We start from the raw sequence: 243,793 nt of genomic DNA, 5'->3' as shown, positions 1-243,793 counted from the left end.
AGGGTCTCAAGATAAAGGGTAACAAAAGTAAACACAAATTACTTCAGAGATGCTTTAAACATCTTTGTATGCCTAGCAACAGTGACATCCAGTGGTTCTCAATATAACAGTCACAAACATATTCAGTATTTCAGGATATTGCAATACAATACCTACTATTAGGACATGAATTAAATCAGTTCTCATGCATTGTCTAAGTGAAAAATCACAAGACTAAGTTGGTCTGATAAAGGAATCGTCCTGCTAAAAGTATTACAAGAAAATTTAACAGCACTGAAACAAGTAAATCTATTTTGAGCACTTCCGTGTAAGCTTATGTATTCAAAGTTAGTGTTTTTGTACCAGACCATTTTTCTATTTATAGACAGTAACTGCATTTTAGCAAGATAAAAGCTTCTTCTCTTGTTCCCATAGAGAGCTATGCAAAAAGATTAGGAGACAAATTCCCATTCTATCACGGCTCTGCCACTGACTTACTTTGAAGTGTTGGGTAAATTAAGATCTCTGCTTTAAATTTCTTCATCTGAAATTATCTTCTCCGGAGGAGTTTTGAGAATTAGGTAAGTTGTTTGTAAGGTACTTAGTACAATTATCAATGGTTATAAAATTACTAGATACCTACTTCCCAGATGATCTAAGGCTTGGAATTAGCCCCTCACCTTTGAGGTATCTGGCTGGTAACATGCTCCCTTCCCCTAACAAAGGGAGAGATTCATTTAGTTCTGCAGTGAACTCTCTGACTGGGAATATTGTTGAAGGGAATAGCTGCATCCTCTCCTCTATATGGAAGACCTCGAGACTTCTGCACATATTGGGCAGGCCTGTCTGTGGAGTGGCAAACAACTGCATCCATGAGATCTGAATCAAACACTAAAGTATTTTATCATAACGTTCTGGCACCAGACTTTCTATACAATAGAAATGTTGTGTTTGCTTACTGTTCCTCCCGAACTTTATGTTCTCTCTCTTTCCTTAATTTACTCCACTGCTCCTATTCCATGTCTGCTCGTTCAGTTTTAGTTTAGTTTCTCCGTCTAAAATAGCCACGCCCTCCTCCATTTCCCCAATCTGACCGGGCCTCACTGTCACTCATACTGGGAATAGGAATGGGCCCGGATTTCCCCTCCATCCTGCTGCTCCTTCCTCTCACTTTATTTCCCTTTATCATCTCTTGCAGGTTTTTCCCCCCCACTTACTGCGAACTCTTCCCTTTTCTGAATTCACTTCACACCTACCCACTCCCCAAGCATGTTCCTGCTTGGAGTCTATCACATTTCAAAAATTGGCTGATCTGAAAATATTGGGGGGCGGGGGCAGGAGGATCGACTGGCTAGTTATTCTCACTGCAAGAGCCCTAATGAAAGGTCATACTAAAGCTTGCTCATGATTTTAAACACCAGAAAGGACAATTATGATCCCTGTTCTGACCTAGCACAAAGCATAGAACTAACCAGAAATCCCCACATTAAGCCCATACCTTCTGGTTAAGGTAGAACCCAGTTTCTAGCCTGAATTTGTTTAACTTCAGCTTCCAGCTATTGGATCTGGTTATGCTTTTGTCTGCTAAAGTAAAGAGCCTTTTACTATGAGAAATTCTCCATCTAGGTACTTAGACTGATCAAATTGCCTCTTAGACCCTTCAGAAGCTTGATGCAAAGATTGCGGTTGCAGCACAAAAATGTTATAAGGTGCCAAAGGGAGCTTTCACAGGAGAGATCAGCCCAGCAATGACAAAGGACAGCGGAGCCACCTGGGTGATCCTGCGCCACTCAGAGCGAACACATGTTTTTGGGGAGTCTGATGAGCTGATTGGGCAGAAGGTGGCCCATGCCCTGGCTGATGGTCTTGGTGTCATCACCTGCATTGGAGAGAAACTGGATGAGAGAGAAGCTGGCATCACAGAGAAGGTGGTTTTTGAACAGACCAAAGTGATTGCTGATAACATGAAGGACTGGAGCAAGGTGGTTCTTGCCTATGAGCCAGTTTGGGCTATTGGAACTGGTAAAACTGCAACTCCCCAGCAGGCTCCAGAGGGTCATGAGAAGCTATGGGGATGGCTACAAAGTCATGTGTCTGAAGCTGTCGCTCGGTCCACTCGGATCATCTATGGAGGTTCAGTCACTGGTGGCACCTGCAAGGAACTGGCCTCCCAGCATGACAGACTGCTTCCTCGTTGGCAGCGCCTCCCTCAAGCCTGAATTCCTGGACACCAACGCAAAACACTGAACCGATCCATAGAGCCCAAAAGGGAAAACCATCATGGAGGTGAAGGAAGGAGAAATAAAGAAACTATAAGGAAGCTCACCCCTTGCCCCCTCACCCATGACTCCTCTCCCCCCATTCACTGTAACTGTTCCTCTTGCTAACTGCTGTCGCCCTGATGGATTCTGATCGGCAGAGCGCCTTTTTCCAGAAACACTGTTTTATTAGTCTCCACCTCTTGCCTGCCCTCCCACTCTCTTAAGTGGGCAAAACTCAGGGTAGGCTTGTGGGTGGGTCTGGCTGGCTGTGCCCATGTGCCTGGTAGACCAATCAGAGTCCACAGCATGTCTCTCCCTCCCTCCCACCCATCTTCCTCTGCAGTGCTGCAATAAACGAGGTCACTTGGGCTGGGGAGAAGAGAGGAGGAAAGGCTGCCTCTTGCACCAGGCAGCCTCTGGTTTGACCAGCTGGGAGAGAGTGCCTGGCAGCGGACATCCCTGTGAGACATTGTAGCTTTTCCATGTCCCTTAACCAACAGTGAATAGAAATAAACGTGGCACCGGGGGGGGGGGGGGGACACCACCTTCCCCCTGTTAAGGTAAAGGCTAGGTTGAATATAAGGCAGGTTTCTGAATCTTTTCAGCCAACATTCCTGCTAAAGAGCAGTAAGAAATGCAGACGACTGCTGCAGTAGAGCTCTTTTACAGACAGTAGTTTACCTCATGTGCTTATTTCAACATGGAAACAAACCAGGATTTCTAAAAAGCTTTAATCACTCCACATAAGGGAGAAGGAATCTTGTTATAGTAAATTGTGACTAAAGCTTTATAAATCTTCGACTGCAGCCACGTGGAAAAATGATGGCAGAAGACTAATCATTAGTGGGTACCTTTTAGATCCAATCCAGACTAAACCAGTCCCTCTAACCCAGGGAAGCTATGCAGCAGTTCATAGGCGCATACTCCCTCCTGCAGCATGTCCACCATTTAATGCTGCTGACAGGCATTTTATGGCAACTAATCTCAAGAGGATAGTCGGAGGGGTGCACTTACTGTAGTTGCTTAGGGTGCCCCTCTCATTGTCTTGGGAGACTGGCAATGAAACCAAGGGAAACTTTTAAGCAAAGGTCAAGCTGCAAGGACTGAATCTCCTTGAATAGCAGAACCAGTATTCTGAAGCACAGAAAGGCAGAAGCAAGAACCATTAGTCTAAAAGGAACCACCCCAGTTAAAATGGCAGTCAAGGAAAAGGAGTAGCCTGACAAAATTCCTCAGTCACAGATTTATTTTTGGCCTATCCTTTAAATTGACACCTTAATCTGGGCTACAGCCAGTCCACCAAGGCTCCATGCAGGGTCTTAGTACAGCTCTGTTCTTAGGGGGCAAGAGTGAGATTGAAAAGGCAGAGGAAAGAACATCCATTCCATTCCTTTGCACAGCTCTTCCACCCCTCATCACAGTGTGTTATTTTTAGTCTGGAGCAGAAAGGTTAGCTTGCTGCAGAGCTAGGATCCAGAGCACAGCCAGCTGCCAACACACTGTGGGGGATATAGTCCTTAAGAAAGATCTAAAAAATACAAACCACCACAGCAACTCCCTCCTGTGTGGGCAAGTTCACAGAAATCCATAACAGTTGGTTCTACTTAAATTTTCATATCATGCCCCATACTATAATATGAGCACCTTGCAGAATCAAGTTAAAGAAGGTGGCCAAGATTTCTCAGACAGGGTTTCTTCACCATGCGCCCCCTACCCCTGAGAAAAAAACACCACACCTGTAGATTATTAGCAGGACAAAAACTGGTGTCTGTAGTTCTTAAGCAAGGCAAGGTAAAAAGTGCATTTCACATTCGGACCACAGCATACTGAGGTTTGGGGTATGTATGAGTTCCTGTGGGAGAGCAACGCTCCACACAGTTTCAGGCACGCCTCAGAAAAAGCACCACTCCCTATGCAGACAAGCTTTGCCCTTGTGGTAAAAATTCCACAATGCTTCCCATTGCTCCAGCATTCCAGTGTTCTAGAAAAGCAATGACTTCACAGAGGTTGAGCTCCCAAAGGGAGAGGCAGTATCCTAAGGACAGGCCATTCAGTGCTTTGAAAAGAAGAAACCAGACCTTGAGTTTAACAAGGATGGAGGGAGAGAATAAAATTATTCAGATGCCCAGCAAAACTCCCAAATCGTGGACTGGCTTGATGATCTGTGAGTACGTCTCCTGGAATAGAGGGGACCGAGCTAGAAAAAGCAAACTTTTTGAAGTGTTTCTCTCTGTCCACTTCTGCCTTGCTGGAGTTTAATTTCAGGACGCTCTACCTCATTTATGTGCTGATCTCAACCAAATGCTAGAAAAAGTGGGCAACAGTGGTTATCAGCTGTGAATGACATACCTGTATATTAATGACATTTGAATTCGTGAAGTCAACCACAAGGAAGGGTTCAAGCCATTTTAGAAAGCCTTTCCTTGAGCCCACCATCCCCTAGGTTGGGAAGTGTAGCATTATTCCATTATCAACTACATTGAATTCTAGGGAGAAGCCCAGGAGGTGGCCACTTATCACTGGATAATTTGGTCACTGGCAGTCGACTTTTTGATATACTTTATGCATCACTTCATAAGACAATTACTTTCTATTTGAAAATCATTTACATTTCAACTCTTGGTATCACACTGGGGATTATGAAATAGATAGTGCAAGATGATGAACCAGTCACTGGTGTATTTAAGGCAGAGTCCCTTCTGCCCTATGATAAGTATACACAACATGAGCAGGGATTCCACACCTCTTTGGCCCCAGGTAACCAACTTGCTTTTCTTGCTGAACAGCAGCACAAAAGCTGCTCCATTTCTCTGCCACCGCATTACTTGCATGAACAGATAAAGGCTCGTCGGGCACTGTGCTTGCGAACAAGAGGACAGAAACTGCCATTATGAATTAAACTGTTAGATGAAGTACAGAAGTCCTGGCTCCTTCAGTGGAATATGTGAACCCTTCTCAATACTAAATTATGCAGTAACATGCATATAGGAAGATTTCACTTCCCCATCCTCCTCCCTGTAGGTAGTGGATGGCTTACATTCTGAAGCTTGAATGTTTGTCTAGGTACTATGGTACACAGTGTGCCGCCATAGAAGATTCTGGGAGCCCCAGCAGTGTTCACCTTATTACAGCTGAGTTGAAACGTAACTACTATGCTGTAACAGACTGAACACGTTACCAGGCTCCATTCAACTGTGGCAAAAAAAGAAGGCTCTGTGTGTGTGGAAGAAATAGTATAGAGTTCTTATGCTCTCTCTCTTTGACAGGCATGCTAAAAACAGCCCGATCTGAAAGAGCATCTTCTCTTTACTTTAGAGGTTAATTTATCAAATAGTGAAGACCTCACATCTCAAAAAAGTGATTAAAAACAGAAGCATGCAGCTTTAACTTTTTAAAAATTGTGCACAAGTCTGGCTACTTAGTCACACTAAGTTGAAAGTTTCCAGAGAACTTAATTTGAATCTTATAAACAGGACTGCCGTCGGGTAGGGGGGCAAAATTGCCCAGGGGCCCAGGTGATTTAAAAGGGCCCAGGGGACCCTGGCTGCCACCACGGCCATGGTAGCAGCAGTGGCCAGGGAGCCCCAGTCTCTTTTAAATTGCGCGGGCCGCAGGGCACCTAGGTGCACAAGACCACTCTGGGCCCCATGCTTTGGGGGGCCCCCGTGGTCCTGTGACTAATTTTTCACTTCTGCCCTGGGCCCTGCCCCCCCATGGACAGCCCTGGCCCTGAGGCCTGGAATTTCTGTCAGCAGGCCTGCTTATGAACATAATGCAATACCTTACATTTAATGCCTTCCCCTAATCCCAAGTGCTTTACCATTTGAGAAATAAAAACCCACAGTCTTTGCTAAAGGCCATCATTTCTTAGACTTGGAGAATGTAATACATCTGCCAAACATTCCACAGAGTTTTTATTTCAAATTTTCTAAATGTTACTCAAATAATGACCAAGTGCCCACTGATAATGTTTTACAGACATCGTGTAAAATATGTTAAGTCATTTCTCAGAAAAATAACCATGGTGTGTATGCAGAGTCAGTGAGCCAACTTAAGCTTCCTACTGCAACTTAATTTCCTCTACTATAAACGGTTCCTAGCATCACTCCTAGTATTAACCTGGCTGTTACACAAAACCTAGTTGTCTTCAAGATTCTATTACCAGAGCAGAGTTATAGAATTTTTTTTTTATTGGCAGAGCAATCAACAATTAGCATATGCCAAAACATAGCCAAGTACAAGAAGTTTATTTTGAGTGATCTATTTTGTTAACTATCATTCTGTAGTCCTCTGGTGTCAGCCTCTGGTCACAGCGTCAGTTGAATCAGGAAGCCATTTCTACTTAGATCCTTGAAGTCCATTCGCATTATAGGCCAAATTTCAGGCTGAAAGTATGTAAAAGTTTGCCTGTATTGTCCTATCCCCCTTCCAGCTATTGTTAACCCTTCCTCCCAAGGAGAGATTCAGTTTTTAAAAGACAAACAAAGGTGCAATGTGCTTACCTCTTGATAATGGTTAGATCATCTTTAATTCTAGCACCTCAAGTTATACAAAAGGTATGCTTAATAACCAAACTTCATAGAACTGTTGGACACATTCAGTAAGGTGACAACTGTGCAATACCACTCAGTATTTCAGAATCAGGGAACATACTCTTGAATTGTTTAAACACAATCCACAGAACTCAAAATTCAAAAACCATCCATAGTTAAACTAAACAGTCATTTAAAAGTCTTACAGTTTAATGTAGTTCACATAATGGTCAGTCTTTTATAAGGGATACTAAACATTACTTGAAAGCATGCCAAACTTTACTTTTTATAGGAAAGTCGGGCAGGCACATGATTGGCCATTGCTGGGTACAAACAGAACAGTAAGGAGAAGTTCTACCACAGTTCAGCATATCCCGCATTATTTTGACAGTTAAACGTGAACCGTGAGAATTAAATATTCATTTTACATATACACAAGTTATGCTGTGAAAGCATAGTTGCTTACAAACATATAAAAATACTTGTTAACTAGTTTGATAAGAAAATAATGTATAAAAGTATATAGCAAAAACATTTAATCATCTGACATTGGAAAGATCAAATCCATCTTTTTATATTACATGAAACAAAAACAGCTACAATTTTAGTTTTCTTGAATCCCTTACCCAGAAATACATCAAAGGAAGACATGAATCTTTTCCCCCCAACAATGATGTGAAATTTTTCTAATAAACTGAAATGGCTAGTCCAGAACGAGCCCAGGTATTTGGCCACATTATAATAGTAGTAGTAGTAATCCTGTAGCTATTCTGGATCCATGAAATAAATACAGTAAGTAGACTTTTTGGCCACTGGAAAAAAAAGCTGAAGCATAAACAAGAGCTGAAACATTTTTGCTGACAAAGAAATTCAGTGTTGATTTCTTAAGGCTAGCTGAACTCTAATTTAACTGAAGGGCAAAAAGCCAATACACTTTTTTTATTAAATACACTTTACACTTTGATTAGAGGTCTCCTTAATAGTAGCTAATGAAATGTCAGAAGTGAAAAATAAATTAATTAACATAAAACAACTTTTATGCTTCACTTGAACACCTTGTCCTCTAAGGTTTTGTTTCATCACCACAAGGTGCACGCTCTTAAAGGGAGAAAAAATAGAAACTGATCTTAAAGAAGCAGCCTTAGTGTTTTGCTTTGAAGTCTGCCCTGAGATGACTGAGTCGTCTTCTAGGACTGTATTCAGCCAGCTTCTAGGACTAAGGCTATTTTGGTGGCCATTTATAGGACATGGCACAAAAGGCTAGACATACCCAAAGTGATGCAAAATGGTGGAAAGAAAAATTAATCTGGCAGTTGATAGCTTGATTCATGGGATTCTTAGAAAATGACACAATGACAGCCTTTCTTGTCTTTCTCTTTCCGCGTTGGTTCTGGTGAAGGAGGGCACTCTTGTTCTTGAAATTTTCTAAAAAAAATGCAAGTTCAGTTCATATATTTCTAACTCAAATCCGCTATATTTTAGCACGTTTATTTATGATACTCTTCCTCTGGCAAAATTAGTCTTAACCACCATTACCTATGTTGACTAGACAAGTTCCAGGATTTTCAGATTATTTGTACTGCCGCAGCACCTAGAGACTGTGCGCTAGGTACTGTACAAACATAAAATAAGAATCCCTGTCCAGAGATATTACAAATACTGCTGGTAAATACTATTAGACATAATTACTATATCAGTTCATGTCAGACCCAGCAAGGTTTTCAGGTAAGGTTATACTGCTACCCTTTTGGGCATGCTCAGAGGTAAAAATGGGTGTTGTGCCCGTAACCAACTACTGGACAATGGGCCTATATTTGTACCTCAATGTTAACAGCTTAAATAACCAATTCTTGTGGATAAAGCTTTAAGATGTTGTCACTCTGCAAACCATATCTTACAGAGATTCCCCCAAATCCTGTTCTTTCCAGGGGCATAAGCAATAATGTTATTATTCATAATGGCTGATCAACATAATCATAATTCATGCCTGGTTCTAGAAGCTACATCAACAAGTATTAAAAATCAAACTTCTTAGTTATCTCTTCTTACAATGCTTCTAATAACCTGGGCTTTCCTTTAACCAAAAGGGAAATTCCGTGCAACAGAGTAAGTTGCTCTGATGCAATTTAAATGGTTCAAAATGGGTTACTTACAGCCAGCTTGACTGATATAGCCAACAAGTTTAGTTCTGAAGTTATTCAACATCCAAATGATGACATAACTCACCCTCTTTGGAGCAGTGAAATGGTACTTGAAAACAAAGATGTCTATTTAAAATTGAAATCAAATTTGAATTATAATTTAAGGAATAGAGAGGAAAATCCTGATGGTAGAGGATGAATGAAGGCTCTATAATTTTACTCTTTTCTGCCAAAAAGGAAAGGATAATCTGTGATAGCTCTTGAAAAATATATTACTTGTCTCTGGCCTATGACCACCCTATAAACCAGATTTTTAAAAATGGTGTTTATGCTACCTGGATAACTACAGCAAGATACTACTCTGATGGGGCTTTGCCTCAAAACCAAAACTGTACCACCCTCATGACTAATAAGACAAGAAGAGTATGTCCGCAGGGAAAGAAGTTAACACCCTTTGGCTATGCAATGGGATTTTAGGTAGAACAGGTAGGCACTTTCTGAAGTGCCAAAGCAGTATTTCTATCGTGAATATTTATTTTTCCAGTTTCACCCAGAGGGTAAGTGCAAGTGCAATGGGAGCTTCAATTTGCAATTGAGACCCATGTCAGTGATAGCTACTAAAAAAATCTACTAGGGAAGAATTGGTTCAGTTATTGACAGATTCTGGAGGGCAGGATGCCATCAAAGGAAGCAATTTCCTTCAATTGAGATTTTAAACCCTTTTCCAGAACTCCTCTCTATGCTGACAGAAGACGCTAGGAACCTGAGCCATCTTTTTCCATGCACTTATAGGAGGACATTACATAACACTCTCACCATAGTTACCCATGCTTTTGTGACGTCCTATTGGAATCATTGCATTGCACTCTACATGGAGCTTTCTTTGATACTCTAAAGCTTCAGAAAGCTCAGGTGGGGACTTTTTGCTTGCTTACCAGCTTTGGCCATAGGAAACATAGGTATATGCTCCAGGGTTTCACTGCCTTCCTAGTCACTTCTGGTTATTCCAGGTACTGTTTTTTATTTAGGCCCATAGGCACAACCGCAGGGAAAGAAAAAGAATGCTCCTGCCCCACAAACACACGCAGCTTTGCCTGCCCTAATGGAGTTTAAAATGCACAGGTTCCCCTCCCTTCCCTAAAACATGACACCCTGCAGCTGCTTCTTCCTCAATTCTTTCTTTAGACCAAACCACTCTCAGTCTCCTCTTCCGAAGTCCTATTGGTGTTAGCTATCTCCTATGGTACTGGAGTCAGCAGTGATTCCTCCTCCTGCCCTGTAACATATTCCTCACTGCTATGCTGAAGAGCACCAGCAATCACTGGGAGTTAAGGTTGGAGGCTAGAGTAGGGAGAGTGAAGGGGATGACAGGAGAGCAAGAAAGCCTGATGAGACCGGGAGGAAAGGTAGAAAGTGAATATCTGACTCAAAGCAAAAGCTCTCATGTGGTCAACAGGGGAAGGAAAGGAGGCTGCATGTGTGTGGTAATGAAGAAACATTTATGAAGAGCATGTGCATACACGCTCTGAAGTTTGCTTAAGGCCAGTCTTTTCCAACTACCCTGCCTCTTCCCCAATTTGCCTTTCTCCATACACAGAAAATTCTCCCTCCTGGTACATCTAACTCGCCCCCCCCACCGTGGTGGCACTAACAGAAGCCAGCAAGATCATTTTTGCCATCAGTCTCTACATCTGAAAAATCTACAAAGTGGAAGGAAAAGTGTTCAGTAAAACCCCTCATATTGGTCTAACAGGCTCTGTTCAAGGCATATGTAATTTAACTATCCACTCAGTCTTTTGACTGGGAGAAAAAGGGAGATATTTTACCAAGGAAGTTCAACAACTTCCAAGAGGCATTTAGTTTTACCATTGATTAAGCTATTTTTTATACATGAGATTAGAACTTGTTGGATAAGTACATACCCAGTTTCTAGGTATGCACTTTCTTTTTGGACTTCTTGCTGTGTTAAAGAGGTGCTAACACTATAGGATTCACCTGCCAGACAGGAGCAGCAAACAAGGGAGTTTTACAAGGCAGTTCTCTAGGTGAAGGAGGAATAACTACATAATCCTTGGTCTGTTGGTTTGTTTTGTTGTATGCTTGCTTTTTACACAAAGCCAATATTTAGTTGCTGAATACCGGCTACACTATTTAAACATGAGCAGATTTCATTGACTGTATGTTCAATACCTAGCACCAGAAATCTTGAAGGATTAAGGGAAAAAGTTCTCCTCTCAAACCCACGTGGCTGATACCCATTCAAATATTCTGCTTTCCTAACATGCAGATTTCCCACATGGTCAGCAGAGAGTCAGTTAACATTTGCAATGCAGTTGTGCAAGCAGAATTTGCCCCGATTATCCCTTATTGTATTTTCTCTCCAAGACAGCAGTTTGTTATCTGTTAAAGCTCAGAGTGCTTTAAGTTTCCTCAGAACACTGTTGACCTACCTTATGACTCTGACAAGTTCATGAAAGGCTTGGTCTACATTCAATCGTATTTTTGCTGAGGCTTCCATATACGTTACTTTAAGCTGTCGTGCTAATTGCTGGCCTTCCTCTTGTGTTACCTGAAATCAAAAGCAATCATTAAGAATAAGCTCCAAGCATTCCACTGGACATAGCCTGATTTGTGTACATTACACAGTGAGCACTGTGTCTATGAAAAAATACGTAGCTGTTTCCCTAAATATTGCATATGAATCACCTTAACTACTAGATATATTCAACTACTGAATCCCTCAGGGATAAAATCAAAGTGTGTTGAGTATAACTTCTCTAGCATGGTATTTAAAAAATAAAGCTACCCACCAAAAATACAAAATTTTAAGAATGTAAAATGCAAGTTAACATTTTTTTTAAATGTAGAGAAGAGCATTCAGAAGAGTCAGAAAGCTCTGTCCATATGCCGTCTTTAAACCATTTCCCATTATATTAAATACTTTTCAAATTCTGTGTAACTGCTCATATAACCAGGTTTTCCTCCTTAAATAGGAAACCCTGAGTACAATGATCCCTGCTCAAACAGACGAACAATTACAATCTTCTGGATAACCCAGTAATATCCACCATGCTGTCAATTCTGGTAAAACCCATTCTTTTCCCCAGCCCAGCCAAACTTGAACAGTACATTAGCATCACTTAGGTTTTGCGGTAGTAAAACAAAATAATGAAGTTTGCTACGAACCAAAACTACAAAGACTCAAAAGTCAAATAGCTGCTGCTAGATAAGAACCAAGTGTGCAAGATATTAAAGCACGGCTGCTTAGAAATATAGCTTGAACTCCAGGAGACAAGGAGAGGTGGGTACACAGTGCTACAGAAATACCTATAAGACCATTGAGTAGCTTTGCCCTGATACGATGGTACAAGTTTCAGTGAAAAAATATTCTAACAGCAATACACAACGCAGCCTGAAGTGCTGATCTGTGACAAGCAGACCCTGAATAGTAAGCTGGCTGACATGCCTTCTGCACTGGAATCATTTCATGTTAAACAAGCTGCCATCCATCACTGATCCAATTAATACACCATATTGATAATTTTTAAAGGAATACATAACAGAGAAGATGACAAAGCCAGTGGGTGCCAAGACGCAGCCTTCCTTCATACCAGTATCAATACTAAAACTCAGATGACCTTTCATTTCAGTACTGGATGGCTGCCTTCATTCCCTCATGGAACTCCTTGAATAGGAAGAGCACTTTTTGTGGACAGTCAGTTTTCAACAGGATCTTACAGATGCCATTCCTGCTAACTGTCAAAGGCTCTGGACAACACGGATCACTTCTATCTCAGCTCAATTCTTACCAGCTCACTCAATCTTGATAGGGAACTTGATGCTAGAATCAGCAAAGCTTCTGTTACCTTTGTGTTCAGGGTTACCAAATATGTGAGGTAAGTTTGCCAAAGGTGTCTGTTCATTCAGGCTTGTGTCCTTAGTACCCTCCTATACAGTTGTGAAAGCTGGGTTACATACTCCAAGCAGGAGTGGAGATTGAACAGTTCCCACCTCTGCTGTCTTAGAAAAATCCTTGGAGTTACTTGGGACCAACGGATCACCAATAATGAGATCATTGAGAGAACCAGCCTACAGTCCATGCAGACTGCGCTGGATATTTGCAGGCTTCGCTGCTTGGGACACGAGGAACGCATGCCTCAAGGTAATGTGCTGCAGGCTGTGGTCTATGGCCAACCTAAGAACTGCCCACAACACAAAGGAAGGCCAAAGATCTAATACAGCAACAAGGTGAATGAAGCAAGGCCTCAAGATATTCAGCATTTCCACTGACAACTGGGAAAATCCTGCCCAAAATCATTCAGTTTGGAGAAGCTGGATTAAAGAGAGCCATCAGAGAGCTCAGCAGGCAAGTCAGGAAGTAGAGTATGTTTCAAATTCTATCTGGTGAGGGGACTTGTGGCCACTGTGGGAAGGTTTGCCACTTGCATCAGGCTCTTTTCCCATACCATTGCTAAGCCCCTTTGATGGACTGACTTCGTCGCATCTCCTTTCATCTGCCAAGATGCTGGATGGCCACATAGGGAGAAAAGAGCAGATTTTTAGTGGTAAAGAAAGAAGCAACAGATCTTGGCAAAACACTGGCTACAAAGGAAGACAGTCAAAGATTACACCTTGGTCTGACTGGAAGAATAACCGATGTCAATGACAAGAGAGGTGCAGGAGGACAGAGGTTGAGAGAAAAGATAAAGTGTAGTTTAGGAAAGATTTTATTGGATGTCCAGCTGCAATCTCAAAAAGGCAGAGATAAGACACGAAACAGAGGAGGGGAAGGGCAGGGATAAAGAGGTAGACTTGTGGGTGGTCAGCAGATAGTATGACACAAATTAAGAATAAAAATACTTTACATAAGTTACATCAGTTAATGTGAAGAGAGGTACCCAGGGAGTTCAGAGGCTGGAATAGGAGAGGGGAGATGCTTTTTATAGATTTTAAGGCCTTTCTGACCTGCTGTTAATAGGCAGAGTTCCCACCAGTAATTCCTGCATTGAACCTATACTTCTGATTGTAGCTCTAAAAGATAGATACACTGAGCTACAGTGTATCTTTTAGAAAGACCTAATCTGGATTTATAGATTTCAAGTGATGGAGAAACTACCACATCCCCTGGTTAATTACCATCAGTGTTAAAAATGTGCACCTTATTTCTAGAGTGAAAATGTCTAGGTTCAGCTTCCAGCCATTGGATCTTGTTATGCCTTTGTCTGCTAAAGTAAACGATCCTTATTAGCAGATCCTTTTCCTTATGTAGGCATTTATAGACAAAATCAAGTCAACCCTTATCCTTCCTTTGGATACGTTAAATAGATTGCAATTCTCAAGTCTCTCTCTGCCCTGGTCTACACTAGGACTTTAGGTCGAATTTAGCAGCATTAAATCGATGTAAACCTGCACCCGTCCACACAATGAAGCCCTTTATTTCGACTTAAAGGGCTCTTAAAATCGATTTCCTTACTCCAGCCCTGACAAGTGGATTAGCGCTTAAATCGGCCTTGCCGGGTTGAATGTGGGGTACTGTGGACACAATTCGACGGTATTGGCCTCCGGGAGCTATCCCAGAGTGCTCCATTGTGACCGCTCTGGACAGCGCTCTCAACTCAGATGCACTGCCCAGGTAGACAGGAAAAGAATTGCGAACATTTGAATCTCATTTCCTGTTTGGCCAGCGTGGCAAGCTGCAGGTGACCATGCAGAGCTCATCAGCAGAGGTGACCATGATGGAGTCTCAGAATCGCAAAAGAGCTCCAGCACGGACCAAACGGGAGGTACGGGATCTGATCGCTGTATGGGAAAAGGAATCTGTGCCATCAGAACGCCGTTCCAGTTTTCGAAATGCCAAAGCCTTTGTCAAAATCTCGCAGGGCATGAAGGACAGAGGCCATAACAGGGACCCGAAGCAGTGCCGCGTGAAACTTACGAGCTGAGGCAAGCCTACCAGAAAACCAGAGAGGCGAACGGCCGCTCCGGGTCAGAGCCCCAAACATGCCGCTTCTATGATGAGCTGCATGCCATTTTAGGGGGTTCAGCCACCACTACCCCAGCCGTGTTGTTTGACTCTTCAATGGAGATGGAGGCAACACGGAAGCAGGTTTTGGGGACGAAGAAGATGATGATGAGGTTGTAGATAGCTCACAGCAAGCAAGCGGAGAAAACCGTTTTCCCGACAGCCAGGAACTGTTTCTCACCCTGGACTTGTAGCCAGTACCCCCCGAACCCACCCAAGGCTGCCTCCTGGACCCAGCAGGCGGAGAAGGGACCTCCGGTGAGTGTACCTTTTAAAATACTACACATGGTTTAAAAGCAAGCATGTGAAAGGATTCATTTGCCCTGGCATTCGCGGCTCTCCTGGATGTACTCCCAAAGCCTTTGCAAAAGGTTTCTGGGGAGGGCAGCCTCACTGCGTCCTCCATGGTAGGACGCTTTACCACTCTAAGCCAGAAACACGTACTCGGGAATCATTGTACAACAAAGCATTGCAGTGTATGTTTGCTGGCGTTCAAACATCCGTTCTTCATCTCTCTGTGTTATCCTCAGGAGAGTGAGATATCATTCATGGTCACCTGGTTGAAATAGGGTGCTTTTCTTCAGGGGACACTCAGAGGAGCCCGTTCCTGCTGGGCTGTTTGCCTGTGGCTGAACAGAAATGTTCCCCGCTGTTAGCCACAGGGAGGGGGAAGGGTTGAGGGAGCAGCCACGTGGCGACCTTGTAACGAAAGCACTTGTGCTATGTATGTAATGTTAACAGCAAGGTTTACCCTGAAACAGTGTAGCCATTGTTTTATAAAATGTGTCTTTTTAAATACCGCTGTCCCTTTTTTTTCCTCCACCAGCTGCATGTGTTTCAACGATCACAGGATCTTCTCCTTCCCAGAGGCTAGTGAAGATTAGAAAGAAAAAAAACGCACTTGTGATGAAATATTCTGAGCTCATGCTGTCCTCCCACACTGACAGAGCACAAATGAATACGTGGAGGCAAATAATGTCAGAGTGCAGGAAAGCACAAAATGACCGGGAAGAGAGGTGGCAGGCTGAAGAGAGCAAGTGGCGGGCTGAAGACAGGGCTGAAGCTCAAATGTGGCGGCAGCATGATGAGAGGAGGCAGGATTCAATGCTGAGGCTGCTGGAGGATCAAACCAGTATGCTCCAGTGTATGGCTGAGCTGCAGCAAAGGCAGCTGGAGCACAGACTGCCACTACAGCCCCTGTGTAACCAACCGCCCTCCTCCCCAAGTTCCATAGCCTCCACACCCAGACACCCAAGAACGCGGTGGGGGGGCCTCCGGCCAACCAGCCACTCCGCCACAGAGGATTGCCCCCCCCCCCCCCCCCCAAAAAAAGAAGGCTGGCATTCAATAAATTTTAAAGTTGTAAACTTTTAAAGTGCTGTGTGGCATTTTCCTTCCCTCCTCCACCACCCCTCCTGGGCTACCTTGGTAGTCATCCCCCTATTTGTGTGATGAATGAATAAAGAATGCATGAATGTGAAGCAACAATGACTTTATTGCCTCTGCAAGCGGTGATCGAAGGGATGAGGAGAGGGTGGTTAGCTTACAGGGAAGTAGAGTGAACCAGGGGACGGGGGGTTTCATCAAGGAGAAACAAAGAACTTTCACACCGTAGCCTGGCCAGTCATGAAACTGGTTTTCAAAGCTTCTCTGATGCGTACCGCGCCCTCCTGTGCTCTTCTAACCGCCCTGGGGTCTGGCTGCACATAACCAGCAGCCAGGCAATTTGCCTCAACCTCCCACCCCGCCATAAACGTCTCCCCCTTACTCTCACAGATATTGTGGAGCACACAGCAAGCAGTAATAAACAGTGGGAATATTGGTTTCGCTGAGGTATAAGCGAGTCAGTAAACTGCGCCAGGGCGCCTTTAAATGTCCAAATGCACATTCTACCACCATTCTGCACTTGCTCAGCCTGTAGTTGAACAGCTCCTGACTACTGGCCAGGCTGCCTGTGTACGGCTTCATAAGCCATGGCATTAAGGGGTAGGCTGGGTCCCCAAGGATAACTATAGGCATTTCAACATCCCCAACGGTTATTTTCTGGTCTGGGAATAAAGTCCCTTCTTGAAGCTTTTGAAACAGACCAGAGTTCCTGAAGATGCGAGCGTCATGTACCTTTCCCGGCCATCCCACGTTGATGTTGGTGAAACGTCCCTTGTGATCCACTAGAGCTTGCAGCACTATTGAAAAGTACCCCTTGCGGTTTAGGTACTCGCTGGCTTGGTGCTCCGGTGCCAAGATAGGGATATGGGTTCCGTCTATGGCCCCACCACAATTAGGGAATCCCATTGCAGCAAAGCCATCCATTATGACCTGCACATTTCCCAAGGTCACTACCCTTGAAATCAGCAGATCTTTGATTGCGTGGGCTACTTGCATCACAGCAGCCCCCACAGTAGATTTGGCCACTCCAAATTGATTCCCAACTGACTGGTAGCTGTCTGGCATTGCAAGCTTCCACAGGGCTATCGCCACTCACTTCTCAACTGTGAGGGCTGCTCTCATCTTGGTATTCATGCGCTTCAGGGCAGGGGAAAGCAAGTCACAAAGTTCCATGAAAGTGCCCTTACGCATGCGAAAGTTTCGCAGCCACTGGGAATCGTCCCAGACCTGCAACACTATGTGGTCCCACCAGTCTGCGCTTGTTTCCCGAGCCCAGAATCGGCATTCCACAGCATGAACCTGCCCCATTAGCACCATGATGCATGCACTGGCAGGGCCCATGCTTTCAGAGAAATCTGTGTCCATGTCCTGATCACTCACGTGACTGCACTGACGTCGCCTACTCGCCCGGTATCGCTCTGCCAGGTTCTGGTGCTGCATATACTGCTGGATAATGCGTGTGGTGTGTAGTGTGCTCCTAATTGCCAAAGTGAGCTGAGCGACCTCCATGCTTGCCTTGGTATGGCATCCGCACAGAAAAAAGGCGCGGAATGATTGTCTGCCGTTGCTCTGACGGAGGGAGGGGCGACTGACGACATGGCTTACAGGGTTGGCTTACAGGGAATTAAAATCCACAAAGGGGGTGGTTTTACATCAAGGAGTATTTCAGGCACGGACTTCACGGAGGGTTCCAATAAGAAATGGTGCACCTAAGTAATTGTTCTTATTGGAACAAGCAGGTTGGTCTGGCCTCTGATTGATACATGGCTAGATTTACCTCGCTGCACCTTCTCTGTGAGTAACTGCAGTGTGACCTAGAGGAATGAGTCCCCTAGACAGGGGAGAAGGCAAATGAGTACAAAACAAATCTGGTCTATTTCTTGTTTTGATCCACTCCATCTATCTTTTACATCTTTGGCTGGCAGCAGACGGCACAGAAGGACTTCAAGCAATCCACATCTCATGGCTGCTCGGCAGAAGACGGTGCAGTAGGACTGCTAGCCATCCTCATCTGTTGCCTGCCTGGCAGAAGATGGTACAGTAGGACTGCTAGCAATCCATATCGCCTGCCTGCTCACCATAAGACGGTTCAATAGGACTGACTGCAGGACTAAAGAGAATGACCTGATCAAGTCACTCCAAATTTAGTCCCTGCGCACATGTCTGCCCAGGTGCTCCTGGCCGACGTGGCCAGGAGCACCTCGGACATGACTATGACAGCTACCAGTCGTACTGTACCGTCTGCTGCCACAAAGCAATGGGTTGATGCTGCTGTGTAGCAATGCAGTACCGCGTCTGCCAGCACCCAGGAGACATACGGTGACGGTTACCTGAGCAGGCTCCATGCTTGCCATGGTATGGCAAGGTAACTGCCGTGGTATGGCAAGGTCTGCACAGGTAACTCAGGAAAAAAGGCGCGAAACGATTGTCTGCCCTTGCTTTCACGGAGGGAGGGAGGGAGGGAACGGGGGCCTGACAATATGTACCCAGAACCACCTGCGACAATGTTTTAGCCCCATCAGGCATTGGGATCTCAACCCAGAATTCCAATGGGCAGCGGAGACTGCGGGAACTGTGGGATAGCAACCCACAGTGCAACGGTCCGGAAGTCTACTCTAGCCTCGGTACTGTGGAAGCACTCCGCCGAGTTAATGCACTTAGAGCATTTTCTGTGGGGACACACACACTCGAATATAAAAAACTGAATTCTATAAATTCGACCTAATTTCGTACTGTAGACATACCCTCTGTAAGACAGTTTTTCTGTATCAACTATTCTTGTAGCTCATTTCCAATTTTTCCACATCCTTTTTTGAAGTATTGACAATAGGACTGAACGCTATCTCAGCAAGTCTTGCTATTACCTCTGTTTATGGCACAACCTCCCTACTTTAGTCAACCGGCCCATTTCTACAACCAAGGCTCATGTTAGTTCTCCTTGTCACTTCATCACATTGGGAGCTCATGTTTAGTGGGTTATACACCATGACCTCCAAGTCCTTTCCAGAGTCACTCCATCCTGTAAATGTGACCTACATTCTTTGTTACTAAATATAAATACAGCCAAGGCATGGTTTAAAAAAAAAAAAGTTTAAAGCAGCGCAGTTTACCAAGCAATCTTGACCACTCTGAGCAGTCTTACCATTCTACAGTTTCGGTCCTCTTCACATTTTTTCTTTTTTAATTAGCAGTTACTTTATATTTTTTTCCAAACAATTCATAAAAATTCATAATAGCAAAAACCACTTACAATGTGTGCCTCAGGGGACTCTGAAGAATTTACTGGTTTCCTGCTTAATTGGTCTAACTCAAGGTGCTTACAATACTGGTCCAAGTGATCTGTAGCAGCTACACAGTAAAGATTAATTGGTATGCTCTTGTGAGCAGTTTCCAGATCTGTACATCTAAAAGATAGGGCATGCTAGAGTAGAAAGACAGGGTGCCACAGCTCACACCAACTGCGTCTACATTTTCCCCCTTTGGTCCAGCAAGGGCCCCCACACTCTCAGGCTTCCAGCTCCCAAGCTGTTGCCTTTTGGGTGGAGACCTGCACCTCACTCCCTTCAGACCAGGGCAATGTCCAGGCTGCACAGTTCCCTGCCTTCACTGTGCATTTCCCAGCAAAGAGTCTGCCGCCCTAAACAGATCTGCTGGCTTTCTTTTCAGAGACTGGTAACAGAGTGATTGCTGCAGATATAAGAATAAAGTAGGTGTGCTAAGAAAGAACTGTGTGGTAACTTAAGGTAAAAAGCATTACAGTGAAGACATTAAAAACAAAAACCTACAAGCACACTAAGCCGACTATGCATCACCCCACCCTCGGAGGGGTTTTTGTTGTTTGTTGCAGTTACAAGATCAAAGCTTCAGCTCAGAACCAGTGCAGTCTTATGAGGCTTCAGTAGGTCCAGTCCTTCCATAGACCGGGCTCCTGGCCATTTGCTGGATCAGGAAGAAGGCCCTGAGTCAGTATAAAACAAAGGCTTTCATCTGAGGTTACGTCTACACTGTGCACCTTACAATGGGGCAGGCAGCCGCACCATTGTAAGGTAAGCAGTGTAGCCATTCTTTGTTGCCGGGAGAGAACTCTCCCAGCGACTAAAATAAAACCACCCCCAGCGAGCAGTAGTAACTTAATCAATGGGAGAGTGGCTCCTGCCAATGAAGTGTTATCCACGCTGGGGCTTTTTGTTGTTGAAACTTTTATCCGAGGGAGTGTTTCACACCCGAGTGACAAAAGTTGTAACGAAAGTGCCGGTGTAGACAAAGCCTAAGGGCATGGCTACACTTGCAGATGTAGAGCGCTTTGAGTTAAATCAGTCTTCGTAGAGCGCTGTAGAGAAAGCGCTGCAGTCTGTCCACATTGACAGCTTCAAGCGCACTGGTGTGGCCACATTTGCAGCGGCATTGGGAGCGGTGCATTATGGGCAGCTATCCCAGCATGCAAGTGGCTGCAACATGCTTTTCAAATGGGGGGGGGTGGAGTGGAGTGTGTTGTGTACATGGGGGGAGAGCGGGTTTTCGGGGGGCTGAGAGCATGTCAGTATGCTGTCTTGTAAGGTCAGCAGCAGATTCTCTCTCTCTCCCCCCTCCCCACCCCAGCAGCTGTCAGTTCCTACAGCCAATTCCAAACAAGGACAAGAGTGGCCACTTGACTTAAGGGGATTATGGGACATTTCCAGAGTCTGATCAGAGCACAGTAAAGCAACACCTCGTTCACGATGGCGCCGCGGCGCTCCAGCAGGGGCACAGCAAACGTTATTCCACTCGCCGAGGTGGAGTACCAGCAGTGCTGTACCCGTGGAGTCAGAGCGCTCTCCGTGCCTTGCCATTGTGGATGGGTAGCGAGCTAGTGTGCCCGGGGCTCCTTTATTGTGCTGTAACTTGCAAGTGTAGCCAAGCCCTAAGTCTTTATTATAGTGGTCCCAAGAGAATCCAGTCTGAACTAGTATATGTCTCCCTAGAAAGCTGACATAAGAGGAAGTTCAATTAGCATCCCCCTCTCTACTAGAGAGGGTACATACAATGCCACAACACATACACAATTGCCTTTTTAATGCAATGTACCCTAGAGGTATTAACTCTAAATCAATAAGGCTTACCTCAATTCAATAAAGTTTATCTTCATTCCATAAAGTTTGTTCAGGGCACTACAGAATATTGTCCATCTGTCGCACAGAGAATCTTTCAGTTCTCTGTCACTGCAGCTCCGACAGACTTAAGCATCAACTTTCAAGACTTCGCTATTTACTCAGATTTTTACCTGAAGGGAATGTTATGAAGATGTTTGTTCTGATTTGGGGAGTTTGCATCCTTGTGATTGGGGTACACAATACATACATCTGCTCCTGAGCATCTGGACTGCAGAAGTAACAGGAAAAAGGAATAAAGTGATAATGCTTCAGTTACCATGCAACGGTGCTTTAAAAAATAAATAGGACTAAACTGTTCAAACATTTCAAATGAGATTCTGTGCTGTGGCACAGAACTCTCAGCACAGAAGAAAGAAGAGGCTAAAGTGGCTTTAAGCCACCTGTGCACTGTGCAGATCCTGGGCTGTTCCTGTGTCCTAATGTAACTTACATAGCCCTAGGGGCCTGCCTAAATTATGGCAGTTTTAGTTTTCTATCCTATGGGCTGCAGCACTGACTAAAATCTTCACAGCGCTGCATGCTGCAGCCCTACCTCAGCATTCATATAGCCCCAACCAACGTGCCCCCCTAACCTATGGCTTTTGAAGGGGTCATCCTTGGGAGGCAGCCTTAGGGAATCTTCTAAAATGCCTGTACCAGTGGAATCCTCCCACAGGCTTGAATCTGGGCTTTTAAGTACCTTTTATAAGCACTCCTCTGCCCTCTATTCCCCTTGGCTATAAAAAGGATGAAACAGGGTGAGGCTCTCATCCTGAGTTTTTGCAGATATACCGACAATACTCTCTTTTCCTCCATTGTAACTCAAATCGCTAACGATCCTGGGAAATAAGATGTTAAAACTTAAATCTGCAATAAAACGAGTGAATTGATGGGGTGAAAGTACCTGAAATAATTATGAAAGACAGGGCAGAAAAGCATGTAGAAAATTAAGAAATGTAAAGTCTTAAGAAAAAAAGAAAAGTATACCAAGAAGATGGTGACTAAGTTTGCTCTAGGGGATATAATAAGATGACATTAGAAATATCCTGCATATTAAATTTAATCAAAAGGCTAAAATTTGCACAAAACATCAAACATCTTGTACTTCAGTGAGACCGTACAAGGATAAGACACAATCAGTAGTATGAACGCTTCACCAAAAAAAGTATAGATCTAAAATTATGCTTCCACAATAACCTGCTTTTACTTTTTTAAACCTATAAAAATTGCATGTTTAAGTCTGATAAAGCAATACTAGAGTATTTATTATACTTAATATATTTTGCAGCAGCAGATGAATGTACAGTAATTGCTTAATCCCCAAATAATCCTTGTAGTGCTTTGCTTCTAGACTAATTTTAAAAAGAGCACTGTCAAGTCGCTTCAATATTAAAATTTCACAAGAAATAAAGTGAAACTTCTTTGGGTTTATACCTTCCCCTGCAGAGTTTATAAATGCTGAAAAAATGTGCTAATGTAGGACCACCAGAAATATGAAACTGACCAATTTATTTTCTTTGTCCAAATTGAGTAAAATACAAAGTCCTCACCGTGCCGAACTCAGTGATAACCTCCCTGCGGTGGTGGTCCATCCCAAACAACATGCTCCAAGGGGTCCCGTTCAGGGACAGGGCCCCGTCGTTGGAGCTGGTGTCCGACACATCAGCAGGATGTCAGTAGTGAAAGGTGAATTAGATTTTTTTTAAATAGTTAATTATTTCTGTACTTGCAACAGACAAAACTGATTTTTTTCCAAAACATTTCAGCAGACTCTAGGTAACTTAAGACCTTTGTTTACAGGAAAATCTACTCTCAACCACAAACATTTACAAGTTTGCCAGAAGTGTTAAATTTCTTCTAACAGAAACTGCAGCTGTATACAAGAAGGATGAGAAATCTGTTTCTCGCCTCCTTTTACTAAAGTTTTAGAGAGTGCACAAAAATGAGTAACATCTAGGACGCTACTGTTTTCTTTTTTCTAAAGAAATTCCTTGTTCGATATTAGATGCCATTGTTACATACTGCTGAACAGTTTGAGAGTTAATTTCTTTCAGATAAAATCCAATATAACCTCCAGAAAGGAAAATACTAATACAGGCCGCCAAGTGTACCCTGACTGATGAGGGCACCAGTCCCTGGGCCTTAGGTGGAGGAAGTAATCAAGGACAAGCTGGATCATGGCAGCCTCCAAGGAAACACCCTGGCCTGCCGCCCACCTCGAAAACCGAGACTATTTCACCACACAGGAGTGTCGAGTGGAGGGCCGTCTACTTTCAAGGAGGACGTGCTGAACCTGTTCCAAGCATGTCCTTTCCTCGCCACCTAGCCACTGAGTAGCCACACCGTGAGGTGAAGCGTTGCTAGGCTGGGATGGAGGTGGCGGCCCTGGTCCTGAGAGAGCAGGTCCGGGTGGAATGGCAACTGCCATGGCGGAGCTGCCATGAGCCCCAAGAGGTTCCCATACCAGTGCTGCCTTGGCCATGCCAGGGCAAAGAGGAGAACCCTGGCCTTGTCCATCTTTATTTTCTCCAGGGCCCTGCTATCAGAGGGAACCGGGGAAAGGCGTAGAGGAGCTGGCCTGACCAGAACAGGGTAAGGCATCGGAGATAGCACCCCTCCTGAGACACCCCCCCCCCGGAGCTGAACTGGAGCATCGTCGGTTCTGCTGGGTTGCAAATAGGTCCACCTGGGGAGTACCCCACCTTTGGAAGAGCTGGTGAGCCACTTCTGGGTGTGCTGAGAGGATAAATCCCTGCTCAGGTGATCCACCCTCACATTCCAGGCGCCCGGCAGGTGGAAGGCTTTCAGGTAGATGTCATGGGCTGTACAGAAGTCCCACAGACTGAGGGCTTTGTGGCAGAGGATCGGGCCCCGCCTTGCCTGTTGATTTAGAACATCGAGGCCACGTTGTCCATGAGGACCCTGACTACCTCATCCTCCAGGTCTGAGCGGAAGGCCATACATGCCAGTTGCACCGCCCTGAGTTCCTTGACCTTTATATGAATGGGTAGGTCTTGTAGAGACCACAAGCCTTGGGTCTGAGAGTTCCCCACATGGGCCCCCCCAACCCAGGTCCGACGTGTCGGACACCAGCTCCAACGACGGAGCCCTGTCCCTGAACAGGACCCCTTGGAGCATGTTTGGGACAGACCACCACTGCAGGGAGGTGATCACCGAGTTTGGCACGGTGAGGACTTCGTCCATTCTGTCCATGGCCTGGGAGAACTGCAAGGACAGCCAGAGCTGGAGGGGCCTCATTCTGAGTCTGGCGTGACGGACCACGTATGTGCACGTACACATGTGACCCAGCAGTTGCAGTCAAATCCTGGTTGTTGTCACTGGGAAACTTGTGATCAAGTCGATGAGCCCTTTCAGGGTCTTGAACCTGTCTGGTGGCCTGCGTTGCGTCCAATAGCGCCCTGATAAGCTCTATGCATTGGACTGGGACTAATGTGGACTTGGCGTTGTTTATCAGCAGGCCAAGGGCAGTACATGTGGACAGGAGGAGCACCACATGATCCCTCACCTGCGAACGGGAGGTGCCTTTGACTAGCCAGTCATCCAGATATGGGAATATTTGGATCCCCTGGCGTCTGAGGTAGGCTGCTACCACTGCCATACACTTTGTAAAGACCCTGGGGGCAGCGGACAGACCAAACAGTAGGACCTTGAATTGATAGTGACTCTGTCCTACCACGAAATGGAGGAAGCATCTGTGCCCCTCGAATGTGGGGATGTGGAAGTATGCGTCCTGTAGATCGAGGGCAGCGTACCAGTCCCCGGGATCCAGGGAGGGGATGATGGAGGCCAGGGAAACCATGTGGAACTTGAGTTTCACCATGTGGTGGTTCAGGCCTCACAGGTCCATTATGGGCCTGAGCCCCCCTTTGGCCTTCAGGATAAGGAAATACCTGGAGTAATACCCCCTGCCCAGGAACTCCTTGGGCACCGTCTCTATAACTCCTAGGTCCAGGAGCCACCCCACCTCCTGCTCGAGCAGGGCCTCATGAGAGGGGTCCCCCGGAAGGGATGGGGGCGGAGGGCGGTTGGATGGGGAGGAGGTAAACTGAAGGGTGTAACCTCGGGAGATGGTGTTGTGGACCCATCGGTCCAAGGTGAGCCGTGACTATTCTGGGAGGAAAGCACACAACTGATTGGAGAAAAGGAGCTTTACTGGGGGTAGGTCCCTGCTGAGAACTGGCAGGGTACCTCTGAGCATCCCTTCAAAAATGCCTTTTGCCTGCCTGCTTGCCCTTAGAAGACCAAGACTAGGGGCAGGCCGGGATTGCAGTTGCGGGCGCTTTCTATAGTCCCACTGCTTTTTGTAGGCGGCCTCGTACTTCAGGAGAGCAGCCTGGGCAGGAGCCTGCTGCAGCTTGGACTTGGGTTTTGCTGGAGGAGACACATAGAGGCCCAAAGTCTGGAGGGTCGTGCGGGAGTCTTTCATGCCAGGCAGCCTTGTGTCTGTTTCCTCAGCAAACAGCCTTCCCGTCGAAAGGGAGATCCTGCATTGATGACTGCGCTTCACTGGAGAACCCAGACAGTGGAAGCCATGATGCCCGTCTCATGGACGCCGCCGAGGCCATGGACCGTGCAGCCATATCGCTGCATCCGAAACAGCCTGCAGGGATGCCCTTGCCGCCACCATCCCTTCCTCCACAAGCACCTTAAACTCCTTCTTATTGCGCTCCCGGAGGGAGTCCTCAAACTTGGGGAGGGATTGCCAGAGGTTAAACTCGTAGCGACCCAAGAGGGTTTGATGGTTTACTGAAAGCTTGACGACGAATAAACTTTCCTCCCGAAAGTATCCAGCCTCCGAGCGTCTTTGTTCTTGGGGGTCGAAGCTGGTTGCCCCTGCTGCTCCCTGTGGTTGACCGACTTGACCACCACCGAGTTGGGCGCCGGGTGGGTATACAGAGACTCGTGTCCCTTCATGGGTACAAAGTACTTGCGCTCTGCCTTTTTATAGAGATGGGAGCCCACAAGGCTGGTTTGCGCCACAGGGCATTTGAAATTCTTGCCACCCCTTCATGGAGCAGCAAGGCCACCCTGCCCTGTGCTGAAGGGGACAGCATAGTAAACAGGGAGTCTGAGGGCCCTTCCATCTCCTCAGCTTGGAGGTGGAGGCTCACCGCCAGCCTTTTTAGGAGGTCTTGGGGAGCCCGGTAGTCTTCCTCCGGGACGGGGGGGCCCCCCCGCAAATCAGCTCCTCCGGATGAGGCGAAGCTGGTGCGGTGCTTTGCGTGTCGTCTGGCACCGGAGGATCCACCACCTGGTCGGACTCCGGGCACGGTACAGAGGACACAGGTCCCACCGACCTTTTTTCTGGCCGTCTAAAGATGGACACCAACGGTGCTTCCGAGGCTCCAGCCACCGAGTGAGCCCCCGCCGGGGGCTGTGCCGGAGGCCACGGTGCCCACTGGTACCATTGGGCCAACCATGATGCTTGGTGCCACTGCGCTTGTTATGGCACCGGCGGAGCCGGCTATTCAGGCTGGTTAGCTTGGCCTGTAGACGGGCAGCTGTGAGGGGAGGCTGGGCTGGAATATGATCCGCTGTTGCCTCTGGACCGGGAGCATCGGCAGTGCTGGGACCTACGTCAGCCACAGGACCACGATCTTGATGCGGAGGAGCGGCACTGACAGTAGTAGCTGATCCGTGAATGGCCAACGGGCGCACCCCGTGTCAGTGAGACGCCGGCGATCGATGCCTGGGGCTATGATACCTTGGCAGAGACCTGGAACAGGAGTCTGAGCGGGAAAAGCGTCGACGATCGTGCCGCAACCAACTGCGATACCTCCTGTGAGATGAGGACCATTGGCGACGTCTGCCATGGTCCTAGAATCATAGAATATTAGGGTTGGAAGGGACCTCAGGACGTCATTAGTCCAACCCCCTGCTCAAAGCAGGGCCGATCCACAATTAAATCATCCCAGCCAGCGCTTTGTCAAGCCTGACCTTAAAAACCTTCTAAGGAGATTCCACCACCTCCCTAGGTAACGCATTCCAGTGTTTCACCACCCTCCTAGTGAAAAAGTTTTTCCTAATATCCAACCTAAACCTCCCCCACTGCAACTTGAGACCATTACTCCTTGTCCTGTCATCCGCTACCACTGAGAATAGTCTAGATCCATCCTCTTTGGAACCCCCTTTCAGGTAGTTGAAAGCAGCTATCAAATCCCCCCTCATTCTTCTCTTCCGCAGACTAAACAATCCCAGTTCCCTCAGCCTCTCCTCATAAGTCATGTGCTCTAGACCCCTAATCATTTTTGTTGCCCTCCGCTGGACTCTCTCCAATTTTTCCACATCCTTCTTGCAGTGTGGGGCCCAAAACTGGACACAGTACTCCAGATGAGGCCTCACCAATGTCGAATAGAGGGGAACGATCACGTCCCTCGATCTGCTGGCAATGCCCCTACTTATACATCCCAAAATGCCATTGGCCTTCTTGGCAACAACAGCACACTGTTGACTCATATACCGCTTCTCGTCCACTGTAACCCCTACGTCCTTTTCTGCAGAACTGCTGCCTAGCCATTCGGTCCCTAGTCTGTAGCAGTGCATGGGATTCTTCCGTCCTAAGTGCAGGACTCCGTACTTGTCCTTGTTGAACCTCATCAGATTTCTTTTGGCCCAATCCTCCAATTTGTCTAGGGCCCTCTGTATCCTATCCCTACCCTCCAGCGTATCTACCACTCCTCCCAGTTTAGTGTCATCTGCAAACTTGCTGAGGGTGCAATCCACACCATCCTCCAGATCATTAATGAAGATATTGAACAAAACCGGCCCAACCCTTGGGGCACTCCGCTTGATACTGGCTGCCAACTAGATATGGAGCCAAAGACGAGCAGTGCCAGGAGTCCCAGTCGGACGGCACCCATCCAGACAGTCCGGCCAGTGTCGAGGGTGATCCACCTGGACTGAGCCCTGAATGGTCGCTGGGCAGTAAGCAGGTTGGAAATGTTCCCTCGACTGGGACCGGTACCGGGCCAGTGGTGACTGGCCTCTCGAGGATGGAGCGGACATCAGCGGAGCTCCAGGCACCAGCATGGAGATGACACCCCTGTCTGCCTGGAGGGCTTCGGGCATAGATGGCATCCAGACATCCGGAGAGGCCTGCTCCGAAGGGGCCGGGCTACTCCACTCAACGTAAGTCAGAGGCCTAGGGCCCGATGGGGATCAAGGACTACCTGACATGGGCATAGCCCCTGTCCCAGACTTCCCTCGGTGCCACTGCGAAGAGGGAGTCTTTCCGGTCCTCTTGGCATGCCCCGTGGACGGGGAGTGGTGCCTACTGCATGATGTTACCGGAGGGGCTCCACATACCGACACCACAGTGCCGGGTACCAATTTGGAGCGGCATGCCAGAGGCGGGGCCAGCACTGACTCCATCAGGATGGCCGGGAGCCTAATGTCCCTTTCTTTTTTAGTTCAGGGCTTGAAAGACTTGCAGATCTTGCACCTTTTGCTGATATGGGTTTCTCCCAAGCAGTGCAGACAATCCGCATGCGGGTTGCTCCTTGGCACAGAGTGCCTACAAGAGCTGCTCCACGTAAAGCCTGGGGCGCGGGGCATGCCCCGGCCTGGGCTCAATGACTAAACTAACTGAATTAGCTAATTAACTACAGGTACTACTGAACAAACGAAGAGTTCTGGAGACGAGCTGCAGCAAAGCTGGAGCTGAGCAGTTCCGATGCAACTTCACTGGCAGCAAGAAGGAACTGAGGGTGGGGGGAGCGCAGTCCTCCTTATACCGTGCCACGGGGGGGTGCTCCCCCCTACGGGTACTGCTGGGGGAAAACTTCCAGCACTGGTGCACATGGCGAGCATGCACACCTATTGTGAAATATACATGAGCAATCACTCAAAGAAGAATATTTGATCATCTTTAAGTTGTGCATTAAGTGCCAGTATTTTCATAGGGGCAGCAGGAGCCATTCGGATTGTCTAGTCTGCCACATGTAGATTTTTTTCTCTCATCCCCAACACAACTTACTTTGGGGATGGCTCTTTTTGGTAGTTTAGTTCAAATAGTTTAGTAAGTTCTACATACACTGTAGTAAGTATTTAACAAAAGCAAGGCCAGAGTAGTTCATCTTATTTGGAGCAGCAGATGAGGAGGTCTGGGGCACTGAACTTCTGTGGGAATTCATTCACGGTCTTAGACCAGCAACAAGAAAGCTCAATCTCCAGCGCAAAAGAGTTTTACCCTTGCTGTGGCCAGCTCCAGCATGCCTAAGGAGCAGAGCCGTCATCTGCAGACCTTGCCCTGGAGCTTTAGCCAATCTTTCAGATGTCACGATCCCTGGGGACTGTATGTACACCATTAGCTCTGGATTAGCCCATTATAGGAAAAATCTTACAATAATAAATTATTCTATCTGGCATATGTTCTCTTTCAGAGCTCAATACCCAAACAGAAGATGACAAATGCTTGTTATGCTGTGCTGAGATAAGCACTCAAACCTAGTTTGGTCCTACAGTATTCAAACATTACTGTATGGCCTGATGGGGGTATCTGCTTCTCAGCTTTGTACACAACCCAAATTTTAGTCCTCCATTGACTCTGTGTGCTCTTGGACAAGTCATGTGATCTGCTTAAGTTTCTTCATCTTAAAAATACAAAACAAAACCTTGTAAGGAAGGGAAGATTATTCCGGAAGTATCAGGACTAGAGTTCATACAGAATTCCCAATATATCTAATGCTACATAAGCTTTTAAAAAATTTATATGAAAAGAATGGAGTTCTGCTATTGACTGGAGGTCCATTTTGCAAAGTCAGCTAAAAACAAATCTAAAAGGATTGTATTGCAAGCTACTTAATCCACAGAAGTCAAAACTCGCACATAAGTGCATGTTCTTCCATAATTGCAATCACTTTGTCCCCTAATAAACTACAGCTACCTTTTGGTGGAATAAGAAAAGGAGTACTTGTGACCTTAGAGACTAACAAATTTGAACATAAGCTTTCATGAGCTACAGCTCCCCTCATCGGATGCATGCTGTTTAACAAACGAGAGTAGTACACAAAAAAGTTTACAAGAGAAAGTAACCAATACCATTGTTAAACTGGAGTGGGAATTTAGGCAGGCAGAATTGTGTTACCTAAATTGAATCACAAGGACCTCGGTTTTAAGTCTCACTCCAAAGATAACACTTCTGGCAACACAGTGCTGTGCTAGTGCATTAGTTAAGTACTGACTCAGAGGAAAACTATCACCTACTAAACCACAAACCACTTCCCTGCAGCACCTCAGATCTTCCTTGAAAGCCTTCCAGCCAGGGGCCAATGAAGGCCTGACCCCATTTAGTTTGTGATTAGCTGATAAGGCTGCCCTTATCATGTTACTGGAAAAAGCTGCTGAAACATCAAGTGCCTTGTTCAACTCTCCTCCTTTTTAAAGGGAATCAATGTTATTTAAGTTACACTGCAACAATGCTTTATGAAAAACTACTATACAGCATGCCTTTATAAAAAGCAAGCGGCTGAGGATACAGTGTTCACCAAGTCTTGTGCACCAAACTGAAGGTCCTTTTTACCACGCTGTGACTGGCTGTAGTAGCAGTCTGAGGACTTGGTGTTTAGTGTAGGCTGCAAAACATCCTCTTAAATCCAAATGCCTAGAAATAATGACAAGAGGGCCAGGAATATAATTAAGCATATATAAGGCTGCCTTGGAACCCCCAAAACTATAGAAGGATCCAGTAATACTGCTGAAATCTCATTACTTACCTCACAGGGGCATTTTGTGGTTTAATGTTTGTATATCCCTTTAACTCATAGTATTTTTTTCCTTCAACATGCAGCTGATGTGGACATAATATTTGTAAATCACACCACACTATAGACCTGCAGCAAGTGCCCACAATGTTTAACTCCATTGCACTGCCCATAAAGTCAATATGTTACAGGACTTGGTAACGTACCCTCATACCCTCTCCATCAATTAAAACACACACACTGTGGTCTTGATTTCACCAACGGATTATGGAACAGCAGCTAAGAAGTTTAATTTTGTGTTATCTTACAGAATTGTCATTAATTAGATTCTCAAAACTCTGTCTCTGCACAGCATTTCAATAGTACCCACCGTATGAAGATGCAGGAAAAATAAGCACAATCAAAGCTAATGAGTTTTTTATTTTAAGACCTTGAAGTATTGATAGTAGCAAAGCAAAGCTGAGTAGAACAGGAAAGCCTGATTGTGTAAGCCAAAAGCCAAAGATACTGAGGCTAAAATGAATAAAGATATTATCAAATACACAATGCTGGAAGTGGCAAGGGTCCACACTACTATCTACAATCAATTAACATAATCAAACTATTTTATGTGAACCAGAAAGTTGTTATGATGGCAAAGACTACTTTGGAAATGTAAACAGAACAGCTGAGGCGCTGATGTCTGCCTGAGTGCAGAGAACATGAAATAGTATGTCTGTGATGCATGAAGTGCCCTTTCACCTGAATAGATACTACCTCAGATACCAATGGTGTTACTCTTAAATATCAACATTGTTACCCATTTTATGTGAACCACAAAGTGTTCGGCTGTAACTAGAGCGCCAAATATAAAATAGCATAAAGTGCTTATAGACATGAGAGATTAGGAATTCTCTGCCACGAAAACAAAGTTAGAAGCAACATTTTGAAGGTTTATGGAAGTGCTTTCAAACCTCTAAAGCCCTCAAAGTGATAGAAAAGTTTATAGTTTCCTAGATTTTTGCAGCCAGAAGGGACTATGATCTAGCTTTAATTTTTTGCTGTAAGTTGCACCTCATTTCTAGCCTGAATTTGTCTTGCTTCAGTTCAAACTGTGGAAAACTTCTGCTACATTTTTCTGCTAGATTGAAGAGCGGTCTATCAGAAATCCCTTCCCCACAAAGGTGCTTATAGACACTGATCAAGTCACCTCCTAAACTTCTCTTTGATAAACGAAGTAGATTGAGCTTCTTTAATCTCTCATTTTAAGGCATGTTTTCCAAACCCAAAGACATTCTTGAGCCCTTTCCAGTTTTTCTACATCTTTTTTGAAATCATCAACACCAGAACTGGACATAGTATTCTAGTAATGGTCTCGCCAACATATACACAAAAATACCACCTCCTCCCCTGACTCCTACTTGCTATTTCTCTGCTTATATATCCAAGGATTGCATTCACTCTCTCACCTAAAGAATTGCATAGGGAGTTCATGTTCAACTGATTATCTACCATTACCTTAAGTCCTTTTCAGTGTCACTACATTCCAAGATATTGTCCCCCATATTGTATTATGTTCATTCTAAGGTCCTAAATGTATGACCTTGCATTTGGCTGTATTAAAACACATGCTGTCCCAATGCATAAACCTCTTAGCAAGTGATCCAGTTTGGTCTGCATCCAGTTAACCTGTCCCTGTTATTTACCCTTCCATTAATTTTTAGAGTCATCTGCAAATTTTACCAGCAATGATTTTATATATTCTTCCACAGCAATAGTAAGATATTGAATAGCATTGGGCCAAGAATAGATACCTCCATGACCCCACTAGAAAACATCTGATAACTGCTCCCAATTACTTTTTCACAATTTAGCAATTAGACAGTTTTCAATCCATTTAATATGGGCTACACTAATTCTGTTGCGTACCTCCAGACTTTAAAACATACCATTGGTTGCATAATCTGCTTCATATGTATATAATTCAGTTATACACAAAATGACTGTTGCTTTTACAATAAGGAATGCACTCTGAGTAAAACATTTAGAGTAACCACCACACCTTTTAGTGATAGAATTTTCTGCTTGGCACAAGCCAATTTGATGAATAATATATTACGGAAAATTTTAAGAGCAGGAGAATTAGACATACTTATGCCTAAGATCTCTCAATAAATTTAGCCTCAGCCTCACTTCCAAGAGTCAATAAGAGAAGCTGCTGTATCAAAAAAAAATTTATTTTGATCCAGTAACAGTTCTCCCTAAAGAGAAACATTAAAAATCTCAACTATAGCTGTTGTCGAATTTCCTCTCTCTCTTCCATTATGATTAATTACAAATATTTCGTGAAAAAGTCATTTGCTCCAACTATTAATTTGAAGTTAATCTTCTGGACAACAATGTCTACAAAAACCATAAACAAAGAATTAGGATTCTTGATAAACAATAATGCCAAGATTTTACCTGTCTTTGATGATCCAGATCTGCTTTGTTACCAACTAGAATCATAGGAAATTCATCACGGTCTTTCACTCTAAGTATCTGCCTTTGAAACTTGTAGATTTCTTCAAAACTGAAAAAGAAAAGTAAGGAAGATTTGCATGTACTTGTTCATGGGTTCTTCATCTATGGTGTCATAAAAATTGGAGTGGGATTACAACCACCCTCCATGTTTATGGCTAGATAAAGACAGGGTTGCAAGTGTCCTAAAATAAAATACCGTTTCATCCTGGGTCACCGTGGCTCTATGATTAGGGAACCACTGAGCTAGTTCATCCAATTACAAGGATTCGTAACACAAGTCAGGACTGTAATCTATAGGACCTATTCTGATCTTTTAGAGAGTTGTAATGGAGCATGCCCTGCTTAGCCTAAGAGTAGGGTTGATGCAACTTTACAGGTGTCTATTTTCTTCACTGAACAGCAACTCAATATTAATATCAGCTATGTGTATTCATAAATTGGAAAAGGCACTTCCACTTAAGACAGAAGAAGGTTGTGTTTAGGCAGCAAGAACCTTTTGCTAGTTTCCAGATAGCTAGGAAGGATACAGATTTTATTCTCGCACTCAAAGCATATAGGACAATTTTTTTAAAACAAATTTCAAATATGATTTAGGCTCTTAATTCTAGGCACCCAGGTTTGAAATTGCTAGCCAAAAATACACTGTATCCATTCCATACATGACTATTGAGGCCAAAATTTCAGATAGCATCCAAGAAAGCCAACTGGTCTTCCCAACAAAGCCTCTACAGCTATTTCTAACATTTTAAACCTTTGCATTTAATTATAAAAACCCACCAAATTGGGGATAATCCTATTGCCCAGAAATAGAAGAAAAGTGGAAGTGCTTGCTATCCAAGTAAATTAATTGTCGGGTTTGCTGTCTGCTAGAAAAGAGCAGCAAGCATAGTAACACCAGGCACAGCAACACTGAGCTGGCAGGGTGAAGTGTGCCCATAGGGGCTGAAGAGTGAAACAAAGAGAACAGAGCTGCTTCAGGGAAAAGGAAAGGAGAAAGGGTGGACCAAAACAAAAAGCTACCAGTGCAAGCAATGAAGGACACCAAGCATAGATGTCACATGCCCTTACCAAGAACTGCTCAATAAGCCTGGCATGACATGCTAAGCCAGCTTTAAAAATTCCAGTTAATATCTGGGGGAGGTATTCTGGTCTTGATGCAGCATTTGGTTCCCTTCCCCCCAACCCCCGCTCTTGTTTTCCTATTTATAGTTTAAAGTCACTTATTGCATAGGGTAAGTGCTTTAATGAAACGGAAATACAGTGTAGACCAGTGGTTCTTAACCAAGGGTACGTGTACCTCTGAGGGTACAGAGGTCTTCCAGGGGGCACACCAACTCGTCTACATGTTTGCCTAACTTTACTAGAGGCTACATGAAAAGCACTAAAAGTCAGTACAAAAACTTACATTTCATACAGTGACTTGTTTATACTGCTCTATGTCAATGTTTCTCAACCTAGGGGTCGTGATTTATTTTAAAATCATATGGTAAAAATGAGAAAGTAAGCAATTTTTCAGTAACAGCATCAGCTGTGACACTTCTGTATTTTTATGTCTGTTTTCGTAAGCAAGTAATTTTTAAGTTGGTTAAATTTGGGGTACACAAGACAAATCAGCCTCCTGAAAGGGATACAGTAGTCTGGAAAGGTTGAGAACCACTGATGTAGACAATTAACAGTTTAATTTTGTCTAGCCATATTAACCCCACTCCCTCTTTACTACAATTTGAGAGAATATTAATTAGCCACTTAAACCCAAGAAGCAATGGCGAAAGTTTGTGCTTGCAACAAGTACCACAGGTGGTTATTCTAATAGAAACTGACACAGCAAACAGAAATTTATCAGATGGAGTACTGGCACATGCTTTCATAGTTGATTTCAGGCTTACCTTCCTCTATCAGTGACTGAGAAGACCAGAAGAAAGCCCTCCCCAGTCCTCATATACTGTTCTCGCATAGCTCCAAATTCTTCTTGTCCTGCTGTATCCAGAACTGAACAGAAGTAGGAAAAACTAATTACTATACTTTATGCTCCTGGTTTGTGAAACTTTTCCTCCTGAAACAGTTGGAGCACAGCAGCTTCATTTTTAAAAGGGATGTTATTATATAAACTATGACCTTCCCCGGCATATGGAAAATGACTTCTGTAGTTTTTCTTCCAGTGAAGATATATTGCAAGAATCTTACTCCTGGAACTTAGCAAGATGCTGGTGAGATTCCTAACTCAAGGTTTTTTGACTCTTCAGGGCAGTGGCCCAGTCATAAGCATTAAGTCTGGCATGAACCAGACCTGAAGAAACAAAAAACACTCGTCTCCCTTTGACCAGTTCGCCAGGCAAAAATAGCTGTTGAGCATACCTAGATGGGAGTCTTAAATCAATGTTAACAAGAGGGATCTCACTCGAATATTTGGAGGGCAGCATTTATACTCTGCATGGGTGGCAAACATGGCAGCCAGTACATTGTATCCCAGAACCACTGCTCATAAGAGTTAAGGAAGTTCTGGTAGTCTTGTACTAAGAAAGTAAGGCCCAAGAATAAGGCTCCTAACGCAGAGGATATCTTTAGAGAATAGAAGCTGCAGGTGCTCAAAAACGGAGAAGCTATTTATTTAGTTGCAGACACATTAAAATTAAGCATTTAGGCTTAGTGTCAATTTAAAGAAAGCTTTAAGTTTGATTAGCTCTTTGATAGTCAATGAATATGCAATTAAGACTAGAGTACAAGTTTTTAATCAGGTAATCATGAAAGCATCATCAATCAAAATACTTAGCACAATACAATTTGATCCAGTACCACCCTCTTAAAATTGAAGTTCAAATAAATAACAGTTACAGACCATCATCAATATTTAAATTATGCTTTTTAAAAACAAAACAAACTTACTGTCCAACCGTGCTGCTCTCTCATCTATCACACACTGTTTGGTGTAGGAGTCCTCAATTGTCGGATCATAATCCGTGACAAAGTAGGACTGCAGAAAAACAGAATTTATGCATGTGCACAAGACACATACATACAATACACTGTTTAATGCAATAAGTTAAATATTTTGCAGTCTATCAAACTGTTCTCTGCACTCAACAAATGAAAAAAACTCAGAAGTCTGTCATCCAAATCAGACTCTCCACATCACAGAATCTGCACACACCAAAAATCTGAAACACATTTCTTGCCTAATTTCATTATGGGTATGTACATCTATATTGCAAAAAAAACCCGGCAGTGCAATCCTGTGTCAATTGACCCAAGCTCTATGGGGCTAAACCAAAGCAGTGTAAATGTTCCCACTCAGGCTTGAACCTAGGCTCGGAAACCTGCTTAGGGGGAAGGGTTTGAAATAAGTGCTGTGGGTGTTGCTGACAGAAGTAAGCCCAGACATCCCATGTGGTTATAGGGAATACGAAAAGGAGGAGATAAGAGAAGACATCTTAAGCACTAGAATTACAAGTATCAGTTGCTAACAAAGATCACAGAATCTGCAAAAACAAAGGATTGTACCATGGAAGGACAGCTACTGAAAGAAAGCCATTAAAATTGTTTTGACTTGGCATCTTACCAGCCAATTATAACATTTAAATTACAGTTAGAAACCAGAATTTCTTGTTTTGAGCGTTGTATACTCTAGTCCAATTGTCATCCGACATTCACATAAATCCCTAAAGAAGATAATTTTCCTTTGCAGTAGTAACAGTAAAGCCATTCTTTCCATTCTTCTGAAGCTCTAATTCAAGGCAGACACAGTGTTGCTATGCAATCACAGCCACTTCCTCAGTTTACAGTACTTCCCGCTTTTCTAATGTATAAAAGCAATCTTATCATGGACCCTAGAGAAAGTCAGATATATTTAATTTGCAACCACGGCTACAATTGTCTGATGCTTTATCGTAAAAGTAAGGAAATCAGAAACATACAAGAAAATGGTTTTAACTGCATTGTATCAGTGTATGCATTGTAATTTAATCACTTTTTGCTGTAGATATCAACTATCCATTGAAATGTATCCACCACAGTTCTGTCACCTCCACATTCTGAACAGGGGAAATAAAGTAATTCCAAGTGGAACTGCCTCCTAACAAGTACAATAAAACTATTGAAATCCCTTCCACATGCATATATCCCTTTTTTAATCCCTTAAATTTAAGGAAGTTATCAAATTCATTCTGCTCTGCTTTAAGGTGTCACGTAGTTTTGCCTCCCCATCATCTTCTCATTTCTTCCCAATCCTTTCACATTACTACTTTAGTTTCTCTCCCATTTTCACTTTGTTCCTTTTGTCATGCTGCTCTATACAATTCAAGCCATCTCCATTAAGCACCTTTGTTCTCTCCTCCTTATGGAGAAATAGTCAAAAGCACTTACATCACTTAGGAAACCATGTCTATCAAAAGTCAATGGAACTTAAGCACTTGGGGTTTGGAATAAAATTTTCCATTCATCCAACAATAAATCATCCCTTCTTTCTTCCTCCTTCAACAAATCTCATTACCCTTCCATTCCAAACTATTGGGCTGTGTCTAGATTTCACAACGTAAAATAATGCAAATCTCTTCAGGGCAGGGAAAACAATTTAGTAAACTTGGAATTACAAATTATGTTTAAGTTGTCGGTTGAGCAATGTACATACATTTCCAAAACATATCTCCCACAACCACTCACAAGTTTCTAGCTCCATCTCCTCTCATCCCTCTGTACTGAATATTAGCAATTTCCCCCTCTTCCCCACCCACGGGGACAAAGTATCAAGCCATGTCACTACTAGTGCCTCATGAGCATACAGAAAAATCAGATTGGCATATCCAAATATTCAATATCTTATGAGTTATGAGCAGTGTACAAAAAGGATATTCATTTAAGGAGGTTAACTAGAGAGGGGCGGGTGCACATGCATACAAAGAGATATGGAAACAGACTGCCAGATTCAAAATGCATGAAGAGTTTACTGTGCTAGTTTCCTTGTTGATCTGCCAAAAGACTTCAGATCAGATTGTTACCCTGTACTTGGCTATGTCCCTCAGAAGCTACAACTACATCAAGTTGTGTAATGGTATGTCCATTTTGGACTTCGCTCCAGCGGTAACAATCAGTGACCTAAGCAAGATTTACATACACCCATAAAAAAGACCGTTAACATATTAACCAGCTACCACTAACTCCGTTTTATAATACAGTACTTAGCAGAAGTATTTATCAGCGTTCCTATATGCTCCGCTTATAGTTGTGGTTGCCCAAGCTTTTTCATTTGAGTGGGTCATTTTCAGAGGTTTATAAACTTTGAAAAAGGCTGTCAGCGCATGCAAACAAAATTTTTGGAGAGCCATAACTGTCAAATTTTGGTACTTCTAAGGAGACAGCAAAAGGTACATCTGACACAAACGCAGCCCCTTGACAAATTTTGAGCCCCTGACCAGAATCCTGGAGTTATTAGAGCTTGTCAGCAAAATGGTGGTAAGAATTTTTAACACAGGCAAACTGATACTCATTTCCCCATAACCTCAGTTTTGACTGAAATTATAAAAAAAGAAGTCAAGTCTCAGGCAGATGCCCAGCAAGGAAAATTTCAGCCATAATTGTTAAAGTCTGATAACTACGAGCCAATTGAAAACTGGGTCTTATAACATGGCCATTAGGCAACCTTAACTGTAGGCACCACCTTCAGTTCCACCTATAATTACAGCATTGTAGCATGTCACCAACTGTATTCACCACTATACAATCTCTCTTGTATATTTGGAGTAGTTTCTACCCCCAAAGTCAACTGACTCAGTTGAGATAAATGTTGGATCATATGCTGAACAAGTACTAGTTTCCTTTAAAACCAGCAGTCTGGCAAAAGCATCTTGTGCAATATGTTTATATCAAGCCACTTGTTTAGTGTTATTTGATTGTGTGTGTCTGATTATATGCACTTCGAATTCCTTTGAAACTAATGGATTATACAGTTAAATACATTCTGCACCTGCTAAACTACTTCGTAAAGTCATGAATATTAGTTGTCATTAATACAACACACAAAAACAACCAGAGCTCTTGCAAAAAAAAAAAAAAAAAACCTATGCAATCTCCCAAATCTAAGCTGTCAAATTAAGCAAAAAGTATGTTATATCCTTCCTGAACAAACGAAATAAACACATTTCAAAGTAACAGATTCATGGGTCGTTTCAAAATAAAGTCACAACCTAATTATATCAGAAATCTGCAAGAATTGAAGGATTTGGTATTGTTACTTTGCATACATTAAAATGTTCCTGGTTTTGAGCACTGTCATGGATGTCAAGATATTTAGAGCATTCAACAGAAACACCACCTATATAATCAAGTCTGCCACATCTATAGTTTCCATACCACAAATTCATGCAAGGCCACAAAAATAAGATAGTACCAAAGCTGTCTCAGCTTTGTACTTTGCAAAAGCCAGGCAAGTTTAAAGTGGATATTCAATTTTAGGACTGGACTACATACTGGAAATAAATTTTAAGAGAAAAGAAAAAGGGAAAGATTTTTATTTTTTTTAAATACACATTTTTAGATGCAACTTTACTATGTAAATAAATCAAATTACTGGCTTATCATTTAGTCAAATACAATATAAAAATGAACACCTTCAACATATCATAGTGTAATTTAAAGCAAGTATTACAATTTATATCCATAAAGCAGGGCAAAAGAAATATTCTAAAGAGTTAAATAGAAAAAAACTATTCAAATCAGAGTCAAATCTGAAAAGAGCTTCCAACAGAGTTTCTAAAGACAGAAAACATAATACCAAATCCTCTAAATATTAATAAGTATTTTCTTCCCTCTTTCAGGAGGCAAGTCTCCCCCCTCTCCATACACAGCTCAAAAAAGATCAGAGTTTGTAGTTATTATACCATTAGATGCCTGTCAAATTCTGAAACAGAAGCTTGACATTTGAATAGAAGCTCACAAGAGTTTGCAATTCAAGTCAGCATCTTAAATACCATATTGTTCAGTACTGAGCTCAATGAAGTAAAAGCACATGCAAATACTAGGTTAGCTTACCTGTAAATTGGGATGTCTCCAAACTATATTTTGTCTAGATTATGGAAGTTTGCACATGTATAGCTATATCAATATACAGGAGTTTAATAGTGTACATTTCCCTAATCTAGGCAAGGCCTTACTTTCCCTTACTTAAGAGGCACTCTTTTTAGCAGTAAAATTTAAAATAGGAGCTGCTAATTCCCTGAAAAGATGCATCACAGCGCTATCAACATATAGCGAGCCTGGTTCACAAGTTTCTGAACTGAATTATTTTGAGAACTTGAAAGCAAACAGGATAGGTGGTTGGGCAAAATGGATCTCCTCAGATTAGTTAGTTAATTAAGTAACCAAAGTCATCTCTCTCTCCCATCACATCTGAGTTTACAGAATCCCTGTAGCAATTTAGAGTATGGCGTGATGTCAAGACTGACGTTTATAGTAAAAGAATGTGATCCATCATAAAGCAGAAGTACTAAGGCATATAATAATACAAGGCAGCAACATCTTTGAAGTAGAGAATATAAGAAGCCAGTGTTAAAGCAGTAACCAATGAATTTTTACAAAAGCAGATCCAGTTTAGGAGAAATTAATCCTGAAATAAATTCTCCTCACTCTTCTCTCAGATAAGGAAAGCCTAAAGAAACCACCACTGTTGAGCTAAAGAGTAACAAAAGCATTTGGAGATGAAAGCAATATAGTGCATAAACAGACAATCATTCTTAGCACCATGCTTACTGAATGTTTTGGAGGAAGGTAGTGTGGGCTTGAGGGAGGTAATCTCCAACTCAGAACTGTACCTGGAAGAGATCCAAGTCTCAGGCCTTGTCTACATCTAAAACTTAGGTCGGCTAGCTACATCATTCAGGGCTGTGAAAATTTCTGCACCTTATGCAATGTAGTTAGGTTGACCTATCCTTCACTGTAGGTACAGGTAGGTCGACTGAAGAATTCTTCTGTTAACCTAGTTACCACCTCTTTGAGGGACAGATTACTTACATTGATGGAAAAAACCCTTTGTTGACATAGGAAGCATTTACACTATAGCAATATAGCTGCAGCCCTGTAGCTGTGACACTATAGCCACTATAGTGCAAACATGCCCTTAGATTTTCTTTGCCATCATTAATAAAGATAGTAAGGTTTTTTGTAACTTCTCAGTGTTGAATAGTCAATGTTCTATGCTCCAGAAGATAGTTGAAAAGGGATAAAAGATTTCCTCACTTCATGCCTTAAGACTTCTCTTTAGTGCAGAAACTGCACAAGGCAATAGGAAAATGAATGCAAAGAGGTTACAACCCTCCACTGAGGGAAAGTCGCTTAGAGAGACTTTCAAATTAAAAGGAAAAAACCAGGTAACTTAAGCAACCCATTTATTTTATTTATTTTTTTTAACTCGCTATTCAGGTTAAAAGAAAAGGAGTACTTGTGGCACCTTAGAGACTAACCAATTTATTTGAGCATAAGCTTTCGTGAGCTACAGCTCACTTCATTGGATGCCTTCAGTGGAAAATACAGTGAGGGGATTTATATACACACAAAATGAAAAAATGGGTCTTATCATACACACTGTAAGGAGAGCTGCTACTCTGAAACCTGTCATTATTCAGGTTAAAAGTTTCTTTCATTGTAACCCCTCATCTCTTTATCTTACAGTTAAGTACAGTGATGTATTTATGATAAATATGTTCCAAGGCAACAAGCTATTGGATAACTTCAGTGTAAAAATCAAGCAGAATGAGAAAGGTGAGTTTAGAAGAAAGCCCTTATTAATATTATATTAGACAAAGCTAGAGGTAAGAACAAATTGTTTTTTGTGGAAACACTGTTTCAAGTCTCAGTAGGAGATTCTCTAAATCGATTTTTCTTTAAGATTCTTCGGTACAGATGCCTATAATGGACTATGCAGTAAACGCTCATATATTTTAGTGTTAGAAAAGTGAAAGGAACTGACACTGATGTATTACTTAGTGTTACAGACAAAGCAGTCGAATCTGTGACTGTTTTGCACAAAATCATGACAGCCTATACTGCAATTCAGTTGCTAAAAAAGCATACCCACCGCTACCTTCACAAAAGGCAATTTTAGATTTCAGTCAGAAAAAAAAGGAGGCCGCCATAAATGGTTAACTAGAATGAAGCTATTTGAAATTAAAATCAAGAACTCTAGGTAAGTTCAAAATATAACTGAAGGCCAAGAGTATGGTTTACAATAATTACAGAAAATTAGTAATTACCTAATAGCTCTTCTGTTCTTAACTATTCACAACTAAAATTAATCCAGGACTACCAGTGTGCTATTCAAGCTTTTATTGATGCAATTTTACAGCTCACGAACACCACCTACCCCTCCATTGTTCACTTGAAGCTTGTAAAGAAATATGAAGGAATACAAGCCACTGAAGAAACCACAAATTTCGCCTCCATAAATGCAGTTGACATTATTTGAAACCCTCTTCAACATGTGGGAATAGGAACAAAAATGTATGAGAGATTCTGAATTTATGAACCAGAGAAGCAGGGATACTACACAATAGGTTTTTTCTGCACCCTGAGGCCCCACAACCTATAAGGAATCTCACAAGTCGTAAGTTCTCTTAAATAAAAAGGTGGCATTCAGGGACTACCGAATTTTAGTTGAAACCGGAATTATTTCAGGGAAGTTTTACGGCCTGTGTTATGCACAAAACTAGATCACAGTGGTCCCTTCTGGTCTTAGAAACTAAGAACTGAGTATCTGGCAATTACAGATACAAAAAGTAAAAGGTAATAGTAGACAGCTCCAAGGCCCCCTGTAAGGGGACAATATTCCCTCAGCTCCTTACTCAAGATACATCTGTGAACCAAACTGGAGGAAACTCTAAAGAATTGTGAGCTCATTCATTTCAGGGATGCAACACAGAACAAAAAGTCACCAACCAGATCTAAGTTTGCTTGCTTCTGCTCTTTTTGCTTTCTCTAACAAAAAAAAAAAACAACTTTTTTTTATCCTCCTATTTAGAGAGACCTTGAGCGCCTTTTCAGCATCTAGGAACTGCCACAAACTCATTCTCACAAGATGTTTTGGGGAGAAGATTTGAACAGCATCCTCTGGTTTAATGGTATCAAGATGACCCCTAATGAACACTTTATGAAGTGCCTTTTATTTGTGAAAAAGGCTGATGGAGAAGAGCACAAGAGCCTGTGACCCAGGGTGCCCTTGTGCCTACTGGCAGAGGGCACGAAGGGTGTACCGGGTTTTATAGGGATCCGGTGGGTCCGATATATGCATAATACTTCACTGAAGGGAGACGTGAAGTATCTACCGAGAGTCAGTAGTCCACAAGTCATCATAATCACTGCAAAATGCATGTTCAGATAATATTAAGGAGTTGTATCTGTACTGAAAATTATGTTCTTTAGGCAGATAACGAGGTGATGACATGTCTTGGACAGGCTTGTTTCAGGCAGGAGATAACAGATGCTTGTCTGTGTCTCACACAATGTATGCCTATTTGTATACTGCGCCAGATACTGATTAAAGAGATTGTGAAATCTACAAAAAGGAATATACAGGAAAAACCACCAGCAGGGGACATTTTGTTGATGAATAAAGACAAAGAATTGTTCCGATATATCTGGGGGTGAAAACAGACACCCGGGATCATTTACTGAAGAGGCAAGCTGACAGCGTGACTGGTCATGAACAGAGGGGTCACAGTCAAGCCTGACTGTAAAACGACAGAAGGACTTTGGGTAAGCAGTGCTCTGTAAACAAGAAAGTATCTAGTGACATAAATCTTGGTTCTAGAATGTAACTTACGATTTTATTTTATTTTATCACTGACCATTTGTTTGCAATACTTCTACATGCTGTCACTTGAATCTCTGTTAAACTTTCTCTTGTTTTCACTATAAACATAGCTAAGTGCGGTGTGTCAAAAGTGGAGCAGTGATCTGAGCTGAAACTGGTCAGCTGTGGTATACTGCTTCTTTGGAAGCAGCGAATCTGTGAATACTGCAAATGTCCGGTGGAAAAGGGGCTAGATACCCCAGGGAGATTCTGGGTGGTTGGACTCTGCCCACTGCTAACGAGAGCAAACGCACAGGACCTGCCCAGGCCTAGAAAGAAGTGCTTATGTTGCTCATGACCAATGGAGTCAGGGAACTGGCCCGTGGCAGGTACAGACAAGTCCTCACACTAAGGGCAAGTGGTAGCAAGGCACCTCACAATGCTGGGTATCTCCGGGAAGCACCACAATGCCAACTCCCACTCCCCTTCCCTGAAAGGCAACAGCCACTAAAATCCTCCCCCTCTAAGCATACTATCAAGAAGGGGTAAACTTACCAAAATAAGCAATACCACTATAAGAACTTAACCAGTTTGGGATAACCAGTCATACTAGGGGCTGCAAAGATTTAACAGATGTTGGTTTCTGAACACACATCATTAATTGGTACAAAACAGCGTGGACAAGCCCACTGATCTTCCCTCCCACCACCACTGTACCCCATGTGAACAGGCATTGGCCAGAATGGCTCTTTCCAGCTGCACTACTCAGAAGTGCTGCACCTCAACTTGAGGGAGGTCAGTGGCTGAGAGAATGGTTAATCTCACCACTCTTCAGAAAGGGGTAAGTCAAGTGCTGGATGATAGAAAGAACCCTGATCTTGGAAACCTACAGATAGTATAGCAGATCATAAGTTCCCCTTTACAGTATTATTTTGAGTGGTCACCAGCCATTTTAAGTAATTAGCAAATGGTTGCAAACAAGTCCAATCAAGATTTTCAACTATTTATCACCCTACAAGGGCAGACTCAGGCACCCAAAGAGACAAGCTATCTAAAATACAGTCTGCTTGAACATTTTAGGACTCAATCATCTTTTGCAGACACCAATTAAGTCAAAAATGTAACAATTTTTTTTCCAGCATAATACATCAAGGGTGAAGTTCTGACCCTATTGAACTCAACACCAAACTCCAACTGACTTCAGTGGTGGCCAGGATTTCACCCTGGTTGTCAAGAGGCTTTTTAAAGAACAGCATGTATTTAGATTTTGTACGCTCTCTCTAAGCTACACAAAAGGTGGACCAAATGGCATAAGATTTTTCAATTGCTTTTTATACCTATCCATTTGTTTAAAATTAAATACAAGAAATCCAATCCCATTTTAGTGACAGGACTGCTCACAGCTATGGAATTTAAAAGCTAAGACTACCCAATTACAGTCAGCAAGACACCTTATCTACATAATGATCTCATGGCCTTGTAGTCATAAGTCACAATATACTAGCTCTTGTCCAGTAATTTTTATTGGGAGTATAGTAGTTAATCCCTGTGGAATTTTTAAACACCAGTTTGGACGCAATCCAATGTGAAAGTGTTGGATTAAGTAGGTTTCCTCTGCATACTCTAGAATATATTTTTATACTTTCTGCCATTTGCCAAAATTTAATGACTGCACCTTAGAAACTAAATGTTTGAAAGCTGTGAAACAGTACTTCTAAAAAAAAAATCTTATACAGCAATGTGACTAACAATCATGTCAGAAAACAGGCTGAATCCTAGCTAGTATTCCTATTGCTTTCTTTTGGGATGGGGAGCACACCTGTTTACCTTCAGCCTTTTGGCCTGAAATCTCAGATATTTGGGCTACTCTCTCAGCCTTCAAGGACTACCATGAAAATCTTGGGACTTCTTAAAGTGCTGTGGGTGCCAGGACTGCTGACAGTGCAACTATGGAAGTGGTTTTTTTTTTTGTTTTTTGTTTTTTTTTTTTTTATAAAACAGAGGGGGAAGCCAAGGTCCGGGAAGGTTCCCACAAAACAGTTCTTCTGAAACAAAGTTTTTCCAAACTGAGTAACACACACTAGTTATGCAAAGTTTTCATGAACCAGAAAGAACGATTTCACTACAGTAACTCCTCACTTAAAGTTGTCCCAGTTAACGTTGTTTGGTTATGTTGCTGATCAATTAGGGAACATGCTCGTTTAAAGTTGCGCAATGCTCCCTTGTGTCATTTAGCAGCTGCCTCCTTTGTCCACTGTTTGCTGGAGAGCAACCTGTTGGAGCTAGCTAGGCCTCTGTGGGCGGGCAGGGGGGTAACCAACCCCCAGCACTCACCAGTAGCACTGCTGGGGCCAGGTCGCTGCACTTCCTGCCACCAGTGAGTGCAGGACCGGCCCTGCTGCAGTCCTCAGGGGAGTGGGGCAGAGCAGGGACGGGGCTGGGGTGGAGCAGGGGCAGGGGCCATAGGGAAGAGGCAGGGCTGTCCCTCCCCATACGCCAAGTAGGCAGCTGGGCAGGGTACCAGGAAATGTGGTGCCCCAAATTTCCTGGTGCCCTGCACAGCTGCATACTTTGCGTATGGGGAGGGATAGCCCTGACTACTGCTTTGTAGAGTGTGAGGCTGTATTAACAACAATGGGTTAACCCTTGAGGGCTCAGCTGATTGCTAGTTCATCATTTAGCAGTAAGGCATTCCCTGGGAAATATCCCACCCTCTGACTTCACCACCTCAACCAGGCTTCACAATCATCATCGCTGTGTACCAGTATTAAATTGTTTGTTTAAAACTTATACTGTGTGTGTCTGTACGTATGATTATAAAGATAGATATGTATAAAGTCTTGTCTCTGGTGAAAAAAATTTCCCTGGAACCTAACCCCACTATTTACATTGATTCTTATGGGGAAACTGGATTTGCTTAGCGTCGTTTCGCTTAAAGTCACATTTTTCAGGAATGTAACTACAACGTTAAGCGAGTAGTTACTGTATATAAAAGACAATCAATGCTGCCTCATGATCCTGTGAACCTGGCTGTTCCCTATTCAGAGGGAGAAAAGAGGTTGCTTACCATGTTAGTTCCTCTATAGCGTTGCCTCTGAATATTCAGACTTATGGAACATAAGACCCCGGCATCAAGTAGTGGAATTTTTCTAGTGAGGAGTGTCCCATGGGGCCACTTTCCCTGCCCACAGTGGATTTGGAAGTTATAGAAAGGGGGATGGACCTGAGGGGGGCCACTCCTAATTTTGGAATTCTTTACCCAAGACTGCAACGGCGAAAGTAGGCAGGGAGCGTGACTATGTAGATTTAACTTGCTAAGAACAATAGCTATTGGTAAAGCTTCTGAGTGGCCTCTGCATATTCACACTTGTAAAAGATTAGCATACCACAGGAAAATGGTCTGTCTTCTAGTGAACAAGGACTGCAAAACCACCAAAACAACTATAGACTGCAGGTCAAGAGTATATTGGAAGCAACCATATCATCCTCCCACATCTCACTGCATACATATAAATAAATACATATAAAGCTTCAAGCAACGACTTTGCAGGTTCCATGAAAAAGATAAATAGCCACCAATGGATGTAGTCTTCAAGTTAGCTGAATACTTTTAATATCCAGGCAAATGAACATCTGGCAAATCTGAAGGGTGTACAAGAGACTGGGGAAAATACAAGCAGGTTACAGGGCTCTTTGAAATGGAAACAGGAAATGGAAACAGATTACTTGAAACTGAAAATGAGTATCTGAGGGCAGTGACTGACCCAATCACATTTCCCATATGAACTACAGTTTAGAGAGGACTGGACATCTGATCTGTAGCTCACCAACTCCATGGGCTGTAGTTATTGCTATGGGAAATATCCTCTTCTCAGGTGTATGGTACAGGTGATCACCACAAGCAGACTCCAAGAGGTCAAGAGCCTTGGGAAAAAGACTCCAACCCATATTTAAAAAAAATTTTTAAATGATATAATGCACTCTATGAAATACCTCTGGGCAGATAAATGAGTATGTCAACTCTCTGGCACCTGCAACATAATCAAATCCAGATTCCATGAAGAAATCCAGCAAAGCAGTTGCCTCAAGTAACGTTACTGGCACATGGAGCAATCTTTTCCAAAACTATGGTATTGCAAGGTGAATGGGGACTGTTGCTCCCAAGGCTGTGAGGGTGGAAACTGAATCACAACCCACGCAGCCTGGCAGAATTCATGGTCCTGAATATTTGGCTAAAAACCTCCAGCTTTGACAAAAATCCACGAGGCTTCCACAAAATGCTATCAGTGTTAAAAACTCAGCAACAAACAAGGTCAACCTCTAGTACATTGGTATCATACCAAATTCTATCAACCTGGAGAGACTTGGGATTCTGGGCACTGAATTGAGGGTTCCATGATGTCAGCACCTGCCAGTGAGACTTGGACCTCAACTATATATGTTGACTGTGCTGGGTGGGACCTCAGAGTCGACCCAGAGCAAGCCAGTCCTTGCTCCACGCCTGCTGCTCATAAAAATGTGGTGGGCATGGGGGAATAGCACAGGCAAATTTTCAAGGCTGGTTTCAGGTATCATGCTTGCCTCAGACATCCTCTCCCAAGCTGTTTCAGGTCTCCTTATGACAAGCAGAGAAGGCCTGGAAGTGGTCTGAGATGCTGGACGAATGTATCTGGCTAAGTAATTCAAATTTTAAACTTTGATGCATACCATAGTTTGTTCCACAGAATAAAATTCAACTGCATACCTTGTTGCAATATATCAGTATGCATATGACTAATGTGCCCTCTGGTGGCTAGGGTTGGAAGTTCATAGCTTCTGGCCACCTTTGTGCTCCAGCATCTGAACTGACCTCAAGTGGCTGTAAACATGGCAAACTCTTGATGACATGTAACCCAGACTTTATCCCGACACCTTAGTTTTTCAAGGTACAGGCAAGAGACTAACTGGGATAAAGAATCTGAGCAAGGCATAATATAGTTTGAATTTTCAGCAAAGGTAAATTGACTGGAGAGTACAGAAGTACATGGCCCTGGGAAATCCACCTAGCATATGGGAGTTCTGTAGCCAAGGCAACAATCTTCAAGATACAATGGGTTAAACAACATTTTTGCCCACTAGCCTTCCAGATAAATCAGCTGATTTAACTTCAATGCAATGTGACATTTTCTATTTGTTTTGAACGGGAAGAGGATGCAACTGCTGTAGTTGCTTACCTGAAGTAGCAAAGGTCTTTAAAAGGGCAGGCTGCCATAAAAACTGAGTAGCAAACAGCATTCCTGATTACATCAAAACACTTACAGAAGTCTGTTTTATACAATTAAACACATAAAAGGGCTCTGGAACTGCAAAGACAAAAGCAAATTCAGGAAATGCAGGAGTTCAGATTCTATGAGCACCACTGCACATCTTGTAATGGTACAAGTGTCTATAACAAGTAGTATACTTTTTATTGCAATTGCAAATTACACCGTTAAGAAAAAACAACGAACAGCTGAGTTGTGTTGCACCTATGTGCTGAGTTAAAAGCAAGAGTTAAGGTTGCATCACAGCAATGTAACTATGCCACCTTCACTTCTGAGGGGAAAAAATCTGATATGGCTAATTAAGCATCACCACAGCATGTAAGTTTCATGAACCAGCTAGTCTGCATTAAATTTATAGTTCATCTATAATTAAAAGTGTATGAGAGCCTCATGCTACACTTGTTCTCTGGACATATTACTTCAATTGCTAAAGCAGTCATTCCAGATCTTTCCCCAGGACTAAGTTCATTTTGTATATTTATATTAAAATAGATTGAGAGGTTGTAACCATTCCCCAGTGTAAGCCAAAACATGCTTTCTGTACTAAACCTATTTTTGTCTCCCTAATCCCCAAATCCACAGAAAGTCATTTCCACAAACATGCCAGAGGTTTGGGGCTAGGTAATGAATTCTCTCAAATCTGAGGATTTGTACTAGCTGTTTTGGAAAGAGATTTCAAAAATTACAGGTTTTGAAAGTTCTGAATCATTTGCTATATCTGGTCTCAAAAACAAAAAAATCTGCCTTAGAAAATGTCAAGTGATACTGAACTGAAAGATTTTACAAGTCTAGTCCACAGGACCAACTGAGAATTAAGAAGGCTTACTTGGGACATCAGTCACTGTTATCAGTCATTCATCAGACTAGTCCGCTGACTTCAGAAGAGTGCCAAATAAGCATTGGCGATGCAAACTCTTTTTTAAAAACACCCATTCTTGCCCTTTTCCCTTGCAAAGGTAGTTGACAGAATAATGATGCTAGGGAGATTTCTTATGATCATTTCTGGACACCATCATCAGGCGTTCTGTTGCCTGATACCAACTATGCAAACAATACAACCAGGGAAATTTGTCAGTACCCTTCTCTCTTGGAAGCTGCGTTGTCTGCAGCACTAAGGGGAGTGATAAAAATGGAGGGTGCGGAGAGAGAAGACAGGATGTTTCCTGAAGGATTGCTAGTGCTAAGACAGCTTCAGGAAATGACTCACCACCACTGGAAACGGAGCAGAGAGGAAAAGTATTCCCCACCTCCATGTCCGTTGGGTCTTGCAGTACGAGGCCTTATTATCTTAGCAGCAGTTTTATCTCAGTGTAAGTCTCTTCATAGGCAGCAGGGCACAGATTCTGCCACTGAAATAGCAGTAACTTAAAAAAAACCACCTACAAAACAAAAGGCATGTAGTGTACCATCTTTTTCCAGTCATCCGGGACTTCCCCCGTAGGAAGAAAGGTAAGCAGCAGGATACGGACCCTGGACTTCAGGAAAGCAGACTTCGACTCCCTCAGGGAACGGATGGCCAGGATCCCCTGGGGGACTAACATGAAGGGGAAGGGAGTCCAGGAGAGCTGGCTGTATTTCAAGGAATCCCTGTTGAGGTTACAGGGACAAACCATCCCGATGAGTCGAAAGAATAGTAAATATGGCAGGCGACCAGCTTGGCTTAATGGTGAAATCCTAGCGGATCTTAAACATAAAAAAGAAGCTTACAAGAAGTGGAAGGTTGGACATATGACCAGGGAAGAGTATAAAAATATTGCTCGGGCATGTAGGAAAGATATCAGGAGGGCCAAATCGCACCTGGAGCTGCAGCTAGCAAGAGATGTCAAGAGTAACAAGAAGGGTTTCTTCAGGTATGTTGGCAACAAGAAGAAAGCCAAGGAAAGTGTGGGCCCCTTACTGAATGAGGGAGGCAACCTAGTGACAGAGGATGTGGAAAAAGCTAATGTACTCAATGCTTTTTTTTGCCTCTGTTTTCACTAAAGGTCAGCTCCCAGACTGCTGCGCTGGGCATCACAGAATGGGGAAGAGATGGCCAGCCCTCTGTGGAGAAAGAGGTGGTTAGGGACTATTTAGAAAAGCTGGACGTGCACAAGTCCATGGGGCCGGACGAGTTGCATCCGAGAGTGCTGAAGGAATTGGCGGCTGTGATTGCAGAGCCCTTGGCCATTATCTTTGAAAACTCGTGGCGAACGGGGGAAGTCCCGGATGACTGGAAAAAGGCTAATGTAGTGCCAATCTTTAAAAAAGGGAAGGAGGAGGATCCTGGGAACTACAGGCCAGTCAGCCTCACCTCAGTCCCTGGAAAAATCATGGAGCAGGTCCTCAAAGAATGAATCCTGAAGCACTTACATGAGAGGAAAGTGATCAGGAACAGTCAGCATGGATTCACCAAGGGAAGGTCATGCCTGACTAATCTAATCGCCTTCTATGATGAGATTACTGATTCTGTGGATGAAGGGAAAGCAGTGGATGTATTGTTTCTTGACTTTAGCAAAGCTTTTGACACGGTCTCCCACAGTATTCTTGTCAGCAAGTTAAAGAAGTACGGGCTGGATGAATGCACTATAAGGTGGGTAGAAAGCTGGCTAGATTGTCGGGCTCAACAGGTAGTGATCAATGGCTCCATGTCTAGTTGGCAGCCGGTGTCAAGTGGAGTGCCCCAGGGGTCGGTCCTGGGGCCGGTTTTGTTCAATATCTTCATAAATGATCTGGAGGATGGTGTGGATTGCACTCTCAGCAAATTTGCGGATGATACTAAACTGGGAGGAGTGGTAGATACGCTGGAGGGGAGGGATAGGATACAGAAGGACCTAGACAAATTGGAGGATTGGGCCAAAAGAAATCTGATGAGGTTCAATAAGGATAAGTGCAGGGTCCTGCACTTAGGATGGAAGAATCCAATGCACCGCTACAGACTAGGGACCGAATGGCTAGGCAGCAGTTCTGTGGAAAAGGACCTAGGGGTGACAGTGGACGAGAAGCTGGATATGAGTCAACAGTGTGCCCTTGTTGCCAAGAAGGCCAATGGCATTTTGGGATGTATAAGTAGGGGCATAGCGAGCAGATCGAGGGACGTGATCGTTCCCCTCTATTCGACACTGGTGAGGCCTCATCTGGAGTACTGTGTCCAGTTTTGGGCCCCACACTACAAGAAGGATGTGGATAAATTGGAGAGAGTCCAGCGAAGGGCAACAAAAATGATTAGGGGTCTAGAGCACATGACTTATGAAGAGAGGCTGAGGGAGCTGGGATTGTTTAGTCTGCAGAAGAGAAGAATGAGGGGGGATTTGATAGCTGCTTTCAACTACCTGAAAGGGGGTTCCAAAGAGGATGGCTCTAGACTGTTCTCAATGGTAGCAGATGACAGAACGAGGAGTAATGGTCTCAAGTTGCAATGGGGGAGGTTTAGATTGGATATTAGGAGAAACTTTTTCACTAAGAGGGTGGTGAAACACTGGAATGCGTTACCTAGGGAGGTGGTAGAATCTCCTTCCTTAGAGGTTTTTAAGGTCAGGCTTGACAAAGCCCTGGCTGGGATGATTTAACTGGGAATTGGTCCTGCTTCGAGCAGGGGGTTGGACTAGATGACCTTCTGGGGTCCCTTCCAACCCTGATATTCTATGATTCTATGATCTTCAGTGTCCTGCATGGTGGAGACTAATGGCACTGGAATCTTTGCATGTTCCCACATGTTCAGGGGAAAGATGGTGGCAGAATCAGCACATAGCCACAGAACAGATATTTGATTGCATCTGGCCCATGGTAATAGCATCTCTCTCTGACCTGACTAAGCAAAATGTAAAAGATAGAAGTTTACAAAGCTCATTAAAAATGGTGTTGTATAATCGGTTGTGTCTGTGAGAACAATTACAAAAAGGTAAGACCAGGGCATTTAGCATGCTCCCACGTGCAGGGAGTGAATAATGAGGAGGCAAAGCCCCATGAGCCCAATGCAGCCAGATGGATTCCAATATGCCTTACACCAAATATCTCCTGCAGCCCTGTTATGCTACTAACATGATGCTTTCACACTGTCAACAAAACAAAAGAATTGTGGCTTTTTTACATCAAGATAGCTATCTCAATGTACAGCTCTAGTGGAAACATGGCAGTAAGTTTTTGCCTCAGTGTAGCTATTTGAGATCAACAGCGTATCCTCAACCCAGGATTCATCTTGACTAGCTATCTAGAGGTCAAAAACTACAGGCACCTTGTCTCCACTAGGATTTTACATTGAAAAAAACCCCACTTTGGCAGCAGTGAACGCATGTGCATGTTCCTTCCACTGACTTCCCCTGGTCTCCCCCCTCCCCCCCCCCCAATCAGATTCTAAAATGCTCTTGGCTTCCAATCTAGGTGCCCCAAGTCCTCTATCCCTTACACTTTCCCAGGTTCTATACCTAATTTCTACTCCCAACTTCCAGTTTGCCTTTGACTTTAAGAGAACAAAGAAAGTTATTATAGACCTTGGCAGTGTCAACAATAGGCCCATGTTTTTTCTTGACATACTAGAGACTGCAACAGGCCCTGGGAATGTCAGAAGGTTCACAAAAAGGTGAAGGTGGGAGGAGACTGGGAATAAAGATGTGACTGATGTGGAGCTGCTCTGTAATAATTTATGAACACTGTATCTGGGCCTGGTTATCAGAGTGTTTTCTGTAGGACTATTATTGGTTTAATACAGGAGGAGACTGTTTTCCTTCCTGACAAAGAATGGCTCTAGATAAACCATCTCTGCACAAGCACTTGAGAGTTAAGGACAATGCCAGGATCATTAGCTTTGACAGTTGTGCCTCCTCTCGATAGCTAACCTACAAAACTACTTCGAACCAGGAGAGGGAAAAGGTCAGTTAATACAGGGGATGAAAACAACTCTGGCAGATTTAAAAAGGAACACTGAAGAGAGGAAAAGGTCACAGTTTGGGAGACATGAAAATGAGAGAACACTCCACTGGGGTGTTCGATAAGACAGTAATCCTTTAGGTAAGACACGTGCAGATCGGTTTAACCCTTTTACCTCTAAAAGCTTTGTTCCCACTGCTAAAACAAACAATACTTTTGTTTTAAGAAGGCTGTCTGATCATTGTATACCACTGGTCACAGACTCCTGAAGCAAATCACTGCAGGTGCCTGATTTCCGTTGGACCTCATGAGTAAGAGCAGCTGAAATACAGGATAGGATAGCTTTGGGAGAACTGGAGAATTCCACCCCAGGGTAAGTGTAAAGACAAGATCTGAGGGGCAGCATACAGAGAGGCCAGAAGGGGATCAGAAATACAGCTAGCTCTGTAACAGTGACAAAAGGTATGAAACTGGTAGAGGATTGGTAGAGAACTGATTTTCAGAGTGCCACCTAAGGAGGACACCCTATGTCACAATCAGCATTTCAAGCTAAAGCCCCAGTTGTATACAATAGTAGAATTTAGGTAGTACAATATTCATCAAAACACAAACATTAGAAATACAAGAAATTCAGAATTAAAGGAACCCAGAAACTCATACAGCACAGAAATGCATAATAAAGGCCCATAAATCTTAACTGAACCCTTTGGCAATTCCCTGAGAGGGGGAGGGAGGGGAACACCCATCAAATTTCAGCTCAGTTGCCATAACAAAAAGAAGTGCCTTGTTCTTCAGCGTACAATGGTTGCAATGACATGAAACCCTTCCCTCCCTCACAAAATGCCTTCTTAGGCTTAGTGTATTTTATTTTTATTGCTATGGCAACAGATTTACAGATCAAGATAATGACTTCTTCACATTTGACATAGTAGGTTCAGCACAATTATTCAGAGATATTTCCTGAACGAAGATCAAGTGCATGTGAATGGTAAATTACCAGAGTGTTATTGTATCAGGATCATGTATTCTGTTTACAACATGAGATGGTCAAACACTTGAGATGCTATTTTCCTTTCACAACTCAAGTGGCAGCTATTTGAATCTTATTGGTTAGATGAAGCTGGCTATTAAAACTTCAACCAGCAAAATAATCACTTTTCATCTAAGAAAAAAGACAACTACATAGGATAGAAATGGCATTAAGAAACCCAAGAGAATTCATTGAGTAAGAAAAAGTTAAATGAGCATAGAGAGGGAAATGAGAACCAGACACACTGGACTTTAAAAGCAAGTCATCTGTTCTACTTTTTGTTTCACTGTGACACGAGACTCTGGATGCTCTCTTGCAGTAGGTACAGCACCAGCTAACAATTTTAAATTTTCATCTTAAACAAAGGTGCTAATTCCATGTTAAATTCAGGTGATGAATACCTAGTTATTGAACTAAATGACTAACAACAGTACAAAGCCTATCACCCTAGTCCTTCAGTTCCAGTCTGGTTTAAGTTGATAGCCATCAGATAGCGATAGCTTTTGGAAGCTACTTGGCAGTCACAGTCCACTTCTTAGTGTGCAAGTGTCCACTTACAAAACCACTTTTCAGCACTCATTGGCTGCCTCTGCAGAGGTGCCAAGGAGTAAATAGGGTTGAAGGAATATTTACTATTAAAGAAATTGCAGAAGTTGACTAAAACTTTGGAAGACAAATGGCACTCGTAATTATCTGCTCTGGAGACATATGGGACTTCAGTTTTCAAGGTGATTTCAGCATTTCTCACCAGTATAATTTTTAAAAGAAAGAATTGTGACATTGCACCCCAAATGATTTTATGAATATAATTGTGACATTGCACTCCATATGACTGAATATAATGTAACTGGAATATGCTTCATGCAAAAGGTCTCTTGTAAGGTATCATTACAAAGTTTATAATCTACTATTTGTATAAATGTATCATTCTTGTATCTGAAACTAGAAATGAGACAGGTTTCAGAGTAACAGCCGTGTTAGTCTGTATTCGCAAAAAGAAAAGGAGTACTTGTGGCACCTTAGAGACTAACCAATTTATTTGAGCACGAGCTTTCGTGAGCTACAGCTCACTTCATCGGATGCATTGAGCTGTAGCTCACGAAAGCTCGTGCTCAAATAAATTGGTTAGTCTCTAAGGTGCCACAAGTACTCCTTTTCTTTTTTAGAAATATGATATATAACTGAGGTCCTATTGTAATTATGCAAAGTGTGGGCCATTAATGGTGGTTTGGAATCTTGATGGCTCCCATCAGCTATGGCAATTGGTTGTAAATGGCTCTGTTTACTTGCAAGCCTTCCTGTGAGTCAGGCCAAGAAGAAAAAAGGCTTAGGAGGTCTCACAGGACATGTGACCATGTCACCTGGTACTGGAATCCATCTTAAACCTGGTGCTTTTCCATTTAGAAGGAGGGGCAGGGACCCAGAGAGACAAAAGATTCCCGCCTTGTGTCAAAACTATATAAATGGGGTGGAACAGAACGAAGGGGACTGCAGTCATGAGAAATCCCCTAGCTACCACCTGAACTGGAACAAGGACTGTATCAGGCCCAGACTAGAAAGGAGTCTAGTCTGTGAAAAATCTTATTGGAACATCTGAGGGTGAGATTTACCTGTAATCAGTTTCTTAATGTATTAGGCTTAGACTTGCGTGTGTGTGTTTTATTTTGCTTAGTAACTTACTTTGTTCTGTCTGTTATTACTTGGAACCACTTAAATCCTGCTTTTTATATTTAATAAAATCACATTTGCTTATTATTGAACCCAGAGTTAGTCACCAACACCTGAGGGAGCAAACAGCTGTGCATATCTCTATCTGTTATAGAGAGCGGACAATTTATGAGTTTACCCTGTATAAGCTTTATACAGAGTAAAATGGATTTATTTGGGGTTTGGATCCCACTGGGAGCTGGGTGTCTGGGTGCTAGAGACAGGAACACTTCTTAAGCTGTTTTCAGTTAAGTCTGCAGCTTTGGTGTATGTGGTTCAGACCCTGGGTCTGTGGTGGAGCAGACTGGTGTTTCTGGCTCAACAAGGCAGGGTTCTGGAGGCCCAAACTGGCAGAGAAAATGGGCCCAGAGGTAGTCTCAGCACATCAGGTGACAGTCCCAAGGGGGCCTCTGTGACCCAACCCGTCACAAGAATGTTACACAGACAATAAGCCAGGTTTGTTTTTTTTTTAGTTTTAGAGCAGCATGTCAGAGTCATCTAAACTGGAGAAAGTTATGAGAAGCACTACTAATGATCAAATTTGTGTCAGTTTCCCTGTATGGTTATAAAATTATGGTCCTTGCTATGCTTGAGCACTGGATTTTTTTTATTTTTTTTTTTAAGAGCAATATTGTTAATACATTTTGTTGGCACTAGCGGTGGAAATTCCCAACGCACCTGTTACTGTAACATCTCAAGTGGGACTACACATCAGACAAATATGGGGTTTTGCTTGTTTTTAATAAAAGCCAAAGTTATTGATTCTACATGCAAGGTATAAAAAAAAGCATCAATTTTAGTAGCATTAAGAGTTAATATGCATAGTAATTTAGCTACTAGACAAAGTTTCTCCCCATTTACCAAATCCACCAACCATACTAATGGTTTAGGTCCTGTTCTTATTGTACTATTTTAAAAGCAACTTTTAGTGTCCAGTTAAGTACAGGGGATGTTTATAGAAGCTTGTCTTTGTGTTCCCCACTTCTCTATTGTTTGTATGATCTCTGTCTGGTTCTTTGACGGTTTCTGTCTGTTACATAATTTTTGCTAGGTGTAAATTAATTAAGGTGGTGAGATATGATTGTTTAGAAAATTTTGTTACAATGTTAGGATTGGTTAGTAACATTTTAGTAAAATGATGGGTTATGGTATAACTGAGCAGGACTCAAGTTTCACTATATAAACTGCGGTCCAAAAGGAAGTTCCTGGGACACAGCCCCAAGATCAGAGCTGCCAGACCTCAACACTCTGCCAATCACACCGCGCAGAAGCTGGAGTCCCCCAGATGACCTGATCCTGACTGGCCAGCAGGGAAAGTTCATCTGCCTTATTGGGAGTGGTGAACATTGTATGCGTAGTGTGTGCATTCTGTTTTGGTAATTGTTAATAGAGGTTAAGTAGGATATTACCGTGTAAGGCTCTTTCACTAGCAAAACCCCCCGCAAACCTGTAGAGTGTACGATTACACCCTGAGCCCACAGAATGGTGAGGGTGGGTGCCTAAATTAACAGGGTTACTCCTGAGCCTTAGAAACAGGGTAAGGGTGGGTGCTTTAGAGTGTAAGATTATGCCTGAGCCCCAAGAGTAAGGGTGGGTGCCTAAATTAATAGGTTTCAGAGTAGCAGCCATGTTAGTCTGTATTCGCAAAAAGAAAAGGAGTACTTGTGGCACCTTAGAGACTAACCAATTTATTTGAGCATAAGCTTTCATGAGCTACAGCTCAGTTGTAGCTCACGAAAGCTTATGCTCAAATAAATTTGTTAGTCTCTAAATTAATAGGGTTATGCTGAGCCCTAGGAACAGAGTAATGGGGGTGCCTAGAGTATAAGGTTACATCTGAGCCTTAGGAATGGGGGTATGGTTAGCTGCCTAAATTAAGACGGTTACACCTTGAGTCCTAGGAACAAAGAAGGGTGGGAACCCCTAGAGTGTGTAAGTAATAGAGAATTTTGTGCGGTAACATCCCCGGACCTTTAATTTGGGTTTGGGCTGAAGTGTGCATCAAGTGATATATTCTAGGCAGCATCTTTAGGAAAGGAATTAAGCCTGTTTGTGAAATCTAGGAGTCTCTTCTAAAAAAACCACACAGAAAGCTACCAGTTACAATAATACCTTCTATATCTTTGCAGTCTGTCAAGCAAGTAACCCCTAAAATTGAAAGGTACCAGATCTCTAAACATATCTTTCTTATAGTGGGGGGGGAATAGGACACTCAGGATAAATATTTACATTTTAAAATAAATTTTTAAAGAAAAACATAACTGGTCCCATTACTCTAGCACTGTAGACATACAAAACATAACCAAGGAACATATTCGCAAAAGCCAATATAGATGTTTAAAAAAAAACCCACTACCTAGGCTTCTGAAACTGTAGTTCAAACGGCCTGCCCCACCATGGCTGGAAGCAGCTTGTCCCCTCATGCCCGCACAGTGTTGAAAGGCAGCTAACACTTCCAGACTGCTGACCACGGACATAACCCAGCCAGCTTCTGTCTCCCAGCTACAGTACGGGCAGGAAGGGGTTAAGCCCTAAGGATGCACTGTGCACCAGGGCCCAGGGAACCTGGCTACAGGGGCTTCAAAAAACCAGGCCAGAGAGATGCTCAGCAAGGGACAGGGGCAGCAGGTTTATAGAAATTTTGGTGGCCCCCAGAACACACACACACGCGCGCACGCGCAAACTCCACACACACACCTGCCTAAGGCTCTGGGAGGGAGTGGGGGGTCTGGGGTTCAGGCGATTGGGATGGGGATGCAGGTTCTGAGAGGGAGTTCGGGTGAAGAAGGGGTGAGAGGTCAGGCTCTGGGAGGGAGTTTGGGTGCAGGGGGTTTGAGGGTCAGGATCTGGGGTGCAGAATCTGGGCAGGGGATTGGAGTGCAGGAGGGGTACAGGGTGCAGGCTCTGGAAGGGAATGTGGGTGCAGAAGGGGTGAGAGGTCGGGCTCTGGGAGGGAGTTTGGGTGGGGGAGGGGGTCTGGAGTGCAGGCTCTGGGAGCGAGTTGGGGACAAAAAAGGTAGGTGCAGGGGAGGGGTGGGAGTGCAAGAGGGAGTTGGGGGGTGGGTGCAGGATCTGGAAGCGGATGGGGGATACGATGTTTACATATGGGGCACCCCCTCTGGCAGCAGCTCATAGGCGGGGCAGGCCGGGGGGGGGAGTCTCCTCACATTGCTGTCTCCAGGCACCGCCCCTGCAGCTTCCCATTGGCCACAGGGGTGTTTGGGGCAGGGGCAGCACACAGCAGCACAACCCCCTCACACAGGCTGCAAGGACCTGCTGGGGGCAGGAGCCCCTGGGCTGTTTTAAATCTCCCAGGGGCAGAAGGTGGGGCTGGGGGAAGCAGGGGGGTGGGAAAAACTTTGCTGGAGCTGAGCCCCTGGGACAAGAATATTCCTGGTGCCCAGGCACCACAGACCCATAGAACTCTCCGCCCATGGCAAGGGAGGGTGCCTAGGGGACGGAGCAGCCCTGTGCTCCCTGGTGGCAGGACCCAGGAGTTGGGGGGGGGTGGGGAGGGAGGAAGAAGAGGGAAGGTGAGTGCTAAGCCCCTACCCATGGGGCTGCTACAGAGCCTGAAGGTTCAGGGTGTGAACATGCTGGAAATCATTCCCCCCTCCCCTGCCACTCCAGACCTTAGCTGATGGGTGGAGAGGCTTCCTTGTGCCAGTGCTGCGCAGGGCTCGGCATCGCCTGGCCAGCACCCCAGAGCGCCAGCCCAGCCAGAGGCAGCGCTTACCCAGAGGGCCGGCCCAGCCAGAGGCAGCGGGGGAAGGAAGGAGCCTGCCAGCCAGGCTGTTGCTGAGCTGAACACTCCGACCAGGGGCTGGTTCTCCATACAGCGCTGGGAGCAGAACGTGCCCTGTTGGGGTGGGGGGGGGGGGGAAGAGGAGTGGGGGAGAGAGAGAAGGGGCAAAGCAGGGAGAGGACAGCAAGAGAAGGAGCACGTAAAGGGACCGATGAGCAGCTGAGGTGACACGTAACCGGCCGCCGCCTGGCGCCTGCCCATACTCACTAGCCACTGCAGCTCACAGCATGCAGCCAGTACCGGCCAGAAACAGGATGGGGCCCTGCTGGCTGAGAGCCAGCACAAAGCAAGGACTGGACAGGCAGGGGGAGCGGCTGGCTCCCTGAGCTGCAGCTTTGTTCTGCCACCAGCCTTGCACACCCACCCCCATCATCAGCCACTGGACCCGCCCATTCACTGCTGGTGGGCAGGCAGCTAGCGAGCAGGGATCTGGCCAGCAGTAGGACCCACCAGTACGGGGAGGTGGAGGAGAGGGAAGACACAGAATATGGGACAATTTGCCTGTTATAAAGAAAATGTCAGGACACCTGTAGGAGGGCTTAAAAACATGACTGTCCCTTTAAAAAATGGGACATCTGGTCTTAGGCTCTGGCAGCCAGAGGAGCACATTGCAAAGATAAGGGGCCTTCGCTAGAAATCCTCTACACTAGTCCCGGAGACTTCAGCTACCAAAAGCCACAACCAACCTTGTACTAGGGAGCTCTCCATTGCCATCCTCAGTGGCAACATTGGTAGGAGATTTTAGGAAAACCCTAGGGTTTAAAAAAACACTGATTCACACCAGAGGGCATGTACTTAAGCCCCAGTGTTTAAAGCAGCACAAAGTTGTTTGTGGGACCTCTGCCTGGAATGAATTTTAACCACATAGTATTTTTGTGACCTTTTAGATAAGCTAGTATTGCACAGAAGTGAAAACTTTTTCAAAATAAAAAATAATGCAAAGCAGGAGGTTAGAATCAGTATTTCAAACCATTATGAAGTACCTAAATACCCCTTTTAACCAATGCATTCTCCTTTTCACCTCCCTACATTTATCTAACTGGAAAACTATCAAATTGAACAGAGCCCTCTGTCCATGAACTACTCTTAAAATGTAGGTGGAATCTCATGCTAATGACTGACATGTCACTGGCCAGAACACCCTACCTCAGGCTGCTGGAAAGGGGAAGGAGAACAACTCTCCCTACTCGAAACTATGGCTCCATGAGCCAACTGCACATGCACCTTGTAGTAATCACTGCAAATGATCAATACCAGTACCATTCATAGCAGGGTTTTTTGGATGGGCAGCATGGCACTGCTCATAAAAAGCAGATGGCCTCTTCATGCTCTTCCTGCAATATCAGGAGTAGCAGGAGTTAGATTAGCCTCCTATTAGAGGTGACCTTTTCTAAAAAAAGAATTTTTAAAAATAGCGAAAGAGGGGCTATGATGTTGCAAATCTAACTGGAGAGTTTGGAGATATCTGCCATACCCAGAACTAAACTGGGATTGTACTACCAATGCCTCCCAAGCTCAGTGCATGAACACGATTTCCCAGCATAGAAGCATGCTTAAACTATGGACCTGCTCAGGCAGCTTGCAAACGGTTCTACAAATAGGAAGGAGAAACAAAGATGGCTAAGGTGTCTGGCTATTGTTACCTCTCATCTCCCTTGCAACTACCACCCGTAACCCTTAGCCACAGAAGTTTTGTTTAGGAATTCAGTTCAATAAAGCTGAAACCTTTTGGCCACTTTCTAAATGGTGTCCGCCCCTGAGTAATAAACTAATTGTGGTCTTGGGTTTCAACTGATCTATACACTTAAATAAGCTCCACTTTCCACCTTTGGAAAAAAAAGGCAGACTTAACAGCAAATATTTGTTTATACTAAAATCAACCCAGAATACTTCTTCCCCTTCATTTCTGCACCTGCAGGTAGCTTAGCACTGCTCTCAGTCACCATCACTCCAGACTACAAGGAAGGACTGATCGGTCCTGCTTTGAGCAGGGGGTTGGACTAGATCTCCTGAGGTCCCTTACAACCCTGATGTTCTATGGGAAACTGGGTGAAGAAGAAAAAAGGGGAAAAAAGGGGGATGGGGGAGAATGCATGCATATGGGAAGCACAAAAGAAAGGTTTTCGTTTTCTGTTTAGTTATTAAAGCAAGGGTTGAGAGTTTTGAGGGGGTTTTGTCTGCGGTTATTTGGGGGTGTCTGTCAGGGGTATCAATATTAATGCCATTAAGTCAGTTAATGTAGCAACAGTTTTAACAAAAGCTGCCCATTTTAAATCAGTGTTGCCTCTAAATTCTTTTCCATTAGTGGACCTAAGCAGTTAACTAGCAATGCTGTCTTGTCACCTTCAGCTGTTTGACTCCTTTCCCCTAACCAACAAACCTAATTCTGATCTCTTGCATTAGTTTACTGTAATTATCTGGATGTCCTGATACTGCTACCGTTGAGCCAGAAAAATAACTTGAAGGGTATGAATTTGAAACAGTTTGTATTCTATCAAAGGCCCTACCCCTTGCATCCGATTGACGAAAAAAAACCTATGCTATTATGTTACACAGTCAGATAGCACCTGTATTCTTGGTGTTTAATATCCTCTTCACACCATACTACACCAAAAATTACACTGTTGCTTTATGTGAAAATGCCTACTTTTCTACTACAGAAAGCCACATCTATAGTGAACCACATGAAGAAACTGCAAGTAAACATCCAGCTAAGGCTCTATATAGTCACACACCAGAAGCTCTTAACCAATGCTTTTACAGTATTGCCATTTATGGTAGAAGTAAACATGTCAGAAGTAAAATTGCTGCAGTTTTAGTTTTAGCAATATTTCTTTTAAACAAGAGCAGCTAATTTCAAGTAGTAACTGAAAAAACAAATTTGCCTTAAAATACCACATCCAAATTCCCTCATACTGCAACATTCATTCTGAGCTAGAATTACAATACTTTCTGATCACATAGTCTCAAGTTCTAAAATACACCTGAAAAAAAATGTTAGTGTTGGCAAAAAGCCATCTCCTTAATTCCCCTAGTTGGTTAAAGTGTTACAGTATAATTGGTTGTATAGAACCCACTGTTAGGAGGTCCTTGGGATACACAAATAAGACTATGTATATAGTTTTAGCCTCAACTTTTACATTTCTTCTTTCTTGTTACATGAGCCTGATGAGAATTTTTTTAAACTACTACTTTAATGATAAAGAGCCTTTTAAAAAGGCATTCCCAGGCAGCTGTCTGTGCCATTGACCTCTGCAGATATTTCAAAGAGGTTTCTCCATCTTTAACTTGTTTTTATGTCTAATTCATCCTCCTGCCAATGGAGGATTGTTCTCTCCAGTATATTTTTTAGAGCATCATTAAGTCTAATTTTAAATCTCAGTGATGATGCCCCCACCAGTTCCATTAAGAGGTATTCTATAATCCAGTACACCTCAGCAGCAAAATCTGTCTTAAGAATTAGGAAAGATTATCCACACTTCTTTCTTTACATCCAGTTATACTCACCTAACCTACCCCCTAATTTGTACACCTCTAACTTGGGGATCCTCTCTCACTAGGAGTTAAATCTTCAAAGCATGGTACAGATATCATGAGAGATACAGAGAATATCAGCTCAGACTTTTAGCATTAGTACTTTCTAAGCGTCTCCTCTCACCTACCCTGCCTTTTTTGTACTGCTGTTTCAACACACACACACACCCACCCACCCCTTGGATAAAGGCACACTAATCAGCTGAATATTACTTTGAGCTAGTCTACACTGGCAGCGCTTTAACGTGCCTTGTGTGGTTGCACCTCAACGAGGCGCATAGTTCCCAGTTCTGGGGCACTATTTGCAGCGCTGTAAAGCGCCAGTGTAACTTGCTGCGCTCAGGGGTGTGATTTTTCACACCCCTGAGTGAGAAAGTTGCAGCACTGTTAGTTGTCAGTGTGGACAAGCTCTTTGTTAAGTCCTGCTCATGACGACTAACCTTCCCGGGGCCCCTATGTATTTCTGCTCTCGGCAAATCCCTCTAATCCCAAATTGAGTAACTTGTGGACATATGATTTATATGCTGTTTACCTCAGTCTTCAATGGAGATCAACACTAACAAAACAGAGGAACTTTGGAGGCATGCCTAAGCACAGTATAGCGACTCACATCTGGACCTGGTGCTTTGAAGCACTGACAGATCCTCAAGATAAGCTTACCACTGATAGTCTTATCTTCTGTTAGTTAGGAGAAATTATCTGCACTAACTGCAGTAAAAGCATTTTCAGAGTTCAGTAAAAGATTCCAGGTGTGCATTGTCCACATGGCAAACCAACTGCTTTCAAAAATTTGCAGAGATAAAAAAATACAGCTAGAAGTTAAAAAAAACCCAACCCACCAAGCAATTAAAAATCCCGGAAACGTTTTGTGCTACTAGACTAGAAGTCAGCTGAATAGTTTCCTTCTCCTTCCAAACATTTGTTTAAAACCCATTCCAGGCTCTGTGCAAGCTATAAAACTCTGGAATCTAGCTAAAAACTCTGAATTCACACTTTTCAGTACAGTAGTGCTACAAGTATCTTCAGACAACTAATGCAGGGGGTTTCCAGTAAGGTGCTTTCCCCCTTGTTCATTTCTGTTCCTAATCTGTTCTCATTTCGTATCATAATTTACATAGAGTAAATTCTGAAATAAACCTGTTTTCTAAACTTGCAAGCAGTGATCAGCCTGCATAGCACTGGCTTACAACAGAAACTCTTACTGAATGCGCATTTGAGGCCACGCGATTAGGACCTCTTCTTGTAAAATTCCTTTTGGCAGAAAGTCAATTGAAGGGAGAAGCATAAATATCTGGGAAACACACTGGGCCAAGCATACTGTGATAAGCAATTCTGAAATACTTAAACTACCCACTTACTAAACCTCAATATACAAATTAGCTATGCCATAAAAATGTACCAAGCATTCATGATAGAGTGAAGATGGACAAGAGTAAGTTTATTGAAAAATATGCAGGGGTTTTTTTTTGTTTTAAGAAAAGGAGGACTTGTGGCACCTTAGAGACTAACCAATTTGAGCATAAGCTTTCGTGAGCTACAGCTCACTTCATCAGATGCTGTAGCTCACGAAAGCTTATGCTCAAATAAATTGGTTAGTCTCTAAGGTGCCACAAGTCCTCCTTTTCTTTTTGCAAATACAAACTAAACACAGCTGTTACTCTGAAACCTTTTTTGTTTTGTTTTAAAATCTAATGTGAAAAGTGCATGGCTAGCATGATCAAGAAAACTTTGTAGCCATCAGTAGATCTGGAGTTGCAAGACTTCTATTGTTCCTGTGATGGGACAGAATCTTATCACATGGCCAGCGTAGGACCTAAGGACAGCCTATGGACACAGTTGACTCTGCTCTGCTATACCTGTGGCCAATGGTAGGTGTAGAGAGGGGAGTTAAACGGAACAGATCTAGCCGAGCTGAAGGCCATCCAGAAAGGAGAGCAAAACTACTACTTCCTTGACAAGAGCCTAAGGCAACTTGCTACTTGCCATTTGTGGGTGGAATAATTAAGCCCACAAAGACAGACAAGAAAGGACTAGCCATATGGAAACAAGCCCAGAACAGAAAGGCAGGGTCCTGCCAACAAATCCTCAAGCTACCCTGATTTACATTCACTGTTTCTCTTTTTGTTTTGGCGTTTAAAACCCTGGAAGGGGTAGGACTCCAGAGCTTTTTAGCCAAAGGGCTAAGACAGCAAACTCCACCTGTCCATCAGGAACCAGCCATGATAAGTCATGCCCTGACTGGCCACAAGGGGTTACAGCAGGAGTCAACAACCTTTCAGAAGTGGTGTGCTGAGTCTTCATTTATTCACTGTAATTTAAGGTTTTGCATGCCAGTAATACATTTTAACATTTTTAGAAGGTCTTTCTATAAGTCTATAGTATATAACTAAACTATTGTTCTCTGTAAAGTAAATAAAGTTTTTTAAATGTTTAAGAAGCTTCATTTAAAATTAAATTAAAATGCAGAGCCCCCGGACTGGTGGCCAGAACCTGAGCAGCGGGAGTGCCACTGAAAATCAGCTCGCGTGCCACCTTTGGCGCGCTTGCCATAGGTTGCCTACCTCTGGGTTACAGGTTACTTCCTCAGTTTCTTGAAGTTTCACATTAGCTTTGTTAACCAGACAGTAATTAAAAATCTACCTCATTTATAAAATTAGATTTTGTGGACAACTACTGTAAGAGTAGGAATTTAGTTGGTTTTTTTGCTCATAATACATTTATGAAAAGTTATATTTCAAGATCTCTCAGAGTTACTTGTCTATCTTGTACTGATTAGTCTCTTCTAACCCAAACCAGATAGCAATCAGGACAAGGAGAGGGAAATTAGCATGTGTCCATCAGTAAGACAGTATCCAGATTGCTGTATTTCTCAGATTTCTTTCCATATGAAAACCCAGTTAGCCTTAAAAAACAATCTTCTTGAATTTTTAAGTTCTACATGGGATAGCAGTAATCTCATGTTTACCCTGGACTACCTATCACCCAAGTAGTACCAGACTGAAGCACAGTGATACAACAAGAACAGGTCAGTCTACTAAGTAATGCTCTCACCTAATGGTGACACTGGGTATCAAATGCAGGCAAGATTACAGGCATGACCAGATGCTATTGCATACGGTGATCAGTCTTGGAAAGAAACGGAAGCAGAATACTAGAGTATGCAATCCCCACCCAGCAAGGAGAAGGAACCCTCAGGGAACTGATGGCGCAGAAGCATTTATTGGCTCCAATGTGCAGCATGGGGTTTTGCTCATCCCAAGGAATGATTTCCATAACATGAAGTAATTAAAGAGGAGCAGAAGAGAAAAAGGAAGGGAAAACATGGAAAAGACACTGAAAAAGATTCAAGGGAGAAATGCAGTAACAAGGGAGGGAACAGATACATAGAAACAAGGTGTGTGGAGGAAGTAGGGTGAAGAGAATTTTAAAAAGAAGCGAAATAGAAAGGAATAGCTTAATGTAGATGGGGGAGGAGGTTTGCATTTCAGTTTCCATTAATGTTAAGTTATTAAGAACTGAAAGGAGCTACCCAAATTCCATTTCTAAAAAAGACAGGAAAATTCTAGACAAGAGTATGTTATGTATAGTGTCCCCCCAACATGTGTAACTAACCCATTATGAAGTAAACTAATACTTTGTTTAAATATAGTAAGTATTATTTAACTAGTTCCTCCAGCAGAGGATAAAACCATATACATTCTATTCAAAGGCATGAGCAAGAAGCAAAAACACATTCAGCATGTGAACTTGCCCCCTAAACGTGTGAAATTTATAAGTGTGCAAAGTACAAAACTTTTCTTCAGTTTGTTTACCTTCTGTAGAATGAGCTGTTTAAATATACATTTGAGGTTTTTTGCCTATTGCTATTTCCGTTCACATATGCCTGTGAAGTAGTGATCTGTGGTGAAGGCGTTCAGTGAACAGAAGACAGAGTGTGGAATATACGAGCAACCAGACTTGGGTGCTTAAAACCACAGTACAGCAAGTTAAATTCATATTTTGAGAGATTAGCAACACATTCAACTACAGCATGCCTAGAATGGCCATCTATTCAGTATTATGCTGATTACCAGCAAGCACACGTCAAGTACTTCCAGAGTGGGTCTGGAAGAGAGTGGTATAAATGTCTGCCCCGTGACACCCCCACACACCCCAGTGCTACCACTATAGAACTGCAGCATATGTGGTGTGTCATTGTGCAAAATTTCTCAAAAAAGATGACCAGAACTGACTGATGACCCAGCTGAGTGTTAAGGACAGAAGCTTATTTATGCTATGGGGGTAGATTTTCAATGTTTTAGGCCCTTAACTGCCACGTGTACTTTTGAAAATCTATCCCATAGACTCCAAATAAAATGTGTTTATTCGCTCAGAAATTATATGGTCAGATTTTCAGAAGTGCTTTGCATCAAGCAGCTCTAATTGAAAACAGGAGCTCTGAGATGGGGAGCACTTTTGAAAGTCTGGATTTTGTCATGTTAAATACAGTTACACAGGGATTGAAAAATTTTATTCTCTAGGACAAGGAACATTCTTCAGTAATTTGAGCAGAATATAAATTTACATGTAAAAGAAAAATGAATTTCTAGTCCTTATCGTTGAATAAAACATCCTCCAAAAATGAAACCCTGTAGTAGTTTCTTACCTCTTCAGACAGATGGCTCTAACTCAGTGGTGGGCAACCTGCAGCCCGCATGTGACCCATCAAGATAATCTGATTGCGGGCCGTGAAACATTTTGCTGATGTTGACCATCAGCATGCATGGTCCCCCGCAGCTCCCAGTGGCCACGGTTCACCATTCCTGGCCAATGGGAGCTATGGGAAGCGGTGGGCCGCAAGTGGTGGGTCGAGTAGCACAGACTCCCCACCAGCCTTTTAGTAGCATGGAGCATCTTCTGGGGTGGGAAAAATTGAGAACCAGTCCATTCAGGATTTGGTTTGGGAGTTTATCAAATGCCTGCTAGCTTGAGACTGACTCAGAGGAGGGCACATGAAAGCAAGACGGAGCGCCAGTATTTAGTACTAATCTCAGCATCCTCCCCGACCCAGCTGCTAGGGCAGAAGGTTGACATTCTTCTTACAATGTGTCACACTCCTGCCAACATCTGGGTTAGCAGATTTAGTCCACCAGCCCTGAGGTGTTCGGACTTCAGTGACAGAATAAACTAAAGACACTTGTGGCAGAGAGAAGTCAGAGTGAAAATCTAAGGGACATTGCTAGAGAACACAACTTAAAAATGACAAAGGTAATTTAGGGGTAAAAAGGATATGCCATGGTGATGTGTAGACAGGAAAAAGTGATGTGAAGACAAGAAAGGAAACAAGGTACAACAAAAGCAAAAGATGATGTAGTAAATATCACTGGCTGACAGGTATTCAGCAATTGTATTAAATAATTTTCACTATATTAGTAAAATAAAATTGACGTACACTGAGGTGTTCAGCTAACCCTTTAGCTGATCAAATACTATTTCAGCTATGTTTGTGTGGTTTAATGCTGGTGAAATCATGCAATTATGTGCTACAGATATTTTTTGCTGTTTGATGGGCATAGTATAAAGTTGCTTTAAAAATTAAAATGTTTTATTCCTTTAAATTGCACCTTAGGTATTTTAACCCTGACTGGTAGGCTTAATCCTCAAATTAATAAGTGTCAGGTAAAGTTGTTTTTTGTTTTTTCTAAAAACTCTGCAGTTACATATTGCATATACCTAGCAAATTGAATACCAAATTAGAAGTTAAATTTTGCTTGGACAGTAATGCTAACGTTTAATAACCCTGTTAGATCATAGGAAAGTTCTTAAGGATTATACTGCTTATGCTTTATATGGACACCACATTTCCTTCTCTGTAATACTCAGTGCTATTCTACACGTTAGACAGGCTATTCTATTAGTCAAAGTATTCAGGCTGTCATCAGTACATACTGCCTTAAAGATCCATACTGAGAGCAAAACAATCTAGACACGGAGTAAACTCAGCAGTTATTAAAAAAGCGTAACTTGTACCTTTGCTGTGTAAGCACAGGGAAACTATACCAACAGAATATTAAGTTAGTTTTATTAAAAGATACTTAATGAAATTGAATACAAGCATTTAAGTAGTAAGTTACCAGTAGTGGTTCATATGCCCAAGATACCTCAAACTAGATGCATAACTCATTAACGAAATAACCATACATGCAAAACTACTAAGATGACCGGAAAGATATGTATTATTATTTCCATGTCAACATCTAAAATATCTTGTGATAAAATACTAGTGTATAAAAGAACCACCACAAATGACTCGTAACATTCACAGTGATTACTAGAGATTGTAAACTAGGAAATTCATAACTACTACAGTCTGAGGGACAGAATCCAATTCTTCAAGATAGCATTCAACTGCTTTAATCATGAGACCATCCCTTCTCTTCCTGCAACCTTCTGCCTCATTCACTATGCATTTTAAAACCTGTACCAAAAAAAATGAGGCAGGACTCCTAGAAACACTACCCTCCTTCACCACACAACCCTCACAGGTTTGCAGTCTTGTTGCACAGCCAGTCTCAGCCTCCCCTTCCCCTAGCTCAGTCCCATTCTTCTTCCCCAACCAGCCTCAGTCCATTTCCCCATTATTCCCAATGTCCAGTCAGTCTCTTCCCCTCCCCACCACCACCTCGAAGTCCAATCTCACCAGGCTCCTTGTCCCACCCTAGCTTCCCTCCCCAGTCCAGCTTTTACTCTCATTATATTCAGTTCAGGTGGTTTCCTTCTCCACACTGCCTGAGCACCAGCAGCATGGTAACAGAGCACGGTAACAGAGCACAAGAGTCTCCCTGCTCAGTACCCAACCCAGCAACCAAAAGCCGCAACTGCAGGAAAAGTTAGTATTGAGCATGCTCAGCTGCTCTGGGGGATGGAACATGCTCAAATGAGGATTCAATCTTTGAATATTTTAGTTGCCAAACTAAGTCTCTAATGAGCATTTGCCAACAGATTTTTCCCCCCAAAACGCTCATATCTCTTCCAAATTTGAGCAAAATTTTACAGGAGCAACAAAAGGCACATCCCAGATCATAACTCCAAAGCACAGAGGAACTAGATTTTTTTTCAAGGGGAAAGATGCCAAGAGGTTCTGGGTATTTTTGTTTTTTTAAATTGCAAGATCAACCTTTTCCCCTAACCTTGCTCTGGAAAATGGCTGAACCGTTTTGGCTGAAGCTTCCCACAAAAAAAAGCAGCAGCAGCCTGAGGCAGACACCCAACATGACTAAGCTTTAACCATTTGGGCTGAAATTTTCAAAGTTAGATGCAACTGAAAACTGAACCTAAGGTGTGCTGTCAGACAACCTTAAAGCTGGGGTACCAGCCCCATCTATTACACACACACACACAGCTCAGAACACAAACAGTAAGTCCCTACATGTGTAGAAAAAGATTTAACCCTTTTACGTGGACAAGCCCAATACTTTCTTATAATAACTGTCTATTCTGCCATGACCAAAGATGTTTTTCCTATAGTTGTGTTCTCTCCTTTGCAGCAGATCAATTTATGTACTTAACTTGTGCCTCCACTGACACAAGCACAACTGCAATGAGAACAATGAATACATTTGTATCTTCCATCAGCTGAGTCTACTCATTACACAGGCTGGCAACAGGTGGTAGATATTCATTTGAGATACAAGTTCATACATGAGAAGGACATTCAAGTCAACAAAAGTAAACTCATTTTATGAGTCCTTTATACCTTATTTGTCCAGCCTGCAAAGGTGTTTATATTGGACTACAGTTTCTTAAACTCTTCTGGCTGCAGGAAATAAATTCATGTGATGAGTGACCCTCGAAGCTTCAATATCATCCCTTCTTTCCATTTGTAACACCTGCATAGCTAGTGCTAACCAGGCTAATATTCATCCATATATGGCGAGCGCCCATTTATTGTTTTCTCCAGTGCCACAGACTTAGTAACTCAGGTTTCAAAACTGCAGCTACATATTTTCTGACACTGGCTTAATGAGACAGTCCTACCACTCTGAACAGTCCCCATTTGCTTGGGATAGTCCCAAATTTTCTGTTGTGTGCCAGTGCTGGACCTGGACAATTCGATACACCTGACACGAACAATTTGGAAGGGGGAGAAAAGCAAAAACAAGATTTGTGGCAGTTTTCTGGCTCTAGAAATCACTGCCCCTCCTGCTGAGTGTGACAGCTTCTCACCTCTGCCAGAGCAGACAGATGAGACAAGAAAGCAGCCTCACTCAACCTACCACCACCTTTCAGTCCTTGGAGCAGCTGCAGCCCCTTCTCCTCCAAAAAGATGACAAGGAGACAAACAGAAACCCAGGTGGCAAAGGGGCTGGAGAGGTGCAAGAAGGCAAGCAATTACATTTCCCCTTCCAATTTATAGGCAGCTGCCTCCTCCCCCATACTCAAACACACCCAATGGCATGGGAGATAGGGTAGCATGTTATAGGGCTATTTTTCTGAAGTCTTTAAGTCTCCCAGCAGGTATGGGGAGCCAGGATCTCTGTTGGTAGAAGACTATAGTTTCTTTTGAACAACAGGAGGCTTGTCCATCTCAACATTATACATGGTAGAGAAATTTAGAATTAAGTGGGACAAAATGTTAGGAATTTTTCATCTAGTAGAAAAGCAAAATCTTAATAAAAGCCTCACAACCCTGTTAAGGCTAAGACAAAAAATCAAAAATCCATCATAATACATACAAACCCTCTATCAGCTAGAGATCAAACAGTGGGGCCCCGACTTAACTAGGCAGACCCCATACTAACCCTTACTTACCCCTCTCCTGGTTAGGAAAACATTAACCGTAAGACTAGTAGTTGGTGTACAAATGCTCTTCAGCTAAATCTTTTAAAAAAAAGAAAGCTTTTACGAAGTCCGGAAACACTACTGAGATTCATTGCTTTCATTATGGGTGTTTTTCAGATCAAGTTTAGATTAAATTAATACCTTGCCCTACTCTTGCAGGTTTAGATTGCTCAACATGTTCACCTCCCTACCATATTTACTTCCCCAGCTACTCCCAATAACTTGCACACAAGAAGGGTATTTATTATACAGTCATACAAAGACAAACGAACATTTGCTATCACATTTATTTATCAGGAAGGGAAACCGATAACTATTCAACGTCAAAATATCAGTCTTCAAACACTCCCCCACCACAAGTCAAGGCAGCAGGGGATATGGGGCAGCTGTTAGGAAATGTATGGAATGCAACCTGTTGGGAAGGTGGCAGATAAGGCAGCCCACTTCTGTGTTCTGTATTATGTCAGCTGTCAGGATAGAAAGTGAGAGCTCCCCAAAGTCACAGAAAAGCTGAAGCTACCACTACCCTGAGTCTATGGAACATTAGGATCCAGAGAATTGTGCATACCCTTAGCTGTCACATTTTGCTCAAAAATGGTTCCATGACCATGGAACTGGTTACACAAGGCCTACAGCACTGTGAAGTCTGTGTCACGGAAAAGAATACTTTTTTCTTTCCTGAAGCCAAAGAAGGTTGGAGTAGTGGGTTTAAAATTTATCAGACACCTAATTGCCAGAGTCAATACAAAAGATGGAAACCCTTCCCCTGTGCAAGGTCCAGGGTCCGTTCTCTTGGAGGAATTCCAGCTTCTCACATATGGATTCCCTCCACTTTCTGTATCAATACTAGGGTAGTTATGTTCAGTTTCTAGCTATATTTCTAAGACCAGTGTATGAGGAGAGAGATTGATGTGGTATTCAGAGGAGTGTGTGGAGGAGCAGTGGGGAAAGCCAAGAGACAAAAAAGATATAAGGAAGGAGCACTACAACAGTGTAAGAAAGGAAAGATGAACTGCAGAAAACAGTGAAGCCAGTAAGAGAACAATTATAACAAAGGCAAGTAACATGGCAAGGCACGTTTTGGGGGGGAAATGTATCAACCAACTTAATTAGATACAGCACACAGTAGATAAAACAGCTGTGTATTACTTATTTAAAATTACAAGTATTTTTGTAGTATGACTCCTAGACTTAGTCCAGAGGCTAGAAGAAGTTGAGTAAGTTTTACGGGCCCTGATTAAGATCATACAAGTTCTGTCTCAGACAGTCCTGTTATCCATACCCAAGAGGCAAAGCTTAGATTATCTTGTCACAACAAAAGATGGCAGGTAGAAGAGAATAGAAAGGGAGGCATTTATGTATTTAATGCTAATGAAAACTGAAGGGGAGTTTTGTAGTAAATTCCCGGAGCATCAAAATTAGACTGTTTAGAAAACTCATCAGCACTTGTACTAGAGGTGTCATGGGCCTCAAATAGGTCAGATAATGGTGAGGCTGCTTTTAAACCGCTCCATATTGATGTCATCTTCTGCTACAGTGGGCTCTCCAGATGAGATACTACTCTCCTTCAAACATGCAATATAGTTAAAAGAGTTATCAAGAATATTGGGAAGAGATGTGGTATTGCACTGATCTAGAGAGGTCAGCTGTGAAATACATCGAACAGTAAGACAAACTTGATAGCTTTTTAAGCATGTGAAATTTTGAAATCCTTTCTAGTTATGTTTAATTGCAGAAGAATGCAATGGTCAACTGCACTGATGCGGCCACAGAACAGCTTTATTTAAAGCTCACCATTGACACAGACACAGGCTGACACATCCATAACTTCACTGTGACCAAAGCCTTTGGCAGTTTAATAGTCTATGTCACACAACCTGAAATAATGATGTGGATGGTTAGTATATAAAAGATGAGAACTCTAAGAAACCAGGCCTTAGAATATGTGCCACTGTTAGCCTGTATTAAGTATTGTCAGTGCAATATTAAGTTTGAGATTTAAAAAAAAAAATTCACAAGAGGGGAAAAATAGATCTTGAGAAACAGAGAGGGTCCAAGGTGATGAACAATCATTTGAAGAACCCTATGGAACCACAGGCATCTGGACCCCTATGGGATAATAAATATTGTTACTTGGCCCCAGTTTATTTTGTAGGCTAATCTAGTAAGAGAAAAAGTAAGCCAAAAAACCTAAAATAGTGCATCCACTCTCCCTGCCTGGGTAACCAATAAAATAAGTTCCACCTCTTCAGGACCTGATCCAACACGCAAACAGAGGAGAGGTCTACCCTGAAAGGAGGGGGAGGAGGAAGAGAGATATCAGAACTCTCTTAACTTAAATTTTAAGACCATTTGATTTAATTCTCACTCCCTTGCCTCCACTAAACACGTTGTTTGTCGTTTTTGCCTTGGATATATGTTGCCTTGATTGACAGACCCCAATGTTCCAAGACTAGAAGAGTGTCTCTCACCTCATTCTTCAGGTGTCTGGCTTTGTTTTCTCCCTGGACAATCCACATATTGCTTTCCATGTGTGAAGCTGAGCAATCCACAGCTCAGACTGCTAAATTTCAGGGAACACTAAAAAGGTGTGATGTGCAGTCATTTTTTATTTTGTACTATGCATTTTAGCTTATTTCTTCAGATTTAAAAAAGCGATTAGGTATCTATTCTATAAATACAAAAATTAAATATGTAATAACTACCATTATAGTAGCTACTTTGCAAAAACCTAGTGTTTTCTGACTAACCCAACAGCTGCTATCATCACTGACAAATAACTGCATAAGCCTGGACATTGTGCTCAAGTGATAATCCTACTAAACAATAGTAGAGGAATGCGTGGTAACAACCAATACTGGAATAGATCTTTTGCTCACACATAGGCCTAATTAATTAGTGTCTAAGGAAACAAAACTGAGACCGTTCAACACTTCAGTTATTTGGACATTGTGTGTACCTGACAAATAGCATAGAATTGACCTTTCAAGGATCCTATTTACAGATTAAGGTTTCCACAGGGTGGCTGCTTCACTGGGACAAAATACCCAGTGTTAATCCATTGGCTAAACTGACCTATAACAACATGCTTTGAGGGAGGCACACATTAAATAGGGGTCACCACTAGTCATTTCTAATAATAGCTGGAAAGTGTGTGATCAATATGAGAAACCAGTAAGGATTTCCATCCATGGTGGAATCAAGGGAAGACTTGGCCATTCAGAAGGCTACTCTATGTAAGAAACTAGTCTAGACCAGGGTTTGTCAGCCTCTCTCTTTCTGAGGTCCCCCTCAACATGCCAGAAAAAAAACTCCAGGGCCCAGCGTGGTTTGGGGGTTGGGGGGGGAGAAGGGAGGAGACTTGTGGCTCTGGGACAGGGGTGGGATCCTTGGGTATAGGTGTAGTTTGGACTTCTATTTTTTTTTTGGGGGGGGGGGGAGGCAAGGACCAGCATGGCTCAGGCCAACTCTGCACAGCAGGGTCGGGGGGGCACCTCTACCCCCCTGACTCACCTCAGCAAGTCACCCACCTGTCTGGGGCTGTATGCTGGTGCCTGCTCCCCAGGGACTCTACAGTAAAGCAGTAAAAGGAGGCTGGGAGTTGAGGAGCAGCTGCAACCCCAGGCACCAGCAATAGACAGGGAATGCCACAGCTGCCCACTCCATGGCACTACCAGCCAAAGGAGCAGCTGCCCCATACTACCTGGCTCCCACTTCCCACCTAGGACCTGGCCAGAGAGCAGCACCTAAGGGGGGACTGAAGGAAAGGAGGAGGTGGGAGATGAAGCTGTCCTCAGGAATGCCCCACGCTCAGTAAAGCATTTCAGTTTGGGAGGGCAACACCCTTGCACGTCTTCAACACTGCCCACGGGCTCAAGGTTTCAGTCCCACGGGGGCAAGATGAGGTGGCCAATGCGTTTCAGTGCTGGGGCCCATGGACCCCCTGAAAGGGCTCGTGGACCCTAGGGGGCCACGGACCCCCAGCTGAGAACCACTGGTATAGACCTCTGTACTAAAAAGAGTTTAAGAGCAAATGCATTCCTATTGCCAGTGTTCCAGTAAACAACTGTGCTGCTAGTATTATCCTGCATTCACCAGTTCACTTTAAGTCATAGGTCACTTTATACCAAAAAAAGGTATAGATCAGTTCTTGCTGTCTCCTTATGGGGCCCAAACAAGGTGTGAACTACTGAATGAAAGCCCTTCTACATCTTAATTGACTAATCCCAACAAAGGTTCTATCATCTGCAGCACTTTAGGTGGTAGCACATACACAAGCCTACCATGAAAGGCATTTCATGTTCACAAGACAAATGAAGGGGCTCTCCTAAAAAAAAAGTGTAACAGGAATAACCACTTCCAACCATAGAGCTTGTTGCAATCCATTTATTTTCCTTATGTTGTGAAAACAGTTTTACCAGAAGATATTTAATAACCACTACTGCCTTGGTCTGCATATGTAGGATTTCCTATAGTTACCACGGGTCTACTTTTTCACCTTTTATTCTGACGGATGAAATTAAGCAAATATAGTCACCAGGTTTAATTTTGATTATCTACAAAATATGTAATGCTCAGTTCATACCAAAGAGAGAGACAAGTTTACTAGAAAAACCTGAAGTTAACCTTAGATCTCAGTATTTTGAGTTACTGTATTGCAATTGCAAGATAACAGAAGTTTTTCATAATACAACATGCAATAATGCAAGGATTTCCTTACACATCTAAAGGAAGCTCCTGAATGAAGTATCATTTTACCAGCTGTGATTATAGTGCTTTCAGTAACAAATGTGAACCCCCAGAGATCATGTGACCATATTAAAGAGAGTCATTAATACCTGAGCTTTGATTCTCAATAACTGAAACGGTCTCTCAGCTGTCTCCTGCATAAGGCTTTTCACAAAACTACAGTGTTCATACATTCAGCTTATAGTAGAGTCCTTCCCAGTTGCTATGTCAAAAGAGGAGGATGCCACTGGTCTGCCTCCGGCATCCAGTTAGCCTTTAGTACTTATTACATGACTGAGACTTTTATAAAGAGATTGTAAAGTCTTTTTATGTGACATTTCTAATACACAGCTTTTCCTATCCATCTATAAAGCTGAAAATCTTGTCCAGACTCATCTCATTTACTGCAACATTATTTTTGGATCTTAAATTCAAACTTGCCCTACTCATATCTATTCAGAAGGCTGCTACGAAGATCACTGTCCCAGTGCATGGCTTTGAGCATATCACCGCACACTTTCCAACCCTCAACTAGAAAAGGAGTACTTGTGGCACCTTAGAGACTAACCAATTTATTTGAGCATAAGCTTTCGTGAGCTACAGCTCACTTCTTCAGATGTTGTAGCTCACGAAAGCTTATGCTCAAATAAATTGGTTAGTCTCTAAGGTGCCACAAGTCCTCCTTTTCTTTTTGCGAATACAGACTAACACGGCTGTTACTCTGCAACCCTCAACTGTCTCCCTCTTTATCACAGGAAAAACTATTTGTCTTCACTTTCAAGGCCTTTCATAGCCTATCCCCACCCATCATCACTCATCCATTATTGAGATGTCAACTTTTGCCTCTGATTGGCCCATAATAGCAGCCTCCATCATTTACCTCTTAAGTTCTCAAACAAGCACCTCCCATGCTTTCTCCCAGGATGCCCTTCATGTTTGGAAGGAGCTCTCTATAAACACCTGCAAAGCTACAGCATTATCCTTCTTTAAAACCTCTCTGAAGGAGCTCTCCTTTGCTGTGATGCCTACAAAAAAATTTTTTTTCTTTCCACAACTATGGTAAGACAACGGTCTTGGCACACCAGTGGCCTACCATGCTCATCAACTTTGTCTCATTGTTTTCTTGTAGTCCAGTCTGTGCGAAACTGTTCTCATCTTATACTTATGATTCCTGCTCTAAAGAGCTTACAATCTATTTCTGTCTGTACAGTATATATAGAACAGTGGGGTCCTGGTCCAAAACTACAGTTCCTGGGCACTACAGTAATACAAAACTAGTATATGTGGTGACTTTTTGTGATATATTAATCCTTTTCATCAATGCTGAGGTCTACAGTTTGTTCTCCTTGCACATGGCTAGGGAAGGAAGATGAAGGGCATTAAAATCTATTTCTTCTTCACCTCACCTCTTTTACTCATCTCCACTCTGCTCCCATGCCTCACTGAGCTGCCGAGAGTGGTACAAGGGCATTTCCATTGTGGCTCTTCCACTGAAGCAAGAGGAGGCTATGACCCCAGGCTGAGCACGCCATAGGCTAAATACTCATCACAGCTACTTCGTGAGGGATAGATAGCACAACGTGCTGCTACACCACCACTTGGCTCCTCCTCTGAAGATTTCCAATATTTACTTTATACAAAATGTTTAAACATGTTTAGAGTCTGAATGTAGTTCTTCCAGGCAGTCTGTGTAGCCTGAAGCATTAAACATGAATTATATTAGTCACTTAAGTGAACTAGTAAAGGAAACACTGAAGTAGAATGTTTTTTAGAAGAAGCTTTCAGTAAGGTATTAAAAACAGTAACACACAGACCATACTTGCTGTCCAAGTTTGCAAAGACCCTTTCTGAAGTGCATAAAGACATTTTATTTCTGCATGTGATTACGTGACTAGTCTAAATACACAAGCATGACATGTCCTTCAAGTGTAGAGAGCAGAGAAAGTCAAGAGAACCAGTCCAGCTTAAGTAAATATCTCTATATTTGCTCTCTACTAAGAGTTCTTAAACGATAGAAAGGACAAAGAAATGCTCCCACATTTATGAGATTTGCCATCTCACAGCATTTTACAACTATTCCTGCACCAACACTAAACTGCAACCACAGAGGTGGCAGGAAGAATATGGGCAGATTACTGAGAGTACACAAGGGTGGTTGGGGCAAACAGATTTTGTTGAAGGACACCAGGGCACATTGCTACATTTAACAGAAATAGAAGTAGCCCACGTGCAGAACAGGTATGACTTCAGCTTTCAAGGTCAATTAGTTTCACATCCTCAGACTTCTGAACTGCTGACATACATAAACACAAGCAGCCTCTACAGCTCACTCTCAGTATTCTCAACAAAAAACTTTAGGAACCTTTCAGAAGCATTCCTAGACAAAGCAACCACATGTTCTTACTATATAAATCTTGAGGGCATATTATAATCTATCAAATTCACAGTCCATTTTGATCAATTTCAGGGTGATAAGATTTAAATTGTAAATTTCACGGTGTTGTAATTTTAGGGATCCTGATCCAAAAAGGAGTTGTGGGGGGGCTGCAAGCTTACTGTAAGGGGGGGGAGGGAGGTTGCAGTACTGCTACCTTTACTTCTGAGCTGCCAGCAGTGGCACTGCCTTCAGAGCTGGGCAGCTGGAGAGCTGCGGCTGCTGGCCAGGAGCCCAATTCTGAAGGCAGCGCCGCCACCAGCAGCAGTACAGAAATAAAGGTAGCAGTACTGCAAGCCCCCCCACCCCCCTTTACAGTAACCTTGCAACCCCCCCTCAATTCCTTTTTGGATAGGACCCCTAAAATTACAACACCATGACATTTACAATTTAAATCTTCTCACCCTGAAACTGATCTAAATGGACCGCGAATTTGATAGGGCCCTCAAGATTATACAGTAAGAACATGTTGTTGCTTTGTCTAGGAATGCTTCTGAAAGGTTCCTAAAGTTTTTTGTTGAGAATATTGAGAGTGAGCTGTAGAGGCTGCTTGTGTTTATGTATGTCAGCAGTTCAGAAGTCTGAGGACTCAGAAGTGAGGATGGCATGGTATGGTATTGCCACCCTTACTTCTGTGCTGCGGCTTGCAGGGTGCCACCATCAGAGCTGGGTGCCTGGTTAACTGTACTGCTCTCCAGCTGCCCAGATCTGAAGGCAGCGCAGACGGGTGGCAATACTGTGACCTGCCCCCTAAAATAACCTTGTGATCCGCTCCCCCTGAAACTCCCTTTTGGGTCATGCCCCTCAATTTGAGAAATGCTGGTCTCCCCTGTGAAATCTGTATAGTATAGGGTGAAAACACAAAAGACCAGATTTCATGGTCTGTGACATGTTTTTCATGGCCATGAATTTGGCAGGGCCCTAATAATCTTTGTCCTTTCTTCTTGTCTCCCCTTTGGAATTAGATGTGAAAGCCCTTTGGACTGTGCTATTATACAGAATAAAATTTTTCATTCTGTGTATCAAAGTAAGGAATATACCAGAGCTGGCATGCTGCACACACAGTCATAGCCTAAGAATCTATGGCATCTCATCCATCTGGATTTTGATGACTTATTTGAAGGATGTGTTCCTGGGTGGGTAGCGAAGCTTACTAAGAGGCCAGAAATTGTATAAAAGCCTCTACAAAACTACTGAATATACCATGCTGAAGTTGCACAAAGCATTAGCCATCGGGGACTGTCAAAACATTTAGTAAGTACTCTAAAGTCGACTAGAATTTTCAGATTGAAAACTAACAACTGCCTCCCCCCTTCTCAGCTTCAGCATAGGACCTCACCTCAGATTCAGTTTTTGTTTTTGTTATTTTTTTTGGTACAACAGTCAACTCTGAGATCCAATCAGCTCTTGGATAACTTACTTTAAAAAGTCTAAGTTTGGTTCCAATCAATGAGAATTAAAATTCAAGTACACTTATTCTCAGAAAAATGGCAGCATAAAAGTGACCCCTTAACACCTGTTCACCACATGTATGCAAGTCATATTCTTCCTTCACTGACAAATGTTTACTACTTTTAGTACTGCAGAGCCAATAAAGCTGTGGATGACTACATCCAATTCATTCTACTGACATAATGCATCAGCAAAATGGACAACTCAGTTCCAATTTCAGAATCTCTATTACTGGTGATTATGTAAGCAACGGAAAGAACACAGCTTGATTTGTAGCTCTGGTGGTTACAATAATCTCTCACTTGTAAATTGAGCCAAATTGGTAAAGACGACAATGAAATTACACAGGATGCAAAGTCATTTTTACATTCATTTGTCCTCACTGATTTTACTAAATTAAATTCATTCTGAAGTATCCTTACACATTCAGCCTCCTTTAGCATATTGTTGCATTAACATGTTTTAAAATTGAATAGTGTTGAACTAAAAACTCAGCTGACCTGTACTGAGTTACATCCAATCAATGCCATATCAAGGTTTAAGTGACATTTACAAATGAGTAAATTCTTGTAAACACTGCAGTATACCCAACATGCCAGATTATGTTACTTTTGTGACAGAAGAAATTCTGTGAGAGAAACAATTGTGTGGATGACTTTCAGGATTCTGTTACAATTGCTAGTATTGTAGATGTGTTGTCTAAACTTGTAATATTTAAGCTTAAATACCTCCATTGTTTTGTAGAGTAGCTTGAAGTGTTCCTAGTAAAGCCTTAGTGGCACCGACACAACATCAGTACATTGTTTATAATACAGATTGCTCAATTTAGGCATTAAAAACCACAAGATTGTAAAATAAAAAAAGTAGAAAGAATAGTTAAGTATTCACTAGGATCCATTTCTTTGAGCAAGGAAACATGGAATGTTACAGAGGGTTGAGTAAGAAGGGAATGTGGGGTATTTTGTGACAGGCCAGTGCATGACAGCTGAAGAAAAGCTATTGTGGCAACAGCTGTGTGTGCTGCACAGCACCCCCCTATCCCCACAAAATAAAGTCACTAATTTCCAGCTATTTTTAGTCCACTAAACCACAACCTGTTAAACTGCCCTCTTTATTTTAAATGTAATCTGCCTGCTGACTTTTGGATCTGAATGTGATCAGCCATTTACTGTATTTCTGAGAGGAAAAAAGTCAGAACAATCATACAACTTCACTTTACAGGTTTCAGAGTAGCAGCTGTGTTAGTCTGTATTCGCAAAAAGAAAAGGAGTACTTGTGGCACCTTAGAGACTAACCAATTTATTTGAGCATAAGCTTTCGTGAGCTACAGCTCACTTCAACGGATGCATCCGATGAAGTGAGCTGTAGCTCACGAAAGTTTATGCTCAAATAAATTGGTTAGTCTCTAAGGTGCCACAAGTACTCCAACTTCACTTTAGTGCACCACCATTACTTAAAAGCTAGGGAAGTGCTTCTCAACCACTGTCCGCAGGCCCCTGGAGGTCCATGTTTCAGAGGTTCCATGAGTCCCAGCACCCCGCGGGGCAGAAGCCCCGAGCCCAAGGACAGAGTTCGAGGGTGTCTCTGGGGAGCATTGCCCTCCCAAACTGCAGAGATTTACACAGAGCAGGGCAGTCCCTGGTGCAGTTCCATGCACCCCACACCCCCTCCTCTCCCCATTAAGGGCCCGCCCTCTGGTCAGATCAGAGACAGGAGGACAAAGCTGGCCAGTGAGGCAGCTGCTGCTCTGGCTGGTGCCATGGAGTGGGCAGCCACAGCACTCTCCTGTCATCTCCTCCTGCTGCTGCTGGTGCCACCCAGGGCTGCAGCTGCTCTTCAGCTCCCCATCCCCTTTGACTGCTCATGCAGCCGGTAAGAACTGCCTGGGCGAGTGGACCCCGCTCCAGGGCTGGAGCCAGCAGAGCCCTCAGGAAGCAGCAAACTGAGAGGGGGCTCTCCCAGCACACAGCCCCTTGCTACCCTTCTCCCTGCACCCTAAGCTACACCCCTCATGATACACAACCTCTACTATGCCTCTCCCCACCCCCCTTTGGTTTTTAAACTTTTTGAACTGAGCTGCCCCTACCCCCCTTTGAGTTATAATTTTTGGTTGCTCCCCTCCCCCACAACCCAGAGAGACTAGGTGGCCTACTGAGGTGAGTTGGGGGGTGGAGGTGGTGCTCCCTCCCTGGGCCCCGCCATGCAGAGCTGGCCCAAGCCCCACCAGGCCCTGTCCCCTGAAATTAGAAGTCAGTCTATGCCTATGTCTGAGGGCCCCCACCCCACCTGGCAGCTGAAGACCAGAGCCCCAAGCCCACCCTGCTTGGGCTGGAGTTTTATAGACTCAGAAAGGAAAAGGTTGAGAACCCCTGAGCTAGAGAATTAAAAAAAAAATACTTAAAGGCATTTGCCTGAGGAAATTTATAATTTTATGAAAAGTACGAGATTGGGGGTAATAGGGCTTTAATATAAACTAAGTTACTAGCATAAAACAAAAATTAAGCTCTTCATTTCATTTAATAGCATGGTTTACTACTATATTTCAGGATCTGCAAGTTTTCACATTAAAGTTATGATGTTTGGACAAACTCCAACTTGACTACATTTTTTCTATAATTTCATTTGGATATACTACTCTTCCTCACTTCCTGCCCTAAACTGTTATGTTGCTGAGTAGTGTTAAAAAAACAACTGAATCCTAGAAATAGATGAAGTGGCTATTACTTCCAGGATGAAACTGATTAGGGCTTCTACGCACTACAACAATAGTAATAAATAAAATCCTGGCACCATTTTGTCATCAACAGCAAAGCTCCCATGGAATTCCATGGAACCAGGATTTCACCCCAAGAATTTCTAGGGATGGCACACTGGTCATCTGACTGCTCAAAAGATTCCTATTAGACCTATAACACTGGCCTATTCAATCAGACTGTAAACAGATTCTGTGTAATTTTATGACAATCAACTATTTTAGAAGTTAAAATAAAGGGAAACTGTTCTAGCTTAAAGAAAAGGAGAACTTGTGGCACCTTACAGACTAACAAATTTGAGCATAAGCTTTCATGAGCTACAGCTCACTTCATCGGATGCATGCACACGGCTGCTACTCTGAAACCTGTTCTTGCTTAGACTATAATTTGATGCTTTCCTTAATTTTTTGCTACCATGAAAATATAATTAGTTTTTAAACTTGATATAGACATGAGATCCTTATGACTGCACTCCAACTAACTGAACAGCTGTCATTTCTTTTAGGGGAGAGTGACCTATCACAGATCTTTGGTAGAGATGAGATTGTAAGGTCTTTGGGGCAGGAAGAGTCTTTTTGGCAAGGACAGTCTTTTTGTTCTGTGCGTACAGTGCCTAGGATAACGCAGCCCCAAACCCTGATGGGGACATTTCGGCACTACCACAATACAAAAAACTAGTAAGAACAGGTGGGCCAAACGAAAATCAGTGTCTGGGATCTATTGTCAGAAGTCAAAGCAGCTTTGGAATGCTGAAGTGAACTAGGCCTTCTGACATTTGAGGCCAATTAATTACATTTATACTGCAGATCACTGCACTGTTAATTAGTAGGTGGGACCACATCTTGTCCAACAGAATATCATATTTTGAACACTAGCTTCACAATAGAAACTGATTGTGCTCTTTCTTGCTAGAGATAAAGCAATAGCTCAGCTTCCTTCCTCCACCACTGACCTCGCACCCCATAATTCTTACTCCAAGAGAAAAAAGACTGGGATTAGTTTACTTGGTAATGGTAATAGCACACTCAGGTCTTGAAGGAGGGACATTGATTTAGTACTCAAGTAAAAGGTGTACTTTGCATGCATTTTAGAATACAACAACTTCCAAAAGCCTTTTTACTGGACAATAAGTCTTCAGTCGGTTTACAGGCTATGGCACAGTTAAGTGATAACATTAATGCTTTGTCCATATTACAACTTTCAACCACAATTTTGTAACCGATAAAAAACCCACCTTGTTTACAGCACTTTGTCTCCACATGGTAGCCTGTCATTACAACAGTGTTTGTCCATTTGTACCTACCACCCTAAGTATATATTAGTGCATTCTGGGAAAGTCTGGGCAGCTGGCCCGCAGTGCCTCAACAGGGACAGTGTCCCGACAATACACACAGAGAATCATGTGAGGCAACACACTTTGGACATTCTACCACATATTGCTGGCAGGAAACTCCACCAACTTGACCAGTTACACAAACGTAGTTAGGCGGTCCTGTCTGGACTGCAAAAACAGCCTGCAAAACTGGTTACAGGTACAGTGCCAAATTAGCCCTCTGACAGGGGTGAAATACTGCCCATGTTACTAAGAGTTTAATCCCATGCAGTGCAAGCAAAAGCCATGTTTAGATCCAGCAACATAATGCTGGTTATAGCCCAGTTAACACGTGTAGTGGGGACAGAACCTTTTTATTTGGTATTCGGTAATGCAATGCTCAACTGAGTTTACTCAATCCTATGAAGTTCTGAAGTGAACTGTGCAACTTGTTTTTTAAAAAAAAACAAAAAACAGTATGACCGTAGTTTTTATACAGTTCTTAAAGGAGAGATTTATTCAGCAACCATTTAAAAAAAAACACTTGATTTGTTACAGAAAAGCAGCAAAAGAATGAATCCTTATGCTACAAGACAACTGCCTTTGTAACACTTGTAGACATAAGGCCTTCCTAGCCTCTAATCTCTAGTCATGTGACAGGAGGGACCTATTAAACAGCATCTTTTGCTGTCTCTAGAACCATACAGCAAGTACTGAAGAACCAACTTTAAAAATGCTTTAAATTCTAAGGGTATGTCTACACTTGGAGCAGTAGGTGTAATTTCCAGCTCAAGGAAATATACTCTTGCTGGCTCTCATCCAGCTGGCATACTAAAAGTAGAAGGTAGCTGCTGCAGTGCAAGCAGGGGGAAGGGCTAGGGGTTCTCAACAATTTTTTTGGTGGCCTCCAATTCTTATTGGTGGCTACTGACAATTTTGCCTAAAATTAATTTTAGGAAAAAACAAATATCTACATATACATCTTCAAGCATCCGACGAAGTGGGTATTCACCCACGGGAGCTTATGCTCCAATATGTCTGTTAGTCTATAAGGTGCCACAGGACTCTCTGCTTCATGTCCAAATCATTCTAATTTATTTATGATGGGATTTTTTTTTTTGCAGACTGAATAAAAATAATGTACAGTTGTCTCTATTCTTCACTGGACCTAAACAGAAGAGAAACACAAATAAGGTTTCTTTTGTTATTGCTTCTCTTTTTTTTTAAAAAAAACAAGTTGCTGGCTAGTAAGCTGTGAAAAGCAATGCTTGCTTATATGTTAATATCACTTTCCACAGCCTCCCAGCTAGCTACTAAGTCTGCTGTGAAAATCTGTATTAACATACAAATATCACTTTCCACAAGAGACTTACTCTGCCCCAGCAAGCTGGGGGACAAATTAAGCCCTAGATGGGGATGTGGTAGGGAGGCAGCAGGGCCTGGGGCAATGTGGGGAGGGAACCCAGGGCTGGAGCCCACCTCTGCATGGCTGCGGGACAGAGCCCAAAACCCAGAGTACAGAGATAGAGCCTGAAGCCACGCAGCTGGAGCTTGCCACTCACCACCCCAGGGTGGAAGCCTGACTCCACGACTCACTGGCTGCCTGCTCCTCCAATATGTGTCTCCCCAGAGGGTGAAAGGCCCAACCCCTGCTGGCTGCCCTGGGGAAAAAGGGCCGCTGCTTTGCATCCCACTGCCCCCTCCCCCATTCATCACCCAGGAGACGAGAGCCACAAGAAAAGCCCCTGGTGGCTGCATTTGAGAAACACTGGGCTAGCCGCCCCAAGGTCCTTGCCGGCCATCAGAGACCCCAGGCACATACTTGGGGTAGCGAACTCATCCCACGGAGGCTACCTTTTTAAGCATACTAGCTTAATGAAAGCTAGTGGAAGTATGTCTCCTGGAGCTTGGAATCACACCCCCAGCTCCAAGTGTAGATACACCTTAAGAGAAACTCTCCTATAAGGAACCTTATAAAGATGACAGTCCCCTCCCATCCTCTACAGGTCACAAGCAGCACCTGCAATAACCTGTAGTACTAAAGGCACTGCACAGGGATCAAGTCTAAGAAAGCATGAACAAAAACCAGGCCATTGGGTCACACACTGATATCCTGAGAGCCACACTTGCACTTAAGCCTTGTTTAGCACTAGTGCCGCTGTACCCATGGCTGACACACACTACCCGCTTCATGTAGTGTGTGCGTGTGCACGCGCGCGTGTGTGTGCAGGCAAAGCTGCACAGGCAATACCATCTAAGGCAACAGCACCAAATTTGAATCTGACTGGTAATCTGTAAACGTTAGCTTCACTCATCCAGGGATAAACTAATTATCTGCATCTACAAGCAAAGAAGGATTTAGCAAACGGTTTACAATTATTCTAATCTTACCACCTCTGAGTGGATTACTCTCCTGCAACACTTGCACACAAAAATTTGCAGCTCTCCAAACTAATCGCCAAAAATTAAATTTGGCAGCTAGCCAAAAACGGTATGTCCATAAAATAAAAGCAGCTACATCCTATAATAGATACTTATGGCTCACTTAATGACTGCATTTCAGTTTCTACTTCCCAGTTTCTCCATTCGGCTTAAAATGCTTCATCCAAATAGCCCTCAATGTACAATTCAACTGTCCAACAAGGATATCAATCGTTATTAAGACTATAAGTAGCTTTTAAAAGACCAATTATAACACCTTGCAGAACACTACCTTTTCTAGGCAATCATATACCCAATGCACCTTCCCAGCTTTGGAAAATAGCTGTACAGAAAACTCCATTTGGCTCACGCTGCAGATTCTACTACTCCATCAGAACATTATTTAATATGGCTAAATGAGCATGTGCAAAGGTGATACATGTGCACATTAGGATTCCAAGGTAGCACTTTCTATATTGCCGTCATACTCCTATCTAGAAGAGGAAAAACGTGTACTGAAAATCCATCTCATACTCCTTCCCCTCCCACAAGATGTTGTTCTGCTGTCATCCACACCAGCACAAAGAATAAAATTAAAAGGACCCAGATATGATGTGAACAGCTACAGAGCTGTTTTTTTAAATGCCTTCAAATCAGTACTACAAATGTCAAAAGCAATGAAACAAAGAAGAGGAATGAGAAAAATGAAATGAGATATGGGTCAAGAAAAAGGCAAAACAGAAAAGGGGACATTTCTAATAGGACTGAGATACATAACCCTATTACCTGTTCTGTTGCTTTTCCTGAAGCAAGAAAGTAACAGAATAGTGGCTCTAATGATCAGGAGTTTCAGCACATCTCTCTGAGGTGCAACAGCAAAGCAAAACCAACCAATTTAGATGTGCTTCAGGCCAAGTCTACACTAAAAAATTAGCTCAACCCAGTTACATCCCTCAGGGGTGTGAAAAATACACACGCCTGAGCAGAGTAGTTCCGACAACCTATGCCCTGGTGTAGACAGCACTAGGCTGACTGAAGAATTCTTAGTTACCGCCTCTCAGAGAGGTAGATATACTTCAGTGATGGGAGGAGTTCTCCCATGCCTATAGTGTGTGTGACAGTGAAGGGTTATAGCAGCCCAGCTGCAGCATTTCTAGCTAAGACAGCCTCAAACAGGGTTGACTTGAGTCACTCAACAGCTGTACAGCAGGTCAGTACTTCCCCAGCAAGTCCATCAGTTCTTGCAGAATGCTCTCTCTTTAAGCTATATTGTTACACACAAAAAAAAAAAGCCTTCCAAATTTGATCCTGATATGCTTAGGGCATCTATAGACAGAAGCAACAACTGAGAGGCATAAACCCACCCCATTCTGAATGTGGCAACTCTGCAGTTGAACAATTTATTATGTCATCATTAGATAAGTCACTAATTTTAATAAAAACATTAAGCTGGACAGAGGCAAGAATACCAACATTCTCCTTCATTTTGCTATGCATGCCCCCCAGCCACCACACACACACCCCTCTCTCCTTAAATCTACATTGCCCTCATAAATCCAGCCATCTTATTGCTCATTTCCAAGTATATAATTTCCTGTTAACAAGTTCTAACAGGTCTCTTCATTTTCCACAACCAGTTATCTTTAGTAACTACAGTCCAGCAGGTAACAGCTTCTGACATATAAGTGACACCCTTCGATATTTCTCCCCAGTTGTATAGAGAGCATTCGTTCACTGTTGTAGCCTTTTTAGTTGGGGAAAGCCATTAGATAGCCAGTGAAACAACAGACAATGCTACAAGCAGCAAATTCTAATGGGAAAGCATTAAAAATATTGCAATTGGTAGGAAGGGAGCCTACCCTCAGGTACTATGCAAACATCAATGGCAACACCTCTGCCCCCCCAAAAGAGGGACATCAGATATAACAAAATACGATGCATGTCCAACCAGTGGGCTTGGAAAAGAAATGCTAGTTTCAAACAGAGCTCTGTGAAAACATCCAAGTAGGTGGTGTGGCATGGGGCAACCCACTCACTCCAGAAGCTTCCCTGGTGTTTGCATACCACCTAGATCTGAAGTTGACAACGCATCTACAAAGTATCTTGGAAAAGCAACTTTCACACTGTTGCACAGATGAGGACAACTGAGGCAACAAGAGGCCAAGGCATTTGCTCAAGGTCACACTGAAAGTCATTGGTCTATAACCTGGTTCTTCTGCAAACCCCAATGCACTAGTTCTCGCAGCCTCAGCCAGTTCTACACATCAGCACCCCCACCCTTGAGCTCTGCCAACCCCTCCCACCTCAGAGCATGGGAACATGGCAGGCGCCCCATCCCGGTCAAAGCCACCACCCTGCACCAGTGCCCACGAAATAGGGTAGGTCCCGCCCTGAGGCAAAGCCACCCCTCCCACCAGAGTCCAGGGAGCATGGAACAGGACCGCTCCCAAAACCAAGTAACGCGTCCCCGCCAGTGCCGGGGGAACAGGGCAAGGCCAGACCCCCACCGCCCAGTGCCGGGGGAACAGGGCAAGGCCGGGCCCGCCCCCGGCACCGCAAGCAGGACAGTGTCCAGGCCCCGGCGCCCCGGGGGACAAGGCAGAGCGCGGCCTCTCCTCCACCCCCCGGCTCCCGGGGACGGCCGGGCGGGCGCTGGGGCTGCCCCAGCCCGGAGCCGGAACCGCAGGCTCCGCGCGGCGCGCCTCACCTGGATGAACTGGATGGTGAGCGCCGACTTGCCCACACCGCCGCCGCCCACCACCACCAGCCGATACTTCTCCTGCCCCGGCCCGTCCCTGCAGCCCGCGGCCATCGGGGAGCCGAGCCGCGCCGCGCCGCGCCGCCGGGTCCCTCCCTGCGCCGCTGCCTCCGGCCGGGCTGGCTGGGAGCCGCAGGCCCCGCTCCTGCTCCGCGGGGCGCGGTGGTGGCGGCGCCCGGAGCTCCGCGGAGCCGGGAGCAGATCCGTGCTGCGGGCCCCAACCCAGGAGCCTGCTCACCGCGGCGGCCACGGGCCAAGTGAGAGTAGGAGCGGCCCTCGCGCGGCTACACAAATGGCCGTCGGGGGGCGGGGCCGCCCTCCTCCTTATGCTAATTGTAACGAATATTCACGCGGGGGGGGGGCAAGACAGTGCCGAGGCGTGGGGGTGGCACGGGGCGGGCTTGGCGCCGCGCCAGCTCCAGGTGCAATGTCCGCCCAGGGGTGAGGGCTGCGATAGCAACCCCGTCCTCTCCCAGTCCCAGAGAGCAAGAGGCGTCCCCACTGCGAGCTGCCTGCCTAGGGCTGCAAAGACGCAGGCCGCCCAGCCCCGCGGCTGCAGGCAGGATACTTGTTGCACCCGGCGAGCTGCGTTCCCGGCCAACCCGGGGGGGGCGAAGTCAGGCACTCAGATGGCCTGTGTGTGGCACCCTAGTTCAGCCTCTGGGTGCTTCTAAATTATGCTAGTTTTCACTTACATGATCCCATTGACTTTTCCCCACAGCGGTCTTGCTAGGGGTACTGGAACAATTTATATAGTGGGGGTGCTGAGAGCCATTGAACCAAACTGTAACCCCTGTATATAATGCAAACCACTTCAAGCCAGGGGCTGCGGCAGCATCCCTAGTTCCAGCACCTATGGCTCCTGCCGCCTTCACTAGCCAGCATGGCGGGTACTCGCTGACTGTGCAGTGTTTAATTTTATTCACCTGGTTCAGTGTGTGGCCCCCACTGCCATGTTTACTGCATGGCATTCAGCAAGTGCTGAATACAGAGTTAATTCCCTTGTGGGCTTTTTGGTAGCACTGGGCACTGTGCTAGCTGAGTGCCTCGCAAACATGAATGAATTTATCTTCACACCAACCTCTTATACAGTGACGCTTCCTTATGTCTATATTACAGGTGGGGAATTGAGGAACAAAGAGATTAGAGCCAAAATTATCGTGTATCAATTTCAGGAATCCAATTTGAGGTACCTAAAATCCAATTTTCAGAGTACTTAGCATTTTTACCACACTATATGTTCAAAACAGGGGCATCAACAGGGTTGGAACCTTTCCATTAATGACACAAGCCACTATCGTTGGGACTAATGGAGTAATTGCTAGCAGTAGCAGGCTATTATCCACTGTGTAGACCAGCCACAAGAGGGAAAGGGACACTTTGTTACTGTTTCACCGCTATTTGTGAGGAGAGGAATATTGAGACTCAGGAATCCTGGGTTCTATTCCAGGGTTTGGTAATGGTGTCAGACACTTCTTTCACTATCCCTCCACAGGTCCTCTCTTCCCCTGTCATGTATCCTGCCAGCCTGACTCTACTCCCTTTGCCCTGTGTATCCACACAGTCTGTCTCTGCAGCATGTCCTCCCACTGCCACAGCTTGCCTCTGCCCACCCCAACACCCCTCTGCATTCCAGTCATTTATCTTTCTCATTCTTCCAATTAACTGCAGTAGGAACATAGGACAGAGTTTCCCTGCTCTCAGTTTCTGTTCTTGGCACCATACAGCCCAGGCTGTTTGGCTGCTAGGAGGAGAAATTGCAGAAAAAGTTCTATTTAACCCCTGGAGCCCTTCACTGGAGCATGCCCAGTACAAATGGAATTTTCAGAAAATTTAGCACATGCATGCTGGTTTTATTCAGAAGCTTAAAACTGGAGGCATGCCAAAAAGTACAAACACCAACACCACCAATCCAAGTTTGACAAAATTATCAGCATCTGAAACCAGGATCTTACAATGGAAACACTATGTATAGTGCATCCGATGAAATGAGCTGTAGCTCACGAAAGCTTAAGCTCAAATAAATTTGTTAGTCTCTAAGGTGCCACAAGTACTCCTTTTCTTTTTACTATGTATAGAGATTGCTACTAGCTCTCTCTACAATAGGGCAGGATCTCACCAAACCACCCTTCAGTGACTCTATTATCCCTTTTTCAAATTACTTCATCTGAACACTAGTATGAGTCCTTTCACTGAAAAAGAAAACTGTTTACATTTGCTTTTTCATACTGAAAAGATAAATATTATACCAAGTGACAGACCAAGCACTGGCTGAAATTTATGGGGCTATATAGATAAGTCCATTCTCCAGCAGCATAAAAGCCACTATAAAGAGCTTTTAAATATAGACACATCCCAAAATTAAGAGTAACAGAGATGTGTATTGTGACCAGTCACAATATGTATACTGTCTGGAAGATACCCCTAGGAGAACAGTCAGATCAGAGTTCTACATTTAGATGTTTCTTCATCCAGCTGGTGGAAGATTGCTAGTAATTTCATTATACATGCCATGTCACTCTTACAGTCATTGACCCAGGAGAACATGCTGAAACAATATACTTTAAATATCTGGAGCAGGGGTGGCCAACCTGAGCCTGAGAAGGAGTCAGAATTTACCAATATACATTGCCAAAGAGCCACAGTAATGCATCAGAAGCCCCGCCGATCAGCACCTCCCCCACCCTCCCCACACCTCCTGATCAGCTGTTTCAGGGCATGCAGGAGGCTCTGGAGAGAGAGGGAAGAGTGAGGGCATGGCAGGCTCAGAGGAAGGGGTGGGCAGGGCCTGTGGCCGGGGCAGGGGCAGGGGCAGGGCCATCCCTACCCATATGCAAAGTTCGCAGCTGCGTAGGGCACCAGGAAATTTGGGACACCCTGCGCAGCTGCATGCTGCTCCAGCCCCTGCCCCGCCTCTTCCCCATGACCCCTGCCCCCACTCCACCCCTTTCCCAAAGCCCCCACTCCTCTCCACCCCAGCCCCGCCCCCACTCCTAATAGGACTGCAGCAGGGCTGGGCCTGCACTCACTTTACTGTACTCATTTTGCTGCACTTCCTGCCGCCAGTGACAGCCCCCCAAGGCAGGCCCCCAGAATACCTAGGGACGGCCCTGGCCAGGGGTTGAGCTGTGAACATCCCCTGGCCCATTGGAAAGTTGGCCCCTGTAGCTCCAGCCCTGGAGTCGATGCCTATACAAGGAGCCGCATATCAGCTTCTGAAGAGCTGCATGTGGCTCCAGAGCCACAGGTTGGCCACTCCTGATCTTTTCTCAGTGATCCATGCTCCAGAACACACAGCAGTGACTAAATTCCTGTTCAGCTGAAGTAATATTCAGGTATTCCAAAGTTGTTAAACTATGCTGGAATTTTAGGAGCTCTGTGATAATCATAATACAACATTTATTTTCCTCTTGGAAAATGGGTGAAATCCTAGTTCCCTCAAAATCAGTGAGCATTTTGCCGTTGACCTCAGTGGGGCAAGGATTTAACCCAAAATGTCTAATCTGAAATAATTGTTGGGAAATGTTGAAATGGTTAGGATATGGCCGATCAAAGATACTGTTTATTTAAAAGAGAGTACCCCAAGTCTTGAGCATGTTTGTACTACAGACTTGGGGGCAGAGGTCTCGGGGGGGAAGATAGTGGTACTGGCATCCCCTCTATGAGGCTCATATGCCCCACGTAGCCCTCTCGTGTAGGCACAACATACACCAATAGGAGTTTTTCTGGTGGTGTAGGAACACCATTTGCCTGAGCAACATTAGCTATGCCGACAGCAGCACTCTTCCATCAGCCTAGCTGCATCTACACTGGGGTATTTGTCAGTATGTCTATGTTGCTATGATGTGTTTTAAGTGTGGACCTAGCCTTAAGCTTGGCACATCATAGAGGGGACTCAGCTGTCCCACTGAGCTCTGCTAGGCATCTTGGGCAAAGCTCCTTCTTGACTAGGGAAAGGTGGGGGGGGAAGATGGAAGTACTCCCCCCAGCCCACTCTCTGGAAATTCCAACATGAGTTGTCATGCACATTAAACTGTGTAGATCTTCATAATATGATCCAGCCTCTCTTATATTCTTTGTGGAGCAAGAAGTTAATGTTGACATTTAAAATGTAGTCATTGGCCTCGGAGTTAGCATCTATGGAGATGAATGGAACAGTTTTCACTTCTCAGGACTATTGTTTCAGATTCTGTAAATACAGTTAACCTTACAGATGTGGCCGAAGTGTATCTCAGCAATCATAATAGCTAGAGACTTATTTTTTGTTAAAAGAATGCAAGCTGAGATTCTGGGCAACAAGAAAGCAGCATGAAAGAGTCCCGTACACCATCCCACTGGATGTTGGCTGAATACAAGCCCTGTTGCAGATATTTATACCAAACTAGGAATCTGACTACATCTGCTGCAGTTAAAAGGTACCTATTAGTGTTGGTGCTTGGAAACAAAAGTTTTAAGCAATATAGTTGGGGGTGGGGAAATCACACTGTACACGGACTAGATGAATCCACGACACCAACCACCTGGCTTGTGTATCATTATCTGAGACCAAAGAAGTTCAAGACAGTGGTAGAGTGACCATAAAAAGCATCAACTGTTTCAGTAGAAATAACTAATATTGGAAGTAATGAGCAAGGTCACACTGGAGCCACACACAGCCATGCACAATCCATTCATATATTTTTTATTTCAGTAAGCGAATGTAGCTCTCATAAAAAGTACTAGTTTGTCAGATCTAAGGATTGAGGTCCTCTCTACCCCGACAACCGGTATAATATGGGTAGTGGCAGATCAACCTCCCTTGACTTTAGCTTAACCATATACTGCAGAGAGGGACTGAGCAGCTGTTAAGGTATTTACAACATGCCTATCTCCTTAGTATTGAAGCACCAGAAGCAATGAAAGGGTACTTCAAGCTCCATCCCCATTCACTGTGTTGTGGGTTAGGTACACCCTGTAAGGGGGTGTTGAGTTGTGGGAGAATCAGAGTAGAGCTTAAGCAGCCCAGACTTAGGTACCTGTCTCAGAGTGGGGCAGGGCTTAGCATATATCCCGTCGATCAACATCTATCATGAGCTAGCTCAGGCAGCTCCCCACCTAGTGTGCTGGCTTTGAGAATCACATTCTTAGGCGCCTGTCTCTCCCCATTCATTGTATAGGGAACCTAGGCACCAAACCCAGATTTGTGGATTGGCATGTTGTTCCTGTGATTTTCTAGAAACCTAAATTTTAGAGGCCGTGATGTTCAGCATATCAACACTTAAGTCCCTTCATAGATCATACATGAAGTACATGAGTAGTCCCATTGACTTTGGGCTTCTTACGGGCTTACAGCTAGGCACATGCTTCTTTATCTTGATGAATCAGGGCCTTGTGGAACACTCCCAAAAGTGAATGTTGTGACCTTATAAAGAGTTCTAAACGATGAGCTTCCTATCCAGGATTCTCCTGCTGATCATAAGATGATGGAATGCAGCCAAGCTAAACTCAGAGTTATAAAACAAGCCCTTTCAAATTTGTATAATAAAGAGAAGGATTTTTTATAACAATTTGAGTTTCCTTAGAAATCAGAAAGTAAATTCTAAATCAAAATGAAATGGACAGTTGGCTTTGCTCTGCATCAGAATTCTGAATTATTTGTTACAGTCATAATAAGAATCCACAAGCTTTAAAAAGGAAAGGCAGGCCATTACTCCTCAGATGCACTTAGCAGTTTGTATCCAAGTACTGTGATGAGCATAGCCTAGTTACATTTGCTTTTGTATAGAAGCAGCAAAGCTATTCTTATGCTCCCAGGTACCGCTATTTATAAACTTTGATACCGATCACTTTTCTGTATTTTGGTGACCATCTACCTGTTCAAGTAAAGTAGTCCATAATATATACATACACATTACTAAGGGGGAAAACACAATATTGCTCTAAATCACACAAAATACATCTTTTTCTTAAAAGTACAGGTGACCTGCAAGGGGGAAAAAAATGAGCTTGTACCCTTTTTTGCTTTCTTTATAATGTATAAATAAATGGAGCTTGACTATTATGTTTTGTTTTTAAATTTCTACTAGTTGTTTACATGAGAAATTCAGGTTGTATCTGTTCTGAAAGACTCAATGGCAACTAGAGAACTAGAGAAATGATGATATCACAAAAGAAAAGAGTGAAAGCTTAGCCAAGCAATTAAGCTGGGAAAGAATTTTTACACAAGACTGTCTAAAACTCTTTGGGTGTTTATTTTTTGTTAACACCAACATAACATCAATAACTAATGAACATTTGGAGAAAAAGACTTCTTGGTACAGAATTTTACACCTCACACATTCAGCTGGGGTGAGAGATCTTGCATGTGCTCCAAGACATCCAAGCAATCCTCCAGGAAGCTAGACTTGAATTCCTAATATTTGAAGGGTTAAAAAAAAATACTGTTCCATTGGAGTCCATTATCAGCAAGCACTCGTTAGAGCAGCCTGAGACTGGTCTGGATAGATTGTGCAGGACCCTGTTGGGGTGGGAAAGATGTCCCAAAGGATCAAGGCCATTATGCCCATGTTTATCTCTAGGTCACCTATGGTCCAAAAAGACCCTTACATTTTTTTTTTAATTTATAGTAAGTTAAACCAAAGGCCACCAAAAACCTCAGATAATTAAATTATATAGACGGAGTTAATCAGGATTGCGTAGTGAAGGACACTTGTCTTATTCCTGAGGGCATTCTGCACCAAATAATTAAAAATTCTGTTCCAAAAAATAAAAACCCTGCACACTATATTTTAAAATTCTACAAAATTCTGCAAATTTTATTTGTCAAATAAATGCGGTGGCTCCAGCATGGCATTGGGGAGCACAGACCACTAGCTGCACAGAGGTGGGAGATCACTGTGCAGCTCCCCTCGGGACATGTACTCAGCAGTAAGGCTGCACCCAATCCTGACACAGCGCAAGGACCGAGCCTGCCCCAGAAACACCCCAGGGCCCTGCCCCTCCATGCCAGGTGGACCACGTGTGAGCAGGCATGCTCAGCAAGGCAGGATCCAAGTGTGGAGGGGCTTAGTATGGGGGGGATCCAGGTGTGTGTTGAGAGGGTTCTGTGTGGGGCAATCTGGGTGCAGGCAGCTCAGTGGAGGAATCTGGATGCAGGGGGGATCTGGATGCAGAGGGGCTTGTTGGGGGATTCTGGGTGCAACAGTAATGGGACTCTGCAAGGGGGTCCAGGTGAAGGTGGTTGGGGCTCAGCAGAGGGGTGGGGTCTGGCTGTGGGGGGGCATAGAGCTCGGCATGGGGCTCTGGGTGTGGGAGGTCCAGATGCTGGGGGAAATGGGGCTCAGGGGGTGGGGATCCAAGTGCAACTTGTTAGGGGTCGGTGGGGTGGGGATCCGGGTGCAGATGGCTCGTCGGGGTGGTCTAGAGGCAGGGGGAGTGGGTTCTGGGTATGAGGGGGTCTGGATGCACGGGGGTTGGGCAGATGGGGGAGCAGCTCTCAGTACAGCGATCCCTCCCCCGGCAGCTGAGGAGCAATGGGTGCAGGAAGCGTGGCGAGAGGGTAGTGTGCGGAGCTTCCTGCAGCCAGGGGAGAAAGCTGGGGATAGGTATGTGACCCAGCCCAGATACCATGCAGGGGAAGAGAACGTCATATCCTCCCCAGCCGAGCTGGCACTAGCAACTGAGTCCGGTACAGGGTAGGAGCCACCAGCCGGGTCTTTCCCAGTCCCACCTGCTGCATCCAAGTGATTTACTTCTCTGCTGGAATCCCAGGGCACCCGAAACATACTACGGAGGAGGGTCATAGGACTGGTCTTGTGGCTTCCCTTTGCTTTCCTGTCAGAAAGTCATTTTTCTGTGGGGAAGCAAAGAAATTTGCAGGGTACATAAATTCTGCACATGCACAGTGGCACAGAATTTCCCCAGGAGTATTTTCTGTATGACCCCTGCTTTGTTTGTTGCAGAAGTTGGAAGGTATGCTGTGAATGAGATAGGGGACTGTAGGATTGTCTTGTGATTATGATAGTTGAATGCTATCCTGGAAAACTGGATTCTATCCCTGCCTCTGCTACTGAGGTCCTGAGTAACACTAGTCAAGTCACTTAAACTAAAATTTTCACAAGTGGGCACTAATTGTGCATGCCTCATTTTCTGGGTGCCTGACTTGAGATGATCAGGTCTGATTTGCAGGAGTGCAGAGCACTCACAGCTGCAACTGAAGTCAATGGTATCACAGAAGAGGAGGACTGGAAGGGACCTCAATAGATCATGTAGTCGAGTCCCCTGCACTCAAGGCAGGACTAAGTAAACATAGAAGACCATCCCTGACAGGTGTTTGTCTAATCTGATCTTAAAAACTTCCAGCGCTGGAGATTGCACAACCTAGCTAGGCAATTTGTTTCAGTGCTTAACTACCCTGACAGGAAGTTTTTCCTAATGTCCAACTTAAACCTCCCTTGCTGCAATTTAAGTCCATTGCTTCTTGTCCTAGCCTCAAAGGTTAACAAGAACAATTTTTCTCCCTCCTCCTTTTAACAACCTTTTATGTATTTGAAAACTGTGATGTCCCCCTCTCAGTCTTCTCTGCTCCAGACTAAACAAACCCAGTTTTTTCAATCTTTCCTCATAGGTCATGTTTTCTAGACCTTTAGCCATTTTTGTTGCTCTCCTCTGGACTTTCTCAAACTTGTCCACATCTTTCCTGAAATGTGGAACCCAGAACTGGAGACAGTACTCCAGCTGAGGCCTTATCAACACAGAGTAGATCGGAATAATTACTTCTTATGTTTTGTTTACAACACTCCTGCTAATACATCCCAGAATGATGGTCGCTGTTTGTGCAACAGTGTTACAGAGTTGACTCATATTTCGCTCATGATCCACTATGACCCCCAGATCCCTTTCCACAGTACTCTTTCCTAGGCAGTCATTTCCCATTTTGTATGTGTGCAACTGATTGTTCCTTCCTCAGGGGAGTATTTTGCATTTGTCCTTATTGAATTTTATCCTATTTATTTCAGACCATTTCTCCAGTTTGTCCAGATCATTTTGAATTTTAATCCTATCCTCCAAAACACCTGCAACCCCTCCCAACGTGGAAGCAGTGCTTTGAACATATAAAATACTATCTATTGCTACGTACTCTGAAAAATCAGGTCCTAGACATCTCCGATTGGGCCCCCAAAATGAGTGGCTACTTTTGACCTTAGTCACTCATTCCCATTTATCAGATGGGGAATGAGGCACAAATACTCTCTAATCTGACAGTGTGTTGTGAAAATTAATTCATTAACCTTTATGAAGCGCTCCGATACTACGGTGACAGCACCACAGAACCAGAAGTTGGTCCAATAAAAGATATTACCCCACCCACGTTCTCATGAGAAAATTAATAATTCTGTCTTCAGAGTAGGGTTTGAATAGTGTGCAGGAAATATGGCATAAGGCCCCCCATTGAATGAGGAGAAAATAAAATACTGAATAGCTCCTCATTAGGTGAACACTGTTCCTTTGGTGCATAGAATGAGGTGGGACCCTGTGGAAAAACAGCATATGACTATGTAATTAAAAACTTTATCATAATACATGTACACAAGGACGCTGAATTAAGGTTGCACTGGCACCTGTGACCCAATTTTCAAACATGCTAAACATCTGCACCTCTCACTGCCTTTAGTTGTGGGTGCTGAGCACTTCTGATAATCAGGCTGTAGGTGTTTCAGGTTGAACCCCCCCAGAACCTCCAAAGTATCCAAAATGTTTGGATCCATTTGAATATTTAGGCATATTATATATGTTATACACAAATATCACATGTAAAATACTGCAATTTTTGCACCATTCCTGTGAGCTGTGCTTCGTATCATGTGACCTTTTTGCAGGTGTAGAAACAGTTGGAGGGAGTGGTGTGTGTGGACTGTGTACAGAAAACAGGCTAGTTAACATGAACACACCAAACCATCTTGCCGGAACATAATGCACTAGGAACGCTTAGCTGTAATATTTGACCTTGACATTCCCTTTGACGTCAATGGGCCCAGGAAGTCACCCTGAATCTTTTAAAACAGGTTTCTGATAATAACAGACCTGTCACCATTGACTGTTTTAGAAGGTAGTTGGGCTTGATACTCTAATACACTTTGTTCAGATTTCCTGGTAGATCCTACAAGCAAATAGCTGGAATAACCAGAGAAGATTTGAATTAGTAAAAGTTCACATAAAACAGACTCAGAACAGAATTCACATAGACAAAAAGCTAGAAATATGCCCTTTGAAAGATTCAGTGCTAAAATAGGACATACTACAAACAAATCCATAAATTTGCCATGAAAAATCAGATACTAGCTCTAAAATACATACCCAAAACAAAATACCCAAACCAAAGACCACTGATTTTAATTTGTTCCTGTTTGCTTAGCTGTTATTCATGTACTGCAGTTCTGAGGGTGGGAGGTTTGTCTCTATGTTATGCATGTAAGGGTAGATCTCATGATAGTAACATCGGTGTGATTATGCCGTGAGTTGTGTTCAATTTCTGAGCATACCCAGTGTGAACTAGAGCAGTGGTTCTCAATCATATCAGGGCATGTACATGGGGGCTTGCATTCCCCTCGCCCCAGTCTAGCTGGGATCTCCCTCCTATTTAACAATATGGGAATAGCATGATAGTCACAGCCCCCTGACACCTGTGACTCCTTAGCAGAGAACGCTTGTACTAGAGGTTTCCACACACCTTAGCAGTCTCAGTCTGAATTGAGTACTTGTGTATGTAACCCTTCTGCCCGTCAGAGTTGGCAGCAACAAGGGCCGGGTTCAATATCTAGGGGATCCATTCCAATAACACAATGCAAACCGGCTCGAGTCCCCAACCAATGACCTGGGACAAATATATACCACCCCCGCTGGGCGCCTCCCAGAGGCAATACTTCCCCTCTTGCAAGCACATAGTCTGAGTGTAGCAAAAAGCCTTTTAATAACAGAGAGAAACAATGTGGCATTATGTTGGGGAAACACCACCAACAGGATTCATAACACAACCCATGAGCAAAAAAAAACCCACCCCAAGCAAATTGGGGCATGCCCCTTTCCCTTTGGTTCTTGAGTCCAGCAACCCCAAATCACCCAAAGTCCCAAAAGTCCAATGACCCAAAAGTCTCTGTCCCTGGTCAGGGCAGCCCCAGAGTTCGAAAGTTTATCTGCGGAGCTTTACCTCCCACCCTGGGTGGAGATGGGACGGGGGTAAGAGGCACCTTACATGATCTGAAGCTGACCGCCCCACAGCTCCATAGGCCTTCGCTCCGCTCCGCCAGCTGCCCCACGAACTCCTTCGCTCAGCTCCGTTCCGCGGCCCACAAGCAGCTCCCGCCGTCCCACGAATTGCTCCGCGTCCCACCAACAGCTCCCGCCGTCCTACAAACTGCTCCGCCAGCCTGTCCACAAGGCACTCCAGCCGTCCCGCAAACTGCTCCACGATATATCTTCAGGCTCCCCCCCTACTTAACACAATGCTCAGTGATTTCAGCTCTTAGTCAGTTCAGCTCTTTGGTGAATTCAGCTTGTAGTAGGGGAGCCTCAGTGCTGGTGCACTATTAGCCCAAAGTGAGCTCCGCGGCCTGTAACTAAACTTCTAATGAAATCAAAATTAGCTCTGATATTCCACAGTGGAGAGAGGAGGAAGTGCAGTTAGCATGTAAGGCCCTCACCAAGGGGCCCATGCCACCAAGTATTAATACTTATCCCCAGCCTCTCTCCATTCACACAGTTTTGGAACCCGTGACCCTTGCCTAGCGAGTGCTACTTAGTTGATGGTAAGTCCCTCCATCATAACAAAAGGCCAAGTACAGTTCCAAGCACAGTTCCCATAATCAGGGTAATAACAATTTATTCTTCCTGCCCCAATAACAGAGACACTGGGGATCCCACAGCAGCTGAAGTGACCATTTGGGCAGCTATGGCCTCAGTCTAGGCGGGGTGGGTATGCCTATGCAAATGAGATCGGCCCCTGACGTTTTTTTCCACAACTTGCCACACCTCACCACCAGATGTCAGGGTGAAGCTCATCCTGACACTGCTTACATGTAATTAATAAAGGTTCTGTGCCTTTTCTCCTAACAAATATGACTCATGAGGAGCATTAGAGTAAGGAGAGCACAGATTCCCTCCTCGGGAGCTCACTCTCTCCCTCTCCCCAATGACTCATCAGGCAGGGGACTATGAAGTGGGAGCAAGAGGAAAGCTAGTGCCTGGCTGAGGAGTTTCTGGGTCTCCCAATGTTTCCTGTTACTAGGTGGAGTAGTAGCAGCAGTTGATAGGGTAGGGCAAAATGGGTGTTCTTAGCCCTCTCCTCTGCAGAAAGATCTGTCCCTGTAGAAAGGAGAATTTTATCACAGTCACACCCCTTCACAGCTGGGCATAGCAGACTGTCTTCATCTTGTCCCTCCTGCCAATTATCACTCCAGTCCCTGAAGAGGCCTGCCTCATCTCCTGATGCAGTCATGCAGCCAGGTCACATTTAGTCCCATCCCTTATAGAGTAAGGGAAAAGAGTCCAATAAACTCAAATATCGCATTTCACTCCTATCCAGACTCCTCCACAGACTCTTCACCCCCATCCTGGGCTCTGGGGGATTGTCCTCCTCTTCTTCTGTGGCGCAACACCTCTCAACACTTTGCCCCTGGAGGCCAAGACCCTATAGTCCTTCTCCCCCTTGCACTAGGGTGTTTCCACACCACCTTTTTCCAGTGGCTGAAAGGAGAACCCAGGCCATTCTGGGTTCCAGGCCAGGGATCCTGTGGCAAACAGCTACGGTCTGCTTCCTCACACTCACTACCTGTCTGGACTTCTTCCAACCTTCGTTTTCCTTCAGACCCTTTTTCAGAGCCCCTCCCTGGGTTGTGTATCTATCTGCTCACTCTAGGCCTTTCCTCCACTCCCTAGCAACCAGAGGCACTGCAGAGTTCCTCTCTCTATAGCCTCCTTCTCATCTAGGCTTCCTCCCTTCATGCTCACCACTCATCTACTCCCCCAGCTGGGCTTTCTCTACAGTTTGGCCTGACTCATCTTCCAAGAACCATCAGATGCCTTAATTGAGCTCTCTAACTCCAGAACCCCTTTTAGGGCCAGGGTGGGGTTTATACCCCACCACAATTCCCCTGCCAGCTCCAAGGAGTAGACAAAGAAGGAAATTCCAGATGTCTTCCCCCAAGGGTGGGGGTGACAAGGGCTGAGGGGGGACAGACACAGATAAATAATGCCTAATAGATGTGATTTTATGCAAAGTCTCTCTTCTAAAATGTCTTAAAGGCTTTGAAATGCAGGCAATTTCACTGAGTATTTATTTCCAAATTTTCTGGGGGGGAAGAACCTCCCATTATTATTTGATTTTACATCAGCAGAGATCCTCCACTCTGGTCAAGTCCAGAAATAACAGTAGGGTTGGAGTGTAGCAAGATTGTATCCCTACACAGCTCCACATACACATGTACTTTTCATTTGGCTGACTATAGACCCTCTTGAGGACCTGGACCCTTTCAGATACAGTTTTGTCTTGTCTTCATTGTCATCTTTATGCATCGTAACATTAGAATAGGATGTAATGCCACATCTCTATATAACATCAAGATCTATGATGATGGCCCCCCTGACTGGAGGAGCTCTCCCTCCTATTTCGGTCTGCTTTAACCACTGGCCATGACTACTTGCTAAACATAACAGTGAATGTTTGTTACTACCAAAAGTCAAGCTTCTGTTTCCAAATGCCATAGCCTGCCAGAATTAGCCTTCATTGTTGCTCACTGAAACTCAGTTTTCTCAGCCTGTGATGTTTTGCTTCAGCAATCTCATTTAACTGTGTAAACATTAGTGAAAGATGAACATGAAAAGCTGAGCCGCTTGTTTGGTTTGACTAAAGATACAAAAATTCAGATGCTAATATCTTGTGACATTTCCTGTGTCCTTTTCTCCTACCAGCCAGTTCTTTGTATCTTTCCCCTACCATTGTGTTCCCCAGTAATTTCCCTGTCCATGGAGCCCCGCCCCAGCAGGCCTCCTTCTGATCCTCCAAGAAGCATTCTCCCAACAGGTACACAGACCTAGCTTCCACAATCTGACCCCATATAGGCCCTATCCATAAGGACTTCCCAAGTTCAGTTCCATCCATCAAACTTCAAAAGGCACCTGAGGCCCTGCCCACAATGCCTTCTCCAATTTCAACAGGCACCCGAAGCCCCACTTCCTCCTGACATCCAACCAGCCTCCCCCATGCCCATAAAACACTGTGACAGTCCATTATCAAGTGTGGCACCATCTCTGCTAAGCTCTGAAAAACTGGTCTTCTCAAATCTTGCATTCTTAAGGGATAGATCATAGAATCATAGAATATCAGGGTTGGAAGGGACCCCAGAAGGTCATCTAGTCCAACCCCCTGCTCGAAGCAGGACCAATTCCCAGTTAAATCATCCCAGCCAGGGCTTTGTCAAGCCTGACCTTAAAAACCTCTAAGGAAGGAGATTCTACCACCTCCCTAGGTAACGCATTCCAGTGTTTCACCACCCTCTTAGTGAAAAAGTTTTTCCTAATATCCAATCTAAACCTCCCCCATTGCAACTTGAGACCATTACTCCTCGTTCTGTCATCTGCTACCATTGAGAACAGTCTAGAGCCATCCTCTTTGGAACCCCCTTTCAGGTAGTTGAAAGCAGCTATCAAATCCCCCCTCATTCTTCTCTTCTGCAGACTAAACAATCCCAGCTCCCTCAGCCTCTCTTCATAAGTCATGTGCTCTAGACCCCTAATCATTTTTGTTGCCCTTCGCTGGACTCTCTCCAATTTATCCACATCCTTCTTGTAGTGTGGGGCCCAAAACTGGACACAGTACTCCAGATGAGGCCTCACCAGTGTCGAATAGAGGGGAACGATCACATCCCTCGATCTGCTCGCGCTGCCCCTACTTATACATCCCAAAATGCCATTGGCCTTCTTGGCAACAAGGGCACACTGTTGACTCATATCCAGCTTCTCGTCCACTGTCACCCCTAGGTCCTTTTCCGCAGAACTGCTGCCTAGCCATTCGGTCCCTAGTCTGTAGCGGTGCATTGGATTCTTCCATCTTAAGTGCAGGACCCTGCACTTATCCTTATTGAACCTCATCAGATTTCTTTTGGCCCAATCCTCCAATTTGTCTAGGTCCTTCTGTATCCTATCCCTCCCCTCCAGCGTATCTACCACTCCTCCCAGTTTAGTATCATCTGCAAATTTGCTGAGAGTGCAATCCACACCATCCTCCAGATCATATATGAAGATATTGAACAAAACCGGCCCCAGGACCGACCCCTGGGGCACTCCACTTGACACCGGCTGCCAACTAGACATGGAGCCATTGATCACTACCCGTTGAGCCCGACAATCTAGCCAGCTTTCTACCCACCTTATAGTGCATTCATCTAGCCCATACTTCCTTAACTTGCTGACAAGAATACTGTGGGAGACCGTGTCAAAAGCTTTGCTAAAGTCAAGAAACAATACATCCACTGCTTTCCCTTCATCCACAGAACCAGTAATCTCATCATAAAAGGCGATTAGATTAGTCAGGCATGACCTTCCCTTGGTGAATCCATGCTGACTGTTCCTGATCACTTTCCTCTCATGTAAGTGCTTCAGGATTGATTCTTTGAGGACCTGCTCCATGATTTTTCCAGGGACTGAGGTGAGGCTGACTGGCCTGTAGTTCCCAGGATCCTCCTTCTTCCCTTTTTGAGGATGTCAGAGATGCCTCAAAATATACCATCCTTTCCCCCTTGCCCACAGTGATCCTTGGAACTCATGTGGTTTTAAAGGTAACAGTGGGAGAGACTGTCAGACCTACTGAGGCTCTGAGATGGCTTTCAGCCAATGAGGCCTACTGAGGAGGGGAAGGAAGGTGCTTGTTCAAACCTATCAAAAGGTTTGGGTTCAGGTTGAGATTTCAGTTGAGGTCTAATGCAGCTCTTATGTTTTTTGTCCAAATTAGTTTGCCTATCAACTTAGCCAACTGAGATGGGGACCCATTCTGCTAGGCACTGCACAAACACATAGTAAAAAACAGTCCCTGCTATGGCTGTGCAAAATTTTTCAACAGAAACTTTTTGCGGTGAAAAATGAAGATTCGTGACATCAAAACATTTCACTAATTTGTGCTGAATTGTTCACTTTATAAAAAGCACAAATAATTCTGAAAAAGTGTAAATGTTCTGATTTTTTGATTCAAACAAACATTTTGGTTTTAAAATTTCCTTTAATTTTTTTTAAATTAAAAAGTTAAAAAATGCTCAAAAGAGAATGTTTTGTTTTGACTCTAACAAAACATTTCATTTGACCCAAAACATTTTTTGACTTCTTCAGAACGTCCAGTGAACCCAACAATTAGTTATTCACACAGGTCTAGTCCCTGTCCCATGGAACTTGCAGTCTAAATAGACAAGACAAAGGAAATATTATTATCCCCATTTTACAGGCAGAAAACTGAGAAAGTGATGTCACAAGAAGCCTGTAACAGAGCTGGGAACGGAACCCAGGTCTTGAGTCCCAGTCTAGTGATCTGATCACAAAACCAACCTTCTTCTCCCATAGCCCTCTATGGCCTTGTTACACTGTTGAAACCAAGCCCTTAATTCATCACCAGTGCAGCTCCACAGTGGAGGCAACAGTAGAAGTGCATTTCCCTTGATTTTTTTTAGCAGGGATATTTACATGGAAACAAGGAACCAAAGTCATTTTTGCTTTAACTCCACTAAAATCAATATAATTGCAGTAGAAATTAATTGGCACAAAATATTATGCTCTTATTGCACTTGTCCATTCCCTAACAGCTGAAAAACAAAGAGTCTGTTTTAAAAAAGCAGCTGTACTCAGAGACTGAAAAGTGAGGAAACCAGAAAAAACAAACATGGTAGCAATTCCTTATAAACAGGCAGAGATATTTCTAAAAAGAATGCTTTTCAAATTTTTCCGTGACGTGTCATTGTCGCTTTAAATGCAATACCTTCTGGTGCTGTCTTCTTAATATCTGACAGAACATCTTGTATGTAATCCAACACTGTTTTTAACATACTTTTTTTAAAATTCTGTCTTATCTGGTAAGTGTAGTGTAAGATAAATGTTAAACCTGTTAAGGAACTTCCTACACAGAAATTGAAGAAACATGTACATAACATTTTCTGTAGTTATCAACTTAGTCTCTCATTAAAAAAAATTTGCAAAGTAAAAATTTATATTTTAAAAGATAATTGTGTCTCAGTCTCAAATCCTTAGTTTGCGGGAGGGAGAGGAAAAAGACAGATTAATCAATCAAAAATAAAGAGAGACTAAGGAAAATAAAAAGAATAAGGAAGGATGAGATTGGGGTGCTATGCAGTGTGGATGGGGGCAGGGGGAAATTTAAGATAATGTAAGTATGGCCCAAAAGCTAAATGAATACATTGCTTCAGTTTTCAATAATGATGCTAATATGGAACATAGGCATAAAGGCAGGACAGCTGATGGAAATGTGTGTAAGGAAATGGAAATTACTACATCTGAGGTGGAAAAAAAGCTCAAAGAATTTAATGTGCTCAAATCGGGGGAAAGGGGGAATCAGATAATTCCCATCCCAGAATACTGAAAGAACTGGCACATAAGAGTGCTGGTGCAGTAGCAAAGATTTTTAATCAGTCTATTTGGGAGTAGTTCCATATGGCTGTAAAATAGCTAATGTCAGACCTATATTTAAGAAAGGGAAAAAATCTGACCTGGGTAATTACAGACCTGTTAGTCTAACCTCAGTAGTATGAGAGATTTTGGAACAAGTTGTGAAGGAAAGAGTGATTAAATTCATAGAGGTAAATGGAAAAGGGATGTAACGCAACGTGGGGTTTCCAAAAGTAGATGATGCCAGATTAACCTAATTTCCTTCTTTGAGAAAATAACTGAATTTTTAGATACGGGAAATGCAGTAGACCTAATATACTTGGACTTCAGTAAAGCATTTGAAACAGTAACACGTGGAAAATTATTAGTTAAACTAGAGAAGAAGGGTGTAAGTACAATAATTATAAAGCAGATAAGGAAGTAGCTAAAGGGGAGAAGGCCATGGGTTATGCTGAAAGGTGAACTATCAGAATGGAAGGAGGTAACTAGTGGAGTTCCTGAAGCATCAGTCTTCGGACCAATCTTATTCAGTATTTTTATTAATGACCTTAGCACAAAAACTAGGAATGTGCTAATGAAATTTGCTGATGTTACAAAGTTGGGAGGCATTGACAATGTAGAGAAGGATCAGATTATTATATAGGAAGATCTGGATGCTCTTGAAGACTGGAATCACAGAAATGGCATTACATTCAATAGTACAAAGTGTAAAGTCACACACACAGTATCTAATAATAAGAATTTCTGATACAAGCTAGGGCTCACCTGGATGTGTTAGTTGATCATAGGATGACTATCAGTCACCAGTGTGATGCAGCTGTGAAAAAGGCAAATGACATCTTAGGATGTATTAGGCAAATATTAATGCCATTTTACAAGTCACTGGCAAGACATCATCTGGAATACTGGACACCCATGTTCAAGAAAGGTGAATTCACACTGGAACAGGTGCAGAGAAGAGCTACTAGGATGATCAGGGGGATGGAGGGCCTGTTTTATGAGAGGAGACTGGAAGAGCTTGGTTTGTTTAGTTTAGCAAAAAGAAGTGTGAAGGGATATGATAGCTCTTTATAAACACATTGTGGAGTAAACACTAGGGAGGGCAAAGAGCTATTTAAGCTAAAGGACAATGTTGTCACAAGAACAAAAGGGTATAAACAAATTCAGGCTGGAAATTAGAAGAAGGTTCCCAACTATCAGACAAGCGAGGGTCTGGAACAGGCTCCCAATCGGAGGGTGGCCAACCAACTTCATTCTTTTTGAGAGAGAGCTGGACAAACGTATGAGTGTGATTGTAAGACAAGCTTGCTTGTGATGTTGGGGGCGGAGGGGCAGGGCTTGGCAGTCCTGGGGCTCACTTCCAGATTATGCCTTATGTCCCTAAAAGCCAATACTTCAGCCAACTGCTTGCAGGACTCAGAAAGGGATTCTCCCCCCAACCCCAGTGTGTTCTGGGGTTGTTGGGTTTTGTTCTTTGTCTCCTTCCTCTGAAGCAGCAGGGACGGCCCTGTCTGGAGATGGGACACTGTACAGGTGAGCCAGTGCTCTGAGGTGACACCAGCATTCTCTCTCTCAGGTGCTTGGCTACATGGTTTTTGTTTACATGCTCAGGGTCTAACTGATTGCCCTATGTCGGCTCGGAAAGAAATTTTCTCCCAGCTCAGGCTGACGGTGAACTTGGAGGGGTTTTGCCTTCTTCTGCAGCATGCAGGTATGGGTCACATGCTGGGATATCTCACTTAATCTATTCCTTGCCATTGCAGGGTCCTTGGGCACTGGTGCACCTCAGTTCCTCCTATTCTCTGCCTGTGGCACAAAATAATTTAGTCTCCTATGAGCTGTAATACTTTGGTCTAATTTTAGTTATTGGGTTTAATGAGCAGGTGCTGAGTGGTGTTGGTGGCCTCTGGATGATCTGGTGATCCCTTCTGGCCTTAAACTCTATGACTCCTGCTAAGCAACCAAATAAGTGCCAAACAAATAGAAACCACCTACCATTAGCCCTGAGCCCCCTCCTGCACCCAAACTCCCGCCTGGAGCCCACACCTCCTCCTGCACCCAAATCCCCTGCCCAGTCCTGAGCCCTCTCCTGCACCCCAACCCTCAACTGCCCCAGTCCAGTGAAAGTGAGTGAAAGTGGGGGAGAGCGAGCGACGGAGGGAGGGAGGGAGATGGAGTGAGCAGGGAGTAGGGCCTTAAAAGGAGCGGGCCGGGGGCTGGGGCAGGGGACGGGTCAAGGGTGTTCAGTTTTACGTAATTAGAAAGTTGGCAACCCTAGCATAGCCCCTTTGCCTTCAGGGGAACTACTTGTGTGGACATGCATAAATGTTTCCAGGATTGCGGCCTAGTAAAGTAAAGCAGTGGAAGAGAAAACCAGCAGACACAATATTAAGTGTGAAATTAAAGTCCAACAAGAGTGTTTGTAAGAGATCTCCCCTGAAGCCACCACATCTTTGCTGGTGGGGGCAGGTCTCCCACAGGATTCTAACAATTTTTGCACATCATAATAGTCTTGAATATAGCGAAGCATGATCAGTGACTTGCAGCTCAGCTAGTTGGAAAGCAGAGGTTTCAGCACCAACATTAGCACATCAGATTTGCACCTTGTCAGTAATGACTTACAAGCCAGAGAACCAACCTAGTGAACTCTTGGCTCTCCATGAATTAAAAGAATAAGTTTTAGCAGAGCAGTGCTGGTTAGCAGAGAACTGGGAGTATATACTGTACCCTCATCACAAATAGTTCAGCAGTGGTGTTCCCCGGGCTCTGCAGAGCTCTGAGTGGTACTGTGTCCCATTGTTATGTATAAAGGGTATACAGCATTGGACCCACATCCCCGGAGTCCATTAGACAGTGAAGCTGAGGAATTGGGTTTGTTGTTTTTACTTACCTGATGATGATACAGCCTTTTTGGACTATATTTTCATGCTAACATTGGCACTAGGCTTCTTACACTTAGTGGTTCCTAAACATACTGCCTGGTTTGTTGGAAATCATGGTTTGGGCAATATCAATTTCATGTCATGTGTTCAATCAACTTTCTTTATAATATATGGTCTCTTGGAAAAGTAAACATCAGTTCCTAGCCCAATTATCAGGAAAAATAGAAATAAAATTGTTGTATCTACGTGTTTCCAGCCTTTTCTTCCTTGACAACCCTCTTCCTGTTAAATCACCCTTTCTAGATAATGGAGCAATGATGTGTTTAATCATCTTTTTTGGGGAAAAAATTCTATCAGAAATAAAATCAATATTGAATGTGGCCTCTAACATTTTGTTACATTGTTAAGGTTGCATTGTGATAACCATATTTGGGATTGGAAATCACCCCTAACCCCACCCTTCGGTTTGTCAGAGTCTGGATTTGTTAACCTTCCAGGCACACTGTAAAGCCCATTGTCAGAGAGAGACCACCACCCAAGCACACACTTCCCCCAGCCAGAGATTATGCTACAGCACTCTGCCTCAGTTTCCCTTTTTGGACTCCTCAAGAACTCCACATCACAGTCCAAAAGGTAATGAAAACACTCCAATTTGTTTAGTCATTATACACATTGGCCCTCTAGGCTTCTATCCCAGTTCAGTGTACCTCTTCCCAAACCTCCTTTCTAGAACAGGGTTACAGTTTAATCTCTCCCACTCCAGTCAGGAGTTTGGCCATCCAAGATCCAACCCCAGTTCAATCTCTCCTCCTCTCCCACTTAGCTAGGGAGTTCCTAGCCCTCCTTCTCAGAGCAGGATCCCATTTACTTTATTCTCTGCTTTCTGTTGTCCTTCTCCCTTATAAGAAACTTGATAAGGTCACCTGATTTACTGGTCACATGACCTTCATTTCCCCCATCTGTAGAGGTGAGTTAAGCTTGTCACAGGTGGATTAAGACCCACCTCCCCTTAAAGGGCCAGCCATCCTGTGACACCAATCTTTTGTCAAGCTGTTGAGGAGGAAGCAACCCTTCTGTAGCATTTGTTGTGTTTTAACCTATGGGATAGGTGACCAGGGCATAGGATGGGCACCTATCACTGTTGTGTTTTTGACCCTACTTAAATATTCTTAGTATTAAAACTATGGCTCTGATCTTGCAACTGATAGTGCCCAGGCAGACTGCAGCACCTGTGCACAACCACATTTAAACCAAACAGGGTTGTATGGCTGCCGCAGTCTACCAAGCAACTATCTACTATGCTCCCAAGAGAAAGTGCAGGATACTCACCATAACACACTTAAAACCACCTTCAACAAACAAGGACACTCCACCGGAGAAGTGGATCGCATCACGGAATGGGCCACCCAAATGCCGCAAGAAAACCTGTCCAGCACAAAAATAAACCGCCTTCCGACCACACACCCGTGGTTGTCACCTACTACCCCACACTGGAACCCACATGGGGTATTATTAAACAACCCATACTTGATGGGGACCACATCCTGAAATAAATCTTTCCCAAACTTCCTCTTCTGGCCTTCACCCCCAGCCTCTCCAAACTCATCATCAGAAGCAAGCTCCCCACAGACCAGGACACACCAACTCAAAGCAGCACCAGACCCTGCCATAACAACAGATGCAAAATCTGCAGACAATCTCCACTGCTACAATGATCAACACTCCCCCATAACACACCTTTCAAGATCCTATACATGCCTATCACAACATGTGGTGTATCTCATCCAGTGCACTAAATGCCCCAACAACAACTATGTGGGTGAAACCAGACAATCACCACTCTCTCGAATGAGTTCACACAGGAAAATGATAAAAGACAGAAACACCATATCACCTGTGGGTGAACATTTTTCATAAAACAATCACTCTATATTTGACCTCTCAGTCCTCATTCTCAAAGGAAATCTGCACAACACTTTCTAAAGATGAGCCTGGGAGTTAAATTCATAACTTTGCTTGACACTAAAAATCATGGATATTGGATTTATGGCTTAGTCCAGGGGTAGGCAACCTGCGGCACGTGTGCCAAAGGTGGCATGCAAGCTGATTTTCAGTGGCACTCGCACTGCCCGGGTCCTGGCCACCGGTCCGGGGGGCTCTGCATTTTAATTTCATTTTAAATGAAGCTTCTTAAACATTTTAAAAACCTTATTTACTTTACATACGACAATAGTTTAGTTATTTACTATAGACTTATAGAAAGACGTTAAAATGTATTACTAGCATGCAAAACCTTAAATTCGAGTGAATACGTAAAGACTTGGCACACCACTTCTGAAAGGTTGCCAACCTCTGGCTTAGTCCAACAAGCTATAACCCTCTAACACCAACACTGCCCCCCAGTGCCTTTTTTTCTCTCTCTCCCTTCCATTCCCCACTACAACTAGAGAAATATTAACAGGCTGCTTCTCCTTGAATGGTCCCTTGAAGTACCTGTTAGCTACTTGTGCTAAGCAATGTTCCACCTTGTATTTAGCTGTGACACTAAGTACATTTCCCAGACCTGAAGAAGAGCTCTGTTTAAGCGTGTCTCCCACTCCAAGAGAAGTTGGTCCAATAAAAGATATTACCTCACCCACCTTGTCTCTCTAATATCCTGGGACCAACACGGCTACAACCACACTGAATACAATGATTTATTATGGGTAGACAGGAGCTGCCTATGATGGTTCATAGCAATGCACAATGAGGTCTCTCCAGTAAAAAATAAAGTCTATCACAAAATAATTCATCTTGCATTTCATTTTAAATCTCTCCCACACAAGTGGCAGAGTGTGTCATGATTCATAATACTGCAGAAACAGCAATAGGTGGCATTTGTTAGTTTAATTGTTTTAAATGGATGATTTCTCTTCTTCTGTGGGAACGTGTCTGACTTCAGCTCTAGTCCCTTAAGCACCCTGGTGAAATTTACCTATAGAGCTCATCTGCATCAGACGCATAACAAGACCCACAATGTTCAGGGAAATACAGTACACTCTGCAGTGTCCAGACAGCTAAGCCATCATCAGTCACATCAGACATGCCATTTTGTTCAATCTTTGTTAAACATAAGAAGGAAAAGGAGGTGGGGCTAGAGATAAGAAGAGAACACTGGGAACCTGGAGACATGGGGTAGCGGGGCTTGCTGAAGGGCAAAGCCTCTGGGGAACAGGCGCACGTGAAGACACTGCTGTTGGGAAAATAGAGTCAAGCAGACAATCATTCCTGTTCTTCACATGGTGTTTTAATCAGCAGCTTTAAGAAAGTGCTTCTGTTTCCTGGGAGTCTCAAGCTCTCATTAGCATCAAACTTGGGGACAACTTCTGCACCTGTCCCTTCACAGTCCTGGGAGTCAAGCCGCCCTGAAATGGGGATGACAACAGTGACCCACCTCACAAACATGTTTCGTTTCCATTTTAATGACGTTTTCTTGTACAAAATTACTGCTTGCTGGCAATACGTTAAGTCAATGCTAAGTGGTGTTCAACTAGAAGTGACTTTCTAATAACTGGTCCTTTTACACAGAAATAGACAAACAAAATTTAAAAGAAGAAATAAGTTGAAATGCCACTTGGATTCAGTATGGTCTTTTCCTTCATATCAAACCTTTTCAGACATTAAGAGTCTTCCCTTTATTGGGCCAGATGATTAACCAAGGCAATATGCCATCCATGAGAACGTCCCAGTTTTGTTCCAATTAATTTTTTTTATCTGTTCTGATATTATCAATCTTATATCTTGAAAAATCTGGGTTGCCTGCATAAAAAACCTTATTAATGTCTTGTATTGATAATTTCATGGAAATTACACAAGAAAAATCTCCAACAATGCTTTCCTCATAATTCACTGTTTCCCCACCAGACTCAGCACTGTCATCTCCCCAGACATGCCACTGGATACTTCTCATTTTAAACACTGCCAAATTAGCAGCCATCTGTAATGGCGGGCTCTGAGTATTTAAAGATGTTTCTAGAATCTGTACCTGTAATATTTCAGTGCATTCACCATGTAAACAGCTTTTATGTGGCAGTTTGGCTTTCTTGTTAGCAACAACGTATGAATGGGTAGTTTAGCAATTACCTCATTTAAAGGTACTTAAAATAGATCTGAGCTCCAGAGTTATTTATTAAGAAATACATGTGCATGCATAGGAATATAATTACCAGGCATGCTTTTTAGCTTGTGACATCTAACAAGCTATCCAATGAGTTCTCTCTCATTTAAATTACAGTGTCCCAGACAGATACATGGAAATACAAACTGTGTATTAGAAATAGAAATAAGAGTAAAACCAAAGCATGTTTGTATGTTTCATTACATCAGTCTCACTGAATGGTAGGTTTATTTATATCATTCAATGGACTGCTATGCTGACCATAAAGTGAGTAGAATTTGATCCTAAATCACTGTTTAACCAACCCATATGCTCTCAGGGCACCAACAGTGAGCCTGGTAAATAAAGAAGGGGGAAGAGAATGTCGGAAGGAGGAAGCAAAAATGCTCAACAAATCATCCTCAAAGTGCTGTTGTGCACCCATTTGGTGATAAGCAACTCATCCAACTCCTGGGAGGTGAGGAGGGAATTTTACTGCTGAGTTCAATAGGAACAGGAGTTCAATAGGAACATAAGTAATAATAAACCATTGCTAGAAATAACAGGCTTTTGCAATTCCAGTGATAGGAGGAGAGAAGAAGAAATGTGACATACATTTTCTGTTTTTGAAATACAGTGCAACTAAAGTAGCATTAGGAACTGTTTAATAAACAGAAAACACATACAAATGCAATTCCAATTTGCCCTTTAGCTCAAGGTAGCCTTCAATTTTACTTTGGTAGGGAAGACCACAGACCACGCACAAAATAACGAGGCTCCCTCGAGACCACTCAAATCCACTCCGAGTTCCCTGGCAAGCCTTCCCTTAACCATATCGTGTTGTGTGAAATCTACACTGCTAGAGATACGATGGGATTTTCCCTGATCTTGATGGAAGCTGTGTGGATCTTTGGAAAAGATATTCATACGCTGCAGTTGTTTGCAACAAATTAACAGAGTTTGTCCCTCTAATGGCAAAATAGTCAGTGGTAAATATGGATGCATGAGAAGAAAGCAAAATGCAAGTGATTAACATAAAATTGAATATCACTGACCATATCCTGACTTCAGACATGTATAGCACCCTCTGACTCCATATTCACAGCCAAAATATGGCTCTAGAATCTCTAGATAATAACAATTTACTCCAGAGCTGGTTAGGAGTATTTTTTTTTTTTTTAAAAATAACTTTTCACTTTTGTCAAAACTTTAAATTTTTACAGAATTGTTCACATTTTTCAAAAAAAAAAATCCAGACAGCATTTTTTTTTTTTTTTTTTTTTTTTTTTTTAAGAAAAAGGTCTTTTATGGTGTTTTTAAAGAAAACCTGAAATTCTCTCACTAAAATGGATGTTTTTTTCATTCCAATTTCCATTGCAATAAAAGGGAATTTTTTTTGACCAGCTTTAGTTTACACGCACAATTCTTCTTCTTATGCCTGGTCTACACTATAGATCTATATTGGTATAACTCAGTCACTCATGGATGTGAAAAATCAACACCCTTGAACGACATAGTTATACTGACCTAATCCCCTGTGTAGACAGCGCTATGTCATGGGAGAGCTTCTTCCACCAACATAGCTACTGCCTGAGGGCTTGTCTACACTTACTGGAGGATTGATGCTCTGGTGATCGATGCATCGGCAGTCGATTTAGTGGGTCTAGTGAAGACCCGCTAAATCGACCGCCGATTGCTCTCCCATTGACTCCTGTACTCCACCTGATCGAGAAGAGCAAGGGGAGTCGATGGAGCGTCTCCCGTTGACATCACATAGTGTGCCCCCTGCAGTAAGTAGCCCTAAGCTACGTCGATTTGAGTTACAGTATTCACATAACGTCCTCAAAGGAAACCACTGGTGCAAGTACGGTGGTACGGCTTGTACACTGTACCAGTAAGATATTTATAGCTGGTATGGCATACTGGAAAGTCACATGAGATGCCCCCAGCCCTTCCACACAGCTGCGTGTCCTGAGTCCTCCTGCCGGGGTCTGTACAGCAGCCTTGTCAGAGAACAGGGCTGGGGGCAATACAGCAACTGCGCCGGAGGAGCTGCCGGCAGCCCCATGTTCTGCTCCTTTCCCTGCTGTGATTCTTGGGAGAGCCCTGAACCACAGGCCTATCCCTGGAACTGCAGCAGGGAAAGGAGTGGAACGTGCAGCTCCTCCAGTGCAGCTGTACTGCCCCGACTCCTTCCCCCAGCCCTGTCCTCCGGCAGGGCTGCTGTACAGACCCTCGGCGGGAGGACTCAGGAGACGCAGCTGTATGGCAGGGCTAGGGGCGGGCTCCTCCTGTGTCTATCCACTATGCCATACTGGCTATAAATATCTTACTGGTATGGCGTACCAGACCGTACTTGCACCACTGGTTTCCTTTGAGGATGAGGTCAGATATAGAATGATCACTTTGTGAAAAGTGTACAAACTTCAATAGTAGATTCCCAAACTCCCTTACCAGGAACAAAGGAAGGGAAAACATTGTGGCTTATCTGTGTTAAAGATGTAATTGGATACTAACTATCCCAGATGGGATACCTCCCTCTAATGGTCCAAACCCCCATATTAAGTTAGAATTTATTTCGGTTTATTTTCTTTATTGTTTCTTTCTTTTTTGTCATGCAGTCCCCTCTGGATGTTGTGATTTATACAGGAATTGTTGCATGGACCAGCAAATGGAGCCAGACTGAGTCCATACTTCATTATGGGCAAGCCCTCTGGAATCTTTCAGTTACAGCCAGCAGCTGCCCAGAGGCTCCTGTCTGCATTAGTTACCAGTGATCTTGGACTCTGCTCTTCTTTAAATATGTATAATAAACATCAACAATACAAATAACGAAACCCCTACAGCAGCTGAAACATAAATGAATAGAACCAAAACACTGAATAGTATGAAACCACCGCTCTCATGACGACATTGGACAAATATGCAAATGAAACAACCTTATCATGGCCTGTCACACCCTCATGTTAAAGGCAAAATATTTCCTTTGGGGGCTTGTCTACATGGTGCTTTATTCCGCACCAGAGGGGGTGTGAATTCTAGCGTAGCATGTCACGCACTAATTGGCCAGTGTGGACCTGTTGGTGCATACTAAAAGTTCCCTACTGTGCATAAATGTAGTGCTGTTTGAAATGGGACCACATTAACACACACTAGGGAACCTTTAGTACATGCCAGCAGGGTCCACGCCGGCCAGTTAGCGTGTGACACACTAAAGTACACTAGAATTCAGACCCCTCTAGTGCAAGGTAAAGCACCATGTAGACAGGCAACCTTAAATAATGCTGGGCTTTCATTTTAAAATATAATATAAATCAAACAAAACAAGAAAGTTGGGGGAAAAAACAAAACCAGAAAGTCAAAGTCAAAACAAAACACTGCATTTTGGTTTAGAATTGTTTCAAAATGTTACCACGGAAAATGTAATTAAAATTGATGAAATGGCGTTATCCAACAGAAACCTGTTCGATCAAAAATGTTTCAGCCAGCTCTAGCTCTAACAGTGAACTCTGTGGTCTGGAGCAAATTGGGCCCATTGGATGATTTCCGTCATCACTCATTCTTGGAAAGGCCAGCCACTGACAGCAGCACTAGCCAGCATAGTCCCTTGCGCGACCTGACCACAAGGACTCTCATTCTGCTCCACTTCTGCAGGGCAGGGATGGAATCCTTGTTTCTCCTCCCCTCCATTGCACACTGGCACAGGAGTTAGGCACAATCTAGACCCAAATGAGTAAAGAGGGAAGGACAACCAATTTACATCCAGAAAGGTAATGGTGGAAGAGGGATCAAATAACTTCACAGAATGTAATAGAGATGTAACTTCTGCTGCCTGCAAAGCACACTGCTACAAATGATAAAAAAACCCAACAACCTTAGGGTCACTTGAAAATAATTTGTGGCAAATTCACACTATAAAAATATTTGGAACTAAAAGCTCTTCTCAATTGTGCACTTGGCATTTCTAACACCAGCTGATGTACTTCCATCTTGATAAAAACTTCTCTTTCCTCTCCCTGTTTAAGATTATTATTTGAATTAAGGCAGCACCTAGGAATCCCAATCAAGACTAGATAAGTGCTGTAGACACAAAGAAGTCATTGCCTTCCCCAGAGAGCTCACAGACTAGGTGTCAGACTGGATGCAACAGGTGGACAAAACAGGCAACTAGGATGTGGGTGGATGAGAAGACAAGGTGATGAGAAAATAAACAGAATTTAGAAGGAAAGCAGAAGTCACATCTCATCATTTGCCTAACCAATGCCTTTAACATGAGGGTGTGACAGGCCATGGTAATGGACCGTGTTGTACAATATACCACGGGGCATTTGTTTATCATTGTTAAGGCTATGTTTTAGTCATGGGTATTTTTAGTAAAAGTCATGGACAGGTCACAGGCAGTACACAAAAATTCACGGCCCATGACCTGTCCATGACTCGTACTATATACCCGACTAAATCCTGGGAGTGCCGTGGGTGCTTGGGGGGGGCGGGGGGGAGGGAGAAGCCTGGTGAGGCGCTGCAGGTGCTGGAGCAGGGGGCATGTGGCCTGGGGCCCCAGCTTGTGCTGGGGGCGGGAGATGGGACATTGGCGAGGCTGGTAGGCTCCCTACCTGGCTCCTCGCAGCTCCTGGGAAGTGACATGTCCCTCCCTCAGCTCCTAGCTCTGCATACTTACCCCACTCTAAACACCAGCTCTGCAGCTCCCATTGGCTGAGAACCATGGCCAATGGGAGCTGTGGGGGCGGTGCCTGTGGGCGGAGGCAGCATGTGGAGCTAGGAGCTGAGGGAGGGAGAGACATGCCACCACTTCCGGGGAGCCCCCCAAAGCAAGTGCCTCCCGGAGCCCTCATCCCCTCCCGTGCCCCACCTTGCAGCCCTGAGCCCCCTCCATCCCCCAAACTCCTGCTGCTTCTCAGGTGGCCATGGGCCAGCCGTACCAGCTGCTACAGAAGTCACAGAGGATCTGGAAAGTCACTGAATCAGTGACTTCCATGGCCTCCGTGACAAACTCACAGCCTTACTCACTGTCTACACTCACTCAAGGGAGGCGTTCAGCAGCCAGACTTTGTCGATGATACTTGAGAGTGTGAAAGAGGCTTTCTGATTTCTGAACCTCATTTAATATACAAGGATGTGTAGCTAAACTGGAGAACCCCTTCCCTCTTGTCTTTGTTTGAAGAGGTCACTGAGAAGAAGAAAGTCTTCATTTTACACATCTGGCTAAAAGTGCATCTGACCTTTTAATATTAAACTTGTCTAATACGTAAATCATCATAAAAAAGCAGTATTCAGTGCTATCACTGTAGGAGGTTCTATCTGTTTTTTGCAATTATTTCAAGTTAATATCTTCCTGTGAGATCCCAAACCAATTTGCCTATGAATCCATAATCTCCCCTTTATTAGTATCAACCATTACTGCTTCATAATCAATCATTTTTCTCATTCTCTGGTAGATTGCTTGTCCTCTTTTTTAATCAGTAAACTCGTCTCATGAGTCAGAATCTGTATAAACAATACCTAACGTTGTTAAGGTTGATATTGAAAACCTCATCTCATAAAAAAAGACTCCATTTTATAGCCTGATCTCTGAGTCATGGTCAGGTGAGATGTGGGAGTGCTTAGAGAATCAGAAGGAATTTGTGACAATTTTTGTAAGAGAAAGGGTCACAAACCCAGTGGCCTGCCTAAATTCCAACTCGGGTAGTTACATGTTACCAGCCTAAATCCCACCTGCAGTAGGGAATGGACACAGTATTCCTATTTTTATAGCTGTGTAGTGTGACTGAGCACTGGTTTAAAAGAGTGCAGGAGCACTCTCTTTCAAAGATGGCTGCATTTTAGCAGGGAGTGGTGTTGGGATTCCGTCCGAGAACTTTTCCAGTCCACTTATCCAGATCACCTTGTCCAGTTCTGGGAGAAAATTGCATCCGGTTCTCCGAGATCCCAAAACACTCAGTCTTGTCACTCAGGTTACTTTATTAGGCATGTAACAGTTCTTTTCCCATGCTCGCCAGGCCCAGACACAGGTGGCTTAGGTACGGGGTGATACCACAATTCCAGTTCATGTCATACACCACACAGTTACATCTTTCCTAGCTACTGACCTCTGTGGTTTTGCAAGTAAAGACCAAGTGCTTTGCAGATTGGATAAGGCAAGCTTATCTCTTCAGGGTGTTTCTGCCTTCAAATCATATAAATCTTTCGCCTTTTACTGAAGATTTCCGTGGAGAGGAACATTTACGAGTTTCTACCCAATTTTTTTTTTGTTTGTTTACTATATACATACCCACAATAGTTAGTTGAGTTAATTTCTGCTTCCCTTATTTATTACAAACATATTCACAACAGTTAGTTATTTCAGCAATTACTTGTCCAGGCATGTCTTGTTTAACTTGGGCCTGCTCATGTCAGCTAAACCAGCCCTACAGGGGATTAAGTAATCCCTCTGCATCCATTACTGCCTGATAAATGCTGTGAGGCTTTGCGATGCTCTAGCATAGAATAGAAGAGAATGGTCATTAGTATAAATATTACCATTCACTTACCAGACAAGTACCAGTTCCACTGAACAGACTGATAAATCATTTGATAATTTGGTCCCTTTATTAATAAAAATGGAGGTACTGCTTTTAACTACAGGATGTTTTCAGTCATCACTAAATATACAGAGATCTCCAACCGTAAAGAGGCTATAGAGAAGGGCATGCCACTGCCCTTAGACAACTGTGGACCCTGAATGTGCATGGAGATCCTAATTTCCTGGGACCTCTAACGGGATTAGGGCTCCAAGTAGATATTGTTTTCATGATTTTGAGAGGGAATGATGGTCCCAGTTTGGCTGTCTGTAGGGAACTCCCAGTCTCCTGCCCTGCTAGTAACAAGGGATGGGATCCAGAAGAGATTTAGGTGCCTAAACCCATCTGTGGCACCAGTGCAATTCACAAAATTTCAGCTGCCCCGGTCCTGTAGTTACCTATACTCTCTGGGAGCCTAACTTTTTGCCATCAAAGTTCCCTAGATGCCTAATGTAAAAAGAGGAAGATGAGGAAACAATATAACAGGGTAATAACATAAGCCACAAGCAACAGAAAACCTAGGTCAAACAATGTAAGCTTAAAAAAAAAAAAGTTAAATTTCCACCTGGTCCCATACTCCAAGTTAAAATGCATAGCTCCATATTATACAGTTAAAAGGTGATATGTTAAGAGATAAAATGATGTAGTTCACTCTCTTGGCACATGTTTCACAGTCGGAGATTTGGGTTTGGTGGTCTTGGTCAACCCAAGAGAGGCGGACCCTGGTCAGTTCAAACCGTGGCCATCGGGCTGCTCATTGAGGTTCAGTCACTTCCCCATTGACATAGGCCAGCTGTTCACAGGTCCGGCTGAGGGTGGGGTCCTCTCTTTGGTCCCGACTTTGTCGAAGGGTGCTTCTTCCATGGGCAGCATGTGCGTAGCGTCTCTCTCTGGCACAAATAGGCCCCAGGATTGGGCTAGCGGGTCCCGCAGCTTGGCCCTCCTGGGTCTCCCTTGAGGACCATCTGGGCATGCAGGCCTTGGAGGCTCGCATCCTGCAAGATTCCAGTGAACCCTGGCCAGTCCTGCCTGAGAATAACTGGGTAGGGCAACTTTGGGGCTAGACCCACCATCATTAACCCTGGTCACTCTGTTCATGGTCACTGAGACCCAAGCACTGGGGTAGGACTTCACATCGCTGTGGATAGACAGGAGTTGGATCTTGCCTAGCCAAAGGTCAGTTGGAGGGAACAGCCCATGGCATACATGACCGCAGCCCGAGTCCACCAGGGCGGGGACCTGTTTCTCGCCTAGGCCCACTGCGATGGTCAACTTGGCAGCAGGATGTTGACAGACATGGGACTCCCCCGTGCAGATCTTGCCAAAGGTGTAGTCCATTGCCTGGCATTGTCGCTGAACGTGGCCGAAGTGGCCACAGGTGAAACCAGGCCCAACCTCTGAAGGGCTGGGCCAGATTTCAGGGTTCCATGAATGATCCGGTGGGCTCAGATTCACAGCCCTCCCTCCCCTGCCACTACCCGGGATGCCAGGACAGTCCACAGAACATGGCTGCTGGTGTGACCCTCATCACAGTTTGGGTTGGATCGAGAATCGGCATTAGGGCTGGGGGGTCCTCAGCGAGCCTAGGGGGTTCCTGGCTGGTGTCATAGCCTCAGCCCCCAGTGCAACCAGGGCCTCCACCGCCAGAAAGTATTCCATCAAGCCCACTGCCACCCTCAAGGTGGCAGGTCGATGTCGAAGAACCCAGGCCCTCCTTGGGGCGGAGGCATGTGGACAAACTGCTCAAGGGTGACTTGCTCAGCCATGTCTGTCGTGGTGTGCCGTTCAGGCTGGAGCCACCAGCAGCAGGTATCTTTAAGTTCTTGAGCCATGACCTGAGATCAGGCCCCCGACAGGTACGTCTTCCCCAGAAACCGGCTTTGAAAGGCCTCGGGGGTAATGTCCAAGGCGTCAAGTATGGACACCTTTACTTGCCCATAGTCTCAGGCCTCATCATTTGGTAACTCGCGATAGGCAGCCTGAGCTGTCCTCATCAGGTATGGGGCCAAGAAGGTGGCCCATTGGTCTGGGTGTTACCTGGCCATTGAGGCGACCCATTTGAAAGCCACCAAGAAAGCTTCCAGGTCATCCTCGGGCCCCATCTTCGTGAGCTGCCTGGTCATTGCTCCTCCAGGATTGGAGCCGGGGGGGGAATGGGGGGCAACCAGCTGCTGGAAGCACTGCCACTGCTGTTCTTGCCGTTGGGGCCCCTGCTCCCGGATCAGCTGCTGCTACTGGGCTTCTAATTGCTGCACCAGCTGCTGCTGCTGCTGGAGCTGGCTGGACAGCTGCTGCTGGCTTTCTGCCCACCACTTCATCAGCTTGTCCACCTCCGTTCTAGCAGATTGGGCCGGTGGCAAGTTGGTAGTACGACAAAGCCTCTCTTCTCAGGGGTGGGACACTGCCTGCATTCTCCACCATGTGCAGTGGTCTGTGGCCATCCCGCACTGTCAGTCTCAGAGGGAGGCCACACCCCCTCACTACATTGTACCTACAAGTGCAATGCTCAACAGGGGAATTGACAGACTAGACTAAGGTCTCTGGCCCTCTGGGCAGGGCAGAGCAATAAGCAGTCTATGGCCTAGCTCTCTGGCTGGGGCGGACAGTAGGCAAATGCAGACCTTCCAGCCTAAGGTGAGTAGGCTGCCACCCCACGGTTGGGGCTGACAGCAGGGGCTATGGGGACCCAGTCCCACCCTACTCCACTAGGTCCGAGCCCAGGGACCTGACAGTGGTGGAGGGTTCTACCACTGGGTCAGCAGGGATCCGTCACTGAAACCCGCTGACCTTGACTCTGGCAACACAACCTGACTAATGTCTGGTGTCTCTGGGATATTTCCTACTACCCCTTCTGAGTGTTCCTCCATCTCCTGAGGTTCCTCGGTCTCCCTGGGGCACACGGCCAGCGGCAGTCCCAATAGCTCCTCTGGGTATTGGTCAGTTGGCAGTCCCGGCACCTTCTCTAGGTCCTTGGCACTGTAGAGCTCGGTCTCCGGTGCAGAGCTTGGCAGCGGGCAAGGGATGTCTGCTCCCTTCCCTGGGTTTCACATCCATAGCTTGGATGGGTCATTCAGTCCTTTGTTCAGAACTTCGTTTGTAGAAAAGTTACTCCATAGGTAAGAAGCAGGAAAGAAGACAAAATGGAGTTGGAAACAATGCAGCTGCCCTTTATATTCCTCTTGCCATGTGTCTTATACTTCCTGTGTCCCAAACACAAGGTTCACAGCATGTGGCATGGAAAATTTAGAGTTCTGTCCATAGGCATGCCCCTACAAGTCTTGCTGACTCGTAAGGTGTAGTCCCTGGCTTTTTCAATGGGTTCATGGGTCATCAAGCAGGCTAGGCAGTGCTGATGCCAATCTGTCTGGGGGTGTCAAACATAGCACAAGTTTGGAAATACAGCTATACCATACATATCTATAACTTACGATACAAAGGTGATACAAACATATAAAAAGGATTATCATACTTGGCAAATTATAACATTTCCATAGACACCTTATATGGCATATCTGGTCAGACTCATTGCAATTTTATAATATTGGTATCAACAATATCAAAGTTTCTCCCATATTCCATACAGCATCACACATACACTCAGGTTTTACAAGACTTGATGTAAATATGCCTTTCATATAGGTCTTTGGGAGTTGCAGGCTACAGCCCCACAGAATGGAGAAGAGCTCCCACTACCATTAAAACAGGACCCCATGTTTGCTTTTGATAAACATTCTTTCTATTTTTAATGACTTTGTCAGCATAAAATGAACTGAAACATGACCACTTATTACACTGAAAATCCTGCGTTATTGGGCTGATTCCAAAGCCCATTCAAGCTAATGGGACTCAAGCCACTGATCTCAACAGGCTTTAGATTAGGATCTAGAGGGTTTGTATGAGGAGATGGTGTGGTCCACAGATGAGGGTATCAGAATGGGACTTAAAAGATGTGGGTTTCCCCCTGCCTTACATGAAGTCACTTCAAGTCTCTGTGCTTCTGTAAAGGTAACTTTGTCTTATCTATTTACATTGTAAATTCTTCTAGAAGGGGACAGTCTCTCACTGTGCATGTATACTGGTAATTAATAACTGTACTTGCTAGTGTAGGAGAAATGGAAAGATAACTAAAAATGAAGGAAAAGGTCCAGTGTACTGGATTTGTTACAGAGTGACAAGCAAAAGGCAAGTGGCATAAATCTTAAAGTCACTTACAAAACGGAATTCTAAAATTGATCTTCTGTTCTGCCATTTTTATCTTGACTTTGACCTTTCAATACACACACGAGTCTAAAAGAAAATGTTCTGATCTACTGAGTCTATGAAAGTCAAAAACTCCCCAGGAACACACATGAATTAGAATACTATATAACTCTATGATTCCTAGCTTGCAAAGACTGTAATTCTACTTCCCTTTATCTTAATTTTTTTTAGGTGGTACCAAGAAAAACAAACATACATCTTATAAGGAACAGTTAACAAAGGGATGGTCTAGATGATCTAATAGACCATTTGCATCCTTAATGTCTGATTCAGTGCATCCAGAGAATCATGACCTGTGACTCAACACAGGCCTCCACCCACTGAGCTGAGCAAGCAGCTTCATTAACGAAGGCAGTAAAGGTTCTAATCTAGATGTTTAAGAATTTCTAGTGTGCCCTGCCCCATATGGTAAACATATAAGACACAAGCACTTCTAATGTGTTAGAAAGAAGGGTAACACAAACCAAGGGAATATAAACTATAGACACCAGCTGGGTGTTTCTCTCCAACAGCTGACATGTATCAAAGGAGTTGGAGTCCTTTAGGTATAATTAGTGACAGCATCAGCTGTTGGGCTGAGGAATACATAGAATCCTAACCACAGCTCTTTGCAGGTAAGTGAAGGATTTGATTTAAGTTGTAATGATTTGTAACAGCCTGCAGCAATGTTGCCACATGCTTTGATTCAACTGGGTCAATATTGGGAATGGAAGACCACCAAGAAATACTAGCTGAAAGCAGTGGCGTTGATGATGCAGTCGATGACAATGACTCTTACCTCTGAGTCAGGACTGAGAGAATACTTGAGAATGAGGCTTGGAAAGGTCACTTTGATGAAGTTGCTATGCTTTACATGAGACAATAAACCAAAGGCCTAGTGATTTGTACTCATTAAAGATTCCAAAGCACTTTTCATATTAATAGAATTTCCCGGTACCCTGGCCAAACTCCACCTTGAATAATTACATTCTAAATTCTCCCAGCAGTTTGACCTAGATATAGTATTGATGCTTTCAGCTGCATTATTCCCCTAGTATCATCCCATGGACTTTCTTCATCTGAAGATGCCATGGTGCAAAAAGGATCACATAAATTTGCAAAATCTTCTAACGTAACACACTTAAACTAGGTCTGTGCAGATTGATTAATTGATTTCCAAGGGTCTTAAGCATGTGCTTAGGGAGTAGAAATTTCCTGAATTTGGGGCATCGATTAAAAATAAAATGCTAATAACTATTGCTAATTATGAAATTAAATAACCATGTCTACATACATATACTTCAACCAGTTCTGTCCATTTTATCTACTTAGGAAGGTGATAAAATTAGATGTAAACAAAATATAGCCATCTCCTTTGTGGCAAGGCACCTTCTTTGCCTCACCGAGTTCAGTGTTTCTTCCTCTGGCGGTAGGGGCTGGAGTAAATCAGTCCCATTCTGGAGAGCTTTTATTCTTCAATATTTACAAGGTGGGCCTCAGGGTAGGTCCCAGGAGCACTTTGCAGGCAAACAAAAAAAGTTAACACAAAAAGGGAATACTTTTCCCTGCCTGTGCCCTCTCTCGAATGTTGCCTCATGGTGCTAGCCTCTCGGTGCCAGTCCCTCCCCAAACAGTCTGTTACCGTGTTAGGGGGGAGAGCAGCCTTCCACCCAGGAAAAGCCTTTTCTCCCTGCTGCAGCTTACCTCCCATCTCTCCTCTCCCTTACCAGCAAAAGGGTATTTCAAGATCGCAGGCAGCCCTTAATTGGACTTACATGTCCCTAGTTAACCGGAGGTAAGCTCTTTTCTGCTCACGGGGAAAAGGGTTGTTACCATTCTCGGGCTGATGTACCGGCCTTCCACCACTTTCTTACAGTTGTCCAGTCTGACTTTGTCACACCTTGTTAGTGAAGCAAGTAGCAAGTCAAATAGTCATTGACATGCAAAATACTCCATTAGGACAAAGACTAAATACTGCAGCAACAGCAAAGATGTCATAATATAGAGGGGAAATCAAACAACATCTTAGACTACATCTACACTACCACTTATGTCAGTATAACTTATGTCGCTCAGAGGGGTGGTTTATTCACACCCCAGAGTGACATAAGTTACACTGACTTAAGTGCTGGTGTGGACAGTGCTATGTCAGCGGGAGAACTTCTCCCATAGATATCACCACTCGTTGGGGGTGGATTAATGAAATCGACATGCTCTCTCCTGTCGGCTTAGAGCAGCTACATTAGAGAGCTTGCTTACAGCTCTAGTGTAGCCATAACCTTAGATGTCTTCATACTAATGCAAGTAGTATATGGAATAAACAGGAAGGTCTAGAAATACTAATGAATAATCACAATGACGACATACTTGGCATCACACAGACTTGGTGGGATAATTCACACAACTGGAATATTGGTATAGAAATATACAGCTTAATGAGGAAGGACAGGCAGGGAAAAAAGGGAGGAGGTGTTATCTTGTAGATAAAAGATGCATACACTTACACACAGGTTGAGATAGAAGTGGGAGGCAGACCTGTTGAAAGTCTCTGAGTAAGGATAAAAGGGATAAAAAACAACGGTTATAGTGGATCACAAAGTAATGAGAGTCAATGATGGCACACAGTCAAGCTGGAAGGGTCTATCAAGTGGGGTCCCACAGGGATCTGTCCTGTGTCCAGTTCTATTCAACATCTTCAAAAATTATTTGGATAATGGCATAAAGAGTACACTTATAAAGTCTGTGGACGATACCAACCAGGGAGGGGTTGCAAGTGTTTTGAAGAACAGGATTAGAATTCAAAATGATCTTGACAAACTGAAGAAATGGTCTGAAATAAATAGGATGAAATTCAATAAGGACAAATGCAAAAGTACTCCACTTAGGAAGGAACAATCAATTGCACAAATACAAAATGGGAAATGATTGCCTAGGAAGGAGTACTGCAGAAAAAGATCTGGGGCTATAGTGGATCACAAACTAAATAAAAGTCAATGATGTGACCCTGTTTCAAAAAAGCAAACATCATTCCGGGATGCATTAGCAGGAGTGTTGTATGCAAAATACGAGAAGTAATTCTTCTGCTCTACTCAGCACTGATAAGGCCTCAAGTGGAGTATTGTGTCCAATTCTGGTGGACAACTATGGACAAACTGGAGAAAGTCCAGAGGAAAGCAACAAAAATGATTAAAGGTCTAGAAAGATTGAGAATGACTGAGGTAAGATTGAAAAAACTGGGTTTGTTTAGGCTGGAGAAGAGAAGACTGAGGGGGGCCATGATAGGTAAAAGGTTGCTATAAAGAGGAGAGTGATAAATTGTTTTCCCTAACCACTGTGGACAGGACAAGTAGTAATGGACTTAAATTGCAACAAGGGAGATAAAGGTTAGACATTAAGAAAAACTTCCTGTCAGGGCAGTTAAGCACCGGAACAAATTACCTAGGGAGGTTGTGGAATCTCCATCATTGGAGGTGTTTAAGAACAGGTTCGACATACACCTGTCAGGGATGGTCTATATAATACTTAGTCCTGTCTCAGTGCAGGGGACTGGACTAGATGACCTATCCAGTCCCTTTCTGGTCCGCTTGTCTATGATTTCTATAATAAATAATATCATTCACCATTACAAGTGCTTCACATAAACACAATTAATAGTGAAAATCAATAGGACTTTGTGTACTTGGTTGAAACAGTGCAATCTGTATCAGTGTACTATACATTTCAATCCTGTGCAGAAAGACACCACAATGAATAAAGAGAAACCACCACCTTGTTAGATAATTTAATTTAATCTTCTCCACAACAGATATAACCAAATATCTATACAAATATATCCTAGCTAATGAGGGAAATAATTATATGTGCCTTCTTAAGGATAAGGCAAATATTTTATTCCAGTAAGATTATTCAAGATAATTCTGGGCCAAATATTGTCCTTTGGAAGAAAATGGAAACAACCAAAAATTTGGAGCTTCTCTGTGTATTCTAAAAAGAGACCCCTTTGAAGAGTCCATTTAAGACGACCCACTGTGGTCAATGTGTAAATTTTAAGCTTATGCTAACTTCATCACATTAAAGTCTACTTTAAACTTATGCTTTAAATTAAGCATGCGCTTAATTGAATAAATCCCCAACCCCTCTAGACTAAACCGAAATCCCACCTTTAACTGCCTCAGCCTCCCACCAATGCTCACTTAAATAGATGGGCTTTGCATCATGCTCTCTTCAGCAGAGAAGCAGAGTTAGGGTCTTTCCTGTGTTTTTTATATAGAATGACAGTTGTCAAGATGAATTTTTCCAGGCAGTGTGGTGTGGAATTTCACTAAGGCACGAAGGCATTGCTATCTGCAGCACCGTGCAATGGTTTAGAGTGAGGATGTTGGTAACTATTAGCACACTGAAGTGTCTATAATGTAGGATTCTGACAAACTTTTTTTGTTAAGGACTATATTTTACATTTTTCAGTTAGGCTATCTATGGCTCAGATTATCCCTCCCTCTAAGGACACTTGGCACTAATGTACAGTGTAAAATGGCCTTAAACCAGCCAGAGAGCTGCAGGAAAGAATCCTCTCTGTGTAAGGAGAATCTTCACTACTGTGGAGCTGGTGGAGGCAGCTTAGCCAGCTCCTATGCCAGCCATCCTAGGATATGTCAGAGCAGGCCGGGGATGTGTGTGGCAAGGGTATGGCTGAGCTGAGCTCCACCAGACTCAATCCCGCACTGGGGTAAGGACCTTATCCCTGCAAGGTAATTGGAGGAGACACCCTCTTGCTCTAACTTGCACCAGGGCTGATTCAAGGAGATGCAGCTGTCTGTCAGTAGCCCCCTTTCCACAGTGTCGGAATGCAGCTCTGACAGTGAAGAATCAAGGCCTGCCATAGTTCATTTTACAGGTTTATTTTCTAATGTACCATTGTTAGGAATCTAGGATGCTGTCAACATTAAAACCATGAATAAATAAGCAAACAATTCAGTTGAAGTGTAAGTGAGTAAACTTCTGTTTCAGCTGTTTTTCAGCAAGACTAACAGGTGTAAAACAATGACAAAAACTAATTTTAAACCACAAAATCAAAAGAGCCAAATTCCAGTCAAATACATATGTGCAAATTTATTGAAGACCTGGCCTGCAAAAATTGTAACTAATGGTGATACTCGCTGAACGTAGGACAAGGAATAATCAGCTTAAGCTGAAGCAAAGGAGATTTAGGTTAGCTATTAGTAAAACTTTCTAATTACAAGGATAGTTAAAAGCAAAGAGTTATGACTGAATACACACATTGAGAGCAGATCTGCTGATTGAGGACCTGATCCAAAGCCCATTGAAAACAATTGGAGAAGAAGGTGCCATTTTCACACTAGAACCTCACTTTAAAGCAGAGGAGATTTGCAGTTGAATTCAGGATTTGTAAATACAAATCCAAGAGCAGAGTATGGTTCAAAGAGTTTTTACATTTACAGAAATATTGTTCACCTTTTCCTCCTCCTTTTCTCCTCATGCAAACACACAATATGGTGCCAGAAAAAATGAAAAGAAAATGGATCAGTTAAAGCCTCCAGGAAAGATACCCTTCAAAGGAAATTTAGCGGAAAATTGAAGAAAATAGAAGCTGAGAGTTCTCTTGTACCTCTCGGCTACAGAAGCAGATAAGTAGAAGGAAAGGCTGCAAGCAGCATTGCTCCTTTCTGTGATGAGAGAGCACGCCACATGTATATAATCAATTCAAGAGAGAGAAAGATAATGAGAAATTAAAAATACTCATGAATAGGTTTGAAGTCTATTGTGCTTAAGGATAAATATCACTGAAGAGGACAGGAATTTTCAACTGAGCCAGGAGTGACAGTAAATCAAATAATCCATATGTGACACACACAAAGAATCACAGCCACACTCCCACGAACTTTTACTTAAGGAAGAGTTTATCAAACCACCATTAAACTTTCAGCAGCATTTCCCCACTGTTGCTGTTTATCAGTGTATTTGGGGGTAAATAAGAGATTTCCCCTTTATATAGCCAGACTCTTCTCCTCCTGCCTGTGTCATGCAGAGATGCCACCATCACGTTTGTGACCTATCAACTGCCTCCAGGGAGAAGATTTGATGTATAACTTCTGAAGCAACTCCCCTCTCTTCTCTCAACCTGTTGTCCATTGGGATAATTGGAGATATAAATACAGTACTATTAAACTGAACATGACAACTATGTTGAGATGTGAATAAATGAGTTCCAGTTGCCCTATTTTAGAGATGACGAAACTGATGCCAGGAGAGCTGAAGAGCTGGGAATGGATCTCAGGAATTCCTGGCTCCCAATCCTGTACTCAGCTCCCTAGAACATCCTCCTCTAATACAAAGAGACGCATTTCCTTTTCAGTATCTGGGCTAAATTCACTTCCCTGTCATGACAGAGGACCCCAGAAATGGAAAATCTCCGGGGTGCGGGGGGGAGGGAAGAGAGAGAGCTTGCAGTGTTGCAGGCTTCCTTACAATGGGAGAAGTTAAGGAATTGCCATAGTCCCAAAAATGGGTGGCACCAGTTTGTGAAGGCGGTGTGGGCAACACAGCTGGGGAATGTATGCATTTAGCACCCTACCACTGCAGATCCAGTGCAGATTGTAAACAGGGAATTGTCATCAAACAGGTCTGTTTCCAGCGGTGTCCTGCAGGGTTTGGTTTTTGGTCCTACACTGTTTAACATCTTTATCAATGACCTGGAAGAAAACATAAAATCATTACTAAAGTTCGCAGACGACACAAACATCTGGAGAGTGGCAAATAATGAAAAGGACAGGTCACTGATTCAGAGCGATCATTTGGTAAACTTGATGCAAGCAAACAATATGTGTTTTAATACAGATTAAATGTAAATGTATACACCTAGGATCAAAGAATGTGGGCCATATTTACAGGATAGAGGACCATATCCTGGGAAGCAGTGACTCAAAGATTTGGGGATCATGATGGATAATCAGCTGAGCATGAGCTTCCATTGTGAAGTGGTGGCCAAAAAAGCTAATGGGATCCTGGGATGCATAAATAGGGGAATCTCAAGTAGGAGCAGAGAGGTTATTTTACCTCTGGATTTGGCAGTAATATGACCACTGCTGGAATCCTGTGTCCAGTTCTGGTGCCCACAATTCAAGAAGGATGTTGATAAACTGGAGAGGGTTCAGAGAAGAGCCACAAGAATGATTAAAGGATTAGAAAACATGTCTTAGAGTGGTAGACCCAAGGAGCTCAATCTAGTTAGCTTAACAAAGAGAAGGTTAAGGGGTGACTTGATCAGTCTGTAAGTTCCTACACGGTGAACAATTATTTAATAATGCGCTCTTCAATCTAGCAGAGAAAGGTATAACATGGTCCAATGGCTGGAAGTTGAAACTCGACAAATTCAAACAGGAAAGGAAGCATAAATTATTAACTATAATAGTAATTAGTCATTGGAACAGTTAACCAACAATCGTGGTGAATTCTCCATCACTGCCAATCTTTACATTAAGATTGGATAATTTTTCTAAAAGATACATTCTAGGAATTATTTGGGGGAAGTTCTATGGTCTGTGCTACACAGGAGGTCAGGCTAGATCACAATACTCCCTTCTGGCTTCAGAATCTATGAATCTAAGTCCTGAATTAAAGGCCTCATATACTCCCCTGTGACCCCTGTCGAAATAAGAGTGTTATAGAAGGGGATAGAGCCTGGTGGTTCAGAAGGTTAATTCACTGGAGACATGAGTTCAAATTTGACACATAGGCAGAAGTGAAGTGGGTTTATGGCTCTTAGACCCTTATGGGATTTGTCATTATCACAGCACTACTGCAGAGTGGATGTTCCCTAATGAATAGAGGCGCACGACTTGAAAAATGGATGTGCTATAGAGCAGGAATAATTGAAATGCAATGGTAGTGCTGTGTGAAAAACTATGCTCAGTATTTGCCCTGTCTCCCCTCTCAAAGGTATTTATAAAGTTCCTGTCATCTTCAAATCTAGGCACCAACTGCAGCACTGAGCCTTGCATAAAGTTAGTTCAAAGTAGACCATACATTTGCCACCTCTAGTTCTGACCACTAAGACTTAGAGTTTTGTCTTTTTTCTTATCATCTCTCTCTGTACTGTGCAGTGCACCTGGTTTTAAGGTGCACTGCACAGTAAGCTATTAGCCCTCTCTTTCGGGAATACCATGTTTTCCCAGTATTCTTCAGACACACAAACAGCATGAGGATATATACTATAATGGAGCATGGGAGGGGGTGCAAAAAGAAAGATATACCCTCCCTTACCCTGGAAAGTTTGACACAGAAAATGGGGACAGCTTTCTTTATACTGTAACTGATGTTAGGTAGGGTGTAGCTTCCAAGGGAGCACAATTAGACAAGAAGCTGCTATCCATCAAAGAGCCAGAGGACTCAATTGCCTGCATTACTGAGCTGCTGCTTTCAGTGAGAAGCTTTTACTGTGAGAGAAGGAGTACAAGTTAATTTTGCCAGTGGCCAGTCCTAAACCGTGTTCCTCACCGGCCCAAGCAAAATGCAGCATAGGGGGGAATCCAAATAGGGTTACAGGAGCTAACAGACACAAGGGCAGCGATCGGCATTGCTCCCCCCACGCGCACAGACAGCGTGAGAACAGGATATTAGAGAGAGAGCTTCTCAGACTTGAAGAAGAGCTTTATAGCTCAAAAGCTTGTCTCTCTCACCAACAGAAATTGGTCCAATAAAAGATATTACCTCACCCACCTTATCTCAAAAATAAACTCAACACTATGGGTGCATAAATGCACCCCCCTCCCCCCGATGACTGAAAATGAATCCAAATTAAATTAAGTTGTTTAAACAGTTTGCTACTTCTGGTTCCTCCATAATTACCATATTCTGAAATAAGTGAGAACAGCTAGTGTATAGTAACGGGAAGGAATTAAATTTAGTGACCCTATAACGATCCAGGATGAAGAAAATGCAATAAAGGAACCCACAGTATTCATTAATGAACAAGATCAGTAGGAAGGGAGGAAGCCAGAATTAACTTAATGAGCACACATCTGATTTAGATCCAGAAGCTGCAGGCAGAAGTAACCTGTGGTTTTATTCTGATAAAGGTCTGAATCATAAATTACTACATTGCACACACTCAATCAGCCTCTGAAAAATCTCCAAATTCCTCATGTACAGAATTTTGGACAAAATGTATTTTTTAAACCCTTCTGCCCTCCAAATAAGATACCAATATGTTTTTAGCCTTTAGTCCGAAACATCATTTCGGTAAAAAACCTCATGTTACCCTCACCTAGTTTTACATTACCTACCTTTCTCTCTTTTTCCATTGCATTGTTAAACAAGCCAGCCTACTGATTAAAATAAGGAAATCTCTTAGTCTGTCATTGACCTGGACTCTTTTTTTCCCATGCATTATTCTCCTGGGTCAACTGAGTGTACATGAAAAAGCACAGGCCAACCACTAAGTGGACAGGATTTATGATTTAGCTTTGGGGTTTCAACAAATATAAGCCTAAGAGAAAAGGAAAGACAAAACTCACTCTCTATTATTATTTGATGTTTATATCATGGTATCACCTGGATATCTCAGTTATAACTGGGTCCTTATTATGTTAGACATTGTGCCGAAGACATGTATGAAGATGCAGTCCCTGCCTTCATAAAGCTTACCTGTGACCTCAACAAGCTTTAAAACAAAGCATCTTGCAGTGAAAAGTTCCCATTAACATATTGTTCAAGTCAGAGAAATTTTGAAAAAGGCAAATTCCTTCTTTGCAGGTACAATTTGTACTAATTGAGTTGTGCCTGCAATTCTGGGTACTTGCACCTGCACCTGATTTGCACCCCCAAAGAATCCAGATTGATCTCGACAGTTCAATCTGCAGTGTGAAAATGTGTGCATAAAGACAAGAGAACAGGCCTCAGTCTGGCTGAAAATATACCCCTCCCTGATCATTATATAATGTAACATTGCATATGTGCTGGCTCTGTTATACTCACCTAGCATTCCTACCTTTGAGGATTAAATGTACACTTGCTTCTGGTGAACAACAATATCTGGTATCCAAAATCTGATTGCGTATTCCAGCTGCTCGATCCATCTACAGTTACCATTTTCTTCAGAGCCAGCAGAGTACAGTATTATGTCCTTGTTTTGAGAACAGTGGATAGGGATCTCTTTTCTAAGTCAAAGGTTTAAGGGGTTAAATCCAAAATTAGGAATTATGATGCACGGTTAGTTTTGCCATTTCAGGTGTGATGACTATCATATATGGCACTATGAATTTACACAGAGGGTTACAACAGGTACAGAAGGATTCTAGGTGGACTCCTCCTGAAGGTCGAGACAGCAGACTGGACTTCTATATAGAGTGCTTCCGCCAACGTGCACGGGCTGAACTTGTGGAAAAGCAGCACCACTTGCCCCACAACCTCAGCCGTGCAGAACACAATGCCATCCACAGCCTCAGAAACAACTCTGACATCATAATCAAAAAGGCTGACAAAGGAGGTGCTGTTGTCATCATGAATAGGTCGGAATATGAACAAGAGGCTGCTCAGCAGCTCTCCAACACCACTTTCTACAAGCCATTACACTCTGATCCCACTGAGAGTTACCAAAAGAAACTACAGCATTTGCTCAAGAAACTCCCTGAAAAAGCACAAGATCAAATCCGCACAGACACACCCCTGGAACCCCGACCTGGGATATTCTATCTACTACCCAAGATCCATAAACCATCATCTCAGGCATTGGCACCCTGACAGCAGGATTGTCTTGCTATGTAGACTCCCTCCTCAGGCCCTATGCTACCAGCACTCCCAGCTATCTTCGAGACACCACTGACTTCCTGAGGAAACTACAATCCATCGGTGATCTTCCTGATAACACCATCCTGGCCACTATGGATGTAGAAGCCCTCTACACCAACATTCCACACAAAGATGGACTACAAGCCATCAAGAACACTATCCCCGATAATGTCACGGCTAACCTGGTGGCTGAACTTTGTCCTTACCCATAACTATTTTACATTTGGGGACAATGTATACCTTCAAATCAGCGGCACTGCTATGGGTACCCGCATAGCCCCACAGTATGCCAACATTTTTATGGCTGACTTAGAACAACGCTTCCTCAGCTCTCGTGCCCTAACGCCCCTACTCTACTTGCGCTATATTGATGACATCTTCAACATCTGGACCCATGGAAAAGAAGCACTTGAGGAATTCCACCATGATTTCAACAATTTCCATCCCACCATCAACCTCAGCCTGGTCCAGTCCACACAAGAGATCCACTTCCTGGACACTACAGTGCTAATAAACGATGGTCACATAAACACCACCCTATACCGGAAACCTACTAACCGCTATTCTAGGTCTGGAACAACAGATAACGACCCTGCGTTGTATACGAGAAACTGAGGATTTTCTGGACAAAACACAGGATAGGCTTCTAGGGGCACAAAGCTCTAAAGATATAGAGCAGGTTGCACAAAGGAGCCAAGAGGCCAGTGAAGAAGCTTGGCAACATGTGACCTCCAGAAGAGGTAAGCGGAATGTCCGGGTTCCAGTAACACAGACACAGGTAACCAACTGCTTTCATGTTCTCTCCACAGGTACCATTGCGGAGAGTGGACCAGATGATATGTCTGGGGGGAGAAAGCAGAAGGAGACTCCGCTGGTTGGAAGGCATGAGATGCGATGTCCTGAGGTTGGGGGTTCCACGACCACCACTCCCAAGAGGAGAAGGCGGGTGGTGGTGGTCGGGGACTCTCTCCTCCGGGGGACTGAGTCATCTATCTGCCGCCCTGACCGGGAAAACCGAGAAGTCTGCTGCTTGCCAGGGGCTAAGATTCGCAATGTGACGGAGAGACTGCCGAGACTCATCAAGCCCTCGGATCGCTACCCCTTCCTGCTTCTCCACGTGGGCACCAATGATACTGCCAAGAATGACCTTGAGCGGATCACTGCGGACTACGTGGCTCTGGGAAGAAGGATAAAGGAGTTGGAGGCGCAAGTGGTCTTCTCATCCATCCTCCCCGTGGAAGGAAAAGGCCTGGGTAGGGACCGTCGAATCGTGGAAGTCAACGAATGGCTACGCAGGTGGTGTCGGAGAGAAGGCTTTGGATTCTTTGACCATAGGATGGTGTTCCATGAAGGAGGAGTGCTGGGCAGAGACGGGCTCCATCTTACGAAGAGAGGGAAGAGCATCTTTGCCAGCAGGCTGGCTAACCTAGTGAGGAGGGCTTTAAACTAGGTTCACCGGGGGAAGGAGACCAAAGCCCTGAGGTAAGTGGGAAAGCGGGATACCGGGAGGAAGCACAGGCAGGAATGTCTGTGAGGGGAGGGCTCCTGCCTCATACTGGGAATGAGGGGCGATCAACAGGTTATCTCAAGTGCTTATATACAAATGCACAAAGCCTTGGAAACAAGCAGGGAGAACTGGAGGTCCTGGTGATGTCAAGGAACTATGACGTGATTGGAATAACAGAGACTTGGTGGGATAACTCACATGACTGGAGTACAGTCATGGATGGTTATAAACTGTTCAGGAAGGACAGGCAGGGCAGAAAAGGTGGGGGAGTAGCACTGTATGTAAGGGAGCAGTATGACTGCTCAGAGCTCCGGTACGAAACTGTGGAAAAACCTGAGTGTCTCTGGATTAAGTTTAGAAGTGTGAGCAACAAGAGTGATGTTGTGGTGGGAGTCTGCTATAGACCACCGGACCAGGGGGATGAGGTGGATGAGGCTTTCTTCCGACAACTCACGGAAGCTACTAGATCGCATGCCCTGATTCTCATGGGTGACTTTAATTTTCCTGATATCTGCTGGGAGAGCAATACAGCGGTGCATAGACAATCCAGGAAGTTTTTGGAAAGCGTAGGGGACAATTTCCTGGCACAAGTGCTAGGGGAGCCAACTAGGGGGGGCGCTTTTCTTGACCTGCTGCTCACAAACCGGTTAGAATTAGTGGGGGAAGCAAAAGTGGATGGGAATCTGGGAGGCAGTGACCATGAGTTGGTTGAGTTCAGGATCCTGACGCAGGGAAGAAAGGTAAGCAGCAGGATACGGACCCTGGACTTCAGGAAAGCAGACTTCGACTCCCTCAGGGAACAGATGGCCAGGATCCCCTGGGGGACTAACATGAAGGGGAAGGGAGTCCAGGAGAGCTGGCTGTATTTCAAGGAATCCCTGTTGAGGTTACAGGGACAAACCATCCCGATGAGTCGAAAGAATAGTAAATATGGCAGGCGACCAGCTTGGCTTAATGGTGAAATCCTAGCGGATCTTAAACATAAAAAAGAAGCTTACAAGAAGTGGAAGGTTGGACATATGACCAGGGAAGAGTATAAAAATATTGCTCGGGCATGTAGGAAAGATATCAGGAGGGCCAAATCGCACCTGGAGCTGCAGCTAGCAAGAGATGTCAAGAGTAACAAGAAGGGTTTCTTCAGGTATGTTGGCAACAAGAAGAAAGCCAAGGAAAGTGTGGGCCCCTTACTGAATGAGGGAGGCAACCTAGTGACAGAGGATGTGGAAAAAGCTAATGTACTCAATGCTTTTTTTGCCTCTGTTTTCACTAACAAGGTCAGCTCCCAGACTGCTGCGCTGGGCATCACAGAATGGGGAAGAGATGGCCAGCCCTCTGTGGAGAAAGAGGTGGTTAGGGACTATTTAGAAAAGCTGGACGTGCACAAGTCCATGGGGCCGGACGAGTTGCATCCTAGAGTGCTGAAGGAATTGGCGGCTGTGATTGCAGAGCCCTTGGCCACTATCTTTGAAAACTCGTGGCGAATGGGGGAAGTCCCGGATGACTGGAAAAAGGCTAATGTAGTGCCAATCTTTAAAAAAGGGAAGAAGGAGGATCCTGGGAACTACAGGCCAGTCAGCCTCACCTCAGTCCCTGGAAAAATCATGGAGCAGGTCCTCAAAGAATCAATCCTGAAGCACTTACATGAGAGGAAAGTGATCAGGAACAGTCAGCATGGGTTCACCAAGGGAAGGTCATGCCTGACTAATCTAATCGCCTTTTATGATGAGATTACTGGTTCTGTGGATGAAGGGAAAGCAGTGGATGTATTGTTTCTTGACTTTAGCAAAGCTTTTGACACGGTCTCCCACAGTATTCTTGTCAGCAAGTTAAGGAAGTATGGGCTAGATGAATGCACTATAAGGTGGGTAGAAAGCTGGCTAGATTGTCGGGCTCAACGGGTAGTGATCAATGGCTCCATGTCTAGTTGGCAGGCGGTGTCAAGTGGTGTGCCCCAGGGGTCGGTCCTGGGGCCGGTTTTGTTCAGTATCTTCATAAATGATCTGGAGGATGGTGTGGATTGCACTCTCAGCAAATTTGCGGATGATACTAAACTGGGAGGAGTGGTAGATACGCTGGAGGGGAGGGATAGGATACAGAAGGACCTAGACAAATTGGAGGATTGGGCCAAAAGAAATCTGATGAGGTTCAATAAGGATAAGTGCAGGGTCCTGCACTTAGGATGGAAGAATCCAATGCACCGCTACAGACTAGGGACCGAATGGCTAGGCAGCAGTTCTGCGGAAAAGGACCTAGGGGTGACAGTGGACGAGAAGCTGGATATGAGTCAACAGTGTGCCCTTGTTGCCAAGAAGGCCAATGGCATTTTGGGATGTATAAGTAGGGGCATAGCGAGCAGATCGAGGGACGTGATCGTTCCCCTCTATTCGACACTGGTGAGGCCTCATCTGGAGTACTGTGTCCAGTTTTGGGCCCCACACTACAAGAAGGATGTGGATAAATTGGAGAGAGTCCAGCGAAGGGCAACAAAAATGATTAGGGGTCTAGAGCACATGACTTATGAGGAGAGGCTGAGGGAGCTGGGATTGTTTAGTCTGCAGAAGAGAAGAATGAGGGGGGATTTGATAGCTGCTTTCAACTACCTGAAAGGGGGTTCCAAAGAGGATGGCTCTAGACTGTTCTCAATGGTAGCAGATGACAGAACGAGGAGTAATGGTCTCAAGTTGCAATGGGGGAGGTTTAGATTGGATATTAGGAAAAACTTTTTCACTAAGAGGGTGGTGAAACACTGGAATGCGTTACCTAGGGAGGTGGTAGAATCTCCTTCCTTAGAAGTTTTTAAGGTCAGGCTTGACAAAGCCCTGGCTGGGATGATTTAACTGGGAATTGGTCCTGCTTCGAGCAGGGGGTTGGACTAGATGACCTTCTGGGGTCCCTTCCAACCCTGATATTCTATGATTCTATGATTCTATTCCTACCTACCTGCCTCCAGCTTTCACCCTGACCACACCACACGATCCATTGTCTACAGCCAAGCTCTGCAATACAACCGCATTTGCTCCAACCCCTCAGACAGAGACAAACACCTACAAGATCTCTATCAAGCATTCTTACAACTACAATACCCACCTGCGGAAGTGAAGAAACAGATTGATAGAGCCAGAAGAGTTCCCAGAAGCCACCTACTACAGGACAGGCCTAACAAAGAAAATAACAGAACGCCACTAGCCGTCACCTTCAGCACCCAACTAAAACCCCTCCAACGCATTATTAAGGATCTACAACCTATCCTGAAGGATGACCCAACACTCTCACAAATCTTGGGAGACAGGCCAGTCCTTGCTTACAGTCAGCCCCCCAACCTGAAGCGAATACTCACCAGCAACCACACACCACACAACAGAACCACTAACCCAGGAACCTATCCTTGCAACAAAGCCCGTTGCCAACTGTGCCCACATATCTATTCAGGGGACACCATCACAGGGCCTAATAACATCAGCCACACTATCAGAGGCTCGTTCACCTGCACATCCACCAATGTGATATATGCCATCATGTGCCAGCAATGCCCCTCTGCCATGTACATTGGTCAAACTGGACAGTCTCTACGTAAAAGAATAAATGGACACAAATCAGATGTCAAGAATTATAACATTCATAAACCAGTCGGAGAACACTTCAATCTCTCTGGTCACGCGATTGCAGACATGAAAGTTGCGATATTACAACAGAAAAACTTCAAATCCAGACTCCAGGGAGAGACTTGAATTGGAATTCATTTGCAAATTGGATACAATTAACTTAGGCTTGAATAGAGACTGGGAGTGGCTAAATCATTATGCAAGGTAACCTATTTCCCCTTGTTTTTTCCTACTCCCCCCCCCCCCCCCAGACGTTCTTGTTAAACCCTGGATTTGTGCTGGAAATGGCCCACCTTGATTATCATACACATTGTAAGGACAGTGATCACTTTGGATAAGCTATTACCAGCAGGAGAGTGGGGTGGGAGGAAGTATTTTTTTCATGCTGTGTGTGTATATAATAAGATCTTCTGTACTTTCCACAGTATGCATCCGATGAAGTGAGCTGTAGCTCACGAAAGCTTATGCTCAGATAAATTGGTTAGTCTCTAAGGTGCCACAAGTACTCCTTTTCTTTTAACAGGTACAGAATGCAGCATAGACAGCAGCATGAAAGCAAGAGGAAAATCAGGAGTAGGCATCTGTGCAGTTTGGGGGATCACTCAGACCAGTAAGGGGTCCTAGTCACCATCTGCTCTGTAATCTCAAGGTTCCTTAAGGCTCAGACCCCTGATGCCAGGAGCCAGCCCCAAAGCGTAAGGTCTTATCCAAGATTCCATCAGCCTAGTTACTCCTTGTTGGATGACACCAACAGGCCTTCCAGTCCTGAGTCTCCCCAAATCTCTTCTTCCCAAGTTCTTAACTACCAGACACTCATCTTTTCCCCTCATCACCCCCAAAGGTGTGAATCCATGCCCCCAGACACCAGCTTACTTTGGCACACGCACCCTGTACAGTTTTCACAACAGAGATCTGCTTGGGGTAAAAACAAACAAAACGTTTATTTAACAGAAAAACCACAGATTCAAAAATGAAATAGTGAGGAGGCGCATACACATACAAGTTACAGAGTAAATATACATAAACACACAATGGCACAGGCTTTGCATTTCCATATTAGATAAACCCCTTTTCTAATGCGTTACCTAGTGCCTTTGAACATTTGCCCAGCATACCCCAAGCTATAGAGGGATCCTGCATTTCACAGACAGCTTCCTGCCTATAGACTGTCCCTCAGTTTCTGGATGAAAAACCTCAGACACAAGCCTGCTTTTAAATGGCATTTTCCCCCCTCTCTTTTTTTCTTTTCTTTCTCTCAGTCAATGGTGACTCATGTTTATTAAGAGTGTGGAAACCCCCTCTTAACTGAGAGCCCAGATGTCTCAATATCTTTCCATTAACTCTAATGCCCCATCCTGGTCTTTTCCTGGGCTGGACAATGGGTTGTTATTTGAAGCTAGTTACATGTAAACACCTGGCTTGGAAGGTGTCCCTCCCTGTCTGATTGCTCACCGTTCTGCTGTGAGTTGGATCCTAAGTTTATAAGCCCAGTTCTTTATACACACAAATACATATAACCATAGCCTGCATACATCTCATAATGATTACGTTTAGAACATTACATGCTTTTATAAAAGACCGTACTCAACTTATTTTATAGCACAACAACATTGCATGCAGTCAGTTGATTCACCTGCTTATTCTTCAGGGTTCAACCCTCCTGTTCTCCTTTTGGGGTGTCTGGAACCTGATTGTCACTGAGATAAAGGGAGCAGGAAAAAGAGAGAGAAAGAGAGAGCTAAGTGTCCCCCAGAGATGTCCAAAAAGGACTGCAACCACATCACATCAAAACTATCCATGTCAAAGCAAAATTTCCAGTGGTCCTTAAACACACACTTCCAATCATCTTGAGGAGGATGTGGTCTTTGGCTATAGTGAGACTGTACCTTCACCAGAAATCTGATGACACTGAATCAGTCTGTGTTATTTTAATCTAGACATTTAATTATGCCTCCATTTCCGTTGCTGTCAAACTCAGCCCCAGTTCTCCACGAAATTCACCATGTGCAAAGGAGAAACACAAGGCCTAGGCACCACTGAAGTCTCCATCTAACTTCCCAACAGTTTTACAGAATGTTTTTAAGTTAACATGACCTGCCAGCTTTCACCCATTTGGGGCAATCTGAAAATCTATCCAAGGGTAGGTTTCAACACAACACACCTATGTAGGGGCATAAGGACTAGGAGCAGGTCCTTTTCCACCTCACTCTTTTGTGAAGCTGCAAGACTGTGCACAGTCAAGCCATTCTCTCTCCTGCTCAGTTTTCCCATCTGAAAAATGGATATGTACAATAGCCGAGCTTCCATTGTGAAATTGTATTGCTCAATGTCTGTAAAGCACGTTGGAGAGCAAACTGTTGGTGGCGTGGGGGGTGGGGGTGAAATGAGTGATCACTGGAAGTTAAAAGATAATTCCTATAAACATTCAAATATATGACATGTAATAAACAGAGCTAGTACATGAGAAACATGGAAAAATTCACATTATCCAGAGTGCTTGGTTGTCTACTGTGGTTCTTCGCTATCAGAAACATCCAATTTCCCTGGGGTGGGGGTGGGGGGGAAGAAAAGGGGGACTCCCTATATTTGAATGAAAAACTGAATTCTTATTACAGATAAGGATTTTGGCGGTTATCACAGACAGAAGACTTTGATTTGTATAGTGCTCAGGATTGCTTTGATAGTCAAAGGGGTATAAGGAGCATGGATCCTTTAGACGATTTTGAAAACGCACTTTTGTCCTACAGCTAATGCTAGTGGCAGAAGTTAATGAATAGCTCAGTCACTCATCTCCTCTCTCAGCAAAGGGCTAGATGGCAAATGGCAAAGCCATTTATTTTGCAAAACACCGTTAGTATTTGATAAAAACTCTTTGAGAAGAATGGTAATTTCAAATGATCCACCTGAACAAAACAATGAACCTGCATTTTTAAAATGCCATTGGTGTGAGGTCAGGCATGGAATGAGTCTGGCAGTGTAAATTACAACATTTGTCTTCTGTCAGAATCCTCCACTTCGAGCACATAAATTGCTTCCATTAAGTTAATGAGCTTGATTGAGACTGAGAGAGCAGAGTGTTTTTCAATGTTAACAAGTTTTCAAAGGATCTGGAGAAATGGGCTCCTTTAAACTGCTTTCAGACACCACACAGGATTGCGGTGTGTGTGTGTGTATATATAGATATAAGGGTCTGATCGGGGCAGGAGAACCAAGCACCACCTCCTTTAATGGATGATGCTACTTGATTAATTCAGGTCTCTCCCCATTCAAATAAAGCTATATGCATGGTGTGACAATCAGGGTCCAGACACTCCAAAAGAGGAATAGTGGGTCTGAACCCCAAGAATAAGCAACTGATTGTATACAGTATTATTGTACTATAAAAATGTACGGAGTAAGGTCTTTTATGAAAACTGGTGACATGCTGGTCATGAATATCATTGTGTGATGTATGCATGGGTGGTGTATAAAGAGTTATGTAAGTGTGCGAGAAATAGGCACCTCAAATAAGTTGTGGAGAGAGTTGACAAACAAGCCTGCCTTAAACAAAGGTGTGACAGACTGTACCCTTATAATCACCACTTTGACAAGACTATGATACATTTTGTACAAAGTATGCTTTGTGAGATATAATTTGAAAACTGATAATCTACTGAACATTACTGTCCTGGTAAAATGTGTGTCCGCAACACTGTATGTAAAGGTATAAGATTTTACTGTATTACATTGCTGTGACACATTTCAAGGTTAGAAAAGAAGCCCAAACCAGCTCCTTGGAGACAAAAGGCTGGTTAGCACCCTAGCCACATGTCAGCATAATCAAGTATACACATTGTGAAGAGAGTGCTCACTTTGGATGGGCTATTACCAGCAAGAGAGTGAGTTTGTCTGTGGGGGGGCGGAGGGTGAGAAAACCTGGATTTGTGCTGGAAATGGCCCATCTTGATGATCACTTTAGATAAGCTATTACCAGCAGGAGAGTGGGGTGGGAGGAGGTATTGTTTCATGGTGTCTGTGTATATAATAATGTATTCTGCAATTTCCACAGTATGCATCCGATGAAGTGAGCTGTAGCTCACGAAAGCTCATGCTCAAATAAATTGGTTAGTCTCTAAGGTGCCACAAGTACTCCTTTTCTTTTTGCGAATACAGACTAACACGGCTGTTACTCTGAAAACTATCACCTGGGTAAATGGTCATTCTTTGACAGGAAGAAGGATGTGAGGGAGAAATTTACATTTTGGCAATGGAACAGTTGGGGGTTCCCGTGTGACAGACTGGCTGTCATCTGTATCCACACTGGAGATAATCCTCAAAGAGGAGAGAAAGGTGTAAGAATAGAGGATACTCAACACAAACACTCTCTCTCTTCCATTCCTCTCTGCTCATGACAGCAACAATGCCTGAAGAAACACTGAACTGGGGAGGGGTCATGGCTGACAGGCTTTCAGCCAGTAAATACTGCAAAAAGCATGTGGTGAGAAAATATTTTGCTTTTAATTAATTTAGCTTGCTAAGGTAGATATTAGTTTGTGTTTTATCTTTTGTTTTCTTTGTAACCAATTCTGCCCATTGTGTCTTGTTACTTGTAATCACTAAAAATCTTTCTTTCTGTAGTTAATAAACTTGTTGTATTGTTTTATCTGAACCAGCATGTGTGTTTGATTGAAGTGTTTGGGAATCTCTATTTGGGATAACAAGATTTGTGCATATCATTTTCTATTAATGAAATGACGGACTTTCTATGAGCTTGCACTACTGAGCCAGTGCGGTAACACCGTGGCTTCCTGTTCTGGGCTGTATGGAGAGTGTCACACCTGGTATGTACAGTTATTATTATAAGAGAGAAAGTCAGATTCATAAAGCCAATATTCTTCAAACTTCACTGCTTCCAGCAGAGATCCCAAAACCAAATTGTCTTGAGGGCTGTGCTATTCACCTCTAGAAATGGGCTTTCCAGAACTGAACAACACCTATCACCACACACACACACACCCACCCCCAAAACAAACTCAACACTAAGTATATTCAAAACTCAAACCATGTTATTTTCTTCCTTAGTGAGTCTCCTGCATACGGTGGTAAGTAAGGTGGGTTCTGAGGATGTCTGTGTGTACTTTGCAGCAGTGTGGTCAGTAATAAAGACAGTTTGCAAACGATAGCGAATATGTAACATGCAGACATTACGTAGAAAGCTTGTTTGGGTGGTGGTGGGGAAGTAATCTGAAAAGGTCTTCAGCTTATTTGATCTCCATTCTTATATACTATAGTGACAGGTGTTATAGAAATACCTGAAATAGAAGACGGACAGCAACATTGCAGTGTTTGTATTACAGCCTCAGGAGCAACCTCAGGACAACATCCCTTCATCTCCTGAGTGTCAGTATAACTAGAGACAGCCCTGAGCCCAGCACAGGAACAAAATAAATTAAACACTAAACGTTGACAGCTGTTGATCTCAGTGCATCTGTGCACCAGGTAATAAAAACATACAGCTAAGCAGTAGGGCAGGCAAAATCAGTTGTCATTTGCCCTCAAACTCAGTCCCTGCCCTCTATTCCCATACAGCGTGAAACTCACCACATATAGAAGACCAAGATGAGTCCTATGCTTTGCTTCAGGCCCCATTTAATGTCTCAAAATGGGGCTTAAGTGGCACTTAAGCAAAGCATAGAATCATAGAATCATAGAATATCAGGGTTGGAAGGGACCTCAGGAGGTCATCTAGTCCAACCCCCTGCTCAAAGCAGGACCAGTCCCCAGGCCTTATGTTGACCCAAGGTGAATTTCAGCCATGGTGCTCTGTTGTATACAGTAGTCAGATAAAAAGTGGTGAATTGCCACAGGGCAATTTGTGAGATTCAGCTGGATTATTACAGAACTACACAGAGCACATCTCCACAATCTGCATCAGTTCAACATACTTTTCAGATGACAGAATTGTGTACTGCTAACACATAAGGTAGGTGTGATAGCTAATCTGAGAATGGAATCACATAAAACAAATACAGGAGAAGACAGTAAAATGAAGACAAGTGATTCTGACACTGACATCACCCATGAGAGCTCTCTTATGTGAGATGATGTAGCCCAGCTGCACAAAGTGATGCTGTGTATGATTAATCATTTCCATTTCCTTAATATTTGTATCAGCTTGTCAGTGAAGAACTCAGTCAGCGAACAAGCATAGCCCAAGCTAGAGAGCAGAGTACTGGCTTCCCTAGTTTAACTTCTCTCCAATTATTGTCCCCTTTCTACCCTCCCAAGATCAAAAATTTATTTTAATAGAAAAATTATTTTTAAAAACTGTTGTCTCTGATCTCTATCTGGCATTAAGATTATGACAAAACCATATGGACATATTTGGGTTCCAAATAACTACGTTTAGTAATTATATATAAGACCTAGCTACGTATATATACACTCATACTCTGTCCTGATCTGGTGGCTTCTGTAATAGGAGATGGTGAGCACCACTAGAGGGCTCTCAAACTATTTAAAGGGATACTTCCCAATTCCTATATACTACATAAACCCAAGGAAATTAGCAGAAGTAATTGATCTTCAGCGCCTAGTCAAACAGATCTAAGTCCGGGTCAGATAACTTGTTGCAATTCTTCCATTCTTTTTTGGGAAAATCAACTTGGTTTTCCTTCACTTTGCTTCTCCCTTATTTCTATTATTTTTCACTTGATCGTTTCATTCCTCATTCAGGCAAAACTTCCAGTTCAGTCAATGGAGTTTTGCCTGAGTAAGGAGGATAGGAGTGGGCTCTGAAATTGATTTACTGCAGGTTGGAAAAAAACAAAGAGGCTTGGTGGTGGCTTTGACACTGTGGTATCCTGTGTTCCAAATATAGGCCCTGATTCAGCATGTTACTCCTAGTCCTTCTGCTGTCTTTTGTAGGTAGAATAAAGTTTATTAACATGAGTAATTCTTCTGACACTTGAACATGTTTCAGTTCACTTCCTACTGATATTACTAAGCCATTTTAATCTGATACGTGGCAATCATGACTGTAAGTAGGGCAAGAATTGTTTAAACTGCTTTACAGTAATGGAAAAAGATTAGGGTGGATTAATATCTGCCATCGGGACTGCAATTGTTGTGCCTTTTTGCTTGTATTACCTGTACGTTAGTTCAGTTCTCAACATCTGCCTATTACAATCCTATTATCCAGTTTCTACCTGGAAACTCTGGCAGCATGTTGGAAAGTTAGTGGGCATCTGGACTTCCTTATTCTTAATAATAAATAAGCATTAATATGTCACAGCACATGCCAGAATGGGCAAGTAAATTTCCAACTATTGGGTGAATGTGACCTTCACAAAAATTTTGGCTGTTTTGATAAAAAGGTCCTATTCAGCAGATCATTCAGCAGTACTTGCCTTGTATGTCATTCTTCTCTACGTACAACTATGAAGGGTTTGGTTCACCCTACCAACTGCATTTTCCAACACTTCTCCCATTATTGTCAGATTTCCTCCCCCTTTCTGGGGCAATCAGCTCACTGTGGTTGTCATAGGGCAGATCAGCTGCCAGGTGATTTCAGCTACATTGCAAATAAGCGAGTCCCATGAGTCACTCATGATCTTTTGCCACCTTACATGGTAGTTGCTCGTGGAGTCAGTTCAACTGTTTTGTCTGACAGAACCAAAATTCAGGCAAATAATGTAACAATTTAACTATTCTTACCCCATCGGAACAAACAACATCCTTTTGTCCAGCTAATCATTTAACAAAAGAAATGGCCATACCTTAACACACATCCAATCCAGACCCTGTGTAGGTCAGCTAAGTGATAGCACAAAGTATTGGTGTGGAGGAAGTCATGATGTAATGTCTTTCAAAGCTGATAGAGGGAGAGGTATTCACAGTGGTCCAGAACGGACTGTGGGTAAGGGGAGGTGTGGGGGTAGCACAGAATACCCATGTGCAATTTGCTTATTTAGTGCAAGTTCTTTATCCTTTATATCATAGAGATAAAGCTCACCAGTTAAGCACTAACACTTGGGTTGCTATGAATAAATGGAGAACTCCTGTATTTGAGACATGAGAGTGGTGGCTAGAGGGACTTCCGATACTTGAAAAAAAGTAACCCATACCTATTCATGGCATCCAGCTCTTATAACATGTTGGGTTTTTTTAAATGCCTTTTCAAAAAGCCTACCCCTTCATACTCTGGAGGAAGCATTTAGCAGTGCTTATAAAATATCAGTGCTCCTCAAAGGGAAGATATCAGCTACATGGGGCACACCTAGAGTGCATTTTGCCCCATGCACCTGCTGAAGTGAGCTGTAGCTCATGAAAGCTTATGCTCAAATAAATTGGTTAGTCTCTAAGGTGCCACAAGTACTCCTTTTCTTTTTGCGGATACAGACTAACATGGCTGCTACTCTGAAACATGTGTTAAGTGTTAAAAATAAAGATTTCTGTTTACTCTGGAGAGAACCACTGAAAACTAGTTCACAGTAGAAGGCAGTAATAGAATGCCACCCTCTCTATTCAATAATAGATATGGCCATGTCTATTAGAGTAAATGAGAAAAAAACAAACAATAGAAAAAGAAGGCAGAAAAATATTTTTCACCATATTGAATATTGTGTTGCTCACTGATGCATAACAATATATTTTCCATTGTGGCTTCTAAGACCAGCCCATGCCTTAAAACCTTCAACTCCTCCCTCCGCCCCCCGCAACTCTCAAGATTTTTTCCACCTGTGGTTAGTTTCATTTTCTTTGCTTATTGAAAAAATAATCTAAAATGCACTAAATTCTCCCAAACTGGGGGGGGGGCTGGTCCAGCTGCCTTTAAACAGCAGAGGGAGTACTGCTGACTGTTTGCATCCAAGAATGTCAAAGAAGAATCAGATTCTTGCTTTGATGAGAATTTACTAAAGCCATATTATAGTATGTCAAAAAGTAAATTTCAGACTAGGACCTTTTTGGCCATCCTTCCAACAACTGGATGTAGAACTCTCCCAAAGACCCCTCTCCCATCTGACTTACAGATAGCTGTTTTCTAGGGCTCACCCTTGGTGTCTGATTGGATCTCCAGTTCTGCCTTGCTGCACCAGACTAAACACCTGTGGGAGATTTGAGCAGAGAGAGTTAACTGTTGAAAATCAAGTAGGGATTCTGAGTAAAATTTTCAAAGGCATCTAAGCGATGTAGGAGCCTAAGTCCCATTGATTTACATATGTTTCATAATATTTACCCTCTGTGCCCTTTCAAAGACACCGACAGTGCTAACTTCACAAAGAAAAAACATACAGCAACAGGAAGTGGTAGGTGTAACATACCAGTGGTAAGCAAATGCAAGTACAAATACAATGTTGCAGCTCAAGCCTCTTCTCTGCAAACCATGAACGTTGAAAAGCCTATAACTGCTATATAATTTTGTATGGTTCCAGAAAGCTGTTAAGGAATACTTGATCTTTCCACAACTATAAGGTTAAACAAGTATTTAGTCGGAAAGACAGTTTGGTTTTTTAGTACGATACAATAATACACGAGGTATTTGCTGGAATTAATATGGTCCCTGATTTTTCACTTAATTACAAAGAAATTTCATAAAGTGGAATGTCTTAAGTCATTTGCATTTTCCATAAATAACCAGCTTAAGTGACTTACTGATAAATGTCTTCATCTGTTACTAGCGTCTGCATGCTGACAGAACAGGTTTCTTTGTCATTCCAACACATCATAATTACCTCTCTCAAAGTGAGGTTTCTATGGTAACATTTGCATTTATTAAGGCTGGATATAGTATTGTAGCTGGACTTGTATGACTCCTCCACAAGCGAGAACAGGCATAGGAAAAAAAAATCCAAAACTGTTCTTATTTATGGAACAGGCATACAAATCCTGCAATAGTTATATCTGTAGTTAAAGATGCACTAGCTCAATCTGGAAAATACCATTACTTGCCTCTCAAGAATTCCTATAGCATGAGAGTATTGCCTGGTCAGAGACTTTGGGGTTTTTTTTAATGGCTTACTTTCTTGCACCTTTGAAAAGAAAAGCTGATGCAATGGCCCAACACTACTTGGATTAATTTAAGTAGGAGTTGAATTAGGCTCTGAGTGAATATTGTATTATGTAGGCAACCTGGACATTTTAACTATAACTGGAATTTACTAACGAGAAACTGAATTTCAGTTTTATAGCATACTTTACAGAATTCAAATATGTAAGAATGTAGTGTACACTAACATCATTACCTTAGGTTGCCATTATATATCATAGGTGTGACACCCTGGCACCCCAATATTCACCACTGTCACGTAATTAGGATATGTTTTGTACAAAGAATGCCTTGTGAGGTATCATTCCAGAAGTCTTGATCTGCTAGACATTGATCTCGTTGGATGGTATGTGCTATCGTTGTATGGGAAGTTATGAAGTTTGGCTGTGTACGTTACTGAAACATGTTGTGAGGTTGAAAACACCCACAAGCAGCCTTTCAGGTACAACAGTAAAAAGGCCAAACAATGTTAATGGCTTATTGAGGAAATGCACAAGCACAGGGATTACCCCAGGAACCGTGTACAACAGAAAGCTCTCAGAGATAGCACTACACCATGGGAACTATTTGACCCAGGTCACAGCAAAAGACCTTTCCAGCAAGTGGAAAGAAGATATAAAAGGGGGAAATGACATCATGATGGTATCGCATTCTCCCTACAACTACACACCTGGAAACACCTGAGGGGCAAGGACTGAACTGCGGGAAGTGATGCTCCCAGGCTAAAAGGAATTTCTAGCCTGTACATAAAAACCTGGGAAACCCAAGCTGCAGAGCCAAGGCAACTTGTGCCTTAAGAATCTGCCAGCTGGTTTATCGCTCAGGGTGAGAATTTGCTAATTCACATCCTACCTATCTAGTGTGTTACGCTCAGTTTGTGGTTTTGTTTATCTACTAGGTTATCTGCTTTGATCAGTTTGCTATGACTTATCACTTAAAATCTATTCTTTCGTAGTTAATAAACTTATTTTATGTTTTAATTTAAACCAGTGAGCTTGACTGGAGTGCTTGGGGGAAATCTCTGCATGGTTACCACAAGTGTGCATTGTTCTCTTTACATTGAGGGAGAGGCGGACTGGGTATTAAACTTGTATGGTGGCCAGATTTGACCAGAGCAGGACGGTACTGCTCTGGGCTCCCAGGCTGGGAAGCTGGTGGTTAGAGAGCCTGCGTGTAACTGCACCTGGGCGTATCCCTACCTGTGTGAATGCTGGTGAAAGTGCAGGCTGGAAGGCTTTGCAGCTTGCCACAGCAGTACAGTGTGAGAGGGAGCGAGGTTGGTGGGTCAGGGGCTCAGTGGTACCCCAATTCCAAAACACAAGAGAACCAGAGCCAACCCAGAACAGCCAATAGATCAGCAGGCAGGGCAATGACCAAGGATGGAGGAGACCCACCTTCAAGTCCCTGTTCTGAATAAGGCAGAGCTGGGACCTGAACTTAGGTATTCCACACTGCCAATGAGTGTCTCGATATAAAGCTATTGCTATTCTGATGTGGGCAATATGCCCCTTACTGATATTGTGTGTTGAAATGGACACCTTTCCACAAAACCTTTCAGTTTTGACAGAGAAATGTTTTGTAGAAAAGTTTTTGTCCAGCTCTAGGCCTATACACCACCAATATCTTATTTAAGCTCTCAAAATATGACTTGATTTGGCGGTAAGTGGTGCAGGGGCCTTCTGCACAGGGGCAATTTTAGAGGGTGCATTTCAGTGGCTGTAACTCAAAAGAATTTGGATCAGTAACTCCATTGTATGCAAATGTTTATGGAAAATAATGACAGAATTCATCTGAAAAACAAGCATAAAGACTAGTCAAGTGAGTTTCTATTCAGCATGCTATGTTATGCTGGGACATTGCATGAAATGACATATCAGGTCATTCTTGTCACTGCCGTAAAAATATTCAAACCAAAGGAAGGAAAAAATCAGAGCTCAGATAATGCAAAGGCCATAGGGCATCCTATCAAAAGAGTAAAGATGCTGCATATGGTTAAACACTTATAGAATCACAGAACCATAGGGTTAGAAGGGACCGCAAGGGTCATCTAGTCTAACCTCCTGCCAAGATGGATTGTTGTGTCCAAACCATCCAAGACAGACGGCTATCCAGCCTCATTTTGAAAACCTCCAGTGAAGGAGCTTCCACAACTTCTCTAGGCAGTTTGTTCCATTGTCCTTCTGTTCTTACAGTTAGGAAGTTTTTCCTGAGATTTAATCTAAAACTACTGTACTGTAGTTTGAATTCACTGCCTCTTGTCCTGCCCTCTGTGGCAAGAGAACAATTTTTCTCCATCTTTTTCATAGCAGCCTTCCAAGTATTTGAAGACCACCATCATATCCCCCCTTAATCTTATCTTTTCCAAACTAAACATACCCAGTTCCTTCTGCTTTTGCTCATATGACTTGCATTCCATCCTTTTGATTATCTTTGTCACTCTTCTGTGGATCCTTTCCAGTTTCTCTACCTCCCTTCTATACATTGGTGAGCAAAATTGGACACAGTACTCCAGCTGAGGCCTAACCAGTGCAGAGTAGAGTGGTACTATCACCTGCCATAACTTGCATGCTATGCCTCCATTAATGCAATCCAAAATTGCATTTTCTTTTTTTGCAACAGTATTGCATTGTTGACATGTTGCAGTTGTGATTCACCACAACTCCCAGATCCTTCTCAGCAGTGCTGCTGCCAAGCCAGTTATCCCCCATTCTGTATTTGTGCATTTTTCTTCCCTAAGTGTAGCACCTTACATTTGTCTTTGTTGTCCCTAGTCCAGTTTTCCAATTTATCAAGATCCCTTTGAAATTTAGCTTTATCCTCCAAAGTGTTGGCAACCCCCCTAGATTTGTGTCATCTGCAAATTTGATCAATATGCTCTCTATTCCTACATCCAGATCATTAACAACGTTGTTAAACAACACCAGACCCAGAACAGATCTCTGTGGAACCCTATCTGATATCTCCTTCCAATCTGAAATCATTCCATTAATAGTTCCTCTTTGTTTGCAGTTGTTTAACCAATTATCTGTCCACTTAATGGTAGCCACCAAGCCTGCATTTCTCCAGCTCACTTATGAAAATGTCATGTGAGACTGTGTCAAAAACCTTGCTAAAGTCCAGGTATACTATGTCCACTGCATTCCCCCTATCCATCAAACCAGTTACCTTGTTAAAGAAGGAAATCAAGCTGGTTTAGCATGATTTGGTCTTAGTAAATCCATGCTGGCTGCAAGTAGATCACTCCTTCATCCTCCAGGTATTTGCAAACTGAATGTTTTACACATTGCTCTAGTACAGTAGTTCTGAACCCACGGCCTGCAGGCCGTTTGCAGCCCAGTCAGCACACAGCTGCAGCCCATGTGACATCCTCAGGGCCACACAGTTATTATACATATTGTGTGGATGTGGCTCACCTAACAAATACAGAGTTGCATATGTGGCTTACAATGGTAAATGGGTTGAGAACCACTGCTCTAGTAGCTTTGCAGGTATTGAAGTTAGCCTGACTGGTCTAAAACTCTCCAGCTCCTCCTTTCTCCCCTTTTTAAAGTTGGGCGCTATGTTAGGTCCCAGAAGACTGGAAAAGGGTTATCTTGTCATCCATGAGTTTTCAAATATTATTGCCAGTGGCGCGAAGATTTCTTCTGCATCCTGGGGTGAAGAGCATCAGGCTCTGCTGACTTGAATTCATTCAAATGAGTCAGAAGATCTAGGACGTGTTCTTTACTTATCCTGATCTGCATTCCTTCCTCTTTATAGTCTATGATAACTGTGGCCAGACGACTGGCCACGTTATTTTTTGTGTGAAGACTGAAGCAAAGTAGGCATTGAGCAGCTCCGTCTCTTATCTTCCGTTGCCAGCTCATCTTCTCCATTGAGCAGCAGACACACATCATCCCTGATCTTTCTTTTTTGTCTGACATATTTGTAGAACCCTTTCTTGTTGTCTCTAACGTTTCTTGCTCACTGTAACTCATTCCTTGCAGTGGCTTGCCTGATTTTTGTCCCTACATGCTTGCACTATTCCCATGGATACTTCCTTGGTGACATGTCCCTCCTTCCATTTCCTGCATGTATCTATCCCATTTGGTTTTTAGATGGCTAAAAAGCTCCTTGGTCTCCTGGGCCTCTTCTTCTCTTTCCTCTGCGTTGGAATAATTTGATATTGAGCCTCTAGTATTATATCTTTTAGGAACTGCCAGCCCCCTTCATCTCCTTTTCTTCCTAATTGGTCTTTCCATGGGACCTTGCCTACCATTTCTATGCATTGCTTGAAATCTTCCTTTATGAAGTCCAGTGTCCTTGTTTTGCTGTTCTCAGGTCCTCCTTTCCTTAGGATCTTGAATTCTATTGATCATGATCACTTCCTCCCAAGTTCCCGACTATTTTGCTGTAATAGTCTTCCAACAGATATCAGGGAAATTAAAATCACCCATTAATACTAACTCATAGAATCATAGAACTGGAAGGGACCTCGAGAGTCATCCAATCCAGTCCCCTGTGTGTTAGCTAATCTTGTTACCTGCTTGAAGAATGTCTCATCCATTTCCTCTTCTTGATTTAGTGGTCTGTAATAGACCCCCACCATAACATTACTACTATGCTTTTTCCTTTTTATCCTAACCCAGATATTCAGTAGGGCTGCTGTTCACTTCCTCTTGGACCTCGGAGCAAGGGGTATATATTCTTGACATACAGTGACAGTGCTATGCCTCCTCCTTTTTTCCTATACCTATCCTTCCAGAACAAGCTATATCCCTCAATGCTAGTTCTCCAAACGTGGGAGTTGTCCCACCAAGTCTCTGTAATGCCAATTAAGTCATAAATTTCTTCATATACCGTGATTTCTAGTTCATCCTGCTTGTTCCCTATACTCCTTGCATTGGTATACAGACATCCAAGATATTTTGCAGACTATCCTGTTGTTTTTCTTCTTGCCTCTTTAATGTGGTTTCCAGTCCCTTCTCCAGAATTTAGCTCCTTCTCCTTGTCTTCATTACTTGAGCCTAGATGCGCATTGGCTGGATTTTTGTCATCATCCTCCAAAAGACTAAGTTTAAAGCTCTCCTTATTGTGTTAGCCAGACAGCATCCAAAGATTCTCTTCCTAATATTTGGTAGATGGAGCCCATCCCAGCACAGTAACCCTCTTTCCTGGAACATCAGCTCATTGTCGAAGAAGCTAAAGCCCACTCACCACCACCACCTGCATAGCCACACATTTTACTTCCACGATTCAATGGTCCCTGCCCGGGCCTTTTCCTTCACCAGGGAGGATGGACAAAAACACCACTTGATCCCCAAATTCTTTATCCTTCTTCCCAGCGCCACGCAGTCTACGGTGATTGCTTAAGGTCATTCTTGGTGATATCATTATGTATTCTCAAGAAATAAATGTGCAGCTTAAGGACAATCCAGTGTATACAGATCCTGTCTTTTAATACATCAATAATTGCTAAGATGAATGACAGGAAGCTATTTGGAACCATGGGAGATCAGAATAAAAGGGGAAAACACTATTTTTGAGATTCTAATAATAAATCTCATATATGAAGATTTGATTTTCAAACATTTCTAAATGTAAATCTTTCACAAAAATGAGAATGCATTTCCAAGAATCTTGTCAGTAAGCATGAACAAGTATTAGAAACCCAGAAAAAAACCCAACACAATTCTACCATACAGAACCTCAATTAGAAAGAGAGAGGAAAAAGTAGTTTTTTAATCAAATGATGTTAATATCACAACCCATCAAAAAAGTAAATGTATTTGTTCAGCTGTTACTTGGTTAGTTAATGCTTTCATAAAAATGCCTAAAGTTTAAGACCTCTGGGTTATTTCCAAGAAATTAACAAACACAGTTTAGAGATACAGTTTATATGTGCAAAAGCTCTGTGTGCGCACTTGGGATCAGGATCCCTGGCTCACACAACTGGGATCCCACACCCAATCTTGGAATAACTAGGGGTACATTAAAAATATTACTTATCTTTAACAAAATCAAGAAGCCATCCTATTACTAACTCTGTATACTTGGTGGTTCTGGACTGGAGATGGTCAGGAAATTTTTGACAAAACTATTTTAATCAGAAAATACCGGTTTATTAAAATCAAAATTTATTAGTTTCTATGAAACCTTTGTTGGGAAGGTTTCTTAGGTTCAGGACAGAATTTCTGGTCAGACAGAGAGAGAACCCCCTTCCCCAACCCAGATTAGCGTATAGCCTGGTAGTTAGGGCACACATCAGGGATGTAGGATACCAAGCAATTTGAGCAAAGGTCACCCACATCCCAAGTGAGTGCCCAAAGCACCAGGCTCTTGGCTGTTCTGAGGAGGGGGTTTCTGCATGCATTCTCTCTTTCTACATTTTGAAAGGTCTTTGTTTCACTCTAATGAAAAATAAGAAAAACATTTGAAATCTCCATTTTTCTCATGATGGGGAAAAAAAAAAAAAACCATTACCTGCACAGCTCTACTCTGGATCATTCTAGGTAATACATTCAAGTTGCAAACAATACACTAGAATCTGAGAGAGGCTAAAATATGCTATGCAAAATGGTCATAAAAGGGAAACCTCAGGGGATTGGGAGAAAGGTCCAGTCCAGTGAGATAAGTTATATATTTGCAGCTTTAATCAAACAAACAAAAAACTGCCTAAACCAGTGCTAAAATTTATGTGCAAAATGATGGTTAGGACTACTTAAATTTAATCTACATCCCTCCCCAATGAAAATCATTCTCATACCCTTCATATGAGAGATACTCCCTATGCCATATGTACACACTCAAACTATCTCACTGTGCTTCTGAAAAATACAATCTCTAGAGGAAATAGTCAGCCCTGAAACAGATGCATTATATTAAGCTGAGCTGCCAGCACCATCATACACTGATTACGCAGCCAGGCAACCTGCAAATATACCTAAAACAGTGAAAAAGTTCTAAGCTATAGGGCAGATTCATTCTCTCTGTTTCATGTCAAAGAACAAAACAAAAACCCACAAACATCCTAGATTTTAAGGGTATTTCCTTGATTTCTCTCCTCCTCATTAATGCTTTAAAGTACTAAATCACCAAATTTCAGACCAGTTGTAAGACAGCACCCTCTTGTGTAATGATATGTTAATTTTATAAATTTGGGGGTTGTATTTAGACTTTTTGTCATATGTATACACACATTCTTGCTTTTTTCCATACATCTGTGTAGCAAAACAGAATCATCATCTCTTGTCAGATACTGTTTCTAAAATATGCCACTGGCTTATAGCTGCTCCAGGTTCTTTCCCGAGTTTCACAAGCCAAGGCTCTAGAAGGCATTTACCTTCTGTAAGTATTTACTGTGTGGGAGTTTTATAGTGTACACTGTTTCATGACCACCAGAACAGTGGTCTGTTCTGCTATGTGACAAGGCAAGGCCAGATGGCTATAGGAAAGTAGTGGGAGATAAATATATTAGCTCCAGGCTAAACAAATCCCTGGTACCAGGATAAGTGAAATGGCAGCTGCTCCAGGTCAATTAAGACACCTGGAGACAATTAAGAACTTTCCAGAAGGCAGGGAGAATGCTAGGTTGATTGGGACACCTGAAGCCAATCAGGGGCTGGCTGAAACTAGTTAAAAGCCTCCCAGTTAGTCAGCTGGGTGTGCATGTCAGGAGCTGTGGGAAGAAGTTGTGCTGTTGGAGAGACTGAGCAGTACACACCATATCAGGCACAAGGAAGGAGGCCCTGAGGTCAGGTCAGCTACCACAGCTGATACTATTAGGGTCCCTGGGCTGGAGCCTGGAGTAGAGGGCGGGCCCAGGCTCCCGCCTTTGACACCTGCCCTCCCTCCCCGCCCCGGATTAATCACTGAGACTGGGAGACAACAGAGATGGTGCAAGGGAGGATAGCTTCTCCTTCCCTCCTTCGCTGGCTTATGATGAAAATGGCTCAGTAGACTGTGACCCTTGTCTCTAGAGAGAGATGGGTTACATGGAGGGTCACAGTGAGCCTCCAAGGCAAGCAAAATCTGCCAGGAAAGCAGAACCCACGAAGACAAGGACAGAGCTTTGTCACAGCTCCAATACTAGAGTTTTAAACAATGCTGAGTATCCATGTTCCAATACCTGCTTTGCTTAAATTTTACTTCAATTTAAAAAGTTGTATGTTGGGTGACTGGATCCTAAAGCATAGTGGTCTTCTTGATTTAGTAATTTCTCTATTGACAAGCAACAAAGTCTCTTGTAGGACACACCTAATTGAGATCTGGGAACCTATGACAAGGTTTGCGTGCCCATTAAAGCCCATCTTATATTTCCATACTAGTTACTCAGATTCATAGTCTCTTGCACCCCTTAGAACAGGAGTGGGCAAACTACGACCCAGGGGATGCTTCCAGCCCTTCAGACATTTTAATCTGACCCTCGAGTTCCTGCCGAGGAGCAGGATTAGGGGCTTGCCCCTCTCTGCATGTGCCGTGGCTCCCAGAAGCAGCAGCATGTCCCCTGTCCGGCTCCTATGTGTAGGGGCAGCCAGGGGGCTTTGCACACGAAAAGCTCACGAAAGCTTATGCTCAAATAAATGTATTAGTCTCTAAGGTGCCACAAGTCCTCCTTTTCAGTTTTCAAACTGTGGTCTATAGAATCTTTGCTGGTCACATGCTCCTGGATCGCCTCATTTCCAGCTGCTAACTCACATTAAAAACGAAGCAAAGCACATTTTATTTCTCCTTCTCCATACAAGCAATTGCTGTAGTTGTCACAAGAATGGTATTTGATTAGCAGTCACAGGGGAGGTGATCCACATATTTGTGAACGTGAGGAGAGATGGTCCACAAGACTCTCTCTCGAGAGGTGATCCACCTCACAACAAAGCTGGAGAACCCCTACTTTAGCCAAATCTCTTTGCTTGTAGTCTCAGACTCAAGAAACAGAAATTACATCTTCATATGCAGAATGGACCAAATGTGCGACAGTGAGAAGAATATATCTGCAAGAAATCAGTATCCACTTTTCAGGGTATATGAAACTATACTAGAGAGACATATCATGAACCAAACATGGCCTGTACACTAGTTACTGAAAAAAAAAACCTGTAGCAAACCACAATGGGTTCTAGTAGCTGGAGGTGGAATACACATCAATGCACATCTGTCGAATATCCACGCAGCTCAGAAGAGCACCAAGGACACCTCCACATAGGACTCAGATTCCAATTCTACCACCAACTACTCCCTCTAAATTAATCAAGCTCATACCAAGGGATCTGTTAAACCAGAACAAAATTACACTCTTGAACTAAGGTCCTCAAGAACACTACTCCTATGTACCTGATCCATGGCAGTGTGTTTTTAGAAGACGAAATTTGGCACCACTGTCTGTTTCATGTTTTGTTTATTTTGGGGAACAATGAAAGTTGTGATACTTGCAAGAAAGGAAAAACCCAAAGGCACACCAACTTGTGCTGAACGTTTATTTTCATGCTCTTACACAAATGAAAAGCTTACAGCAAAATGTATTTCATGGCAGGTTAAATCCTATACCCCTTGCAGCACATTCACAAATGGCTCTGAGGAGCTCTGCACAGATAAGAATCTTCCACCAGGGTGTTCTATGGCTGTTTCTATAGCTTCAGGGTTACAGCTTGCACCTGAAACAGGGTTTGGATAATAAGGTGCTAGTAGTCACAGTTCAGGAGGCCCCCCATAGGTTTGGGGTGTGCAGCATACATAGGACACAGTCTCCTTAAGCATGCTATACTAATCCTATCCCCTCAGGAGAGGTGAACACGTTTAACTGGATTCCAGGCTTTTCTTTGCTCACAAGATACGACTGTAAATGTTTTTCTAGTAATCAATTTATTGCCCTGAAACTATTGTTTTCATGAATGTGGGAGAAAAGTAGGATATTTTTCTGAATATGCACTACAAAAGACAATGGGTCATATTCTAATCCATTACATCAGTGTAAATCCAGAGTAACTCCACTACAGTCAATGGAGTTACTGTGGATTTTCACTGGTGTAACCTGCACAAGATTTTCCAGAGTCCACTGGAAAGCGTTTATTACATCAGAAATTCTAAGCAAAGCGCACTAACTTAAAGCATCAGACATGACAAGATGACGACTGACATATTTAAGACAAGTGATAACATGGACACCCCTCCAAAAGAAGGAGGGCGACCTAGAGCAGGGATCAGGAACCTTTTTTCTATCCGGGACCATTGACCCAAAGAAAAAATCAGTTGCGGGTCACACACAGCCCCATGGGGGGGAGGGAGAGGGCGCAAAGGCTCAGGGCTTCCCGCCACAGCAGGGTGAGCCAGCGCTCACAGCTCCAGCCCCATGTGGTGGGGGTGAGGTGGGGGGGGGGGGGGAAGGTGTGGAAGTGCAGGGCTTCCCCTAGGCTCTGAGGTGGGGCCAGAAATGAGGGGCTCAGGGTGCGGGAGAGGGCTCCAGGCTGGGGATGAGGGGTTTGGGGTGAAGGAGGGGGCTTCAGGCTGGGGCCAAGTTTGGAGTGTGGGGCGGGCTCAGGGCTGTGGGGCGGGGTCTGGGAGGAAGTTAGGGTGTGGGAGGGGTCTCAGGACTGGGGTGGGGTTGAGGTGTGTGACGGGGTGTCGGCTGCAGGCTCCAGGAGCCTCAGGGCAGGGGCTTGGGGTGCGGGATGGGTGCAGGCTCTGGGAGGGAGTTAGGGTGTGGGATGGGGTTCCGAACTGGGGCAGGGAGTTCAGGGTGTGGGCTCCAGCCAGGTGGCACTTACCTCAGGCGGCTCCCAGTCAGCAGTGCAGTGGTGCTAAGGCAGGCTCCCTGCCTGCCCTGGCTCCACGCTGCTCGCAGAAGCAGCAGGCATGTCCGGCCCCTAGGCGGACGCGCAGCCAGACAGCTCTGCGCAGTGCACACTGCCCACATCTATAGACACTTCCCCTGCAGCTCCCATTGGCCAGGGTTCCCAGCAATGGGAGCTACGGAGGCGGCGCTCAGGGTGGGGGTAGCTCACAGAGCTTCCCTGATCACGCCTGCGTCTGGGGGCCACAGGGACATACCAACCGCTTCCCAGAGCTGCGCAGAGCCAACTCGACTTTTAACCGCCTGGCAACCCTAGCTTCCCCCCGCAGGGGGGCAAGCCGGTGTTTGCACTGCAGCCCTGCGGAGGGCACTGAGGCTCAGGGCTTCTGGCCTATGGCACGGAGACTTGCTGCGGGCCAGATGAAATTAGGCATTGGGCCAGATCCATCCTGCAGGCTGTAGGTTCCCCACCCCGACCTAGAGAAACATTATTTAGAGCAATAAAGAAGCTAAATCCATCAACATGATGCTCTGAAACCTGAACAGAACAGCACAAGACCAAAATAAGTGTCAGGAACAGGTAGACACCCTATGCACCTGAGGGTGCAGGAGGATAAAGAAATGAAAACCGAATTCACAGGATATCTATCATTAGGGCTGGACTGATGCTTAGGCACATGCCTTCCACTCCCTCTCTTGTGTCATGTCATGAGAGACATAGGAATGTACGGTTTTGTTTAAAAGCAAAATGATGTTTTTAGTTCTCACAGTTGGTTGGTTTTTTGGTTTTGTTTTTTTTTATGAAGAAGCAATTTGATAACTTGACAAGTGTAATCAATGCATTTCGCAAACAGCCTAAAACAACAGCTGAGAGATGCAAGCTGTTCTAACCATCTTACCGGGGTGTTGACTCTGAAGCCCACTGGAGCAGAAGGTCTGTTCCATCCCAGGAGAGGAACTGGGGTGCAGGAGGGGTGGTGGGTGGATGACAGGGATTCTCACAGCCACTGCAGTTCATGCAGAGTTCTCCCTCTGGGTGAGTGGGAGCTGAAGATTGAACGAAAGTTTGGGAAGGAGGGAGGCCCAGGTTTCTCAAAGAGGAGTGGTGGGCTCCTCACCCACTCAGCAGACTGCTCCTGTGACTAGCCAATACCACTGCTGCCCAAGCAGGGGGCAAGGCCACGACAAGGGTGTACTTAGGGTCTTAAGTTACTTTAATATAGCTCTGCCATCTATAATATTATTGTATGCAAACATCAGCATAAGGATATGCTTATACCACCATTTGGATTTCCCCCCTAAACCTCTCCCATAATTTGTGTACCCACACAAACGCAGTGCAATTTCTTGTTCATGATCACACACAATCTGAAATCCTTCCTTGCTGATCTTATGAAGGTGGCTATGTGCACTGTATCCAGTTAAAACACTGCTTACATTTCTTCAGCTTAGTTCTAACACACCACTGTCCCTTTTTGGTATTCTGAGATGAGCAAAATATGCTACTAAAAACAGACTCATAACAGATCAAAAGAAACACCAAGATTTTCCTAATTCATTATTCCAATTTCTCTCAAACAGAATCAGCTTAAAGAACATGACTTAGTTTAAATTTCACCCATTGCTGGCAAGAGCTGGGATTTGACAATAGCAAATATTAGTGAAACATGTATTAGCTTTTAGTATTGAATTTTTGCCAGTACCAGGTGATTAAATTACCAAAACCAATTGCATAAAAGATTTGTCTTTTGATTTAACTCTGAAGTTTAAGTTCCTTTAGGCACATCACAGTATTAGTTTAAGAGTCACATAGGTGCATATTTACAAACTTCAGGGCTATTCATTCACAACAAACATCACAAGCAATGTAACTTTACTTTCTTGAAATATAAAAAGTAGTAATCAAATAATACTGAGTTTATCTGTAAATTAGAACAAAACCACCCTGTCTTAGATTTGTTTATTGTACTGTGAAATAGTCAGCATATATTAGAGACAAAGTATACATGACTTCTAAGAAAAAGAGAAAAAATAAATTGATGTTTTAAAGTTTTACTCGATATTGCTCAGAAGAATCTATAAATTATCCACTGGAAGGCATTCAGCACAAAAGCTCTGCTTCTACAATTACAGAACATGGAAGAATACAAGATGTTCTGAATCCAACAAGCCACATGCCTAAAATTTAACTGTAAAAGCTCTGAAAAGATTAACTGTAAAGTTTATAAACTTGTTTTCTTCTGAGACAGATTAATTTTATCTCCAAGACTTAGGGCCATTCCCTGTAAGGAAATAAAAAAGGAAAGATGTTCACACCTCGGCTATTTCATAAAATTACTGTCATCTCAACGCCCCCACCCAAAAAAACCACAACACCACCCCTCTGTTACCAGTATTAACCTATAGTTCTATATATAAAGTTCATGAAACTAATTCCACGGAAAAGAAAATATTTCTAATTCAACGACAACATTTTATTTATTTGTAGCTACAGTTCAGTACATAGTTTCCAAAAAGCATGAATAAGCTAGATTTGCGTATAATATCTTGCTGAAATAATGAACCATAAATAGACTATATTTTTTGATACTAGAAAGTTGTACCACCACTCCAAAAGAGCAAGAGTCAAGAATTTTAACCCCTTGATGTTGCACCATTTTAAAATGCGGTCAGTCCAGCAGTTACAAAGGTCAGTCCAAATGGCAGTAATTGAAATTAGGGCTTTGGAAAAGCTCAACAATAGCATAATACATACAAAATAATAAATGCAGACACGATCTCTCAACATGCTGAGCCCCCAAAAATCTTTTCCACCTCCATAAAAAATACGAGCCCATAAACAGAATAATATGTGTGTGTGTGTGTGTGTGTGTGTGTTTTAGAGTCTCAGTAAAACTAACAAAAATAAGGAAATTCAAAGTTCCAACTGCTACTCAATCAATAGTGAATTACTCCCTAGGTTAGACCAAGTCGCAGACTTAACTGAACATGGTGTCTTATGTAGGAGTTCCATTGACATTAACGGTTCCATTGTAAACATATTATCCACTTCTATTAAAACCATTTCAAAATTCTTCCAATAGCATCAAGTAAATGGTTCTTTTGAATCTGAAAGTCCTAAAGGAACACTTATGATAAGCTGTATAATATACTTCTAGTTATACATGAGTTTCTTCTTTATTCAAGGTTAAGTTTATAAGGACCAAAAAATTCCCACAAAATCTCTTTTTTCGGGAAGTGAGAAAAGACAGTTACCTTTTCCGTAACCGGTGTTCTTCGAGATGTGTTGCTCATCTCTATTCCATGATAGATGCGCATGCTCGCCAAGTGCACCGGTGCCAGAATTTTTTCTCTTAGCAGTACCCGTAGGGGAGCACCCCTAGCGACCCATGGAGTGGCGCCTCAATGGCGTGGTATAAGGGGCGCTGTGCACTCCCCCCACGCTCAGTTCCTTCTTGTTGGACAACTCCGACAGAGGGGAAGGAGGGCGGGATGTGGAATAGACATGAGCAACACATTTCGAAGAACACCATATTTAAGTAGGCTTCTTTTATATACACAGCAAATACATTCAGACTACCACAAGAATGGCCACACTGGGTCAGACTCAAGGTCCATCTAGCCATGTATCCTGTCTTCTGACACCAGACAGTGCCAGATGCTTCTGGTGAAATGAATAGACAAGGGCAATTATTGAGTAATGCAACTATTATCGAGTCCCAGCTTCTGGCAATCAGAGGTTTAGGGACACCCAGAACATGAGGTTGCGTCCTTGACCATCTTGGATAATAATCACTGGTGGACCTGTCCTCCAGGAAATGATCTAATTCATAATTTTTTGCCTTCACAACACCCCCTGGCAACCAGTTCCACAGGTTGACAGTGCATTGTGTGAAGAAGTACTACCTTATGTTAGTTTTAAACCCGCTGCTTACTAATTTCATTGGCTGACGCTTGATTCGTGTATTATGTGAAGGGATAAATAGCCCTTCCTAGTCCCTTTCTCCCACCATTCATGATTTCATAGACCTCTATCATATCCTTCCTTGGTTGTCTCTTTTCTAAGATCAACAGTCTCAGCCTTTTTAATCTCTCCTCAGATGGAAGCTGTCCCATACCCCTAATGGTTTTTGTTGCCCTTCTGTATACCTTTTCCAATTCTAATATCTTTTTTGAGATGGGGTGGCCAGGACAGCATGCCAGGCCATACTATGAATTTATATAGTGGCATTATGATACTGCCTGTCTTATTATCTATCCCTTTCTTAATGGTTCCTAACATTGTTAGCCTTTTTTTTTTTAAATAGAATCCTTTATTCCAACTTGAGATGAAAATTAAAATGGTTGTTTCAACACTTTGAGAAACAGTATGTCGGGCATGTTGGTGGTACATTATGTTTTTTAATAACAAAAGAACATAGGACTGCAAATGGGATATGTAAATACAGCAAAATCTTGGACTATTATAATGCACTGCTGTATGAGGCACGTTAATTTGGTTTAAGGTACCCCGTTCCACCTAACTGTTGAAGTGCTCTCCCCTCCAAATAAAAAAAAAATAAGTCAACAATCATGCTGTATAAGGGGAGGGGAGATGGAAGCTTTTCATTCAGAAGAACCTAGTTTTAAAATTGAGACAGGGATTTCCTTTTTCACCTTGCCTGAAAGTTGCCAATCTAATTAAACAATACTAAAAATTAACCATAAACTACAATGCAAGCTCTGCAAATGTTTATAGAACTCATAATAAAAATTAGAGAGACAAAGCTTTAAAAAGAAACCATCATTACCTGACTCTTTGCACGAATTCGTATGTGGCCAGTGACGGGAGCATCTGGTCCAAGATGAATTGGCTTTTCAATGCTGACATTTGCAAGTGCATCTTCTCCAAATATGGAACGTGCATACAGATTGGCTGCCATAAAGCCACAGTAACCAGAAAGTGCCTAGAGAAAGAACACTTAAATTTAACTCTTTACAAAAGGCTAATTGTCCTTTAACAGACACATTTTGATCCATATTAAGCACAACTCAGCAGGTTTTTATATTTAAAACCTATCCTTCTAAATACAGCATTTTGTAAGATACCTAAACTCCGGTTCTGAAGGAAACATTAATAGATCTTTCTAAAATGAAAACTGACAGAGATTTAATCAAGTCATTTAAACAAGACATAACTGGCATTTTCAGGCTCTGAGGTAATGCATAGCAAAAAGGCTTTAAGAAAGATTAATTCCTACTGAAAGGAAGGAAGTCTTGACCTATTGAAAAAAAATTGTGCTGACCATTCTGAAGCAGATACGTTAGCTGACATTTTATTAACTGCTTCTTGCTCAGCTAAAGCAAGAAACTATTTGAAAACGACCCAGTTAACATGAATTTCCTTTTAGATTTCTTAGAGCATACATTTCTAAAGTGTATTAAATACTAAAAAATACTAAAATCTTCCAGACTAAACAAACATCTATAAAATTGGTGGAGGTTTATAAATTTAGAAACTAGACCAGGTAAATAATCTAAAGAACACAAACCCCAAAAAGGGCACTGGAAAATACTATTCTATATAGGTTCCTACACTACGTTCAACATCATCAGTATCTGAGTGCCTTCCAGTAGTGAATTAAGCAACTGGACTATACATCTGTTGTGTAACGTTTGTTTTCTCATCCTCTCTCTAGAGGGACAAGTGTGTGTAGGAGTGAGTCTGTTTGTTAATTTTTTAAATATATAAATATATCTGATGAGAGTTCTCAGAAATTTATCCTATGCAACATGTGTCTTGCAAAGTTAGAATAACTCTACATTATTCAAATAGTGCAATCAATGCCCAAGAAGAATTCAAGAAGGGAGAAAAAAAATGCTATATTTTGGAATCCAAGTCTATTTATACTTGCACAGTAATTTTACTCCAGTTTAAAAAGTGCTTGAAGAATTTTCAGCAAGTATCTTACCTTCTCTGGGGTAAGGCATTTCATGTTGGTTGATTTTAGTATGTGCTGTAAGTATTCATTTAGATCAATGATGTTTGTATTAACTGTAACCTTCAAGAAAAAGAACAAGGTGTGATCATTTTCATCAGCTTCTCTGACATGTTTTAAATAATTTTTGTTCTAGGACTATGAAAAAGAAAGCGTCACTATCATTTATCCTGTAGTAGCATACTGTACTTGTTGACGGCTGTAAGTCCTTTTATATTGGAGAATCTTACATAAAGGTTTCATCTTCCACCATCCAGGGGGTAAGTAGGAATGGCCTCTTACTTTCTACCACATATTTAAAAATTAGTCAGAATAAGTGTACATCGTACTTTGCTAACATGTGGAAAGAGTCTATATCTTGAATGGTTGCTTCAAGTCTAGTTACAGGCTAAATGTGTACATTTGAATTACCACACCAGAACAAATCAAAGATACATGTAGTCCAGTAGCTTTTCTCTGACTGACCAACGCTAGAAGTTACTTCGCCCTTCAATGAAATACAACCACCCCTTGAAAAAAGCAGCCATTCAATAGTGTACTATGATACTGTTCAACACTGTACAATGATACTGAGACAGTTTAGGACAAAGTGAAGAAGAGCATTGTATCCAGCTGAAATTGCTAGAGGAATGTAGGTAGGATGATCATAATTAGAGCAGAAATTTGGAAAAGACACAAAAACTTAATACTCTTAAAGTGGCATTGGAACTTTAATGACTACAAGTGGTCAGGACCTGTTTTATATGTCTGAGAGGCAAGGGAGGCTTTAGGTGTTTACTTTAAACTCCTTGGGAGAAGGGGTTTACTATGCTAATTGGCCAACAAAACCCTGGGTCAGGTAGAACTGCACCGGAGGTCAAGTTACTGCAAGAAAGGTTGTGTGGAGCAGTGAGAGTGAGTGTGCATGCATTTTTCCTTCTTTCATTGCTAGAAGCTTTCCCATACCAGAATCAAACTGCCTTTGCTAGATCTCATATCTTGTAGATCTAGGATTACTCGAGGCTCAAGACCCAGGGAAGGAACTCTCAGACAAACTGGATGATGAAGTCAAGGGGAGTGAGGAAGGGAAAGGACACAAGTACGGAGGGCTCTATGGCCTCAATATTCCAGGAAACACACCACACAGCCTCCTCTCAAAGATCTTTTTATGATGGCTGCCCTAGTACATCAAAGCTTACACAAAAAAATATGACCTTGGATCAAACCTTGCCAAAAAATCCAAGTACTTGCTGAAAAGCAGTGCCCACGGAGAAGGGTGCAGCTGCCACAACAGCCAAATACAGAAACCAATCGCTTTGAAGTTGCTCTTGGGCCAGCTCAGACACTGCCTGTGCTAACAGAAGAGGGCTAAAGATCTACCATTTGGACTAGGGGAGTTCCCAGCCCCAGTGTTTAGACTCTTATTACCAGACAGAAGAAATTTAGAGGGAGTAGGGGGAAAAGAAAAAAACTGGGGAAAAAGATCTGCCTGAAAAGTATGTGAGCATTCATTTTAGTTGGGTACAATTGTAATTTGCTGTATTACAGACTGGGATTGGACAGATTTTTTCTATGTCATGACCCTAATGAGTTGCCCAATTTGATGTGCGTATCACATGCAAATTAATTCCACTCTTTGACAGGGTTACTGGCCTGTTGGATAGCAGTAAACAGGATATATTTTGATCTAAGCAAGGCTTTTGATACAGTCCCACGTGATACTCCCACAAGCAAACTATGGAAATACATTCAAGATTAAATTATTATAAAATGGTTGGAAGATGATTCTCAAAAAGTAATTATTCATGATTTGCTGTCAAATTGGGAGGGCAAGTCTAGGTGGTCCTGCAGGGGCCAGTCCTGGGTCCAGTACTATTCAATATTTTCATTAATAACTTGGATAATGGAGTGGAGAATAGCCTTATAAATAGGCAGGGAGGGGTTCTAAGTTTGGGGCCGGGGGGGGGGGTTTGAAAGTACTTGGGAGGACAGCATTAGAACTCAAACCTGCCTCAAAAAATGGGAGAATTGGTCTGAAACCAACAAGACAAAATTCAATAAACAGAAGTGCAAAGTACGTCACTTAGGAAGGAAAAATCAAATGCACAACTCCAAAATGGGGAATAACTGACTAGGAAGCAATACTGTGAAAAAGGATCTGGGGCAGATTACAAATTGAATATGAGCCAACAGTGTGATGCCCCCGCAAAATAGGCTCATATTCTCGGGCACATTAACAGGAGTGTCATATGTAAGACAAGGGAGGTAACTGTCCCACTCCACTCGGCGATGGTGAGGCCTTACCTAGAGTATGACACCCAATTCTGGGCACCACACTTCAGGAAAGATGTGATCAAACAGAGGACAGCAACAAAAATGATAAAAGGTTTAGAAAACTTGACCTATAAGGAAAAGTTAAACAAACTGGGCATATTTAATCTTGAGGAAAGAAGACTGTGGGGAGACCTGACAGTCTTTAAATATGTTAAGGGCTGCCATAAAAAGGATTGTAATCTATTATTCTCCATGTCCACAGAAGGTAAAACAACAAGTTATAAACTTAATCTACAACAAGGGAGATTTAAGTTAGATATTAAGAAAACTTTCTTACTATAACTGTACTTAAGCCCTGAAATAGGGTTCCAGGTGAGGTTGTGGAAACCATATCACCGGAGGTTTTAAGAACTTGTTGGACAAACACCTATCATGGATGGTCTGGATTTCCTTGTTCCTGGCTCAGCATAGATGCCTGGACTTGATAACTTCTTGAGGTCCCTTCCAGCCCTATGTTTCTATGATTCTCTGAAACCTGAAATACTCTGAGCTTGTAAAGATTTCTGCCATGTCCACAAAAATAAGTGACAGGCTTCATACGCTATACTGCACCACCTTTGAGCCAATTTTTGCAGCTGCAATTGAGCCTCCCTTGGATTGGAGGTAAAGCTCTACATGCACCTCAGACATAAAGCAAGGCCTGGCTTCAGTAAACAAGTGACAGGAAACCAACAGAAGAATGAGACTTTTAAAACCAATGATCTACATATTTTACAGCTTAGAGACTTCCTTTCAAATCCTGGAGCAGCTTTTCAAATGATGAAGTTTGGCAGAAGACAACGGTACACTAACTTATATAGGGCAAGCTATCTGCAGAATGGAAACAGCTGCAACCTTCTAGTTTTAAAATGAAGCTTGGGTTAAGTAAAAATAACCAATATGTTACAGAAGCACCTACAGTAACAGAAATCATTTTTCAGTGATGGTTTTAGTTGCAAAACTGTTGAGATAAGGTACGAGTGTAAAGCTAGGCAAACAGATCACCACCAAAAGAACTAACTTTGTTTTCCCATTCAAATTCTGCCCACATCTGGCGGAACTCTGCATCAGTACAAGAAGCAGGCTGGATGTAATCCATGATGTCAATATGAATATCACTGAGGACAACACAGTTTCTGTCACTGGCTGCTCCAGATACATCATACACTACAAACAAGAAACAACAAACCTCAGGTTTACAAATTGAAAGTGGCTACAGAACTGTCAACACAAAATAAGCATTCAAGTGCGATCTGTCAGTATAACCAACACATGCAGAGTGTTGATCTCTGTCCTCTTCTAGTGGCTGGATCCCAGATGTTTCAAAATCTCCTACACCCTTTGAACTAACAGGTGTGGGTCTTTTAGCTCAGGCAGAAGAGGCTCATGCTTTTAGATCCAAAGAGTCTTCGGCTCAATCCCCACTGCTGACCACCCACAGACATTGCGTTACACCAGCATGCTTTTTAAAAAATAGTATATATAAAAATATTACATTCATAATTTTTTTTAAATCCAGCAGTAAAACGTTCCTATCTTGTAGAACACATTTCACTTATCTGCCAGCATTAAATGCTTTTTAAAACAATTCTACTTTTCTACAGAAAGTTCCGTATTCTAATTTTTTTAAGGTTGCACACAGAATTGTCTACTCACCAATATTACCAAAAATGATACCATTTTCTGTTGAGGCTACTTTGACATTAGCCTTAATGTTTGCAAAATCATGAGGAGCAAGCGTCAAAGGAGATGGCTTTTCCACTAATTTCAAGTCACCTGTTTAAAAAAAATTTGAAAGAAAAGTTTACGAACAGACAGAAGATAAAGTCCAATTAAAATTTGTTTCAGGACACAGCAGATTACCATTTCTGATCTGAATTCTAAAATCTTACCAAAATTGCCATAAAGTCAATAAATTGTAAACACATTGAACCAACATATTTGACAGCTGAAGCACTAATGAAATTTACATATTAAATGTAAAGGTTAATTAAAACATTAATGGCCTGATTCAAAGCCCACTGAAGTCAAATGACGCTGGGCTTTGGCCACTGGGCAGGGAGGGTGGCCTTGGGCATAGGCACACTTTAACTTCTATTTTTGGGAGCGGGCAGGGCCCACCAGGGCTTGGGCCAGCACTGCATGGCGGGGCCTGGGTAGGGAGCACCACCTCCACCCCCTGACCCACCTCAGCAGGCCACCCAGCCTGTCTGAGTGGGTGGGTGCGCAACCAAATGTAACTCAAAGAGGGGGAGCTCAGCTCAAAAAGTTTGAAACTGTGCACGGAGGGGCTAACTAGGGACTGTGTGCAAGCAGGGGTATAGCTCAGTGTGCAGGCAGAGGTGTAGCTCAGGGTGCATGAAGAGGGGTAGATATGGGCTGTTTGCTGGGAGGGTCTTCGCCTTCGGTCACTGCTCCCTGAGGGCTCTGCCAGCCACGGAGCTGGATCAACTGACTAGGTGGCTCTTACTGGCTGCATGAGCAGTCAGAGGAGGCTGGGAGCTGAGGAGCAGCTGCAGCCCCAGTAACCAGCAGGAGGAGGAGATGGGGGAGTGCCGTGGTTGCCTGCTCCATGGCACAAGCCAGACTCTGCTTCTTGACTCTGACCTGGCCAGGTGGTGGGACAGGAGGAGGAAGTGGGGAGGTGTGATGCTGCCCCCAACACTGTCCATGGGCTTGGAGCTTCTGCCCCGCAAGGTATCAGGGCTCGCGGAGCCCAAGTTGGGAACCACTGGTCTATAATATCAATATATTCAATTGTATAAAACTGATGTGAAGGAAAATAAAGACAGAAAAAAAAAAAAAAAAACTTTTGACACATACACTGCAGCCTCCATGTGAAATTCAAGTCATGTGCCTATTCTGATATTTTTTTCAAATTTTAGTCTGAATTTCGTGCTTATGAAAGGTGATGGAACTGTCTAGGTCCCTTATTCATCCACAGAGCAGATAAAACGTGCAACAGCAGTCCAAGTTTCCCCACACTGCCTTAACGCTGACTGTGAAGCAAGCACAGAAAGAAGGCTGCCCAGAAGTTGGTTATAGTTCCCCAATTCTCTGCTCTAGTTCTGGCCCAGGAGCAGGGTAAAGCAGCCTTGGGGCTGCTCTATCATGCATCTGTGATCAACATTCCCTAAGGGAACCCTATCAGCTGAGCAGAGCTGCAGCACGATGCTCTTCAGCCACTCCTCCTACCATCTAGACACACTCCTGACCGCTCTCTGTACTTGGAGCTGGGAGGGAAAAGGGTTCAGGAGCCAGCTAGACTGGCTTTATGTATGCTCACTGGGGACTCCCCCATGCTGACAATGTTAGGCTGGATTCAGTGTCCTTAGCACCCTGGGAGCACCGCAAACAGAACGGGGCAGATCAGAGGAAGTGCTAATGTTTCTAGAGGGAAAAAACTAAATAAAAAATTAAGCTATTTTTCTAACTGAAGTGTGACAAAAGTAAGTGTGAAACCAGATACAGAAATATTTTGCGTAGAGGTACATGATCACATTATCAGTACCAGCAGAAAAAAGTTCACTTGGTCCATGAAAAATCAATTCTTTAAAAGGCATTTTAAAATACCTTTTAAGATTGTAAGTAGTCAGTTTTATTAAACAATTCTTTAGGCATTTATAATATGAGATGCAACTTCTTGTACTTCAACAATGTCCACTGCTTAATTTCAGACCTAATTATATCAACAAATATTCTTGTTGCACTAGATTATTCCTTACCTAGTGTGGCTAGTTCTAATGTGCAGTTCTGCAAAGTATCACTGGTCTGGTTTACTACAAGCACATCCAATACAATATCATACTGGTTGACATGAACATATGCTTCTGCATAGACAGGATCTGAGAAACCTGTCAACTGAGTAACCTGTCAAGGAAAGAAAATTAACACAAATTATTGAAGTATCTTTCCCCATTGTCAGTTTAAAATGTTGAACATGGTCACACAAGTATAGAGATGGAACAATATAAAAAGAGAAAATATTGAGTAAGACAGATAAGAGTGGTAGTCTAAGACAAAACTGAAAATTAAACAAGAGATCTGTACAAAGAAGAGTTTTATACTATTAGCTTTATACTATTAGCTTATTATTTTTGTATTTAAACCCCTGCCCACCCCTGAAAAAACTAACTCTTCATCCTATCAACAGAAGCTTGGTCAACAAACTGATTAATGATTTTTTTTAAAGTAATCAATTTAAGAACCATTAAAAGTTCATAAATTTCACTGTTAAGAGAGGGTCTTCAGGTATGAAAAGATTAACTAAATAGGCAACAGGCACCCCACCCCCACCATATGCATACACTTGATTTTGTTAAATGTAAGTTAAAGTTCAGAATACATATCAGACCCTTAAGGATTTTAAAAAAAACAAACAAAAAAAACTCTAAACCATAGAATCCCTGCCCTTCCAACTTACAATAATGTTAGTTATTTTGTAAAAAAGCAAACATTAGAAACCCAGGAAATGCTAAGTTATGATTAAACTGAACGAAAACCAAATATTGGAAAGTCGTCTTCTCTGGGAATTTTCTTAGGTTTTTGGTTCATTTTTGATTTTTTAAAGATATTTCTGCTTCCTAGTCCCCAGAGTGGGTAGCGAAGTAGGGGTTCTTTCCCTTGAACCCTCCTGAATGGCTTCTGGGGACTAGAAGGCAGGAAACTGAAGCAAAAAAATACTGCATGGAGCCAAAAGAGCCTCAGGATACGGGGAGGAAGGAACAGGTTCTTCATTCCATGGCACTCCCTGTCGTCGTCCTCCCACCGCTCTAATAAACCTTACTTGGCTCTTGAGCCATCCAACAAACATTGCACCACCTCACCGCCTCCTGGTTTCCCTTCTCCAATTCCCACCTTCCCCACCCTATGGGGCCAAGAGAGCATCACGAAGCACAGGGACAAAAGGATTCATTACCTCTCAGGACCCCCCACCTTCCTCTCCAACAAGGAAACCTAACTGAACTCTTCAGATATGATGAGCTTAATTAGGTTCCTTAGCCCCCACAAACCCAACTGTCAACGTTTGACACTAGGTGTGAGTAATACCCTTACAGAAATAAGATACTGAATTATACATTACCTTGTTGAGTTTGGATGCCAAGGGATCAGCAGCTTCTTTTCTTTGCGTGGTCCCCATTGCTGCCAGAAGGCTCAGCTGAAATTGGTCTTCCTTTGAGTTCATTTCATTTTTAGCAGTAAGCTGCATGAAGGAAATGGGGTCATCTGGCTGAACTGTCACATTCCTCTTCTCTGACTCTTTCTGTGGTAAGAAAGCAAAATATTAATTCTATCTTCTAACGTACACTGAAGTATTGAACTTTATGCAGCTCCTGGAGTATTCCTGGATGTGAGCTTTCTTCAAAATTCAAGCACCCAAAAGTTTAAGATTACACAATGAAATTTACAATATCTCACCTTCTGAGAAAGTTTCTCCTCTTCTAGTTTAGCTGACAGCATATGAGAAAGGGACTGTCTGCACTCCTTGTTGAAAATATCATTCATTAGAGGAGAACACTCTGACAAAACCTTCAGACATAGGGAGATACGATCCACATCATCATCCGTAATTGGCTTCTTGGGAAGAGAGGACTTACCCAAATGGAGAATAGTGGCCATTAGCAACATAGCCTCAGCAATAAAAGACTAAAGGTGGAAAGGAGAGAGGAAAGGGGTTATTAAATCTTACATAGCCTTAAAATTGTAGAAATATTTAAATTTGTATTCACCTTCAAGTTTAAAATATGGTTAAAAATTAAAACGATATCCCAGTAGGTAAGATGATTTGTGTCAGGGACTCGTCGCTTAGATCCCAAGAGACCTGCCAGTCATACGAGTTGGAAAGTAGTAAGAAATATTTAGTTGAGGTTGATGTTGCTTTGATTCCCAACTGATTTAGTTGGGGTTGGTCCTGCTTTGAGAGCAGGGGGTTGGAATAGATGACCTCCTGAGGTCTCTTCCAACCCTAATCTTCTATGATTCTATTTGGGACTAGATTAATTATTATCTATCAAAAACTCAAGGAATTTAGGCATTTCATTTTTGGGCCTCTCTCAAAAGCTTATGATCAGATCTGTAAGAACTGCCAGAGGAAATATGACTTACATTTTGTTTTTTCTTTTCCTGAACAAGAGCCATATAGCGTAGAGCAATCTTAGTCAAAGTTGTGGCAAGGGAAGCAGCAACAAAGAAATCCCCATCCAGCAAAAATCCTCGTAATGGAGGTCTGCAAAGAAAGTCAATCATGAGGGGTTAGTTTTGGAAGACATTGTCTCCATCCTCCTTTTTTCCATACTTTACTTTAGCTCTCATATTGTGAGATCAGTGTTGTACAGACAGTTTGGAAGGTCTCAAGAGACTCAGTGAAGTTTTACATACACTGGCAGTGAGACGGGAAGTGGAAAGAATAAAGGACAACTTTTACTTTTATCATTAAAGGATCTCACAGCTCTGTACCAGTGTGAGCTACTTAAGCCACAAAATAACTGTGAAGTAGATAAGAGTAATCTTTTCATCCACCAGTGAGATAGAACATGCAACTGTTTACCAGAGCACAGGAACATTAAGCAGTAATTTAGGTAACAAGTGACAAACACCATACACAATTAAAATCGACGGGGAAATTTAGGTAGACAGAATGTAATTTACCCAAATTGGAATTTGGCCAGTACATCAGAGTTAACAATTAATTTTACAAGAAGTGCCATGTGTTGACTAAAGATCACAAGTGGTCAAAGTATTATCTGGAAGATAATAGCCTTCAATAGGGCAATGATCTTTACCATAAAGCTCAGGTATTAATTCAGCACCAAACAGAGGGAGAGACTAAAACAGAAAAGCAAAGAATAATAAGACTTATGGATAAAATCATGGAGAAAAATGGAAGAAACAAAGAAAGAGAATGACAGAAGAGAAGAGAGAAAGTGGAAAATATAATAGAAGAAAAAACTCTCAGATTTCCACTGCCAGTCCACATCATAAAGCTACAGACCAACCCAAGATTAAAAGAAAATATTAAACTAGATCAGTCTATCACAGAAAAATGGATTCCAGAAAAAAAACACTGTTTTCTGGAAAAGTGGAAACAACTAGAAAATGTGGCTGTTGCTGCTACAGCACCACATTTTGGACAAGTATCAATCCACCCTGTTTTGTGTGCACATGTAAGAACTAAAGGGGTAATAGACACAAGTTTGCTATTGGAGATTGACATAAGAAAGAAGGATATTGAGGGGCAATAAAGCAAATGAATGTTTCATAACACACACCAAAACCCTCTCCTAGGAAGAAAAGTTTAGCTAAAGAACACGTGCAGAAGTTCCTTTTCAGACAGAGAAGAATTCTGGAAAGGCTTTAGAGTTCTAACCATTTTTAATGTAGCTACCACTAGTAAAATATAAAATGCCTAGTTACCTATCTTCTTCCTTTTTGGCAGGTCGTGAACTACTGAGGGCACTCTGTGTAGCATAGGTGCCCATCTCCGTCACCAATTTTTGGGTTGGACCCACAGTCACCTCCTCTTCTGGTTTCAGATCACCAGCTTCTTTCTTTATTTCAGATTCCACTATTGGGATCTGACAATGAACAGGAGACATTAAATATATGCTAAATTAACAAAGAATTCAGTAAAGAATTTGAATATAAAGACAATCTTTTTGTTTTAAGGAAAGCAGCCTTTTTTTCATACAAGTGTTGTCACTTTCCTCAGATTCTCCACCTTTTCAACAGGGAAAGGTCAATTACAGCATAATAATTTGGAGAATTTTTTTCAATTTCTTCTTGAAGGGGGTGTTAATGTACCCAGGAGTTCATCCCAAAACAGGAATAAGCCTTGCCCCCACTATACTGTCTTGGATGCCTTTTACAAATTAAAACCTCATGTACTCCCCATTTGTAAGCAGACACACACTAGTCAAGTTGTACCCTATAATTTCAAATTTGTCGTATTCTTTCCCAATAAGGATTCTTGTTTCCTGTTCTGACAATGAGATCATCAGATATTGCTTCCTTGGAGTATACGATGATGGTTTACGAGTTTATCAGAAGTAAATATTGATGCATGAGGTCATCAATAATTTTTGCTCTAGAGTAAGACTACACATGACAGAGCCTGCAAAAGTCTTGAAGTTCAAAATACTATTGCATCTTATATGACTTTTTAAATCTTCTCTTGAAACACATTACATATAAAAATAAAAGCAGAAAGTTTTTTAGACAATATACACATACCTCTCCCAGCGACCTGCGGACTTCTGTCATTACACTTTGTATATCTTCCTTTGTGCTGCAATATTCTCCAAGGATCCACAAAGCTCCCCTGTAAATCCTGAGATAAGAAACATAATTAAGGCATGTTTTCAAGCACTACTGAAACTAGCACTATGGGTAATGATTTTTCCATTGAGCTCTAATGCACAATGAGGAAGTGCTACACTGAACAGCTTCATAGGGCTATGAGTTACAGCATGAAGAAAAGAAAACACATTGTGCTTACAGTATGCAACAAGCTAAAAAATATATAATGTGACTGGTCAAGACAATCAGTTTTTTGGCACTGCTATCCTATCCCATTGTATAATTACAAACTCAATATTCAAATTAAAATAACTATACAAGGAGAGTTTTCTGCTAAGGATTTATTCCCAGCTACATTAATCTTAACATCTGTAAATTCAATTCCAACACTTTACAAATGCTTAGCTGAACCGCGATGTTATTATGAGGTCAGTTGTGATGTTTCTAATAAACCATACACACTGAAATTGGGTCAGATTTTATCAGGTCAATAAGGAAAAATATATTCTAGGAAGATTTCAATCAAAACAGGTATTGTGGATGAACAATCCCCAGTTGTTCAATTTAGTCCATCTCCTGCCCAATAGGAAGTTACAATTTGATCTGGATTGTAATGAAGTTATGATTCAGATGTGCATTGGGTATCACAATAATAAAAGTGGTATAATATAATAGGAAAAAACGTGATTACTTCTGCTATGACTGAAGCTCTGCTGGTCCATCGGAATACTAAATTTTTAGTGCCCTGCAAAGGAAGCGTGGACTCCTTGCAGCCACCACTTATTTCATATTCTGCTATGTGGATTGGAATTCTTTTACAGGGAGTTCTCTGGTAACATACAATAAGCAATTTCTAGTTTCCTTCAAATGCATTTAAAATCATGTTGTGGTCATCCCTTAGCAACACTAGGTTATTTTAACAGACACAACATTTTAGATTTAGCCTTCATTATCAATTCTGCCGTCTAGTAAATGCAAAGCAAACAACTAACAACTGCATCATAAAAATGAGATTTATTAAGTCAATGTTCCTCACTCAATGCGATATGAATTCAATATGTTTTTCATAGAAATTTGGAGGGAAAGAAATTCCCCAGAAATAATTTCCTGGCAAATATAAATTCAATTTAAATAGGGATGACTCTACTCTGAAGTTTGCTCAAAATAAAATTCTCTCATCTAATTTCTCCTTTCAAACAGTTTCAAAGTGCATGAAAATTCTTAAATTTAGTTAATGTGCAGTGTACTCTTTAAAAATATTTTAAACCTACTTGACAGTTTTAATGGCATGAAAGACTTCCAGCATCTTCTCAACAATAAGTAGTCTGAGATTATCAAACCGCTGAATTGCTTCACGCACAAATTCCAAGACATCAGCAGCTGCAGCTTCATTATTATCACTTAGGAACTCCATCAGCTAGGACAAAACAGGAGTGAACATGAGCTCAAACAGCACAGTTACATAATTTTAAATGGTCACAAGTTTTACAAGAACTATTACAGCACCCAGTGCTGAACAGCAACAGAAGGAACAAGGACAAGAAACAGAAGGGAATATAGTATTTTGCATGTCATTTGCAAACGGATGTCAAACTGATTTAAGGTTGAGGTACCCTACAGTTCTCTCTACTAATTCAGAAGAATAAAGAGTACGAACTATATATCTTTTATATTCATTCCCAGAGATCAAAGAATTCATGCTTTCATACTTTATTCAAACAAAACTTGTGCATTCCAATAAATAAGCACCTTGAAACATTTTTTCTATTTGCATGGGTTACTGTATACCGATAAAAAAAATAAAAAATTGCAGTTCGCGTTCATCAAGAACAGTAAAATGTTTTGGGTTTTTTTGGTGGTTTTTGTTTTGTTTTATTTTTTGCAAAAAATAAAACGTATAGAAGATGGGTAACCTGCAAATAACAAAGAAGCCCTAAACTTTTTAGGGTAATAAAAGTATAATTTACAATAGCACCATTACAAAGAAGATATTAAAAGGTAAGATCTCAGCTTCAGTTATTTTCTTGGAGAAAGTAGCAAGGATTTTGGAGATCAGTTAAAACACATTTACTGTAAATATAATTAAATACTTGCATACCACAGGAATAACATTTGCAGCCATATCTGGAAACCGAACACTGCAGGAATGCAGTGTCCGAACAAGCAACTGCCTGTATTTGTCAGTATCTTCATGCTCTGTCACATTGTTTGTTTTAATCACTTCTTTCTTCAAAACAATCACCAGCTATAAAACATATCAAATAAGTTTCAATGGAATCATGCGCTTCACTGAAGAACAAGCTAGAATGAAAGCACACACACAAAAAATACGTATTTACCTCTTCCACATTTCTAGAAGATACAAGATCCAGAGCTAACTGAAGGGTTTTCTTGCGCACTTCTAAATCTGGAGTACTCAGCACTCTCAGTATGTCCATAACCAGATCCTGAAATCAATTAACACACTTAATTTAAGTTTCAAAACCAACATTTAGTCAGACAAAAAAAATATTTTTCTTGCTTTAATTAAGTCTTTTCTTTTTTGTGCAAATATACAAATTCAAATCTATAGTACAGAATTACTGAAGAGATGGTTAAAAAAGATGTGTAAGTTGTGTATAGCATATTGACAGAAAAGTATAATGGTAAAATGATTCTTAGTCTCCATTAAGATTTTTTTTAACTTTTTTTTCCTGTTTTGAGATTAGCATCTGAAGCCTGACTGTTCATGAAGCAAATTTAAAATATTTGTCTAATATGCTGTAATTTTATGTAGCATTTTTCAAACAAACCGAATCATTGAAGTTTCCAAAAAAGTCACCCCATATCACTGTTACTTCTCATGCTATCGAGTAAAACTAGACCTAAACAAAATACTGTTCAGCAGCATTTCATAAACACACCAATTATTTTAAATGTTGAAAGTACATTATTTTTTCTTACCATAATGACAGAATTTTATTTTTATTTTAGTTAAAGTAAAATCCAAAATAGGTTTCCCAGGGCGAACAAAAAACAACGGTAGGGCACTTACTTGTAACACTCGTTCATGAGCAGGATGCTCTTTCAGCTCAATCAAACGATCCAGTACAATCAGTTTCACATTGTTATCACTCTCTTTAATAATCAAGTCAATGTAACACTGAGCTGCTGCCTAAATAATAATAAAAAAAGAGTGAAAGCATTTTTTCAAAAAATTTTAGATACTGTGGGAAAGATAAGAACAACTATTTCTAGGAACCACCAATTCCCGGGGGAAATCCAATGAAGGAACACACTCTAGAAACATGAGGGGTTATTTTAATGATATGTAAAAGAAACTAGGCAGCTGAACAGTTTTCTAGGATTTCATTGCTGGAACCGTTTTCCAATTTAGGGCTCACCTGATGACACATTACTGGTAGCCTTTTGTTTGCTACAAGGCAGTTTTACCTATTGAGCAGAGACGCTGGCCAGAAATACCCAGAATTTTTTTTACACTAGCATCCAACTTCAGAAAGTTGTAAAGGCAATGGTGAGGTAGAAAGCTCATCTAAATTAGTTTTGTTCTTCCAGCTCCAAAGGAAATCTCACCAGCCATAACACATGATTTATACTCACACCACAAATTTTACAGGCTCAAGATAGGGTCTGTTTCTACAGTTCCCTGTTCCAAAAAGATGAAATAAACAGAATATATAATGTGTTCAGCTGCACGTTAAGGAGCCACTCTTGCAAGCTTTACTCAAATGAGTAACCCATACCTACACAGGCTGGCCTACTTCAATGAAGCTACTTGTGTAGGTACAGAACCCTCACATAAAAATCATACCATTAGGATATCCCAACATGTTCTGCAAGTTCATGACAAAAATTAAACAGCAAATTTAAAAAAAAAAAATAATGCTGAGGCCAGCTTATAGTACACAGACCTGATCCAAAGCTCAATGAAATGAACAGAAAGACTCCCACTGAGTTCTACAAAATTTGGGTCTCCACAATAGACTAAAACCAAACCAGATATGCTAATACTTGTTGCTGTTTTAAGTATGGTTTTAATTACACGCATTCTAACTATCATATCTCATTTAGCAAAAGTGACTGCACTGCAGCAAGAACATAAAAGAATGAATACTTCACTTGACTTTGAAACTATAGTAGAGTGACAAGGTTGGAGGGGTAATATCTTTTATTGGACCAACTTCTGTTTGTGAGAGAGATATGCTTTCAAGCCACACCGAGCTCTTCTTCAGCTCTGGGAAAGGTATGCCCAGGGTCACAGCAAAATGCAAGCCCAGCATATGCAAATTGTTTAGCATAAGTAGTTAGCACATACTGTAAGGTACCATTCAAGGTAGAGTTTTTTTATTTTTTGATACTATATAGTGTCAGGCTGACTGCCCTTTACATCACAGACTTCTGTTTACCCACAAAATGGGCACAGAAAAGCCAGCAACAGCATACGATTGCTCAAACCTTCCTTGTCCCATTAACAGACTTCAGTCCTGACCTAAAAGGACCACAACTATGGATGAGAGCGTAATTTAGTCTCTGTTACTATGCAGCACTTGGCTTCATTGCCAAGAAGACTGCAAGTTAGTATCAACTGTGGAGGTGGTTTGTGTAATGTTTACATCTGTCCACTGACAATTGGATAGAGACCACCAACTCGTTTCCTACTGGCCAGTGACATCCAGAGGCTCACTTTAGCCAACCATTGAAAAGAGAGATAGTCACAAGATGGTTGAGTCATTTGTCTAGTGGCAAAACAGTCATGCAACAAAGAACGTCAATCTTTCAGACATTACACATGTTAAACTGTAATGTATGCTAACCCAGTGTAATGTAGAGAAGTTATTAAAGCATTCTTAAACATCATAAATCACTGCAATACCTTGATTGCTGTTGGTGCACTGGAGAGTGTAACTAGTGTTCCTGCTGCTTCATATTTTACTGCAGGACTAGATGATTGCAATAAGTTGTAAATACAGCGTATAAATCGAGCTCTTTCTGATGGATTAGCATGGCAGACCTAGATGAGAAAACAATAGATGGAAAGCATACTGAAGAAAAATAAAAAGCTATTTTAAAAATACAAGAACTCTAGTTTATCTCCTTAATTGCCTCACTGCAGGAGGCAGTGAAAAACAGGAATGACCTTGTTTGAGGATAAGAGCCCCTCAGTCTAGGTTGATTGGAACCAAGCAATATGAACTAAGAGAGTATTATACACCTCTTAAAATCTCAACTTGTAAAGAATGTCCTGCACTAGCTAGTTGTATGGGGTACTCCATAAATAAAAGAGGGAAAAAACACAGAAAACAAAAACATACTTATTCCCAGTCCAGGTTAAAGCAAATCAGATGTGTGGAAATTTCATTGCATTAGCTTGCACCTTCTAAGCTTGACCAGTCCATTGCTTTTAAGAGAAATTATATCCAGTTCAGCTAAACAATGAGTCATCATTCCCAAATGGACTACCTGCTCATTTAAGACTAGATTTCTAGTTATAAAACATCTCACTATCCAGCCAACCTTTCTGAACTGTATTTTTTCAAAATAGAGTGAAAACACACATTTGTTTAAATGACTGCAGTCATTTCCCCATACCTTGTAAATTAGTTCAACAATAACCAGCTGAAGAATGTCACCAAATGTCTGGACTTGGTCAATGCAGGTACTCAAATAATCCAAAGCTCGATCCTATGGAAATAAAATAAAAACAAACCATTCAGATTACTTGAAAGACTAGAATCTGTATTAAAACTTAACAAAATGATCACAATATAAAAATAAAAAGCACAGATTATTCCTTCTGCTACATTCAACTTACACTTTTAGAACAGCCCATAAAACAATATACAAAAATAAAATTATAAAATAATGAATTCATTTAGGCCCTAAAGAGCATTATCTTCACACAATTGTTTGCCACCAACCAAGCAAATAGGTCAAAACCCCTTATAACCAAAACATTATTGCTGCATAACAAATATTTCAATTTTTGAGCAAATGAGGCAAAAGGCTTCTGAGCCAAGATTGCAAATGTCATTTGAGAAATAAATAGCTAATATAAGTTACAAAATGGTAGGTAATGTGGCAAATCTTCATACGGCTAAAAATGATTATGCCTCTCAGTGCCAGTGTATCTCCCTTCCACATAAGGGGACTGCATCGTTTGAAAACAGAGAGGTGTTAAGGCCTCACTTACCTTATTCTTCTTCTTCAACATTTCCAAATACTTCCCAAATCTATGAACGGTCTTTAATTAAAGGGAGGCATCGAGGCATATTTGTTGTATTAAAACATCTGCCATATCAAATTGTTTACAAAAAGCTCCATTAGCTCTATGTTTAGAGATTTCACACTCTTAAAAACCCTGAAAATCCCCGGCAAGACAGAGATGGACAGAACCGCAGAAGCCAGGGAAACTTTAGCGCTTTACTTATTAAGCTGTTTCTGCAAAAATAATGTTGGAAGCCAGTGTAAATTCATATTCTGAATAAGCAACCAGTAAATGATATACAGGAACCTATCTTCAGTCAAAATAGAACATTCAGCTACCTCTGCCCCAAGTTAAACAGCCAAGGTATAACCAGGGAAACGAAGCATACAGTACCTCTCAAAAATGTATTCTTTTGCATGACCTGAGAGCTTTCCTACTTCAAATTTCTGTACCATGTATTTTTTACTACCAATGAAACCTTTAAAAATATTTCAGTTCTAGTTTATAATTTTCATAGTTAACTAAATTGCACCTATTTTATGCACAAGTGTAAACTGAAAATTTACACCACTAACAAATGAAACAACAGGTTAGTCAGTCATTAACTAGATGTTCAAAAATAATTTTAAGAAAAATATCAGAACCATGAGAGAATTAGGACAACCAATTTTACCTGATCTGCATGAATTAGCATCATAAATGCATTTCTTTTGCAGCTTGCATCTTTCTCATTCACCAGGAAATCATGGATCAATTCAGGAGCATCAGGTATAAGATGTTCAAAGTTTCTTTTAAAAAAACATTTTGGGGGAAAAATGTAAGAAAGGTAAACAGAGTGATATAGCTAAATACTTAACTGCATGTGTTCTACATAAATGTTTAAAATGTGAAGGATCTTTATTTTTTTGTTCAAAATCCTTTGTGCACTTATGTTAAAAAGTGTGTATATTCCTTACATCCATTCATTCATATTTACTGAATTATTGCTTGTTACTCTGCTAACTAAGACCTCCCTCCCTCAATGGTTTTGGTTTAATTTTAGTTTATTTGTATGTATTTGTGTGATTGAATAAGTTTTCATTTGAGAACAACTTTCACATTACTGCTACTGCATATATAACTAAATCATAAAGTTGTACTACTTAATTTAAAAAAAAAATAAAAATAAAATTAGCTGAAAGTTGTCCCACTTTCTATGTATTCACAGCAGCTGTACAATCTTCATTCCCAACAACCTAAACTAAGCGGATTTCAGTGGAGCTCTGGGCAGGTGCAGAGGTTTGCCCACTCAAAGTGGCTTGCAGGATCAGGGCCTTAGTTAAATTTGACAAAGCTGTAGTGGTAAAAGGTACTATATCTTCTAAGCCTACTGAATTAAGCAGGATCAAAAATAAAATTCCAATGAATATCATATTAGCCTCCTTTTCTATCAGGACTTTCCAGGTGAAATCCACTGACATTAGCCTGGGCCTCTTGGGTCCAAAGGTTTAAATAATTCACAGTTTTTACCTGTAAATTGTGTAGATTGCCAGGACTGCATTTCTGCGCACATAGCTGTGACGATGTTCTAAACATGCACGAATAGCTGGCATCAAAGGTTCCAGTAATTCTGCTTCTTTCAGCTTGCAAAGAAAACGAAGAGTAGAACCCCGGATAAATTCATTGGGGTGCTGAAGATCCTAAAACAAGAAAAGTAAAGTATTTGTGTTTGCTGAAATACCAGGTTTTCCCATCTTACAATTTCCCCTGTTGGTAACCATTTGCCCTCTGAACAAGAGCTAAAATGACTGATAAAAAACTCTCAACTTTGTAATTAAACTAGCAGCTATTGAAATACAGGAGAGATGATTTTATTTTATTCCCTATATATAGATTTAGAACCATTGCCACATATGGGATAACAGATCTTTCTCTCTTCAGTGGAGAAAGTGGAATAAGGGAAATCTGAACGTCCGTAACCAAAACATAAAGACAGCTGAAGGCAGGATTGGTACTACTTGTTATAAACGGTAAACACCCAGACGCCTCGGTGGCATTGCTACACTACTTGGGCTCAAGTTTTTAAGCTTTTACTGCTACTTGCAGGGTTCCAATATAGTTATTTTTCCTTATCAACAAAAACAAGCAAATTCCTAAAGTGTTTCAGACCCAGTGGCAACCATGCTGAATGATTCACTACATTACTACATTATTCTGAGTTGAAAATGGCAATTAAAAAAAAGCCAAGGAAAAGTAACCGACTATCCATATTTTCATAATTTGAAGATTTCATTGGAAAGAGTGTGGTCTAGCAATGCCACTGTATTATTCCAGACTGTCAACTAGATCTCAAAGTCAAATGTTTCTGATAGTGAAGTTTTCTCACCATTTTTCAAGGTGAATGTTAATCAGATTCAGGACAGTCTCAGTGGCACCAAAGCAGTAACATCAGTGCAAAAAAGAATGAATGTACAGTCTCTTCCGACAGTTTCAGAACAGTAAATTTCAAATGCACTGGAAGAGAAATGCTCATTCAGCAAGCTGAAGTTATGACCCTCCAAGTGTAAAATGTTTGTGATCTTTATTGATAGCTATAATTAATGCCTCCTTGAGGGAAGGCAAGTTGTGACCACCCTTAAACACAGGAGGATCTGGTCCCCGCTCAAACAAACTTGCCAATTTCTAAACTCTTTCTGAAGGATAGGTGACAGAATGCCAAAATCTAGCAGCATCCAATATCCTCCTTTTTGGACCATATTCAGTTGGGTCTCAAACCTGGACACGCCACAGAATCTAGTGATGTCAGCAGTCAGTCTCCTCAAAAAAGATGGATAAAAGTCAGAAATACAGGTTGATTCTATTATACCTATGCCACTGATCTTGAGATGGCATCCCACTTCTGCTCTGCCGATGATGCCAGCCTTCACTGTCCACTCATTACATTTCTGAACAAGTACTTTCATGCTTTCTCTCATGCTCCCACTTTGTATGGGAGGAATCCCCTATAATGCCTTGCCTTCTTTCTAATCCCTTTCTTAAAACTTTTTTGCAATGTCTATAAAAATGTTTTGACATTTGACATTGGGCAACTAATGTGCTGAAACCACTGTCTGTCACAGTGATCAGTATTTTCTCATTGTTTCTCACCAATGGAATCCCACACGGTGCAAAATTGAAGACTCTTTTGTTCAGTGTTTGTCAAGCCACAGAGGGAAACATTAAAACCACTATGATGATCAGGTGTATGCCTCTTTTTCAATTATCTCAACAGAGCTATTTCCTGGAACTTCCAGTGAGTGGACAAAAACTAGCTCACAGGCTAGATCTGATTAATACAAAGGATATTAGAGACACAAGGTGAGTGAGGTAACATCTTTCATTGGACCAACTTCTGTTGGTGAGAGAGTGAAGCTTTCGAGCTTACATAAAGTTCTTCAGGTCTCTGTAAGCTCGAAAACTTGTCTCTCTCACCAACATAAACTGGTCCAATAAAAGATATTACCTCACCCACCTTGTCTCTCTAAAACCCTGAGACCAGCATGGCTACAACAACACTACATAAGACAAAAGATATCAGCAATGGCCAGAAACATCAACTTTTATCTGCAACTGGCCAAGAAATTACAACCTTTTGTCTCAGATGCAGAGCATGCCACAATAGTCCATGCCTTTAGCACTTAACTACACAAATACAACTAACTCTATCCAGGGCTACCTGAATGCTCCAGCTAGACCAGACACATATGCCATCTTTTAGAAGGTAAGACAAATTGATAACTACGTATTACACATGGACATGTGTGCTGCAATTTCATGTCCAGGTATAACTGAAGGTGCTGGTTACCATCTGTGAAGTCCTAAATAGCATAGGACAGAGTTATTTCAGAGATAACTTCTCCCTTTTATACTCCCTCATAACAATTGCATCAACACTGTTAATCCCCAGAGAAGATATCACAGGAAAAGGTAACAGGGTTGGTCCTCACCACTCAGCTCCACTCCTGCTGGAAAGCAGACAGTGCACATCTTTGTTTAGGCATAACTGAAAGTGTTTGCATTTTCTTGGCAACAGATCTTCCGGCTAGCGATTCCTCAACTCTGACCCATTAAGTTAGAGTGGTTAGGTCACTGAGGAAAAGAATGCAGTGCATCTACTCATTTGGATCAAAATATTATATTACCTGGATATGCTTTATGTAGAGATCGATCAGATACAAAGGTGATAGGGCATAAAAACATAGAATAAATAAACATGTTTACCTTTCTATAGGCATCACATACAAGGATCATTTCTTGCAACAGTTTGCCATCCGGAGTGGTCTTCGGAACTATCTCCCAAAAGACTAACAGCAGTTTTTTGATGGTATGATCTTGAAGAGGCAGTACAAAACGAATAATAGTCATCAGAAGTCCAGGTAGTTTTTCACCGTTCAGGATCATGATAATTACTTTCTTCAAGGCCTCTGTCTTAGACTTTACATCTCCTTTTTCTGGTAGAGGGAAGGAGGAGTTCAAAAGCACAGCAATTACAGAAAGTGACAAAGTAACAGGCGCTCCCAGAATTACTTAAATAATCAAGGCTTGTTAAAACAATCTAACAGAAATATTGATCTCCAGCAAATATAAACCTTGCCCCTCAGGACACCACCACATTATTTTTTTTTTTTTTGTATTACCATAGCATCTAGGAGTCCTAGTCAAAGACCAGGACCAGACTGTGCTAAAGAGTACGCTAATGAATTCATACTCCTAAATTTAAGAGAATAAAAAACGAGCATGGGAGGTTTAATAAATATAGCTGTAATTTAGCATCCAATGAAGCTCAGTTAATTCCACTACACAGCTCTAATGAAGGGAATTTCATTACTGACAGACGATATTCACACCAGGAAATCACAAAGCATTATGGTGTTGCAGTCATTCTTGTATAGGCACCAATTACTTCTGGGGGAATTCTGCACCACTGCGTATGCACAGAATTTATGTCCCCTGCAGACTTCTTTGCTTCCTCACAAAAAAATGACTTTGATGGGGAAGCAAAGGGAAGCCACAGGAGTGGTCATGCAATCCTCCCCAGCAGTATGTTTTGGGTGCTGAGGGCAGCCAGCAGAGACTTAAATCACTGTGGGGCAGAGGAGTGGGACGGGAAAAGACTAGGCTGGTGGCTCCTACCCTGCACCAGGCTCAGCTGCTAGTCCCGGCTGGGCAGGGGAGGATGGGACTTCCTCTTCCCCTGCACGACATCTGGGGCTGGGTCAGACCCACCCTCAGATTTCTCCCCCAGCTGCCGGAAGCTCTGCAAACTGCCCCTCCCCCCGCTTCCTGCGCCTATCACTCATCAGCTGCATGGGGAGGGATCCCTCTACAGGGAGCTGCTGCTCCATCCCCCATGCATCCATACCCCCTCATACCCAGACCCTCCTGCCAAGCCACACACCCCGCAATCAGAACCCCCCCATGAGTCTCACTCCCCCTGCACCTAGACCACTCTGACGAGCCACCTGCACCCAGATCCCCACCCCACTGAGCCCCAAAGAGTTGCACCTGGATCCCCATCCCACTGAGCCCTACTCCCCCCAGCATCTGGACCTCCCACTGAGCCTCCCACACCAAGACTCCCCCACTACGCTCAGACCTCCCCACCCGAAGCCCCAACCACTTTCACCTGGACCCCTCCTGCGGAGTCCCATTACTGTTGCACCCAGAACCCCTAAACAAGCCCCTGTGCATCGAGATCCCCCACTGAGCCACCCACACCCAGACTGCCCCACATAGACCCCTCTCAACCCACACCTGGATTCCCCCCAACACTAAGCTCCTCCACCTTTGGATCCTGCCTTGCTGAGCCTGCCTGCCCACACGCAGTGTGCCTGGCACAGAGAGGCAGAGCCAAGGGATGTTTCTGGGGCAAGCCCAGTCCTTGCGCTGTGTCAGGGTTGGGTGCAACCTCATCGCTGAGTCCACGTCCCATGCACAGTGATTCCCCACCTCTGTGCAGCCAGTAGCCTGTGTTCCACAACATCATGCTGGAGCATGCACATTTATTTAGCAAATAAAATTTGCAGAATTTTAAACTATTGTGTGCATAATTTTTAATTTTGGGGGGCAGAATGCCCTCAGGAGTAACCTCTGAGTTAGTAAGAATGCACTAATGTTGGCAATATGTACTGAACTACAAAGCAGCAAAAACTTAAAAACTCCAGTCGGTCAGTGCATTCCTTATTAAATCTACCTGAGCACAAACATGTACTACATCTATAGGAAAAGAGAGAGAGAGAGTTAACAGACACAAAAAGAGAGACTTGCTCAGATACAATCAAGATAGGATCTATATAAATGACAGGTCATTAGTGGACAGTTACTACCAAAACACTGTAAACAGAGGAAATTTTCCCTCAAGTTTCAAAATCTAACATTAATCCAGCAAACCTAAATTCACAGATTGCTGTATACATCAGTATTTAATTAGCAGAGATTGCTAGGGCCATCAGACATTTATTTTGCAATGGACAGACTTCCGACCCAACACATACTAATGTAGGTATTCTTGAATTATGGGGAGGAAATGGTTGCTAGAGTACTACTGGCTTTGGAAATGTTAATTATTTCAAGTGGTTTTTGGAGGTATTCTACTCTTTCCTTTCTCTGCTTTCAGACTGGTTGAAGTATTCCAACATGTTATGTGGTAGAACAGAACTTGCAAACAGGAGCTCTCCTTGAAATCTGCATTGTAGGACTACTTTGACTCTCACTGACCTCAATAGGAAGTACTATCTTTCTACATACATGAAATACAGAAAGGTATTACGTTTTACCTTTTTATGCATAGGAGACAGTTTACTTAGTGGATTGAATTTTTATTTGAGTGGCCAAAACGAAGGCTTTACCATGAAGTAACCTCTCTCTATTTCCCATCCTCAAACAGGTCTTAGGATACTTGAGAAGTATTCAAGTCATAAAACAGAATGATAACTTTGTCCCAAGATTTCTTGCTTTTAAATTGTAAGGCATATTCTGATAGGTGCTTTAGATCCTATATTCACCAACTAGGGCCTCAATTCAGCGAAGTATTTAAGTGAGTGAGTAGTCCCACTGAACTCCCATGCTTAAGTACAGGTCTGTATCCTGACTACCTTTTTACTGGACTTAGAATAGTAATGTTATGGATGAAGGTTAAATTTTTCAATTACCAAATTAAGTTTATTTAAACATAATATTACAGTTATGTACTTTTTAAAATAACTATAAAAGCAATTAGTTTAAGAGAGATTGGTTTTATATTTTACAGTAAGTATTACATTAAAGGTTATCACATAATGAGAAAGAAAAACAAGTGTTAATTCAAGTAAAACTGAATAGCCTGTTAGCCATAAAGTACATTACTTGCCTAGGTCATTTTTTAAGCTGATTTCAGATGGTGGTTCTGAATCCATTGGAACATTAATCAACGTATAACATACATTCTCTGCGGCTGTCATTGTTCTTGGTCACAAATACTTTCTTAATAGAAGAACTACTTCCGACAAATATCAGGCACTCTAGAAAAAACAAAATGAAATTAACGGAACTTGCTAATAACTGCATAACAAACAGCACAAAAGTACGCTACTGCAATTTCCACAAAAATATTAAATGTTCAATTTCTCTAAAAATTTGGATTTAAAGGACTTCTAAACTACACTATTCTAACTCTTTGGGGAGAGGTTTTGATCTCCTTTCACTTCATAAATGTTCTTATTAATAGTGTGTTAAAATAAGTATGCAAAATCCCCAAAGAAAAAGTAATATGCAAAATTCTAATGAACATGTGAACTACTTAGATATTAATGAACAAGTTTTATAGGGACAGCTAGGGTCTAGTGGATTGAGTATAAAGATGCAAAACACTTTCAGATCTATGAATGAAGAGTGCTGTAAGAGCAAAGTATAATAGTAAATAAAATAGTAACAAATACTATAACTAAGATTACAAAACAATTTCCTTTAACCCTTTAAAGATTCATTTAAACTGAAACAAGTGTAAAGAAGAACTACTGAAACAAGTTAATTTAATTTAAACTGGAACAAACTGCTGAGCGCAGTTATGGAATCTCCGTCATTGGAGGTTTTTAAGAACAGGTTAAACAAACACCTGTCAGGAATGGTCTAGTTATTATGTACTCTTGCAATGAGTGCAGCGGACTGGACTAAATGATCTGTTGAGGTATCTTCCAGTCCCACACTTCTGTGATCAATGGAAAGAAGAGCCTGTCTTACAGACTGGAAGAGCCTGGCTTGTTTACTCTAGCAAAAAGGCGGCTGAAAGGTGTATGACTGCTCTCCATAAATACATTAGACAGGTAAATACTAGGGAGAGTAAAAAGCTATTTAAGCTAAAGGAAAAATGTTGGCACAAGAATATTCATATAAACTGGCCATAAACAAATCCAGGCTGGAAATTAGAAGTTTTCTAACCATCAGAGGGATGAAGTTCTGGAACAGCCTCCAAATATGAATTGCTTTGCAATATGAAGCTCTCACTTGGGCTAAGCTAACTTCAGAGAAGCTAACTATCCTGTGAAGCTATAACCTTAAGTTAGGAGAGTGAAACTTGTAATGTTTGTTAGGCCTTTCACAAAAATCAGAACACATATTGGAGATCACCCTGTAATAACTGAACATTTTTGGTGTAAGAAAAGTCCTTTTCACTCGTTCTTATTAAGAACTCATACATAAAACAAGTTTGAAGCTTTACATAGTAATGTTTTAATTAAGAGATTTTTTTAAATGAAAACTGTCACTTTTCCAATATTTTGTAACCATCTGTTCAATTAATTTCAAACTTAAGAATTCTCTGGGTAGAGATTACCCATGATAAATTTATGCAGAAAAGTAGCTTTTTTTTTCTGGAAGTTGTATGCAAGTAGTTCAGAATTGGTCTCAAAATGGAAATTGAAATATACCCTTTACTATGGAGTTTTGTGACTATCTATTTTAATATTTATTAAGCATGCTATACAGTATGAGATTTTTAGCCACTAACAGAGTAGTAAACTTGATCATTTGAGCCCCAAAGCATAATATATCAGGAAGCTATAAATATGTGAAAACAGATGCGAACGAGTCAGAGTTTAAGGGCAGAAGGATCATTTAGTCTGACTTCCTATAGCACAGGCCACCAATACTAACAAGCACCCCGCACACTAATCCAGCAACTGAAATGAGATCAAAGTATTACAACCCATAGGTGACTAGACTATATTATGTGCCACAGTCAGAAAATAGGAGGGACCGAGGAGCACTCAAGGAAAATAAGGCCACTGCAAGAAACTTAATGAATTTTTTGCATAGGTCTTCACGACTGAGTAGGTGAGGGAGATTCCCAAACCCAAGCCATTCTTTTTAGATGATAAATCTGAGGAACTGTCCCAGATTGAGGTGTCATTAGAGGTGGTTTTGGAACAAATTGGTAAATTAAACAGAATAAGTCACCAGGACCAGATGGTATTCACCCAAGAGTTCTGAAGGAACTCGAAATTGCAGAACTACTAACTGTGATATGTAACTTATCATTCAAATCATCTTCTGTACCAGATGACTGGAGGATAGCTAATGTGATGCCATTTTTTAAAAAAGGCTCCTGAGATGATCCTGGCAGTTACAGGCTGGTAAGTCTAACTTCTGTACCAGGCAAATTGGTTGAAATTATAGTGAAGAACAGAATTATCAGACACATAGATGAACACAATTTGTTGGGGAAGAGTCAACATAATTTTTGTAAAGGGAAATTATGCCTCATCAATCTACTAGAATTCTTTGAGGGGGTCAACAAGCATGTGGACAAGTGTGATCCAGGGGATATAGTTTACTTAGATTTTCAGAAAGCCTTTGACAAAGTCCCTCACCAAAGGCTCTAAAGCAAAGTAAGCTGTCATGAAATAAAAGGGAAGGTCCTCTCATGGATCCGTAACCAGTTTAAAGATAGGAAACAAATGGTAGGAAAAAATAGTCATTTTTCAGAATAGAGACACATAAATAGTGGTGTCCCCGAGGGATCTGTCCTCGCATCAGTACTATTCAACATATTCATAAATGATCTGGAAAAAGGGGTAAACAATGGAGGTGGCAAAATTTGCAGATGATACAAAATTGCTAAGGATAGTCTGCTTTGAATTTAACTACAAAGAAATCTCTCAAAACTGGGTGACTGAGCAACAAAATGGCACACAAAATTCAATGCTGATAAACTAAAAGTAATGCACACTGGTAAACATAATCCCAACTATACATATACAATGGTGGGGGTCTAAATTAGCTGTTACCACTCAAGAAAGAGATCTTGGAGTCACTGTGGATAGTTCTCTGAAAACATCCACTCAATGTACAGCGGCAGTCAAAAAAAGCTAACAGAATGTTGGGAACCATTAAGAAAGGGCTAGATAGTAAGACAGAAAATATCATATTGTCTCTATATAAATCCATGGTACACCCTCATCTTGAATACTGAATGCAGATCTCGTCACTCCGTCTCAAAAAAAGACATTTTGGAATTGGAAAACGTACAGAAAAGGGCAACAAAAATGATTAGGGGTGTGGAACAGCTTCCATATGAGTAGAGATTAATAAGATTGGGACTTTTCAACTTGGTGTTATTCACTCATCATCACACAAGAACTAGGGATCACCAAATTAAATTAATAGGCAGCAGGTTTAAAACAAACAAAAGGAAAGTATTTCTTCACACAACGCACAATCAACCTTTGGAGCTCTTTGACAGAGGATGTTGTGAAGGCCAAGACTGTAACAGGGTTCAAAAAAGAACTAGATAAATTCATGGAGGATAGGTCTACCAATGACTATTAGCCAAGATGAGCAGGGATACAAAACTATGCTCTGAAGTGCCCCTAGCCTCTGTTTGCCAGAAGCTGGGAATGGGCAACAGGGGATGAATCACTTGATGATTACCTGTTCTGTTCATTCCCTCTGAAGCACCTGGCATTGGCCAGTGTCAGAAGACAGAATACTGGGCTAGATGGACCATTGGTCTGACCCAGTATGGCCATTCTTATGTTCTAATGGCAGGGAAATGGTTGAGATATACCCAGATAGTCCTAGCAAGTGATCTGCACCCATATGCTGCAGAGGAAGGCAAAAATCCCAATGTCACTGCCAATGTGACTTGGGGGGAAATTCCCTCCTGCTCCCACATCTGGTGATCAGTTAGATCCTGAGCACGTGAGCCCGAACCAGCCAGCCAAGCACCTGAGAGAATGCTCGATGTTATGCAGAACCCTGGATGACCCCCACCCCCAACTTCCCCTCTCCAGCCATGGCCACCTCCTGATGCTTCACAAGAAGATTTAAAAAAACCGAAACAAACCTCTTCCATAATACATGGGGGGGGGGGGGGGGAGAGAAGAATCCCTTTCTGACCCTGGTGACAAGTTGAAACCCTTTAGGATAAACTTTAGGAATATCTGCGTGTGGGTGATGGCAAGGTTTGCCTGACTTTTTGGCCCTTGACTAGGTCTTTCCCATCACATATAAAGAAAAGGACGAAGATACAGACTTAAAACTTGTTTAAACTGATCAAATTCAACTACTCGTTAAAAAAAAAACCCTACTAATATGAGCATTCCTCCAGAACTTCGGCGTGTCAAATTTGCTAAGCTCTGTCAGAGCTCCCACTGTTACGTAAACATTTAGTAATAAGAGAAAGGGAGCCTTCTTTGGTAGTTCCTATTTGGAGCACTAGGTTCCATAATGCGTTAAGTCTGAAGGTCTGTTAAGAAGTTAAAGCTGCATCAGAACTATAATAATGGACTACATTAATGCCAACTGTCCGTGTGACCCGTGTGACCCCACTGAGTTCACCTGCTGGAACTTACTCATTTTGAGAAATTTGGAACATGGTGCTCATGGTCATCATAAGCTCCACAAAATATGCAGGCAGTGCTTATAACTTCTACGTGGTCTCTACAATGACTCTGCTCACACCAGTTACAAGCCTGTAAATGTCTTGAGAATCATGTGAGGCTTCATGGAAGGTATAATCAGGTATTGTTGATCAGTGTACATAAAACACTTTGCCAATATAAAACATTTCACAAGTGCTGAAAATTCTTAAGAGTTGAGTGTAAGAATCATAATTGTTGCAGTTCTTGATTTTATTCATTTTAGGTTTTCAGTGTTAACATTTCATGAACACAGATTTTTGCATTTAACTCTTTTATTTTTAAACTGAGAACAAAGCTGCATACTATGGAGCTGTGCAATTCTCTTTTGCACAAATCTGTTAACTACAACTCTACACTACTTACCCTAAACTAGGGGCTCCCAACCTTTCCAGACTACTGTACCTCTTTCAGGAGTCTGATTTGTCTTGTGTACCCCCAAGTTTCACCTCACTTAAAACACTCGCTCACAAAATCAGACATAAAAATACAAGTGTCACAGAGCATTATTACTAAAAAATTGCTTACTTCTTCATTTTTACCATGTAATTATAAAATAAACCTTTTGGAATATAAATATTGTACTTATATTTTGGTGTATAATATACAGAACAGTATAAACAAGTCATTGTCTGTATGAAATTTTAGTTTGTACTGATTTCGCTAGTTCTTTTTATGTAGCCTGTTGTAAAACTAGGCAAATATCTAGATGAGTTGATGTACCCACCCTGGAAGACCTCTGCATACCCCCCAGGGATACACACACCCCTGGTTGAGAACCATTGCCCTAAACCAGGGGTTCCCAAACTTGGTTCGCGGCTTGTTCAGGTAAACCCCTGGCGGGCCGCGAGACACTTTGTTAACCTGAGCGTCTGCAGGTACGGCCGCTCCCAGTGGCCGCGGTTCGCCGTTCCCAGCCAATGTGAGCTGCGGGAAGCAGTGGCCTAGCCCGCGCCGCTTCCCGCAGCTCCCATTAGCCGGGAACGGCGAACCGCGGCCACTGGGAGCGGCCGTACCTGCGGACGCTCAGGTTAACAAAGCGTCTCGGGGTCCACCAGGGGCTTTCCCTGAACAAGCCGCGAACCAACTTTGGGAACCCCTGCCCGAAACCATAGCCCTAGAACTATAGAACTGTATAACTGTGTTTTTCAGCAACTTCACTTATTTTAAAAGTCACTGCTCTGAAGATACAGGATAAAAATCATCTATCAAGAATGCAAGGCAAATTTATAATTGCTTATAGCATCAGTTCAAAAAGTTCTCTTTTCATTTTTCCAAGTGACTATTCCTTGATGAGAATTAGCCACATAATTAGTTCAAAGTTTTAAAGTTCAATGGTTTTTATTTCACATTTTTCCTAATTTTTAAGGGGGTGGGGGGGAGATGAACGGCTATAGCCATGGCCGCAAACCTGCAAACGCATTTGCCACTGACTTCAATGGGAATGCTCCAGCACAAAGCTATCCAAATATATGTCTACAAAATGAGAAACTTAAATAGTAAATAGAAATAAAGGTTTATATATATATATATATATATATATATATAAATATAACTTTTCATTGTCCTTGTGTTCACATTGACTCCATAGATTTAACAATACTGCTAAATAACCATAACAAAAAAAACATAGGTTTAAGAACCCAGAAAGAAAACAATCAATTAGTGGAATGGATCTTTGTTGAAACTTTCCACAATTTTATTTGACACAGAAAGTTTCAGTCCAAAAAGAATGAGAATTTTTAGCAAAGGTGAAAAGAAATCAAAGTAAAGCTGCAACCTCACACCCCGACCCTGCAATGAGTTTTGGGCAGGCAGCCTCAGGGTCCGCGAGTAGGGTGACCAGATGTCCCGATTTTATAGGGACTGTCCCGATTTTTGAGTCTTCTTCTTTTTAGTCCCCTATTCCCCCCCCCCATCCCAATTTTTCACATTTGCTGTCTGGTCACCCAACCCGCGGGAAACCCCAGTTAACTGTACTAGGAGTCCAGAGGGTCAAAGCCAATCGCATGGGGCGGCCTGAAGTTTAAACCTCTCTGCATCACCTCCCCGGGAGCCTCCCCAGCACTGCACAGACCCGGCCCGATGGCTCCGCGACTGCCTCACAGGTCACGAAACAAATCGGTGGCGAACCGGGGAAGAGAACCCGGGGGTCCCGACTCCCCGCTCTGGCACCGGGCCGCGCTACCCGCTGACTCGTCGGCTGCACGGCGACCGCAACCCCCGGGGACCCCCAAGAGCAGGGCCCGGACCCGCTGCCCGCCCAGGGGAACCGCTCCCACCCCCGCGGCCCAGCCCGGACTGCCCGGGAGGCCGCAGGAGCAGCCCAGGGCAGGCTGGTGCCCGTCGAGACCGGAGCGAGGCCGCTGGCTCCGGAATGGGGGCGGGGGCCAGTCTCCGGCCGCGGCCCTCAGGGCGACACGGGCCCAGCGCAGGAGTTCGCGCCCTCCACACTCCGCAGCCGCCCTAGGCGCTGTACCTGCCTACCGTGCTGCCCGCGGCAGGCCCCCTCCAGCCCCGGCTCCCTCCCGGCTGTGCCCGCTTCTCGGCTGTGGCTGACGTGGAACCGCTCCGCACGACAGTGACGGACCACATCGGTAGTACGGCGGCCGTAGTAGGACACGCCTCCTCCGTACGAAGCAACGCACAACGGGGGGCTCCAGCGCGCGCACCCCGCGCGGGATGGGAGGGGCCGGCGCGTTTGAATGGGCTAGCCCCAGCCCCAACCCCGCGCGCAGCCCTCACTCGCCGCGTGACCCCTGACCGTCCGCTCCGCCGCCGTCCTGGCCCTGGCCGGTGGCCACGAGACAGCCACGTCACTGCCCCCCGGGTGTCCTTGGCCTGGCTGGGCAGAGCGCGGGGCACGCCCCGGGCAGGCGGCTGGAGCTCACCCCCGCGGCGTGGAAGACAAAGGCCACGCGTTTAGACCAGCCCGGCGCTGTGGGCGTGCTGGGCCCCGGCCGGCAGCTAATGAAACTCGTGACTAGGCCTGAACGTCGCTGCTGCAAAACAGAGTAACAGCCGTGTTAGTCTGTATTCGTAAAAAGAAAAAAGAAAAGGAGTACTTGTGGCACCTTAGAGACTAACCAGTTTATTTGAGCATGAGCTTCCGTGAGCTACAACTCACTTCATCGGATGCATAGCATATCGTGGAAACTGCAGAAGACCGATATGCTATGCATCCGATGAAGTGAGCTGTAGCTCACGAAAGCTCATGCTCAAATAAACTGGTTAGTCTCTAAGGTGCCACAAGTACTCCTTTTCTTTTTTCTTGTTACAAACATTGTGTGCGCCACACAGCTCTCCAGGGACACCGGTCAGAGCTGGGCCAGTTGGCCTGCGAGCGAGGTAGCGCGCTGTCCGCAATGGCTGAGCCTCCTTGGGTCACACGTCGCATGCAGCCTGACTACTCCGTCTCTGGCAGCGATCAGATCTGCCCTGGGCTAAATCACGAAGAGAAACATTTCCGGGAAAAACAACGAGGAGGCCTTGTGGCACCTTAGAGACTAATTTATTTGGGCAGATGCATGGAGTGGAAAATACAGTAGCAGGTATATTTATACATAGTACATGAAAGGAGGGGACTGACCCCTCCTGTCCCCGCAACCGGGTAAGGTAAAGATTTGTCATGTTCAGTGAGGAGAGGGTATTTACCTCTGCATGGAAGAGGCTAGCAACAACAGAATAGTAGATGAATCACATGGATCCAAATCATAGTAGTTAATACTGTGTGCATTCACTGTCTCTTACACCCTCATAGTATACTTCCCCTCTCCCCCAGCCCTAACTGCCTTCACCTGGACTCCCTTGCAGAGTCCCATTCCCCCTGCACCTAGAACCCCACACTGAGCCTGTGTGCACCTAAATCCTCCCTCTCAGGGTAGATCAATTTAAAAAAATATTTTAAAAATCTGATTTTTTGGATAAAATGCTTTTTGAAGAAAACTATCTAAAGATTGTTTTAACTAAGATACATTATAGCTTAAAGATATTGCATCATGGAACAGGGATTATAAATTCTAATTTGATGCTATGAGACAATATATTCATGTAATGTTTAAGAAAAGTTTTGTAAATGAGTTACAATAGTTCATGGATTAGGGACCCAATCTTACTGGGTTCCAGATGCTTCTGTATAGATTATTTCGGTTAATCTTTCCATCTACACAGTGGCACTCAGTGCTCAGTCTAGAAGATACCATCAGAGATGCTTAGTTTTGCAGTTCTCAGACTGGATTTGTAACTCCAGAGATAACAGCAAAAACGTTTTAAAATAAATATATAGAGAGAGGTAATAGACCTCAACCCCACTGTCCCTCTGCAAATTTGTGTACATAGCGTCAATCCCTGACCTCTCTCTAAAAGTGCAAAGTTTCAAAAAGTTCCATGAATAGAAGATTGTTGGGGGCGGAATAGATCTGGACAAGAAGAAGTCTGGAGATAAATGTGAGAAGGGAGGGACAGGCAGTAGAAACAAAAGTGAAGCTGTTTGAGCAGCATATTCTAGAAGTCTTGAGGTCTTTCTGCATGCAACCTTCATTGATTTGAGATCTACCATTCTCTCACTAGAAGGGAAAACCTATAATGGCAGCAGGCTGTAAAAGAGACCCAGTTTGGGAGTAAGAACCATTCAAGAAATATATGTTTGCTAATGTTGTTTTAAAGAAAGTCATCCCAGTGAACTGGTGGAAATCACTTTATCACTTCAACAGTCTCTGAATGCAAGTGCTTATCTCACTTTCAACAGCAGTAGCTTCTTCTCCCAGTGTAGGAAGAATATTTTCTTCCTTTGGACTAATTCATTCCAAATTGAGAAATCATTTGGGACCTGAAAAAGCAGGAAAGCTTGTTTTTCCTTTTCCAGATTATCAACAAACAGGAAAATGTAGATGAAGACGACTGAGTTAGTTACAGAAGCCAATATTTTAAGTTTCTCGTGTTGACTTGCTACTGTAGTTGATTTTTTTTTTGTATTTTTTTTAAATATTTCATTTACCTATTTTAGTTTAAAACAATTTTAACAAAAACAAACCTGATTTTAAAAAACATGAATGTTTAATTAAATTCAAAAATTAATGTTTGTTTTGTTAAAATATGTTTGCTGTTGAAGAAAAAAATCCAGAATACATAACGTTGTTTTAAATAAAACAATTTAAATGTCTGTCTGGTGATGTTCTCCTCCTAATACAGCATGGCAAGAAAATCCTCCAAATATTTATGATTAACCTGTTGAATTGGTGATAGTTCACCTCCCAATGACTTCATAAATATCTGCTTCAGTTAGCTTTGGTAAATGAAATAACCGATCATTCATTTTCTGATACAGCTGTAAAACTAATCTCAAGAGTTTTCAAAATAAATTAGTTAAAAATGTATTGTGTGTACCTTCTAAAAATGAAACCTACATCTATCTGTGAGTTGTGAAGAATATGTATTAAGGTTATAACAACCAACAAGAATGCACTTTTATGTAGAAATCCATGATTAAACAGAGTCTTCCTGACTAGTGATTTAAATCAAAACCACCCTGCCTCTGTTACACTAATGAAAATGATACTAACAGGATTTTTTAAGAGGGACAAGGCAAATTGCCACGTTTCTTGCAATCTGATGCTCCTGGAGGGTGGTCATAGAACCAGACTCAAAGAACACAGTCCCTGGACCCAGTTTTTATAGGTCTCTGGTTCAGTACAAGTCTATGGAAGTTGCTTCATCATGCTGAATTTACAACTGAGATGACCATCAATCAGCAGGTGGTACATCCATGACGGCTAGGTGTTATCTTCTTGTTCTTCCTTGATGCGTTTTAGGTGGATTACGGTTTGCCCTCCGAGGGTCATCCGGTTATCTCCACTTTGCATATTCTTCGGACCATCGATATCAAGGTTGAAATTCTTAGGATTAGGCTGGCACCATTTACTATCCAATTATTTCCCTGCTTCAGGCTCATCATTCATTCTTTTACTTCACAACACAATCTATGACGCTTGATTCATTTAACAAGTTTTATCCTACTATCTGTTTTTCCCTCTTTGCGTACCAAGATTTACATAGGCATGACAAGGGGCCCCCCGCGGGGGAAGAGCACCAGGGTGTTGTTTTAGAGAACAGCATTGTTTCCTCAAAGTTCTTATCACTTTCCAGCACACTCTTTGTCCTGTACCAGCCTGAAATAATTAGCACTTTGGCCTTGCATTTGTTACAGAGTGAAATTCAACAGCATGGAACTGATGTTCATACCTTTTTATAATACCTATATACTCTTTTGTCTATCTTTATTTCTACTACTACATAATTATAATTCTATCATACTTATATAACTTTGAGGGCGACCCAACACCTTCACCGAGCTGTCCACACCCAGATTGCACCATACAGAACCCTGGTACTCTTGAGGGAATTCTATTCTAAAAATTTAAAAAAATAAAAAGTCTGCAAATTTCAGTTTTCAAAATTATATCATCACACCATTTTCAATTATTTGCTAACAAGTATTTTGAAATAAATTACCAAAATAATTGAAAATAGTGATATTATTGTTATTTTGACAAATAAAATTGGCAGAATTTTGAAATTGTGTGTGCAGAGTATTTAATTTTTTGGCACAGAATTCCCTCAGTAGTAATACTATTATTGTTAAGGAAATGCCTGAAAAATCACCATGAGATCTTGCAAGAAGTTGACAAAACAGAATACCTTACTTCTTGTGTCTCATGAATTAAGTTTGTTTTTTACTGGACCATCTTCTGTTGGGTGGAAGGTACAACCTAGTTCAGTGCTGCTTGAAAGCTTGTACCTTCCACCAGAAGTTTGTCCAATAAAAGGTATTATCTTACCTTCCTTGTCCCTCATATCCTGGGACCAACAAGGCTACAATACTGCAAACAACTTAATTCATAGCTATCTAATGAATTCTTGTTTTGTATTGCTTCATGATGGCATAGGTTCCTTTAACCGGTAACTCTTCTCTCATACTTAAGAGGTCCATCTCCCACAGTAAAGTACTAACTAAACCTAAAGAGCGCAGAAGTGCAGGTTTTCTCCAAGGAGCAGCAATTTTTACTTGCTGATTCTTTCAATTCATCTTGAGTGGCATGCTTAGCCTACCTTGCTGACATCTAGACATGTTGAACTCCTCTCTTCCGGGCTGGAATATGAATGTACTGTCCATGCATAACAAAGCAGAAGCATTCAATAGGTATTTTGGAAATTGGTCTTCTGAATATGAAGAGGAGACTTCTAGTAATTTCCCCTTGTTTCAGATTTTGAGAAAACAGAGAAGCCAACTTGAAAGCACCCATAAATCCGGCAACTGATTTCCACAATCCAGGAACTCAGATATTGGCTGTCTCTGAATTGGCACCATTTAGCTTTAGTTGCTGAAGTTCGAAAGTTCACATTTCTGTTACACCTTTCTATTTTGATGAGTCTTAGCAAAAGTAAAAACGAAATAATTACCTAAAAACGATTTCTCCAGTTCAAGCTTGTGCATAGCATCTTACATCACCAAAACAGTCACATTAAATAGGGGTTTAAAAATGCACTTTCTTTAATTAAAATTTGCTTTAAAAATTTTTGTATTTAGTTGATTCTGTTATGTTTACAGTTAAAAAATTTGCCTGGTTAGAATTGGAGGTTTTGAAAGTGGGTGGATTGCACAACAATTTTGAGCCAGATGTTGGGTCTATTAGTTTGGGGAACTGTGCTCTAAATGTAAACCACTCTCCTTCCTGGGTAAGGGCCTGGCAAGCACATATGCATCCTGCAGATGAATACGTGGCTGTGCAGATGGTGTTGATGGGAGGTGTGACATTCCCCTCATGTTATCTGGACCAGTGATCTGCTAGGTCACTCCAATTCTTGAAGCCAGCCTTACCCTGCTCTGCTGTGAGAACCCCCACTCCTGGGCTGTTCACATGCAGCCTCTGGCATGTAAGCTCCTTGGCTTGTACAAGCAAATGACACTAGCCCATATCTCCGGTCCCAGACACAACCCTAGGAACCTCTGTCTTGCAGTGTCCAGTTATGCCTGCTGGACGCTGCAAGCTTATATGAGTTTGTCAATTTAACAACGAAGTTTATATGTACCAGGCTTGTTATCCCAAGGGGAGTCTCTGAGATACTTCAAACCAAATGCACTGCTTCAGGTAGAACAAATAAATAGCTTTATTAACTACAAAGACAGATTTTAAGTGATAGGCAAAAAGTCAGTGTGGTTACTAAAATAAACTAAAAGCACGCAGTCTAAACTTTCAACACTATTAGACTGGACAACATCTAGATTAAGCAGTTTTTCTCATGCCACTGGATATTACAGTCCTTAATCTACAGGTTTGTTCCTTAAACCTGGGCCAATCTCCTCTGTTGGAGTCTTGTCTTATTCTCAGTGTCTTAGTTGCTTGCAGCAAAGGTGGGGGCAGAAGAAGGGCCCAGTATGTGTCCACTCTGTCTGTTTTATACCCTCAGTCCATGTGCTTGGGGAGCACAAGTCCAGGCATGTCTGGGGGCATTGCTGAGTCTCTCCAAGCAAGGCTAAGCAATTCCCCTGGTGTGGCCTCATGCAGGTCCATCACTGCATTGTAGCTCCCTTGCTGGACAATGGCTGTTGATAGGTTGTTTGACACCCCTGCCCGGACATTGGTTACTTTCCTTGCTGTTGCCTCCAGGGAGCTAATATCTGGCTGATTCCCTAACTTACAGCATGTTTTAATGACCTCCATACAATAGAATTCTCATAACTTCATATGCATTAATGATATGCATACATGGATAGAGAAATGACTTTCAGCAGATCATAACCTTTCCCCTGATACCTTGCAAGGCATGCTTTATATGTAAGATCACGCTTATATGAAAATGAGGACTATGGGGGGTTCAGTACGCTCCTCCAAGGTGTAGAATGTCACAGGAGGGCTTTGGCTTCCTCAACCATGGAGTGCTGTTCTGGGAGGGAGAACTGCTGGGAAGAAAAGGGGGTTTACCTGTCCAAGAAGGGGGAAAGCATCTTTGGACAGTCACCAGCCTAGTGAGAATGGCTTGCAACTAGGTTCAAAGGGGGCAGGTGACAAAAGCCTGAAGGTAGGTGTAAAAAATAGGTGACCTTAACCAAAGACTAGAATGTTGGGGGTGAAATGGAAATTAAAATATGGTCATAGGAGCAACAAGAGGGAAAATGGTGGGGGAATCCACTCAACATCTTAGATGTCTATATACGAATGCCAGGAGTACAACAGGGAATAAAGCAGGAAGAACTGGACATTTTAGTACAAAAGGTCAATTATTTAATTGGCATCAGGGAGACTTGATGGGATAAGTCTTATGATTGAAAAAATGGTAAAGTGTGTCATAGCTTGTTTTGGAAGGACAGGCATGATAAATAGGGAGGTGGTGTTATACTTGTGCCAAGGGCCAGAAGGAAGTAAAAGGCAGACCAGGTGAAAGTCTCTGGGTAAAGACAAAAGGAGTAAAAAACGGGGGCAATGCCATGGGAGGGGTCTGCTGTAGAGTACCAGATCAGAAGGTGGATAAGGCATTTCTAGAACAAACAACAGAAATATCCCAAACACAAGACCTGGTGGTAATGGGGGACTTCGGGTACCCCAACATCTGTTGGAAAAATAATATGACAAAACACAAAGTGTCCAATAAGTTCTTGGAAGACAATGGAGACAACTTATTGTTTCAGGTGGTGAAGGAAGTAACTGAGGGACAGCCATTTTAGACTTGATTCTGATTAACAGGGATTTGGTTGCAAATCTGAAAGTGGAAAGCAACTGATGAAAGTGATTATGATATAGATTTCATGATTCGATGGAAAGGAATGGGTCAAAGTAGGAAAATAAGGACAATGGATTTCAAAAAGCAGACTTACCTACCAGTTCTGAGATTAAGTCCCATGGGAAGAAAATCAAGGGAATAAGAGCTGGCAGTTTCTTAAAGAGAAAGACACAAAAGCTAACAATAAGAATAGTAGGAGGTCAATATAGCTCCATCAGGAGCTCTTTAATGAGCTGAGAATCAAAAAGGAAGCCTCAAAGTGGAAACATGGATGAATTAATAAGGTGTACAAAAGAATAGCACAGGCACACAGGGGAAAAAAAAAAATCAGAAAGGCTAAGGCATAAAATGAATTACAATTGCCAAGAGACATAAAAGATCATAAGAAGATCTTCAAATAAATTGAGAGAAAGAGAAAGACAAAGGAAAGTGCAGGTCTTCTACTTAGCAGGGAAGGAATGCTAATAACTGCTGACACCAAGAAGGCTGAAGTGTTTAATGCCTATTTTGCTTTAGATTTCACTAAAAAATGAAATGGTGACCAGATACTCAACACAATATTAGCAACAAGAGGGAAGGAGTGCAAGCCAAATAGGGAAAAAATATTTAGATACATGGGATACACGCAAGTCAGCAGAGCCAGATGAAATTCATCCTCACCTACTTAGGGAATTAGCTGAAGCAATCTTGGAACTCTTAGCACTATTTTTGAGAACTCATGGAAGATGGGTGAGGTCTCAGAAGGCTAGAGAAAGGCAAACATGTACCTGTCTTTAAAAAGGAAAACAAAAAGGAGCCAGGGATTTATATAGCAGTCAGCTTAACTTAGATACCTGGAAGGATTCTGGAACAAATGATTAATCAAGTTATAAGCACCTAGAAGAAAACAGAATTATTAGGAAAATAGGAATAGCCAGCAGAGATTTGTCAAGAACAAATCATACCGAACAACCTAATTTCCTTCTCTAACAGGACTACTGGCGTAGTGGATACGGGGGAAGCAGTAAACATGATGTACCTTGATTTAAGTAAGGCTTTTGATGCAGTCCCACATGACATTCTTATAAGCAAACTAGGGAGATGCAGTCTAGATGAATTTTCTATAAGGCGGGTGCCCAACTGGTTGAAAAAACCTTATTCAAAGAGTAAGTTATCAATAGTTTGCTGTCAAACTCAGAGGGCATATGTAGTGGGATCCCTCAAGGGTCAGTCCTGAGTCCGGTACTGGTCAATATTTTCATTAATGACTTGGATAATGGAGTAGAAAGCATGCTCATGAAATATGTAGATAACACCGAGCTGGGAGGGGTTGCAAATATTTTGAAGAACAAGATTAGAAGTCAAAACTACCTCAACAAATGGGAGAATTGGTCTGAATTCAACAAGATGAAATTTAATAAAGGTAAGTGCAAAGTACTTCACTTCCTAACTGGGGAAAAAAAAAAAAAAAAAACATCAGATGCACAACTACAAAATGGGGAATAACTGGCTAGGTTAGAATGAGAGTCAACAGTGTGCTGCAGTTGCCAAACAAGCTAATATTGTTCTGGTTTTCATTAAAAGGAGTGCTGTATGTAGGACACGGAATGTAATTGTCCCACTTTACTTGGCACTGGTGAAGCCTCAGCTGGAGTAGTGCATCCAGTCCAGTAAAGGAAAGAGATGGATAAACTGAAGAGTCCAGAGGAGAGCAACAAAAATGATAAAATGTTTAGAAACCTAATCTATGAGGACAGGTGAAAAAACTGGGCACGTTTAGGTTTCGGTTTTGTTGGGGTTTTTTTTTTTTGGGGGGGGGGGGGGAGAAGAGAATGAGGGAAGGACCTGATAAGTCTTCAGTATGTTAAGGGATGTTTTCAGAATGACTGATCAGTTGTTCCCCATATCCACTGAAGGCAGGACAAGAAGTAAATGGGCTTAATCAGCAGCAAGGGAGATTTAGGTTAGATATTAGGGGAAAAAAACCTTTTTAACTATAAAGGGAGGTAAGCTCTGGAATAGGCTTCCAAGGGAGGTTGTGGAATCCCCATCACTGGAGGTTTTTAAGAACGGGTTGGACAAATACCAGTCAGGAATGGTCTAGGTTTACTTGATCTTGCCTCAGTGCAGGGGACTGTACTTGGTGACTTTGAGGTCCCTTCCAGCCCTACATTTCTGTGATTTTATGAAAATACAAATCCCACTAACATTTTTGAAATAAAAATGTTTTAAGTATTTAAACACTCTCATATAGTGTTTGCAACCCAACATGACAGCATTGTGCGTTAGTGCAAATAACCAATGTGAGATTAGTAAACTTACACAACAAAATTTGTTAAAGAACATATTTTTAACCTGACATTTAAGACACAATGAATCCATGCCCCTACACATTTGTATCTTACAAATACCTTTCTTACAACACTAAATGCTAATACAAAGGATACGAGTGTGAAACACGGTGGAAACGAAAATAATGCTGAGTTCATTTGCTTATCACATTTATAGAGCGCCATTGTGCTAAGTGAAAAATGTATTTGAAACTCACTATAACTTCAGTTGGCATATCACAATCTATAACTATGGAATCTCAGTGAGAAACTAGATAAGCTGATCTGTACAACTGTGGCATGGAAAGTCTTGTTATTAAAGGTAATTTAGATTTTACAGCATTCAACTTAAACCCAAACTGTGGCTAAACACGGATTGTGTCATGTGCTGGAGACTGAGATCCATAAAATGCACATAGTTAATAAGTCACAACGCAGTCAGGATGGCTTTGGGGCTGGTAACGTCTCTCGTCCCAATCCCACAACTCACCATTTATTTGGTAGAAGAAATGGCCTGTTTCAGGAATAGGAGAATTACATAAGTTTCCTTCATCAGTTCATTTTAGCCCAGTTAGTGCTCTGAAAGTCCCTACCAACCTGATGATTTTTAGTGGCTCTTGTGAAATGAATTTATTGACTCAGTTCATTTCTAAATGAGCAGGGATCCAACATCATTAAACCACCATCAATAAAAGCTGAGATCATCGAACGGAGGCCTCACCAGAAATGCCAAGAACTGACAGCACAGAGAAGTGAACAACCCTCATTACTAGACTTCCAGGTAAAGGTTGAGACATTGATAAGATGCAGAGAAGCTTATGCTTCTGGATCTGTTCTGAAGATAAACAGACCTTCATTTTCCATTTGTCAATTCAGCACCTTTCAAGAGCACTAAATTCATTTTAAAAAAGTAATGAAGCCCACTGATCAGCTACTATTTTAGTAGCTAATATAACACATGGTCAAATATCTATTGGTACCTAGACACCATTCTGGTGTGTGCCTTGAAAAGATATATGAAGAGATAATGCAAGTAATTTGACCAATTATTCTTTTGTGTAACAGATTTAAAACAAATCAATACAGCAAGTTTCACGAAAGAAAAATTTATTCCAGATGTCCTTACAAGACAATATGCTCTTCATACAAAACAGATTGTATTTTGGTACTTAAAAAAAAAAAAAAAAAAAAGATTATACCTTTCCTTTCAGAGAAAAGGTATGACAACTGTGATGCCAGTTTAGGGATATTTGAAAATACTCTAGGACTAATTCCCCTAATTACTATAATATGCATTTGGTTCAGGGTAAAGATTAATGGAGGAACATTCCTATATTGTTATATATAGGTTAACACATGGGCTTATCCACAAATATTAGTGTTCCATTGGTTCTTCTGCCTTTTCTGCAGGTTCCTCAGCAGGTGGAGCAAGCTTAAGGAGAGGAATACAAAAAATGTATTTATTTTATTATTTTTTTTTTTTATTATAAAAGGGCAGAAGTCAAACAGGAAAGAGACAGCTTTGCACAGGAATTAACTGTGTGATAGGGCTGGCAAAATGCAGCCCACAGATGTACAATGAAGCTCCCATAACCCCCCCATTAATATGGAAACAAGGCAAGCAGAGGTGTACAGGCCCCAACATATAATACTCCACCTTCATCAGAGGCATGGCAGAACTGCGTGGGATTTACAGTATCTGTAAGCTACATCTTTGAGTTAAAAGGTCAGGGTAATAATATTTTACACTTGTATAGAGCTTGACATGTTCAAAGCACTTTACCAACAGGGTAGAAGCAATCTGCTCTATTTTATGCAAGTTACAAGTGATTCTTCAGCTTCTATCAAGCCTCCATTACCTCCCACTGTCCAAATGATGGACTAAGGATTTAAGAAGTTTCATGCAAAAATACATATATTGAAACAGAAGTGTTTCAGCCATCAGAGTAGTTGCTGTGCATCTGTCAATTATGCAAATCCAGGTACTCTAACCAAGGGTCATTATAAACCAATCAAAGAACAGGCTTTTACACAAATCCTTTTAACCCTACACCGTTTATGCAAAACTCTGCACTAAGAATTCCCATTCACATACCTACAAAAAACAATGCAGCCTCAGCTTCTGATCACCTCCCTACTCCTCCATCTAGATACAAGAGATTTAATCTAGAGCTAGCAGGATTAATTAAGGTATGAATGGAGGAGAAGAGTTACATTAGTTTCCTCAAGAGGTAATGAGTAGACAGCTAATACCGAGACTGGGATTAGGAGGGAATTACATAAGGGGATGGGTTTCAGAAGCTGAGATATCCATTTTTGTTGCAGATATATGAGTGGGAGTTCTGACAGCAGTAGCCAGGCACAGACAAGGTGAGACGATGGAAACAACTTGAGAGAGCTTTCTGCTAATTCAGACCAGTCTGGTTAAATAGACTTCTTGGCCTTCATCTTCAGTCTTATAGCAGAGGATTATAGATACCACCTCAAACAGGAAGCAACTCAAACTATTTTAAAGATAACTAAGTCACATACCTTCCTCTGTGGTCTTTCTTCAAGTCCCTCCAGGAATGGCGCCACATCATCATCATCGTAGATAGTAAACTCCATTTCTTTGCCAACAATTCCAATGGAAACATTCTGTTAAGTACAATGTTAAAAGAACTGAGAAACTGTCTCTTGCGAATCTCTAACTTTATGCAGCTTTTACTTGGGAAATATATCAACTACAGCTTCCTCCTAAGATTAAGATACATTTGGCATAGTGAATCAAATTAAGGAAGGAAATTCTGTATCAGATTTACTTTATGGCAGGCTTCCTTAGAAAAAAGAAAGTGAGGGAGGCTCACTCTCTACAAGGATGCTATCATGTTCCAAAACGTATCAGCCAAAAAGGCAGTTTGATTATTTCAGACAACAGGTTCAGCTCCCTTCATTTTTTGGTTGTGTTTCAGCATTTATAAACAAACATACCATATGATTTTTTAAAATTGCTGGTTTCAGCATGTATTTAGTGTAAAATATTTTAAACAAACAAAACTGTCTAAGATGAAAAGCTTTTATTAACTCTGATTCAAAACCCACTAATGTGCATGACTCTTCCTTTTGGAATTCAATGGATTTTGGTTCAACCCCAAAGAGTATAAGAAAACGTTATTGTATTAAGTTTCCTGACACCAAAAACAAAATGCAAAACTTATCTTAACATAAACTTCAAGATAATCAAACAGACCTAGGGCCAGATTCTGATGTTAGCAATGCCAGTGTAAATCCAGAGTAATCCCAATGCATTAAACAAACTAGATTTCATTTCAATTAAAATTAATGGAATTTCACGTTATTTATCTGATTACCCAGAGTATCAGTCATCTTCCATAAATCTTTATATATTAAAAGTTGCAGCCTTCTCTCATTGTCTCTTATCCTATGCGTGCACTTGAGTTTCTCAAAGGATATGGGAATGTGATCTAAACATATACTTTAAGAAAATAATAGTAAAAACATATTGGACTATATTATAAGATTGCTAGTAAGGCTAAAATTAGTAACAATTTTAAATTATGCATAGAATTTACTGGACTTCTGCACATCTGATTTAATAAATGATGTCAGTGTGGAACTAAGTATGGTTATTTCACATTTTATTTGGCATTGCTCTAATATCAGATATTTCCGGCCAGGTGTTAAGTTATAGAAATACTGTGGAATCATATTACCTGCCGAGTCAGAATTATATCATCATTTTTATCAATACATAAAACTACAAAGCCTCTTACGGAATGGACTAAAATTGTCCTACGTTGTGCAAAGAGATGGATCCTTAGAAAGTGGCACGACACTTAAAAGAACGGTAAATTAACATGGCAGAACTGTGTAAAATGAATGATCAAACTGAAGAACTTAATGTGATATGGAAACAGAGTTACAAGGTATGGCTTTTTGGTAGAGGTAATAACAGGTGAGGAAATTGGCCAAGGAAGTTCAAGACTTTGTAAAATGTTTGTTGTGTGTTCATGGTTTGTTATTCTCATGTGTAGGTTTACTTATTTAATAATCCATAAAGACTCTTCTTTAAGTCCTCCATATGAGGCACAACGATAACCAACGCAAATCGTGCCTGCATCCCTGTGCATCCCACCGGCCATATGCCTTTTATCAATAGCCTTGTTCTGTACCTGAATAATAATATTGCTAGACATGTAAAATATTTAATGAATACTTGGACATAGGCATGAATGAACAAACACATTTCATTACTACTTTAGAAATTTTAAGATGTAACTCCAGGTATTAAGTATGTGAAACTCAAAAAGTGTAAATAAGAAAAAGCACATCGAACACAAAGAAAGATGACCAACACAACCATCTGGGATTCCACTGAGCTTGGCATGTGAAAGTGTTGGAAGCACAATTTGCTTCATATTATGCTCAAGGAGTTCTGCAGCAGCTCCAGAATGTGCAAGACTAGGCTAGGCCAAACAAATAGTTTTGAATGGGGGCTAGTAGCCAGAAAGGGGATAAAGAAATTACACAGTAGTTTTTTTTTTTTTTAAAGTGACCTTAATATAAGTGTTTAAAAAAAAACTGGTTCAGATGAAAAATTCTCATTGACAGTATTTTATGAGCCCCATAGAAAAATTTTAAGATACTAAAATTTCCCTTATAATGAAAAAATATATAAAACCTATCTTATAAACCAAAGGACAAGGTCTCAGGGTCAGAAATCTAAGGTAAGACTCAGTGCTCCAGCCCCCTTTATATTGTTTCTAGGGGAACAGTACAGTGTATTTCAAAAACCCACAAACATGAAGGTAAATACTTTATCTCGAAGAAACCAACAGCAGATTCCAGTTAAAAGTAAATGAACATTTAAGCATGAAGCTGAGTTACTCTATGCTGTAACTAATTTTGCTATGTTCAACAAATCTTAAATAATCATCAATAAAGTTAACAACATAAAGAAGAGCTATTTTACACAGAAATTTATGAGACTTCACTAACAAGGGAAACAGTCTTCTATTTAGCAATAACATTATTTTGTTAAAGTCAAACACCAAAAGTTCAGAAAGTTACACTGTAATTGATAAGATTAAGACTCAGAACTGATAGTACACTGATAGTATATGGAATTAGCCTCACACTTAAATATATTGTACCTAAATACTAATGTTTGACTCCCACACTTAAAAGGAGGATTACAATACACACCCATACTTAACATCAACTGTGTCTCGGTAATTTCTAGTAAGGAGGAAGATCCTGGTGTTTACCTTGGTGGTCAGATCCTGTTCTGCAGGAAGGGTCTCTCTGAGAGCCCGCAGACCATGTTTAACTAGCTCATTCAGGTTACCTACAAACAATACATTGCCATCAGAAAAACAGTTAACTGTACAATATTGTTTCCTGAGACCCTTCCCTCCCCCACCTTCCATTCCTAGCTGGAAAAATAGTCTGGCTAGCTCCGTCCCGAAACTGCTTTACTCATGTTGCTTCTTTGATAGGTAACTGGAAATCCAAGTATGCCCATAAGGAACCAATCCTTCCCTGCATTCAAGACAATTAAATCACAAAAGTAGTATTACACTCTAAGCTAATGGCAAATAAATCCATCTAGGTACTTATATGGTCTCTGGGCCATGATACCTGAGCTGCTTTACTCCCCCACAGCTCTTCAGTGGCCTCTGATAATTATTAAAAATAAAATTAATTTGGGATTTAAAATCCACTTCTTATTTACAGATTAAATATTGTGCAGACAAATAACATGCATATCTTGAAATACTATCCTCTCTCTGAAATGGAAGGAACATCACTTTCTCTAAAAACAAAATTCATTCTTCCTGTTTAACTCTCTCTCAGGTTCTCCAGGCAGACACTTTTCCTCCATTTGGCCTGCTAAACAACTGAAATAAGTTAGACATGAAAACCTGCAGTGTTTTGAATCTAGTTTCTTTCTTCCTCCTGATTTACATTGGTTATTTCTATTCAACTCTTATATCTTCGCCTTCTGCACAGTAGTAAATAAATATTACCAGATAAGATGCGATATAAATAAAACAAGCATATACTTAAAGATCATTAGAAAATACAACAGAAGAGTCTCACCACTTACAGTCAACAAACTCAGCCATGCGTCTCTCCAAATAAGTTCGGGCGGATTGTGAACGAGCACCAATGGACATAGCTCTGCAGTCAAAATAGTTTGCAGAAGGACAAGTTTGGAAGATGTGAGGACCCATATCCTGGCAAAAAAGGTGTGAATTTTATAAACTGTTCACAGGAAGGCATGCAGTTTTCTAAAATATTTTTTAGCACTAACTCTGTTACATGATGTTTGTGTCATATATGCATGAAGGTATGTTTTATACTGTGCTTCACATCGCAGTTATTACATAGTTGCTTCAAGCCTCAATTTTCTAAATTTCCCCTTTTCACTATGTCTTTTAATCAGACGTTTTTATGTAAGTTCAATGGATGGCACTGAAAACCCTGTTTCTCTGTAAAATCCTATAAATTGTACTGATCTTATATTATGAATAGCTCCCATTTTATGACCTATTTCCCAGTGCTTCCCACGTGTACAAATACAAACCTGTTCAGGGCTGAACCCTGGCATGCAAGATTCAATCAGGCTGCCCACTACCTTCAACTTGCTTAGTTTGTAAGATCATCAGAACAGTGACTTGTCTGTGCTATACAGAACAAACTGGATAACCAATTCGAAACACCTTAAAGGGGCCGTGATTTTCAGAAGTGGTTAACGCCCACCCTCTGAAGGTCAAGCCCCCTTAAAGTGTCTCATTTTGGGCCCCAAAATCATTAGCCATTTTTTAAATTCTAAGCCACATGGGTTTAGGTGTGTATATGTATACATATATGCATCAATACCCACTCCAGGGACCTGCAGAAAAATTACCTTCATTGAACATTTATGAGAATTAAGTTTCAGGGTCTAGAAAAAGAGAGGTTCCTCTAGCAAGATGAATATTGATAAGTACTGCTCTAGTCAGCCTCCCTCTCAACAAAATGTTAGTTGCTATAAAAGTGAAATATTGTACTGGCTGCATTTTTCTTTTGGATAAATTGAAACAGAAACACACACACCACACACACACACACACACACACACAGTGTACTTACATCATAACCTGCAATGAGCAGTCCTACACCATATGGTCTTCTGCCATATCGCTGTGTTGGTATCTGGGTTTCTTAAACAAGCTAAGGACTCTTCACAAAGAGCAAGTTAATACCTTTTAAATTTTATTCTTAATCCAAGTAAAACTCCATCAGAACTGCTATATGGTTTGTTAGCCATTTCTGTGGTGAAAAAACTTGTTCCAGAGAAACAGATCTCATCATCTGTCTTGAGCACCAATGGTAAGGTCTTCTTAACCTCCAATCAGACCTATAGCAATTAGTTTCCCCAAACAAAGTGACTGGAATATTCAGGAAAGTAATATGAGTGACTGATTTTATGTTAGTCAGGTCAATTTCATCCCCGTTCCCTTTGATGCACTTGCTTTTATCAGGTACAATGGATGTACGAAATGCTTAGTGTGTTCCAGAGATAGGCAATTAAGGCATGTAAGTAAGGAATGAGGCAGTAACATTAAATGTGCTCTTTCCATCAGAAAGTGACATTATCTGGGGCTTTTTAAGTGATCCAGAAAACAAGTATTCAAAAAATTGTTTCCAATTCTACAGTAGGTCTCCTGCATGGCACTTCATTGCCTTGTCTACTGATTCCATGGATGAGGAAAGGATGTCCTCCCAAAGAACAAACAAGATCCTTGCATCTATTTCCTGTAACTTTCAAGGTAATCTTTGCTTGAAATAAAACAAATAAAATAAATATTTTGGTATAAAAGAGTTCTAAACACATCAAAGTGAAAACTGAACTGAATTTTAAGAAAAGCATGGAGTCATTACATGTCAAAGACAGTATAGATATAGATATATATCTAAAACATAAAAAGGATACTGCTTCCAATTAGAGACACTAGACGGGACACTGGGAGAGGTCTGTCAAACACAAATCTAGAATCCAGACACTCCTGACGCATGAAATTACTATAAGAAGAGAAAATAAAAATACATGGATCACAAACAGAAGGAAGCTCCTCCAACTTGACATTTTCCTCTTTCAACTTGTGTGTGTGTGTGTATATTTTTATTACGGTTTCAGCATTGCCTATGAAGACCAAAAATGCCACTATAAAATTACATTTTATGAGCCATCATTGTATAGAAGACCACATGCCTGAAAGAATATTGTACAGATGAAACACTATGAATGAAGGTAAAACAGATGTTTATAGAATATGCAGTGAAGAGGGGTTATTTGGATGAAAATGAAAAATGAATAGGAAATATTCCTTTGGAATGTTATTGCAATGAATATGTAAGTGGCTCTTTGTATGCCTTTTCTGTCCCTTTCTACCCAACCAAGGAATCCTTCTTGCTCATTTTATATTTATCTCGTTTGCCAGAACCACACAGCCAGCTGAGAGTTCAAAAGAATACCTCTCTAGAGTTGATCTACATCACTAGCTGAAGGAATTGTTAGTAGCCAATGTGTGATGTACACTTCTGAGACTGCTCAGTCTCAACGAGCTTGGGGAAGCAAGAGATTGGATAGGGAATAAAGCCGAGCAATTAAACCCTGGCCCGACTGAAACCCATGGGAGTTCTGACATTTACTTTAATAGGACAAGGATTTCACCCCTGGTCTCTTGCATATTAGTGCGAGACCAGTAACCACAGGCAAGTTCTCTTAGCTGGCCCCATTAAATGACAGTATGAGAAGTCTGTTTTCTTTTTTTTTTTTACTTCATTGTTACTAGAATACTGTACACATTAGTCACTAAGGGCTCGTCCACATTACCTGCTGGATCGACAGGCAGCGATCGATCCAGCGGGGGTCGATTTATCGCATCTAGTCTAGACGCAATAAAGCGACTGCCTTCCCGTTGACTCCGGTACTCCATCAGGGCAAGAGGCGCAGGCGGAATTGACGGAAGGGGCGTCAGCCATCCACTTACCGCAGTGAAGATACCGCGGTAAGTAGATCTAAGTACACTGACTTCAGCTACATTATTCACGTAGCTGAAGCTGCATAACTTAGATCGATCTCCCACCCCCAGTGTAGACCCGGGATAAGACACTCACCACAACAGTCTTGCATCAGCAGTAAGCCCAGCAATTGAGATGCCAATATGGTTGTCAACATACAGGATTTTTTTCTGATGAGCTGCCAATTCAGACTGTGCTCTCTATACACAAAAAAACCATATTAGTCATACAAATTATTGCAGCACACTTTAAACAATGTGTCAGCCAATAGGGACAATGCTTAAAAAAAATTGTGAGCAACTATCAGTAAGGACTGAACACTTACAGCCCCAAATCTGTAACCTTGCAATAGACATAAGACATAAAGGGCTGATCCCACCCCAATAAGAAATGTATTGAAGAAAAAAAAGCGGATTGTAAATATTTTATATGTATTTATTTCCTCTTTATTTGGGAGGGTCAGTTGAACCAATATATATTTGGCTTTATAACTAGACAATTTCATCAATTTCTTCCATTTCTACCACAGGATTAAGACCCATTTTATCACAGATTAATCAAAATATTAGTAGTTCTACACCAGTGCTAAAACATATGAAAATGTGTAAATCTTACTTTCTAATGTATAAAAGAAAAAAAAGTTATAAAATTCACCTGCCCCAAACCAGAAATTTACCTCCCCTTATCTGACATTTTAACTGAACAATGATAAAAGCCTTGGATTTACCGTGTTTGCGCTTGCAAGAAGAAAAAAGTAATTCCAATGTTTTTTCTTAAATTTACCTTTAGAGCAACCAGAACAGCATGGGTTTTTGACTTCAGCCCCACAGTAGCTGAGCCTTGCTTGACAGCTTCCATAGCATATTCTATTTGATGAATTCGGCCCTACAGAATGAAGTAAATTAACAACTCTAAAATTGATTCTCCATATAAGAAAGGTAGAGACTCTGCAATAACTACACACAAAGGGTGAAATCCTGGCACTATTAAAGTAAATGAGAATTTTGCCATGGACTTAAGTGGGCCAAGATTTCACTCAAGATTAATTAAGAACAGAGTTTTCAGTCTCAACCGAAATCAGACCTTTATCTGATTTGTGAGTTTGTTGGTTTTACATTTATCACAACAGTGAAAGATCTACCAGAAACATCTAAAACACTCTTATTTTCCACTGAGATAAGAAGGAATTTCAGTAATAGGGGATAAGACATTTCCTGTCACAGAGTACTTTGAAACCATTATGGGCTGTCCCATATACATCTATTTATTGACTAAGAACTGCATGGTTGACACAGAAGATCACAAGTCATGTGTCAAAATCGTTTCCAGTCTTTGAATGTATATTCTTGACTCTAATAGAAAGATTGACAGCATGCACCATTAAGGCCTGATTACTCCTTTATGGCACCATAAAGGGCAACAGATCCAAAAAATAATATGGCGTCACACCACTGCATCTGCTGCACCACTGCCTTAAGTCCACCTACTAATTTTTATTTGTTTATTTTTTAAAAAACAAGAGTTTGTGGAGTAGTAATTTCAACCTGTGGAGAATAGCTATTTTAATTGTCCTTTTTAAACACATCTTTGTCATAGTATCAAGGTACAACAAAGTATAAATAATATCAGATAAAAAATAAAACTGAGCAGTAGTTAAGGCAGTAATTAGGCATCAGTAACGAATATCTTAAGGAACATTACAGTTTTAAAAATAAAACAGATGTATACCAGGAAATTCAAAGTTAAAGTCACACAGATGAAAAAGTTGGAAAGAACTAAAATGCAGAATTCAGGTACCTAGAATGTGAACTCTGCACTTATGTCTCACCCCATATAATGTTTGTATATCACTAACAAGTACCATATCTGATTAAGAGCAATTACTTGCCTGTTCATCCTAGAACACTGGTGCCTGGGGGCATATTAAATCCCGCATGCCTCAGCATTTCACATGCAGCTTCAAACCATGTTTGCTGCAGTTTTCATATGGCTTAGTATATGTGGCATAAACATAAGGGCATATCAAGTTTAAGATTTCTTCTGTGGATAGTTAAGTTACAACACAACACCAGGGTTTTATATCAGACAGGCAAGATAGGAATTGGGTAGGCCTTTGGCAAACATAGGAGTATAGCACTCACATACTATGGTGATGGGCAACCTTACAGAAGACACAGTGTAGTAACATAATACCTTTCATTCAAGGATCTCAACACCATAGTTTGAAAATTGTACCAGACATGTACCAGTCTGCAGTCAATACTACAGAATAGGGAAGGCCCGAGGGCAAACTTGTAAGATTGTAACTGTGGCAGTCTGGCTTCTTGACACTACCAAACACACTACCCAACTGGTTAGCTGCTTTGAAATGAGATCTGTCACTCATAACAGGGCACATTATCTCACAGTAAAGATCTGTGAAGGCAAATCTAAGCCTCACGATTTTGAAATAAACTTGAAAACCCAATAAAAAGTAAAAACAGACAACAATGCATTGCTTTATGCTCAAGTTTTCAAGGTTATTTTCACGAGAGGCTAGAAACCATTATTAGTTGAAACTTTATTTTCCGGAATTTGTATTTGATTAAAATCTTCACTAATAATAATTGCCATGCAGAAACAGTAATTTTTACAGTTTACACTAACATTAATAAACTTTAAAAATAGCTTACATCTCTGATTTTGCTAAAATCTAGAAGTGAGTCAGTTTTCAGATCTCAAAATTTCTGTAATTTGCTACAAGTATCAGAAAAAGACTGGACTCACTAAAAATTATGCAATTAAGAGGTTTGCTTGTTAGTTTTCAGAAGATTCATTCTGCACTCAAACACTAACCTCTAAGTTTTGAAAAGGTACATTATTCATATCAAATGGTTTAATTCCTGCTACATGTAAATCTCTATGCAGCCTTAACTTCGAGCCATTGTGAGGCCTCCATAATTACATATTGTATATTACAGCAGATACCAAGTAAATACATAGAAAATTGACAAGGCACTGTAACTACAGAATGTTAGTGCATCACAGAGACATCTTGTCCTTTTGTAATTCAACTCTTCAATTCTTTGCATTTTCCCACTCTCCATTTTATGTTTGTAAATATCTCATTCGATATATTAATCAGGGTGGTTAAAAATCAATGATTTTTTTAATCAGATTTTTTTGATAAAGTGATTTTGAGGAAAAAAACCTATCTAAAGATAGTTTTAATTAAGATTCATTATAGCTCAAAAATATCTCATCATGGAATAGGGATTATAAATTCTAATTCTATAGTATGAGACAATATATTAATGTAAAGTTTAAGAAAAAAGTTTTGTAAATGAGTTCCAATAGTTCATGGATTAGGGACCCAATCTTATGGGGTTCCAGGGGCTTCTGTATAGAAAGATTAACCTAAATAATCTATCTACCTCATGAGACTCAGTGCTTAGTCTAGAACGAAGGTGGGAAAACTACGGCCAGCGGGCCACATCCAGCCCGTGGGACCTTCCTGCCCTGCTCCTGGCCCAGGAGGCTAGCCCCTGGCCCCTCCCCCACAGCCTGAGCTCACTGCACAGTCAGCGCAATGCTCTGAGCAACAGAGCTACGAGCTCTTGCTGCACAGTGGCATGGCTGGCTCGGCTGCCTGTCCTAGTGCTCTGGGCAGCGTGGCTGCAGCGCCACCAACCACCGGTGCGCCAAGCAGCACGGTAAGGGGGTAGGGAACGGGGGGGTTGGATAGAGGGCAGGGGAGTTCGGGGTGGTGGTCAGGGGGGTGGACAGGGGTCGGGGTGGTAAGAGGGCGGGGAACAGGGGGGTTGAATTGGGCCAGAGATCCCAGGGGGCAGTCAGGAAGAAGGGGGGGGGGGGTTGGATGGGGTGGTGAGAGCCAGTCAGGGGCAGGGGTTCCAGGGATGGTCAGGGAGCAGGGGTGGTTGGATGGGGCAGGGATCCTGGGGGGGCAATCAGGAATGAGAGGAGGGGTTGGATGAAGCGGTGGAGGGCAGTCAGAGGTGGGGGTGGAGTCCGGGGGCAGTCAGGGAACAGGGAGGGGTGGATGGACAGCTGGGGGGGGGGGTCAGGAATGAGAGGAGGGGGTCAAATGGGGTGGCGGGGGGCAGTCAGGCGCAGAGGGTCCAGGGGTGGTCAGGGGACAGGGAGGGGTGGATGGGGCAGGGGTCCCGGGGGTCCCGTCGGGGGGCAAGAAGCAGGAGGTTGGGGGGGTCGGATAGGGGGCCGGGCCATGCCTGACTGTTTGGGGAGGCACAGCCTCTCCTAACCGGCCCTCCATACAATTTCAGAAACCCGATGTGGCCCTCAGGCCAAAAAGTTTGCCCGCCCCTGGTCAAAAAGATACCATCAAAGATGCTTAGTTTTGCAGTTCTCAAACTGTGGATTTGTGTCTCCAGAGATAACATGCTTGTTAACAGCAGAAATGTTTTAAAATAAATAAATATAGGAGGTGAGAAATAACAGACCTCAACCCTATTGTCCCTCCACAAATTTGTGTACACAGAGTCAGTCCCTTATCTCTCTCTAAAAGTGCAACGTTTAAAAAAGTTCAATGAACAGAATATTGTTGGGGAGAGAATAGATCTGGACAAGGAGAAGAAGTCTGGAGATAAATGTGAGAAGGGAGGGACAGGCAGTAGAAACAAAAGTGAAACTGTTTGAGCAACATATTCCAGAATGCACTTTTATGTAGAAATCCAAGATTAAATCGAGTCTTCCTGACTAGTGATTTAAATCAATTTGATTTAAATTTGATTTAAATCAAATCCACCCTGATATTAATTGATCAAGTTGCTTGTGTACACTGATTATATAACTGAATGTTTGTACATTTCACATTACAAAAGCAATCTAAAGTGTTGGATGACTGCCCCCAGCAATACTCCAACATTAGGGTTTAAAATGAACTAAACATACTCCTGCAGAACATATCTAGTAAATAGTAATATATCTTCTGTACACAAGCAAAATGCTGGTTAATAAAATTATTGTAAAGTCCAACTATAAAAACAAAAATCAAACTTCATCCTCAAAACTGCATATTTAACAGTTCCCTGGTGTGTTAAGACACAACATTATTCATACTGTGCTTTAAAACATCCAAAAGTTGCTTTATGGAGCAGCACCCGCAGCACTATACTCTTTGAGCTACGAGAACAGGACATCCACTGCCTTCATGCCACTACCATAATAGTGAGAAAAGGAAAAATGGAAAGCAAGTAACACGATTATATTCTTTTACCTGAGGGCTCCAGACAGTGACATCATTGTCATACTGGTTGCGAAACTGTGAACAAAACCAATTCATTAGTATGAAAATACTACGAAACTGGGAAAAGAAAGCCTTTGAGCTTTCAATGATATTAATTTTCTTTGCTTAATCCAACATACACAATTTCTCCAGTCTGAAACAAGAGCTTGACCACAATATATTTTTCTGCACATTTACCATCATTATTTAGTAAACACAACATTACTGTATCAGCATAATACTTACTGTGCTCTGAATTACTTTAACATGAAATGACACCGCAAAACATTTTCAGCATAAGATACATAGTATACATTTGACTTGCATTGTGAACCTAAAACCTAACTACAGTACCTTGGCAACAAGAAATTATGAGACAAATGCTTTTTAAAGATATTTAACCCAAAAGCCATCACCAGCCTGTTTACACACTGATGGGTCTGCATCTGAGCAGCAATCTTGATATAGCTAGTTTGGGGGCAGTGGAAAGCTTCACTGCACTATAATCCCCTGAGAAACATGCAGAAATTCCTATTAATTTCCTGCATGGGTTAATGATAATCCTGTCTGCATTAACTAACACCAATTCTAAATTGTCTAAAGATTTTTTGGGTGGGAAGCCAGAGTGTTCAAGCATGGGCAGCCAATCAATGATACCAAAGCTCTCTTAGGAGCCATGTTACTGGTGAGGAATGCCGAGCTGCAGCAAATAGAAAATTGTTTAGTCTTCACTGCTAGTATTCATTACACAGCGGACAATTGTGAACCTGTCACGAATCAAGTCAATTTCATTCTGCTGTTGCTTGAAAAAAACTAGTACCCAGGATAGGCCCTGGAGCTTTTAACTGTGGTGAGGAGAAATATTTACACAGAGCTTGGGGGGAGGGTTGAGTAGAAGGTGTCCCCCTTCACTTCCCACCTATCAGAATGTTGCAGAAGTTGAAGCAGCAGACACAACCTTAGGGCAGCAACAGGAGGCTGAGGTAGGTAAGTGGAGTCCTCACTCACCCTAGCTACAGACAAGTGGCAAGGAACAGGGAGATGTGGGGTAACAGAAAATACTCTTTTCTACACATCTAAAGGAGGAAGGGCTTCACATTTATCTTTACACCAAGGTCTTATCTATACTCCATAAATTTATTGTGCTATGAACTTTGTAGGTCCTCTGTACACTTATAAAACACAGTCGATCCACTCACAAAGATGTTACAAATGATTTACAATGTGATGTATACATTTTGGATTAGACTTTCTTTTTCCAGGGGGTAAATATTGATTTATATTTCAGCCTGCATTGGTTTAGTGCTAGCATGAAGAGCACTAAAACAGTTGAAACTAGAGCAATTCAGTCCTCCCACTACTGTTCCACATATGGCCTTTCAAAATCCCCCAGCTCAATTGTTCTGTTCCAGTTCTGTCCAAACCTTATTTTTGGTGAACAGAGATGCTGTAGTCCCAAAAATACACTATACACTCTGACTGAACTACAGCTATTCCTGTCATCTCTGCTATAAGAGACTATAGCGTAGGATTCCATTGCTACACAAGATGATTTGTAAAATACAAATGTGTCTTACACAGTGGCAGTTTTCTACTTCATTCTTGATGGGTCAATTAAAAACTACTGCCTAATGAATTGTAAGTTTCTAAAGCCAACTGTGATTAAGCTGATAGGCAATGCTAGCTTGCCATGTATACATTAAAACTTTAGGCCCCTTTCCTGAAATAAGCACCCTACACACAGAATCCTGGGCCTGTGGATAGTCTCAGCAAAATCAAAGGATTACTGTGTAATGGAGGCACATGGACCCATTAACCCAACAGTTCATTGTTCCTAAACTAAAGCCCCAGTTCAGCAGGGTACTTAAGCATTTGTAACTTTAAGTAAGTAATGGGGCTACAAACATGCTTAGTTAAGCACATGCTCAGGTACCTTGCTGAATCATTCATGGCTCAAAACTCTGCAATTGTTTCATTTTCTGTGCTCTGATTTTTGTTCTACTGAAAAATAAGTGTTTGTTTCCCCTTACAGGAAGTTAGTTAACTAATGATTTCAAAATGCACTGAAATAAAGAGTTTGTTTGCATTTCAAACAATTATAAGAAAATTAAACAACAGCTACAGGTATGTAATTTCCTTATAATGGCTTCTTGTACATAGCTACTACGGGGATTAACCTGAAATGACAGCAAAATACTACTGTTAACATGGCATAAAGCATCATAAACTCTTGGATTTACATGATAACTCACACCACTAGCACATAACATAATACATGTACATAATATTAGGCCCAGATATTTGCACTTGCGAGTATTTTTTCTGTTTATATACAGTGACTTGTAAAATATTCTCTCTTATTGCACAGTAAAGCATATCTAAAGTATACAGGGTTTGATTTTATGTTATCTGTTATTCCACTTGTCTTTTCGGAATTAGAAATTAAAAGCTACTATAATTAAACTTGGCTCATGGGGAATGGACTCAGATGGGGAAACAGATTTGGCTTGTGTGGGCTGAGAACATGGGAGGTTATAGGAGACTGGGGTAGGCCTGTATCTGGGTGTGGGGGGGGGGGGGTCTGTCTGTCTCTGAATGGAGGAAGGGTTGCTGTGGAGAGGAGAAGATCTATGTGAAGCGGGAGGTCAGACTGCAGGGAAGGGGGCTGCTCGGGGAGTCAGTCTCTCTGGGGGATGGTCTCCGAAGGGAGGCGGATGCTCTATGGTGGGGCAGGCCGGCCTCTGAATGGAGGGAGCTCGGGGGGGAGCGGGTGGGGGGGGGGGTCGGCTGCTCTGTGAAGGGCGGGGGCGGGTTTCGCTGGGCTCGGGCCGGGCGGAGGAAGCCGCAGGACCCGCTAAGGGCGAAGCCGAGCCAGGTTGTCCCCGCCGGTTGCCGGAGCGGCGCGCGGACATCCCCCTCGGCCTGGCCCGGCCGCACATGGGAAGCGCTGACTCACGGCCCCTCCCACATCCCGCCACCGGGTCAGCCCGGGCTCGGCAGCGGTCCAGGGCTCGACGGGTGCCCGCTCCCCGGCCCCGGCCCCGGCCCCGGCCCCGCCCTAGCGACCCCTTCCTCACCATCTTCCTTCCCCCCACTCCGGCGCGAGCTCCTGACCGGCGAGCTGCTCCGCGAGCGATAAGTCTGGGCTGAGAGACTAGAACTTCCGCCCTCTCCCCAGAGAAGAGTAGCCGCTCCCAGATTCATCGATCGAAGGGCGGATGGGGCTGTGCCTCCTGCTCCAGCCGAGGCCCTGCGGAGCCGGAACGCTCAGCGGCTTACGCGAACCGCGCGTGCGCACTGCCTAGCCGGGGGCCAGACCGGGGAGGAGTGAGAGACGTCAGCAAAGCCTGCCTATGAGGCGCGGGCCGTCTCCTGGACGGAAGCTCGCTGCTCTCTCTGCTGGGCGGGCAGGTGCTCTGTGCCTGGTCCAGGGCCGACCCGTGACTGGGCCGCGAGCCTGCGCAGACGCCGTCACTGCCCCGTGTGTCTGTGAAGCGGCAGTGAGAGGCCGCGTCGCCGGTCTAGCACTTTTCGTTGCAAAATCACCGGTGACCCCGCTGCCACCCGCCTGCCTTGCCAGGTCATGTCAACCAGCCAGGGGCCGTCCGCGTAAAGCGTGGCTGGGCCGCCGCAGCGAGCCGCACTCTCCGGGGCGGGCCAGCTCCCTGAAACTTCCTTTGGCTTCTCACCCAGACACGGGCAATGGGTGAAAAAATGCCTGGGGCTGCGTACGCGTCACTGAAAATGAGGTGCAGGCTTTGTTCTAAACGGTAGCAGAGGCAGTTCATGTTCTTTGCCAAAAGCAGAGGTGAAGATTTTTTTTTCCCGGATGCACCATTTCCGCTGGGAAGTTCTCTCTCAGATCCCCAGGAAAGCAGCATCCAAATGTCTACTTCTCAATTTCTCAGGCTCCAGCGTGACATACCTTAGAACCAAAGGAAACATAAAACGAATGTCATTAGTTGCTTTGTAGCAGCCCTTCAACTCACGGATAACATTGTCCAAAATGGCATAGAACACATTCCTTCTGAATAAAGGCTCAGAGTCATCTGGGGTGATAGAACATGATTCCTCAGGTGTCTCATAATGAATTTGTTTCAGTTTCCTACTCTCTATTGCCATAAGGGTGGCAAAATTCCCATACCTTTTCTCACAAGGCATGCTTCCAACAGAAGTATGGGACACTAATCTTGAAGTTGCATTAATTCTTCAATAACATCAGCAGTGAGAAATTACTCTGATCAAGACAGGTTTCAGAGTAGCAGCCGTGTTAGTCTGTATTTGCAAAAAGAAAAGGAGGACTTGTGGCACCTTAGAGACTAACAAATTTATTTGAGCATAAGCTTTCGTGAGCTACAGCTCACTTCATCGGATGCTGCATTGATGGGCTTCTGGCCGGTGCCTACCTTAGGCTAGGGCAGGGGTGGGCAAACTTTTTGGCCTGAGGGCTACATCTGGGTATAGAAATTGTGTGGCGGGTCATGAACGCTCATGAAATTGGGGGTTGGGGTGTGGGGGGGGGGCTCTGGATGGGGATGAGGGACTTGGGTTGCAGGAGGGTGCTCTGGGCTGGGACCGAGGGGTTTAGAGGGTGGGAGGGGGATCAGGGCTGGGGTGCAGGGGTGGTTGAGGCTCTGTCTGGGGGTGCAGGCCCTGGGGTGGGGCTAGGGATGCAGGGTTTGGGGTACCGGCGGGTGCTCTGGGCTGGGACCGAAGGGTTTGGAGGGCAGGAGGGGGATCAGGCTTGGGGCACGAGTTGGGGCTCAGGGATGCAGGCTCAAGGCAGCACTTACCTGAAGCAGCGGCATGTGCCACCTTCCGGCTCCTACGCAGAGGAGCGGCGCCAGCCAGGTGGCTCTGTGCACTGCCCCATCTGCAGGTGCTGCCCCTGCAGCTCCCGTTGGCTGTGGTTCCCAGCCAATGGAAGCTGCGGGGGGTGGGGCAGCATGCAGACTCCCTGGCTGCCCCTACATGTAGGAGCCGGAAAGGGCACATGCCGCTGCTTCCAGGAGCTGCATGGAAAGCCCCTGATCCTGCTCCCCGGCTGGAGCGCTGGAGCAGGGAAAGCCCCTGACTCAAGGGCCAGATTAAAAATTGTTACAGACCAAACACGGCCCACAGGCCGTAGTTTGCCCACCCCCGGCCTAGGGCCTGGGAAAGTGTATCCATTTTCTACACTTTACTTAGGGACTGTGTGAGACTATAGTAAAAGTGTGACTGGCAGTTGTGAAATTCATAAATATTTTGTAATAACCAAACAATTTGTGCAGAGTACATATTATGCAAACAGTCATGCTGCTGATATGTATTGTGTGCATACAAGAATGAACACACAGTTCTGCAGCACTATTCATATATACTGAAACAGAAGAGGTTGTTACAAGCTTTTACAATAGCACTCTCTGGACTGAATTTATTCTTATTTCTCATGTCGAATGCTTACTTTCCATACTCATATTTAACAGGTTCCCATTGCAGAATTCACACCCCACTCCCAAACATTTAAAAATCATTAAGATCTAGTAAGTGTTTGGTTTTTTTTGTTTTGTTTTTTTTAATTGCCTTATGGTTTCTGAGCCATTAGGGTACATTCAGGTCATGTTTTCAGATTTTTCTCTGTCACCATCAGAGGTAAAAACCTACTTTTTAAAAAATGGAAGCTGAGATTCTCACATAATCACTTTACTCCAGGAGCTGGACCATTAATTAAAAAAAACAACAAATATCATGAGACATGACAAAATTACAAGAGTTGCCAACATTCTTGTGCAACAGCACTATTGCTCTTGCGCAATATTGAAGGTAGCGGGGAATATCTTAGCCCCTATGCCCTTACACACTGCAAATCCAGGGCCTGGGGTGAGTTTCAGAGGAACAGCCTGGATCTTTGAACTCACCATGTCCCTCTCAAAAGCCTCCATCACCTCAGCATTATGATCCTTTAGAGATGCCAGTTCAGATCTTTGTTTGCTCCCCTACAGCTGCACCAAGCCCTCTACTGGTAAGCTAAAAATGTGCTCTATTATACATCTCCATGGATGGATGCACAGTGTCCATCTTTACTATAAAAAAGTATTTTGGATGTTTTTTATGAGAAATTACTGATGAATTGAAATATTGCTTGTTTGTCATGCCAAGGCTTTCTCATGGCCTTCTTTCCATGCAGGCTTTTAACATGATAGGCAGGTGTCACAGAGTCACCGGGCAGTGCTCTGGAACTACTCCATACGAAGCCAGTCAGGACTCTGGGGGAGCATGCCTCCTCTTTGTGAGCATACTGTCTCCAGGGCAAGAAGCTTACACTGCTTCGACCTTCCTGGGGTTGACCTCAGAGCATCCAGCATCCCCTTCCACACCATGCGCTTCCCATAGCGAGTCTGCACAGGCGGGGCTCCTGGGGAAGCCACAGGGCCCTGCACTCCAATTCCGCAGTCAGAAGTGACTCTCAGCCAGCCAATAAAACAGAAGGTTTATTAGATGACAGGAACATGGTCTAAAACAGAGCTTGTAGGTACAGAGAACGGGACCCCTCAGTCAGGTCCGTCTTGGGGGGCAGGGAGGCCAGAGCCCCATCTGGGCCTCCTTTCATTTCCCCAGCCAGCTCCAAACTGAAACTCTCCTGCCCCTCCTCTGGCCTTTGTCTCTTTCCTGGGCCAGGAGGCCACCTGATCTCTTTGTTCTCCAACACCTTCAACTCGTACCTTGCAGGGGAGGGGCCTAGGCCATCAGTTGCTAGGAGACAGAGTGTCAGCCAGTCTCTGTGCAGACACCAACACACTGGCCCTCTAGGGCTGTGCAACAATCACACACCCTTATCCCACCACCTAGATACTTAAGAAATGCCTAGGGGAAACTGAGGCACCCACCCAGTATTCAGAGAAAACATTAAGGACATTCCCACTTTGTCACAGCAGGGCTTATATTCAGCCAGAGCTGTCTGGAGCAGACCTCCGGTAAATATTTTCAGGTGCCTCCTGAAGGGTAGAAGCCCCGAACCCCAGTATGTCCTGTAGGACAGAAGCCCCCAAGCCCCGGCACACCCTGTGGGGCTGAAGCACTGAGCCCCAGCATGCCTCATGGGGCTAAAACTCTGAGACCCACCGCCTTGCAGCTGAAGTCCAGAGCCCCAAATGGGGAGGAGGGTGTGTGGTGGGCTCCAGAAAATACTATATGAGAATTTAAGTCCTGATGATAGGTGTATCTCTTAAGAGTTATGGATTAGGACTAGTATGTCTACTTTATATGTTCAATATTTTCTGTGCTAAAAGTATGACCTATTCCTTCATATCATGCTTCCCGAGAGCAATGCTGCCTGCTGGCTTCCCAGTGAGTTTCTCTCTCCAAAGCAAGGACTCTCCCTAGGAGAGAACTACACAAACCTGGTTCTATAGTGATGAAGATTGGAACTTTTAACCAGGAATGGTTGCTAATGTTTCCTTTTATAATCACCCCCTTTTGCCCACAATATTGTCTGATGGGGGGACATCCTTCGTCATCACAAAGGTGATTTTACAGGACCTTCATCACTGTACCTCCAAAATTTGCAGGCTTGTCCCAGATGCAATTCCTCTAGTTGCTGCTAGGTGGCAATTATTGCCTAGAAAAACAGATTTATTTAAACTATGATATTTGTTATGCCTTTGTTTAAGGTATATGGGCACCTAGAATCAGTGTCCTCTCTCAACAAATAATTTTTCCATCTTTCCTATCTTGTTTCCTGGTTATGTTTACTAAACCATTTTTTTTCTTTAGTTGTCAAGCAACAGCCATCCAATCTACATCCTTTACGCCAGCAGCCGCCTAAGGAAGAAGAGCAGATGGTCTAGTTTCAGAAACAAAGAGTGCTTTCATTGTTTATGAAACCCTTTTACTTATATAACATTGTAGTGGAGTGTTTGACCTTTGCAAAAGATTGGAGGCAATAGTGTTTGTGTTGTTCTTTAACTTTAAAAAATACTTGTTGATGTCCTGGTTACTTTTTAAAAATACGTGGCTCTCACTATTATGGCACATATGTGTTCCCTTTGAGGTACTCCCATCATTTATTACAGTGTGTTACAGGTTGTCAGGATTTAGGACTCTGAAGAAAGAGATAGGCAGGACTATTCTATTGACTCATGTTGGAAGCCATACCAGGCAGGACACATAAGTTCCAGTCCCAGGTATGAGAGGGATTGTAGCTCCTTTAAGAAGGAAGAAGGAAGTAGATGCAGGGAAAAAGCCTAGGAACAAGCCACGCTTAGGAAGTTTTGTCATTCAAGTTAACTATAAAAGCAAACCTCAGGCAAGAGGTAAGTTCTCTACACTATCACAGTGTGTGTATATAGTGTGAAGGACTCTTCCCAGCCACATAAGGTTTTACAAATTAGTGAATATCTGTCACAAAATTACACATGCATGCACTTTATTTCAAACTATTTTACAGCCTGAATATTTTGCTTTCTATGAAATGGTATCAAACTGACATTCCCAAATTTCTGAGTTCAATATGAAAAATGATCTGTTTGGAGGGGAAAATAGTTTAGAATTCAAAAATATTGATGTTTGTGTTGAAAATATAGCAGTTTTAAAAATTTTACCAATTTGTAAAAGCTGAAAGAATTAAAAACAATGAAGGCATCCAGATTTTGTAATAAAAATATTGCACATCCACTACAATACACCCTCGCTATAATGCCTTTCATAATAATGAACCTTCAGATATAATGAACCCAGTCCCTGGATCCCACCTCCAGCCCTGCCACTGCAGCGGGGGCTGGCGGAGCTCTCAGCCCCCAGCACAGCTACGGAGTCCTCCCTCCCCCACAGTGGCTTTCTTGATATAATAAACCCCTGGCTATAATGAACAAATGGCTTGGATCCTGAGGGGTTTGTTATAGGAAGAGTGTACTGTATTTGCTTTGTTCTTCGTTGTCACATATGTATTGTACTCTGAGAAAATTCACTGGGGCACTTTTCACTTTCTATCCCCAGGACATAAGGAAAGTGTGAGAACAAACCAAAGGGTTTTTCCCCCTAAAGGCATTGTCTAGTTTATATAAAAAACTTATCTAGTGCTGGTGCTATCATAGGTGCATCAAATAATTCAGGTCTTAGTTAGTCTTTTCACTGAACTCTGCATATTAAATACCGCCAAACAATCACCTCAAAAAGAGGTACAAGCGTTTGCTCACGAAAGTCTTAGATTTCTGTGCACACAAATCAGATAGCCATTTAACTATCCGATGGGCATTCACAGATTAGAGTTTTTACATTTTGGAATAGCAACTTTTGTAGAAAAAACATATTGCAGATTATGAATAAAATATTCAGGGCAAAGCCACATAGAATCAGAGAAGATAAAGTTTGAAAAGATCAGTTAGGTTATCCATTCCATCCCCTGCTGAATACAGGATTGCTATCTCCACTAATGTTTTTCCCAAGCTAGTGTCAAACGTCTCATGTGAAGGTGCTTTCACCACTTTCTCATCTATTAAAAGAATATCTATTTAATGTAGCAGATGTTTATATTATTTAGTTTTTATTAAAACCTTTGCTTTCTTCACTGTAGGGTTTTTCAATCTGCAAACTAATAATTGCACTCCAGATGTTTCACAACACAGATGTCAATTCAATTGCTACCTCTTCCACACATTTCCTGTGTGACTTCAGGCAAGTCATTTTTTCTTTGTGTCTCAGTTCCCAGGTTGTAAAATTGGGATAATAATGCTTTCTTTCTCTCATCCTGTGTCTTAGTCTGTAAATTCTCAAGGCCTGGTGTATCTCTTACCTACCTGCAGCACCTTACACAATGGGGCATTGATTTCAGTTTGGACCTGTAAGTACTACTGCAATATAAATAATAAACAATGGAGTTATACCAGAAATGGATTTTGTTCTTTCATTGTACCATTCTACTGAGACAGTTCATGTTTCTGTCTTTACTTTTATTTCTTTTCTAGTATGAACATGGCAGGTAACCATACTTTTTCCCAGAACTGAGTAGTGACTTTGTGTATTGCTTGTCAGTGGGATGGCTTCTAGATTTGCTATCAGTAAAACTTAGACCACACTGGAGAAGAAACCCATTACTTTTTTTAAAATGTAGAGATAAGGGAAGTCAATAAGGGAGTCAACAAAAGAGGACAAGGAGAAGAAGAAGGGGTAGAGAGGGAACAGTAGCAAAGGGGTGGCAGAGGAGAAAAATGGAAGAGTAACACATTGCAGAAATAAGGCTGGTCTCTATTTATCAAGATTCCATTTAAAAAGTTACACATTTGGACTTCGGGAGGTTGAAAGAGACATGATGTCAACTTCCAATTCAGACTATCAACACACAAGTTGAAATCCACTTTTGTGTAGATAGCCAATGTAAAACCTATGTACCACTTAAGTCCTCTTGAGAGGACTTATTATAAGAGCTCAGTCCTGATTGGCAGGCTGTAAAGTTAGAGGGTTCTAGCTCTAGCTGCATGCCAAAGTGGAAATATCTTCTTTTATTGTGAGTACTCAATTTGCTAATTATTGTATCTGCCAAATTGTAATTCAGCTTGAGTTTTCATACAGTATGCTGCTCAGCAAAGAGTATTAAATGTACAGGAAGTCAATGACAAAATGGGAAAACCATAAAATTATGTTAAAATTTAATAAAGTGTCATTGTTAACCAAATGTAACAAATTGAGAATCACACAATTTTTCTGTTTTGAAACTTGGAAAGAAAATTCCAGTTAACAATGAATCCCAGGAATTATATTAAACATTAGTGCAAATTGGTGTTAGCAATGATGTTAGAATAATATTTCAATTTTGTCTTCATTTCTGTGGAAGAAAAATTTGTTTCATGTATGCGTTGTTAATTGGATGCCAAATTAATGATTGACTGAAAACTAACACTGCTGTTGGTATATTAGTTACCACATCTTAAGATATAAATTAGTTTGTCTATGAAGAGTTTAAAAACATTTACATCCACAGCTGAGAAATAATTGCTTGGATGAATGTATTTGGCTCAATGGTGTAATCACTCTGTATATGGGACTCTCATTAAGTGGGAGCGCTGCATCTGGAAGAGCCTCAGCCATCCCTGATTATGGGCATCTTTTTGATATTTCAAATTCTGGACCTGACCCTTCTTGGTGCTGGCAGAAATTAATCAAAATAATCCCATGGTGATGGAAATTATATAATCATTGTGTCAGCATTATGTAATCATCACATACATTCTTTTATTTGTAACAGGTTTTTAAAATGTTTTTGTATGAATGCAGTGTTTTCACAAGGTGCCTCACTGAAGACCTTAAAGACACAGCACAAATAGAGCACCAGTACAAGGTCCTTCACACTGCCTCATCAATATGCCTTTAATCTATCTTAGGTATGTCTACACTACGGAATAAGGTCGAATTTATAGAAGTCGGTTTTTTAGAAATCGGTTTTATATATTCGAGTGTGTGTGTCCCCACAGAAGTGCATTAAGTGCATTAACTCAGCGCAGTGCTTCCACAGTACCGAGGCTAGAGTCGACTTCCAGAGTGTTGCACTGTGGGTAGCTATCCCACAGTTCCCGCAGTCTCCGCTGCCCATTGGAATTCTGGGTTGAGATCCCAATGCCTGATGGGGCTGAAACATTGTCGCGGGTGGTTCTGGGTACATATCGTTAGTCCCTCCTTCCCTCCCTCCCTCCCTCCGTGAAAGCGAGGGCAGACAATCGTTTCGCGCCTTTTTTCCTGAGTTACCTGTGCGGACGCCATACCACCGCAAGCATGGAGCCCGCTCAGGTAACCGTCACCGTATGTCTCCTGGGTGCTGGCAGATGCGGTACGGCATTGCTACACAGTAGCAGCAACCCATTGCCTTGTGGCAGCAGATGGTACAATACGACTGGTAGCCGTCCTCGTCATGTCCGAGGTACTCCTGGTCGCCTGTGTGAGGTCGATCAGGAGCGCCTGGGCAGACATGGGCACAGGGACTAAATTTTTAGTGACTTGACCAGGTCATTCTCTTAAGTCCAGCAGTCAGTCCTATTGAACCGTCTTATGGTGAGCAGGTAGGCAATATGTCCTTCTGCACCGTCTGCTGCCAGCCAAAGATGTAAAAGATAGATGGAGTGGATCAAAACAAGAAATAGACCAGATTTGTTTTGTACTCATTTGCCTCCTCCCCTGTCTAGGGGACTCATTCCTCCAGGTCACACTGCAGTCACTCACAGAGAAGGTGCAGCGAGGTAAATCTAGCTATGTATCAATCAGAGGCCAGGCTAACCTCCTTGTTCCAATAAGAACAATAACTTAGGTGCACCATTTCTTATTGGAACCATCCGTGAAGTCAACCCTGTAAGCCGTGTCCTCAGTCGCCCCTCCCTGCGTCAGAGCAACGGCAAACAATCGTGCATCTGAGTTGAGAGTGCTGTCCAGACCAGTCACAATGGAGCACTCTGACTGGGCTAAAACATTGTCGCGGGTGGTTCTGGGTACATATTGTCCGGCCCCCGTTCCCTCCCTCCCTCCGTGAAGGCAAGGGCAGACAATCGTTTCGCGCCTTTTTTCCTGAGTTACCTGTGCGGACGCCATACCACCACAAGCATGGAGCCCGCTCAGGTAACCGTCACCGTATGTCTCCTGGGTGCTGGCAGACGCGGTACGGCATTGCTACACAGTAGCAGCAACCCATTGCCTTCTGGCAGCAGACGGTACAGTACGACTGGTAGCCGTCCGCGTCATGTCCGAGGTGTTCCTGGTCGCCTGTGTGAGGTCGATCAGGAGCGCCTGGGCAGACATGGGCGCAGGGACTAAATTTTTAGTGACTTGACCAGGTCATTCTCTTTAGTCCGGCAGTCAGTCCTATTGAACCGTCTTATGGTGAGCAGGCAGGCAATATGGATTGCTAGCAGTCCTATTGCACCGTCTTCTGCCGAGCAGCCATGAGATATGGATGGCATGCAGTCCTTCTGCACCGTCTGCTGCCAGCCAAAGATGTAAAAGATAGATGGAGTGGATCAAAACAAGAAATAGACCAGATTTGTTTTGTACTCATTTGCCTTCTCCCCTGTCTAGGGGACTCATTCCTCTAGGTCACATTGCAGTCACTCACAGAGAAGGTGCAGCGAGGTAGATCTAGCCATGTATCAATCAGAGGCCAGGCTAACCTCCTTGTTCCAATAAGAACAATAACTTAGGTGCACCATTTCTTATTGGAACCCTCCGTGAAGTCCTGCCTGAACTACTCCTTGATGTAAAGCCACCCCCTTTGTGGATTTTAGCCCCCTGAAGCCAACCCTGTAAGCCGTGTCGTCAGTCGCCCCTCCCTCCGTCAGAGCAACGGCAGACAATCATTCCGCGCCTTTTTTCTGTGCGGACGCCATACCAAGGCAAGCATGGAGTCCGCTCAGCTCACTTTGGCAATTAGGAGCACACTACACACCACACGCATTATCCAGCAGTATATGCAGCACCAGAACCTGGCAAAGCGCTACCGGGCGAGGAGGCGACGTCAGCGCGGTCACGTGAGTGATCAGGACATGGACACAGATTTCTCTGAAAGCATGGGCCCTGCCAATGCATGCATCATGGTGCTAATGGGGCAGGTTCATGCTGTGGAACGCCGATTCTGGGCTCGGGAAACAAGCACAGACTGGTGGGACCGCATAGTGTTGCAGGTCTGGGACGATTCCCAGTGGCTGCAAAACTTTCGCATGCGTAAGGGCACTTTCATGGAACTTTGTGACTTGCTTTCCCCTGCCCTGAAGCGCATGAATACCAAGATGAGAGCAGCCCTCACAGTTGAGAAGCGAGTGGCGATAGCCCTGTGGAAGCTTGCAACGCCAGACAGCTACCGGTCAGTTGGGAATCAATTTGGAGTGGGCAAATCTACTGTGGGGGCTGCTGTGATGCAAGTAGCCCACGCAATCAAAGATCTGCTGATATCAAGGGTAGTGACCCTGGGAAATGTGCAGGTCATAGTGGATGGCTTTGCTGCAATGGGATTCCCTAACTGTGGTGGGGCCATAGACGGAACCCATATCCCTATCTTGGCACCGGAGCACCAAGCCGGCGAGTACATAAACCGCAAGGGGTACTTTTCAATAGTGCTGCAAGCTCTGGTGGATCACAAGGGATGTTTCACCAACATCAACGTGGGATGGCCGGGAAAGGTACATGACGCTCGCATCTTCAGGAACTCTGGTCTGTTTCAAAAGCTTCAAGAAGGGACTTTATTCCCAGACCAGAAAATAACTGTTGGTGATGTTGAAATGCCTATATGTATCCTTGGGGACCCAGCCTACCCCTTAATGCCATGGCTCATGAAGCCGTACACAGGCAGCCTGGACAGTAGTCAGGAGCTGTTCAACTACAGGCTGAGCAAGTGCAGAATGGTGGTAGAATGTGCATTTGGATGTTTAAAGGCGCGCTGGCGCAGTTTACTGACTCGCTTAGACCTCAGCGAAACCAATATTCCCACTGTTATTACTGCTTGCTGTGTGCTCCACAATATCTGTGAGAGTAAGGGGGAGACGTTTATGGCGGGGTGGGAGGTTGAGGCAAATCGCCTGGCTGCTGGTTACGCGCAGCCAGACACCAGGGCGGTTAGAAGAGCACAGGAGGGCGCGGTACGCATCAGAGAAGCTTTGAAAACCAGTTTCATGACTGGCCAGGCTACGGTGTGAAAGTTCTGTTTGTTCCTCCTTGATGAAACCCCCCGCCCCTTGGTTCACTCTACTTCCCTGTAAGCTAACCACCCTCCCCTCCTCCCTTTGATCACCGCTTGCAGAAGCAATAAAGTCATTGTTGCTTCACATTCATGCATTCTTTATTCATTCATCACACAAATAGGGGGATGACTACCAAGGTAGCCCAGGAGGGGTGGTGGAGGAGGGAAGGAAAATGCCACACAGCACTTTAAAAGTTTACAACTTTAAAATTTATTGAATGACAGCCTTCTTTTTTTTGGGCAATCCTCTGTGGTGGAGTGGCTGGTTGGCCGGAGGCCCCCCCACCGCGTTCTTGGGCGTCTGGGTGTGGAGACTATGGAACTTGGGGAGGAGGGCGGTTGGTTACACAGGGGCTGTAGTGGCAGTCTGTGCTCCAGCTGCCTTTGCTGCAGCTCAACCATACACTGGAGCATACTGGTTTGGTCCTCCAGCAGCCTCAGCATTGAATCCTGCCTCCTCTCATCACGCTGCCGCCACATTCGAGCTTCAGCCCTCTCTTCAGCCCGCCACTTACTCTCTTCAGCCCGCCACCTCTCCTCCTGGTCATTTTGTGCTTTCCTGCAGTCTGACATTATTTGCCTCCACGCATTCGTCTGTGCTCTGTCAGTGTGGGAGGACAGCATGAACTCGGAGAACATTTCATCTCGAGTGCGTTTTTTTTTCTTTCTAATCTTCACTAGCCTCTGGGAAGGAGAAGATCCTGTGATCATTGAAACACATGCAGCTGGTGGAGAAAAAAAAAGGGACAGCGGTATTTAAAAAGACACATTTTATAAAACACTGGCTACACTCTTTCAGGGTAAACCTTGCTGTTAACATTACATACATAGCACATGTGCTTTCGTTACAAGGTCACATTTTGCCTCCCCCCACCGCGTGGCTACCCCTTCAACCCTCCCCCCTCCCTGTGGCTAACAGCGGGGAACATTTCTGTTCAGCCGCAGGCAAACAGCCCAGCAGGAATGGGCTCCTCTGAGTGTCCCCTGAAGAAAAGCACCCTATTTCAACCAGGTGACCATGGATTATATCTCACTCTCCTGAGGATAACACAGAGAGATAAAGAACGGATGTTGCTTGAACGCCAGCAAACATACACTGCAATGCTTTGTTGTACAATGATTCCCGAGTACGTGTTACTGGCCTGGAGTGGTAAAGTGTCCTACCATGAAGGACGCAATAAGTCTGCCCTCCCCAGAAACCTTTTGCAAAGGCTTTGGGAGTATATCCAGGAGAGCCGCGAATGCCAGGGCAAAGTACTCCTTTCACATGCTTGCTTTTAAACCATGTAAGTATTTTAAAAGGTACACTCACCGGAGGTCCCTTCTCCGCCTGCTGGGTCCAGGAGGCAGCCTTGGGTGGGTTCAGGGGGTACTGGCTCCAGGTCCAGGGTGAGAAACAGTTCCTGGCTGTCGGGAAAACCGGTTTCTCCGCTTGCTTGCTGTGAGCTATCTACAACCTCGTCATCATCATCATCTTCTTCGTCCCCAAAACCTGCTTCCGTATTGCCTCCATCTCCATTGAAGGAGTCAAACAACACGGCTGGGGTAGTGGTGGCTGAACCCCCTAAAATGGCATGCAGCTCATCATAGAAGCGGCATGTTTGGGGCTCTGACCCGGAGCGGCCGTTCGCCTCTCTGGTTTTCTGGTAGGCTTGCCTCAGCTCCTTCAGTTTCACGCGGCACTGCTTCGGGTCCCTGTTATGGCCTCTGTCCTTCATGCCCTGGGAGATTTTGACAAAGGTTTTGGCATTTCGAAAACTGGAACGGAGTTCTGATAGCACGGATTCCTCTCCCCATACAGCGATCAGATCCCGTACCTCCCGTTTGGTCCATGCTGGAGTTCTTTTGCGATTCTGAGACTCCATCATGGTCACCTCTGCTGATGAGCTCTGCATGGTCACCTGCAGCTTGCCACGCTGGCCAAACAGGAAATGAGATTCAAAAGTTCGCAGTTCTTTTCCTGTCTACCTGGCCAGTGCATCTGAGTTGAGAGTGCTGTCCAGAGCGGTCAAAATGGAGCACTCTGGGATAGCTCCCGGAGGCCAATACCGTCGAATTGTGTCCACAGTACCCCAAATTCGACCCGGCAAGGCCGATTTAAGCGCTAATCCACTTGTCAGGGGTGGAGTAAGGAAATCGATTTTAAGAGCCCTTTAAGTCGAAATAAAGGGCCTCATCATGTGGACGGGTGCAGGTTTACATCGATTTAATGCTGCTAAATTCGACCTAAAGTCCTAGTGTAGACCAGGGCCTAGAGGGAACCTCCTGAGGTATCTCTTTATTCCCATTCAGTCCTTGGTCTCTCTGCTGAGACTGTGAAGTAGAGCTAATAATGGAGGTGGTTTGAGATTTGCACCCCTGTCCATTGAGAACTAGATTGAGACCATCAACTCTGCCAACTGTTGTGATCCTTTAAATGAATACTCTCTCTCTCTACATCTCAAAAGTGGTTCAGAGAAGGCTTATATAGTATTTGTAAATCAAGTATGTCAAGAGAGAAAAATAAAAATACTGTATTTTTTAAAAAAGATTAAACAAGCATATGGCTGCTACAGTGCCAGTCACTCAAATCAATAATAATATTCTATTGGCTCTTGATTATTGTTATCTAGATGGCACATTTATTTATTTTAACATTTGACATTTTTTCTCTTCTACATAACTTGATACTATAATTACAGATTCATCCGTAAAAGGTTTAACACAGATCTGATTACGGTAGGCCTAAGCTGTTTGGGGTTTTTTAAGATTTGTGATTAATAAAATTGTATGTGATATGGAATAATTTCCTGTATTCAAAATTGTTTCATCTGCATTGAAATGGAAGCTGTAAACATTTTGATAAGTGGGCTGAAAAGCTTTCAAGTTTTACTCATTTCAGTAAGTACTTCTGTAACCTTTGCTGTAATGCTGTTTTGTAATAACTTCCTACAGCAATAAATGACTCCCAACAGATCTCCCTACACCTCCTATAGTAATAGAACAATAGGCAGATACTTCCTCTCTTTTGACAAAAGCACATTAGTTCTACAAAATGCTATACTATGCCAAGATTATCCTCTATTCATCTCTGTATTGATAACATTATTTCCTGTGCATAGGAAGACACATGAATGGCAGTAAAAAAAAGCATTATTAAACCTTTAAAGTCCAAACTTAAAAAGTGATAAATTGAAGGTAAAGTTACATAAATAAATATCTTTTGGAAGTTTTTTGAACATAACATAGGTTTATTGGACTATGACTTTAAAATTACATGAGCTTGTTTCTTATACATGAGTGGAAAAAGGACAAACATAAACTAGCAATAAGTCCACCTATTAAAATGCTCATTTCTGGGCAACCTGTGACCCAGCTAGCGTGGGGGCTAGAAGGGTGCAATGCACCTACTTATGCTCCTGTGCAAGCTACTCACATAACAGATAGCAGCACAAGAGGAAAGCAGACTCCATGGAGCCACTATGTCCTCCACTCTCACTGGTAGTCTAGAACAGGCAACCTAACCGGTAGAGCAGAGACTTGGTGGAGTTTGATAGAGTTGCCAACCGTCCAGGATTGTCCTGGAGTCTTCAGGAATTAAAGATTATGTCATGTGATGAAATCTCCAGGAATTTGTCCAAACCAAAGTTGGCAATCCTAAGCCTTTGACTAATTCCCCCAACACTCCAGCTAACATAACTGCTTCAGGTATAGACCCGGCAGCAGTGGAGGAGAGACTTAGAGGCAGAGACAAAGTTTAGGAACAAGACATGTTCACAGAATCACAGCCTTCCTCCTGGATTTCTCCTGAGACTGTGCAGATATACACTGCAGCTCACTCTGGGCTTCTGACAGCACAACAGTTGAGCTGTAGGGTAGGCCTGTGCAAACATGGCTGAAGCCAATTTATAGGTATTGTATTTCTACACTGTATCTTAAAGCATTGATTTAAAAAATTCAACATCTTTATTACTGATGCACTCAAATAAACCTGACATTCAACTCTTAAATACAAAATAAGAAAGAGGCAGAGATGAACAAAGAAAAACAAGACTTGGGGCCAGCTGCATGCAGGCAGACCCTTTGAAAATGTTCAGAGGGAAGTTTGTCTTCTTCTCTCACCAGGAGATGCAAGGGTCATGCTGCTCCTGCCAGATGACTCCAAGAATCATTGAATTGTAGCACTCCCAATGACCCTGCAATACGGCCTCTAGGGCTCCTGTTCCTTGCATCACTATCCCCAAGGACAGGAGCAACACATCTATCATCTCTACGAGAACAAATGTAGGTTTTAAGTGGAGAGGGATTTGTAGGGCTGGAGCGACTTCAGCATCTATAAAATTATTGGCAACCCCCGGAATTGATCAGGGCCCACTAAGGGGAAAATGAGCTTGGCCCCATCCATGGTACATAAATGTAGCTGTACTTGGAAGTGTGGAGAGGAACCACATGTCCTGGATCAGGTTTCCCTCAATGGCTTGGGAATAGTTCAAGAACATAGTGCCCTGGTGGTGCCAGGCT

At 42.7% G+C, this 243,793-nt stretch overlaps 3 protein-coding genes, 1 non-coding gene and 2 pseudogenes across 6 annotated transcripts; 2 read left to right on the top strand and 4 right to left on the bottom strand.

Moving 5' to 3' along the window:
- The first annotated feature begins 1,659 nt into the window (after positions 1-1,659).
- Positions 1,660-2,198, top strand: LOC141989985 (triosephosphate isomerase pseudogene; annotated as a pseudogene).
- Positions 2,199-6,290: 4,092 nt separating this feature from the next.
- On the bottom strand, positions 6,291-151,802 carry RRAS2 (RAS related 2). 2 transcript variants are annotated; one of them, XM_074954961.1, is made up of 7 exons: positions 151,740-151,802; positions 144,364-144,427; positions 36,558-36,645; positions 35,561-35,663; positions 33,615-33,723; positions 11,364-11,482; positions 6,291-8,197 (listed from the first exon to the last, which is right to left on the bottom strand). In XM_074954961.1, the coding sequence occupies exons 4-7, from the start codon at positions 35,626-35,628 to the stop codon at positions 8,110-8,112; spliced, it is 384 nt and encodes a 127-aa protein (XP_074811062.1). In that variant the 5' UTR covers positions 35,629-35,663; positions 36,558-36,645; positions 144,364-144,427; positions 151,740-151,802; the 3' UTR covers positions 6,291-8,109. The 2 variants fall into 2 exon arrangements, with proteins under 2 accessions (XP_074811062.1, XP_074811061.1); XM_074954960.1 differs by lacking the exons at positions 144,364-144,427; positions 151,740-151,802 and adding an exon at positions 91,294-91,447 and having other exon boundaries at positions 6,293-8,197.
- On the top strand, positions 122,174-122,285 carry LOC141990261 (U5 spliceosomal RNA). Its single transcript, XR_012640130.1, has one exon. It is a non-coding gene; the product is annotated as a U5 spliceosomal RNA (small nuclear RNA).
- Positions 151,803-164,308: 12,506 nt separating the features above from the next.
- Positions 164,309-200,918, bottom strand: COPB1 (COPI coat complex subunit beta 1). Of its 2 annotated transcripts, none has more exons than XM_074954958.1 (22): positions 200,684-200,918; positions 193,659-193,809; positions 190,532-190,761; positions 187,802-187,971; positions 186,966-187,080; positions 185,677-185,769; positions 184,961-185,098; positions 183,122-183,241; positions 182,427-182,534; positions 182,186-182,332; positions 181,359-181,504; positions 180,022-180,118; positions 179,206-179,366; positions 177,898-178,018; positions 177,211-177,438; positions 176,876-177,055; positions 175,518-175,662; positions 173,449-173,568; positions 172,814-172,959; positions 169,474-169,563; positions 168,313-168,468; positions 164,309-165,804 (listed from the first exon to the last, which is right to left on the bottom strand). In XM_074954958.1, exons 2-22 carry the CDS (start codon positions 193,747-193,749, stop codon positions 165,745-165,747), a joined length of 2,862 nt encoding a protein of 953 aa, XP_074811059.1. In that variant the 5' UTR covers positions 193,750-193,809; positions 200,684-200,918; the 3' UTR covers positions 164,309-165,744. The 2 variants fall into 2 exon arrangements, with proteins under 2 accessions (XP_074811059.1, XP_074811060.1); XM_074954959.1 differs by having other exon boundaries at positions 200,692-200,918.
- Positions 200,919-211,462: 10,544 nt separating this feature from the next.
- On the bottom strand, positions 211,463-227,927 carry PSMA1 (proteasome 20S subunit alpha 1). Its single transcript, XM_074954957.1, has 10 exons — positions 227,685-227,927; positions 224,599-224,643; positions 220,146-220,247; positions 219,459-219,562; positions 218,272-218,360; positions 217,428-217,498; positions 216,400-216,529; positions 215,558-215,637; positions 212,823-212,927; positions 211,463-211,722 (listed from the first exon to the last, which is right to left on the bottom strand). Exons 1-10 carry the CDS (start codon positions 227,685-227,687, stop codon positions 211,666-211,668), a joined length of 786 nt encoding a protein of 261 aa, XP_074811058.1. The 5' UTR covers positions 227,688-227,927; the 3' UTR covers positions 211,463-211,665.
- Positions 227,928-239,607: 11,680 nt separating this feature from the next.
- On the bottom strand, positions 239,608-241,280 carry LOC141989984 (uncharacterized; annotated as a pseudogene).
- Between the last annotated feature and the right edge of the window lie 2,513 nt (positions 241,281-243,793).

This window comes from Natator depressus, chromosome 6 (assembly GCF_965152275.1).
Source record: "Natator depressus isolate rNatDep1 chromosome 6, rNatDep2.hap1, whole genome shotgun sequence".
In the NCBI taxonomy this organism is placed as follows: Eukaryota; Metazoa; Chordata; order Testudines; family Cheloniidae; genus Natator; species Natator depressus.
Note: the sequence above shows the minus strand (reverse complement) of the source record. Positions and strands in the feature narration are given on the sequence as shown.

Coding starts and splice junctions, on each gene's coding strand:
- RRAS2 (XM_074954960.1), bottom strand. CDS start 91,398: ATGGCCGCGGGCTGCAGGGACGGGCCGGGGCAGGAGAAGTATCGGCTG. Junction 36,646..91,293: donor TCACCATCCAGTTCATCCAG/GTGAGGCGCGCC, acceptor GTTTTTCTGCAG/TCCTACTTTGTCACGGATTA. Junction 8,198..11,363: donor GAACTTGTCAGAGTCATAAG/GTAGGTCAACAG, acceptor CATTTTTTTTAG/AAAATTTCAAGAACAAGAGT.
- PSMA1 (XM_074954957.1), bottom strand. Junction 219,563..220,145: donor CTGTTCTGGTTGCTCTAAAG/GTAAATTTAAGA, acceptor TTTTGTGTATAG/AGAGCACAGTCTGAATTGGC. Junction 216,530..217,427: donor TGCTCATTGCAGGTTATGAT/GTAAGTACACTG, acceptor CTTTTTTGCCAG/GATATGGGTCCTCACATCTT.
- COPB1 (XM_074954958.1), bottom strand. CDS start 193,749: ATGACAGCCGCAGAGAATGTATGTTATACGTTGATTAATGTTCCAATG. Junction 185,099..185,676: donor TTGTTGAACTAATTTACAAG/GTATGGGGAAAT, acceptor TTTCTCATCTAG/GTCTGCCATGCTAATCCATC. Junction 182,333..182,426: donor CTTCTAGAAATGTGGAAGAG/GTAAATACGTAT, acceptor TATGTTTTATAG/CTGGTGATTGTTTTGAAGAA.